Source organism: Zalophus californianus, chromosome 14 (genome assembly GCF_009762305.2).
Source record: "Zalophus californianus isolate mZalCal1 chromosome 14, mZalCal1.pri.v2, whole genome shotgun sequence".
Taxonomy (NCBI): Eukaryota; Metazoa; Chordata; class Mammalia; order Carnivora; family Otariidae; genus Zalophus; species Zalophus californianus.
This window is the reverse complement of record NC_045608.1, coordinates 23,733,796-23,977,370: the sequence shown is the minus strand read 5'-3', so window position 1 is coordinate 23,977,370 and position 243,575 is coordinate 23,733,796. Positions and strand designations below refer to the sequence as shown.

General features: G+C 48.6%; 6 protein-coding genes across 14 annotated transcripts; 2 read left to right on the top strand and 4 right to left on the bottom strand.

Moving 5' to 3' along the window:
• Positions 1 to 15,266: 15,266 nt before the first annotated feature.
• Positions 15,267 to 179,407, bottom strand: OSBP2 (oxysterol binding protein 2). 5 transcript variants are annotated; one of them, XM_027575907.2, is made up of 14 exons: positions 178,693 to 179,407; positions 146,695 to 146,903; positions 46,237 to 46,493; positions 33,556 to 33,748; positions 32,661 to 32,778; positions 30,447 to 30,498; positions 30,049 to 30,195; positions 28,708 to 28,953; positions 26,020 to 26,140; positions 25,630 to 25,733; positions 25,460 to 25,555; positions 25,193 to 25,377; positions 17,111 to 17,337; positions 15,267 to 16,873 (listed from the first exon to the last, which is right to left on the bottom strand). In XM_027575907.2, the coding sequence occupies exons 1-14, from the start codon at positions 179,367 to 179,369 to the stop codon at positions 16,728 to 16,730; spliced, it is 2,778 nt and encodes a 925-aa protein (XP_027431708.1). In that variant the 5' UTR covers positions 179,370 to 179,407; the 3' UTR covers positions 15,267 to 16,727. The 5 variants fall into 5 exon arrangements, with proteins under 5 accessions (XP_027431708.1, XP_027431709.1, XP_027431713.1 ...); XM_027575908.2 differs by having other exon boundaries at positions 15,267 to 16,870; positions 178,693 to 179,406; XM_027575912.2 differs by lacking the exons at positions 146,695 to 146,903; positions 178,693 to 179,407 and adding exons at positions 87,473 to 87,626; positions 126,661 to 126,778.
• Positions 126,900 to 140,587, top strand: LOC113912564 (40S ribosomal protein S10-like). 5 transcript variants are annotated; one of them, XM_027575917.2, is made up of 4 exons: positions 126,900 to 127,053; positions 132,688 to 132,844; positions 134,321 to 134,659; positions 140,029 to 140,587. In XM_027575917.2, exon 4 carries the CDS (start codon positions 140,058 to 140,060, stop codon positions 140,553 to 140,555), a length of 498 nt encoding a protein of 165 aa, XP_027431718.2. In that variant the 5' UTR covers positions 126,900 to 127,053; positions 132,688 to 132,844; positions 134,321 to 134,659; positions 140,029 to 140,057; the 3' UTR covers positions 140,556 to 140,587. The 5 variants fall into 5 exon arrangements, with proteins under 5 accessions (XP_027431718.2, XP_027431716.2, XP_027431715.2 ...); XM_027575915.2 differs by having other exon boundaries at positions 132,688 to 132,934; XM_027575914.2 differs by having other exon boundaries at positions 132,688 to 133,000.
• Positions 179,408 to 190,157: 10,750 nt separating the features above from the next.
• C14H5orf52 (chromosome 14 C5orf52 homolog) lies at positions 190,158 to 198,113 on the bottom strand. The gene is made up of 3 exons (XM_027576802.2): positions 197,823 to 198,113; positions 195,626 to 195,734; positions 190,158 to 192,431 (listed from the first exon to the last, which is right to left on the bottom strand). Exons 1-3 carry the CDS (start codon positions 198,041 to 198,043, stop codon positions 192,234 to 192,236), a joined length of 528 nt encoding a protein of 175 aa, XP_027432603.1. The 5' UTR covers positions 198,044 to 198,113; the 3' UTR covers positions 190,158 to 192,233.
• Positions 198,114 to 198,254: 141 nt separating this feature from the next.
• DUSP18 (dual specificity phosphatase 18) lies at positions 198,255 to 201,951 on the top strand. Its single transcript, XM_027577592.2, has 2 exons — positions 198,255 to 198,611; positions 201,294 to 201,951. Exon 2 carries the CDS (start codon positions 201,366 to 201,368, stop codon positions 201,930 to 201,932), a length of 567 nt encoding a protein of 188 aa, XP_027433393.1. The 5' UTR covers positions 198,255 to 198,611; positions 201,294 to 201,365; the 3' UTR covers positions 201,933 to 201,951.
• Positions 201,952 to 216,649: 14,698 nt separating this feature from the next.
• On the bottom strand, positions 216,650 to 226,387 carry SLC35E4 (solute carrier family 35 member E4). The gene is given in 3 exon segments (XM_027577088.2): positions 216,650 to 217,423; positions 217,426 to 217,623; positions 222,101 to 226,387. Coding segments are annotated over 3 exon segments (1,044 nt in total). The 5' UTR covers positions 222,714 to 226,387; the 3' UTR covers positions 216,650 to 217,190.
• Positions 226,388 to 227,453: 1,066 nt separating this feature from the next.
• Positions 227,454 to 243,111, bottom strand: TCN2 (transcobalamin 2). Its single transcript, XM_035724074.1, is given in 10 exon segments — positions 227,454 to 228,059; positions 231,465 to 231,580; positions 234,004 to 234,169; positions 235,108 to 235,294; positions 235,430 to 235,602; positions 236,691 to 236,852; positions 237,862 to 238,040; positions 238,743 to 238,935; positions 242,666 to 242,682; positions 242,684 to 243,111. Coding segments are annotated over 10 exon segments (1,299 nt in total). The 5' UTR covers positions 242,728 to 243,111; the 3' UTR covers positions 227,454 to 227,997.
• Between the last annotated feature and the right edge of the window lie 464 nt (positions 243,112 to 243,575).

The following is a 243,575-nucleotide window of genomic DNA, read 5'->3' as shown; positions in this document are numbered from 1 at the left end:
TTTTAAGGAATGGGAGCAGTGGGGACTTTCGTTAGTTTTTAAGTGACACGCATAACAGTAAAAATTCAAACAGTACAAAAGGCTGGAAAGCCTGAAAAGACTCCGTTTCACCCTTGATCCCTGTTTTCTCCTTGAAAAGAATATCCATGCTGAGCACACATCTGTTCTGTTACTGCCGGTTTCCCAATCAGTGTATCTTGGAACCTGTTTCAGAATAGCCCATATGGGTCTACTTTTTTCTTCTGCACAACCTCATAGCATTTCATTGTCTTGGATTTGGATGTACTGATGTTTTAAGAGTCTCCTACTTAACAAAATTTGGGTTAACATTTATGAAAAATGCTATGATGTGTGTATTATTAACTCAGATCTATATGTATGTATGGTAAATTCCAAAGAGAAATGGCTGTGTCAAATGGTAGATATTAATATTAAAAATACTAAGATACAGTCCAGAAAAGACCTCCGACTTTAGCTCCTACGAGCAGTGTATTCCGCCCCCCCACCACACTTGTCAGTATGCAGTCTCTTCCATCCTGTGTACTAATCTGAAAGGAGAAAAGTGATATATTTTTGAGTTGAACTACGATTGAGCACCTTCATTGGCCAGTTGTGTCTCTGATGCAGTCTGTAGTTCTGAATCTGGATTAGGGACTTTACAAAAGTGTTTACAAAAATAGAAGATGATAACCAAGGGGTGAAGTCTTCAGGAAAATGTTCACCTTGTACAACCCATTCAGGCCCAAGTGTCCCATGGATTTAGGATTATAACCCCCACTTCAGGATCAGTACTGTATTACTAGGTCAGGACAAAGGTTTAACATGTTTGTTTACTCAAGGAAGGCATGGGTTAATAGGTTGAGAAAAACTTTTCTGGTTCCTCCTTTATCTGAGTGACACTACTTTTTGGCTGCTCTTACTGGGTCCAGTTCCCCAAGTCTACATAAATGCCTTTCAGACCTGTGGTTCAAGCAGTGGTAGCCAAGAATTTTTAGCTCTAAGGATCAGTAAGTGATAAAGCTCAAATTTCTTTGCCATTTACATAGAATACAAGGCTTGACTGGAGTGGGCAGTGGCTCCTGGTTAATTGTCCCTGTCGGAAGATTGTTCTCTAGCTGGGCCAGGCTATAAGGGACCTGTTGGTGGTGGTCACTAAGGTGCTTGAAACATCCTCAGAATTCCGCTAGAGGGTTTTGGCCTTTGTTGGAGATGGCACCTCTGAGGCTTCCTTTTGAATGACCGCATTGCTTTTGGTTCCATGGCCAGCTTGGCCAAGGGAGGCAGAGCTCCAAGGGAACACGCTTTCTTTGCTGCCCTGTTTTAGGCCTCAGACTGTTCTGTTCTCAGCACTAATGGGGTCACCCTCCATAGTGAGCAAGACAAAGACTGGACAGAGGAAGGCCCTGGCAAGGAACATCTCACTCTGCAATGAGCCAAAATACTGACGAGTGTCTCCCCGCCCCCGTGGTCGTCTAACTAGGGCTCCTGGTGGGTCCTGTAGAAATTTCCTTCCAGCTCACAAGGCCTCAGACCAGTCATTGCCCATCCTGGCTTATTTAAGCCATGAGGCTAGTTCACCTTAAATTTACTCAGAGGCCCCTATATGTAGATAGCCACTAATCTAGGGCTGGTCTGAAGTTGGAATGGAGGTCCAAAGCGCTTGTTGCCCTGACCCTGAATTTTTGTGTCCAAGATTCACTGGTCCCTCCGAACTACCCGTAGGCATTTCACTGCTTACTCTGGCCCTCCTGGGGTGTTACCCCATAGCCATCCTCATGGCTGCCTAACCATTTGGCCTGTTTCAAAAGTATCCCTTAAGGGTGAGGAGGGGCGGGGCTTCCATCCAGCCTCCTAAAGGGCTGCCTTGCAGGTTGCCTATGGTACATTGTGGCATTCCCAGCAGTTGTCAGCCAAGGCCTAGAGAGTGGGGGAGCTCATACCACTGGGGCACACTTAGACCACTGAGGGAAGGATCTGATGGACATATCTTTTCCCCCTTTCCCCTCTGGACTTGGCAGAAATGGGGAAGCCGCGGCCAGCTCTTAATTCACCACTTTTGAGTTTACTGGCCCTCCCTTTACACTTTTCCTCTAACGAAGCTCTGGGCTCTCACTACCCTCCCTAATGCCACCCTTTAGGCCAGTCTGTCATCGGGTGTGGGGCGCTGCGGTTGGAGGAGAACTATTAGAAGGGGAAGAGTTCTGAGTTCTTACTCTTAAACCATCTATCACAATACGAGATGGGCTGGAGAACTGGCTGCAAATTCTTACCTGGCCCAGAAGACGCGGCCAGGATCCAGCCGCAGTCCCATCCGGGCGCCGGCCTTCACCCAACCCGCCAACCGTTGCCGGTCGGCCGAGCGCGTCCCTTAGCCCGTTCTCCAGACCCTCGAGGCGGGAACGTAACAGCACCTGCGCGATGCTCCTCCCCGGCACGCACGTGTGCGGCTGCGCCATGCGCCTGGGAACACGACGAGCCCGCCAATGGGGCGGTGGGTGCAGGCGAGCAGGCTAGTGGGGAGGAAGCGCTGTGACGAAACTCAGGTGCGCGAGGCCTGCTGGCTGCAGGGACGCGATGTGGAGCCCTGGCAGCACCGCCACACGCGGCCAGACTCGGGGCAAGTTGGGGGGCGGCGGCCTCAGGGTCTTCGCATCCTAGGGCGAACGAAAGGCCCTGGGGATCCAATGGCCTGCCCACACCCCAAGCAGAAAAGTGGGTGGGGTTTTTGTTTTTTTGTTTTGTTTTTTTCTTCTGGCGTCTGCGTTGTTTTTCAACTTTTTTTTTTGGCCACTACAGAAAGCATTTTGTATAGATGACTTTGCGGTGTGGTGCTTTTATATCTGCAAGATAAAGGACCTGGAAAGGAAGCTGCATATTTCACATCTTAAAATAGCCATCTCCAGGTAATTTTCCTCGAAGGTCTGGCCTGCTTGCCAGCCTGTCGGCCTCTCCCAGGACCTGAGGCATCTTGTGTCTCACAACCTTGGCCCATTTCCTACGGGTTTGTCCTTAGCTTTGTGTATGTTGTACTTGAAAGGTAAACACTTTTAGAATTTGGGGATTCTTACCATGCTTAGGAAAACCTCTCCCTTTTATTGCCTTCCCCCAAATATTCTCTTATGTTTTGTTGCAATATTAAAAATGTCAGTGTCCACTCCCTGTGGAATTTTAGTTTAAGCGGTAAGGCAAGAGTCAAGCTTTGATTCTTTCAGATGGGAATTCACTATGTTCGCCCCATTTATTAAGTGAACAACCTTGGTCATTATTTATAGTCCATTCTATTTGGTGGCTCCTTGGACTTGTCAGTGAAGACGTCCTGTTATCGGTTGGACAGGTGATTCTGATGTGAGGGGTGGGGTCCCAGCTGAAACTAGAATTTTGGGTGTCAGGAGCATCTAGATGGATCAGTCTCCCTCACTGTTTTGTTTTGTTTTTTTTAAATATTTTTCCAGGCTATTCTTAGAATTTATTCTGTTAAGTGAAATTTATTTTTTTAAGATTTTATTTTTATTTATTTGAGAGGGAGAGAGAGTCGGAAGGGGGGGACAGAGCAGGAGGAAGCAGCAGACTCCCCACTGAGCAGGAAGCCCAGCGCGGGGCTCCATCCCAGGACCCTGAGATCATGACCTGAGCTGAAGGCAAACGCTTGACTGACTGAACCGCCCAGGCGCTCCTGTTAAGTGAAATTTAAGATCATGTTACCCAATTTTTTCCCATCCTTGCCAAAGAAAAAAGTTCCCTTGGGATTTAAATTATAATAACATTAAATTTTAGATGTAAGTTATGGGAGGTTGACATTTTTATGACCTTAAATCCCCCCAGAGGATACAAAATGGTTTTTCATTTGTTTGACTCTTTTTAGTCCTACAATAAGATTTTATAATTTCTTCATACATGTTCTATAACTTTCTCTTTTTCTGTTACAGTTTTTGTCAGTATTGTGAATGGGATATTTTTTCCATCTTTGTTCCTGATTATTAATACAGAGAAAAGCAAACAATTTATTTTCTATGTTATGAACTCTGGTAGTTTTAAAAATAAACATTTTTTTTTATAGATGCAAGCCTTAAATTTGCCAGTACACCAGTTTTAATTGCCATTTTATTTTTAAAAAATATTTTAATGCCTTTTTTTTTTTTAAAGAGAGTGCAAGTGGGGTGGGGCAGAGGGAGGAGAGAAAGAATCTTAATCAGGCTCCACGTGGAGCCCATGGCAGGGCTCCATCTCACACCCTGAGATCATGACCTGAGCCAAAATCAAGAGTCTGAAGCTTAACCAACAGAGCCACCCAGGGGCCCTGCTATTTTGCTTTAGGTAGAAACGGTGAAACAATGTTGATATCTGGGTCTTGTTTCTGATGGGTTGGAAATCCACATGTTAGAGGTGAGCAGAATATTGGCTGTGGTTTTGGTGAGTGATCTTTAAAGTGTGGAGTTTCCATCTTGTTTAAACTGCCAGTCTTACCTGAGTGGAGCACCAGGGGGCTCTAGTTACATAGACTGAAATGTGGGTTGGGGGGCACACAATTGTCAGGGACACAACCCTGACTGTCAAATCATATGGGTTTTTTTTTTTCCATTAAGCTGCTGTTTTAACAATTATTTTTATTAGACATTGTGTCGCTACAAAAAAGTACTGTATTTATAAAATATTTATATGGTAAGAATATGCAATGTACACCTATCATCTTGTTTTTTAAAAAAGCATTTTTCTTACTTTATAAATCTGTGTGCCTTTCCTGGGTCCTCTCCCGTTTCCTCCTTGCCCAGCAGTAACCACCATCCTGAATTTGATGTGCATATTTGTTCTTGCTCTTTTAAAAACTTTTACCTTCCTAAATAATTGTTTTGTTTTGCCTGTTTTTGAACTTGAATAGACACAACATTTACTGTTTTGCAACGTGCTATTTTCTTTTCAATATTGTGTTCCAGAAATCCATCCATGTTGTTAGATGTAGCTGTAATTTATTAATCTTCACTACTATATACTCTTCTATCACTGTTGAATATCATACAGTAATGAAAAATGAATCACACCTACAATGGAATATATAATTTTTTATCCATGTCTCTGTGACTGGCATTTGGATTGTTTTTAGTTTTTCTGCTATTATAATACAGCTGTGGACATTCTTGTTTATGTATGCATGCATCATCTTTGGAGTAGACTTGTTGAATCATATAGGTCATACCCCTTTCTTTTTTTTTTTTTAAGATTTTATTTATTTGAGAGAGAGAGCGCATGAGAGGGGGTAGGGTCAGAGGGAGAAGCAGACTCCTTGCCGAGCAGGGAGCCCGATACGGGACTCGATCCCGGGATTCCAGGATCATGACCTGAGCCGAAGGCAGTCGCTTAACCGACTGAGCCACCCAGGTGCCCCGGTCATACCCCTTTCAACCTTACTAGGTAATGTCAGATTATTTTCAGAAGCACTTGTATATGTTTACATGCTCACTGGCACTAAGTTCTTCATTTCTCTACTTCCTCACCTATACTTGATATTTTTAGACTTGAATTTTTTTGCCAGTCTGATGGGTGTATAGTTGTAGGTCACTGCGGTTTGTTTAATTTTTGTCATTGTGGTTTAATTTGCATTTTCCTGATTTGTCATGTGGTTGGGCACCTTTTCTTGTCTATTGACCATTTGGATTTTTTCTTTGATAAGGTGTTTGTTCAAGACTTTTGACCATTTTTTCTGTTCTTTTGTCTTCTTTTTATTGATTTGTATTTTTGTATATTCTGGATACAAGTTCTTTGTAAGTTATCTGTGTTGCAGATTTCTTCTACTTTTTGGCATCTTTTTAAAAAACCTTTTTATAGAGTCTTGATGAGTAGAAGTTCTTAATTTTAGTGTAGACTAATTTACCAATATTTTTTATCGTTTACATTTCTTGTAGTTTGTTTCAAGAAATTCTTCCCTATCATGAAGTCATGAAGATACTATTTTATATTATCTTGTAGAGCTTTTGTAGTTTTGTCTTTCACATATAAATCTTTAATCCACCTGGAATTGACTTTTGTGTATGGTATGAGGTAGAGCTTCAATTCCTTACTTCTTCCTGATTGTCCCCACGCCCTTTAATGAAAAGTCTTACCTTTCTCCATTAATTTGCAATGCTACCTCTCTTTTATATCAAGTGTTCATATATGTGTAAATCTGTTTCTGAATTTTTATTCAGTTACATTTGGCTGTTGTCTCTTTCTGTATGCCAGTACCACACCGATTTAATTATTATCATTTTACAGTAAGTATTTATATCTAGTAGAGCCAATTTAACCACTTTTTATGCTTCAAGAGTGTCTTTACTATTTTTGGTCCTTTGCATTTCCATATAAAGTTTAGAATCATTTAATCAAGCTCCAAGAGAAAACCTGAAGGGGTTTCATTGGAATTGATTCTATGTCATCAGTTTGACATAAACTGATATTTATAAGTCTTCCTAACCGTGAAGATAGTATAACTGTCCATTAATTTAGATCTTTCTTTAGTGTCTCTCAAGAAAGTGTTATAATTTTCCTTTTAGAGGTCTTATATTTTCTTTTTTTTAAATATTTTATTTATTTATTTGACAGAGAGAGAGAGCTCAAGCAGGGAGAGTGGCAGGCAGAGGGAGAGGGAGAAGCAGGCTCCCCAGCTGAGCAGGGAGCCTGATCCAGGGCTTGATCCCAGGACACTGGGATCATGACCTGAGCCAAAAGCAGATGCTTAGCCAACTGAGCCACCCAGGTGTCCCAGAGGTCTTCTATTTTCTTGATTAGATGTATCCTAGGTACCTGATGGTTTTTGATGCTATTGTAAATGATACTTTTAAAACTTCATTTTTCTGACAGTTTGTTGCTAATATATAAAAATGTAATTGATTTTCATGTTATTCTAATTTATCTTTTGATTCTTTTGAGTTTGCTATACATATCTGTGAGGAATGATAATTTTGCCAATTCTCATACTTCATGTACATCAAGGCCTTATTGCCTTGGCTAGGGCTGCCAGTACAATGTTGAGTATAAAGGGAAAAGCAGGGGGTTTTTTTGTTTCTTTTTTTTTAGATTTTATTTATTTATTTATTTATTTATTTATTTGACAGAGAGAGAGACACAGCGAGAGAGGGAACACCAGCAGGGGGAGTGGGAGAGGGAGAAACAGGCTTCCCACGGAGCAAGGAGCCTGATGTGGGGCCCGATCCCAGGACTCTGGGATCATGACCCAAGCCGAAGGCAGACACTTAACGACTGAGCCACCCAGGCACCCCTATTTTTTTGTTTCTTATCTCATTGACAAAGCTTTCTTCTTCTCCTCCCCTTCCTTCCTTCCTTCTTTTCTTTTCTTTTTTCTTCTTCTTCCTTCTTCCTTCTTCCTTTTCACCATTCAACAGATTAAGGAAGTTTCCATTCCTATTTTAAAGCATTTTTTCCTTTTAAATATCATGGGTGCATGTTGAATCCTTTCTAAAGTGTTTTCTGCATCCATCGAGATGACCATGTAGTGTTCTTTATTTTTTTTAATTTATTTTATTATTATTATTAACATATAATGTATTATTTGTTTCAGGGGTAGAGGTCTGTGATTCATCAGTCTTACACAATACACAGCACTCACCACAGCACATACCCTCCCCAATGTCCATCACCCAGCCACCCCATCCCTCCCACCCCCCACCACTCCAGCAACCCTCAGTTTGTTTCCTGAGATTAAGAGTCTCTTATGGTTTGTCTCCCTGTCTGGTTCTTCTTGTTTCATTTTTTCCTCTCTTCCCCTATGATCCTCTGCCTTGTTTCTCAAATTCCACATATCAGTGAGATAATCTGATAATTGTCTTTCTCTGAGTGACTTACTTCGCTTAGCATAATACCCTCTAGTTCCAACCATGTCGTTGCAAATGGCAAGAGTTCAATTTTTGATGGCTGCATAATATTCCATTGTATATATATATACCACATCTTCTTTATCCATTCATCTGTCGATGGACATCTGGGCTCTTTCCATAGTTTGGCTATTGTGCACATTGCTGTATAAACATTGGGGTGCAGGTGCCCCTTCGGATTACTACATTTGTATCTTTGGGGTAAATACCCAGTAGTGCAATTGCTGGTTCATAGGGTAGCACTATTTCCAACTTTTTGAGGAACCTCCATACTGTTTTCCAGAGTGGTCGCACCAGCTTGCATTCCCACCAACAGTTTAGGAGGGTTCCCCTTTCTCTCCATCCTTGCCAACATTTGTCGTTTCCTGACTTGTTAATTTTAGCCATTCTGACTGATGTGAGGTGGTATCTCATTGTGGTTTTGATTTGTATTTCCCTGATGCTGAGTGACCTTGAGCACTTTTTCGTATGTCTGTTGGCCGTTTGGATATCTTCTTTGCAGAAATGTCTGTTCGTGTCTTCTGCCCATTTCTTTTTTTTTTTTTTTTTAAAGATTTTATTTATTTATTTGAGAGAGAGAATGAGAGACAGAGAGCATGAGAGGGAGGAGGGTGAGAAGGAGAAGCAGACTCTCTGCTGAGCAGGGAGCCCGATGTGGGACTCGATCCCGGGACTCCAGGATCATGACCTGAGCCGAAGGCAGTCGCTTAACCAACTGAGCCACCCAGGCGCCCTGCCCATTTCTTGATTGGATTATTTGTTCCTTGGGTGTTGAATTTGGTAAGTTCTTTATAGATTTTGGAGACTAGCCCTTTATCTGGTATTTGCATATATCTTCTCCCATTCTGTCAGTTGTCTTTGGTTTTGTTGACTGTTTCCTTTGCTGTGCAAAAGCTTTTTATCTTGATGAAGTCCCAATAGTTCATTTTTGCCCTTGCTTCCCTTGCCTTTGGTGATGTCTAGGAAGAAGTTGCTGAAGCCGAAGTCGAAGAGGTTGCTGCCTTGTTTTCCTCAAGGGTTTTGATGGATTCCTGTCTCACATTTAGGTCTTTCATCCATTTTGAGTCTATTTTTGTGTATGGTGTAAGGAAATGGTCCAGTTTCATTCTTCTGCGTGTGGGTGTCCAATTTTCCTTGTAGTGTTCTTTATTTTGTTAATGTGGTGAATTACACTCATTAGTTTTTCCTAGGGTAAACTACCTTTGCATTTCTGGAATAATGATTATAAGTTTTCTATATTTCTAGACTTGTTAGTATTTTGTTTTGAATTATACCATCACTATTGTGTAATTTTCCTCTCTTCTACTGTCCTTGTTAGGTTTTGGTGACCAGATTATACTAGCCTCAAGAAATGAGTTGGGGATTATTTCTTCTACTCTTGGGATAGTTTCTGTAAGGCTGATTATTCCTTGGTCAGCTGTGTCTGGAGTTTTGTATGTATATGTGTTAGGGGAGTTTTTATTTAAAAATTTTTTTTTAATTATTTAAGAGAGAGAGAGCGTGAGCACAAGCAGGGGGAGGGGCAGAAGGAGAAGCAGACTCGAGCCTGATGTGGAACTTGATCCCAGGATGCTGTGATCATGACCTGAGCCAAAGGCAGACACTTAATTGACTGAGCCACCCAGGCACCCTTGCGGGGAGTTTTTAAACTGATTTTTAAAGATGGTTATACTACTAATCAGGATTTTCTAATTTTTGAGTCAGTTTTAAGTTATTTTTTTCTAGAACTTTATCTGTTTTTAAAGTTATTGTTACAAAATTGTTCATAATATCCTTATTTGACAATATCTGTAGCATTTGTATTTATGTCATTTCAAATATTGTTTTTTAGGTTCATCCATTTCCTCTTTCCTTCCTTCCCTTTCTCTGACTTCCTTATCTGTGTTGTCAATTTTAGTTTTTCAAAGAATCAACCTTTAGCTTTTATCATCCTATTATGTTTGTTTTCTCTTTAATTTCTGATCTTGATTTCCTTTCTTTGAGTTTGTCTTCATGTTCATTTTCTTACTCTGACTAGATGGTTAGCTCATTTTTTAGCCTTTCTTCTTTTACAACATGAGCTTTTAATGCTATAACTTTTTCTCTAAGTACAGCTTTACCTTTGTCCTGTAAGTTTTGATATTTAGCACTTTAATTTTTAACTGTATAATTCTGTTGTTTTCTTCTCTGATCCATTAGTTATTTAAAAGAGTTTCGTAATGTTCAAGAATGGATTTTTTTTCTAATTGCCTTTTTGTTACTGATTTTGAACTGTCTTCATTTTATTTAATTTTTTTAAAGATTTTATTTATTTATTTGATAGAGACACAGCAAGAGAGGGAACACAAGCAGGGGGAGTGGGAGAGAGAGAAGCAGGCTTCCCACCGAGCAGGGAGCCCGATGCGGGGCTCTATCCCAGGACCCCGGGATCATGACCTAAGCCAAAGGCAGACGCTTAACGACTGAGCCATCCAGGCACCCCAAACTGTCTTCATTTTCGTCTGAGAATGTGGTCTGTGTATTAGTTTTTTGAAATTTGCTGAGGCGTTATGACTGGCCCAAATACGTGGTTAATATTCAAAAATGTTCCATGTACATTTCAAAAACATATATTCTGCAGTTATGTGTACATTACATCAAGTTTGTTGATTGTGTTGGAAACCTTGCTGATATTTTTTGCCTCTCTGAGCTCTCACTGCAGGGAGAGGTATATTAAAATCTTCCATTGTGATTGTGGATTTATCTATTTCTCCTTGTGATTGTGTCTGTTTTACTTTATTTTGAGATGTTATTAGGTGCATAGGAGTTTTAGAACTTTGTGAATTTTATCTTTTATCAATGACTTTTTTATTTATAGGAGTTGACATATAGAAATACGTATTTGCCTTAAAGTCTATCTTGTCTGTATATTTATGTTTTCAGTGTATTCTTGTAAACATATAGCAAGATTTTGTTTTTATTCCAGATACTTTTTATTCTTACCCAAAGATTTAACTTACTTAAATTTTGTGTATTATTGATGCATTACTGACTTATTTCTGTCTTATTTTGTAATTTTTATTCCACCTTATCTACATTCCTTTTTCCTCTTTCTTGACTTCTTTTAGATTGACTGAAAATTCCCCCCCCACACACATACAATGTTTTCCCTTGTTTGGAAATCCGTTATTCTTTCTTTAGTGATTACTCTGTGTGTTTTACCTAATACTTAACCCACCAAAGTCTAACTCCACAAGACTCTTAATACTGTTTTAGTAAGTTTTTATTCATACCTTTATTTTCCTTTGGATCCTGAAAGATATTTTCCCTGGGAATACTAACATTTTCTCCTCTCATCACTTTTCTCTTCTTTCTTAGGAGGTCAACTTTCAGTGTGATCAATGCTCTTTGAAGGTAATTCCCACCACTTACCCCAAATCTGGCTGCTTTTAAGATTTTAAGAGTCTTGCAGTCTCACTCTATTGTAGTTTGCTGTGGATGTCTTTATTTTCCTAACTAGGATTTGCTGAGGTTTACTCTGTATGTTGGTCTTTCTCATGACTTCTTGGAAATTTTAAAATCATTAACTCTTTAAAGAGTTCTGCTCCGCGATGCCTTGGTGGCTCAGTCAGTTAAGCGTCTGCCTTCGGCTCAGGTTATGGTTCTGGGATCGAGTCCCGCCGTTGGGCTCCTTGCTCAGCAAGGAGCTGGCTTTTCCCTGTGCCTGCCACTCCCCCTGCTTGTGCGCGCTCTCTCTCTCTGACAAATAAATCTTAAAAAAAAAAAGAGAGAGTTCTCCATTTCTATTAGACACATATGGGACCTTCTCACTTTATTCTCCATGTCTCTTCTTTCATATTTTTCACATCTTTGTGTTGTATTCTGGATACTTTCTTCAGAGCTTACTTCTATGTCACCATTCTCTTCAGTAGTATGTTTTAACATTATTATTTTTAGTGATTTTTTTTCTAATTTCTGGAAATTCTTTAGTTTTTTTAAAATACTGTTCATTTTCAGGAATGAAAATTTTAGAAACCTATTTCTAGAAATATATTACACATGCTTATTTTATATTCTGTGTTTGATAATTTCACTATATGGAGTTTTATGTCTGATTCTGCTGTTATTTCTGTTGGCCTATGCTCATGGGCCAACTTGTGCATTGTGTTTCCTTGTGTGTTTAGAGATATCACACTGTAAGCTATTCATTTTCCTTGCAATGTCACATCTGGGATTCCATAAGACCTGGAATGAAGGGGAGAGCCTCAGAGATGATTTCTTTGCTTTTCTCATGTGACTGGGGACATTGCCAATTTGGGACCATGTTATATTCTCTGCCAAAGATTTTATTGGATTATCTAATAGTATGTATTTGGCTATTAAACCAAACCAGGAGAGGGTCTGCTCCCAATTACAAATTCTTAGGGGATTCTTTTCTCCTCTGCTTAGGACCAATCTTTAAGACAAACAATTTTCCTGTATTTGATTTTGGATTCATTATATCAAAGGTATAGACCTCTGGGAGTCCAGCTTTATGGTGGACATCTGCTGTTAAATACCCTACCTTGGAAGTGTCATTTCAGGCGGTGAAAACTTAAGCTCACTGGTACAGTAAGTGGCTATAAGGGAAAAGCAGACTTCAGACACTTCTTACCTTCCCATATTTCTACACTCACTTAATATCTGGCCCAAGTATTCCTTATATTCTTTCCAACTCATGGATGCTTTTAAGATGTTTTAAAATTTTATCTAGCATGCCTAGTATTACACAAGAGTGGTTGATATAATGAATGATTTATAATGAAAAGCTTCCCAACACTGACCCATTCTTGCACTTCTGTGGTAAACCTAACTTGGGCATGGGTTTACCAACTTGAGGTATTAGTCTTTGGTATGTGGCTGGATTCTATTTGCTATTTGGATTTTTGAAAATACTTTTTTTTTAAAGATTTTATTTATTTGACAGAGAGAGATACAGCGAGAGAGGGAACACAAGCAGGGCGAGTGGGAGAGGGAGAAGCAGGCTTCCCGTGGAGCAGGGAGCCTGATGTGGGGCTCGATCCCAGGACCCTGGGATCATGATCTGAGCCGAAGTTAGATGCTTAATGACTGAGCCACCCAGGTGCCCCGAAAATTCGTTTTTTAAAGATTTTATTTGACAGAGAGAGAGCATGCACACACAAGCAGGGGGAGAAGCAGAGGCAGAGGGAGAAGCAGACTCTCCACTGAGCAGGGAGCCCTATGCTGGGCTCGATCCCAGGACTCTAGGATCATGACCTGAACCGAAAGCAGGCATTTAACTGACTGAGCCACCCAGGCGCCCTGAAAATTCTATTTTTTAAAAAGACCTTATTTGAGAGAGAGAGAGAGAGAGAGAGAGAGAGAGAGAGAGAGAGAGCATGCGCATGCGCACGCGCATGAGCAGAGGAGGGGCAAAGGGAGAGGGACAAGCAGACTCCCCACTGGGGAGTCCAATGTGGGGCTTGATCCTAGAACACTGAGATCATGACCTGGGCTGAAGTCAAAAGCTTAACCAACTGAGCCACCCAGGCACCTCTGAAAATTCTATTCTTAAAGTGAGATTGCAATACACAGTTCTTATATTTTCCATGCTGTCTTTCCCAGGTTTTGTTGTTGAGGTTATGTTGGCCAGCTTCATAAGAAGAATAAAAAACTGCATTGATGGTGTCTCTGTGCTACACTTTGACATTTTTCTGTCTGGTGTCCTTTACCCACTTTATTTTGAGCTCCAGCCCTGGGGATAAGGGAACTTCAGGCCTCCTCCCCCACAGTCTGTCAGGAGCAAAGACTTGGATTCTAGAGTTTGTGGGAGCAGGAGTTTCCTAGGTCCCTAGGTTCAGCTCTTCCCAGTTGCGCCCTCACAATTTGCTGCTGCAGCCACACTCTCAGTGTCTCTGGGGAGTATACCCCTGAGCCTTTGCTCTATCTGGGCCTTCTGGCCTGGAATTAATTCAACACCTATTTACTGAGCATCTCCTGTGTGCCAAGCACTGGGGATGCTATAGTATGTAAGACAGACATGATTCCTATTCTCATGAAGCTCACAGTCTATTGTGGGGTAGAGGAGATAGTCAACAAATGAATGAAATATATGGTATGACACATCATGCCAGAGTGCAGTGGAGAAAAAGGAAGCAATTTGTTGGTAGCTTTCTAACATGTTTGGGTATATGCAGGTCAAGTCCATGTTCCCCATCTTCTTAAGAATTGCTCTATTCTCTATTTTTTGCTTAAGAATTGCTCAGTTCTCCTATGTAGATTTCACAATCCATTTGTCAAGTGTTTAAAAAATATTCACAGGATGTTGATTTGGATTATGTTGGATTTGCAGATAACTGAGCTGGCCATCTGTGAAGATGGTGTTTTTCCTTTTAACTCAGGTCTTCTCTATCATTCAGTAAAAATTTTAAAGTTGTATCTGCAAAGGTCTTTTGCATCTTTTTGTCAGATGTACTTTGAGGCCCCATATGGCCTATGTTGCAGAATCTTTTTTTCTATGACCTTTTCTACTCAGTGACGGCTGGTGGATAGACTGCTGAGAGTAGGCTGATTTTCTGTGATCTGGTTAGAGTGGGTTCTAGAACGTCAACCTGATGTCACTCCCTGTTCAGAGCTCTGCCTGGCTCCACTCCAGGCTCTTCCCTCACTTTGTCTCAGTGGACTGGCTTTTGTCACCTCTGGGCTTTGCCCATGTAGCCCATCTTCTCCCTTGGCAGGCCCCCTTCCACTGCCCCCACCCCCCGGGTTCAGGTTTATGCTAGGGTTGCCTCACCTGCCTTGCACCTTCTGGCCAGCGAGAGCTGCAGGACTAACCAGTGCCTGCCTCCCCACAGGTGGGAAAGCAAGGCCCTGGTAAGGCAGGAGTTGTGCAGGGCCCGTCTTGGATCCCACAGCGCTGGGGCTTCAGGGCAGGTGATTGGAGCCTGGCTCTGCTACTCCTGTGGTGCCCTGCCCCACCCCATCTTCTCACATGGAAGCACTGGCAGTGAGGGAGGCGCCCCCACAGTGGGCCAGACCAAGCCGCCCGTCTGGGGAGCTAGTGATCTGAGTTGCTTAGCAACCTGGGACAACAGAAGCAGTCCAAGTTATCGTGGTTATCGATTAACCCTGGAACTCACCAAGGTGGGCTTCCCTTGAAGAGAAGAGCCGGGTGGGTGCCTTGGCTTGACCCCAGACAGCCCCAGGCAAAGCTGTGAGCCTTCCCCTAGCTTCTGTCTCTGCCCTCTGCAGCCTTCATGGCCCAGACCCTGTCACGAGTCTTCCACCCCGTTCTCTCCCCTCCCCATTTAGACCAGCTTTTCATTGATTTCCTCAGCGCAGAGCAGAAGAACGTCCCAGGCTCCGCCCCATGCTGCCCTATAGGCTGTCACCTGTCCTGCATCAGCCCTGATCCACCCAGTCACAGACACACTCAGGGACAGGGCCTTGGAAAACTCCAAATCCAAGGTTTTTATTACCGGTCAGAAGGTGCTCCCTCACAAACAGTGTTGAGAAGAGGTACATTGCACAGCTCTGCTGCAGGCCTGGTGGGGCCACCCACCCCACCCAGACCACCCTGCCTCTTGAGTGGGCACCCTAAGGCATTTCATACGTTGGTGTTTTCACTTTTGTTTTTTTATAAAAACAAAATCAGTCCTGGAGTATACAGAAAAAAACCCTGTGATGAATTTTCAGGACCAAACTTAAGCGGGAGGGGTTGGAGTGGAGGTTTTGTGGGGTGGGGACAGTGGCCACGGTGGCCCAGTACCCCCACCATTGGCAGAAGCCTTTGGAAGGGGGTCCGAGGAGAGGGCAGGGCACAACTGACAGGAGGGCTAAACTCAGACAGGAGTGCCCTGTCTTCATCATTTTTTAACTTTCACATACCATAGAAATTTAAGCAAAATAGCTATTTTTATATATTTATATATCATATATATATAAATCAGGCAAATAAAAGAGTTCAGGGGGTGTGGAGATGGGCACCCTGAAGGTGCCTGAGGCCGAGGCGGGACACTGGGTCTTTGGTGCCTGGGGGCACCAGCCCAGGCTGAGCCAAGTGTTTTGTTCTTATTGCTGATTTAGGGCCTGGTTCTGGGGTGGGGAGCACCTGCAGGCCCTGCCCCCCAGCCCTTCCTGGCCTCTCTAGGGCTGGGGAGCAGCCTCAACATGGCCAAGGCAAGGCAAGGGGCTGGTGCCCTCAAATCTACATGGGGGCTGCTCGGCGCCCCCTCCCCCACAGTGGGTGTGGCTGTAGCTCCAGAGACAACTGACTTGTGCTCTCCTGGGCCAGGTGGCTCCTCCAGTTCCCTTCTCTGTGGAGTCCTGGGCTCCCGCTGACTGGGCAGCTCCGATACAGATGTGGCCCTGCTATGTTGAGTGACAAAATGCTCCCTGCTCAAATGGGTCTGGCCTCCTGATGTCTTAAAAAGAAGGGGCTCTTGCCAGGACACGTTTGTGGCAAGAAAGCACACTTAGAAAGTTGTCTGCTAAGTGCTGTGCTAAAAATATTTACTAAACGTCTTGGCTGGAAAGAAATGGAGATAGTTTTTTCTAAAAAAGTCAAATGTGGCTCCTCAGGAGGGGCCAGTGCCTTCCTGGGTGGGGCTGGTGACTGGGGCAGCCCAGGGCCCGGGCCAGCCTGCCTGAGTTGTGGTAACTGGGAGCTGGGGTCCCAGTGGGACCCAAGTCCATAATGAAGGGGCTCGGGTGACCCAGGGTACCTGGAAACTGAAGAGAATGCAGGTCAGCACTTACTCCTTCCAAGTGGGAGCCCCAAAAAAGTGTTAAAAAAAAAAAGGTGGGGGGGAGGTGTGGGGACTAGGGCCACTGAGTACTAAATTGAGTGCATTAAAGAAGAGGTGGACCAGGCTGTGCAGGAGCCTGTATTTGCAGTAGGGGTGGTGCTCAGAAGATGTTGGGGCACATGTGCCAGTCCTGCCTCTCCTTGGCCTCCCAGTAGCCGCCCTTGTACATGCAGGCCGTCTCCCCCGTCAGTGGGTCCAGCCTCTTCTCGAACCACAGCGGCATGTACACATCGGCCTCCTTCTCTGCTGGGCAGGCACAGTGGGCGGAGGGGTGGACAGTGGTCTCTTCCCAGCCCGCCCCCTTCCCCGGTTCCCCCATTCCCTGCCCCCAGGACACAGCTTCCTTCCACCCTGCCTGCCCCCGCACCCTCCCTGTCCCCGGGGGTGCCCCTTCCTCCCCTTCTCCCCACCCCTGGGGCATCCCTTCCTTCCGGGAACCCGCTCCCCACCCCCAGGGTCCCCTCTCTCCCCTCCCAGCCTCACCTTCCTCCGTGCCACAGCCCCGCGAGCAGGCCTCCAGCCGCCGGCGCCGCGACACCCGCTGCTTCTCCTCCAGCCGCTGCTTCTCCGTGTTGGCCTCATCCCAGTGCCCCTTCTCCATCAGCCGCTGGTCCGGCCGCAGGCGGCTGTCCGTGGGCGCCACGCCCTCCTCGTGCTCGTTGAGGGTCAGGGCCAGCTCAGAGAAGTAGTACATGTTCTCGGCGTTCTCCCTGTGGCGGCAGGGCGGCGTGAGCGGTCCCGCAGGGCCCCCGGGGCCACGTGTCCACCCCTGGAACTCGCCCAGCCAGCGCCTGGCTCCTTCCTCTTTTCCTGCCTGCACCTTGCACACTCGCTCCACCGACCTGCATCTGTTTTGCTACATTCTACTTTTCTGGGAATTTGCCGATTTCCACCAGTTTTTCAATCTCATTACTACTGCTTTAACGACTAGGACATGGCGATGTCATCTTTTCACATCTGTGATGTGCGTTAAATGTGCCTTCCCCCCTATTCTGAACAGTCATGGTGGAGGTTCGTGCACTCTCTTCATTGACTGAAGATGAAACTTTGTTGATCCTCTTTCAGGTTTTTCTACCTTACTGAGTTTACTTTTATGTTCTCCCACTTTGTTGTGGTTTATTTTGCTGTTCTTTTTCCAACTTCATCAGATGGTTGCTGAGCTCATGATTTTGCAGCTTTTCTTTTCTAATATGTGCGTTTTAGGTTAGGCATTGCCCTCCAAGTACTGCATTAGCTGAATCTCACAGCTTTTATATGTATTACTTTAATTATCATGCACTTTATTTATTTATTTAAGAGAGAGAGTACCAGCAAGGGGTGGGGGATGGACAGGCAGACTCCCCACTGAGCATGGAGGCGGATGGGGGGCTTGATCTCAACTGAGATCATGAGGCAAGCTGAAATCAAGAGTCAGATGCTTAAGGGACTGAGCCACCCAGGTGCCCCTTTATGCAGTTATATTTTCTGATGTCCACTCTATCTTCTTTGATCTGTGGATTAGTTGGAAGTATATTTCTTGAATTTATAAACATCTGGGGATTCTTTCTAGTTATCTTTATTTCTAGCATAATTGCTTTGGAAACAGTATACTGGTATAATCTCAGTTCTTTGAAACTTGCTGAAAGACCCAGTATATGGTCAGTTTTTGCAGATGTTCCATGTGTACCTGAAGAGAAAGTGTTTACTGCAATTGTTCAGTACAGTGTTCTATAATTGGTAGATTCTATGGTTCAAACTTTTTTTTCCCTGTTTCTAGCCATTACTAAGAGCTTTGTTAAAATTTCCTATTTTGGTTGTAAATTAATCCATTTCTCCTTGTATTTCTACCAGCTTTTGTGGTAAATATTTTGAGGCTGTGTTTTTTAGGTACATGATAGGTTGAAATTTAAAACCCATCTTAGTGAATTGAACCTTTATCATTATGTCCCCCTTACCTCCAGTCTTACCTTTTGTTTTAAAGTCTGTTTTGCAACATTAATATAGCTACAGCAGATTTTGTTTGTTATTTCTGTGGACATACCTTTTTCCATCCTGTTATTCCAATCTTTCTTTCTTACTTAGAGGTAGCTCTTGTAAAACACATATAGTTGGATTTTTAAAACTTACCTGAAATCTTATACCTGTAATGGGAGTAATTAATGTAATTACTGATATGTTGGATTTAAATCTCTCTTATTTTGTTTTTTCTTTGTGTTCTCCTTTTTTGGACCCCAGAGGCACAGCTTTGGATTAGTCATGATCCTTTTGCTACACGACACCCTCTTTTTATTGGTGCTTGCATGGCCTGCTTGACCACCAGAAGAACCTCTAAACAAAAGGTAGAATCCTGACAAAACCTACATCTAACCATATGGAAAACTCACCAATCCACCCCCTTCTCAGGTAGCTGTCACAAGACTCCTGGCTTCATCAGTCCCTTGCTTACATTTTAATCTAATTTTATTGCATCTTTACATAGTCTTAAATGTGCATGTATTTACTTGTTTTCATATACATATATTTACATATTTGTTTTTAACTGTATAAGAAGAATCATGATGTATGTAATCTTCTGGGACTTGCTTTTTTTTCTTAATATTATACTGCTAAAATTTATATTGTTGCATGTTTCTGTGGTTCATTAGTTTCAACTACTGTGTAATATTCTCCCACGTGAATAATAACACAGTTATTCATTCAATAAATCTGGGTTGTTTACAAGTTTTTGCTTTGGAGTAATCTTATGCATGGTGCCCATTGTATATTTGCAGGAATTTCTTGAGTATGTAACTAGAAGTGGAACTGCTGGGCTATAGAGTCTGATATTCTTCTCTAGGAGGTAAGGCCAACCTGCTTTTCAGCATGGTGACCAGGCACCAATTCGCATTCCCATCTTTGATGGGTAAAAAATATTGTGGATCTACATCTTCTTCAACACTTGATACTGTCAGACTTTTTCATTTTTTTTTAATTAAATGAAGGCAAAATGGTCTCATTGCAGTTTTGATTTTCATTTGTCTGATTACCAATGATGTTGATCATATTCATATGATGACTGATCATATGTATTTGTTCTCATGTGAAATTCTTGCTCGTGACTCTTGCACTTTTTCTGCCAGATTGTTTTTGCTTTATTTGTGGAGGAGGTGTTCTTGATTTTTTTTTAGTTATTATTTTTAATTGTGGCCAAATACTTTTTATGTATTCTCAATACTGATCTGTTGTCGGGCATTAAGTATTTTGATTATCTTCTGAAAATTTATATATTGTCTTTTCACTTTCTTTAAATTGTCTTTTAATGAGCAAAACTTCTTTTAATGAAAAAAATATTTTAATATAGTTACATGCATCAGTGCTGTTCTGTGTCTTAAGATCTATTTCCTTAAGGTCTAAAAGATACTCATCAGTATTTTCTCCTTAGAGTTTAACTTATTGTTTAATGGCAAATCAAGCTTAATACTTTTTCTAAGACCTTTACCTGGAGTCAATTTCTATTCTAACATAAGGGAGAGATTAAGTTAATCTTTTTCCATATGGATAACAATTTTCCCAAATCCTTTTAGTGAACAGTGCCATCTTTCCACACGATCTCATGTTACCTTTGTTATATACCAAAGATATATACATCCATGGGTCTGTTTCCAGGCTCACTGTTCTATTGCAGCTTCAAAATAAGTCCTAATATCTAGTAGGGCTAGTCCTTATTTCTCTGTTCTTCAGAAATATTCTGGCCCTTTATTCTTCAATATAAATTTAAAAATCATATCAAGCAATGAAAATCACTACTGGGATTTTGTTTGAGCTCCTCTTTAGATCATAACATCTTTGTAATACTAAATCTTTCTATTTATGAACATTGTGTCTTTCTCCATTGATTTAGTTCTTCTTTAATATCTCAGTAAAGTTTTATAATTTTCTCTATAGAGGTCTTGAATATAAGATTATTACAAGATTGTTATTTATTATATTATATATTACATATTATATATTATGTTATTATATTATTATAAGATTACCTTATTGAATATAAGATTTATTACAAGATCCTCCTGTGGTATGATAATTGTCTTCTCTTAAATTGTATTTCCTAGTTGTTTTCTTTTAGTGTGTAGAAATGCAACTGACTTTTGCATATAACCTTATACTAAGACACCTAAAATGCTTTTTCTGAATCTACTGAGATTTATTAATGTGATGAATTAATTTGTGGATTTTTTTTTAAAGATTTATTTATTTGACAGAGAGACAGATAGCGAGAGAGGGAACACAAGCAAGGTGAGTGGGAGAGGGAGAAGCAGGCTTCCCGCTGAGCAGGGAGCCTGATGTAGGGCTCAATCCCAGGACCCTGGGATCATGACCTGAGCTGAAGGCAGCTGCTTAACAACTGAGCCACCCAGGCACCCCTGGATTTTCTAATAATAAAATCACCTTTGCATGCCCATGATAAATGCAAAGGATTGATGAATGCTTTCTTTTTTATACACTGTTGGATTTTCTGATGTCTTATTTTGGAATTTTGCTTATATATTCATGAATGACTCTTTTAGGTTGGTTTGGTATCAGGGTTATCCTGGCTTCACGTATAGGAAAAGAGAGCATTTCTTCTTTTCCTTTGGTCTGGAAGATTTTATATACTATTGGGATAATATATTTCTTGAAATTTTGGTAGAATTCACCTACAAAATTAACTGGGTTTTGTGTTTTCCCTGTGAGAATTTTTAAACTACCTCTTCTGTTTCTTTGATTATAGGACTAGTCATGCTTTTCATTTCTTTTAGACTCAGTTCTTATATTTTTCTAAGAATTTGTCCTCATCTGAATTTTAATTCTCTCTTAGTACTTTGTATGTCATATTAAACTCTTCATTAATAATATTTATTTCTATATTCTCTCTTGGTAAGTCTTGCCAATAGTTTTCTGTCAGTTTTTTTTTCTTGAAGAATCAACTTTTGGTTTTTTAAACTTCTCTTTTATTTTTTCTATTTTACTAATCTCTGCTTTTAAAGTCAGTTTTTTTCTTTCTTCTGGTTTATATGTTGACCTTCTCTAATTTCTTAGATTAGAAACTCAGAAAAGAAATAGCCTCAAAATGAATGAGCTTGTTTATGTGCCTATTTAAGGCAATCCATTTCCTTTAAAGCACTGCCTTTGTTACATCCATTCTCAATTTTAGGTATTTTATTTTATTTTATTTTATATTAAGATTTTATTTATTTAAGAGAGAGAGAGAGAACAAGATGGGGGCAGAGGGAGAGGGAGAAGCAGGCTCCCTGCTCAGCAGGGAGCCAGATGTGAGGCTTGATCCCAGGACCCTGGAATCATGACCTAAGCCAAAGGCAGATGCTTAACTGACTGAGCCACCCAGTTGCCCCAATTTTAGGTATTTTAAAATTTCCATTCTAATTTATTATTTTCCCCATGAGTTATTTAGCAACTTAACAATTTTTTCCAAACACATGAGGACTTTTTGTCATCTTGTTCATATCTTCTGACTTAGTTGTCTTATCAGAGATGTGGTCTATACACTACCCTCTAAATTTGTTGAGTCTTTCTTTAGGGTTCAGTACATGATGGATCTTTGCATACGTTCCATGTCTATTGGGTAAAAGGTACATTCTATTATTGTTGCAACTGCAAGTATGTGGACATCCTGTGTTGTTTTGATCTCTTCAGATCCTTGTTGATCCCACCCCGGCTCTGACTGATCAACAAGTGAGAGAGGCATATTGAAGTCTCTCAATCTCCCACCATGGTGATGATTTTATCAATTTCTCCCTTTACTATCAATATATGCTTTGTATATTTTTGAGGCTGTTTCATTACATGGATAGTGAAACTCATATCTTCTTGAAGAACTCAGACTTTTATCATGTAGCAGTTCTTCCATCCCTAATAATGCTTTTGTCTTATTAAATTCTATTTTATCTGATATTAATATAGCTATTGTAGCTTTTTCAGTTAGTATTCCCATGATATGTCTTTTCCTTTCAACCTCTGCATGTCTTTGTTTTTGACATCTCTTAGAAGGTGCATATATCTGGATTTTAAAAAAATCCAGTCAGTCAGTATTTTGCTTTTTGACTGATGAGTTTCAGCTACTTTTATTTGTTATGCTTGGGCCTATTCCTATTGTGTTGATTTACTGTTTTTATTTGTCCTTTTTCTTTTTAGTCTTTTCTTACTATTTTAACATCTTATATTTGTCTCTTCCTTCTAATAAGAACTTAGCAATCCTTCACATCCCTTGGTGTTCCTTTCAACTCCCCTCAGATCCTGACATATTAACATTATCTACATCTTAAATTCTGCATTATTATGGGAATATTTCTCTTTTACTTTGGTCCTAGTAATTGTTAAAAACACAACTTTTACTTCATATGTCTTTTGCAGCAACTTCTGGATATTTTTTTTCTCCCCCTTTTAAAGTACTATGTCTAGGGGCGTCTGGGTGGCTCAGTTGGTTAAGCATCCAGCTCTTGATTTCAGCTCTGGTCATGATCTCACATGATCTCAGAGTCTTAAGCTCGAGCCCCATGTCAGCTAAGCACGGGGTGTGTGGATCCTGGTTAAGATCGTCTCTCTCCCTCCCCTGCCCCACCCCTGCTTGCTCTCTCTCTAAAATAAATAAATAAACAAACTACTATTTCTGATACCATTTTCACTGTGGGTTTTTTGTGGCAAACCTTCTGAGGCTGTTTGCCTGACGACATTTATTGTTGTTGTTGTTGTTATGTCCTCATTATTAAATGATAGCTTGGCTGGATAAAAATCTTAATCTTCTAATTTTGCTTTCTTCATTACCTTGAAAATATTACTCCAAACATTGGCTATTGAAAGATGTCAATCTTTCTGATTGCCAATCTGACTCTTTTTTTTTTTTAAGATTTTATTTATTTGACAGAGACATAGCGTGAGAGGGAACACAAGCAGGGGGAGCGGGAGAGGGAGAAGCAGGCTTCCCGCTGAGCAGGGAACCCGATGCGGGGCTCGATCCCAGGACTCTGGGATCATGACCTGAGCAGAAGACAGATGCTTAACGACTGAGCCACCCAGGTGCCCCTGCCAATCTGATTCTTTATCCTTCATTGTAATCTGCTTGTACTCCTCTCTTGAAGCTACTAGAATTTTCTCTTTGGCATTTTTAATTTTCACTATAGTGTGGTCTAGGTGAAAGCTTTTCTTTATCTCTTGTCTCTGGAACTCCACAGGCCCTTCAACCCAAGGTCTCCCATCTCTGTTTTTATTCTGGGAAATCTATCTCCATTATTCAACTATTTCTCTTTCCTTCCCATTTTTCTTTCTTTCTTTTCCTTCCAGGATTCCAGTTAAACATTATTTTAGTGGTTGTTCTAGGAAATATGCAGACTTCACACAGCCAAAAGTTACCGCACATCTTGACCTTCCTGAGTTGCACAAAGGCCTTTGAGAAGTTTCCTTCCATTTATCCCTCTTCTGACTTATATGATCACACAGTTGTATTTTATGTTTAGATTCTAAAACCCGCAAGACATCTCTATTCTTGTTTATTTACTGTTCACTTAGGTTCACATAGTTTTTGTTCTTCCTTCATTCACACATCTCAGATCTTCCATCTGGGATCACTTTCCTTCTGCAGGAGGTATATCCTTTAATGTGGGTCTGCTGGTGGCAAAATGAGTTTTTATTAGTCTGAAAATAAAATATTTCAACACTCTGTAAACGTGTTCTTGCTGGGTGTATAATCATCGGCTGGCAGTGAGTCTGCACATGGAAGATCTCATTTGACCATCTTCAAGCTTCTACCAGGAAGAGACCGCTGTCAGTCTGCTGTTCCTCAGAAAGTCATACAGGTCTTTTTCACAACTCTGATTTAGTTTCAACAGTTCCACTGTATAGATTTGGTGTGGAAGATTCTTTTCTGTTTGCTCTTCAGATATGGTCTCTTTCCTTCTAGACTCTGACTAGAAGTACGCTAGACCCTGCTCTCAAACCTGACGTGTGCATGGCTGCCCTGGGGATCTTCCTGAGATTCTCACTCTAATGGGCTCCCAGGGCTGCTGGTGATGCTGCTCCAGGGACTCCCTCTGAGTCACTAGGTGATAAGCTTTCTCTCTCTTAGCTTTTTGTCTTTGCCAGGTTTTGTCTATCTGAAGTGTTTCTTTCTTACATTGATGGATTATATTAAACCTTCCCAATTGGAGTTCTCAAGTTCAGTTACTTAATTTTTCCTTTGTAGAATTTGTTTTGCTCTCTTTGGAACCTGCTGTGCCACTTTTTATAGTTTTCTGTTTCTTGCATTGATTTTCACATTTGGTTTTCATTCCTTGGACTGTGGGGACTCTGTCCTTATCAGCCTGTTTAAAGTCTGCATAGGACTTGCTACCACCGGATACAGTCACGCTTATTTACGGCCGAGCGTCTGGTTCCCACACTGGGATGTCAGGTGCAGAACACCGCCTCTGCCTGTGTGTGGACAGAACCATCCCGACCCCAGTGCCTGCTGCTCGCTTCTTGCCAGGCCGGGCAGGCTCCCTGGCCTGTCCTCTGCCCCTTGCCTCTGTTTCCCGCTCCCTGCCTGCTCTTTACCCACCCTGCAGCCCCACTCACGGCAGCGGGTACTTCTTCCACAACAGCTTGGCTGGAAGCGTCTGGTACACTGTCTTCTGCTTCCCATCCGAGCCAGGGCTGCTGGGGCTGCTTTGCACGATCTTGGCGCACTCCATCTGTTCATCCCACGAGCCTGACAGCACGTAGTGGGCTTTGCCCTGGCTGTCACTCACCACGCCTGTCACCTGTGGACATGGGCAGGATCGGCATAGGCACACACCCCCCTCCAGGCCCCCCCCCAGGACTCCAAGAGGTGGCCTTGCTTACCTTCCGGGCTACCTCTTTGGAGAAGTAGCTGTAGGGCAAGAACTTCAGCTGGCACCGGTCCTGGGTCTTATGGTTTACAATCTCGATGTCCCCTGTCTGGTGAGGGAGGGTAGTGGTCAGTGGCCCACCTTGAGGCCACACGCCCCCCCTCCCTGAGGGTACCACCTGACCTGATCGATCCAGAGCTTGCCCACAATGATGTTATGTACAGTCGAGGTGCTCTTCCTCCACACGTAGTGATTCCCACTGGCCTGGAATTCTAAGTGGATGGCACCTGGAGGCCAGATATAGGGTCAGAGGTCACGGCTTGCCATGCTAGACCCCAGCCAGCCTGCCTGCTCACAGTCCCAAGGTCCTGACAACTGGAAGCAGTATTCATGTGGACTGGGGACAGGACATAGGCCAGGGAGGCATCCAGGAAGCCTGGGGAGGTGGGAAACAGATTTGCAGAGAGACTAATGTCACTCCTGGAGGCCCCAAGCTGGCTTCTGGGTTGGTAAAACCCTCCCCCTTATCCTGAATGTCTTTCTGTCCTGGGAGAGCATAGGGCTCCAGCTCACCTAGCGGCATGATGGAGAGGTATTTTCCCCGGAACTTGCTGGAGATGGTGATCTCCTGCCACAGGCTCCAGCCACGCTTGGAGAACACGTAGTGTGCAGCTGATGGTGGGTGGTGGCTCACCTGAGACCAGACCCACAGGACATGAGCGTCTGCTGGACGTGAGCCCAGGCCTGCTCCCCATCCAGCTGTCGGGGGGGCAGCCTGCCCTGTGCTCAGCACGACCAGCTCCATGGCCCTGGGAGCAGGCCCCCAGGAAGGATGGTGCTCTGAGTGGAAAAGCAAGGGTGCGGCAGTGGGACCGGCCTAGGTGGCTGTCCTGGGCTTGCTGTGGTTGGGAGAAGGGGGCCGAGGCATCTCTACGGCGGACTTGGGCTCTGAAATGGGGTGACGACAGAGCCTGGCCTCGAGGAGGCCCCTGCGACCAGCTGTGCTGAGGGCTAGGAAGCGAGGTGTGACGCTCTAGCGAGGGCTTCTGTGCCCACTCTCCAGGTAGCCGCCCCACTCATCCGCAAAGGGCTGCCCCTACTGGGCCATGTTGCACAGGGGCCCAGGCCAGGGAAGCCATTTGAACTGAGTGGCAGAGTTGGGCCCTGCCTCCCTCCTGGGTGGCCCGGCTCCAGAGCAGGAGTCCACGTCAGTGTCCCGCCCCGGGTGCGGAGAGTGGTGCAGTAAGCTCTGCACAGCCCCGCAGGGGTCCCCTAGCACCTCCCGCCTCCTCTCACGGCACTGGGCGCCCCTGATGGCTGTCCCACCTGCTAGCATACCCCTACCAACTTCCCCTTGTTTGTTCTTCCTCATTCTATGGCTCCTTTGGTCGCAGGGTCCTGGGGCCCAGCCTCTCCCCAGCTTCCTCACTCCCTAGGGCACCTCTTCGCTGAGTCACGGCTTCAGTCAGGCTCCAGCCCCAGCCTTGCGCTCCAGTCTGCCCCAGCTGCCCACTGGATGCTTCCGTCGGCTCTTTGGACTGACCAGAGTTCCTGCCGTACCTGAATGCATCTCTCATTGCCTCCTGTCACCATGAGTGGTACTTCACTGCCTTTTGGGTCTGAGTCCCAGGTCAAACTGCCAACCGTTCCTTGTCGCCCAAGGCCAGCACCCCACGTGCCCTAGGGCCCAGCACAATGGCAAACTCAGGGATGGGACCCCAAGGGGCTGGCCCTGGTGCTCTGCGTCATGGCTTCCTGCTCAGGCCGATGACCCAGTCTTAACAGCTGCTCACACCAAATGCTTTGGAGTCATCCCTGGCCCTCTTTCTTGCATGCCTGCTCTAATCCTTAGCAAATCCAGGCTGTTCTTTCTTCAAAATGCATCTAGGAGCCACCCCTCCCCCTCACCAGGCCACAGTCGGTGGCGCAGAGCATCTGTAGGCTTTACTCTCTGCTGCAGGGGTTGGGGGGTGGGGGCATAAAACAAGGCCAGTGTCCTGACTCCTCCACCTGCCACACAGAATGAAACCAGAGGCCTCAGGCTGCCTGCCCACTCCCTGTCTGACCTGTGCGCTCCTTTCTCCCTCACTCTGGGCTTCAGTCAGCTTTCTAAAGGAGCCAGAACCATCTGACATACACAGCACCTGGCCCTCACTGCCCCCCTCAGGAGAACAGGCACCCCATCCACTCACTTCCCAGCTGCCTGTATTAGCACCTGGCGCTTTTGGGGGTACTTGGTCAACTCTATTGAATAAAGAAGTGAATTCACTCAGTAGTTCAGGCCAAGAACGCCAGGGTCATCCTTGCCGCCTTCCCTTGCCTCCCTCCCTCCCTCCTTTGCCCTCTCTTCCTCCTTTGCCCTCTCTCCCCACATCCAAAGCATTAGCAAATCCCCAGGCTCTACTTTCTAAGCAGCTTGCGCTCTGCCCGCCCACGTCCCCCTGGTGTGGCTACCCTAACCGGCTTCCCGTAGGGTGACACTGCAACCAGAGCACGCCTTTTAAACTAGCCACCAGACCGTGAAATGTCTGCTTTCTGAGCTCCACCCCAGGCCCAGAACAGCGCCTGGCCCACGGCTCATGTCCAGCAGCCCACCCGGGAAGCTCTATGTTGGGTGCCTTCACGCAGCACTTAACTGGGTCCTCCCAGCACCCAGGGAGGCACCAACAGAATCACCCCTCTTCAGACAGGGGCGCCAAAGCTCAGGCTGAGATGCTACTGTGGAGGCTCCCAGACCCCAGGGCCCGGGTTTGATTCTGCTCTGGGAGGAGAATACGCATCTCTGTGGGGAAGGCATAGAGAAGGGATGGGGGCAAGCTGACCTCGCCGCCCCCCAGGGCAGGACCTCTGGACCCCAGAAGCTCCTCACACTCCAGGCCTGTACCATCACTGACCAGGGTCCCCACATGGTGCGGGGTCCCCTCTGCCTGCCACCCGCCCCCCAGCTCTGGTCCACCCGGACTCCCTGATAGCACCGCATACAACCCTTGAGGGTTGCCGCATGGTTCCTGATGGGGAGGGGGGCCTGGGGAGGGGGGCCTCCCCTTCCCCACACACCCCCTTCCCTTACCCACACACCAGCCCTGACTCTGTACTCACCCGGGAGACCTGCCCCTGCTGCAGGAGGCCCAGCTGCTGACTGGACCTCGTCTTGGCCCTGTGGGCACGGGCACATCAGGGACAGAGGCTGCGTCCCATCCTTCTTGCTAGGACCCCCAGACCTAGCAGGAGTGGCTTGGCCAGAGTGTGTGTGGGCCTCACCTGCTCGCAGAGGGAGCGCAGGCCCATGTCATCGAGGCGGTCCAGCTCAAAGGTCTCCCCCAGCATGGGGTTGAAGGGCTTGGCGATGCGGTGCACAGTGGTGGAGTAGGAGGACACAGAGAAGGCGGCCACCAGGCACATCTGCTCCACCGAGCTGGTGCAGTGCACTGCCTTGTCCAGCAGGTGGTGGTACTCCAGGTCCTCCGTCAGCCGCTGGAGCATGGACAGGGGCTCGTTAAAGTTGACCTGCGGACAGGCGGCGGTCAGGCGCTGCTCCCAGCACAGGCCTGGGGTCGGCACGGCACCCTTGTTCTCCTCAGAGGTTCGTGGACACTGCTGCCCAGATGGCACCTTCACGGTCAGGATCCTCTGATGACCGTGTCTAAAGCCCTGTCTAAACCCGCAGCTCCATGCGCTCGCCTCCGGCGTCAGTTCTCTCCACAGCCTCACCGCTTTTGGACCTGCTGTCTCTCGTACCCTCTCACTACGATTACTGTCACTCTCCCCTCCTAGAATGTAAATGCCACAAAGGCCAGAGTTTCTGACTTGTTCAGCACCGAGTCAGATTCAGTGAGTGAGTGGATGGATGGGTGGCTGGCTGACTTTCCTCCTATTCTGACCTATTATGCTAGTTTTCTGGTGAAAGCTCCTGGAGGTGACCCCCCATCCTGGCCTTGGACAGGGCGGGGTCACTCACCATGCTGGGCTGCGACCCTGGGCCAGCCATCCGGCAGGGACTGCTCTGTGTTCTCCCCTTTCATCCTCCCGACACTGTTCTGTGGGCGCCGTTACTCTCCCCACTTTGCAGGTGTGGGCACAGAGGCCAGAGATGTGAAGGGGTTTGTCCCGGGGGCACACAGTGAAGCCAAGTCTGGCCTGAACCCCAAACTCTTCCTCCCTGGAGATGCCATCAGAGCCTGGCGGCCCGCGAATGCTAACCACCCTCAGCGTGCTGGGTGACCTCGCTGGCGTGGGCGCCAGAGACAGCTCCCGGCCCAGAGGAGGGCAGTCCTGCCACTCCCCATCTAGGAGGTCAGGGCAGCTAGGACACCGTGAAGCCCGGTCAGGTGCAGAGGCGCTCTGGGGGTCCCCACATCTCTGATCAATGCAGAGCCCCTCCTTTGCTCCTTCCCTCAGAGCCTGAGACCTCAGGTCTCAGGGGATTTTGGCAATGTCATTGAACACGATTGGATAATTTGTTACATGCTCCTCAGGTGTCCTTAAGAAAATGACACCCAGGCTGCTTGTACTTCACAGAGGTCATTCCTTCTCATCCATGCACAAAAAAGCACCCCCCCACCCCCCAGGACCCACTGCAGCTGCCCTGCCCCAGCTCCCTACCGGCATGGGGATCTTGGAGAGCTCCCGGCCGATGCAGTTCTTCATGATGCTCCAGAGATTAAGGCTGTAGTTGGGTTTGTCAGGGATGCGGACACGCCTCTTGACTTTGGGGGGGCCCTTGGGCACAAGTGAGGCACCATCTAGCACCTGCCAGAGAGAACGTGCCTGTGAGTGGAGGCCAGGGTGCCCCTTCAGTCTTCTAGCCCTGGCCCTCACCTCTACCCAGTGCAGTCTGAGCACCGAGCTGGCCACTGGCATGGCGCTGGCGCAGGGGGCAGTCTGGCTGATCGGTCAGACCAGGATGAAGGCAGCCAGGGCACTGAGCCCACCCCAGGGGCCTGGAGCCCAAAGTGCCAGCCTGCCTCCTAGCCAGCCTCGGGGTCCTCCCTCTCACTTACATTATCTGATGAGGTCCAGTCCACTGAGCCTGTGGTCCCACCCTCTGCTTTTCTGCAAGAAACACAAAAAGGGAGGTAAGTTATTTACAAGTCCTCAGGCCTCCTGGGGACCTGGCCACCTTCTATCCACACCCCTCAGTGGGGTGCAAGGGGGCAGCCCACCCCAAAGCTGCTTCTCCAATGGGACATCTCCGGTTTGGGACATTCAGCTGGGCTGAGGGGCCCAGGACAGTGATTTGGAGGGGCTCCCACCCACTGATGCCCCATAGGAGCAGCCACTCGAGCAAAGTCACCTGAGGTCCCTGCATACAGCCCCCTCCTGGGACTGGCAGACCCAGGACCCGGATGAAGCTGGGAGTGGCCATTTCCTCTGGCAGAGCCTCCTAGGGCCCCGTGGGCCCCCTCCATCACAGACAGACCCCACTGTGCCCTCACTGTCTGCTGGTCTGACTCTCGCACTAGACTGGGGTTCCAGAAGGGTAGGAAGTGGGTCAGATGCATGCCTGTGCCTGTGAATCCTTGTGGTGAGATGGTTGGCTAGAGCAGCAGGGGGCGGTATGGCTGAGGGGCCCAAGCTCTGAGGGATCCCCAAGGACAGGTGACCTGGGCCAGCGGGGGCGAGGGACAGGCACTTGGCAGTCAGGGCCTCAGGGAATGGGAAGGATTCACTGGGTCACTGCGGACAAGGGACCCGCCTGCAGCCCAGAGGAGCTACACTACCAGGGAAGGTGGTAGTTTAGGCCTTGGGGCTGTGTCAGGAGCCTAGGGAGCTAGTGAAGAGTGTTGAGCACAGGGGTCACCTGCTTGCTGGTTGGGTGGCAGCAGAGAGGCCTGGGGCTGTTGGCTGAGGTGTGGAAGGTGGCTAGGGTGGGGGCACAAAGGAGGAGGCAGAGCGCAGGCCCCTGGGGACTCCAGATATGGGAGGGGTGGGCGGGGAGCTGGAGGGATCTGCGAAGGTGACACTGCTGGGTGATAAAGTGAAAGGAAAGAACAGCCAAGCCAAGCTCATTTTGAGAGCAATATAAGTAAATCTTAAAATATTATTGGGAAATGAACCTCGATTGAATTGGAAATACAGTTGATAGGACTAGAAACTCCCTGAGGGGTTAGAGAGATCCCAACGGCCCTTGCCCTGGGAGAAACCAGGACAGGGGGGTGGTGACCCATGTCGGTCCACAGAGGCAAAGAAGGAGCGGCCAGAGGTTTTGCAGGCCTCCCGCTCCCCGGACTGGGCTTCAGGAAGGCAGCGTGGGGCTTGGCGGGCAGCAGATCAGAAGCAGAGAGTAAGGCCGCTGGGAAGCCTGCAGTCCCTCATCCGTGAGGGGCTGAGTGCCCTGCCTGAGGGCCCGCCCGTGAGGGGGCATGGGAGGCTGTGACTCTGTGAAGGTGGCAGAGGGCAGCACAGGCTGCGGTCACATAGGTCGCTGGCCCCAGGACTTGGAGCAGCAGCTCCTCCCCAGGCCACAGCAGAGGGGTGTCCCCCAACGCTGCCATACTCGGGCCCCTTCTATCGATAGAATATTGAAGCAATGTGATGAGAATAAAAGATCCTAATGAGGCAACTCCTAATTATAGCAAATCTCCCGTCAAACCCCAGGGTGCTGCCCTCTGACCCAGCTTCGCCCCCCCATTCCAGTGCCTCGCCACCCCCCCACCCCCCCCACCCCCCCACCCCAGCTCCTGCTCGTCCCTGTTGCACGTCCTGCACCACCCGGGGGCGACTCCCGAAGACCGGGAGTCTGACAACAATGTCCTGGTTACCGCTGTGTTCTAGTGCGTATTTAGAAACATCCAGAAAGAGGATGCTTTTATGAAAAAATGAAACAAAGCCTTGGAAATAGAAAATAAAAGGGACTTCCTGCATCTCCTGTCTGTTCTGGAATGCTGGGGCGGTGGAGGGAGTGGGTGGGACTGTGCCGAGCTGCAGGCAAGAAAAAGCAGCAGCCTCTTCCAGGCCCCAGCCCTCGGGTGGCAGCCCCAACCCCCATCCCCTCCGGCTGGAACTGGATCCAGCCGAGGCCCCGTTCTCCACCTCCATTTAAAATGAAACCCTGATTCAAACTCTATGTGGGCATTTTGGGTCTAAGGAAGAACAGAAGAAATCTAATCAAAATATAACGTGAAGCAAGACTTGAGAGAAAACCCCAGGCACAAAGAACAGGCGGAGCCGAGGAAGAACAAGGCAGGAAGGGCTAACCCTGGGAGAGGACGCACCTGTCCTCCTTGGCCTCAGTGATCACAGTGATGAAGGATGTAGAGTCTTCCATGGCGTCGAAGTACTCGGTATCTTCATCTTCCTCACTGTCCTCTCCTTTGGGAGTTAGGAGGCTTCCTGCAGATACATGAGAAACCACTGCCTGTGTGCAACACTGAAAACTCCCTCACCTGCCTGAGGAAGTCCAGAGCCCAAAGGGTGCCCCCCACTTTGGACCCTGCCCCCCACCTCCACCGGCCTCTGGTTCCCTCCCCACTCCGGTCACCTGGTCTGCTTTAACCTGGCTGTGGCTCTGCCCTCGCTCCCCTTCCTGGAATGAGCTTCCCGCTCAGTGCTCTGGCTCAGAGGCCTGCCTCCTTCTGGAAGCCTCCCTGATCTCTCAGCATGCTGGTCAGTCTGTCTGGGGCCTAGCTGCCATTTCTGACCGACCTGTCACTCCCAGCCCAAGGCTACGTGGGCCGCCACCTGGCACCAGGGCAGCCCTGCCACAGAGAGGCCCTTCGGCTCACTGGACTTTTCTTGTGAGAACTGGAACCTATTAAGCGTCTCCTCCTTCAGCTCAGGTCATGCTCCCAGCGTCCTGGGATCGAGCCCCAACATCAGGGAGTCTGCTTCTCCCTCTCCTGCCTCTCCCCCTGCTCATGCTCTCTCTCTGTATCTCTCGGTCTCAAATAAATAAATATAATCCTTAAAAAAAAAAAAAAAAGAACTGGAACCTAAATGCAGGGAGCTAATTGCCCTTTGGCAGTGGGTGTGGGAAATACAAAGCCACACAGCAGGCCCAAATGTGGGCGTGTGAAGGGCTATGTGGATGGGGGGAGGCTGTGTAAGCAGAACCAGCGGGCAGAAGGAGGCGTAGACGGAGCACAGGTTGGGCAGCCCTCACCCTCTCACCTTCGCTGAAGCTCTTGGTGGGGTTGGCGGCCCGGCCGGGGGCGCTGCGGAAGGCCCGTTCGAGGCTGTTGTGCTGCTTGGCTAGCTGCTCTATGGTCTCCTCCAGGTGGACGCGCTGTTCTTGCTCATACTGTAGGGCGCGCTGCCATTTCCGGCTGTGTATCTCTGCTAGTTCCAAGAAGTCTCTGCAGGCCTGGGGGCGGGGGCACGGAGTGGCCGGTGGGCACAGGGCCTGCGGGAGGGGCCTGTCTGCCCCCCACCCCACACCCCACCTGCCAGTCAGTGAGGAAGGCCCTGGGGTGCTCAGAAACACCTTTGCTGCCCCCTTTGGCTTCTGTGGGGACATGGGGACATCCCACAGTCAGGATGCCATCTGAGAGCACCAAACCCGGGCTGTGGCCGGCAGATGCTGGGTTTTCAGACGGCTGGGGCCCGAGTTCAGCTGCCGCCTCCCCACTGTGTGCCAGACCCAGGGTTTGTCACGACCTCTGTCCCCATGAGAGCCTGAGGCATACGCGGTGCTCAAGTCAGTCCCTGCCCTTGGCAGGGAAGGAAGGAAGGCCACATTCTGCTATACTTCCTGGCTTAGAGAGGTAAAGGGTCTTGTCTGGCACAGGAACTGAGACTGGACCTTTCCACAAGGTTACCTCAGAGTCTGTATCACATAACTCTGCTTTTAAAGTAAGGTTGCCCCTTCAAACTTGGGGCCTACTCTGACATCAGATTCTTTCCAGCTTCCCAGGGCCGTAGGTGGTTCCGCCACACTCTAATGAAGCCGGGGTTGGTCATTCTGCCCGCCATCCTCGTGGGCAGGAGGGCCCGGGCTCAGCTGTCCCTGGAGGGCAGGGAGGGACAAGCCGGGGACCTCGGGGTTTGCCCCTTCTGGACTCCTTTAACGCGGTGGTCTCCGGCCGCCCCTCCCCGGCACTCGCTTCCCACACACATCACACTGTCTGACCCCGACAGTTACAGTCGAGCTTTCCTGGAGGGAGACAGGCACACAGCCCATCATCTGTGACACAGGGACAACGCAGCACTATCCTGAGGGCTGTCGGGAGGAACCAGGGAGGTGATATGGAGCACTGGGCCAAGCAGCCTTCCACAGACACTCCCTCGGGGGCACCAGGGGCATGGGCAGCCCACCTCCCCACCCCACCCCCTGCCCGCTAACCCCGCTGCTCAGACTTCTCCCACGTCTCCGCCCAGGGAAGGCTCCCGAGCCGGCTCAGCCAGGTCCCCTGAGACACCCCGCCCCCACCCCACAGTCTCGTGTCTACAGATCAGCTTCTCTGCTCACTGTGCCTGTTTCTCTTCATCTCACCAAACCCCCAAACACAACAGCTGCTCCAAGCGTTCGCTGGACGAGGGAGCACCCTGCTGACGGATGGGTGTCGGGGCCTCGCAGGAGCACAGGATGGACAGCACCTTGCCAGAGGCAGTCCCCGGCAGGCATCTCTCTCCTCAAGGCTTCCCCCTCATGCCTTCCCTCCTCTGGTCTCACCTCCCAGCCCCCTGTGCGGAGCGGGCTGGGCAAGGCTTCCTCCCCGGCACCCCCTCACCCACACACACCATCCTAAAGATGTGATGGGGACCCAAGGAAACCAGCAAAGTAGAGTAAAAAAGGCTTGTTATCAGGAGTGGGAAGGCCTGGGTTCCTGCACAAGCCACTCTGCCCCTCTGAGCCCATGTCCTGTGAGACAGAACAGTCATATCTGACCGAGCCCGCGCTCCCAGATTCCCTGTCCACCCCGGCCCAGCAAAATCCTCAACGTAGGAGGAGTCGGATCATCCCCAGTTGACATATGAGGAAACTGAGGCTCAGTCTCCCGCAGCTCCCCTGCAAGGCTCTGGGGAGGAGGTGTATTCACTCCACCCCAGATTCAGGAGCTTCCTCACTCTCCCTGAAAGGTCCCTGCCTGGCCACACCTAAGCCACTGTAACCAGCTTCTCCAGAAGGGGCAGGGATTTATACTGGCAGGTGACCCGGCTCAGGTTGGGGCGGGAGTAGAGAAATCTCCTTATGCATTTACCAGGCTCTGGAGACCAGAGGCTGCACCACAAGAGCAAAGGGGAAAAGATGAATCGGGCTCCCTCTCTCCCACCCTTGAGGTTCTGAGGTGCTCGAGCTCTAGCTGCCTTAGAAACGACCATTTTCTCTTCCAAGGGAAAATGGAATGTTCGTCGCATTTCGAGGAATAGCTGACAGCCTCTCACAGACCTGGCCCCAAATCCTCTCCCGGGGCCCCATCATCCCCACGCCATTCGTGTGTGGCCCCCAGGCACGTGTCACCCTCGCTTCTGGCTCCATCCCAAACACACCTGCTTATTCTGATGCCAGCCCCACCTCCTGCACGCCACACACCTCTGCAGCCAGAGCCGTCTGGGGCATTCTTGCAAGCATGGAGGTCGCTGTTTTAATGGAGGCTCAGGGAGGCCAAGGCACTTGCCCAAGGCCACAAGGCAGTGTGTGTAGGGCTGGAGTCCAAGTCCCTGTGGACCCTACCTGCAGTCTCCCAGGGCCCAGAACCAGCCCTGCCACCACTCTGTACAGCTGGGTTTCAGGGCCTGGGGGCCCCTTGAGGGATTCTGTGGCCTTCCCGGATTGGGAGCTGGGCTCCAGGAGATGCTCGCTGGTAAGGATGTCAGGGAATAACCCTGTTCAAGCAACAGGACTCAGCCATGCCTCTGCGACACCTGCTCCCAGCACCCATCCTTGAGGCTGAGGACATTGCCCCCTGCCCCAGCGGCCAGGCCTGCTGGCTGACTGCCTGTGACCTCCACCTCGCTGCCACTGCAGGCCCAAGGGTGTGGAGCAGCGGGGGACAGGAAGTCAAATCCCCAGGACAGCTGGGGCCTCACGTGGCTGGGCTGGGTACATGAAGGTCACAGAGTGTCACAGTCCCCTAAAGACGAGGGCAGGGCAGAGGGTGCCGCACACCGATAGAGAGGGGCTCCTGTGGCTGGACCAAGGGCCTTGCCACTGCTCCTGGACGAGGGGTCATCTGCAGCAGAGGAAGCACCCCGGTCACCGTATGGGCTGCGGAGAGCTCATCCACCCCTCCCACCCTGCTGCGCCTACCTGGTGTCCTTCCTCAACTCCCAGGGTCTCCTCCGCAGCGGCCGGCCTTCTCTAGGCCCCATCCCAGCCACGCCACGGAGAGAGGCAGGCGCTGGTCTGGCCCTGCTGCCCGGGAACGCTGAGCTAGGCTGTGCAATGTGCGTTCACTAAGCTGGATTAAGCCGGGGGCCCGCCGGGGGGGGCCAGCTGGGGGCAGCCTCCTGGGGCCCAGGGAGGGGCCTGGCTGACCCACACCCTGAACATGGTCACATTTCCCCTGAGGCTCTGCCACAATTCTCAGAGAGCGCGTGCCCAGCCCTGAGCAAGAGCAGTTTCCTAAGCCACCCCGAAGCCCCCTACCCACACTAGCTCTTAAATGATGCAAGGGACCAGGAATGGGCAGAACAAGGGGCCCAGCCTCTGGGCCCCTCATGGGCACTGCCTGCTGCCTACCCTGGGCCAGGCCTATAGCCTCCTGGGCCTTGGTGTCCTCATGGGAAGAACAGAGAGCCAAACCCCAGGACTCCTGCAGGGCCCCTGATTCTGTGACCCACTGAGTGATCGCCCTCTGGGTGGGAACAAGTTTCCAGTTTCCCAGCCCTGTCCCTTCCTCCCACTCCCACGGTTGTTGAGAGGATCCCTGAGATGAAGAGGTTTGGGGTCCTGTGGGTCGTGTGGGGGGCGGGGAACCCACCAAGCTGCCCCAAAGCGGAGTGAGAACCCAAAAGCCCAGTACAGAAAAGACAGCCTCCCCCCTCCCCCTGTACTGGGGCTGGCTCTGCTCAGCAACAGGCTGGGGGGGGCTGGTAGGCCCTGCCTGCCCCCCAGGGGCTCTCCCTTCTCAGAAGCCCCACCTGGTGAAGGGGGCTGTGAAGCCTGCTCACCCAAGCTGTGTGAGCTCCAAAGGGAGATGCTGCTGGTCATCCTAACAGAGGCCCCGTTGGGATGGACAGAGTGTCTCCGAACTGGAAACCTTTGCCCGCTTGTGCCCAGGAGGAAGGAGGACAAACTCTAATCGCTTTTGTTGTTCCTAATCCTAATCCGGACAACAACCTTGCCTTTCCCCAAATATGGGCGGGTGAGTAGGGCGTGGGGTCAGCCGGCCTGGGTCCTATGCCCGTCCTGTGTGTGACCCAGGAAGGCTCTCAAGCTCTTGGGAGGGTCTGCAGACCAAGACCCTGCTTAGGCCTGGCCTTCAGGGACTGTTGGGAAGCACTGTCTCCTGCGTTGTCACTGCCCTCCTAGCCGGGGGCATGAGGAAGGTGCCGGAGGACTGTGGGACGCTGGGGTGGGTGGTCCCTGGACTCATGGAGGAGGCGGGGAGATGGGCCAAATGCTCACAGGTTCCAGGCTGCGCGAGGGCCTTGGGCTGACAGGGCCAGCTTGGCGACTGGCTCTGTCTCTAGCCACCAGCACATAGCAAGTTCTGGTAACCATGGATGCAGGGAGGATGGGAGAAAGGGCTGTGTTTCCACCTGCAGCCAGACAGAACTCGCTAGATGTCTGACTGCCACGTGTCTGGCATGCAGGGGACCCTCAGGCTTTAGGGCTCCCAGATGGATGGGTAACTGGACCCTTCGGCTCTCAGTGTCGCGGGGGCTGCCCATGTGCCATCTACCTCCCCTGCACTGGTCTTCACATGGCCAGCATGACTGGATCTGCCTCTCACTGGCCTTTTATCATAAAAGGAGCAAATAGGACAAAGTCGTGCAGAGTCCTGGTTTCCCTGAGCCGCTGTGCCTGGCCAGAAGCTCACACCCGGGGACACACTGGGGTCAACAGGGTCCTTCCTTCTCCCCCTCACCGAGGAGCAGCAGGCTGCCCTCAGTTCGCGCCTCCCAGAGGCAGGAAGGGGCAGTGCTGAGATTCAGGCCAGGACTGCAAGGCTCAGAGGCCGCCACAGCAGGAGATGCACAGCCATCTCAGACCTCCAAGACCAAGAGTGGAGACCCCCGGAGCCATGACAGTAGCGCTGGGCTAACCTGGGGGTTGTGGGCGGGGGTAGAGTTCCTCTGGGTCAGGCCCTGCCAAACTGCCATGCTGCATCTTCAGCACCTTCCTGGCCCCTAGAGGCCAAGCAGCTCCCAGGCCAGGCCGGGCCAGCCACCCCTCCTCACACGGCACTCAGAACAGACTCGGCCCACGGGGGCCGGCCCTTCCTGAACACCGAGGGGATGGTCATGGCTTCTCCTTGATGTGACTCACTCGTGGCGCGGGAGAGGGAGCTTTTCACTTCACTTCAAACTTTAAAATAGCCCTTTCTACGTTCAAAATAGTTTACCCCTTGCGCACAGGAACCAGTACCATCTGGCCACCAGTTTGCCAAATGATTTTAAACAGTTATGGAATCTATTTTTATTCATCTCCCCAGGCCCCAAATGAGCAAGCTGTCAAGAGCAGGACAGTGGTCAGCTGGCCGGGAATCTGCCCACGGGCCCCAGAAGGACCCGGGAGGGCGGCTCCAGGGCCCCTCACCCCTGCTCTGCTTGGGTGGGCGCAAGAACCCCTTTGTGATCTCCAAATGGGGCCGAGAGAAGCCTCAGAGTATTTCCAGCAGTAAACAGCTCCAGTCTGGGGCTTTATTTCTATGATGCCCCAAACCTGAGGCCTTGGCCTAGCGCTTCGTCGATACCTGCACACATCTCCCAGATGGCCCTACTTGCCCCCACCCTGTCCATGCCCACCTGCACTTCTCTCTTCTAGCTCCCTTCAAGCAGATCCGGAGCCAGCCCCCACCCAGACTGGCTGTGCTGGTGCCTCTCCCCACAGCGTCCCTGCTGTCAGAATCCGCACGCTCATCCTGCCCAAACAGCTCTACTGCAGGTCCCAAGGGGTGTCTCCTGCAAGCTGTTACCTTCCTGGGTAAACTGAGAGCTCCAGAGTGCACTGTCTGTCCCATCAGGCCCTTGGAAGTAGGCCTGGCGGACATCCGCCCCCTGTCGGCCGGCGCCACTTCCTGCCCCCGCTGGGCACCTTGACCATCTTCGTTTCCTGCGGGGCTCACCCACTGCCCAGCTCTGCTCACTCACTGGCTGCACAAAACCCGTTTCTGGGAAAGGCCCTCCTGGTCCTACCCGAATCTGTGGGACTGACCGCTGGGCCCCTGTCCAGCACTGTGAGGGCTGAGGTGGGGATCAGACAGCAAAGGCCCCCCATTCCACTAGTAGCTCATGCCCGCGCCTTGCAGTCCCCCGGATAACCGAGATCTCTCCCTGCACAGCCACTCTGCGAGCCCTGTTCTCAAAACACTGAGCAGCCGGGCTGGCCGTGCCAGCCCCTTCCTGCAGTCCAAGCCACCAGCTGTCCATAGGCGACAAGGGGCTCCCAGTGCCTGCCCAGAGGCTCCAGTGCCTGTCCACAGGCTCCAGAGCCTCATCTGTAGTCCGTGTTCCAAGCAGCAGGGGGCTCTTGCTAAAACGTGGGTCGGACCACTGTCCTTGGCTGCAGGAGCCTCATTCAGAGTGGAAAGCACGGTGTTCTCCATAAGTGTAAGCACCCAAAGTGTCCTGTGAGCACTCTGGCCTCCCAGGCCTCCCCTCCATGACTGCCACCGCTCACCCCGGCCTCCCACTGCTCCAGGCCTGCCTGAAAACCTAGGGCTGGCTCTTCTCCCCACCTCCCTCCAGGTCCCCCCCCTCCCCTCCAGCCCGTGTGTCCCCGGGGCCTCCCGCCCCACCCCACCAGCCTGCTCTGTTCCCTCTGAAGGTCTTTTGGCCACGAGCATGCCTCATCATCTGTGTGGTTACATTTCCCCGAGGGGATCCAGGTTCCAGAGGTTGGGCTTTGCTCGCTGTGTGCCCTGGGCCTAGACCAGGGAGGGATCACAGAGGGCCTCCTGTGCCTGCACGCCACCCTGCTGCAAAGCGCTCAGTGCGTGTAAGCCAGGCTGCCTGAACTCACGGCGCCTAAGGGCCCTGGGGTGGCCCTGTGGCTGGAGGGGCTGAGTCCTGGGCCCCAACACGAGTCACGAACTCTGAGCAGCCTCTCACAGCTCAAGGGCGGGGGCCATGTCAGGAGCAATCTGCCTTGTTTGGGGGCAGTCCCCCCACCGCTGCAGGGGCCTGGAGGAGCAGCTGGTGGGGAGCAAGCCAGAGGCTGCCAGCCTGCTGAGGGACTCAGCGCTGGAGGGACATGATGCCAGCCCTTGCGGGGCAAGCTTGCCCCCAGAATGTCCACGGTGATACTGAGGGTTTCTTCTGCTGGGGGCAGGGGCCGTGAGGCCGGAACACAGGGCTCACGGGCAACCCATGGGAAGCCCGGGTCACCCAGGAAAGTGCAGGTGTGCTGGACCTGATGACGGGTGACGCCCCTCAGCCCTTCTGCACAGATCCCCCAGCCAGCAATGTGGGCGGGCCAGGGCCCGGTGGCTGTGACCCCAGTGCTCATCTAACAGCCAGGCCTGGCACCCCCCACACACACACACCAGGCAAAATGACTGCTCTGGGCCTCAGGATGGCACCTGACTAATACAAACGATGCTGATGACAAGGAAGCCATGACGAAGCCAACCTCAGGTGGCCGTTGTGAGGTATCAGGAAGAAGCTGGGCGGACTGCTGTTGTTAGCCCACTGCCTTCCCTGAGGCCTGTCCTTCACACCAGGGCGCTCTGCTTCACCCCAAAGATAAAACGTACAGGAAAAGAGAATGAAACTGGAATTTATTCTTTTCCTTTATGGAAACGAATACCGAAAGTATGAGCTAGGACTACGTATTAATTCAATCACGCTCCACCTTACACCACGGGGACCAGCCCAAGGCGACCACACACCAGGCACATCCTGGGTTCCAGGAAGGACGCAGGACACCGGGGGCGCTGAGGTTCCAGGCTCTGTCTACGAACCAAAATTGTTTCACAGGGCTGTGAGGTCCCTCCTCAGCGGTGGGCTAGTTCACAGTTACCCTAACAGGAATCGATGCAGGGGACCACGGGGCCGCCTTTGATCAGACTCACAAAATCCGCCGTTGGGGAGCTCTGCCGCTCGCAATGCCACCCCAGCCCTGTGTTTCCCCCACCTGCTCACTCTCACTTGTTGGCCGAGGCTCCTGATGCTGGGCACTGTGCTGCACACGGAAGCTTCAGGGCTGCCTTGCAGGCTGCCCAGGCCAGCAGGGGGATGGGCAAGATGCTGCCGCAGAAAAGCCCCTCAGATGCTGAGGCCCCATGGACAGATGTCACTGTTCACACCTTCTCTCCCTGCCTGAGAGTGACTCTCCTCACCGGTATAGGCTCCGCTCCATGGCCACTACCTCTGCCCTCTGCAGGCCCTGCCCTGGCTCCCAGGTGTCCAGCTAGCCCCCCCCAAGTGTCACTCTCTTGGTGGGCTGTGGTCATCTGGGCTTGAGCCCCCCTCCCGGCCGACTGGGAACCTCCCCAGTCCCTCCCCAGGCCCTCTACACACCTGGCCTGCAAAAGTGGGCCTGTGAGTTGCTGTCCCTGCTGCTGCCATGTGTGACAGAGCGTCACTAGGTGGGTCCTCTGGATCATGAGCTCCAGGAGCAGAGCCGAGTCCCCACCTGGCACAAGCCCTTCCCAGTGAGAAGCTGCTCAGGTCTGGGTTCAACTACCAACTGGCAGGACTTTCCTAACTGCAGCAGCCATATGGACATGGCTTCACCAACCAAAACCACAAGCAGAGGTCAGGAGGCCGGGGCTCAGTACAGTCCTCCTGTGAAAAACCCAATTATGACTTAATTTCATAAATCATGCTTCCTATTTCTCTGTGACCAGGCTGGGTCATTTCTCTGCAAGACAGAGTGACAAGAGTGGTGCGGGGCAGTGACAAGTGGCTCTGGCCGAGGGCTGAGTGCTGGACCCACTTTCTCACTGACCTTGTTCAAGTGAGGAAATGGAACAAGAATGGCTTTGTAAATGGTAACAGCAGGCAAACATGAGTCGTGGGCAACTTAGAATTTTCTTTTCTGAGATGACACCCGTTTTGGTTCCAACATCACATATTAAGCACTCCCACTGGGCTACTACTGTTGGGGACACAGGTGAGTTAAAATCCGAGTCTCACTTTGGGGGCACAAAGCCTGGGGGGCAGATGACAAAGTAACAGGGGAAAGTGCACAGTGGGCTCAGCGAGGCACAGCAGTGCCTGTGGGTTCCAGAGGGTTCTAACCAGAAGGAACGGCTTTCTGACAAGGAGCTTGGACAGCCTCCCGGCCCTGGGTGACATCCATGTGGGGTTCTAGAGGATGAAAAGGGATCCACCAGGTATCTAAAGGGTGGGGAAAGTTCTAGAAGGTACAGCACAGGCAAAGACACAGAGAGGTGGAACACTGTGGCCCTGTTCAGCATTCCTGATCCAGACACTTCCTCTGAGCATCCTGTTCCCTCCAACACTCACAGAAGGGAAGGGGCCATGCTCGACTCGAGGCGAGTTTCACCACATCGGCCCCCTGGGCACAGTGGCACAGGAATGGGCTGCGTCACTAACCATGGTTCCTGGGGTCTTAGGAATCGTCCAGAGAGCCCCCTCCCTGTCCTGCTGGGAGCTAGGGATCTACAGGCTTGTGAAGGAAAATGCCCTTTCCCAAATTTGAAGGAGATCCGATTGTCCCTCTGACTTTTCTCCTGAAGGATGAACAACCCCAGATTCTTGGCCATCTTGGGTAAAAGTGAAGGCAATGCAGCTGATCCCTCTCTGTGTGGGAAGGGTGCTGCTTGCCCAGGGCCCTCTAAAGGATGCATTTCCCTGTAGGCTTTGGCCAGCCATCCTTCATTTTCTGCTCCACTTGTATGACTCAGCCTCAATCAAAGCCCATGAGGTAGAAAACCACAGCCATTCACAATTCACGGGGTGGCGGTGGCTACCCTAAAGTGGGAGTGGGAATAGATTCCCCAAACTCAGGCACGGGGGATGCTGGAAGCTTCCCTACAGAGGGTGTGTATCATTAAGGCCGGGGGTGGGGGGGCGGGTGGAGTTGCAAAGGGATCTCAGCAGTGGGAAGAAACAGGTTCCTCCTCTCCCAGCAAGAACTGGAGTGACCTGGGAGATCATGGTTTGTGCCTTCTGGGGACAGTGGTGGTGGCTTCCACCCATTCTGAGCCCCCAGCTTCCCAGGAAGGGCCCTGGTGTGACTGCAGCCTAAAGGTAAGAGACATACCAGGGACTCAGGTTCCTGAGACTGGGGGCTTTGCCCTGGTGGATGCAAGGGCACCCAGTCCATGTGCTGACTGCAGAGGGGAGGGGGCCTTTGCCGCCCTTGGGGGGGGTCATCCTTGCTGCCTCTGAGAACATAGGGGCCATCACTCCCCCACTGAGCCACAAAGACCTGGCCTTGCATCTTGGCTCAGATACCTACCAGCTGGGTGACCCTTGGCAGCTCAGGTGACTTCTCTGAGCCTCAGTTTCCACTTTGCACTAACAATACCTAATGGTATTAATGAGGTTGTAGCAAGGGGTGAGTGGTCTTGGGTGTGAATGTGCATGGCTTCCTTAGTTACAGATCCCTGGTCCAACCCCTTCCTTATAACAGGGGTGGAGGCCAAGGCCTGGCCAGGCGTGGGGATGCATTGTCCAGGGGACCTCTGCACACAGTGGAAGTTGAGAGATTTGGTGTCTGCCAACCGCGTACGTGATCTACCCATCCAGAACTGACTCGGTTCCTGCCAGGCGAGGAGCAGCATCAGGAAGGGTCCCCAGGAGAAACACGGGGCCTCTGCCCCAGTCCGAGCTATGAGCACAGCCTGCCGGGGCCAGCCCCTCACTTCTGGGTGCGCCCCCCCGACCCCACCCAGTGGAGGTAGGTAGCAGGGGCCCTGTCATCAGGTTCAGGCCAGCAGGGGGGCAGAGCCAAGCCCAGGGTGCAGCTCCCCGGCACTTGGGTCGACTTTCTGGGTGCTGGAACCACACACAGGCTTTTGTAACCCACCCCAGGGGCTTGATTCCCATCAAACAATTCATTATGCACTTAGATGGTACACGGTTTTTATGGCTTCCTAACACAGAGGAGTCTCTGATACCTGATAAAAGATTTCTGCTAAAGACACCAGCTGAGAAGCTCATTATCTGGGAAAAGCCGAAACTGCTTACTCAAGACAAAGCGGCTTCGGTGTCGGCGGGTGGGGGGGGGGGGGGGGAAGTGCCAGGGAAGCAGGGAAGCCGCAGGCAGGCGATGGCTTCCGGGCCGGGTGGGGAAACACAAGTGCGTCATTCTGTCATCAAGCGCCTCCTGTCTGGGCCTGTCACCAGAAGGAGGGCAGTGACCCAGACCCCAAAAGTCTGGGGGCTGTAAGGAGCTGGCCCGAGCGAGTGGGGAACATGGGACGACGCGGGTACAAACCAAGGATGGGACCGACTCGCAGGGCAGCCTCTCAGTGGGCACGCCCCAGATGCACACCCAGATGCACCCCTGAGGGCCATGGACAAAGGTCTGCGCTGGCTGAGCACAGGGAGCTGAGTACCTGCAGATGGTGCATCCCAGCAGCCTGGGAAAGGGTGCACCTCCTCAGCCACAGGCCCCAGGGTACGGATTCCTCAGGCTTCCTCCTGCACCAGGGGCGGCTCCAGTAGTGGGGGGGAGGGTGTGTGTGTGTGTGGGGGGGTGGTCTACTCTCCCCACAGGGACTGCCCACAATCCCAGTGAATCAGGCTTGGGGCAAGTCTCTGGTGGCCACAGTTTCACCCAGGGGTCTTGGCCCACCGTTGGCTCCAGCCTGCACCTTCCCACCCTGTTCTCGGCCTACAGCCTACTCCCGACTCCTGGCCCTGCTCTCGTTGGATCCCCTTGATTTGGAGGCTGGGCACCAGTACTACCCATTGTCTCTGGCCAGCCTGATGGCCTGCCTGAGCCACCTTCTCTGGACGTGGGCCGCCTCCTCTGAGGTGGCCTCCGTTTCCCCACACCTCCCCTCTCTGGTCTCCTTGCTCCCTGTGTGCCCCTCCTGGGGGCTGTCCGTGGCAGGAGGCTGCTGCAGTCAGACCTGTGTCTGCAGGGTGGAGGCCAAGAAGAGCATACACATCAGGGGTGGGGGTGGGGGACTGAGGAAGAAGGGCCCAGAAGCACAGGTGAGCATTATATTCTCTGCCACCATGGAGAGACCCTCCCAGCTCCCAGTCACAGCAATGTGGCTTCCAGAACTCTGTGGAATGTGGTGACCCCCAAGGCTGTGCCTCTCAGTTTACAGACTGTGGCTACTCATTTGGCTACTGTCAGGTTGGCATGACCCGTGGCAGGCTCATCCGCAAGCTCTTCTGGCTAAGGGAACCCACAAAGCCAGTCTTCCAGCTGCATACCTGCCCCTGTGGTTGCTGGGCCCTGAGCCTGCTGCTTCTGAGCGGCATACTAGGGAAAGAGCAGGAACAGCTCTTGTGCACCAGAGTGGCAGCCTTGTCCCTAATATCCGGGCAGAGCCACTTGCTCGGCTTGGGGCCCTGGCCCTCCTTGGCTAGGCCCGAGCCACCTGCAAGCCTCCATCAGGATTGCGCACCCCACTCCGGTTCCCACCAGACAACCGCAAAGAGGGCAGGAGGCTTTGGGAAACGACCTGAAGCCACCAAGAAATGGAGCCCTGGTTTGTCAAGCACCCTGGCCACCACCTACTTGGGGACTGTGGTGCCGGTGACGGGGAGCCCTGTGCCAAGTGGGTGGGCACAGTGGTGTGGGTGGGCACTCACGTTGATCATAGCATTTGAGGTGATGCGAAAGAGGGTGGCCCGCTCATTCGCGGCCTTCAGCTTCTCGCTGCTCTCATAGGGGATTTTGAGGCCGTCCAGCTCGCTCAGGGAGCGCTGGAGCGCGGCGCCGTGCTTCGCGATGAGATCATTGCACGTGCTGAGGTCGTCCAACTTCAAGGAGAGGCTCTTGATGGCGCAGTGTAGCTCGCTCTTGTCAGCTGGAGAGGCAGTCTCGTCGTCGTCGTCCCCAGAGTCATCTGCAGAAGGAAAAAGAGTTGCCACCGTTATTAACTGACCAACACAGCACCGAGAAGCCCACTGGCCTGGGCCCAGGAGGAAGGAGCAGATAGAGCCTCTCAAAACAGAGGGCCCTACATGGTGCCAGCTCCTGCTCTCGGTCAGCCCTCCAGGGTGGGCATGGGCCCTCGTGAGTCAGTGGGAGGGGATGGAAGGGGGGAACCAGCTTGACAGACCATGCCTGGCCTGCACTTTGGAGGGGGCAGGCCTGCGGGCACCCGCCTGCGTGCGGGGCACCAGCCCCCTAAGCTGCGCCACGCAGGCCAGGGTGGACCGAGCTGGGTGGAGAGGTGAAGACTGCCGCGAGGAGCAGCTCCTGTCGCAGACCAGAGACCCCGGATGAAGGCTGGCTCCTTTCCCCACATCACGGGCCCAGCCTAAGCCGACCTGGACTTTCCTGCCGGCCTCACTCTGCCCTCTGCTCTACGCCCACACCCGGCCACTCCAAACTGCCCCTGTTCCCTGCAACACCTGAGTGCTCAGGGCTGGGGCCTTTCCCACGGTGTCCTCACTGCCTGGAACCTCCTCCTACCTACCCCACCTCCTCAGAGGCCTCACCCCTACCCAGCCCCAGCCCGATGCCCCCTATCTTCAAAGCCTGCCTGAAGACCCCCAGGCCAAAGTCATTCTCCCCGCCCCTGGCCATCCTCCTGCAGGTCTCCACCTACCTCCCCATCATGAGCAAGGCCGCTCACATTTGTCCAGACACGGGCTGTGGCCTCTCCATGGCCTCATCAGGGTAGGGATGATACCATGCCCCAGGGACAGACAGGCAGCTGAGGTCACACCCCAGGCCACCCGGCTAGTCTGTCTGCCTCCACAGCCGCCCTCTTCATGCCAGGCCGGCCACTGGGGCCTCTGTGAGCGGGCCAGGCGGGCGCCCCATCTCCTCCTGGCCCATCCCGCTCACCTCTCACACATCCGCCCGGGCGCCCTCAGGGTGGCCCTTCCTGGGAGTCCAGGGTGCCTTGGAGCCCAGCCCGCTGCCAGCCCTGCCTATGTTGAGAGGGTCGGGTCGCAGGGTAGTGGGGACCTCGGCGGAGAGGGGACCACTGTGGGTGGGGTAGGTAGGCATCCGGCCCGGGCTCTGCTGCTGTTAAAGCACTGGGCTCGCGACCGTAAAGACCTGCGGCCGGCCTGCGTGCCCGATCAGAAATCCTTGTAAGAATCAGAAATTCCTGTAAGCGCCAGGGATTTCTGAGAGGTCTTGTTTCAGAAATCATCAGTTTACAAAACTTTTTTCTTTTTTTTTTTTTTTTGTGAAGGAAATCTGTAACAAAAGATACAAAATTTTTTAAAGAGGCACATGCTGTGAGGGAACAGATTTCTTCCCGCGGCAGACAGGGTGCATGGGGGTGGCCATGGCTGAGTTACAACGCTGAGCGTGTCCTGAGCTGGTGGTGGCACCGGGACAGCCAGCGGCATGCGGCCTGGGTGGGCTGGAGGCTGGGGGTGCAGCCCCCACTGGGGCCGTGGGCCAGCATCCGGGCTCAGGGCAGGGGCTCTCCCTCTTCCCACCACAGCCAGCCTGGCGATGGCTCGGAAATGGCCTGGTGCCCGGGGACCGCACGTGTGGCACCAACCTCACCGTGGTCTGCAGACAGTGCAAAGTGAGGAAACGTACGTTCTCAGACAACAAGCCACCCGTTTAGGGTGCTGCGGTTACGGGGTGAGAGCCAGATCCGAATCCGGGTCTGTTGAGCATCAGACCCTGGGCTCAGTTACGGTGTAATCTCCTGTCACCTTTCCGAGTTCAGCACGTATAACCCCCAGAATGGTCAGCCACCGAGCAGTCAGAACAGGGGCTGCTGTACACTGGGAGGGCCGTGTGGGGACACGCTGGCTGCAAGTCAGCCTGAATGGGACCCCCCACACACACACCCGTGCTCTAAGCAAGAAACACAGCTGGCCTAACTCTGAGCATCTGCCTGTGTGGTGGGCAGAGGTGGGTAACTGCATTTCTAGTTAACTTGTTAATAAGCAGCTCTTAGGGTCCAAGTTCAGGTCCGGCGGCCAGAGACAGGAGGATGTACTTGTTCTGCTCCCAAGTCATGGGCTGTGTTGGTGGGAAAGGGATGGGAAGATTCTTGGGTCAGCAGTTACTGACCAGCACAGTGTGTTCTATGGGGATGGGCAGAGAGAGTCTCTCCCAGAGGGTACAGTGAGATCGGGGGAATGAGGGAGAGAGGGAAAGAGCGCAGGTACAGGGGTGGGGCAAGAGAGAGGGAGGGAGTGGGTGAGTGAAGGAATGAATGATCAGGAGGCCTGTCCAGGGGTTCTGAGTGGCATGCACAGAGGTGGCGGGTCACACATGGGAGGGCAGTGTCTGGAGAAGGGTATGATCAGTAGGAGGGAGGAGCTACTTGGAGAGGGGGGTGGGAAAGAGCCTCTGGCTCAGCTGAGAAGCCTGGGCCTTTATCCCTTGGCAAGAAAGAGAGTGTGGGCACCTAGACAGAGATCCATGGGAAAGATGAGACTGGTGGCAAGTGGCAGGATGAGCAGACTGAAGGGACAGAGAGGCTAGAGTAGCCACAGGAGACCAGGGGCTGGAAAGAACAGGACCTCTGAACCTAGCCCAAAAGTGCTGATGGCAGCACCCACCCAGCTCCAAGGCCATGACCATCTAGTGACAGCCATGCTCCCAGGCAATCCCCGTCCTTCGCCAGTCCTCGAGGAGGGGGCCTAGCCGCCATGTGGCCTGACATGTGGCCTAGCTGCTCACTTTCCCACAGTATCATGGGCTGTTCAGACTCATACTGAGCCCAGCGCCATGAACCCCCCAACTCAGGCCTGGCCGAGCTGAACCATGAAGGGGACTCTGCCTCTGACATGATGAACTCCGACCATCCTGGGTCTCCAGGTCTCAGTCTGGGGTCAGGGGTCCTTGCAAGGAGCAGACTCACATTAGAAAGACAGATGAAACTCATTATTAGAGATGTAAATAAAACTATTTGCTGTGATACTACTCGAACTAGAGAAAGAACGAACGGCATTGAATTAGCTTCAGCTTTCTGAAGGATAAACCAGCAGCTACCCCTCAAGAGCCACAGGAATGGCTCTTCCACTTCCATGGCCCGCTTCTTCCTTTGACAGGGGAACTCCACTTGTGGGGAATTTGGTTCAAAGGAAGGCAAACACTTGTATGCACCAAGTTGTTCAGGCCCGTGGCTCTCAAGCTCATGGCCTTGGGGGTTCTCAAGCTTTTATGACCCCGCCTGTCCCCTCTGTTCAGTCCACATCTCCACAACCCAGCAAACACTAACCTATCCACAAACGTAAAATCCTATAGAAATTCTGCAACTCTATTAATACAAGAAGAGCAGCAACTGAAATCCAGGGCCAGGTCAAAGCCACACTCCTGGGCCACAGAGGAGCCCCCTGCCTTCCCCCAAACCCATGTGAAGGCCACGACTTAGTACGATGAGCAGCTCTTGGGGGAGGGGGTTGCCAGGGTGTCCTGGGGTGGCATAAAAATAAGGTGGTCGGAGAACTGGCTTGAATGCCTGAGTTCCTGGTTCACCTTGAACTCTGCTGCTTTGTGGGGCTGTCTTCCTACTCTGGGCCTTGGAATCCTCATGTGTACAGCAAGAACAGCAACACCCACCTCACGGAGCTGGGAAGCACCTGGGTATCAGGTGGGCCACATCAGGTGGGATCATCCCCAGCAGCCGCTGCTGCCACATTGAGGGATTTCTGAGCATCTGGCCTGGGAAACAAGATCTAACACTGGGAGAAGCACACCCTGGTTTTCAGGGGCTGGCTAAACTCAATGCCTCTCCATTACCTCCTAGAAAATGCTGGTCCTTTAAAGAAAGGAAGTCTACCTGAGCACTGGGAGGGTGCAATGTTTCATCAGCCAGGACCCAGTGCAGACCCGGGCTTGGCCCCAGCTAAGTTTCAGGGGAGACTGGGAAGGAGCCAATGGACCCCTAGCAGGTGGCGTCTCTGCATAAGGCCCAGGGGTTAAGGCAGGAGTGAAGGGTGGGGAGGGGTAGGAAAGCGGCATTGTCGACGTGCCCAGAGCCCTAGTGGCCCCTTAGTCTCCGCTGCCTGTACGCCAGGGCAGCTGTGCAGAGCATCAGACGATGTCCTGCTTTTCTGGGCCCCTCCTTCTTAGCTGCTGCTTTGTCTCTGTTCAGAACAACTGGTAGAGCTCTGGGGGAGGCATCGTTGGCCCTCAGATAAAGGACAAGTGTCTAACCATAAGGGTGCTCCCCGTCCTCACTGTCTCCTGCTCTGCTCACCTCTCCCATTTTCTTCAGTTGCGGTCAGCTGATACAAGGGTAGCAGGAGCGTTCTGGCAGCCTCTTGGGCTGTCAGGTGACCCCACTCATGGACTGGCCAGGCTGAACCCAAGAGGGTTCAGAGCACGGGCGACTTTAGGTCATTCCCATTGCATCCAGGCCCATGCCTTTGCTTTCAGATGGGAAAACTGAGGCCCAGGCAGAGGAGAGGGGCTTGGTCAAGGTCAGACACTGACCTTGGCAGCAATGGCAGCTATAAAGCCCCCGCTCTGTCAGATATGGCCCAGACCTTGGGCGAGCTCTTTCCAAATGGCTAAGATGTGTTTGCTGAGGGCTCAGAGCTTGGGACCCAGGGCAGATGACCCAGATACCTTTCCCAGAAGGGGAGGACATGGAGGGGGTGCTTTATGCCCCTGCTATCAGAGCCTCCTCCCCAGGCAGTGGGATGCCAGCCTCTGATCACACGCCACAACCAGCTGCTGCTGTCAGGAGCCCACAGTGCTGGGCAGCACTTAGGTCTGCAGGGCAGAGTGCTGGAGCTCACTTTCTCTCTCAATACAGCCCGGGGGTGGAGGCAGGCAGGAGAGGACAGGAGACTGCCTTTACTGGGCAGCAGGTGTGAGCAAAGGCACCACTGAAAGCATCCCAAAGTGCACATGGCACCTGTCCTTTGCTCGGTGAGGATCTTTCTGCCCCTCCTTCCTGCCAAATGTCAGTCCCTTCACCGGGGTGCATCTTTCTCCTTCGCTCCAGGACAGGCTGTCAACGCTGGCCCTGCAGTGCCCCTCATTGCCTGCCTCCGCTGAGCTCCCTGCAGTCAACTGCTCTGCTTCATTCATCTGGCTTCTGGCTGGCTCTGCACCGGGCTGGTGCCCTCTGGAAATGCTGCACGGACTGTACTCACACCCGACTTGGGTCTCAGCAGCTCAGGAAGCAAGCTCTGGAAGAAGCAGCTTCCCACTGCCCAGTGATGAAGCAGCTGGATGAGAGGGCAGCGTCCTAACCTTGCACCCTTAGCACCCCCATTTTACAGGTGAGGAAACTGAGGCTCAGAGCAGGATGGGTCCTATATGCCTGAGTGGCAGAGGTGGGGTGTCACGCCCTCTCCCCCCCACCCCGTCATCATGGCCATTTCCCATCCCCCAGCGCAGGCCACGCAGAGGGGGATCTCAGTGCAGCTGGCCTGGGAGGTACTCGGTAAAGCCAGGAGAGGACGCTGTACAGACTTCCGGTCCCGGGGTGAGCGCCCACCCTCACCCTGCACAGTGACTTCTCTTTCTCGCAGGACTAATGCGAGCATCTCATCTTGCCCTCTCCTTGCTGACCTGCATCATCTCCCTCCGAGACTGTCAGGCTTGCCAGGAAGAGGACAGAGCCCGAAGGTCTGCCCTGCGGGGCCCTACGGACCCCACCACCCTGTGCTGTCCTCTCCACAAGAGGGCTGAGGCTCAGGGCAGGGGGCATCTGGGCCAAGACCACCAGAGTCAGGGTGGGAGCCCACATCCCCGCATGGCTGGCCTCCAAGGACATGGTTCACAGAGGACAGTGACCCCGGGGAAGCTAACTGGAGGGACCGTGATGGGGGGGGGAAGGACAGGAGAGCTGGAGGGGACCAGATGAGGGCCCCCCGTGGCAGGCAGGCAGCAGGGGACTTCTGCCTCCCCATCCTCCCCCCGATCCTCCAGCATGGGCATCGCTCATGCCTGCTTTGCAAAGGGCCAGCCGCTGTCCTGCTGTGCCTCCCAGCAGGGCTGCCGAGGCCATCTTTCGGAACTCCCGCCATGCTTCCTCAGGCCTTGCTCTGGGCGCCGCTCCTCGTGGTGTGCTCCCAAGGGCAGAGCAAACCTCCCCAGCAAAGCGGCTCGGCAGGAGCCTGCTGAGTGCGGCTTCTGAAACAAGGACGCTGGGCCTGGGAGACACAGAAGCCTACTCTGCCCTTCAACTTCCCCAGGGACAACGCAGGGCCAGAGGGCCTGCACCTTCTAATGAAAATGATTTCTCAGTAACTGTGGGGGAACTTGGCCTGACATTCCTCAGCCAGGGGCACTCCCAAGCTCCAGACTGCGGGACACGAAAGAACAAATCGATCCAGCCTCTGCGGCAGACTTGGAGCTCAAGATGAGGTGCAGGCTGCTCTTGGGACAGTGGGACCACGTGAAACAAATGGGCCAGGCTATTCTCAGATACCACCGTTTCTAGAAAGGTACTGATTCCTAAAATACCCATCAATTTTCACCAGCTACACACAAGAATGAATTCTTTTTGTGAGAAGAGAATATATCCCAGGGTGTGTTGACTCAGTTGAGCGTGTGACTCTTGATTTCGGCTCAGGTCTTGATCTCAGGGTCGTGAGATTGAGCCCCACGTCGGACTCTGTGCTGGGCTTGGTGAAGCCTGCTTAGGATTCTCTCTCTCCTCCCCTCCCCCTCCCCCACCTGCTCTGTCTAAACACACACACAAACAACAACAAAAACCAAAGAAGAGAATAAATCCATAAAACTCAGGTTGCCAATACTATAAGGTAGCAGTCAAAACTTGTCTGTCCATCTTGGTCGGCCAGCAGAATCTGGCAGCGGCCTTTCATCCATGGCAAGCTTTCAGGTGTATGGGTTTCCAACCTTTAGTTGCCACACTGGCTTGGCTAGTCCCCCTCCCACCCCATTCATGTCCTTCCTGGAACTTCAGAATGTCACCTTATTTAGAAGGGTTGTTACAGATATAATTGGTTAAGATGAGGTCATACTGGAATAGGGTGGCTCCTTAATATGACTGATGTCCTTATAAGAAGAGGAGAAAAGACACCGAAATATACGTGATGAGAGAGAGAGAGAGAATAGAGGGACAGTTGTGTTCACAAGCCAAAAAATGCCAAGGATTGTCGGCAACACCAGAAGCTGAGAAAGGCCTGGAACAGATTCTCCTTAGGCCCTCAGAGGGCACGGCCCTGCCAACACCTTGATTTCAGATTTCTGGACTCCAAGACTGTGAGAAGCTAACCTTCTGTGGTTCTATGCCATCAGGTTGCGGTGATTTGTTAGGGCAGCCCGAGGGAACAAAAACGGTGGCTTAAAACAACACTCATTTGTTACCTGGCAGTTGTGGAGGTCACAAGTTGTAAAATCAAGGGGTTTCAGGGCCCTGAAATCAGCCCTAAAGTCAGGACTGCGTTCCTCCTGGAGGCTCCAGGGAAGAGTCTGTTTCTGTGCCTTCTCTGGGCTATGGAGGCGGCCCACATTCCTTGGACTGTGGCCCCAGGCCCCATCCTCAAAGCCAGCACCTGACTCTGACCCTCAGGCCTCCCTCCTAGAAGGACTCTTGTGATGACTTCGGGCCCACCTGGATAGTCCAGGAGAGTCTCCCCATCTCAGCGTCCTTGATCACATCTGCAGGGTCCCTTTGCCATATAAGGTAACCTATGCACAGGTTCTGGGAATTGGGACTTGGACGTCTTTGGGGGCCGTTATTTGGCTCCCACACCAAGGAGCTGTGCTGAGCTCAACACTAGGCCACATTCTCACCTGCGGTGGATCATTGTGTTTGATTTACTGCCCAGGGGTGTAGTCCTTGGATGCTCTCCTGTTAAACATGGAGACCCCTCCCTGGGCACAGAGACCTCACAAGTCCCTGTGTACCCGCCCCCCAAAGCCTGGCACATGGGTCTTCCTACTGCTCAGAGAGGAGCTGGGGTCTGGGCCAGGCAGTCCTGCCTCGACCCCATGTGGCCTGGGGTAAGCGTGCTCATCCACGTGCGTAGGGATGTCCATACCTGCTTTGGAAAACGATTTAAGTGCCTGGTGTGCAGCCAGCGCAGAGCCAGGACTTACTGGTCCCCAGCCCACCTGGATCCTGGTCATCCTTTTCGGTACAGCTCACTTCCGCACAGAACCAGCCTTGAGCTTACTTCAAATCATAGAGGCCTGGAGCCACAGGGAGTCCCAGTGTGTTGGCCCTGCCCCCTGCCCTTGCTCCCCACTCGGGGCTCTCCTCAATGCCTTTCACGGCCAGCTCAGGCTGAGGAGCCCCCTGGGGACCCACACCAGGACTGAGACCCTGTTTTACCCTCTTTTACCAGGGGACTCCTGGGAAGGAGTGGGTTGCCATGGAAACACTACAGTGGAGCCAGGTAGACTATATTTAGAAGTAGATCTTTTCTTTTTTCATCTGTGGAAGAAAATGGATCAGGTTTCTGGGTGGGGAAGCCCTGTCAGGGGGCAGCAAACACAAGCTTGGAACCAAGAAACCAAAAGGCAGCACCGACTGGTTTGGAGGGGGCAGGGACACATGGTGGGGATGTAGGAGTCAGAAGCCCTGGGGCCGCCCCATTTTGTACCGTCTCTTGCTTGTTTCTCTCGGAAGCCTGGCTTTGCCCCCATCTGCCCATGAGTCAAGGCACAACATGGCCAGGGGACCCCTCCCCTCACACACTGTGCTGGAGATGAGAGCAGCTCTGGCTGTGGAGAGGCCACAGGACAGGCAAGGTCAAGGACAGGGGAAGCCCAGCAACTCACCCCGCCCTTTGCACCTGTACCCAGCACAAGGCTGCATGAGTTGTGTGGTGGGGTGGGGTGGGGGTGCTGAGATGGGTCCTGACTGCAGAGGCAGGGGACAGGCCTATGGGGCTGGAGGGACAAGCACAGGAGCCCCAGCAGGGTCCTGAGCAGGAATTCCCCCACCCTATGCCCCACGCTCCATGCCCAGCAAGGCACCCGCCATTGCCGCATCTTCTTTCTCCTTCCTGGCTCTTCAGCTCACCCTGTGCCCCCTGCAGAAACCTCATGACCTCAGTGCTTTTCCACTTCGGCTCTATTCCCTGGATTTCTTTCCCTTTCTACTCCCATCTGGCAGATGGCTACTGCCCCAAGGCCCAGGACACACGTTGTCTCAACGTCTGTGTGTCCTTTCTCACCCCAGGCCCTGTCCTGGCCTTCCACAGGGAGAGTGGGGAAGGACCTGCCCCTGCCACGGTGGGTCCGCCACACCCGCAGCCTGCCACCCAACTGTCCAGTAGCAGCTGACACGCACTTCCCTCACCAGCAGGACTAACCCTGAAGCAGTGATGTCCTCCCTGGGCCAGCAGAATGGTTAATGGGGACAGGCACTCCTTCCTTCCCTCCCTCTGTGGCCACACCTCCCGGGGGCTCCCAGATGCCCCACGGGAGGGCTTCCAGTGCATCCTGAGCCAGAAGGACTCAGCGCAGGGAGTGCATCCTAGTATTTTTGGCCTGGCTGTGCAGAGACAGCCCACGGCAGGGCTGGGGTGATACCACTGATAGTGGGTATCAGTTTCAAGTGAGAACCACAGGGGTGCTGCACTCTTGGCAGAAAACAGCCATTTCCAATCTGCAGTATTAGCGCCTCAAAAATTCAATTACAGCAGGTTTGGTGATTTTTATTTAGATCTCGGGAGCTTTGTTAAGCCGCCGGAATTTGATCGTAGAATCCAATTAGCTGGGCCTGTCTACGGGATGTCAAGTGACTTCGTGGGTCTGAGAAGGAACAGCCCGGTTGCTCAGCGGCTGCCTACTCTGTGCTTCCATATGTTGTGTCATTCCCACGTACAACATGGTATGTGGCAAGATTCACACCCCAAAGAGGGAAGGGTGACGTGAAAGTTAAGGATCATGCCCAAGACACCAAGGCCCCTAAGAGGGGGGCTGGAATTGGCGGCGTGGTCTTTACAGAGAGCCTGGTGGCACCTGCTGCTCCACAGCCCCGGAGGCTGAGGGACAAGGGATGGCAGCAGCTTGCCTGCCCCCAGCCCTGAGTGAAGCCTGTGCCTGCCCGGACCCTCCAACCTGGCCTGGAGAGGACAGTCAGGGAGGTGAGCCCTGCCTATTGGGGTGGCGCTGGTCCTCTGGTCCCTGGCCCTGACCCCTGCCGGTGCTCTGCCCCACTCAGGCAAGGGGGAGAGGGAGGCTGAGAGGTCTCTGGGTGCTTCTAAGAGAACAGGGAGCCTGCCACCTCTGACAGAGAAGGGGCTCGGGAGCCCCTGGGTGACAGTGTTGGAGAGGGGACTTCAAGGCTGGGCTGGGGCCCCCAGGGGCCTCTGGGAGGAGGTGGCTGCCTTACAGATGCATGCAATGCAGGAGGGTGATGCTGCAGGACAAGGAGGGGGCAGTGGCGCCGGGCCGGAGCACTGAGGATGAGCACCCCCAAAGTGCACGCATGAGGCAGGCCAGAGGGCTCTGTCCTGGGGAGTGAAGCACGTGGACCGGGTCACATGGCACAGGCAGCCACCGAGGGCCGCCAAGACACTGTGGTCCTTCCTGCCTGCGGAACCCGGAAGGAAAGCAGGTCAGCCTTCCCCAAAGTAGGGCCTGGGGAACATTAGTACTGTGGAGAGCTCTGCAAAAAGGGAATCAGTGACGATTAAAAAAAAAAAAAAAAGATTTGGAAAATAGGATGAATGCCATCCCTCCCCAAATAGGGCAGGTGACTGAATACTCAGAGAAGCTTGGACTCGAGGGCACTGGAAGGTGTGTCAGGATCTATGTGGATGGAAAAATCAGATAACAATAAATAATTAATTGTGAGACCCTGGCAGGCAGATGGAAAACACAAGCCAGAGCACCATGGTTGTCTTGGCCTTTGGTCTATGGCTCATCTCCCCTCCTCTTTCTCTGGTGACCAGCACAGGGTGTGTTGAGGGCATTGGGGACCTGGTGAGACTGCATCTGGGCTCTCCGGCAACTTCCCCTGGAGAGGGGTCCAGGGGTGACACCATAAGTAGGGACAGCTATCAGCAAGGCCAAGGGATGGGGCCTGAGGGATGGATGCCCTGGGCTGATATAGAAACCGGGCTTTGCTTCCATCTACTGGAGCTGCAAGGGGCAGACCCCTCATCCCACAAACACATCCGTGACAGCCAAATCTCCCATCTTCCCAGGGAAAAATACTCCCTGGGACCCCTTGACTGGTTACAGACTCCAGCAAGCAGAAGGCTGGCAAAAATCCCCAAGGGCATTTTGCCGCCGTGCGCAGCCAGTAACACGTGGTCCCTGCGGCTGGAGGACAGGCAGCCATGCGGCTCTAGGTGGGGCCCCTCCTGCAGACCCCCATGTAGCCTTGTTTGATTGTCAATCACAACGTGAGAAAAAAACACAAACCTGATTCTGGGAAATAGTAACCCTGAAGAATACACCTGCTTGCAGGGGACAGAGATATGTTTCTTTAAAACCTGGTAACCGAAAATTGGCCAACGGAACGAATGTCCTCGGGATACGAATTGACACTTTATTAATGGAAGGCTTCCACCTAGTCAGCGCTAGAACATTATCCTCTGAAGACAAAAGTGAATGCTATAGCTTTGAAAGGATAAAAAGGCCTGAAGCTCTCACCATGAACAAAACATTGAAACCAGAGACTACCATCATGTCAGAGCAATCTCAGAAAAAGAAATGAGGTTCCTGTTCTCTTTTAGAGTAAAGGGAAATTGCCATTTTCTTGTTTGGAAATTCCATATTTATGGCATGTATGTTAGTCATGTATGTTCTCCTCTTTAAGTTCTGGCCTTATCTCCATCACGTCTGTCTCCGTCAGAGACAGCACGCCCTCTCTGGCAACCATACTTCCCCGGTGCTCAAGCCACACTAACTGCTTGCTGCTTTCTAAATAACATTGTGCACTTGGTGCTTTGGCACATGTTCCTTCTACCTTCAATGCCTCTTTCCCTTTCTTTTCTTCATGAACGCGTACACAGCTCTCAAGAATGGGTTCTGGAATCAGACTGCTTGATTTCGAATCCCAACTTAATCATTTACTACCCATATGACTTGGGCAAGTCATTTAAGCTCTCTGTGCCTCAACTTCTTCATCTATCAAATGGGGATAATGTAGCTCCTTATAGGATATGTGAAAATAAAAGGAGATAATGTAAAGTACTCAAAAAAAAGGAAAAAATCCCCACGGGCGTAGAAACCCATCTGCTTTCCCCTCACTGGAGGGGGCTGGGGCACAGGGTCAAAGCCACGAGCCACAGTGAAGGGTGAAAAATAAGTCCACATGAGTGACAGGATTCCCACAGAACCTGGTGCCTCCTCAACACGGCAGAAGGCTGACCAGGAGCCACACAGTATTCTCAGGATGACGAACAGCTCTGGAAGCGGGGCCCACCTCCTCCAGGGAAATAAACACTGGCACAGAGACGGAACATAAAAATAGAGGCGCGGGCTCCAATTACGGCAGCCGCTGTGATGCTGAGGACAACATGCCGCCCATAGCCTCCTCCACCCGGCAGAGGGCCCAGCCTACCGTTAGCTTCCACTCTAACCTGAGTTTCCAGGGGGGTCTCCCTGAAGGAATAGGGTTGCCGTACAGCGTCAAGCCCTGCAGGGAGCTGACCCCCTCCTAGGGCCTCTGCTTCACTCGCCTGCCTTGTCTTGGTCGGAGTCTCCCCCCAGGATCACGAGGTGCAGAAGCAGGTCGTTCCTTAGCCCCGAGGCAGGCGCATAAGGGCCGGCCAGGCTACAGCAGTGCACACCCCTAGAGTGAGCTGAGGGAGGCAATAAGCTGCAGCTTTCACCTGAGCCCTTGGTTAATGGGCGTGGGACCAGTGAGAAGGATCCTTAATGGACAACAAGAAACCCCACCTGCCTGAGTGTTTCATTTCGCTTGGCACAGACATGCATTTCAAGGCCAAAGCCAAGGGGACTAAATTCTAAAGCAAGGCCTGGCAACCCGCATGTGAGAACCCACTGATCTGTCCCAGACGGCGCCAGCGCCGTTGAGCAGGTCACTGGAAACTACTAGTTTACATTTTCCTGGCCTGAAGACAGCCACAGCTGCTTATCCTTGGAAACCATCTGATGTCCACATACTTGCACTAAAGATCTTTCCACGTGCAGCTAACTGCCCCTGGGCGTCCATGACAAGGAGCGAGCCGAGACAGGGGGCCCGGGGTCGGGGGGGAGAAGGGTCCCATTGCCTAGGAGCCACGTCTGCCTGGTTGGTCCTCACATCCCCAAGCCAGGCATGCAGGGAGGGCTAACCAGGAACCTGCTGAATGAATGGATGACACCAGAGACAATGGGTGGAAAAGTGTTTTGTGAACTGCAGCAGCGTGCAGGTGTGAGTGGTGGGGAGGATCATGGTGCTTTGGGATTAGGAGAGTCCAGGTTCAGGGTTTTCCTTTATGCCGCCCCTGGCTCTTGAGCTACCACAGGAATCCAAGTGAAGTGAATCACAACCCAGTCGCCCTGTGACCCGCCCCCCTTGGCCAGACCTTGCTGCACGGTCCCTGCAAAGATCCTCTTTCCCACCCTGCACACCTTCTCCGGGCACCCTGCCTCCTCTCCTGGCTGCAGGGTGGCGAGGGGGTGCCCTGGCCCTGGCTGAGCTCTGCAGGGAGGGCGAGGGAAAGACCCACAGTCCCTGTAGAGGTGAAGTCTCAGACTGGGCTCCATGGGAGGCAGCCAGGCCAATCCGTGTCTTAAACAAACGAGGAGATAAAGCAGCCCCTCTCACTGAATTGCCCAAGTAAGAGACGCTTTCCCTTTTTATGAGTCAACAGACCTGGAATGGATCACCACCACCACCAAGGATCAGCCTTGCACCGTTAAGGAACAGCTTAAGCTTTAGTTCTTCATCTGTAAAATGGGTTCATGCCTCAGCACAGTACCTAGCCCACAGTTAGGCCACAAATATCGGCCATTATTCCCTGGCTATAAAAACGATCCATGCTTGAGGCAGAAAAACGGAAAAGCTCTGTAGAGAAAAGCGTGAAGTAGCAAAGAAACGATCACCAGCGGCTCTCCTCCAGATGACCTCATCTGTCTGTCTGATGCCTGTGGCAACTCCTCCCTGCCTGCTCAAACATGCTGCACAGATGCGGGGGGCGGGGGCTGCCTCCCTTGTCCCAGTGCCCTGCCTGCCGGGTGGCCAAGAACACCCACAGAAAAGGACTTTCTGGGGCCAGGAGAGGAGGTGGGAACTCTCATCATTCGAAAGGCCTGTGCCCCCAGGGCCGGGCACACCCACAGCCACATCACTACCAGCACCCCGCCAGTTGGTGTCCCCAGAGGCCATCCCCGAGCCCTGCCCAGCCAGGCGGCAGACATGCCCCCGAGGGAAGGCCTGCTAACGGCAACCCCAGAAAAGTACACTTGGCAGAGTGTATGTTTAAAGACAAAGGGCACAGAGTGAGGCTGTGAGAAGGGGGGGAGGTTATTTTTGTGGAGGCTATTTTGGCTCCTCCATAGCTCCTTTTATTCCTCTCCCAGTTCTGGGTCACTGTCCATGCAGCTGGGAGCCTGGCACAGGCTCTGTATTTGTTGGCATCCAGACATTTTTCCTGGAGGACACCAAGGGCAGCAGACGGCCCTCCCTTGTGGGGGCTTTTGGGGAAGCCAAAGGTGTCCTCAGGCTGCTAGGGGCTGTGAGCCCGACCCAGAACTGATGGGGAGAGGCCGATGTGAGGGTCAGTGAGGCCGAGGTGATATTCCTGCACCTGGAAGACTTTAAGGCCTCGCCGATTGCCAACGTAGTTCTTTGTTTTCTGTTTTCTACGTTCCCAGGTCATTAGGGAGACCGCTGGGTGGATAGGTCCTCAGTTTAAGCGTTGGTTTGGACACCAACAGGCCGTGTGACTTTGAGCAGGTCCCTTTCCTTCTCCAGGCCTCAGTGCTTGCTCCTGCAAGAGGAAAGGCCCTCTGCAGAGAAGGCCTGCCGGCTACAGTTAGGTTCATGCAGGCATGCGCTCGAGCCTGGGTTCCAGGGCCCGGGGCCCCTCAGGTTGTTGCGCTCTGGGAGTGGGATGAGGAGGACTTGACCGTGTAAACAACCAGCTCCTCTGGATTGGACGATTCAGCAGAACCGCTCATTTATGAGGAAGCCTGGGGAGCCAGGCCAGAGGCCAGGCTCCACAGGCATCCCCACCACTGTGGGATGGAGCAGAAAGCCGACCGAGAATAACCTCATCCGGCCAGATAGGCTGAACCCAGATCTGCTACCTGGGGATTTGGCTCCAGGGCTCAGATCCAGAGTGGAGAGGAGGCAAAGGGGCTGAGGAAGGGTCTGCAGCAGAAAAGACTTGAGTGAATCATTCAGCAGCATCCTCTCCGCTCTGCATATTTCCTTCCTCCAGTCAGTGTGGAAGCAGCTCCCACAGAGGCCGTGTCCCGGCCCGGGTCCACCATCACCTCCCTGCCCTGTCTCCCCCATACCCACACACTCAGGGTGGGCAGTCACAGCCACAGTTTAGGGGGGCCCTACCAGCAGGACCAGCCCAAACACGGCTGTGGGAGGGCGGCTTCCAAGGCTTGGCTTCGGGGAAAGTTACCCAAGTTGTTATTGCTAAAGAGGAAAATCAATCTGAAAATAATGAGGCCTCAGAAAAGTCCATATTTGGGAAGGAAGCTGCTTAACAGGAGCTTGGCCAAAGACAAACAAGGTGGGATTTTGCCCTCCTTTTCCTCAAGAAGCCGAGAGTGAAGGCTAAGGTCCCAGCCTCCCTGCAGCCTCTAGCTCTGACCCCTGCCTGCCCAGCCTCCTTCAAAGAACTGCTTTCTATGGGGCCAGCAAGCTTCACTCTCAGGTTCTTGGCAGTTACATTTCTTACTGTAAAGTAAGAAATTGTTTTTTTATTCTCTAAAAGAAACAGGAATTAGAAATTCCTACATGTGTGATTGTATTGGTCAAGAGACTAAAGGTAACTGTTCCTAAAAACCGAAGGGGGGCTATTTCCAACTGCCAAGTCCTGGTGACTAGGAGCTGGCTCCTGGGCAGGAAATGCCACCTCAGGGAGCCTGGGGGTGGGGGGGCAGGGGTGACATAGTGGAAGTGAGAGCTACTGTGAGGCCAGGGGAGGGAAAAGCCTGCTAAGGTGGAGGAGGTGGGGGTGGGGTGGCAATAGTGGGAAAGGAAGAATCTTACCTCAGAGCAGAGCCTGAAAGGAGAGCCATTGCCCATACCCCAGTTCTGGGGACCCCACTACTCAGCAGTTGCTCCCTCAGCCTGCAGGGGGCCTCCTCACAGCCTGAGGGACACAAGATCCCCAGAGCTCGGCTGGGACCTTCCCCTCAGCTGTGGAGCCACTTTGTGCCCAGGGACTTCTCACATAGGCTGCGGGGCTGAGAGGGAAAGCTGAACAAATCCAAAGATGCACACAACACTCAGGCTGTGAGGGTGTCAGAATATGATCTGGCAAAATTCAAAACTCCACAGCCAGGTAGGCTTGAATTACAACCAGCCTGCAGAGATCCAACATCTTTGGGCCAAGTTTCCACCCAAGACCCATTTCAGATTGGCTCCACGGTGGCCTGGTGGTGTTCCCCTTAACTAGGTCATTCTGTGGCTGAGAACTTTCTGGGGTTCTTGCCCTAGGCTTACCATGCTAGAAGGGGGAGAGAATGACAGAGCATGTAGTGGGGGGCCTTGAGGACTTTGGGGGCTGTGCTGAGGAACAGCCAAGGCCATTTAAGACCCAGAGGGCCTTGGGGCCTTGGAATGGCGAAGCCCTACAAAGAGTCCATTTTCTGGAGCAGGTGAGCCTGAGGCAGAGAGCCAGGCAACAACAGCGGTGGCCACTGCGTGCTGACAACACAAGTTACTTTAAGTTCCGTAAGCACTCTGCCAGACGGGGCTCCCTGGGCTCGCCACACCACACCACTGTGTGGATGCCACTGGCCGTGAATGTCAGGGATGCTGAGGTGCCATGAGGTGAGGTGCCTGCCCACGGTCATCTGAGGGCAGCTTTGACTCTGGGACTTAGCTACTGGGGCCCTGAGAAGGGAGGTGCCAGGGCAGTGGGCACATGGCCTGAAGACAAAGAAGAAACAGCTTTACAGTCTGAAAGTAAAACCCCCCCTGGAATCATATAGCTCATAAAAACGTCTTTCAAAAATAAAGTCAAAAGAAAGATAAATAAGACCTGAGAGAATCTGTGGCTGGCTGACCTGCACCATAAAAAAATGTTAAAGTTCTTCAGCCTGAGAGAAAATGATACCAAAAGGAAACTCAGATCCCAACAAAGGGGTGCTAAGAAAGATAAATATGTGAGTAAATGCAAAAGATGCTGGTTTTCTTCTTTTAAACTTCATTTAGAGATAATTGACTGTATAGAGCAAGGGGGAAAAGTATATTATAGGGTTTATACCGTCTGTAAGAGTAAAACAGGGCACAGCGAGAGGATGAGGGCAATGGGAGAGCATCATCATAAGGTTCTTAGAGATGAAACAGTAGAGGATTTGAAGGAAGACTGTGATACGTTCAAGATGTGTGATGTAACTCCTAGAGCAACCCACCAAGAAGAGAGATGTATAGCTATGGGTTAATAAAAGGGGAAAATGGGAATACGAAAAATTATACCACGGATGGCAGGCAAGGAGAAAAAACAGTGCATGAAAATAGATGAAACCAAAACAAATAGCAAAATGGTAGATTTAAACCCAACCATATCAATAATTACACTAAATTAAAATGGTCTTGACACCCTAATTGAATGTCAGAGACTTTATCGGACTGGGAAAAAAAAAGCAAGATTCACGACACGCTATCTACAAAGAACCCCCTTAAATAAAAAAGCATAGATCAAATAACCAACCATAAGCTTTCTACAAGAAACACAACTTTAAATATGAAGATACCAATGGGTTGAAAGTAAAAGACTGGACAAAGAAACACCAGGCAAACAGCAATTACAAGATCAACAACCAAAATGAGGCTTGAGGACAGAGATAAAGAGGAAAATTTCATAATGCAAAAGATATAAATTCATCAAGATGACACAAACTCCCAAACGTGTGCATAACTTACGGCGAGTTTGAAGCTGCATGAAGCAAAAACAGAAATGAAAGGAGAAAGAGACAAATCTACAATAGTTAGAGATTTCAGTACTACTCTCTTAGGAATTGACAGTAGATAAAGTAAATAAAGATTTAGAGGATGTGAATCTTCTAAGTATCCTTTCTCAGTCACCTTGACCTAATGGATATTTATAGAACACTACACCCTACAATGGCAGGATACACATTCTTTTCCACAACACACGAAACATTTACTATATCAGTGCATATGCTGGACCACAAATCAAGTCTTAAATTTAAATTATAAAATGTATGTTATCTGGCTGCTACAGAATTAGAAAGCAATAACCAAAAAGTATCTGGAAAACACCCAAATACATGGAAATTAAATCACACACTTCTAAATAACCAACAGGTCAAATAAAAAAACACACAGGAAATTAGAAAATAGTCTGAAATGGGTGGTGAAGAAAATGTGACATATCAAATTTGTGGGATGCAGCTAAAGCAATGCTTGGAGGGAGATGCTTAGCTTTAAATGCTTATTATACAAAAGAAGAAAGGTTTAAAAGACCTATTTATGATGATTTATTTATGGATGATCTAAGCTTCCACCTTAAGAAACTAGAAGAAGAAAAGCAACTCATACTAAAAAATGAGTAGGAGGAATAAGACAATAAAGAGCAGAAATCAATGAAATAGGAAACAGAATAACAATGGAAAGATTAAAAGCTTTGGAAAGATTTTCTTTGAAATGATCAAGAAATTGATATGCTCCTAGCTAGAACAATCACAAAAGAAGGAAAATGCAAATTACCAATAACAGGAATGAAAGAAGAAACATCACTACAGCTCCTATTGGCATTAAAGGGATATTAAAAGAATATTATGTAAAATATTATGCCAAAAAGTTTGACACCTTTGATGAAATGGAATATTTCTTCAAAAAACAAATTACCAGAAATGACACAAGAAAAAAAAAGTCCTTTATGAAGTAACTAAATTTAAAATTAAAAACCTTTCCTCAAAGAAAACTCAGGTACAAAGGGCTGCACTGCTGAATTCTACCAAATATTCAGGGAAGAAATAATACAGTTAGTATACAAACTGTGTCAAAAAAAAAAAGAAGAGGAAAAAACAATTCTCGATTATCTTACAAGGCACTATTACCTCATCTTATGAGGTACCAGTGTGACACATACCAAAAGCAAAGACATGACAAGAAAACTACAGGCGAGGATCCCTCATGAATATGGAAGCAAAATTCCCTGACAAAATATTAGCCAATAAAATTCAGCTAAAAAGGATAATACGTCATGAACAAGTGGGGTTTATCTCAGGAATGCAAGGTTTAACATTTTAAATTAATTAGTATTAACAGTATAAAGAAAAAATGTAAAAAACTCAATAAATGCCAACAAAAAGTATTTGACAAAACTAAACACCTATTCAAGACAAAAACACAGAACACTTGGAAGAAAAAAGAACTTTCTCACCATTACAGATGACATCTATAAAAATCCTACAGTTATCTTCATACTTAATGATGAAAAGTTGAACTTTTTTCCCTCAGATCAGGAACGAGGAAGTGTGCTTTCACCTCACCAGTGCAATAAGGAAATAATAAGAAGTCAGAAGCATACAAGTTAGAAGGGAAGAGGTAAAAAGCCTTTAGGTACAGAAAACATGATCACATATACAGGAAATCCTGGGGAATCTAAAGAAAAGCCACTAGAACTAACGGGTGAATTTAGCAAGACAGTAGAATAAAAGGTTATATACAACAATTGTATTTCTATAATACTAGCAACAAGTAGCTGGACAATAAAATTTAAAAAATACTATTTATAATAGCATCAAAACCAGTAAATACTGACAGGCAAATTTAACAAAATTTGTGCAAGGGAACACATAGCTTAGAGAAATTAAAGAAAACATAAACAAATATCATGTTCATGAATTTAAAACTTCAATATCATTTTTTAAAAGATTTTATTTATTTATTTGACAGAGAGAGACACAGCGAGAGCAGGAACACAAGCAGGGTGAGTGGGAGAGGGAGAAGCAGGTCTCCCGCTGAGCAGGGAGCCCGATGTGGGACTCGATCCCAGGACCGTGGGATCATGACCTGAGCCGAAGGCAGACGCTCAACGACTGAGCCACCCAGGCGCCCAAAACTTCAATATCATTAATATATCAATTCTCTCTATATATATATCAAATTCATCTACAGATTGAATGCAATCCCAATCAACAGCCCAGCAGACTTTTCTGTAGGAACTGACATGCCAGTTCTGAAATTCATATAGAAACACAGGAACAAGGAATAGGCCAAAACCATTTGGGAAAAGAACGCACGCTACCTGATACCATGATTTACTACACATTTACTCCATTTATAATGGAACATAATAGAGTTCAGAAACACACCTGTACCTGTGTGATCAATGGATTTTCAACAAAATTGTCAAGGTAAGTCAGCGAGGGGAATGCTTTATTTTTTAAAGAAAATGGTGCTTGAGCATTCACTGAACATTCACATGGATTTGAAAATAACCTTGACAACTACCTCACACCACATACAAAATCAACTGAAAGTGGATCTTACACCTAAATGCAAAAGCTAAAACTACAAAACGTCTAGAAGGAAACGGGACTATCTTGAGGTAGCCAAAACAATTCTTAGAACACAAAAAAGCACTAATGATAAAGAATTAACAAATAGATCTAATGAAAATTAAAACTTTGTGCTCTCAGAAAGATACCATTAAAAATGAAAAGGTAAGCCAGAGATTAGAAATTTTAATACATATTCCTGAAAAGAACTTACATTCATAACACATAAAGAACTCCCAAAACTCAATAATAAGGCAAAGAGCCCCCACCAAAGGCAAAAGATCTGAAAAGGCACCTTATGAAAGAATATGTACAAATGACTAATAAGTATATGAAAAGACGCTCAACAGCATTAGTAATTAGCGAAAACTTAAACTACAATGAGATACCACTACATGCTCACTAGAATAGGTGAATTAAAAAAAAAAAACTAACAATATCAAGTGTTGGTAGGATGTAGGGCAACAGAACTCCCATACATTGCTAGTTGGGATGTAATGTAGTACAACCATTTGGGAAAAAGGCTATTTCTTATAAAGATAAACATACACTTACAGTATGACACACAATTCTTCTTCTAGGCATACCTAAGAGAATTAAAAATTTATGTCCACAAAAATACATGCAATTTACATGTTCAGAGCAGCTTTCTGGCTCACAGAAGCCCCAAACTGGAAACAACATGAATGTCCATCAACAGGTGAATGGATAATTGTAGTATATTCACACTATGGAAAACTAGTCAGCAAAAAAAGGAACAAATTATGCATTCACACAAGAATGAACCTCAAAAACTTTGTGCTGAATGAAAGAAGCCACATACATTACTATTTGATTCCATTATATAAAATTCTAGACAAATAAAACCATAGTGCAGAAAGATCAGTGGTTATCTGGGGCTAGGCGTGAAGGGCACTGACTGCAAAGGGGCATGAGGGAACTTTTGGGTTGATAAAAATGTTCTATATCTTACTTGGAGTGGTGGCTACACAGGTGTATACATTTGTTAAAACTCACAGAATGGTTAAAATCAGTACATTTGATTGTACTTAAATACTACATCAATAAAGTTGATTTAAAAAGAAAAGAGAGGATAACCACCTACTGATCCAGCTGTAGTAACATCCTACAGATATGCAGATACAAATGCAGATATGTGGCCAAAGACTGATGTATAATGAATGTACATTTCAGGGCACCTGGCTGGCTCCGTTGGAGGAGCATGCGACTCTTGATCTCAGGGTTGTGAATTCAAGCCCCAGGTTGGGTGTAGAGATTACTTAAATAAATAAAACTCAAAAAAAAGATAAATGTACATTTCAGTATTGTTTGCAAGAGTAATAAGTCTATAAACATCCTAAATGCCCTTCAGAAGGGACTGGTTATTAAACTATGATACATGCATATAACAGAGTTATTACATAGATGTTAAAGAATCCATGAGCTTCTGTGTGATATGAAAAAAAACTTGAAGACACAGTCAATGAAAAAGATCAAGGTGCAGAACAGCATTATAGTATGATTCAGTTTACTTTTTAAGGGTATCTATAATGTATATGTTTTTATTTTATTTATTTATTTATTTTTAAAGATTTTATTTATTTATTTGACGGAGAGAGACACAGCAAGAGAGGGAACACAAGCAGGGGGAGTGGGAGAGGGAGAAGCAGGCTTCCCGCTGAGCAGGGAGCCCGATGCGGGGCTCGGTCCCAGGCCCCTGGGATCATGACCTGAGCTGAAGGCAGATGCTTAATGACTGAGCCACCCAGGCGCCCCAATAATGTATATGTTTTTAAAGAGCATATGAGAAAAACAGTAGATAAAACCAATAAAACCAAAATCTGATTCTTTGAAAATATCAATAAAATCTATATACTTCTAGCCAGACTGAGGAAGAAAAAAAAAGGTATAACCAAGTACCAATATCAGCAATGAAAGAGGAGACATCACTCCAGACATTAAAGGATAAGAAGGAAATATTGTGAACAACTCTGTGCCCACAGACTCAACAACTTAGAGACGAAATAAATCCTTGAGATACAAAACCACTGCAAGTTATTCAGTTAAAAAAAATAATAAAATAATAACCTGAATAGTCTATTAAGGAAATTGATTTTACAGTTAAACATCTTTAAAGGAAACTCAGGGCTCAGAAGGATCTGCTGACAAATTCTACCAAACACTTAAGGAAGAAACAATATCAATTCTACACAGACACTGTCAGAAAATTAAAGAGGGGGGAATATTTCCCAATTCATTTTATAAGGCCAGAATTACCTGATACCAGAACCAGGCAAGGACATTACAAAACAAACAAACAAGGAAAAATCCTATAGACCGATATTCCTTGTGAACAAAGACACAAAAATCCTCAAAAAAGTGTCAAATAAATATAATCCAACAGTATATAAAAAGGGTAATGCATCTTGATTAACTGAAGTTTATCCCAGAAATGCAAGGTTGGTTTAACATTCAAATATCAATCAATGAAAGACAACCTAATTAACAAATGGGATTTGTTGGGGCGCCTGGGTGGCTCAGTCAGTTAAGCGTCTGCCTTTGGCTCAGGTCATGATCCCAGGGTCCTGGGATCGAGTCCAGCATTGGCTCTCTGCTCGGTGGGGAGCTTGCTTCTCCTTCCCCCTCTGCTGTTCCCCCTGCTTGTGCTCTCTCTGTCAAATGAATAAATAAAATCTTTAACAAAAAATGGCATTTGAGGGGCACCTGGGTAGCTCAGTTGGTTAAGTGTCTGACTCTTGATCTTGGCTCAGGTCTTAATCTCATGGTCACAAGTTCAAGCCCTGCATCGGGCTCCATGCTGGGCATGGAGCCTACTTTAAAAAAACAAAACCAAAAAAAAGAAAAGAAAAGAAAAAGAAAAAAATGGGATTTGAAAATAAATAAGTAAATAAATAAATAAAAGAAAAGAAAATTTTAAAAAATGGGATTTGAACCGACATTTCTCCAAAGATATACAAATGGCCAATAAGCACATGAAAAAATGCTCAGTATCAGTTGTCGTCAAAAGAAAATTAGTGTTGGTAAGGATGCAGGAAAACTGGACCCTTCAGCCTAATGGGAATATAAAATAGTACACCTGCTGTAAAAAACAAAACAAAACAAAACAAAACAAAACAGTTTGGCAGTTATTACAGAACTCAGCAATCCCATCCTAGATTTACACCCAAGAAAAATGAAAACATATGTCTACACGAAAACTTGCACGTGAATGTTTATTGCATAGTAGCATTACTCGTGGTGGCCAAAAAGTGAAAACAACCTAAACGTCCATCAGCGGATGAGGACTACAGAGGAAGGAACCAGGACAATGGCTGCCCCAAGGTTTAGCTGCAGTGACCCTACAGATCAGATCGCTTCGGTCTCTCCCTGGGCTTCACTCCCGTCCTGAACATTTGAAGAACCACATCATGACCTCTGGTTCTGTGCAGTGTGAGTGAGCAGTTGGCACATGCAGTTTGGCCACAAGCTGCACACAGCTGGATGGCATGGCCTACCTCCTTCTCATAGGGGTGTGGGAGGGAGTCCCCTGCAAAAGGGGTTTGAGTGGTTTTCCTTGCTTCTGCATCACTGCAGGAGCACAAAGAACCACATCTCCGCCCCCACTCCCCACCATGGGACAGTTAAGGAAGTCAAGGTCCACTGGGGCTAGGACAAACTATCTACAGTGGGCCCAGGGTGAGAACTCTGTCCCCTGATCCCCAGCACACTGTACCACTCAAAAAGACTGATGACAGCTTGGAGACACAGCAGGTCAACTTAGCATCTTATATTTGCTGAATTGGTTCCTTAATCACATTACTCACTTAACGTGTTGACTGTGTGTGTGTCAGCTACCATGTGGGGTGCTGGGGACACAAGCAGCAGTCTCTAAGGTTCACTGTGTCCCAAAGCCTCATTCCCCAGACAACATCAACCCAGAACTCCAGTCATCACCACTTCTCGGGGTTTCTGGTGTCTCTCCGGTCTCAGCTGCCCACTCCGTCCTAACCACAGGTCACTTGTCCTGCTGTGTCTTACCTGCTTTCCAGGCAGCTCTTCTCTTGACCACACCTGCATCTTTGCCTAGAAAATTGCCCCAAAATATCAAACTGGTGGTAAATATTTTTGGAAAGCTTTCCCTGAAATATCTCAAGTAGGGAAGCAGGAGAGGATTAAAACCTCAAACAAACCAGATCTTGTTACATTTAAAATTTGCTTACTTTCCCTTCGCCAGGCAAAGAGAGAGAAAGGGGATAAAGTCTTAAACATTCACTTGGTGGAGCAAATGTGATTTGTATGCGATGGTTGTTGAGGTATGCAGAGTTCAGAGGCTAAGAGTATGCGCTGTGATCCTAATTGCCTGAGTTCAAATGCCAGTCGCTAGCAGTGTGACCCATGATGTAACCTCTCGAGACTCAGTTTTCTCATATGTAAAATGGGAATAAATATAACAGCATCCTGATAAGCTGCTGGACTTGATCTACAAGATATCAAAATGTATTAAAAGGTACTTTAGGCAGTGTAGTACTGGTAAAAGGGAAAAATTGTCCTATGAAATGAGAGAGCATCCCAAACAGACCCAAGCACATGCAGAACTCTGATAGTTGCCAGTGGTGGTAGAGCAGGTCAGTGGGTAAAAAAAGGGACTGCTCAATAAACAGTACTAGGCCAAATAATTGACCATATGGAGAAAAATAAAATTAAGCACATATTTCACATCCTATCCAGAAATCAATTCTGGATGTATTAAGGACCTCATTGTGAAAATTTAAAAACTTCTAAAAAGAAAATATAGAAAAATATGTTATCTCTAGGCAGAAACCTAAGACTGAATTTATCATAAGACTGGTAAATTCAACCACATTAAAATTAAGAGTGTCTATTGACAGTTTGGTAATGGCATAAGGATACACAAATAGATCAATGGGACAAAATTGAGAGTCTAGAAACAAACCCTTACATTTAGGGCCAGCTGATTTTCAATAAGGATGCTAAGACAATTAAATAGAGAAAAGAATAGTGTTTTCAATAAGTGATGCTGGAAAACATCCAAAAGAATGAAGTTGGACCCCTACCTCACACCATCCACAAAAATTAACTCAGAATGGATCATACCCCTAAATGTTAAGAGCTAAAAGTATAAATTCTTAGAAGAAACCATAGAAATTCATCCTCATGAGTTTGGGTTAGGCAGTGGATTCCTAGATATGACACCAAAAGCACAAGTGACAAAAGAAAAAAATAGATAAATCAGACACCAACAAAATTAAAAACTCTTGTGCTACAAGTGATACTATTCAGAGAGTGAGAAGACAACTCCCAGAATGGGAGGAAACATTTGCAAATGATATACGTGATAAAAGACATCCAGAAAATGCAAAAAGCCTACACGATAAAAAGCAAATAACTCAAATAAAACATGGACAAAGGATTAAAATAGACATTTCTCCAAAAAGATACACAAAAAGTACAGGGGGAAACACCCAACATTCTTAGTCATTAAGAAAATGAAAATCAAAACCATAATGAGATACCACTTCACACCCACTAAGATGGCAATAACAACAATCAGAAAGCAACAAGTGTTGGCAAAGATATGGGGAAATTGCAACCCTAATACACTGCTGCCCGTGGTAATGCAAAATGGTGCAGTTGCTGTGAAGAAGGGTTTGGCAGTGCCTTCAAAAGTTAAACTGTATAACCCAGCAATATGACCATATGACCCAGCAATCCCACACACGTGCAACATGGATAAACCTTAAAAACATTACGCTAAGTGAAAGAAGCCAGACACAAAAATATATGACGTCTACGTGAAATATCCAGGATAGGCAAATCTATAGAGACAAAAAGTAGGTCAGGGGTTGCTTAGGGTTGGTAGAGGGAGGAAGGATAGGGAATGGCTGCTATGATTTCCTTTAGGAGGGACAAAAATATTCTATAATTAGATTGTGATGATGGTTGCACATCCTGTGACTATACTAAAAAAAATTGAATTATACACTTTATATGAGTGACTTGTATGGTAAATGAATATTTTAATAAAGCTATTTTAAAAAGTACTCATCAGGGGCGCCTGGGTGGCTCAGTCGTTAAGCGTCTGACTTCGGCTCAGGTCATGATCCCAGGGTCCTGGGATCGAGGTCTGCATCAGGCTCTCTGCTCAGCGGGGAGCCTGCTTCTCCTTCTCCCTCTGCCTGCCACTCTGCCTACTTGTGCTCTCTCTCTGTCAAATAAACAACTAAAATCTTCAAAAAAAATTTTTTTTAAAAATAAAAGCTTATCACTGACAGTTGGTATCCAGATCATATAAAGGGCTCCTACAAATACGTAAGAAAAGGACAAACCACCAACAGAAAAGTGCATTTCACCTAAGAAGAAACATACACTCACCAATAAAATGCTCACGCTCTTTTGATATCAAGGAAATGCCAATTAAGATTACACAGAAATACCATTTTAGGGTCATCAGATTTGTAAGAATATGCATCACAATACCAAGTGTTGAAGAGGATGATGATCAAAGGGAACACACCCTCATTCACCTAATGGGAAAGTAAGTCAGTACAACCACTTGGAAAAACAGTGTCCGGTGGGTATTTTTTCAAAACTTATCATTCATTTATCCCATGACCTGAAGTGGCCTGCCCAGGTATCCCCTCAGCAAACTTTTGTACATATGTCCCTGGAGATGTGTACAGTAATGTTCATAGTAGCAAAGTTCATGACTGCTAAGTACCAGAAACATATCTCATGTCCATCAACAGAGGAAAGGTACATGAATTGTGATACAGTCACACAAAATAATATGAGAAGCCATGGAAATGAATGAACAACAGCCACACCCAACAATGTAGATAAATCTTAGAAACATTATGTTGAAAGAGAAAAAACAAGTCCTTAAAAGATGCATACAATCTGATTAAAATTATTTGTGGTTATTTCTGTGCAATAGAATCAAAGGTACTTTTTCGTTTGCTTCTAAGTGCTTTTTCTTTCCTAAACTTTCTACACTGGGCATGAATTATCTTTGTAATCTGGAAAAAATGTCAAAAATTATTTTCACAACCAAATGGCAATGATTTGGGACTGTGCCCTCTGATCTCTATCTAGCAGACTATGCCAACTATGGGTCTCCAGGCCTCAGTTTCCTTGTCTGTACCATTGGGGTTGGGTAAATCACCTGCAAGATCCCTCCAACTCTGATAGTCATGGATTCTGCGGCTACATGATTTTCCTTTGTGTGGGTAACGGAACACTTCTCAGCGCAATGTGGAATTCACATCGACACCTTCCTGATTCAAACTTTGAAAAATGTAAAACAAAACAAAACAAAACAAAACAAAACCCCACACGTGTAAGGCCGCATTTCTCATGAGAGTAAGAGCTTAATCAAGCCAAGGACCATTTAAAAAGCTCCAAACTCTGTGTAATACATGGGGAGAATGCAGGGGGTGCATTCCAGGAGTTGCCCCCCACCCCTGCAAGTCCCCTGCAGAATGCCACTACTCAGAACACATACCAGGGTTCACACACCCTCTTTCTGTGGAAATCCATTCGTTCCATTCAGGATGCCACCATGTTTCAGAGCCCCCTGTGAAGTTAACACTCCCTCCCCTCTCCCCCCTTCACTTCTGGAACCCCTGCTGCTCGGTGGGGGGCCATGGGGAAGGGGATCAGGGAGACAGCCTGGCATTTCCAATTACCAGCAAGTGCAACTAGCTACTGATTATCAGCAGCTCTTGGCAGCCCCTTGGATGAGCAGCTTCTCACTACAGAACCAACAGTTCCTCCTGGCCCTGGGCTGGCCAGGAGAGGCTCAGGAGGGGGAAAGCAAGACAGAAGTGGGAGAGGCAAAGGTGAAAGCGCACACGGGAAAAACAGCACAGAATGTTATTAAATATTCAGGCAGTGAGATGCTGCTTATTCTGCTTGGCAAAAGTAGGCAAAGATGAGCAGCAGAAGGGACAGCTCTCCACCAGAAAGAGCCACTAGGGGTCAGCGTGAGGTGTAAGAGGACACAGAAATGGCCACTGAGAAAATGACCTAGTCTAGGGCGGAGCAGACCCGGGAGGGCTCACAGCCACTGGCCATTGTCAATCAAGCGCAGCAGGAGTGGGGTACCATGTCAGAAGCCCGTCCACTTCTGGGTCTGGAACCTCTGCATCTGGAGTGGGCCCTGGGGAAGCTGAAGGGTAGATTCAGCCCAGTCAGGCAAGCTACTTCCAAACTCTCTCCACTTCCAATTCGATGAGTCCACGGGGTGGGGGCGGGGGTGGGGGTGGGGCACATCACAGGTATGGGACCTGTGCAGTCACACAGGGCCCAAAGTCAGAAGGGCCCCAGGCTTGGTTTGATGTTCAGCTGTCTTTCTCCTGAAACTCTTAATAATTTTTAAACAAGGGGCCCCAAGCTTATGCAGCAGATCCTGCTGGGGGATGACAGTTCCAAGGATCATTTCTCAGAACCTTGCCCACCAAACAAAGTAGGGCAGTGCCAGGTCCCAAGAAGTCCTCTCTGGCTTGGGTTCCAGCCATGTTTGATAAACCAACAGCATTCATAATGCTTCCCTTTGGGTTTCCACATGAGGGCAGGAAAAGATGCAGCTGATGAACCACAGAAGGGCAACCACAAATAATAACCAAAATTGGTGGTGGTGATGGGGGAGATTCATCCTTTCTGGTTAGTCAAATGTAAGTTAAAACACTAACAAGGCATAATTTTATGCCTGATTAAAAAAATACTCTCTCAGAATGATGGAAGGCTAGTGCAGGGTAGGTAGGAGAGAAGCAGATGTCCACACGCAGCCCTGCGAGCTTCACGGACCAGAACACTTCGGCCAAGGGCCATGGAGTGCCCAGAGGGAAGCAGTCTCATCCTCTGGCTCAGCAATCATACTCCTGGGAATCTGTCCTAGGCAAAAGACACCAGAGAAAAATTTTACATGCCAATGATGCTCAGGCAGCAGTTTGGCTCTGGTGACAATCTGGGAAGAACCGAAATGCCTAACAGAAGGAAAAGATGTTCCACAGCCATTCAACAGATACATATTAAGCCTGTGGTAACGTGGGAAAGTGCTTATGATGGACAGCCACGTGAAAATGGTAATATTTTTTTTTTGTCTCCCAGTGATGTAAAACGGATGTTCACATAAAGGAAAAATACTGACTAAAAATAGAGACCTAAAAACAGTGGCGTGAGGGTAATGGAGTCATGGAAACACCAGGATCTTGAACATCTGGAATTGTTGCTTTAAATGGTAAACAACCCTTAAAAATAATGCATGTGCAGGGTGCAGAGGATGGGCCGAGATGAAGCTCAGTTTGGTCAAGAACAAAGCGTGCGTGCGTGCGTGCGTGCGTGTGTGTGTTTGGGGGGGCGCAGAATTTCATCAGGCAGAAAAGCAGCTGCCAAATGGTCAATGAGCCAAGAGTCATGCTCCAGGGGTCCCCCCTCTGGACAAACTGCACTGCTTCTGACATAAAAATATCCTGGGCAGAGGATGGGACCCAGGGGGCTTTGCTGGCTGTCAGTTCTAGCCTCTCAGGGAAAACATTTGTCCACTAACCAGCTCCCACCTCTGGCCTCGAGGACACGAGGCACACCAGAGAGCTGCCCACGTGGGGATTCCCCCCTTCCCCGAGCCTGTGGCCTCCTTTGACCTCACCACACATCCAGCCTGCGAAGCTCTGATTTCTGAAGATGTGCGTCAGGTATCATTATTCCACACACACATCAGAGGCAAGCAGGACATAAAAGGAAATTTTATCTTTGGCAGCCTGAGGCCCATAACTCCATCTTTATTCATACTGTTCATCTATTTGATCAGATGCTGCTGCCAGTCTGAGCTGACTGGCACTTTACAGGAAAACCACGCGGCGGAGGAATGACTTGTTTCTGCAGAGGGCAGTGCCGCCTGCTGTAGGACTGCCCCCCTGCAGTCACCTCTCCTGGCATGGCACCCGGGCAGCCCTCTCTCTCTTTGCCTAGAGGCAACAGAGATCACTGTATAATCCTCAGGGCCAGCCAATCGTTGCTCCTAGTACGTGTTGACATTAACAGGGCTGTTGCATCTGGTTGAGCAGGTTGCTCACTGCACAACCACAGGGGGCACCTTTCGTAATGGACACTGCAGATTTGTTTTTATTATAACAGCAAATGAAAGAAAAGAGTGTTGCTTTAACAACCTTAGTATATTACAACAGTTTCAGGGTCAGTGGAAGTAAAAGATCTTGAGGAAAGGGTGCCCTTTTCTAAAGATGGGCACCAAGTGGGCTCACTGCAGCCCTGCACACCAACCTGTGAATAATCAGTGAACCAGCTCCCTAGAGAGCACACTACATTCTCCAGTCTCCTTGGGCCACTAGGGGCACCAGAACCCTGGCTGGGGCAGCCCAGGGCCCATCACAGCCTTGTCACCTCCATGCTGCCAATACCCTCCTCACTGGATGCTGCTATTCAAGGGTGCAGCCACGAGCGCCTGGGCAGCTTCAATTCTCTACTGTCCTCGAAGTAGAGGTCACTTCTGTTCACGACTCCCTGTCCTCTCAGTCTTCAAATCCAGCACAGCAGTCCACTTGCCACCCAGGGGCTCAGAGGGGGCACAGACAGAAAGCCCATTGGTGGACACGGGCTTCTGCACAGCCAATCAGAAGCATGGGGGAAGCTTGTTCCGCCCACCTTTCTCCACTCTCCTCCCCACCTCCTGCCTTTAGCTCTCCACTCTCCCAACCTGATGGCCTGCCCCTCTACACACACAATGACACCCACATGCTCAGCACTCCTCAGTGCCCCCAACATGCTGCTTTCTCTACCTGGGGCACCCCTGCCTGCAGCCCATCTAACCCACCCCTTAGCTACCTGCCCACAGTGGGCCCTCCATGCGGGGCTCCCTGCCTACCTACCTCTCACCTCACTTCTGTCTTCTCTTACCATTTACCGTTCAAAGCATTGAAACATTTGAAATCCCCCTGGCATTTAGCCTCTTTCAATAAGGAATCCCACCCCCCCCCCAAATCACCACACTTTACACTTCTCAGGTCCCGCCCCAGAAATTGAGCCCCCAGCCTCACCACCCACTGTGAGCTCTCCTCAGGCCAGGCTTGTTCAGAGTCCCGCAGTTTCTCGGTCTATACCGTTCCCTTGCTGGCCTTCCCCTGCGCCTTGACCCTCCATCCCACTGACACGTCGTAAGTGCTGGCATTCAGAGTGTGCAGGCTCTGGGTCCCACTTACGCCTGTGATCTGGGGAAAGTCCTTTGGCCTCAGTTTCCTCATCTATAGAATGATACAGTACAATGATACAGTAATCATCTTATTTGCTACCACTGATTAAGCCCCCTTATGTGTACGGAGGGCTTCCCATTCCCCCTCATTTCAAGCCCCCAAACATAATGTAATAACGACGAGCAGCTACCATGTGCCAGGAAGGGGCGGGGAGGGCTCTCATACATATTGCTCGCCATCCCCATCCCGCGGGTGTGCAGACAGAGGCCCCCCCAAGGTAACATGTACGTGAGAGAATTTCCGGCTTCCATGCATCACACTAAGTAATGGTGATCACTCACAAGGCCAGATGTCCTTCCCAGGGAGGACATAAATGGGGTCAGTGCTAACCTAAAGCCTCTTTTCTAGAAGCCATACTCCACCTCTTGAGCCAGCAGAGCTCATGTCCTTTCCTGCCTACTTGTCCTTTTATTTTTTATTTTTTTAAAGATTTTATTTATTTATTTGAGAGAGAGAGAAAGAGAGATAGAGAGCACGAGAGGGAAGAGGGTCAGAGGGAGAAGCAGACTTCCTGCTGAGCAGGGAGCCCGATGTGGGACTTGATCCCGGGACTCCAGGATCATGACCTGAGCCAAAGGCAGTCGCTTAACCAACTGAGCCACCCAGGCGCCCCTACCTGTCCTTTTAGATCCAACCCACCAGTGAGGCCCCCTTCCACCTCTTGCCTGTCTCGCCTCACTCAAACCTAAGTGAGCACCTGCCTGTCCCCATCCTCCACCTGCCCACTCACCCTCATCCTCCAGCACCCATCTGGGCATCATCTCCTCCAGGAAGTTCTTTATGATCTCTCATGTTCCCTTAAGAGCCCCCCCTCCTCACTCTTCTGAACTTCCCCGGTTACAAGGGAGGCACTTGCCATCCATAGTAACACTACAAGGGGCAGAGCAGGACAGAGTCCCCCACTGCTCTAATCTTGAGTCGAGAGAGTTCTGGTGAACCAGGAGAAACCCCCCCCCCGGGGGGAGGGTGCTGGAGGGGAAAACACCAGCCAAGAACGCTCCTGACCACTCAGCCTCAGACGGCCTTCCCTCCATTCACTCCCATGCTGGTGGGTTGGTTATGGAACAGCAATTTGCAAAAGTGCCAAGTGCTGGGGGCAGAGGTGGGGGGGGCACATCACAGACACAGGTGAAACCCAGGCTTCGCCTTTGGGTGCTTACAGCCTCCGAGGAGGGCGAGACTTGCACTCAAACAACCCAGGTCCACTGCAGAAGGGAAGCCCAGGAGAGGTCTGAGGGGAGAGTTTACCTCCAGCCTTGAGGGGTTTGGGGAAGCTTCAGGAGGAACGAGGATGGGCACAGGGCCTCAACAGATGAATTTGATTAAGATGTGAGGGATGAGCAAGGGCATTCGGCTGAGTGGGCAGAGTGTGAGGCTGGACTGGGTGGGCAGTGAGGCCAGGCCCAGTGAGGCAACAGATGCTAATCTTGGGGCACTACACTGGGGGGACCATTCTGCACACACACAGAAAGTGATCAGAACAGAGAGCTAGTCCCTCATTTCATGCCTCAGTCCTTTGTCCCAAGGACCCCGGCAGACACCTGGGAACACAATGCAGGGGAACACAAGATCGGACACGTTGAAAAGCCCCAAAATGAACATAAAAGAACCCCACCTGTGACTTTTTGAAGGATACCACATCCAACAGCTATTCTCAGCTGATGTTCCGTGAGGCTGCTTCTCTGAGAACGGTTCCTGTCCTAGGCCTCACAGATGCAAAAACAACCCTCATCAAAACAAGAGGCCCTGGCTGTCCTCTCACAGCCGCACAGAAGCTAGAGCGTGCATGCCACCGAGACCGCTGGGAGCCTGCGCAGAGACACCTAACCTGCCTGACCGCATGCACCTGCCCTTGATGGTTCCCGCTGCCCTGATCCCCTCCCGCTTCCGTGACTCATCCCGCATCTCCACCGTGCAAGCACAGCCAATCAGAGCTGCGCTCAGGACGTGGAAGCCGGCTCATGGGTCCGCAGGGACTCTTTGAGGCCACAAATGGGAAAGTGGCGACCTCAGCAGTGCTGTGGGCAGGCCAAGGTCACCTGGCTTGGACCCCTGGTGAGTTTATCTTACCAGGGCAAGGTGGTCCCTATTTTGTGCTCTTTCAGAACTTTACAGTCCAAAAAGATGCAGAAGTCCTATATACAACTGCGCACACGTGTGCACACACACAAGCCAATGAGTGAGCTGCCAATGGCTGAATTCAGAGCTTATGAGCGACCCTAAATGGGCATTTCCCCATCTGCTGTTCCTGGCCCTGTTTGAAGCACAGAGACACACAGATTGATTGACTGAATAGTAGGTATGGATATATATTATCTCATTTTGACCTCCCAGCCACCTTGCCAGGTAAGTAGGTTTAACGCCATCTTTAGACAAGAAAATTACAAATCAAAAAGGCGAAGAAGCTAGCTGAAGTTCAGGCAAGCATCAGGGGTGTAGTTTGAACGGCCATTACCCACGGAGGAGCGGAGGAGCGGCCTCCTGTCAACGGACTCCCTGGGGCTCCTCTTCACATGCTCGGGCCTGAGAGCAAGACAGAGACACCAGCCCTTCGCAACCCACTCCTCCCCCATCATTTACAGGGGTGGGAGCCACTGAGGCCCACAGAGGGACAGGGACTTGCCCATGGTTGACAGAGCCCAGCAGCAGAGGCAGGATAGGTACTCAGGCCCCCGACACCCCCGATCCACTGTGGGAACCCCACCCCCTGCAGAGTAACAGCCCGTGTGACAAACCTCCACAAGCTTATATGCTGTCCTGCCACCTAAATGATCACTGCCTGGACCTCAGCCCCTAGTCCCCAGGGCAGGCTGCGAGCCCAGCTGGCTCTTCGACCTGCACAATTTCACTGGGACCCTTTTCTAAGGGGAAATGGGTCTGGAGTGGCCTCTCATTGCAATACCCTTCAATGTGTCTGAAACGAGAAGGCCAGTCTCACCTCATCTGCCCGTGCCTGCCACAGCCACAGTGTGAGGGCCCACAGGGCCCCCACCTCCCAGAACAGCCTGCTCACCAGGCCTCCCGAAGGCCCCATCTCTGCTTTACTCACTTTGCTCTTTTTAGCTGGCCAGGTTGGCAAGCATCATCCTGCGCACAGGAATGTTCTGTTTGGTCTTGCAGGGCATTGACTCACACAGGGCACCAGAGGGGACTCCCTCTGCAGTCTGCCCCCAGGGTATCTGACATTGGGGCTGAATCCTGGCTGCTCTTGACCACTGTGCTGGCTCCTGGGCCTCCTCCCACAGCCCAGGAGGCTCCGCTCCAGGACCTGTGCTAGGCACCATCCCTACCCCCACACAATGTCCTCAGCTCCTCATCCCCAGGCCCACTGTGAGAGTAGGACAGTCACAAGAAGGGTAAGAAGGAAGGTCTAGCAATCAAAGAGATTACTCTGCCATCAGTCCTGAGGTGCAGCTGTTTGAGCTTCCAGACAAAAATGAGCACCCTGGGGGCGCCTGGGTGGCTCAGTTGGTTAGGCGTCCCGACTCTTGATTTCAGCTCAGCATGATTTCATGGTTGTGGAATCGAGCCCCGTGTCAGTCTGCTTCAGATTCTTTCTCCCTCTCCCTCTGCCCCTCCCTGCTGGTGCATGCACACACCCGCTCTCAAATAAATAAAACCTTGCAAAAAAAAAAAAAAAATGAGCATTGTCTCACAACCAAGCAGAAAGCAAGTGGATACCAGGCCCAATGTTCCCTGCCAGCCGCAAATGTTCTAGAGAATGGCAACCAAGAAAATCATCAGGCAGGCCAATAAAAGAAAAACTAACACCTAACTGTACATTTTTTTTCTAATAAACTCCAAAATTCATCCTCAGAATAAATTCATCCAAAGTGATAAAAGGAACATTTAAACTTCTCATTAAGAACATAACTGCATTAGAAAGGATGCTCTATCTAAAATAAAAATTAGAAATTAACACCAATCTAAAACCAGAAAACATACTCTATACAAAATTTACTTGTCAGTTTCTGTAAAGCATTCTCAAGATGGAGCCCAGCATCAGCTCCCAGTAAAATAAATCTCAAATGTTTGTAATTACAAACACCCTGAGACTTCAGATGGTGTTTTCAGGAGAATCTGCACAATCAAACCTGACTCCAGGGTTGAGGCTTGGAGCCCACAACTTCGAAGATGTCTGCCCTACAACCAGGGCCTCATGAAGCCGTTAGTGTGACCAGTCAGCAAAATTTATTACAAGGCTTATTACAGATCAGATGGAGTTAATTTCTAAAAGGAGCTCTTTCTAACGAATTTATGTTAAGTGAATTTAATGGCGTCTGTATCTTCTAGGTCTACAGAGTCAAAGAATCCTAGTTTTTCCCTAGAGTCTCAGACTATAACAGAAACAATAAAGTAAACAGCAAGTTTCACTCATGCAAAATCTCCAATAATGCAAGTTTTTCAAGCATCAGGAATTGCAGGCAGAGGCTTAACCAGTTTGCAAGATTGCAACCTTAGCGACCACTGCTGAGGAAGGGCTCTCAAGCGAGCATGCCTGCATACACGGTGTCATTCGAGACCACAGACGCCTGGGAGTGCATCCTCAAGGGCTGGTCCTTGCTTAAACCCAGGAGGCCACTTACACTGACTCTCCGGATCTGTCACAGCTTGCTCAAAGGGCAAAGAGAAGTTGGTTAGGTCATGCACTGAGCACAGCTGCCCCCACGGGTGGCCCCAGGACGAGGACCCTGTGGACAAAGCAGCAACTCTGCCAGGGCCCCAAGCCGACTCTGGGGAAGGAAGGGTAGGTGGGTGGATTAAACAGGTACCTCCTCTTCCCGCCCCTTACTTCCAGAAAGCTCTGGATTATATTTTGTTTCCTTTTTGCCGGGGTTAATCAGGCAGATGGGTCTCTAGCCACAGCCTTCTCTCTGAAACGCCCGGCGCCAGAAGCGAGTCCGGAGAGTACACGCTGGCGGGGTACTGGGGTTCCCCGCGCTCCCCACGCCGCGAGGGAGTGACATCAGAGGCTTGCGTGGACTGATCATGCAGCAAGCCGGGCGTGCGTGCGCGGGGAGCTCGGCCTCTGGGCGGAAGCCGGGCGGCACTAACCCTTCTCAAATTTATTCAGGCAGCCAGAGCTGCAGAAGGAGCGCACGGAGGCCGACTCCCAGCAGCCGCGTCCCTTCATCCCCGCGGCGGGGCGGCCTCCGAGCGGCTGGGCGCTACATGGCGCCGGGCCCAGGGTCTCCCAAGGACGCGCGCACAGCTCGGCGGGCCTCCCGGCGGAGGCGGCGGGGGCTAGCGGTCCCGGCGCCGCGTTACCACAATGCACCACTGCTGCCCGCCCGCCGCCCGGTGCACGAGCCCGTTAACCCCGTCGGCGCCGCGGGAGCCTAGTCGAGCGCGAGCTGCGGCCGCCCCCTCTCTTCTCGCCGGAGCGCGGCCCTCGCCCGCACGCCACCTGCTTGCCCGTGCGACCTCCAGGGCACCCAGGTCGGACCCAGGCGTTGGGCGGGCAGTTAAACGTCACATGTTAACGAGAAAATGCGAGCGAAGGTGTCAGCCTCTGCGGTAGCGGGATTGGCGTTGCTTTATTTCAAAGGGAAAGATGCCCTTGAAAGCTAAGGGGCACGTGGGAAATGGAGATGGCCCAGGGCCTGACAGTGCTTCCAGGAAATCTGGGTCACCTCTGAGACCTGGTCACCCTCTGATTCCCCTGTTGGCGCCTGGTGTGCCTGGTGCACCTTGTGTCTGACCACCTGCAGACACCATCCACCGTTCTGGAGGAAGGCAACAGGCGGGGCCTACCGCTGCTACCATAGCGGTCCCACAGCTGCAGGCACCTGGGGACAAAGGTCTGTCTCTGCCCAGACCTCTCTGAACACAGTTCACCTGTCCAGCTGTCTGCGGGAGTTCTCCATGGGATGTATGATGGGCATCACACACCCAACTGTCCAAATCTGAGCTCCCAATGGCCCTCTAGACCTGTGTCCTTAGCCCTTCCCCAGGCCTCCCCACCTCAGCTAGGGGCAGCGCCAACCTTCCAGTTGCTCGGGACAGAAACCTGGAAGTCATCCCTTACTCCTAGGTCTCTTAGACCCACCTCCGGTTGGTCAGCACACCGGGACAAGTTCTACTCCTAGAATACAGCCAGGATCCCTTCCCTGCTCACCACCCCCGCGGCTGCCACCCAGGCCAGACACAGCATCATCTTCCCTGTGGACCCTCCTAGAGCCTCCCAGCAGGTCCCCTGCTTCCACTCACGCCCCCCACGGCCTACACAGTACAACAGCCAAGACATCCCGTTGCGATGTATCTCAGACTCTGTCACATGTCCACTCAGTGGTCTCTAAGTCCCTGCCAGCATACCCAACCTGTTCCCCTCCCTCCCTGGGCTCCAGCCACACTGACAGCTTGGCATGCACACACAGCTGCTGGAAGGCAGTCCAAACCCAGGCTGGGCCTCTTCTTGGCCCTGGCCCCCACCTTACTCTGCCCTGTTTAGGTCTCGTTTTCCCCACTGGCTGACAAACTCTGGGCCCTGGGACTAGGCTTCAGCCCCGGCTCCACCCCTGACAAACCCCTCTCCAACACTGCCTCTTCACAGGAGTTCAGTCAAGACAATCTATCAAATGTAATCTATTGAAACTGAATCAAGTTTCACCAATTTAAAGGTTTTCAAATATACAATGAAGCTCCTGTTATAATAAACTCAGGCAAGGTGGTGCTGGGTCAATAATTCCCTCTAGGCCTTTGAAGCAACTGAGTATTTCTTTCACCTAGAGAATTAATCTAGATCAATTGCGTTAGATTTGCTGGGGATCCAGGGGATATAAGGCCTTTAGCCACTCTGGGCCTTGATTTTTTGGCTACAAAATGAAGAGCATAATAATGCAATGGCTACCGGTGGTGGAATGTTGACGGAATGCCAAGCGCTGGGCTTCAAGCTTTACCTACATTTCTTGCACTGCCTCATTTAATCCCCACTGAATAGCCTCTGGTAGGTTCCACCAACATCCTCTTTTACAGATGAGCAAACTAAGGCTCTGAGGTAAAGGGACTTGCCTAGGGTCACCAGGCTTGGACCCAGCCTCTTCTGGCTGACCTCGGACACACTCTCAACCATGTCCTGTGGGGTCCCTTATGCAGAATACTGCTCCCCAGGCTCCCAGAGGCTTCGTAAGGAAAAGTGGGGTGAGACCATAACAGTGTCCTGAGTGCTTTGGGAAATGTTCATAAACACACAGGCAATTTTTAAAGGATCTGCATGTGGAAGAATCATCCAACCCAGGATACTGAACCAGATACTCTGAGTATCACAGACTCTGGAAGCTGGAAGCATCTTTCGAATGCAGAGCTATGCCCTCCATCTCAGAGCTGAGGAATGGAGGACAGAACGGCTGAGTACATCATGCCTCTCCTCACAGTGAGTGGATGCTGGGCTCACCGCCCCTGCTTCCTTTGTCACTTTCCCTCACTTACAGCTGCATCTGACTGCATAGTAGAGGAGATAGGGAACAATACACAGCCAGGGAGGAAACGAAAATATGAAAGAGAAGTAGGAAGGGAAGATCATGCGGTCCTACTAAGGTACACACACACGTTTTCTCCTTTCTCCATAACTGTTTTATGCTATAAGTCACATCAAACAATTATCAGACTCTGCTCACGTGAAATACTTTAAAAATCTGCCACCTAGCTTCACAGGCAGCTGGAAGAGTGCCGATTTGTCCTTAAAGGAGAAGATACATTAGCTGAAATGTCTTAGGTGACCCAGCAGCGAGAACGCCAAGAGATAGAGCATAAGATGACCGACGGGTAATTCCAACAGCTCTGCTGGCTACCTGAGGCCTGTCAAAGCTTCCCTCCTGTCCGTGTGTGTGAGCGTGAGGCTGAACCCCAGCCCGCTCCTGTCCCCCATGTGCATTCATTGAGGGTGGCTCCTGAAGAGCTCCAGGTGGACAGCCGCCAACACCTTACACATGATGTCCTAAAATCAAGTGCACTAACTCCGTGATCTTCCTGAGATCCACTCACCCCAAATGCCCTGCAGTGACAACCCTGGAGGCAATTGCAACCCTCCCTCTAGGCTGTATTTCACCCCTCATCAAGTTGCTTTGGTCACTTCTGAGTTTTTGGCTTCCCCGCAAGTCTATGGTGACATTTCCCTTGTCACATCCCCCCTGGGTTGCTGCTGCTGCAACAGCCTCCCTAGAGGCTGGCCTCCCCACTTTCACTTGCTACCAGAACATTGTTATGCAGGCTCTGTTTCCATTATGTTCCCTCCTTTGCTCAGTAATATGGTACAGACATCCACTCAACTAAAATTCACACAGACATGCGTGCGTGGGGTGGGTGGGTGTATTTGTTGCCCACCCCAGTCCTGGAGGCAACAGAGAAACAGGTCCCTGGAAACTGGTATGAGGCCTCAGGCAGGGTCGGGGAGCATGTGGTAGCTCAGAACCACAAACCCACGTCCCTGCCCTCCGGCCTAGAATGGTGAATCCCCTGGGATTCATCACAAGGGAACAATGGGAAAGGGGCACAAAGCTCTAACACCATTTGTTGTAAAAAACCAGAAGCAACCCAAGATCCTAACAGGAGGCCAATGTTTATTTCATCCACTTCACGGAATATCACGGAGCCATTCAGACTTATGTGTGTGATGACTCTGCAGAAATAAGAAACTGTGCTTAAAAAGAAAATGCTGAGGAAAAAGGCAAATCATGCAGTATATTTATAATTGTGTGAAAACTATCCATACCCGGAAATGTTAAAATACTAGAATCACAGGTGAATTTCTTCCAGTCTGGGCTTCCAGAACGCCCCGGGCTTCTTTCTTTCCCAGGACCTAACTTGCCCTCCAGCGGGGGTTCCTATTTACTTGTCTATCTCCCACAACAGACGGCAAACTCCTTGAAGGCAGAGACTGTGTTCTTTTCTTACTGTTCTCAGCCTCTCAGGTGGCCCAGCACGTGGTAAGCAGACATTGAATAAATGAGCACAGGAATAAACAGATAAATAAATTCATTGACAAATCAATCAATGAAAACCACTTTATCGGGAGCCCTATTTGGCCCAACCTACAAAACCCCCACCACCTTCTTACCTTCGGTGTTGTCTGGAGAATCAAGCTCCCCAAAGGTCTTCATAACATACAAATTCCTTGTGCAGATATCTTAAGAATGAAGCCCTTTAATACGGCAGTGTTCTAAGAATAGCCACGCAGAGATGCTGACTGCTATCATCATTAATAAATGAGTCTGCACCAAAGCCAAAGAATTAATTTGAGAGCAATTTATGATAATACGTTGCTAGGCAATTAAAATAAACTTCCAAGGGGGAAAAAACTTTCAATTTATTGTTGATTATTTCAGATTAGAAAGATGGAATAGGGGAGTTTGAAAAACGGCAAACACGAGACAGATTTCACTGGGGATGGTGCCTGGCCTGGCTCTGCCAGCATGTGCCTCTTGCTACTAGTAGCAGCCCTGGAGGCCACCTCCCTAGCTGTTCTAGAGCGAGCCAGGGGCTGCACTGTATCCCTGCACATGTGTTTGGAAGGAGTGGCCTGCCTGAGCACCGGGTCACCTGGAGGACCCCGAGGAGAGTGGGGTGAGGTCCCAGCAGGCAGCTCTGAGGATGCTGGCCTCTTCTTAGACCTTTCTGTTCCCAGAAGTGGCTGGCCCAGCTGGCCCATTCAATCGCTTATACCAGTTATTGACCAACAGGCCTTTGCTTGTTGAGGGGGTCTAAATATCACTTTGACCAACAAATCCCTCAAGACGATCAAAGAGCTGGGATTCCCAAGGGGTTACTACCCATTTGTCTGGTCTTCAATTATTCCTTTTTTTAAAAAAATTCCTTTTAAAGAAAGCAACAACAGAAATAATTGAAAATACAAATCTACTGCAGAATGTTCCTCCTTCTTTCTTGGCCATTAAAAAAGTACAAATTAAAGCAGCCTTGAGGCAGGTACCCTTTTAACTATATTAAAATGGCCCCAAATGTATTTAATTATTAACACCAAATGCAAGTGAGATGACAGTGAAGCTCGCATGCTCATTCTTTGTTGGTGGCACAGAATATCGGTACACTCGTTCCAGAAAGAGATATTATGGCTCACTGAGGCGCTGTGATGATGTTGCTTCCCTTAACTCAGTAATCTGACTCCTGGGAATTTTCCCTCAGGAAATAATTCAAGAGAAACAAAGAGCGTTCAGTACAAGGACACTCACTGCATCATTATCTGTGCAATAGCATAAGGCGGAACTCAGATGCACAAAAATCAGTGGATAATTCAAAACATGAGAGTGCATCAGCTCGGTGGAATATTACACAGCCATTAAAATGACCATTATAAAGATAGACTGTTAGTTATAACGTGGGGTGAAAAAGGCAGACATGAAGGCCATGTGCAATATGATGCCAAAGATGTGAGACACAGGTGTGTGTGCAGGGTGGGGAAGAGCAGGGAACACGCAAAATCAAAAACAGTTTTGCGAGGCTGTGAGATTACTGGAGAGTTGCCTATATTCCAAATGCTCTTTATCTTACTTTGTTCGCATAGTTTTCCACATATATATTCCACATATTTTTCCACAACAACAAAAAAATTGAGCAAGTTACATTCAATCAAATGAATTATTTCAAACCCTTTCCTAAGGGGCCAAAGGAAGTACAGAAGAGTCGGCTGGGAGGAGGTGCCCTGCTCAGGGAGTGTGGGGTATGAGGCAACAGGACAGCAGGGGGACAGGATGGGACCAGTGAATGAGAAGTCAGGGCAGTGTCAACCTCACTCAGGCTGCCCTGGGGGAGGCCTGCACTCGGGGGTGAGATGTGTGGGTCTGAGCACAGAGCTGCAACCTGTGCCCTGGGTGATATGAGGCAAGTCCAGGAGCCTCTCTGAGTATCACTTCCCTGATTCTCAACCAGACACAGGCCTGGCCCCCTGTTGTGGGCTGAATTGTGTCCTCTCCCCTCCAAATTCACACGTGGAGGTTCAAACCCACAGTACCTCAGAATGTGACTATATTTGGAGACAGAGCCTTTGAAGAGGTGACTAAGGTAAAATGAGGTCCTATAGATGGACCCCTATTCAATATGACTGGTGTCTTTATAAGAGGAGGAGGTCAGGATGCAGACACATGCAGACCGAGGAGGCAACCACCTACGAGCTGAGGAGAGAGACCTCAGAAGAAACCAAACCTGCTGACACCTCGATCTCAGAACTGTGAGAAAGTACTTTTCTGTTGTTTAAGCCACCCAGTCTCTGGTATTTTGGGGCAGCCCCAGCAAACAAATATACCTCCCTTTGAAGAGCCCTGAGGATGACATCACTGGCACAGGGCAGGCACGCAAAAGACATCTGGGAAAAGTGAGCCAGGTCTGACGCGGGGGCTTGGCGCCCTGAAAACCACCACCAACGCGAGGCCCGTGCTGGAAGATTGGGTCTCAGTGTCCATCAGTGATTTAGTTTTACTGTGAAGTTCAGAACAACTATGAAGTCCTGCAAGACCGCTTCTCCCGGGACCCCCATGGCAGCTGGGATGAGGCTGGGCAGGACAGACATCACCGTACATAGCTGGCAAAATGAGAGTTTAGTGAAGTTAAGGGGTTTTGTGCAAAGTCAAATAGCAAGCACAGACCAAAAAGGGTCACTAATGCAACATCTTAAACCTCCAAGCTCCACTTCTCCCCGTTACGAAAAATTAAGGCTCTGATTGATTGATCTTACAACACGAATGTTTAGAAAGTCCATAGCTCCACAGCTACCATAATTCGAGTTAAAAGATAAGCAACACAGAAAATACTTGAAAAATTAATAACTGACAAAGGAGAAATAACCATAACTCAGAGTGACCTCCTACAAATCAGCATAAAGACACAAATATCTAGACAGTAAAATGGCAAAAAATATGAACATACAAGTCACAAAATGTACATGATTGGTCAACAAACAGATAAAAGTATACTCAATCTCTATTGGTCATAAGGGAAAGACAAAACAGAGCAAAGAAATGCCTCATCATTCACCCATCAGAGCAACAAAGCGTAAAAAGAATGATGGGGGAGCTTCTGTTGACAATCCACACTATTGGGAGATATAAATTTATGTCCTCTTTTTGGCTGACAATTTGATAGTGTGTGTTGATATCCATCATGGGTACCCTCTTCTAGTCTAGCAATTCTACTCCCAGGAATCTATACACATGTGCATTAATTTGCACATACAAGCAGGTCCACACAGCACTCTGTGAAAGAGCAGTAAAATGCAAAGAACCTAACTGTCCATCAAGTGGGAAATGATTAAATAAATTATGATACACTTTAGAATTCTATGCAGTTATTTCTAAAATGAGCTAGGTCTATTTGTGTCGACATGTAAATATCTCCAAAATATATTCGTAAGGGAAAAAGCAAGCTGCTTATCAGTATCCACAAAACGATCTCATTTACATATACGTAAGGGCGTGGGGGGTGGGGGGGTGGTGTGAACTTACATGTCTTTGTAAAAGCATGGGAAAGGACCAGGAAAAGTACCACTGCTTACCAATGGGTGTGTATTATTTCTTGGGAGGGAGGTAATGAAAGATGACTAACTTTTGTTATATATTGAGTCATTTAAACATTTTACAAGCTTGTATTTCCTAACGAATGCCATCTCTCAACAAATTACAATTGGTAAGAGTGTGCCAGGATCAACTCCTGCTCATGTTGAAACCTGAGACCCTACAAAAGACTCTCCAATGGTGGAAGGTCAGGCATGAAGGGAGGTGCATAATGAGTGAGTTTGGAGGCAGGAGGGCCCAGAAGTCACATCAGAGAAGCCACCACATCAATGCACACAGACCAACCTGGCAGGCAGCAATCAGAGAGGGGCTGGATCAGTTGACGCACCCGTGGCGCAATCCCCATGAGGCAGAGGAGCAGAGCGGCCCATGGTGACGGGCCCTGCAAAGAACGGACACAGCTGCAACCAGGTGTGGGAGGCAAAAGGCTCAGGCACCCGTCACTCGGCCAGGCTGCAGGCCTCACCCCACACTCAGCCACCAGGCTGTTGGCAGATGCTCACGGCCACGGCCACCAGTGACCTTGAGAGCTGCAGCGGTGGCTCAGGGATGAGGCTCAGGAGAGGCCACCACGTGGATCCACCTGTGCTCACCTCACCAGGGTTGCTCTGGGTTGCAGGGTCCAGAGAGGTGTCAGGAGAAGTGCCAGAAAAGGAGAGAGGATGTTGGAGGCAAGCATCAACCAAAGACACAGGGAAGAAGTGAGAGATATGCTGCAGCTCAAAAGAGTCATCCCTAAATGCAGCAGGCCCGTCGGACGCCCCCTCTGGTGCCCGTACTGTGGCAAGCATGAGTCACACCAGTGGCCTCTTACTGAAACCCCCCTGCTTCCTGCCCTGTAGCCACACCCCCACTGTCCTCCAACCTCCTGTCTCCCTGCTCCCAGGCAGGAGTCAGTCCTCACTCCCATGTTCTTCCCACTCTCTACTGGGTGGAGCCCAAGTGATGGTGCCCATGCCCGTGGCTCATTGTCCTGTCTCCCTGTTCATGTTTCCCCATCTGTACCATTGCTGGGCCCTCCCCTTCAAGCTCCAGATCCCAAAGGCCACCTGCAAGTCCTCTCCCCCCATCAACCTGACCCCAACTGAGCCCAGTATCTCTCCTCTGCTCCCTCTTGACCACCTTTCCCCCTCCAGACAATCCTTTCTGCCCACAGGCACCAGGCGGGAGACCTGAGGGTCAGCTCTTATGGTTTCTCCCTCACATTGGGCCCCGACACGCAGTGCATCCCCAAGTTGTAAGGATGTTAACTTCAAAATGGTTTGCAAATCTATATCCTATTCTACACCTGGGGGGAGTAAACCACGCACCTGCTCACTTCCAAGGTCTCAGCTTCCACGTTTATCCTTTCTGATCCAACCTACAAGCTGCCATGGGGACAATTTACTGAAAATACACCATCTGCTCTCTGTCACTTCCCTTCCATGGCTCCCTGATACCCACAGCAGCAAGTTCAAGTTCACACTCCTTGGCATATCATGGCCCATCAGGAGCTAAGCCTTGTGGGCCTCAGCAATTCCCCACTTCTTACTCCTTAGCTTCACCCCTGTTCCTCCCTCCCCTGCCTTTGCTCACCTGGCTGACATGCCCTGCCTTTCCTTCCCTGGGCTGGCTCCTGTCATCTCTGGATACCAGGTGTGGGCCCCTCCTCAAGGGAGCCTTACTTGACAGCTGCAACCCCGGAGAGGGGATAGAAGACTCTTTGGAGAAGGGCCCTTCCTCAGGGTTCTCATCACACCCGTATGCATCGCTTGCAGCACTCATCACACTGACTCATAAGGATCTTGTCTGCCCCCCCTGCAAATAAATGGTCAGCACCTTGAGGGCTGGGAAGGGGGTGCACTCACTATATTAGTCTCCTAGGGCCACCACAACCTGGATAGCTTCCAACAACAGTAATTTATTCTCTCACAACTCGGGAGGCCAGGAATCTACCATCAAGGTGTTGGTAGAGCCATGCTCCCTCTGAAGGTTGAGGGAAGGATCTTTCCTGGCCTCTGTTAGTTCCTGGTGGTCCCGGGTGTTCTTTGGCTTGTGGCAGCATAAGTGGGGTCTCTGCCTCTGGTCTCTTCACATGGCCCTCCCCTTTGTGCCTGTGTCTGAGTCCAAATTTCCCTCGTTTTAGAGGGACATCAGTCCTATTGGATTAGGGACCACACTCATGACCTCATCTTAACTTGATGACATCTGCAAAGACCCTACTTCCAGTCACATTCACAGGTACTGAGGGGTTAGGTCTTTAATATAGCTTTTGGGGGAACACAATACAACCCATAGCCCTCACTTTGGCATCACTATTGATAGAACTGTTCACAGATGACTGAGCCAGGGTGCTCTGGGTCTAAGCAGGGGAGGAAAAGTCAGAGGAGGAAGGCATCTTGAAGGAGGCAGCTCTGAAGCTGGGCCTGGAGGAGGTGGGGGAGGGAAGGGACATGTCCAGGAGGAAGGAGGAACACTGCATGAGAGATGAGGGAGAGCCGGGCTGCACGAGAAGCCTTGGCTCTGTGCTTGGCACTGCAGGGAGCTGGGTCAGCCTGCAGAAAGGTTTTTCAGCCTGGGCTGAGGCTTCTGCCCTGGTACCGTGGAGGCCATAGGGGGTGAGGGCAGTAGGGAACCAGGGAAGGTTCATCAGGAAAGCAGTGACAAGAGCAGAACCAGTGTTCCTGAAAGATGAATCTGCCTGAGGCATAGAGGGGCAAGTCTAAAAGGAGCCACCCAGGGCAGGGAGTCACTACCAATAATGAGGGCAGTGACAGGGCAAGGAGAGAATCCAGAGAAAATGTGATAGAATGGACAGGGCATGACCTCAGGCAGCAAGGAGAGGAAGGAGTTGAAGCTTGCAGGGGCTGGGGTTCAGGGGCCAGTGACTGAAAATGGCAGCCCAGGGAGAGCAGCGTGCCTGCAGGAACAGCGATCAGTTTAGCCTCATGAAATGCCATTCGATTTAAAAAGCCAGCTCACGGGTGCACTCATTAAGTAACCCCTGAAGCGGGCCATGTGTGCAAAGCAGTTATAGAGTCCATACACTTTGTAAATAATTCAAGTTTATGGGCAACAAACACGTCTTTTTCTATCAATGCCTGGTACCCAGGCTGTTAGCAGCAGGCGTTTTGGAAGAAAGGTCTCAAGCCAAGGGAACTAGAAACTCAACTGAATCACCTTTAAATTACCTCATCACCTCGGGGAAATGGAGATCAATGCAGTCTGCAAAGGGCTACCGTTTGTGCCAGCAGAGGCCAGATGGAGCGGGTTCCCAGGCAAGAGAGCCAGGGGCACGGAGAGCTGTCCACCTCGGGGGCATCTCTGCCATCAGCAAAGGTCCAGGGACTTAGGATGCCCTTGCTGACAGAGCCACCAGCAACTTCCAACCACCCCAGACTTTCCTGGGAGGCACAGAGGCACAGCATTAGGAAAGGCTCTTGCCTTAGGGGATGGAATAAAGACCCTTCTCTCCACTCCCCCTACTTTTATGGGTGATTCATTCCCTCTCTGGGCCTCAGGCTCTTCGTATCAGGAGAGGCTGACCTCATTGATTTCCAAAGGGCCCCTCTACCTTCCAGCTCTGCGTACCGCTGCAGCTGCTGTCCCTGCTGCCCGATCACCAGCAAGCCTCATCCCCGGGCGAGGATGGGAAGATCTGGCAACCCTGAAAGGGAAGGTCTCAGACACTAACTCCTCCAAGTCATGATTCTTTCTGAACAGCTGATCCTAACCCCTGCTTACTCTTCTTCCTCTGGCCACCCAGAAACGGGTGCTATCGCCTCAGTGGGAGAAGGGAGCACTGGATTGTGAGCCTGGAGATCAAGATGACTGTGGGTGCATCACTCCCCCATTCTGTGCCATCAGCTCATCTGTGAGGCCCCCTCCTCAGGCCAGCCAGGCAGGTGCCACAGTCAGACCTTAGGCACCTGTGATCTAACCTCTGAGCCTCAGTTTCCTCAGGCACATCAGAGGGTGTGGTAATGGTTCTATTCCACAGGGTTGTTATGAGGACTGAGTTACTACAGGAAAGTCCAGCCAGCGTCCACAGGGAATGGGGGACATAAGCAGGAAGAGAGGACACACATTGTTGAAGGACAACCCAGTATTAGAGAGAGGGAACCTCAGGAGGGACAGCAGCAACCTCCCCCCACAAGAAAACATCCCCTGCCATATAGCCTTTCCTGGAAGGGGTTTCTTGTGGCCTTTGGCATGTAAGTCCCTTCTTCCTGTAGGGAACACTCCCCTTGTCCTTTTGCCCAAGCTCCACTGCTGGCCAGCCAAGGTCCCTGGATGACAGAGGACCCAAAGACAGCCTCCACCTTGGGAACATTACCTCCAGCAGGACCGGGCTACCCCAAAGCAAACCACCGTCATGGTTTCAGTATAAACACTGATGTGTGGCGATTTTTGTCCTGATATGCTCAGATTCTTCTAATAACCAGTGGCAGTACACTATGGCAAGAGATATCAAGGATAACACTGAATCCCCATAATCCTGTGCTAAGTTTACATATCAGGCAGCTGTTACTTTCTCTATCTTACAAATTGAGGCTCAGGGGGCACCTGGGTGCCTCAGTCAGCTAAGCGTCCAATTCTTGATTTTGGATCAGGTCATGATCTCAGGGTGGTGAGATGCAGCCCTGCAAAGGGCTCCGCACTCAGCAGGGAGTCTGCTTCTCTCCCTCTGCCCCTCCCTCTGCTCTCTCTCTCTCTCTTTCAAATAAATACATCTAAAAAAAAAAAAAAAAACCCTGAGGCTCAGAGAGGCTAAATCATGGCATATAGTTAATAAGAGGTGAAATGGGAATTTTAACTGGGGTCTCTCAATCTACAAAGCGCGGTCTTTTTTCACTCCTTTACACACCACAGCTATTAACATTATCCCTAACAGCACTCTACCAGGAACCCAAGATGAATTACTTTCACCAAAATGAAACTTGTTCTATTGCCATATATTCATCACTATATTTTCTGCCGTGGCCTTGAGAAATCCAGTCAGAAAGGTTCTGTTCATATTTTTCATGTACATTTTATAACTGTACATAGATGAAGGCTTGCATGTGATATAACCAAGTGCAATACTTTTTTTTTTAAGATTTTATTTATTTGACAGAGAGAGACACAGTGAGAGAGGGAACACAAGCAGGAGGAGTGGGAGAGGGAGAAGCAGGCTTCCCGCAGAGCAGGGAGCCCGACGTGGGGCCTGATCCCAGGACCCTGGATCATGACCTGAGCCGAAGGCAGACGCTTAATGACTGAGCCACCAAGGTGCCCCACCAAGTGCAAGACTTCTGAACAGAGACTGTGAGCTGGATCTAGAACTGTGTATCACCTAGACAACCCTCAAATGTTATCTTTCTCAGTTACAGAGGAGAACTTGAGCCCACCTTAATTATTGAGGAGGTTTTAAGTTGCTCATATTGTGAGTAAAAATAGGCAGCCTGATTGCATTATAGGTGTAGAGCAGGCTAAAAATATATATATACCCCAACTTGATCTAGTTACAGAAAACTTGGGGCCTATAAATGTATTTTCAAAACAAACAACATGCAAAGCTCAAATACATCGTTTTTCCAAAGCAAAAGCAATGGCCTGCTGCTTAGCCAGCCTGTATTTTATGCATTTTGGACTTCATATTTTTATGAACCAAGTCAGCAAGAATGCTGTCAAAGTACAGTTATGAGTCAGCCATCCTTCCAGACAACTACTCTCTAAAGAGGTTATTCATCTGGCCAAAATACAAAGCATTTACATGGTAGGTCAAAACTTACCTACTCAAAACAAAAATGTTTTGGGGTGGAAAAAAAGTGGTCAAGAATAATGTAAATCAAGTATATGTTAGATATGCAGTTATTATACTTTCCCCAGTATGACTTTCCTCTCTACAGAACACTGACCAGCGATAAATGGTACCTGGTACCAAATGGTACCCAGGAATGCTACCACACTCTTGGCATACATTTCCATCAGCACTGCAGCACCATTGCAGCTCACCCTGACCCTAAAACCAGCACATCATCTCACACGTCTTTTCCACCTCTCTTTCAATTCTTTGGCACCACCACCACCAGGCATTCGATGATCCAAGGAAACTGCCCACCAGAGTCATTTCTGATGCACATAGCTTAGGCTAGACAGTCAGAACAAAACACAGACCCCAGTCCTCCAGCATGAGCCTGTTGAGATTAAGAATATTCATTTACATCCACCTGGTTACAACAGGCACTTTACAAGGCTTGGAATCTAGACCTCTCCAGGGCCCTGGAGGATGGTCCCTCCAACTCCACCCCACTTCCTTCCACCCCTTCACCTCCCCAACACACCAAAAGTCCTTTGTCGAGGCAGTAGAGCCCCGCAATAGCCCACCCATCAGGTTCTAGGAGTCAAGAGGTCTTTCTGTCTGACCTTGCCAGGTGATGGAGATGGGAACCGAATGCTGGTGGGATCGAAGGCAGAGGTGACCCATCAAGTTTAAACACATCTCCCCCTTCAGTGGATGGCTCAAGGCAGGAGGGGGGCAGCTTTAAGGACTGAGGAAGCCCAAGCCTCCTGGCTGGGTAGTTGCCCAGCGTGACCCCAAACTGCTTACTCAGAGGCACAGGCCATCTGGAGAAGGGCTTTTCCTGTGACAGGCACCACCAGAGTTTAAAATCCCCTTTGCGTGCTGGGAAAACACACACACACACACACACACACACACACACACACACACACAGTAGCAGGGAGTGCCTGCCCAGTATCCACTCCAAAGCTCTTCTGCCTCAGTCCAGCTCACTCCCAACAGCCAGGTGCACTCAAGTGACCCTTGCCCTTGAAGCCCAGCAATGGCAGTTCAGGTGCCCAAGGAGACTGGAGTAAGGCGGGGAGAGGGCTTTACCTCTTGCTTGCAGCCCCTGGGGAAGACTCAAGCCTACCTTCCCTGCTAAAAGATGGTTGGCCTCTGTCTGGGCTGAATTCCAGTGGCTGGTCTACATGGGCCAGTCCCTGGCACAGAGAGGGGAGAGTATCGCCCTTGTGACACCAACCTGGGCAAACAACCCTTCTCAGGGTCATATGGTGGGCAGCACCCAGGCTGGTGAAGAAGACATGCTTAGTGACTGCCCTTAGACTTCTAGCTAAACCCTTTGTCCCCTGGCTCGTGAGGGCAGAGGGGTCTGCCCTCTATCCCAGGACTGAGTCAGAACCAGGGCAGAGATCTGAGTTCTCAGTCCTGTAGGCTGCTCAAGATCAGGGCTGGAAGAAATTTACAATGGGTAAGGAAAATTTAAAAGCCCAAGAGATCCCATGCCTCGGGATCCGCCCGCCCCATGCTTGCTCCGCCTGCCCCAACTCACCCCAGGAAGGGGCTCCCGGATGTGGAAGTGGGTCTGGCCCTGAGGCTGCGGGAGCTCTTGCAGCTGCCGCGGCCGCCGCTGCCTTCCCGCCGCCGCGCTCTCAGTCCATCTCGGTGCAGCGCCGGCTGCCACCGCCGCGCCAAGCCCGGGAGAAGGAGGGCGGTCCCCGGATTGGGTGTGTGCTACCCGGTGGCCCCGGGCCCGCCTCCCCGCCGAGGCCGCCCCTTCAGCACCGCGGACAGCGGCCAGCCCACGAGCTCCGAGCGGAGAGGAGCCAAGCGCCCTGCTCCGCCTGCCCGCCAGCCAGTCAGCCGGAGCGCGGCAGGGGCGCCGCGCACCGCGTCCGCATTCCTCCAGCCTCCTCCCGACCCGCCGGGGGTGGCCACCTCCGTCCCTCAGGGCCCCGCTCCAAGAGCGAAGGGCGCCAAGCGAGGCCACCAGACAGTCTCCGGAGGATGGGACGCACCTCCTCCAGACCGGTCAGAGCAGGGATTAGCGCTCTCCTCCCGCCCAGCGGGCTAGACAAAGGCGAGCTCTCAGTGTCTCGGTGAAGGCCAGCGGGCGGCAGAAAGCTCAGCTCAGCCTCTTAAAATGTGGGGGCATGGCCTGGAACCCGACCCGGCACTAAGGGCGCTATCGCGGCTCAATCGAGGCCAAAGAGGGCTGGCCCTTTGCCTGGGTCCAGCGTGGGAGGGGACCTTGGCTCAAGCCCTCATTTCTCCTCTGTCATATACCCTGGGGTTGTAAGGAATTAACCAGTTACAGTGTCTTGGGACCTAGGGGAGGGAGAGCCTTTGGGGTTCCATCCCCACCTGGAATCCAATTCCCTCTTCCACATCCTTGGTGTCAGATCGTCAACCAACCAACGGACGGGACTACTGGAGCCTGGTGACGTCACTCAGAACGCTTCCACATTTTTCATTTCTGTTAAAATCCCTCCCACCACTCCTCATCCCGTGCCAGGAAAGCCCCGATGGAGATGAGGGTCCCTGGTTGTAAGACCCTCTGCCACAGACCAGAAACATGACCTGGGCCACCCTTCCATCTGCCTTCAGTGGGCCTCAGCTTCTCCTCTGGGATGTGGGGGTGGGGTGGAGCTACCTCTGGTAGAAGAATCCAAGACTGGACAGCCACACCCAGCCCAGGTCACTTCATGGCCATTCCAAGTACAAGATGAGGAGACCCTTCTTTCCACTGCCAAAACTGGCCACTCTTGCTTAATTCTTTCTAAAGCAACCACAACTCTTCTACCTCATTAATTCAAATCCAAAGACATGTTGATTTTTTACCATTTGGTTGAGCCCCTCATTTGAAGGGAGAAGACCAAATGAAATGAGTTCCGAGGTTAATAAATGCTATCTGAGCAGGCAGGAGGCACGCTGCTCAAACATTCTCAGATCAAGGCTGCTACACAAAGAACCCAGAGCTGAAACGTTCAGGAAGGGCACAGCAGGAACAGGACTATTTGCCATCCAAGAAATTCTGCAAGTGGGGGGTGGGGAGCAGGGGCTCCTTCAGTTTCCACATCAAGAAAGAAGAATCACAATCCACATGTGGTGCCTTTAAAAAGAAACAAAACCACTACTTCTACAGTCTTTTAACTTAACATCTTTTTTTTCTCCTTTGAAAATTACTTCCAAGAGCTTTTTTTTTTTAAGTATCATACCATCAAAATCCAAAGACAAGAAACAAGTCAGGTTCCAGGGACATCAGGTTATGTGAGCTTCCTGCTGTACCGGTCACAAGCATCAGATGGGGGATGGGGTGCCCATCCGCCTTCCAAACAGCCAACATTTGCCAAGTGGACATGTTGACACTTATGAGGAAAGTCTCAAGTCTTTCTTTGTGCATTTCCTCATTTGGAATGGAATTTCTTGAGGATTTTATGACAGAGGAGTCCTTCAATTTAACTCTTAGTTGTCTAACTTACAGCACATTCAGCAATCACCAGCATGTCTGCATCCTCACCTTCCAGGAGATCAGTGAGGGACCCAGTGATGCCCATTTCTACACACACACCCCACTAGCACAAAGCACAAATTTTCTACTGACGTGACATACTCACATATACACTAAAGATCCCAAAAGATTCAGGATTTGGAACAACAGAAATGATACCAACCATACAGCAAGATTTTAAATTTCAGTGCATTTATTCAGTGCAGTTATTCTCTAGGTTCTGGAAAAACCTAAAAACTGGAACACATTCCAATGATTCTCAACTACAAAGGCAGGAAGACACTTCTGTCCCAGGTTCCATTCCTCCCTCTGCCCCTCCCTTTGAGCCCCAGGGCTCAAACCCTGCTCTTTGACCTCACTAGACAATCTCTTCCTGGTGGGCAGACTATGACTGCCCACTCCTGCTGACAACTAGTAAACCACCCCCAACCTGCCTGGAATGCCACCTTTCTACCAATATGGCCAGTAAATCCCAACCAAATCCATCCTTCCCACCCCAACCTAGCTATACTTTGCTCCCTCTACTATGCCCTGAAAACATGAGCATGTCCTTGGCCCATCCCCTCCTCCTCCCTTACAACCAGTCTACCCCAGGGTCCACCAGTGCCTTCCTTAGCCCTCTTTCCTGCTCACCCAACTGGGGACCTGGACCTAGCCTTCTTTCTCTCTCCCTGGTCCACCAGCCTCCTCCCTGGCCCCTGCCCCCTCTCTTAACCTCCTCTCTGGCCATATGACTCTTCTTACGACACCTGATACAGACTGTCACTAATTCTGTTACAAGTCTAAAATGCCACCACCCTACTACTAACCAAGCAAGGTTCAACTTCCAAGCCTAACCCTTTGAGTCCTAGGCAGACATGCCCTCTCTATCCCATTTTCCCATTTCCCAAGCCCCCCTAGTGACAGCTCTGATCTCTGGCCATGATGTCTCAAGTCTTTGCCTCATGACCTAGACTGTCCCTTGTCAACACTGAGTATCTGTTCCACTATCCCTCACCTGGCCTCCAAGTTCCCTGTCCATCCAATGGAGCTGCAAACTCTTAATCCAGAAGTGCTCCCAAGTGCAGCTGTGGCCAGTGCTGGGTTTGGTGCCAGGCAGTGCATGCTTACCATTCTGGGGCATGGCTCCTTACCTCGCCCTCCACTTCCACTTCCTTGAGCTCTTAGAGCACTTCCTATCAGTACCATGCACCAGACACTTAATCTTTCCAACCATCTACACCACCACCTACCTGTCCATGCCCAGGCATCCTACCTCTCCAGAAAGTCTACATAAGCTCTCGCCTTCTATTTTTGTGGGGTCCTGTCAGTTTCTAGAAAAGTGTTCACAGTGCTATTGAGAGGTGCTCAATAGTTCTTGAATGAGCAAACTCAGCATGGGTAATAGCAAGAAAGGGATAACTTTAAATCTGCTTTTGAATTTTATCTAATTCATATTTCTCTCTCTCTCTCTCTTCACCCCCAGGCCACATCCTGCCAAGCTGAGCTTGGGAAGGCAGGCAGGGGAGAAAGAGGCTCTAGGCTGCCAGAGAATTCACAGAACAAGTCCCTTGCCAGTGGGTGATAAAGACAAGGCTGATAGTATGTTATTACATAGCTATATTCAAGACCCTTCAAGTAACTCTGCAAACAAAATGACAGGGCAAATTGGAACCCAGGGACAGGCTGAGTTACCTATTCTCACCATAGCAATGCCTCAAAAACACAGCTATTGGCAGTGACCACTCCACAGGAGTGGTGAGGGGCTGGAGAAGCCACAACTGATTTTCTGCAGAGTAGAGACTATTTGTTGCTTCCATCAAAGTAGTAATTAACATTACTCTTGGAATGAAGCAAACTAGCAACCAGCTTTAAAAAAAGTATCCAATATGAAATCAGGCCAGGAAGGACTCCTAGCTCTGTCATATGCTAACAATGAAGCCCAGGGCAAGTCGCTTTCTCACTTTGGGCCTCAGTTTCCTTATCTGTAACAAGTGGGCACTGGATTGATTCTGGCAGTCTCTTTTACCTACAAAAATTCAATGGCTCTTCAGAAATAAACCCTTGTATGTATAATCAAATCGTATGTATAATCAATTTGATAGGCGTGCTGAGATCACGCAATTGGGAAAGGACAGTCTTTTCAACAAATGGTGATGGGAAAACTGGATATCCACATGCAAAAGAATGAAGTTGGACCCTACCTAACACCCAGGTACAAAAATTAACTCAAAATGGATCAAAACCCTAAATGTAAGACCTAAAACAATAAAACTCTTAGAAGAAAACATAGGACAAAAGTTTCACAACACTGTATTTAGCAATGACTTCTTAGCTATGACACCAAAGGCACAGGAAGCGAAATAATAAACAGACAAATTGGAATTCATAAAAATTAAAAACTTTTGTGCATGTAAGGATGCTATCGACAGAGTCAAAATTGAGTCCGCAGAATGGGAGAAAATATTTGCAAATTGTATCTGAGATAGGATTAATAGCCAGATTATATAAAGAACTCCTAAAACTGGGCAACAAAATCCAATCTGATTCAGAGATGGACAAAAGACTTGAATAGACATTTCTCCAAAGAAATGTTCTCCAAACATTTCTCCATTTCATAAGCATGTGAAAAGATGCTCAACATCACTAATCATTAGGGAAATGCAAATCTAAAACCATATGAGATATCACTTCACATCTATTTGAATGGCTAATATTAAAAGAACAAAATAAGTATTGGTGGTGAGGATGTGGAGAAATTGGGAACCATGTGCATGATTGGTGGGAATATAAAAAAACAGCATAGCAGGTTCCTCAAAAATTTCAAAATAGAATTATAATGGTCAAGCAATCCAACTTCTGGGAATGTACCCCAAAGAATTGAGAGCAGGGTCTTAAAGAGATATTTCTACACCCACATTCATTCATAGCAGCATTATTTACAATAGCCAAAAGATGGAAGCAACCCAAGTGTCCATTGATGGATGAAAGGAGAAGTAAAATGTAATATATACATACAGTGTAATATTATTCAAGCTTGAAAAGAAAGGAAATTCTGACATGTGCTACAACCTGAATGAACATTGAAGAAATTATGCTAAGTGAATTAAGCCAGTAACAAAAAGAAAAATACTTTATGATTCCACTTATATAAGGTACCCAGAGTTGTGAAATTCATAGAGACAGAAAGTAGAATGTTGTCTTGGGGACAGAATGGGGACGGAGGGAGGGGAGAGGTGGGTTTATTGTTTCTTGGGTATAGTGTTTCAGTTTTTCGAGATAAAGAGTTAGATGAATGGTGGCGGTTGTTGAACCATATGACTGTATTTAATACCACTGAACCACAACTTAAAAATGGTTAAAATTTCAAATATGTAACATAATAATATTATTATTAAAAAATTAAAAAATAAAAATTCTTATCTGAAGCATATATATTAACAGAGTGCAAGAGAATTTTTTAAAACATTATATAGTTGGTTAAGTTAATATCAGTTATTTCCCTTGTAAATATGTTTTTAGTGTTTAAAAACTTGTGATATACAAGGACTAAAAACAGGAAAAACAAATAAATTCAACCCTGAATACTTTGACTGACCAAGGAGCTCTCAGTTAGGTGGATCCCAACCCAGGAGACCAGATTTCCCTCAGCAGTCACCAAGCAACCACATCTACATAAACTGGGGGCTCTGAGTCCTCATAGCTTCTGGTAAGGTCTCAAAGACTTAATGTTCTCCCTGCATGAAGCCCACGTGCAGTTAGGGAAACCTAAGAAAACACTACAAGAGAGAAATGTAAACCTTCAAAAATACAGATGGCTGAAATGTCAAGAGCCATGAGAAGAGCCACTTGGCATATCTACTGCATCCTAAGCAGCTTGATTGGAAAGAAGCTAATTTCAAAATAACTGTAATTAATAATTTTAAAGAAAAAAAAAGACAAAATGGATACATAGATGTAGCATTTCAGCAGAACTGGAAATCTATAAAAGTCATCACATGGACATTCCAGGATTTAAAAATACAGTATCTGAAATTAAGAATTCATTGAATTGGCTTCATGGCAGAATGGGTAAAGTAAAAGCAGGATTGATGAACTCAAAGTCTGGTTAATCAAAATATCCAGAGAGAAAAGAGATGGAAAACACAGAACAGAGGATAAAGGTCACTTGGGTGATCATCAAGAGGTCTTAACATACACACATGTAATTTGAGTCCCACAGAGAGAGACAGAGAGAGAAAGAGAGTAGACCAGAAGCAGTCATGGCAAAAATAATGACTATGAATTTTCCCAAATCTGGTGAAAGACATTAGCCCACAGATTCAAGATGCTCAATGAGCCTCAAGAAGAACTATAAATCAAATCTTATCTAGGTACATTACAGTCAGTCCTAAAAATCAAATACAAAGGAAAAAACTTAAAGGCAGCTGGAGAAAAAAAAAGATACATTATTTTCAAAGGAGCAATAAAACTGATTCTGATTGTTGTCTTTTCAATATAAAAAAGAGAAAAAGAAGATAATAGGATCCTTAAAGCTTAAAAAAGGAGGGAAGGGAGGGAGGAAGGAAGGAAGGGAGACAGGGTGGACTGCTAATCTAGAATTCTATAGCCAGGGAAAAGATCCTTCAAAACTTAAGGTGAAAAAAAAATATTTTAAGGCAAAATAAAAAACAAAAAGCAAAGAATTCACTGCTAGTAGACATGCATCACAAGAAATACTCAAGTTCTTTATACTGAAGGAAAATGGTCCCAGACAGAAGAGAAGAAATTCAGAAGGAATAAAGAACATCAGAATTGTTTTTTTAAATGTAACTAAATATAAATAAATATTGCCAAAAAATTCAAAACTTAAGGTAAAATAAAAATATTTTAAGGCAAAATAAAAAACAATTATAATGCTCTGTGGAATTTATAACATATGAGTAAATGTATATAAGAGCAATAAGAAGAGCAAGAGGAGATAAATGGAATTTAACTTGTGGAGTTCTTAAATTGGGAAGTGGTAAAAGTACTAGTTTAAAGTAGACTCTAATATATGAAAGATTCACATTATAATCTCTTTTATTAAAAGAATGAGAGGGGCGCTTGCGTGCCACAGTCAGTTAAGCGCCCGACTCTTGGTTTCAACTCAGGTCATGATCTCAGGGTTGTGAGATCGAGCCCTGCGTTGGGCTTCGCGCTCAGCAAGGAGTCTGCCTGAGGATTCTCTCTCCCTCTCCCTCTGCCTCATGCTCTCTTTCTAAAATAAATAAATCTTTAAAAACAATAAGAATGAGAGAGGGTACAAATAAGAATGAATAAAGGAGAGAATAAAATCATTAAAAAATGCTTGATTAGGGGCACTTGGGAGGTTCAGTCATTAAGCGTCTGCCTTCGGCTCAGGTCATGATCCCAGGGTCCTGGGATCAAGCGCCGCATCGGGCTCCTTGCTCAGCGGGAAGCCTGCTTCTCCCTCTCCCACTCCCCCTGCTTGTGTTCCCTCTCTCGCTGTGTCTCTCTCTGTCAAACAAAAAATTAATAATAAAATCTTTAAAAATATATATTTAAAGATTTTATTTATTTATTTGAGAGAGAGAACGAGAGATAGAGAGCACGAGAGGGAAGAGGGTCAGAGGGAGGGGCAGACTCCCTGCTGAGCAGGGAGCCCAATGTGGGACTCGATCCCGGGACTCCAGGATCATGACCTGAGCCGAAGGCAGTCGCTTAACCAACTGAGCCACCCAGGCGCCCTAAAAATATATATTTAAAAAATGCTTGATTAATAATAAAAAAATGAAAGAGAAGGAATATCCATGTTGTAGCATGTATCAGAATTTCCTTTCTTTTTAAGGCTGAATAACATTCCATTGTGTAGATAGATCACATTTTGTTTATCCATTTATCATTGATGGACACTTGGGTTGCTTCCTCCTTTTGGCTATTGTGAATAACGCTTCTGAGAATATGAGTATTTGTACAACCTAAATAATGTTTGAAATTAACCTTTTAGCTGAAAGACAACCTTAATCACTTGTATTTTCAGTGTGTAGACAATGTAGTAGACAATGTGTAGACAAGGAAGCGGAGAACCTGAAATCAGATAGACCTGGATTCAAAGCCAGGCCCTGCCTCCTACTAACTCAGTGACTGTGGGCAAGTTTCTTGGAGGGCTACACATAAGGCACGTAAAAATGCCAGGCACAGAGCAGGCGCGCATGGCAGCAATTACTCTTGTTACTTTCACCAGGTCAGAGCACCTCTCTGATGTCGGGTGGGCTGGGGAATGTTCCAGACTCTGGGCCCTCAAAGATGCCTGAGGCTTATTATGCTTTTTGCAATGTTCATTTCTCCCCCCAACCAGCAAGAAGACAAAACAGAACTTGTAACAGCTGCCAATCAACTTTTATCTCTATAAAACATGTTGTCAACCAATGATAATTGGCCAAAGTGTATTTTACGTTTTGCTTAAAAATATTGTTTCCGTTCATCTGACTTTAAATGCCATGTGCTGGTGGCAAACCCAGATTATGAATGATTCATGCATAGACACAGTGACTAATTAAACCCAATAGAGACTACTCATTAAAAAATAGAAATGCAAACTTTTACCCAAGGGCTTGCAAGTAAATGTCTGCAGGAAGCATTTGAGGAAGGTTTATAACCTCAGCTTTCTCAATAAACAACACTGCAGATGGTGGATGAAAAAAATGCTTATATTCATAAACTATTTCTTATCATGCAAACCATGGTGATCGAAGCTTCTGTACATGGTTCCTAAATCCTTAGTTTTTTGCTGTTTTGATAAATGCCTATGTATTTTTTTGAAAGATTTTACTTATTTATTTGACACAGAAAGAGAGAGAGCACAAACAGGGGGAGAGGCAGAGGGAGAAGCAGACTCCCCACTGAGCAGGGAGCCCGATGCGGGGCTCGATCCCAGGACTCTGGGATCATGACCTGAGCCAAAGGCAGACACTTAACCTACTGAGCCACCCACACGCCCCACCTATGGATTTTTTAATCATGACTCTTTCTATATTTTGGTGATGTCTATCTATGTACCCATTGATTTGGGGCAGGCTAGGAGTCTAGCTGGGGTCTTAATAAAACTATTTACTGCAAAGGCTCCTGAAATTTCCACTGGCCTGGACCCAGCCCTGGGACATGACTGTGACCCTCTCGGTCTCGCTGCTCTGTGCTAGCTAAGGCACTCTGCCAGTCGACAATTTGTTTTTCTCTATCAGCAAAGTGAAATTACAATTGACAACGTATTTCACAAGACTGTGGCACAGTTATGGTAAAGAGACAGGATTGGTCACATCTAAAATTCCCTAATATATGTAAGCTCTTGGAACCTGAAGAAGGGCAGTGTTGGCAACAGGGATCATGTTGCTCTTGAATGTCAAAGACCTTCCAAGCAATGGAACTTAAAAACCAAAGAAACAGATCCTATCCCCCTTGGTTTCAGGGCATCCACGTGATAAGTGGGGCAAGTGTAGAGATAACAGAAGAAACACCCCTTAACTGATTTTTAAATTGTTGATCCAAGAACTTATCAGTCTTGAAATGACCCTTAACCACATTTGCCAGTGGATCCTCAGCGAGTTACCACATCGCAAATAATTTAACTTCTTAAGTATTCCCCTACTTCTTTCCTTCCTTCTCTCTCCCCCCTCCCCCCTCTCTCTTAAATACAGTTTGCTACATCGCTTAGGGGTTGCTTTTGGCATGTCTTAAGAATCTTGCTGAAATAGCACCTGAAAGCCGTAGAAACTGTTTGGAACACACACACACACACACACACACACACACACACTCTCTCTCTCTCTCTCTCTCTCTCTCTCTCAATCCAGCCCCCAAACTGAGATCAGTTTGGTTCAAGACCAATGTGGAGCTTCCAACTTTGTTCTCTTTCCCATCTCCCTCCAAATCCATCATGGATCCTGCGTATGAGTATGTAAATTAGATGTGCAACAGAACTCCTACAAATAGGTGATATGGTTTCAAGTTATCCAATCTTTTCTGTCCCTTCTCTCCCTAAAAAGGGGGTCAAACACCAGTGCTATGTATTTTCATGGGGCTACATATACAGAGTCTTTCCTAATCCAGGGAATATGTGGAGGCAGAGGGTGACACTTGAAAGGACAGACAATAAACCCTGTGGGTCATCTAGCCAATCATGCCTCCAGCCCCAGGAGCCCACACCCATCAGCCACTATAATAAACTACGACGTGTCTGCCAACCTCAGGGGCCCATGTCCTTCTTCTGAAGCCCAGTCACCTTGGAGCATGGAGAGAGCGTCACCCCCCCATCACCCTGCTTCTTTCTGATGACAGCCATTGTCACACAGAGAGAGATGCACAAGACACAACACATGTTCTCACTGAGATTCACATCCCTCCTACCCCTAGATAACACGGCACAAAATAGAATGACACTGTACTCTAAAATGGAAACAGAGTTCCCACCAGAAGAGGAGGCAAAGCTGCTACAGAGAATCTCACGAGCAGACCCTGTTCTTAGAGAAAAGTTCATCCTGCCTTGTGCTCTTGGGGTTAGAACAAGTCTGTCCACCTTCTGGTCATTGGTGCTGCCTTTCGAAAGGCTGCATCCAAACCACTTCCAATCAAACCATTTCTTTCCCCTTAGGGAGATTTGGACTTGGGGGCCTCCAGTGGACTTGGGAGCCTCAGCCAATGCTTTTTCTATGTGGTGAACCCCAAAGAGGGGCACTGGGTTGTCCTGAGGCCCTTTTGGGCTTTTTTTGGGGGGGTTGTCTTTGTTTTTTTCTGATTTTTGAGTCTGATTTTTCTGATTTTTGGAAGTTGATTTTTCTCTCTGTAAGTATCTGACCTGAATGGGTGGGTCAATGGAAGGGAGACCTCATTCACTTTTGTTAGCCACTGGCTCCTGGAACTGGTTGGAAGATGTGCAATCTGGAAAAAAGATGGGCCAGATCATTTCTTAGAGGAAGCAGATTTCACTGCCCTGAAATCCTGGTGTTTGAATGCACAGAGGACGCAGTCCCCACCTGCTGGCCAGACTCAGGTCCTCCCTCTCTGGTCAGGATTGGACTTCCTTCCAGAGCCCCTCCCCGCAACCCGGCGCATGCATCTCAGAGATGGAACAGTACACCTTCCAAGATCCTCCATTTAAGCTAAGAAATAGTACAGTTCTTTCCAAGAGGGTGCACCAATCAAAAGTTGATGTTTCACCAGTCAATGCCAGAGCTAACATTTCTTGTTCATTTTTCCTTTAAGGCAGCATCGCTGAGATGGCCATACACATCAATGGCCTCATGCCAAGCCATTTTTTTCCTTTCACAGTACTGCATGTAGATTTGCCCAAAGCTATTAAAAATTAATTATTCACCCCAAAGAAGGCCTGAATCAAAAGTCAACATTTACAACATATTCATTAACAAAGTCCCTGGCATTAGAGACTCATTACATGGGAGCCACGGTGCTAATCTAATTTTACATGAAAGGAGACGCGTAATTGCAGGAGCCCTGCAAGTCTGAGCCACGGCAACACCATTTTATGCTCCTCTTTGAATCTGTCAGATTAAATCCTACCAAAGGCCTTGGCTGGTTTGTCAGTCACCCCAGAGCATATTCAGCCTTTTGATGGAGGGCCCCAAGTAAAAGGTGGGGGAGAAAAATGTGGCTAAGAAGGCCAGGGCCGGGCTCTGAGCACATCACCCACCACCAGCTCTCCCTGCGGCAGAGGTCTGGGCTCTCTCTACAGAAGGCTTCTCCCTGGAGGAAGATCTCCCCACGGGACCCAGGTGGGATTCTGCCTTTTCAGAGTGATCGACACGGCATCGGCATCCGGGAGACCCTAGATAAAGAGGGATGGTGTCACTCCCTCCCTCTCTCCTTTCCCACTCAGCAGGACATTCTGCAGCTGATCAAACTGTCCCCATCACCACCATCACTATCGTCACTTTTATGGGGGATATACAGGCCGGGCAGGGTGTTGACACTTTACACATCCTCACAACAGCCTGATTCTTCAAACGATGGAACTGGGGCTCGGGAAGATGGAGGGGCTGGGTTAGATCATGTGTCCCAGGTCATGTGGCTTGAAAGTCCCACAGCCGAGATCCTAGGTTGGCTGGCTTCTGGTTCTGCAGACACCATCAGGAACAAACAGCACGCAGAGCTCGGCTCTGCCCCCTGAAGCTCTCAAGTCCCAGGGCTGCTCTCCTGCCCTGCTGCCAACACGTCCTGTCCCCCGTCTTTCCTCCCTCTGACACGCTGTGTACCCTGCAGCCAGAGGGGCAGAGCTGAGAGTACCAGGCTCCAGGGGAGCACCTTTCTGAGAGACTCAGCCCTTCTTGGGATCCAGCTGGGAATGTGGCCGGGAAGGCCTTTCACGATCCATGATGTGGCTCCTCCAGCCTCATCTTGGGCCATGCCCACCGCATCCCAGCCCTCTCTGTTTGGGACACTCTTGAACTCTCTGGAGCTCTCTACACGGTCACGCTCCTCCCCACCTCTGGCGTCATTTTCACTTGCACTCCCCACACTTCATCAGGCAAATTCCTCCTTGACCTTCAGGCCGCGGTTTACACGTCCCCTCCTCCAGGAAGCCTTCCCTGACCCTCCAAACTAGGCGAGGTGCCTCTCTTTGTGTTTCCTTTGCTGGGGTGTAGCCTCATACACCGTCCACTGTGATTTTTCGGCTGTTTGTCTCCTCACAGCAGACGGTGAGGTCCCTGGAGGCAGTGACTGGTTTTGTTTCCCATTAAATCCTCATCTCCCAGTGCTGTCTGGCATAGAAAGCTGTGCAGCAAATATTTATTATATATACTGACTTAAAATGTACTAACCTCTCTAAAATTCAGCAAGCAAGCAAGTTTCCTAACTCAGAAATATTAAACACTGCTTTAGATATATGATTAAAACGATTCAAAGAACAAAATACGGTCCACACATGACACGGTTAGAAAGGAAAAAGTAATCTACTATTAAAATGCAACCCCAAACAAAACCCCAATGGGATAGTTGAAGTAAAACTTGGGCTGATTCTAAAATTTACATAGAAGGGGGAAATCCCAATATATTTCTGAAATTGAAGAACAGTGAGGGAGGATTTATCCGACTAGCTGTCAAACTCTACCATAAAGCTACAGTGACTTAACTGTGGGATACAGGCAGAGGGAATGATAAAGAGGTCAATGGACAGTAGTGTTCAAAAACAGAATAAATTCTGCTGGGAAAAATGAGATATACTTTTGGAAAACATAAAATTAGACGCCTACCCAATATCTTGCATAAAAACAAACTCCCGAAGGATATAAAACACACTTGTTAATGGTCCGTCCATTGGGTGATTTGAATGGCACCTTTATCACTAAGTGAACTCCCATAAATACATAAATCTATTTCTGGAGATTCCATTCTGGTTTTAAGAATGAAAAACAAGGATTTTCACCTAGGGCATTTTAATAAGCAACCACAGACTCAGCTCTGTGAGACTACCCACCAGAGTGTGGACACTTATGCCTACCTCTGAAAACGCTGTCCCTGCTTCTGAAGGCTCTCCATGGGAGGAAATAGTCATTCTGCAGATACATGCCAAAGACACAGTCTGAGTGATTACAGTGGACATTTCTGAGACCCACACTCTCCCACACTCATCACCTGCTTGCCTGGCCCAAGTAGGTGTGGCTCTGGGAAGCTTCTGGGGCTCATGGGCAATGTTGGTGGGGAACAAAAGCTAGAGAGAAATGGTACATTTTGTATCAAGGTGCCAGTTTTTCCATTTCCAAACTAAAGACTCTCAATAAATTGCATTCTTATGTAAACATTCACAAAGGCAAGGACTTTACGTGATCAGTCAGATTTGGGGAACAACAGTATTAGGAGTGTTATGGAGTTATTCATTTACCTTTAGACAGAAACATGCTCTCTGAACAAGCTTCCCTGCCTCTGCGATGTGGTATTTCATGTCCCAGGGGAATGAAAACAGACAGAACCTGTGTCTTCAGTAAGCTGCCTTCACTGATTCTCCTGGGGGTACTAATGACTAGGACCATATGTGCACAGGTCCCCTACTCCTTGAAGCAAAGAAAATGTATAAGACACTGTAATGCCTGAGAAAACATACAGTCATATTTTTTGAAGGCAAAATGATTGTTCATCAAGAAAACCTGTGCTCAGCACTTCCTCAGGTTATCCTGGGAGGGTTGACTCAGTGTTCCCCAGCCTGGCCCCTCTCACACTGCTGGTGGGCATTTAAATAAGTTACACCTGTTTTGGAAGACAGTTTGGCAGTTTCTTAAAAAGTGAAGCATGTATCTAATACCCTATGACCCAGCCACTCCACTCCTAGGTGTTTTACCCAAGAGAAAAGAAAGCATATGTAGACATGGGCGTGAACACAAACGTTTATGGCAGCTCTATCGGTGACAGTCAAAACCTGGAAAAAACCCAGATGTCCATCAACCGGCAACAGCAGACATTCCATCCAACAACAGAATGCCACTTGGCAATAAAAAGGAACAAACTAGTGATATATGCCACAATGTGATTGGATTTCAAAATAGTTATGCTGCGTGAAGGAGCCAAATAGAGTATATACTGTATACAATTCCAGAAAATTCAAATTAATCTATTGTGGCAGGGAGCATATTAGTCGTTACCTGGGGAGGTGGGAAGGGCTGAAGAGGAATTACAAAAGGGCAGGGGGAGACACTGGGAGTGACAAATATGTCCATTATCTTGATTGTGGTGATGGTTTTGTGGGTGTATACATATGTCAACACTTATCAAATTAGGCACTTTAAATATAGGCAATTTATTGTATGTCAATGACACCTCAGTAAAGACTTTGTTAAAGACATGCACTGAAGACAAAAGGAAAGTCGCTGTCCATCAAGAAGCCCTGTGTTCCTCCCTGTCCTCCAGCTTGGACAGCTGCTACAAGCAGAGAGGAGCACAGCATGCATGGACATGTTATATTTATAACCGGCCATAACCGGAAGCTGCTCAAGTGTCCAGCCAAAAACAGGGTACAGAAACTAGGGCTAGGACTCCTAGGTGTCCCCCACTAAATCAGAAACAAAAGCATCCTTACCTGCTCCTGCCTTTCCCTATGTTCTCATCCAGGGGATGCAACAAGGCCTAGCTTGGAAGCTGCAAAAGTCTCTGTTTGGATTTCGGTGCCACCATGCATTCACTGGACGTTTTCCTGAGCATCTCCTGTGTGGCCGGCCCTGTCCTCAGCACTCTTCTTGAAGTAGACGGTCTATCTGAGCAGCTATACGTCGATCAAAGCATCATTACTTCCTAACAGCAATTTCCAAAAAGGCACCGAGGTCCTCCTCTGTAAACAGGAAAAATGTTCCCTCCTTCTCAATGGTACTGCTTGACTCACTGAGACGGTCCCCCAGACATGTCCTGCAAAGGACCCAGCATCACCTATGGTCAGTCTCAGTACCTGGGTGCAGGGAAAGGACATCCCTTCATGTCTCCTTCCCTCCGAACAGCCCGAGGTCAGAATGCTTCAACCCACTTCCGGGGCATTTTACACAGAGAAACACAAAGTGTCAGTGTGTCTCTGGGAAGTGCAGGCTCCAAAGGAGAAGTGGAGAGGTAGATGGTGGATGTCCTGGCCAAGAGAGTCCCAGGCTCCTCACTGGCCTTTCCACACCCACAACTCTGAGCTGAGGCCTGAGCCAAGGGACAGGTGACTCAGTGTGTGGCAGGAACCACGGAGTTAAAATGCAGGAATAGTCGCCTTTTGAGGAGGATGATTTTTAATATTAAAATAAAATTAGTACATGGTATTTACTTTTGGGTTGCTTGAAATGAGTGCACAAAGCCCAAGGAATGGGAAGTTGACTTGACACAAGTTAGATCCACAAATGCCAAAGGGATTCAGTGAAAATGGTGTAATGGGGGGCGCCTGGGTGGCTCAGTTGTTAAGTGTCTGCCTTTGGCTCAGGTCATGATCCCGGGGTCCTGGTCGAGCCCTGCATCGCGGGAAGCCTGCTTCTCCCTCTCCCACTCCCCCTGCTTGTGTTCCCTCTCTCGCTGTGTCTCTCTCTGTCAAATAAATAAATAAAATCTTTAAAAAGAAAAGAAAAGAAAATGGTGTAATGGTATCTTAGTGGCTAGGGAACATGGAAAATGCCAGAGTCACAGCCCCCTGGCATTTCACAACATAACTTGGTTTGTTACACAGAGTAGGGGCTGAGTAAAGCTCCCTGATGAGATTTTCAGCTGCTTTTCCACTGGTGCCTGAATGTGTCCCCAGGACCTGCTACAGGATAATCACTTCATTGTTTTGAGAAAAGATGGATTACTGTGGCATATGTACTGCAAAAACCTTGGCACTGGCATCCAGAAAACAATTCTGGGTGACTCACGCTTTTCAAATAACACTGAAGAACTGTGCCTTTCTGCTCCCCCAGGGCTGTGAGCCCCTGAGGGACTGAATGCTCAGCCTGAATAATCCTTCAATTCAGGCATCTTCCTCTGATTTTAAATAGACTACACATGCTTCACATTGAATGCGAATCTGACATGCCTGAAAGGTACATCTAAAAGGAAAAATGATGAGCAAAGAAATACTGAAGAGTAAGAGGAAAGCCTGAGGAGTGGGGATGAGCTGGATTTCTGTGTAACAGAGGAGCTGGGAGCGAACAGGAGGGAGAGCAGACAAGCAAAGTTCGGGGCCGCCCAGGTGGGCCAGGGTGGGTATCAAGGACCAGGGAAAAGAAGACTCAACCGTCAAAGTGGCCAAGGTCCTTCTGCCTTAGGTCTGGTCCCTGCCACTCAAGTACAAGACTGAACCTTTCCTTTGTTCCCTTAGCTCTAGTTCAACTTCATTCTGGAAAGGAACTGGGGATGCTTAAAAAGGGGGGGGGGGGCACTTCCTTTCTGGAGCTTTCCCAGGGAAGGGGAGGATATGTATTGCTCTGTCCAGCTACCACAGCAACAAGTGTACCTAGGAAGTGCAGGGTGGCCAAGGCAGTTAAGACAGAAAGTTATCCGTTTCCTGATAAGCGGAAGTCCAGCCATTCAGGAGCAGGTCAGGCGGCAGCGCTGCCCAGGACCCCCTTCTGGAAGTTTTGCTAAATGTCTGTGCAATGCCACTCTGTGCTGGGCAGTGGGCAAGGGGGTGAGAGGGTGGTGCTGGTCCTCAAAGAACTCAAGCCAGACGTCCAAGTTATTAGATTATGCACCCCATCCAAAAAAAAAAAAAGTTTGATCATTTGCCCCCCAGTAGATGAATAGTTATTTCTAGATTATATACATGTTGTACTACTTGACTTAACCGTTTATGATCTGGTACTCTCCTACAGGGCACTCATCGCCTTCTTAAAAACAACCAGGCTGAAGGACAGTGGAATCAAGAGCCACCATACCACCTGCATGTATCCCCCTCCCCCCGCCACGACACAACTTTTCCTAGGAAAGCATCACAGAAGAGAGGGCAACAGCATGCATGGACATGTTATATTTATAACAGGCCATAACTGGAAGCTGCTCAAGTGTCCAGCCAAAGAACAGCAGGGTACGGAAACTAGGGCTAGAAGCAAGCATAAAAAGTGACAACCGAGGCTGCAGAGCTGGTGAATACTGATGCTGGGAAGCCGAGGGAAATGAGAATGGGTGGTGTCTGCTACTACTTCAGCTGCCTGTGCAGGTGGGTGGGGGTGGGAGATATGAGTGGGGCCCCAAAGGCATGGCCCATGGCCATGCTTTCAATTCTTCTTTTCAGTGTCCTTTAATGCCACTATAATGTCTTTAATAGCATAGGAAATCAAGCTTAAGTGAATGGCAGAGGATGATGATTCTCACCAGTTCTCTCTTCCTCCCTCTCTTCCAAAAGAGTATCAGTTTCCTACCACCAGCTGCCCCACACCCCAGCTTCCAGACTGATGAACGCAGATGTGTGCGAACCAGCCCCTGGCTCCAAGAATGGGGCCTCCGCCTTCCTGCTCTCCGAGGCTGCTCCCATCATTCTCCCCGACAGCTCTGAGACCTTCCTTGGCTGAAGGTCCTGTGGGCTGTCACTATGGATGCCACACCAGGTCATTTTTCTCCTGCATTTGGTTATCAATTGATGGCCTTGAGCTATGGTAGCATCTGGGAGACCCTTCACCCAGTGCAACAGAGCATGTCTATACAAATGGGAAAATTAGTGGTACTTTTACTTGAGCTATGGCAAAGGATTAACATGCGAATATTTCCAGGGAACACCTTCTCTTAACAAAGCCATCCGTTTTCTGCTAAGGGGAGTATAAACTGGAAGGTTTATGGTGGATAACTTGGCAACAGTATCAAGATGGGAAACATTCACTTGATCCAGTGATCTCTTTTCTAAGAATTTACCCTTAGGAAATCATGCTACTGCCAAGAAAAAAAAGCACAGAAATGCTTGTGCCGGTACTTTTTTTGATAATAGGGAAACACTGCAAACAGCCTAAATGGCTAAAAAGTATTAATTTAATCATGTTATATCCATTCAGTGGAATATTATATACCATTAAAAATTACATTATAATTAGATATTCAAATAGGTAATATTGAAGAATTGTTATTTCAGGTGTGTAAGTAGTCTTGAATTTATGCTTTTATAAGAGTCCTTGTTTTTTAGAGATACACAGTAAAATGTTTGCAGATGCGGCTTCTTAAAAAATAACAGGGGGGTGGATGGGGTATGGGGTAACTGGATGAAGGGCATTAAGGAGGGCACGTCATGTGATGAGCACTGGGTGTTATATGAAACTGATAAATTATTGAACATTACATCTTAAACTAATGATATACTATAAGTTGGCTAACTGAATTTAAATAACAAACAAACAAATAAGTAATGGGGGGAAAGCAGATTAGTGGTTGCCAGGGTTGGAGGGAAGGGGAAATAGGGAGTAACTGCTTAATGGCTATGGGGTTTCCTTCAGGGGTGACGAAAATGTTCTGGAAATAGATGGAGGTGATAGTTGCATGACATTGTAAATGTGCTAGATGCCATTAATGGTGAATTTTGTGTTATGTGTGTTTACCACGATAAAAAAAATAATAGGGGGTACAGAGGCTGGGATGAGATGAAATAAGATTGGCCATACTTGGGAACTGCTCAAGAATGAGTGATTACAACAGGGGTCTGTGTGTGTGTGTGTGTGTGTGTGTGTGTGTGCGTGCGCGTGCACACACGTGCATGACTTGCTACCAAGTTTCCATAATAAGTGGTGCCACAGATGTGTATTTGTCAGCATGCTGACATGTGGGGATGCCCACAACATGCTGAGTCTGATGAGTCAGTTGCAAAACTGAATACTGGGAATTTCCACCGATGATGTAACAGTATATACCTAGATCTAAATGCATATCTATGCATAAATAAAATGTTTGTAATGCTGCTCAGTACAAGATTTCACAGTGATCATTTCTGGGTTAGTAGATTTGAGGAGATTTTTCTCCCTTTTATCCATTTTTCAGGATAGTTTACTCTTCTCTTTTTCCACAGAGTATAGTTTTATAAAACAATAAAGCTTTTCTCTTAAAAGGCAGACATGTTTAGAAACAGCCTCTTCACCTCCAGCATACTGACTGAATGGCCCTGCGTAATGGCACATTCCTCACAAAAGCCACCTGGCACTTGGCACTTACTCCAATGACCATGACTGTCTATGATGACCACCACCCCATGGAGGGGCTGCGGAGGGCCCAATTTTATTGTCAGACACCTCTGCCAATGACAACGCCAACAGTGACCCCTGGCAACTCTCTCTCCTACACACCTTCATCCAGCCTCATAGTCATCCTGTGGAGTCAGCTGACCCAGCACTGAGACTGTCCCTGTTTCAGAGAGGATGGCACTAAAGCCAGTGCCCACGTACCACAGCTGAGCAGCCCAGGCAGGACCCACCCCGACATGGACTCTCCCTTCTCCCAGGAACCACTCCTCCTTGGTGGTTGGGACCCTGCTGCTGGGAGCTGAGGCCAATCTTCCGCTCAGGAGGTAAAGACCACTACACGTTGATCTTGCATAAAAGAGCAAAGCCCTAACCCCTGTATTATCACTCACAGCCAAGTGTTTCAGGTCCTACTGCTTGTCATGTGAACAGCAGAAGCTGGAGGGGTAAATATGGTGACCTCCGCTCAGCTGCCCATTGCTGAGGACACCGATGCTGCCCTGCAGTCTCACTAGACTAGCTGCCGAGAGTCCTTCCTGATCTCCCACACTGCCGGTAATGCCCTTCAGAAGGACATGCTCCTCAAACTCGGCTCTGTGAGGATCCCCAGGCAACTTACCTGAATGACCTGAAGCCTCGGCCCCCAGAAGGTATGAATGAACGGAACCAGGCACCTTCTTCTAGGTTCATTCATTCCCCCTCTTTCTATCCCTTCCTTTATCCACCCAACAAATAGTTGCTGCATATCTCCTTTGAGATGAGCAAGGCCTAGGCACTGGGACTATCAGGGAAGCCAGAGGTCAAACAGGTAAGTTCACAAGTAAATAACAACCACGATGGTGGTGAGCTCTCTGAAGGAGAGGCACCAAGGGCCAGGAGAGCACCCGCTGGGGGGTGGGAAGCAGCCGCGCTGGGCTGGGCTGGACTGGAAGGTGTCCTGTAGAAGAACACTCGTGACATAACAGCCATCCTGTGTGTGTGCCACACTGCACAGTGTGTGGGGCTCACACCAGCTGTCTAACTGCCCAGGGGCTCTCGCCATTTCCCTTCTATAGACAGGAACCTGAAAAGGCAACAGAGGACAGTGCTCAGCTGCAGAGAGGGAAAGCCAGACCTCACCATGGCCTCCAAGCCAGGCTGAAGCTGCCACAGGCCTGCCTGGAGCAGGCAGAGCGGCCGCCAGCACGGCTGGGGCTCCGGGCCTCTGTGGCCAGGCCCTGAAGGTGACTCTTCTGGCTGAGCTCACAAAACAGCTATGAATAGGAGCTCTCTGCAAACACAGAGCTGCCTCACCAATGACAAGATGTCCCTTGGACCAGTCTGGCCTCCCCACTTCTAGCGTTGAACAGAGATGAGGAAAGACGGGCTTGTGGTAGCTGCAACTCTTCCAAGGCAGGCGCGGCACCATGACTCGAGAGCCTAATTAAAATGAAAATCCCATTCCTCAAGAGAGGCCACCCCCTCTCTGAGCAGTCAAGTGTTTCCGGCTGTCTTCTACAGAAAAATGTAAGGTGGTGCTGGCAGGAGAGGAAAATCCACCACTCAGTCATCTAAAAGCAGAACTCGCCCACCAGAATCCCAGCTTGCAGTCTCCATCCCGGCCCCACACAAACCCACGAGGGCGTTTTCTTCTCTCTCTACAGAGGGCTGTGCCCAAGGCTGCAGGAGCTGCCGACCCCTGCCTGGGCACCCAGAGGGAACCCGCACTCAGCCCGGCTCTCTGGCCTTGTGGCTGCCTGTCGGCCCAGCTGCGCTCTTCCTGGCTCCCACCTGGACTAAGGCAGCCTACAAGCATGTGGCACTGTGCACACCAAACATCTGAGTGCTGGACAGAAAGTTCTCTCTGCACCCAGGCATTAAAGGCCTTTGTCCTTTCCATGGGAGGAGAAAGGACCCCTGATGTGGGAGCCTCTGGACAGCAATGCCAGCTACACGGGCAAGGGCAAACCCAGGCCAAGTTCTGTGAAGCCTTCCAGGGAGCTGCCCCCACAGGCCTCCTTTGGAGGATCATGAAAATGGCCAGCCCCACCCCTCGCCTTAGCCCTTGCCACCCTCAGGTTCAGCCTTGATTTCAAAGCTAATGCTGACCTCAGAAGGGACAGCTCTGGACCAGTGGTTCTCAAACCTTTTGTAGTGGAATCCGTTTTTCAAACAGATGTCCTTCAGCAGAGGCCACCAGACACAGAACAAGGGAAGCTACTTAGGCTGACAGAGTGGGAGGAGGCCAGCCCAGAGCCTCACGCACTGGCCCAAGGTGCAGGAATTACTCCTGTGCCCGGGTGTGTGCCAAATGTGTACCGTGCTGCTGAGAGCCAGCCTCCATTGGGCCCAACTCTTCCTGTGCTCGCAAGGCCCTCCCTGACAGCACAGCCCCGTTGTGAGGGGCCTCTAGAAGCTTCCATGACTCCTGCCCCTGCCCCCAGGGGACTTGTCTTCTCCCCCAACGATTCTCTTCCACAATTCGTGGTTATCACACCCACCGGCTGGCCTGGCCTCCCTCCAGAGCTGGGTGTGAGCTCACCATGGTTCCTGGGTCTGGGCTGGATGTGGGCAAGGGGCATCTGCTGTCTACAGCCTTCCTATTCTTTTTCCTGCTCCTGGAAGGGACAGTAAGGGACCACTGGATGGAGGCTGGAGGTGGTCAGGGTAGGGTCTGCAGAAGAGGTCACATCTCAGGAGGACCCGAGAGAGGGCAGGATTTCTCCCTTACTAAACACATTCAGGTCGCCCTCAGGTACGACTCTGCCTCCTCTGGCCATAGAGGATGTGGGATCAGGCCACCCTGATGGGACCAGGGCTGGGTACCTGCTCCAAGCTGCTCTGGGGCCTCTGGCCCAAGAATTTGAAACTGGGGCACTGAGACAGCAGCACAAAGGCGGGCACAGCCAGGGCAGGTCAGCCCCACTGACAGAACAGCTTATAGAAGAACACAGAAGCCCATCTGCAGAGGGAAAGAAAACGGGAGGGGATACCAGGAGAGAACCAGAAATGGGAAAATCAGGAGCAGCCGACAACACACTCTGTCCCTCCAGGACATACCCCGAGCATAACTCTCTACTTTTACTAAAGACAGTTTGAGTGGGTTTTCATTCCCCGCCACTAACTGACCCTGAATAGGAAACCATGACAAAATAATAATTTTAAAAAAAGAATTAGTAAACAGGTCCCTGTCTATAACGGTGTTTCCAGCACAGTGAGGAGACATCCCTGCGTGCACGAGACCATCCCACGCGCCTCTATTGTCAAGTGGGCTTACGGATTGAAGAGTCAGGGACGGTGGGTGGTGGTAATGACGGCACCTGTCAGCTGAGCCACATGGTTCCTTCTCACCTAGAGGTGTTCTGTAGTCTTTTATTGTTGTTGTTTTTGTTACTTATCCTCATAACTGCCTCGTGATATGGCCATTATGCTTCCCTTTGACAGGCAGAGAAACTGAGGCTTTGAAGGGCTCATCCAAAGTCACAAAGTGACTCAGAGCAAAGCCAGGATCCCAAATGTTGCACCCCTTATACTAAGCCGCACTCCTTCACACCACCATACAACTGAGACTCAGCAGAGCCCAGCCTTCCAGGTCTATATCCTAGAATACCTAGCCTTGACCTTTCAAAGTTGATCTCCAAATCAAAGCTCAAACTGGCAGAGTGAGGTGAAGGAGGGACCCAGCAAGGTGTCCCAGCTCAGTGTGCCTTGAGTTTAGGTCACACGTTCTGCCCTGGCCCCCAGGGCCCTCTGCCTTGGAGCTGGTGACATGATGAGCTGACAGCCTCACCTGTGTCAGAGCTTGGCACTCATGCCCACAGATACACAAGCAGGTTAACATCCAAATGGTAACAAAGCATAAGCCTTATGAATCTGATAATTACAAAGGGAAGTGTTATTATGTCCTTTAGTTGCAAAGAATGCAATTAGTAATCAAGGTAATTGCCCTGGCAGGAAAATATGCTTAAACCATTTTAATGGTAAGATTACAACAAATGTAGAGAGGGACCGTTTCGTCTACTTTTTTAGTCAATGACTCTGACCTACTAATCCTCTTATGATGACCTCCCAATGCAAACACATCTTAGAACACCTATTTTCTACTGAAATAAGAGGGCCATCCTTTGGCTGGCTCCGGGGCTTAGCAGGTAGGCAGAGGGTCCTAAGGGAAGAGCTGAAGTCAGAACAACGTAGGCTGTCATCCTCACTGTGAAAATCCAACTCGATTTCTCTGAGAACTGAACATCAGTCTCTTCCAATTCCACACATACATTCAAACTCGCTGGTGACCCATTTACCCTGAGCCTCTTTCAGCTAGCACTGATTTATAGGAGTCCCCCAGGGGTAAGCTGCTGCCATCTGTGTGGGTCACAGGGTCACATCTAAATCCCAATTGTCAACACCCCCTACAGAACAAATACCGTCGCTTTGTTAAGTTCCCTTGTGGTCGCTATTGCCTTTGCTACTTGAGAACTGACGCCAGCTCATGCCCTGCTCTTTGCCCTGCAGGGCCTCCTGGCAAGGCCAAACCAATGGGAGTCTCCATCCTTCCATGACCTCCTGAGCCACGCCATGCCCTGCTTCTTTGTGAAGGGCCAGAATTTTCTCCCAGCTGAGGGATGTTAACTTCCTCTTTGGTTTCTTCAAACTCTGACTAAAGCCCTGCCTTCTCGGCTGGAAGCACGGGCCTGCCCCCCTTTCTCAGCCCCTGCGTTCCTATTTCCAGTTCCTTTATACCCTCTTGGACACCCGAGAGTGTGCCGGTTCCCTGAAATCAACCTCATTCCAAAGCACTGTTCATTTATCAGGTGTGATAACAGTACTTTGTTATGTTAAATTTTTAAGAATGAATCCTTACTCTTTTAAAGGTCCACCCTGAAATATTGACAAATGGGATGACATGAGGTCTGCAACTGGCTTCAAAATGTTGGGGGAAGAGGCTGGAGGTGTAGAGACAAGGTTGAGACAAGGTAACTGAGAGACAGGTATGTGTGTGGGTTCCTGAGACTCTTCTGTCCACTTCTCTTTTGGTCTTAAATTTTCCACAACAAAAAGGCTTTACAAAATCCCATCCCTAGAGTTTTATAACATCCTTGAGTCCAACTGTCCCACCTGAGCTTTTACCTGCATCCTTTTCAACTGACACGTGTTTACTGAGCAACTACTATGCTCGAAGTGTTGTGAAAAGCTGCAGAATAGAAGTGACCGGCCCCACCTGTGAAGCACCCTCAGGATGCTGTCCTGCTGCACACAGTCCTGTCCTTTGTTTTAACGAAGTCCCCAAAGCTTCATTTCTCAAATTGGGCACTGATTTTTCTCTCCCCCCCCACCAGGGTGGCAGTCAGGGCCTCCCCTTCCTTGGGATGGAGTGAGCCCAGCGTCACTGAGGGGATACCAACTACGTCTGTTCTTCCCCCACCCCTACTGGATGAGGTGGCCCAGGTGTGGGTCGGGGCAGACAAGAGTTTCAGAGAAAGAGAGGCCAACCCAACCACATGTTGGAGGGTTTGGGTGAGGCCAACTGCTCTGTCCCTCAACTTGCAGGCAAAGGACCAAGGGCTAGGACATGTCCTGCCTCCCGTCTGGACCAGAAGCATAGACAGAAGCACTGAGACCATTAGGGGCTCCAGACCCGAACACCTGGATGTGGGAAACTGTCTCAACCCAGAGACCTCCAAGCCAGAAACTGACCTCCCTTCCCAACTAGGCACAGAATATGTTGCCTTGCTCAGAAGTCTGTGTGCCATTCTCAAGGAAGCCTGAATTCACAGCCAAAGTGGGGAAGGAATACCCACCTTGGGCTGCTGACCTATCGACGAGCAATGGTTGCCATCCTGGGTCCTGCGAAATGTTCATCCTGGAGCCACCAGAGAAACTGAAGCCAATCCCTTCAGTCAGCAATACGCTTCAACACTGTTAAGGTCAATAACCTTTAATTCACACCCATATTCCCCCTCTCTCAGTTCAGGTGAGGACCATGAGGAGAGTCTGATGAGTAAAGGGTATAATACTCTGACATAGACACAATGCCTCTTGTCAAGTAAAGGCTGCACCTACGCCTAGAAGACAGGGTCCAAGAACTCGGGTACAAACACACCTGGTGATCACCCTTATGGTCTCTTTTGTCTCTCTATAGCCAGTGCATTAAATAAACATGTGGCAGTAAAATGGAATTAAATCCCCATTCAATGGAAACCATGAAATTTAGAAATGGGGGAAGCCAGCCAGTTGTGGCAAGGAATCCAGGGAGTTTAAACAGATGACATTTCTTAAAATGAGACCCACGGGGGACCAGCATGAACCCTGTGTGGAACGCTTATTAAAAGTGGGGTTCCCGGCAGAAGAGACCCCGAATAGCCAGAGGAATATTGAAAAAGAAAAGCAAAGCTGGCGGCATCACAATTCTAGACTTCCAGCTCTATTACAAAGCTGTCATCAAGACAGTATGGTACTGGCACAAAAACAGACACATAGATCAATGGAACAGAATCGAGAGCCCAGAAATGGACCCTCAACTCTATGGTCAACTCATCTTTGACAAAGCAGGAAAGAATGTCCAATGGCAAAAAGACAGTCTCTTCAACAAATGGTGTTGGGAAAATTGGACAGCCACAGGCAGAAGAATGAAACTGGACCATTTCCTTACACCACACACAAAAATAGACTCCAAATGGTTGAAAGACCTAAACGTGAGACAGGAGTCCATCAAAATCCTAAAGGAGAACACAGGTAGCAACCTCTTCGACCTCAGCTGCAGCAACTTCTTCCTAGAAACATCACCAAAGGCAAGGGAAGCAAGGGCAAAAATGAACTATTGGGATTTCATCAAGATAAAAAGCTTTTGCACAGCAAAAGAAATAGTCCACAAAACCAAAAGACAACTGACAGAATGGGAGGAAAATATTTACAAATGACATATCAGATAAAGGGCTAGTATCCAAAATCTATAAAGAACTTCTCAAACTCAACACCCTAAGAACAAATAATCCAATCAAGAAATGGGCAGAAGACATGAACAGACATTTTTCCAAAGAAGACATCCAAATGGCCAACAGACACATGAAAAAGTGCTCAACATCGCTCGGCATCAGGGAAATCCAAATCAAAACCTCAATGAGATACCACCTCACACCAGTCAGAATGGCTAAAATTAACAAGTCAGGAAACGACAGATGTTGGCGGGGATGTGGAGAAAGGGGAACCCTCCTACACTGTTGGTGGGAATGCAAGCTGGTGCAACCACTCTGGAAAACAGTATGGAGGTTCCTCAAACAGTTGAAAATAGAGCTACCATACGATCCAGCAATTGCACTACCGGGCATTTACCACAAAGATACAAATGTAGGGATCCGAAGGGGTACGTGCACCCCAATGTTTATAGCAGCAATGTCCACAACAGCCAAACTGTGGAAAGAGCCAAGATGTCCATCGACAGATGAATGGATAAAGAAGTGGTATATATACACAATGGAATATTATGCAGCCATCAAAAGGAATGAGATCTTGCCATTTGCAACGACGTGGATGGAACTGGAGGGTGTTATGCTGAGTGAAATAAGTCAATCAGAGAAAGACATGTATCATATGACCTCACTGATATGAGGAATTCTTAATCTCAGGAAACAAACCGAGTGTTGCTGGAGTGGTTGGGGGTGGGAGGGATGAGGTGGCTGGGTGATAGACATTGGGGAGGGTATGTGCTATGGTGAGCGCTGTGAATTGTGCAAGACTGTTGAATCACAGATCCGTACTTCTGAAACAAATAATGCAACATATGTTAAGAAAAAAGAAAAAGAAGAAGATAGCAGGAGGGGAAGAATGAAGGGGAGTAAGTCAGGCAGAGAGACGATGGACTCTGAAAAACAAACTGAGGGTTCTAGAGGGGAGGGGGTGGGGGATGGGTTAGCCTGGTGATGGGTATTAAAGAGGGCACATTCTGCGTGGAGCACTGGGTGTTATGCACAAACAATGAATCATGGAACACTGCATCAAAAACTAATGATGTAATATATGGTGATTAACATAACAATAAAAAATTTTTAAAAAGTGGGGTTCCCGGGGCACCTGGGTGGCTCAGTTGGCTAAGCAACTGCCTTCAGGCTCCCTGCTCAGTGGGGAGTCTGCTTCTCCCTCTTACCCTCCCCCCCTCTTGTGCTCTCTCACTCTCTCTCAAATAAATAAATAAAATCTTTTTAAAAAATGGCGTTCCCGGGCACCACAGGACCATGACATCAGAATCTTGGTGGTCCTCCACTAAGACTTTTAACGTGCTCATCCCAGGGGACTTCATGCCCACCTACCAAAGTTAATGAGAAGTTATTCAGGGGTGTGTGTGTTGTTTAATCAATGCCAGTCAGTATTTTACTAACTTAATAAGCTCACAAGAGACCTCATTACACCTTCTGGCCAGCTAGGCAGATGGATATTTTCCTCTTTGGGACTGAGGGATCTGAGAGCTAATAGCTTGAACATGGCTGCATTTTCCCTTTGTGCTGAGAAGGGCACAACCCTGTCCCCACCCAGCCTCTAGGGATTGAAGACAGAGGAGGTGGCCACAGAAGAACCCACCACAGACGCAGTACATGCAGGCATTCTCCAAACGCTAAGGGACAACTCCCCCACAACACATAAGAAACTCTGCATTTCAGGAAGTCATTCCTTCAAATGGGAAGAGTGTTGAGTGGACCAAGGAGAGACCAGCATTTCTCCAGGCCCCTTGCATCCCAAGGCACAAAGGCAGCAGGTTTTCTAGGAGCTGTTTACAGAGCTAGAACAAATCCACATTCCCCAGGAATTTATTTCCACCTCTGGGGACCATAGCCAACAGGGACAGAAGGAAAGCCTTTGGAGTCCTACCTTTTAGAGGATTTTCATTTTGGAGCAATTGGATGGCAGGCTGCCCATATGTTCTTTAGGGTCAACCCCTAGGGCCACCAACCACCCAAAACCCCCTGACCCCCTGCTCAAATGCCAGCCTTGGTTGTTCTAAGGGCAGAATCTGGGCTGTGTGGGATAATTCGGAGCACAGGGCTGTGATGTCAGAATAGGGCTATGACATCAATGTGAGAGTAGGCCAGCCTGGGGAAGCAGAGCAGAAGAGGGAGCCACTGATGGGCTGGATTAGCCCCCCTGCAAGTAAGGCCAAGAGAAAGAGGTGGCTGGCTCTGTGTTCACTTCTTATAGCCTTTCAGAGCCCCGCTTGGACGCAGACCTGCAGATCTTCTGAAAATGATTCACAAGTCCTGAGAGGTAAGTTGCAAGCCCGCTAACCTGCCCATGCTTCCTTAGACATCAATTTGGGAGCAAAGAAAGTGAACAGCCATCCTCTAGCTCCCTCCTGTGTCAAGTGAAAAAAAATACTCTCTATTTTCTGACTGGGAGGTTCAACCTTGGACCCTAAGCAGGGAGTCAGGAGGATAGCTCCCAAGCGGGCTGTGTCAAGGTCTCCCAGGATAGATACAGTTAAATGCAGATAGATAAAACGCAGGACAATCTTTACATTTGAACTCCAGATACACAATTAATAAATTTTGGTATATGTCTTGACTATTACATGGGACATACTTATATTAAGACATTATTTGCTGTATACTTGAAGTTCACATTAAACTGGGTGACCTGTATGTTTATTTGCAAAATCTGGTACTCCTATCTAAGGAGATTTTTTTTTTCTTAATGTAGGTACCCTCCTCCGCCCCACCCCACCCAGTACTACTCTCATTCATTCAGATTTATCAGGGCAGGAGGACTTGGGAACCTGTATTATTTTAAAGCTGCCAAGATGGCTATTATCAATAATTACAGCTAATTGTTCTTGAACATTTACCAAGTCAAGTGCTGAGTTCTTTTTCATGCATTCTCTAAGTTAATCCTCACAGCACCTCTAAGAGGTGGGTCTATTATTAAGCCCATTTTACAGAGGAGAGAATGAGGCAAAAGACAGCAAGCAACTTGCCCAAGGTCACACAGCCGGTAAGTAAAGGAGCCATGGTTTGAACTCAGGGAGGCTCCCACTGGCTTAGAAATCTTTGAACTGCAAGGACCCTCACAAATGGGGAATCTGAGGCTCTGGGAAGTCCACATTCACATTAACCACTAGCTACTGTGCACAAGGAGCTAAACCAAGTTGCAGAGAGCAAGCATCTGGCCCAGGCAAGGGGTTGGCTCAGGGAAGTTTCCTGAATGGCCCTCTCCTTGAAGGAGAAGCAGACCTAAGGGGAAACAGGGTATGGGAAAGGGATTTGCAGGTGCTAGGGAAGAGGGTTTGCAGGTAAGAGGTTCAGCATGCCTCGCAGAAAGATAGTGTGCTGATGAGGAGAGGGGAAGCCTGGTAGATCTGGAGGGCAGGGGAGAGCCCAAGAAGGAATATAAGTCAAAATTGCATTTTGTTTTCAAATTAACCTACAGGAAATTTTACTTTCTTGTCGTACAGTTCTATGCATTTTAACACATGTATAGCTTCATAACACACCTCCACTAGGACATAGATCAGTTTCATTACCCTCAAAATACTCCCTCACGCTATAATTTTGTATCACACCCTCCCTCCACCCCTCACCCCTGGCAATCACTGATTTGTCCTTCATCTCTACAGTTTTTGCCTTTTCCAGAATGTTAGATAAAATGGAGTCATACGACTTTTTGAGAATAGCTTCTTTCACTTGGCCTAATATCTCTGAGATTCATCCAAGTTGTTGTACGTATGGGTAACTCATTCGTTGGCATTACTCAGTGGTACTCCACTGTGTTGTGGACCAGAGTTTGTTCAATTGGTTACCCACTGAAGGACCCTTGGGTAGTTTCCAGTACTTTGCCATAAAACCAATGCGGCTCTGAACATTTGTGTGCAGGCTGTTATGTGAACTTAAGTTTCCATTTCTCTGGGATAAATGTGCAGGGTTGTGACTGCTAGGTCATACAGTCATTGCATGTTTAGTATTGTAAGAAACTGCCAAACTATTTTCCACGGTAGCTGTGCCATTTTATATTCCCACCAGCAATGTATAGGACAGATCCTTGCCAGCATTTGCTATCATCACTATTTTTTATTTCAGCTGTTCTTATAAGTGTGTAGTAATATCTCATAATGATCTTAATTTACATTTCTCTAATAGCTAATGATAATGATCACCTTTTCATGTGCTTATTTGCCGTCTGTATCTTCCCTTCAGTGAAATATGTTTGTGTTTTTTTCCCATTTATATTTAGATTCTCTTTTATTGTTGAGTTTTTACATTTAATTATACATTCTAGATACTGGTCCTCTGTTAGACAAGTAATTTGCAAATATTTTCTCCCAGTCTGTACTTTGTCTTTTCATCCTTTTGATAGGGTCTTTTGCAATGCCAAAATTTTCAAATTTAAAGTCTAATTTATTAATGTTTTCTCTTATGGAGTGTACTTCTCATATCTTAGACATGTCTAACAACTCTTTGCCTAGCCCTAGGTCCCAAAGGTATCCTATGTTTTCTTCTAAAAGTTTTATGGTTTTACATTTAAATCCATGCTCCATTTTGAATTAATTTTTGTATACCATTTGATGCTTAGGTTGAAGTTCATTTCTTTTTTGCCTTCGGATGTCCAAAGAGTCCAGCAACAAAGTACCTTTGTCAAAGAGTCAATTTGGTGTATTTGTGTTTATTTCTGGGTTTTTTATTCTGTTAAATTGATTTATAGGTCTCTGTTCCTCCCCTAACATCATGTTGTCTTGATTACTCTAGATATACAGTAAGTCTTGGCATCAGGTAAAGTGATTTCTTCCACTTTATTCTTTTTCAAAACTCTTTTAGCTCTTCTAGTTCCTTGTGTTTCCACATAAAATTTAGAGTTAGCTACAAAATGTCTTCCTAGGATTTTGATAGAAATTGTTTTAAACATATAAATCAATGCTGGGAAAACTGACATCTTTATTATGTTGAGTTTCTCAGTCCATGGACATGGTATGTCTCTCCATTTCTTCAGATCTTGAATTTCTTTTAGCATACAGATCCTGTACAAATTTTGTTAGATTTATATTTAAATATTTCATTTTGAGGAAGCAGAGTAAAAGTTTCACATTTTTGATGAAGTTCAATTTATCAATTTTTTTCTTTAATGGATTATGCTTTTGATGTCATACTTAAGAGCTCTTTGCTTAATCTTAGGTCACAAAAGTATTCTCCTATGTTTTCTTCTAAAAGTGTTATAGTTTTGTGTTTTATATTTTGACTTAACTTTTATATGTGTTTTATATTTTGAGTTAACTTTTGCCAACACAAAACTATCTTCATTACAGATTCTTTATAGTAAGTCTTAACATTGGGTAATTACTCCAACTTTATCCTTTTCAAAATTGTTTTAGCTATTCTAGTTCATTTGTCTTTCCATATAAATTTATAATAAGCTTGTCTACATTGAAAAAAATGTCAGGGAGGGGGTGGGGGGATGGGGTAGCCCAGTGATGGGTATTAAGGAGGGCACATGTTGTGATGAGCATTGGGTGTTATGCGCAAATAATGAATCATTGAACACTACATCAAAAACTAATGATGTACTGTATGGTGACTAACATAACATAATTAAAAAAAAAGAAAAAATGTCTTGCTAAAGTATTTTTATTGGAATTGCATTAAATCCTTTGATCATTTTGGAGACAACTGACATCCTTACTCTGTTGAATCTTCTGATCCATGAGCATTTTATGTCTCTCCATTTATTTTGGTCTTTTATCTGCATTTTCTAGTTTTCAGTATAAAGATACTATATAAGTTTTGTGATATTTATACCTAAGTATTTCATAGGGGTGCTTTAAATTTTTTTTTTTTAATTTTGGTTTCTAAAGGCTCACTGCTAGCACATAAAAATATGATTGGTCTTTGGGGCACCTGGGTTGCTCAGTCAGTTGAGTGTCTGCCTTCAGCTCAGGTCATGATCCTGGGGTCCTGGGATCAAGTCCCATGTTGGGTTCCCTGCTCAGTGGGGAGTCTGCCTCTCCCTCTCTCTCTGCCCCTACCCCCACTCATGCTCTCTCTCTCTCTTTTTTTTAAAGATTTTATTTATTTATTTGCTAGAGAGAGAGAGTGAGAGTACAAGCAGGGGGAGCGGCAGGCAGAGGGAGAAGCAGGCTCCCCACTGAGCAGGGAGCCTGATGTGGGGCTCCATGCGGGGCTTGATCCCTTGAGCAGAAGGCAGACACTTAACCAACTGAGCTACCCACATGCCCCTGCTGGAAGTTTTCACCATGAATGATACTGAATATTTTCAAGTGCTTTTTCTGCATGAATTGACATGATCATGTAGTTTTTATTTAGACCATTAATATGGTGATTCCACTGATTGCTTTTCAAATACTGGACCTATATTGTACAGCTAGTATGAATCCCACTCAGTCATGGTGTATTATTCTACTTATATATTGAAATATATATATTCAAACTACTAATAGTGTAATGAGGACTTTCTCACCTATGTTCATGAGAAATATTGGTCTGAGGTTTTCTTTTCTTGTACTATCTTTGTCCCGTTTGATATCAAGGTAATGCATTGGGAAGTGTTTCCCCCTTTTCTATTTTCTGGAAGAAGTTGTGTGCAAATGGTGTTATCACTTCTTCAAATGTTTGGTAGAATTCACCAATGAAATCACCTGAGCCTGAATATTTCTTCTTCTTTTTTTTTTTTTTGAAAGGTTTTAAACGGTGAATGCAATTTTTTTAAATAATTTTTTTAAAGATTTTATTTATTTGTTTGACAGAGAGAGACACAGCGAGAGAGGGAACACAAGCTGGGGGAGTGGGAGAGGGAGAAGCAGGCTTCCCGCTGAGCAGGGAGCCCGATGTGGAACTCGATCCCAGGACCCTGGCATCATGACCTGAGCTGAAGGCAGATGCTTAACAACTGAGCCACCCAGGCACCCAATGAATGCAATTTCTTTAATGTTATAGGATTATTTAGGTTATATACTTGATCTTGGGTGCATTTTGGAGTTTATGATTTTTGAAGAATCTGTTTATTTAATCTAAGTTGTCAGAATTGTGGGTAGAGTTATTTGTAGTATTCCCTTGTTATTATTTTATGTCTGTGGTATCTATACTGCTGATGGCTTCTTTCATTCCTGATGTGGGTACTTTGATATTTTCATTTTAGCTGGCAATTGACCTAGTTGGGTTTAAGCCACAAGTTCTGACCAACTTTCTCCTGGTGATGATTTCATTATCAGTTCCCTTTACAATGCCTTTGCAGTGCTATTTGAATCTTTCCCTCATATGTGCCAGTGGCCACTGGGACCTTGGTGTTCATGTGGCTTTTAGTTCAGTTCTCCAAGTATGCAGTTTAGGATCTGACTCATGCACGTGCAGCTTGGACATGAACCTAGAAGTTCATAAACAACTTTACAGGGTCAGTTTCCCAAGCTCCTCTCTGTGATATCTTGGTATTTTCCAGTTCCCAAGGGTTCCTTCTTTCTGTCCTTTGGCCCAAGACTGGGACTTTATTTACTTATCTCTCCACTGTCCATTTCCCATCACTGCACCCACATCTGGGGCCAAGTGGGTGGGAAGAGAAAAAGAAGAATGCAACAGGGGTTCTCACTCACTCTCTTGGGACCACAACTCTTTCTCCTGGAGGGGAGGGTTTCCCTCAAAGCTCTAAACACCTGCAGCCCCCCGCTGCTACTATCACTGTAGGGGAACTTTCCCGTTCCTTGGGCCTGAACGAGAGGGCTTGTCCTGGAGCTCTGTCTGCTCACTCATGGGTCTCCCCCAAGTCCAGACTGGAAAATACTGGAAGGAAAAAAGTTGTAAACTTACCACCTGTTCATTGTTACTTCAAATTATGATCTTCTCCAATCTGCTTGTGGCTACTTAATTTCCAGGGTGCTTAAATAGCTGTCCCATGCATTCTCTCCAGGTTTTCTAGCTGCACAAAATGAAGTGCTCTCACTTCATCCTCCTGAGGACTGGAAACAAGCTGAACTGCATTTTAGAAGATTCACTCTGGCTGTTGAGGAGTCTCTAATGGAAGACTCTAGAGTCCCGGATCTGGGAGGCCAGGTGGCCGAGCCAAGGTGGAGACCATGCAGATGAAGGGCAGCAGGCAGATGCAAAACTGTTCAGGGCTGGCACTCACAGGACCTCGTGACAGCTGAACATGAGAGGTGAAGGAGGGGAGGAGTAAACAGGACACTCGGGTTTACTACTGGTCCAACTTCCAGGTCTGGAAGGTAACCTAAGACTATGATGACGGCAGTTTCAAGGCCGTGGGCAATGGGTCAGGTGGAACAGTGGGAAGAAGCCAGGAGAGAAGTTGAGGCTGCAGGAGAGAAAGGAGAACAGCTGTGGAACGAGGTCCCATTGGAGTCAACACAGTGGTGGATGCAGGGAGGTCGCTAAGTGTGATGGTAGAGAGCTGAGATGGTCCAGAAGGTGGACTTTTTTGTTCTATGGAATGAGAAGGAGGCAAGGTGTTTTGCTGGGGTAGTGAGAGTATGTAGAGTGGCAAAGACTTCAAGAGCCACTGGGAAGATGGGAAAGGAAGCTGTAAGGGGACCCACACTAGGGGGGCAGGCACTGATAAAGGCCCAGCAGAAGCCCTTGGGTTTAAGGATGTGCTGATCTATGTGGTTGGGAGGGATTACCCCCAAAGCATGGCTGCGTGGCTTATGTACCTTGGCCCAGTGAAGGGGCCCTACTACTCCTGCCTGAAGGCAGAAGGTGCAGAGCTAAATGGTCATCACCAAAACAGCGACAGCCTCACTTCTGTCAACTGAGCACTCCAGTTGCTAAGCTGAGCAGTTTGTAATATGATTTAATTTATTCCTCTTGACAACCTTAAGGGGTCTTTATCAATAGACACGCTTTTAGGGTAAGGAAACAGAGGCACAGAGTGGTCAAGCCACTTTGCCGAAGTGACCCAGCTAGTAAATGGCACAGCTGGGATTCAAGCCCAGGGCTGTCTGGTTCCCAAGCTGGTCTCATGGGTTGGTGGAGGACATGTGGGTGTGATGGAAGCTGGACAATCAGGCGAGGGAGGAAGACCCCTCTCAGGAGCGACTGGGGGACAGATACTGGGCCAAGCCAAGCAAGGGAGAAGAAGAAAGAAGGCAGCTACTAGAGGAGGAGCCAGAGGTCTAGAAGGGTACTGAGAGGATAGCTGCTATGGCAGCCGAAAAGGGGTCAGACTCTGACTTCAAATGACTGAGCCAGAGCCCCAGGATCCAGAGGTAGCTATGTGGGGGAGGCAGATGGGATCTGTGATACCAAGGCATAGCTAAAGATGCAGGGGTATGCCAACCAGAGGACCAGGCCTGGAAACTTGAGGACAAGCTCCACAGCAGAGGGCCCTGGTGGACCTGAGGGCTGAGATGGTGGGGAGCAATCCCCAGCAGGGGCACCAAATGCCAAGATTTAGATGAATGAGCAGCATGGGGAGGAGGCAAATGCTGGAGGTGGGCATGACCATGGCCTTGGTCACTTGCCCCTCTCAGAGCAGGGGGCTACCTAGATGTAAATTCACTCTCCTGGCTGTGTTCTTCTCCCCAAAGGTACCACATTCTGATGACCCCACAGGGACCTTTTTAAAAAGACAAGTGAGTAAGCAAAGGCACACATGCAAGCCAGCCCCAGCAGCCCAGCACAACCTCAGAAGGGCCTTCATCCAGCCACCAGATGGCAGCTGCAGACACCAGATAAAGCCTTCCATTGTCAACCGAGGCCCACATTTCAGAAGCTGCTAAAAAAGTAAATCATCCAGTCCGGGGTTGCTCATCTCCTCATCAGAATATCAGAAGACTCCATTGCCCTTCCTCACACAGATTCTTCTAATAACACACGAGAAAAATTTTGTAAATCTGAGACGAAGGAAAGACTGTCCTGAAAGCCTGGTGAGCTTTGCTCTCTCTGGTGACATGAGTCCCAGCCTATCTCCACCCCCACTGGAAGGTCCCCTGATTAGCTGCCTAGGACTTCACCTGAGGCCCCAGCCACCAGCCTCCTAGAGCTCTGCGCCCTCGCTGCTCTCGGGCTCCTCGGGCCTGGCACACTGCCTGGAGCATTCAGTAGCTGCGGCCTAGGCAGGAGTAGATGTTGTCTCTAGTGTTCCACGGCAGCTGGGCAGAGACCCACGAGAGGACACAAGGAGGATGATCGCAGCTTGGCTTTGGCAGGTGGATGTGCTAAAAGGTCAAGAGGCCAAGAAGGGCCTGGGGCAAGGTAGGGTCCACACAAGGGACCCACGGGGAAGGCTGCACAGTGGGAAGGCTGGGTGGGCAGAAGAAAGCAGAGGACAAGGGTCTTCCAGAGCTTGAAGACAGATGTGGGGACGGTCAGTGATGGGGGGAGCAAGATGTAGTCAGCAATGGCAACATGTCAATGGGAAGGCTTCCTAGAGGTGGGAAGGGGGAGAGGGGACAGCCCTAGGAGAAGGCCAAAGACGATGCCAGAACTGCTCTGGGCTGGACAGGTCATCTAGAACCTCCCCCACCTGCTCCCCTCCACTGAAGTTGCAGGAGGTCAGAGGTGAGCAAGCAGGGGCCCTGCAGAACAGCTCCAGGTAAAGGAGCTGGAATACCTGGTGCTGCTCAGCACCCGAGACAGGCTTCCTGGAGGCTGAAAGAGGAGCCTCCAAGAAGGAACAAAGGACAGGGGGAGGGGAGCAGGGCTGGCCACAAAGCCGGGCTGGGTGTGTGAGTGAGGAGCACAGATTGAAGGCTAGGGAGGGAGGAACCCTCCGGCAGAGAGGGGGAACAGAGGACCCTGACTGAGGATAGCAGGAACAGGTGGGTTCATTTCTTCCTAAGAAGCAGTAAGGACGATAAATAAGGAAAAGAGAACCTCATTTAAAACAAACCAACACTAACAACACACTATATGTTCATTAATTGAATTTAAATAAAATAAAATTCAAAAAAATAAATAAGTAAAAAATAAAACCAACAAAAACAAGGTAGTTGCCAAAATGAGCACTGCCTCCTCACCATAAAGAGGAAATGGAGGACAAGAGCACCCCTGGGTCCTGTGGATCAGAGGCACGGGGTGGCTGCATGCAGACTCCAGGCCTTCCCAAATCACCGGGGCAGAACTGGTCCCACGCTGGTCCCGCACAGCCTTGGCCTGCTGACCTCATCCCTTGAGGCATCTTTAGACGTCATGGTCAGCTTTGGGGCCCAGCTGCCTACAGCACAGCAGGCCAAGGGGACAAGGGACAGCTGCCAGGAGGCCAGGACCCGATGAGAGCACGGAGGCTGGAGAGAAGTGAGCCACACGGCCTGGAGTCGGCGAGGGGCAGGGGTCAGAGTACGCCATCACAGTGGACCCCACATCCATGCCCGCCGTTGCTCTCAGTTCCTTTGGGTCCTCTTGAATGGCCCTGTCCCATAATCCTTCCTTCCACTGTTCCATTGCACAAGGCCCCTCAACCTGCCCCATCTGATAGGGGGGCTCAGCCTGGCCCCCTCATCCCATGTCCTCTGCCCCCTCCTTGTGGGAGTACTGGCCTGGGCTGGGTGGCTGCTGGGTCCAATGCCAGCTCCCTTTTCCGGCGATGGGTTCTGGGGCCGATGTCCCTGTGTCCTTGGCCCTCTTACTCCACCTCAGGCTTGGCTCATCTCTCCCCCTGAAGGGTCAGGGGCACCCAGGCAGCCTACTCTCAACCCCCACCAGAGAGCTCCTCCAAGTCTGGGTCCAGGCCTGGGCCCGCTGATCTCTGAGTTCCCTACACACAGCCCAGTCCCTGGGACACAAAAGGACACCAGTCAAGAGCCCTTTGTGACATACACATGCACTGTGCTTTTATAAGGAACATTTCGGTTTCAAGCAACCTCACATTGCTGGACTGCTTTCTTCTTTCACAGACAGAAAAGAAGCCTAGTGCCAACAATAAAAAGCAACCATAAACAGAGGGAGCATTAAATGAAAAAACATCATCTAGGGAGTTTGAGCATCCCCTCGTGCACTTGGAGAAATCTGCCCAATTTTTGGCTAAAGTCCATTTTCTTCAGTGATTATTTACAAAAAGGTTAAAAGAAAAATCTTTTCTCCCCCATGTAGCAGAAAGAAAGATTAGACAATTATGTCAATGTCATTTTTGTAAGTGCTATGTACTTCTGATCTCTCAGAGTCTGATCAACATGACATAATAATTAGGTGTAACAAATAAGGATAAGTAAACTCAAACAAGAAAGCCCAAATCTGCACCCCAAATACATAAGTAGGAGAGAATCTGGGGGTCTTCACTAAGCAAAACAGAGGGAATACAAATGGACTGGAGAAAAGGCCCTTGGGTTATAGGGCATTTGACAGGACATGATGCTTCACGGCTTTCAAATCCTTATACTTTGAAATACATGTAAGCAATTTGCTTCTCTCTGAATGGGTGCAGGCAAATCAGCCCTTCCCAGGGAAGAGCCCAATGGCAACAGTTAAGCAAACCCCTTCTCAAATGGGTCCAAATAACTGAAGTGTTCCAACCATCAGATGCAAGGTCCTTGGGCAAAAAGTAGGTCCTTCTGCTGTGTGGGGGCTTCTCCTGCTGACCAAAGGTGCTTGGGCCTCCTGGGACGGGCAGGTGGCTTCTATGCTCTAGCTGCTGAACCAGTCAGCCCTTCTGGCTACCATCCTCCCTCCAGGAGCCCTGTGCCCCCAGCCAGGCGGAGACCCTAGCCCCAGATCTTGCCAAGGCCACCCCTACCAGACTGATCTCCAGCCTCCCCTTGGTGACTGCCAGGCTGAGGGATGATGCAGCCCAAACACACGCAGTGTCCCCAGCCACATAGAACCCCCATGGCCTCTGAACACATCCATTCCTTTGCTCCAGCCATTCCTATCCCCACCGCCTGGATAGTCTTCCTTCTTCCCTGCCCCCCTCACCTCCATCTCCATATTTCAAACCCTTCTTGTCCCTCAAAAACCCACCTCGGGTCTCAGCTCCTATAAGTAGCCTTCTCTGACGTCATTTCCCTCTCCCACCCACCCCAGTGGTGACAGCCTCCTACCTTACACTGTGCTAATTCACCTGTAAATCATTCTAACCTCCATAGGAACTGTCACGCCTCGTTCGTGAAGTTTGAGTTCACGTAGGACTGTGCCATTTGAATGACATTCGTTCCCTCTGAAAGGTTAATATACAAGAGCACATACTGTGCAGAGGTCTACTAGGGGTTATTTTTTATACAATAAAAACTACTGTGGCCTAGAAATAGGTGGTTCCTTCTTTTGGCCCATTTTAGACGACTAGCAAGTTAAGGCCACAAATATAAAACTGGAAAGCTCAAATGGCCAAGTTTCAGGTGCCCAAGGGATCGGTTCACTTCTGCAAGAGAGCAGGGGCGGACACATGCTGTTGAGGACCGGGCTCTAGGAGTGTGTCCAGGTCCTGGGCTCTGCAGATGGCTGTCCCAGCACCCAGACTCCTGACTGACACAGACACTCATTCAAGAGGAGCAAGCACACCCCCAAGATGATGATGACTCATCCCTCTGCCTCCACCAGCGGCATGTCCCCAGCCAGAGCGGAGAGCAGCTGCCTTCCCCAGGATGCAGCCCTCCAGAACCATTGTGCCACATTTCAAGGAAATACATGTTGGTGGAGGTAGGTCATTTAAAGAGCGAAAGCATATTTTTCAAACACCCTGAGTACTTGACCTTCTGCGGATGATTCTGCCCTATCACCTGCTACCAGCTGTGGGCAGGATGATTTATGAGTGCTGAGCCACACTCCCCGACCACAGTGCTGGGATGAATGGAATTGGTTGCACCCGCAGCACTACACACTTCCCATATATTATCATGTAATTCTCCTGGTAACTGAGCAGGGGTGCTGAAGATGAGGAATCTGGAGCTGGGAAATATTCACTGGTTTGACTGAGGCCCCAAAGATGGCGGGAGCTCAGTGAGAAGCCTTGCCAACCACCCATTTTATAGACAAAGAGACTGAGGTCCCAAGAGACATAGTGACTTGCCCAAGGTCAGATCTGACCCTCCTCAGCTTAGCACCCAGCCCATAGTACCACAGAACATTCTACTAAATTTGGAAAATGAATGGCAAAAGAAACACAATTAGCTCAGAAGGACAACAATGGAGTCCCGAAGGACCCTTGGGACCCCCACCCCCAGCCCAGCTCTCTGCTGGAACCTCCCATCGTGTCCCTACCATCCCCCTCCCTTTTGTAGTACACTGGTTTGTTTCTCAGCCTAAGCAGAAATCGGTCTCACCCCTTCTACCGCTGGTTCTGCTTGTGTCTCCCAGTGCCACAAAAAAAGAAAAAAAAAAACAGGTCTGCATTCTCATTCACAAGCTCTGACCCTTCAAACTTGCAATATGAGCAGGCTCTGCCTGGCCTTCCTTTTTCCCATGAAATGTCATGAGTTCCTTCATCTGCTCCAGTGGTGACAGGTATAGAGAAACCACAACAGCCCAAGCCTCCTCTCCAAGGACAATTCGAGCATGGACAAGGGTGTCCTGGCTGCTGTGCACACTGGCCCCACAACAAACCCGCACTGGGCACCAAGCCCAATGCCAAGCCCAGGGCTGGGCCCTGAGGTTACCATGGAAATAAGACAACACAGGATCTCTCTGCCCTGGAGAAATGCAGGTTTTATGGAAGAGATGGGCAATAAGTGAACAAGCCAGTCCACTAATGAGGGCAGACAGCAGGGAAGAAAATAAGGATGCTATCATGGAGCTGTCTTAGAAGGGAACAACTTAAACCACTCTGAAGTGTTGCTGAGCTGAGACCTGAAGGATGAGAGCCAGGCAGGCCAAGAGTAGGAGCAGGAGTGTTCTAGGCAGAGAGGAGAGGCCAGCAAGTACAAAGGTCCTGAGGCAGGAGTTGAGTATGGTGAGCAGGGAGAGAGTGAGGGAAGAAGGCCATAGACTGTCATGCAAGGTAAGGAGCAGATTTTACCCTGAAAGCACTGACGAGCTCCCTGAGATGTGTGTGTGTATGTTAAAATAAATACACATAAAATTTAACATGTTAACTGTTTTAAGTGTATAATTCAGTGCTATTCAGTACATTCACAATGTTGTGCAACCATCACCTCTAGCACCACCACACTTTCATCACCTAAAAAGGAAACCCTGTACCCATTAAGCAGACACTTCCCACCCTTCTCTCCCCAGCTCCTGGCAACCATTCCTCTGCTTTCTGTCTCTCTGGATCTGCCTATTCTGGACATTTCATACATATAGAATCATACAACATGTGACCTCCTGTATCTGGCCTCTTTTAAGAAACGTGTTTTCGCCTTTCCAGCTCCGGCCCCGGACGTAGAAGCTGCTGAGATGTTGATGCCCAAGAAGAACCGAATTGCCATTTATGAACTCCTTTTCAAGGAGGGAGTGATGGTGGCCAAGAAGGATGTCCACATGCCCAAACATCCTGAGCTGGCAGACAAGAATGTGCCCAACCTTCATGTCATGAAGGCCATGCAGTCTCTCAAATCACGAGGCTACGTAAAGGAACAGTTTGCCTGGAGACATTTCTACTGGTACCTTACCAACGAGGGCATCCAGTATCTCCATTATTACCTCCACCTGCCCCCCGAGATTGTGCCTGCTACTCTGTGCCACAGCTGCCCTGAGACTGGCCAACCACGGCCCAAAGGTCTGGAGGGAGAGCGACCTGCAAGACTCACACGAGGGGAAGCTGACAGAGACACCTACAGACGAAGCGCTGTGCCCCCTGGTGCCGACAAGAAAGCTGAGGCCGGGGCTGCGTCAGCAACTGAGTTCCAGTTTAGAGGCAGATTTGGTCGTGGACGTGGTCAGCCACCTCAGTAAAGTTGGAGATGTTTTGTGTTGAATAAATTTGTAGCCAGAAAAAAAAAAAAAAAGATTGTGTTTTCAAGGTTCATCCATGTTGTAGCATGTATTAGTACTTCATTCCTTTTCATTGCTCAGTAATATTCCATTGTATGGATATACCACATCTGTTCACCCATTCATCTGATGATGGACATTAGGGCTATGCTCACCTTTTGGCTCTTGTGGAGAGTGGGTGCTATGAACATTCCCATACAAAGTTTTTGTTTGAACACCTGCTTTCGATTCTTTGGGATATATACCCAGAAGTGGATTTGCTAGGGTCATATGGGTGATTATATGTTTAACTTAGTGAGAAACCACTAAACCATTTTCCACAGTGGCTGCACCATTTTACATTCCTACTGGCAGTGTTTGAGGGTTCTAATCTTCCACATCCCTGTCAACACTTACTTTCCATTGTTTTTGTATTTTGATTTTTGTTTTGATAATAGCCATCCTAATGGGTGTAAAGTGTGGTTCTGATTTTCATTTTCTTAATGACTAACAATGTTGATTATCTTTTCATGTGTTTATTAGCCATTCGGATATCTTCTTTGAAGAAATGTCTATTTAAGTCCTCCGTCCATTAATATCCTGGATTCTAGACACATCAAAAACATGTCTTGCAAATATTCTCTCCCATTCTGTGAATTGTCTTTTCCCTTTCTTGGTAAGTGTCCTTAGATGCACAAAAGTTTTATTAAATTTTGATAAAGTCTGATTCATGTATTTTTTGTTTTTGGCTGCTTGTGTTTTTGGTGTCATATCTAAAAGGCCATTGCCAAACCCAAGGTCATGAAGATTTACTCCTTTTTTTTTTTAGAGCATTATGGTTTTAACCTTTATATTTAGGTCTTGGATGCATTTGAGTACGTTTTTATATGTAGTGTGAGGTAGAGGTCCAACTTCATTCTTTTACATGTGGACATCCAGTCATCTCAGCACCATTTGTGGAAGAGACTATCCTTTCCCTGTTGAATGACCTTTGTACCATTGTTGAAAATTCATTGCCCATATTTCTAGACTCTCAGTTTTATTTCATTGATCTGCATGTCCATCCTTAGGTCAGTACCACACTGTTTTGATTGTTGTAGCTTTTCCTTAAATATTTATTTATTTATTTTAGAGAGAGAGCACGCTGAGGGTAGGGGCAGAGGGAGAGGGAGAGAGAAACTCAAGCAGACTCTGTGCTGAGTGCAGAGCCTGATGTGGGGCTCAATCTCATGATTCTGAGATCTCATGACCCTGAGATCACCACCAGAGCCAAAACCAAGAGTTGGACGCTTAACTGACTGTGCCTCCCAGGCACCCCTTGATTGTTATAGCTTTATAGTAAGTTTTGAAACTGGACAGAGTTCTCTAACTTTGTCTTCTTTTTCAAGATTGTTTTAGCTATTTTCGGTTCTCTGGGATGGTTTTTTCTACTTCTAAGAAAAAAGGCCATTGGAATTTTGATATGGATTGTACTGAATCTATACATTGCTTTGAGCAGTATTGCCATCTTAATAATATTAAGTCTTCCAATCCATGAACACGTCTTTCCATTTATTTAGGTCTTTAATTTCTTCTGCAATTTTTTTGTTTTTTGTTTTTTTAGTTTTCAGTGAACAGCTCATCTCCTTGGTTAAATTTATTCCTCAGTATTTTATTATTTGTGATGATATTTAAGTGGAATTATTTTCTTCATTTCCTTTTTGGAGAGTTCATTGTATGTATAGAGACATACAAGTGACATTTGTTGATCTTGTGCCCTGCAGCTTTGCTGAATTTGTGTATTAGCTTTAATAGTTTTGTGTGTGTCTGTGTGTGTTTTCTCAGGGATTTTCTATATATAGGATTGTGTCATCTGCTAATAGAAAGTTTTACTGCTTTCTTTCCAATTTTTCCTTTGGTTTCCTTTTCTTGTCTAGAACTTCCAGTACAATGTAGAATAGCCATGGTGAAAATAGGCATTCTTGTCTTGTTCCTGATCTTAGGGGAAAACTTTCAGTTTTTTAACCATTGAATATGTTAGCTGTGGGTTTTTCATAAATGCCCTTTATCATGTTGAGGAAGTTACCCCCTAGTCTGACTTCGCTGATTTTATTTTTAAGATTTTATTTATTTATTTGACACAGAAAGAGATAGCAAGAGCAGGAACACAAGCAGGGGGAGTGGGAGAGGGAGAAGCTGGCTTCCTATTGAGCAGGGAGCCCGATGTGGGGTTCAATCCCAGGACCCTGGGATCATGACCTGAGCCAAAGGCAGACGCTTAATGACTGAGCCCCCCAGGCACCCCCTTTGCTGATGTTTTTATCATGAAAGGATGTTGGATTTTGTTAAATTCTCTTTCTGCATCAGTTGAGATGATCATGTGAGGGTTTTTTTCCTTTAATCAATGTAGTGTATTATACTGATTGGTTTCTTATGTTGAACTGCCCTTGCATTCCTGGGATAAATCCCACTTGGCGGGAGCGTGTGTATAACCCTTTTGATATGCTGTTGGATTTTGTTTGCTGATATTGTGTTGAGGGGTCTAACATTTATATTCATAAGGGATAATGGTCTATAGTTTTCTTTTCTTGTGACGTCTTTGTTTGGCTTTGGTATAGTGCCAGGCACACAGAGTAAGTTAGAAAGTGTTTCCCTCCTCTTCATTTTGTGGAAGTTTAAGAAGGATTGGTATTAATTCTTTTTAAATGTTTAGTAGAATTCACCAGTGAAATTATCTGGTCCTGGACTTTTCTTTGTTGGGAGATTTTTGAGGACTGATTCAATTTCTTTACTTATTATTTTCTATTTCTTCTTCAGTTGGTTTGGTAACTTGTGTGTTTCTAGGAATTTGTCCATTTCATCTATTTTGTCTAATTTATTGGCACACAATTGCTCATAGTATTGTTTTATAATCCTTTTTGTTTCTGTAAGGTCAGTAGTAATGTCCTCATTTTCATTTCTGATTTTAGTAATTTGAGTCTTCTCTTTTCTTCCTAATCAGTCTAGCAAAAGGTTTGTCAATTTTGCTGATTGTTTCAAAGAATCAACTTTTAGTTTCACTGATTTTTCTCTATCGTTTTTCTATTCTCTATTTCACTTATCTCAACTCTGATATTTATTGTTTCCTTGTTTCTGATAGCTTTGGTTTAGTTTGGTCTTTTTAATCTAGTTCCTTAAGATGGAAGGTTTGGTTATTGATTTGAGATTTTCTGTCTTTTTAAATGCATATTTTATAGCTATAAATTTCCCTCTGAGCACTTCTTTTGCTGTATCCCATAAATTTTGGTATGTTGTGTTTTCATTTTCATCCATCTCAAAGTATTTTCTAATTTCCCTTGTGATTTCATCTTTGAATCATGAGTTGTTCAAGAATGCTTTGTTTAATTTCTACATATTTGTGAATTTTCTAGTGTTTCTTCTGTAATTGAGTTCTAGCTTCATTTCACTATAGTTAGAAAAGGTACTTTGTATGATTACAATCTTCTTAAATCTATTGAGACTTGTTTTGTGGCCTAACATTTAGTGTATCATGGAGAATTTTTCACATGCACTTGAGAAGAATGTATGTGTTCTGCTTTGTTGAGTGAGTGTTCTGTATATGTCTGTTAAGTCTAGTTGGTTTATAGTATCCAAGAGTTGTAAGCAGTGCAGTTATATGATTAAATTCCCATTTTTTAATATGTCATTCTGCCTGTGGTTTGGAGAACTGACTGGAAACAGGAAGACGGTGAGGAGGTTGTTGCAGACATCCAGGTAAGGGGATGGTGCCTGGACTGGGGGGGGGGGGGTGCTAGAAAAGCTGGAGAGTAGCTTTCAAGTAGTTTTCAAGAAGTAAGTAGAGGTAGGAAGTAAGCTTCCTGCTAGATGAGAGATGGTCCACAGTCTAAAAGGGACAGATAGGCCCCGGGATGACCTGCAGGGGGTCTATCTGGAGTGCCCTTGACCTAGCTTGGTCACTATCAGCCAGAGTCAAGAAGAACCACACCAGACTGCCTTCCCTCATTCAGGGTTACCTGAAACTGACTCCATGTGAAAAGTTGCAAACCACAACTTTCCAACATCAGCCTGAGAATGGTGGGAGAGGGTATTGCTTTGCAGAGAATGCTACTACAAGACCTATTTTTCAGGAAATAATCAACTTTTCTATAAAAGCACAGTACCTTCCTGAAGGCTTCTCTTTCACACACATTAGTTCATTTATGTTTCAAAATATCCAAAGGAGAGGAATCCATTCCTCATCAACTTATAGCAAGTGCTACCTTGAATTTTACCTGAATGTCCTGTGTCTTCACCTGGGAGGCTAACCCCTGGGGACACAAGACATGTGCTGTGTCTCCAGTCCCTGATTATACCAAGCGTATGAAATGAAGGAAGGTGAGCCTGAGGCAACTCCCTCTGGGGTCCCAACCTCTCCTAGAAGAAGTCCAGGCTTCACAATTCCTAGCACTGCCCAGCTGAGTTAACAAGCATTCACCATAGTGGCTTTCCATAGGCCTCCAAACAGAGCGCACGGGTCCTACTAGGGGTCTTGGCATAGCCCTTGCCTGAGATGGCCCCAACATCCTCCTTCACAGGAAAGGGAGTGGTACCCTGGGGACCCCTTTCCAAGCTCAGCGTCACTGTTGACACACCAGAGTCACATGAGTGCTGACCCCAAGGAAGAGTCCCTGGGGTCAGGGGAGGATCCATGCTCCAAACGTGTGAGACCAAAAGAAAAGGTCAGACCGATATTCAATGACCTTCAATGCGCACTGAGAAGCTAGTACTGGGGGAGACCCCAACACACGGAGACTAGGTATGGGGCATGGTGACTGATATCATAGACCCTCTCATCCTGCTTTGTGCTAGAGCTCCTTCCACAGGACTCCCTGTCTCCCCAGCCAGCTTGTGTGATAATCTTAGAGAGCAGAGCCTGTGACTCATTCTCACCTGGAGCCCTGCTTTCCTAAAAGAACTCCACATAGGTCTAAGGAAACACACACCATTTTGTGTTAGCTTCAGAAGAATCACAGCTTCCCAATCTTTCCTGCTCATGTGTGTTTAGATTTAGTTTTCACCCAACAGAAACATGTGCTCTCACTCTGGGTGGACAAGACAGTGGGAGGCAGGCATTCTCACACACTGCTACAGGCATCTGATCGTATAACCCCTATGGAGGGCCGCTTGACAATCTCTCAAATTACAAATGCACACTCCTGTTAGGGAGTAGGTAGGGCCCAGCCACCCTACCCCCTGGAACATATACTTCATTTATACTTCTGCAAATGTGAAACGAAATGCAAGGTTACTCATTGCAGCACAGTGTGTCATAACAAAATAAACAACCTAAATGTTCATCAACAGACTTGGGGTTAAATAAACTATGATACATCCGTACAACAAAGTGCTAGAATGTTGTAAAAACAAGGAGGAAGTTTCTTACGTACTGATAGAGAAAATTTCCAAGATATATTGCTAAATGGAAAGAAGGCAAGGTGGAAGACTGCATTTAGTTTAAAGTAAGTACCAATTTTAATATATACGTAAAAGACACAAGGTAGCTCTGGTTGCCTCTGGGAGGGATCACAGGGTGGGTGTGGCTGGGAACGAGAGTCAAGGGCAGGAGTCACTGCATGTGCTTTTGAAACTGTTGGCTTACGAATCATATAAAGACATTACATATTAAGAAAGTGACTGTATTAAAGTAAACACTTAAATGTCTTGCCCAGGATATCTGAGCTGGCCTTCCACCTCAGCAAAGGAAGCATCTCTGGCTAAATGGTTTTTCAGTCTCCATAATGGGCCTGGGAAAAAGTCTGGCCCCAGGCACAGGTGCACAATCCTGGACTCCCACCCCTGCTGCTGCATCTGAAGGGTCTGCTGAAGTCCAGGAACCAGACTTGTCCAAAGAAAGACACACACAACCCTGCTCACTACAAATATTTCTATTCCAAGAACTGCCAGCCAACCTTGACCACCTAAGCCTCTCATTGCTGAGGACACATGGAGCTGAATAAGAAGGGTAAACACATACCTCTACCTTCCAGGGTTGGTCTGGATTAGCCTGGCTCTCCTGGTCACCACCACCCCCAAACGCTATCAATTCCCACTCTCTCCAGACCCATGACACTGTGTGTATACCCGCTCACCAAGCACTCACTACCTGAGTGGCTGCTCATCATGTGGACAGCCTTGGCCTTGGCCAGCTCCAGGGCGGTGATCCACTGCTGCCGCTCCACCTCCGAGCTGGCCTTGAGGTGGTAGGTCCTTGCCCCACTGGTTAGCACGATACCGCAAGAGTCCTCCGTGTCAAAGTGCGCGGTGGACAGGTTGATGGTGCCACGGCAGGTGTGGGCCATTTCACCCTGATTTCTGTAGGATGCAAGAGAAGGTATGGGGTGAGGCTCCCAAACTCATTATCTCTAGACTGAAGAAAGCCTCAAGGCAAATCCTCAGAATCTCAGACCCTTTGAGCTGGAGAGACCCTGGAGTCGGAGCTAGGAGATAATGCCTGGTGGGATTGACTGGAAGGGGCTTGGCTGAGGGGTGCTCAGTGGGGAGATGGCAGAGGGAGGAGGGCCTGCATTAGTGCCAAATGCAGGGTATGCCTGCGGTGGGCTGAGCCCTAGCAGACACCAGGAAATGGAGAAGGCTGACCATCTAGGGTCCTGCGAGGCAGCATAGACATCTAACTCCATCCCAGCCTCCTCCCACTAAGCCTCAGAACCATAGAGTTGGAGCAGGATGGGAATCTGCCACTGAAAATGAGATTAGAGACTTGGAACCTCAGGGGGTGAACTTGGAGGTACCCCCTAGCAGGAGTGATCTGGCAACAGAGATCTGCAGGGCAAGGATGCCACCACACCAAATGAGAAGAAGGTAATGGCTGGCCTAATGCAGGGTGACCTCATTACAGGGACTGACCCTTTGTTGGTTATAAGGGTCAGAGAATTCCCCCCAAAGTAAGGGGAAGCAGAGGTGATTGAAGTGTGGGCCATTTCCAGCTGTGACCGAAGTCTGAAAATGGAGATGCAACTATCATGACTGGATCTACTTAACTCACTACTTCACACACTCAAAGGAAATTTAGAACCCTCACAACATACCAAATTTCCTTCCACAGAGAGGGTTGGAAAAGGAAGAGCCATTGGTCAGCACGTAACACTGCCAGTGGCAGGAGCTCGTTCAGCAATTCTGCTGGCCTTTGATGCTTCTTCATTTCCCCTGGTTGTTCCTCATCTGCTATTTTCTTGATTCTTCTACCAGTTCTATTTTCTTTTTTTTTTTTAAGATTTATTTATTTATTTGACAGAGAGAGAGAGAGACAGCGAGAGAGGGAACACAAGCAGGGAAGTGGGAGGGGGAGAAGCAAGCTTCCCACTGAGCAGGGAGCCCGATGCAGGGCTCGATCCCAGGACCCTGGGATCATGACCTGAGCTGAAGGCAGATGCTTAACGACTGAGCCACCCAGGCACCCCTACCAATTCTATTTTCTTAAAGGTTTATGTATTTATTTTTAGAGAGAGAGAGAGCGTGCACACAGACGAACAGGGGGTGGGGCAGAGGGAGAGGGAGAAGAGAATCTCAAGCAGACTCCCCGCTGAGCGTGGAGCCCGAGGGGGCTGGCCGTGGGGCTCAACTTTGGGCTCCATCTCACAACCTTGAGATCATGACCTGGGCCAACATCAAGAGTCAGATGCTTAACCCACTGAGGAGCCCCTCTTCTACCAGTTCAAAAGTCAAATGACTTGACACTCGGTAAGACATTCAGCTTTCATGTGAACAGTGGCCGCCTTTTCTGATTCCCTCCTGCTTTGGTTACATTTCTTGGAGAAGATGATGTAGTTTCTATCGGAGGAAAGGTCCAGCTCATAGGTGCTGACGTCTTCTACTTGAAGGAGACTCCTAATTTACAAAATTACTGGCAAGGTTGGGCATGCCTGTTGGAAGCTTGCCCTTTTAGATTCAAGGGCTTTCAGGCTAGAGACTGTTCCAGTATTAAACAGTCTAGTAATTAACCAAAAATGCCACTGTGGCTCAGCTCAAAAAAGAGAGGAGGGTGACTGAAAGGGCAAAGACCATGAGGCCAAGTGGAGTTTACAGCTTTCAGAGAATAGGAAAAACTTACGTGTGGCTGGAGCATTGAGAACAACAGAGTGAATGAGAAAAAAGATGAAGCTAGAAAATTGTGTAGGGACCAAATGTACTGCCTTGCAGGTGATGCTAAGGATTTAGACTTTTGTCTCAAAACAAAAACAATGGGCTTGCTGGACCTCATGTCAAGAAAGGAGCAGGGGTGGCCAAGAGTTACAGAAATTCCTTTGGAAAATGGGGAATAGAAGTATCTGGAGTGAGATGGTATATGGAAGCCTGGCCACTGTGTGATACAAGGGCTGGGCTGGAAGTTATCTAGTAGCTATTGTTTTGGATTACAACCTCTTGACTAAAATAAATACCCGAGTCCATGCTGATGTAAGTAAATAGTCGAAGGGCTAAAGGAATGCGGGAGAAGGGACAGATCTTCCTTAATAAAAGTAGATGTGATCATAGAAATAGAAAATCACTGAATGCAATGTGGGATTCTGGACTGGATTATAAAATTTAAAAAAAGACATTAGAGAAAAACTTGTAAAATATGAATAAAGTCAGAGGTTTAGTTAATAGTATCATACAACGTTAATTTTCCACTTTTGACAATTTTACTTTGCTGAGATAAGATGTTAACATTAGGGGAAGCTAGATGAAGGGTATGTGAGAACTCTCTGAACTTGCAACTTTTCTGTAAGTCTCGGTATATTTTCTTTTTGTTCTTTTTCTTGTTGTTAGTAGTAGATCACCACTTTATTATAAAAGTACACAACTCAGGAACAGCCAGATGGAAGAGATACATAGAATAAGGTATGGGGAAATGGTATGGGGCTTCCACATTCTCTGAGTGTGCCACTGTCCCCAAATCTCCACATGTTCACCAACCTAGAAATTGTCCAAACTGTAGTCTAAGTTACTTCAAAATTAAAAATAATTCATATTAATGCTGCCATCACACTCTACCCAGGACCATTGCTGATATGAAATCTTGTATCCAGAACCAAGAATTCACTTGCCCTCAGGCTCAGTGACAGGGTTGGAGATATTCCCAATGTCACTGAAGGAGAGAAGCCCTAAGTCCCCATCATAACATCTGGTTCTGGACTAGGCTTTACAAAGAGTGAGGCGAAGGCACTTTAAAAATCACTAGAAAAAGAAGAGTAGAGTGGCGGGTAAGGCTCAGGGAGGGAGGGAGAATCTCCTAGTCAAGACAAACTGAAAACCAAAATTCAAAACCCATGAAGGAAATCAATGCTAACAAAGAAAACAACAAAGTCAAACGCTCAGCAGATGAATCACTTCAGACAAAAATGGACCTATCAGAACAATATTTTTAAATGAACATAAATAGGCTTAGTATTCTTAAAGATGAAGGAATAGCATCAATAAAGAGCAATAATTTGTGAAACAGAAGCTGGTAAAAACAAAACAAGAACACGTAGACATGAAAAAGTAACAAGAGAATTTCAGCAAATGAAAATGTAGCAGATAAACTTTACCAGTCACTCAGCAAATTTAACCATCTAAATTTAACCTTAACTCTTTGTAACTAGAGTTACTTTTCATTAAAATACTTGAGGAGATTCATTTTTCAGTTTTACTTTTCTGCATTATTGGAAGAAATTATATAGAGACACATGTGAATTTAGGAATTAAAGGCCCACTAAAATCATCAAGGTCCAAGACATTTGCTTGTCTTGGAATTTAACTCTGTTCTTTTCTCTTTCACTTAGATGTTTTGTGGCCAATCCATTCTCCACCAGTAGCCAAAGTGATATTTTTTGTCCTGTTACTCAGTGTTTTAAAAATTTCAATGCCGGGCGCCTGGGTGGCTCAGTTGGTTAAGCGACTGCCTTCGGCTCAGGTCATGGTCCTGGAGTCCCGGGATCGAGTCCCGCATCGGGCTCCCTGCTCGGCGGGGAGTCTGCTTCTCCCTCTGACCCTCTTCCCTCTTGTGCTATCTCTCATTCTCTCTCTCTCTCAAATAAATAAATAAAATCTTTTAAAAAAAATTTCAATGCCTTCAAAGTAAGTCCCAAAAGGGTCTAAAATTCAGGGCGGGACATTTCCTAAAATTCAGGTTTGTTTTCTGGAGTGGTACACCTACCCATGTTGTATATAAAAGTTTTTGTTTCTCCCATTGTGAGTTCTGGCCTGAGGCAACCCTCTCTATGAGAGCTGACCTTCCAGGGCCATCCACCAGCCCAGATGGTGGAAAAGTTAAAGCCCCACTCCCACTCATAGCACACTGTGGACTTGGGTCTGCAAGCTGCAGTGGCAACTCCTGTCCTACCTGCCCTGGGGGGGAAGCTTTGGAGGTGTGCAACAACCTCAAACCATCTCTTCTCATCGAGCCCTGGATGTCCTCAGTGCCTCAAGACAAACCAGGCCATGTCCTAGGGCCTGCCAGTTATGTCAGAGCTCATATCCAGCACACGTGATCATTTATCTTCTGCCAGTTTTTAAAAGAAACACGTTCTGTGGCATTACTTTACATTTGGTGGATATCTTAAGTATTTAGAACAAGTAGAGACAAAATATGGAACACCTGCCATAAACGTAACGGTAAGAGAGGTTAACCATAACTAACATTGTTCTAAGTGAGTCACACTGACTCTCAACCAAATAATATTCATCCAGTTTTGATGGCCAATGTCCTTGTCAGAGATGAGAATATGACGCCAGCTATCAGAACTTGGAAGCCTGTAATAGTTAATGTAGCACTTTGGCTAGTGACTAACCCAACCCACCTGGATGGAATAACAAACCTTATGCACCAGCTCAGAGTTCCCTCACCACCTCTTCTCTTACCTCTCTTGGTACACCATTTGGCTTGAATCACCCCTCCATTTCTGGGCTTGGAAGGGATGCGAGTCTCAGAGTATGGGATCTGGCTTCCTGATTGGCCATCAAGAGACTGGATTTTTGCAACCCGCTAATGTGAAAAGGTTAGTACCTCACAGGCTGAACAATGGCCAATGGGAAGTAGGAAAGAGATGGGGAGGTAAATTCTCCTCATTTTCCCCCTCAGGGGACCTTTCCAAAGTATGTTTTATCCTTGCAAACCTTCTGGAGAAGTCCATAAGCCCAGAGAACATGAGTAGTCTCTGTAACACTTGCAGTTTGCTGTGAAGTGGTGGCCAGCCCATTAAAATCTCACATCACTTTGCATCTTTCCCTGGCCTTTCTTTACCTTTTTGCCTCCACATCACCAAGGATCATCTTGCTGAGTGTCCAACCTGCCATGGTAACAGGAGGGACCAACAGTAAACCTCCATGGCATGACCCACTCCTTGGAAAGAACAAGACAGCCATCAACTAGTTTAGACCACTTTTACCTTGGGAGAGTGGGAATTGAGTGATTTTTCCTTACTGGAAACAATGTGTTTTCTGGTAATGGGGTTGCCTTCAGCAGCACGATGGTCCACAGTTATTGAATCCTCATTTGCTGGCCTGGATTCTCATATGACACAGCCTCAGACTAAGTCACCCATTTCAACCAAGGAAGTGAACCAATGACTCCTGGCTGGAGTTTGCTGATCTCACTGTGAAACCCTGTTGTCACTCAGAAGGAACCAACCTGACAGAAGAAAGGAAGGCTCAGCTGGGACATCTACTGAAGAGATGTATTATGTGCTTGAGGGACTATCCTCCAGGATGAAGTATATGCCTTGAACTGACAACTGATATCTGGTGCTGTGTCCTGTATATTACGAAGATGGGTCCAGGAGCGGCCCTGCTCACCATTACACACAGTGACCCCTTGCAGAGTTTGTGCTTCCCTTCAGCTGGGCTCAGCTGGGTTAGAGGTTCTGCTTCCAGGGAAAGGGGAAACACAACACAATAAGGCTTCCATTCAAACAGAAGCTGATGTTACCCCCTGGCCACTCTCTGTTCCTCACGACAGCGACCAACAGACCAATAAGCGAGTGACAATACTGCTGGGGTTACAGACGCAAACTGCCATGGAGAGTTAGGTTAGGGCACATATGGGGATGGGAGGGGAATGTCTGGAATCAAGTTGAAAGGATTCCCTGCGGACTCTCTTAATATTTCCATGTCCAGTACTGGTTACTAATGGGCAAAGCAACCAGGAACTCAGACCCCTCAGGACAAATGTCACAGACCAGCCAAAGTGCTATCAGAGAGTGAAGAGGATCTAAAACAGGTGGTAGAGGAGGAAGATAACGAATATCAATTATAGTGTTGGGACAGACAGCAGCAGCAAATGAGCTTGTTTCATGGCCTTCTTCTTCTGTCTTCCAGGCAACCCCAGCTGGCCACCAGGAAGGGGACTCTGTCACTGATTGGACTTGCACCTCCCCTCCCAGGGAAGGGGTAAAGATGTCTTCGTTCTCCCAGGAGAATGGAGGTCCCCACATCGTAGTAGGAGAGCTGACACCATGGGAGGGCACGAGTGGACCTGAGTAGCGCAAGGTGTGGAGCGTATTGGACACAAACCTTGTGCACCTTCTCAGATTCCCTCGACCACCTCCTTCTCTGTCTCTCTCGGTCGGTACCTCATCTTTGCCCAATTGTCCCTTTACTTCTGGACTTCCATGAAATGCCACAGTGGGAAATGGGAGGTGGAAACAAAGGGGACAGATAAATCCCCTCCGCTCTTCCTTCTGCAGACTGCTCAGAGGTATGTTTTCTCCTTGCATATCTTCTGGAGAAGTCCATGTGCCAGACCTGCCGTGTCTCTCTGCTGCTCACTGTGAAGTGACATCCATCCTCCTGCTTCCCGTTTCTGCCTCTCCGCCCCGGGATTGCATCTCTCACACAAAGTGTCCCCTCTTGGGGGCACTTGGGTGGCTCAGTCGGTTAAGTGTCTGCCTTCGGCTCCAGTAGTGATCCCAGGGTCCTGGGATTGAGCCCCTCATTGGGCTCCCTGCTCAACAGGGAGCCTGCTTCTCCCTCTGCCCCTCCCCCCAACTCATTTGAGAGAGCGTGTGCGCAGGCTGTTTTCTAGAGGACCTTAATAAAAAATGTCCACAGGCAAAAAAAAAAAAAAAAAAATTGACAAGCAACAAATTTGAATCCAAACCCATAGAAAGACAAAAGATACTGATCTGGAGCAAAGCACTTAGCCCTGTGTGTGACTTTCACTCAATGCTAACTCAATGAGTCTGATTCATTGGCAAATTCCACTCCAATCTTCCAAATCCAAATTCAGCAAGTACTTCCTATGGGTCACTATATATAGGAATTCTTTATAAAGATAAATAAAACACATTTCCTGGCCTCAAAGAACATTCCGTCTTGTGAAAGAGACAGACCTATAAATGGCAAGCTACTATTTAATAGGCAGAGGAAAATAAATTCAAGATGGAATATTCACTTTATGAAAATTCATTGAGATGCAGCCTTATAATTTACCTACTTTTCTGCATGTATGTTACATACAGTATATTGTGTGTTACATACATAGCTATTGTCAATAAAAATTTTGCTTTAAAAACAAACTCAAAATGGAAGAATAGGTTGCCAGTGGTGGGAACTCAGGAGACGGAATGTCCCTTTCTGTCCTAGAGGGATCAAGGAGGTACACTGGAGCAGAATTTCAAACAATGAAGGGACTCCGCCCAGGCAAAGGCTAAGAGGAGAGCCAGACCAACCCAGAGCAGTGGTGTGTGTGTGGGGGGGTGGCTCTGGGAAAGCCCAGGTATCCAGAGCAGCCAAAGGAGAAGGTCCAGACATGGCCTGGCTTGATGATGGGTGTTATGAGTTAAACTGTGTCCCCCTAGAAGATATGTCGAAGTCCTAACCCCCGGTACCTGCAAATGTGACCTTATTTCGAAATATGGTCTTTGAAGATATAATCAGGTTAAGATGAGGTCATTATGGTGGGCCCTAATCCAGTATGACCTCCTTCTAAGAGGAGGAAGAAAGACACAGAGATACAGGGCAGCAGAGATGGGAGTGATGCATCTACAAGCCAAGGAACACCAAAGATCACCGGCAAATATCAGAAGCTAGCCAGGCCTGGAACAGAACCTCCCCTAGAGGCTTCAGAGAGAGCATAGCTCTACTAATCCCTTGATTTTGACTTCTAGCCTCCAGAACTATGAGAAAATTAATTTCTACTGTTTTAAGCCACCCAGTTGATGGTGCTTTATTACAGTATCCCTAGGACATTACACATGATGTTTGAACAGATGAACGCTGGAATAGCCTTTTAGAAGCTCCCATGCACCTGAGCTGGTTTCTTTCTACATTATCAACCATGGGGCTGCATTTCAACCTTTCATACAGGCCCCACCTGGACCCCTCAGTCACCACAGCACCCATATGGCTCCTCTTGTTCCTAGAGCAGCCCTGCCTCAGAACTACCCATCACAGCTCAGAGCTTTCCCTTTGCCCTAGTCTACTGAGGCTAGAGCACACAGCATGGCCTTCAGCAAAGATTCCAAGGATCCAGGTTCCACCAAGGACATGCATTAACACAAGACTTAAATGTAGAAGCAAATTAGGAGGGAAGTGAGCAGAAGAAAAGTGATCCATTGGGGTGGCAGGAACTGTGACAGACGGAGTGGGTTTTCGTAGCCATCAGCTTCCTGATTCCGTGGCTCCCTACAGCAGCATCAGCCGCCTCCCAGCTGAGCTAATGAGAGTCTGGGGACTGGCGATGCACCTGACTTGCAGCTTGCAGCTGCTCCCAGGGACTAGGAAGCTACCTCACTCACTGACAGCACCGCCTTTCAGCTAACACTAGCCAGAGTCATTTCTGATATGCGCTGCTGGGGCCTGGCCAAAGCACCTTCCCAGAGGCTACATCATCTCAGAATGAATACCCGTGACTGCAAATAAGGTTTGATGGGCGCTGTTTCAGATCTCTGGCTACCAAGGCACGCACAGGCCAGTCCCATGCGTTTGCAGAGGGCTTTTTTTGTTTTGTTTTGTTTTGTTTTGTTTTGTTTTGCAAAGGTTTTAAAATCTGGATCTAGAGATGCAAAATGTATAGCCAGTACCCCAATTTAAAAATAGGCAAGAGATATGAGCAGATACTTCAAAAAAGAGGATCTCCAAATGGCTAATGACCATATGAAAAAGTGCTCAACCTCATCAGTGATCAGTAAACATATATGTGCACCATGATCCAGCAGTTTCACTCCTCTGGACTTCCCCGTTAGGGATGTATGTTATACATGTGGTTATCAAAAGACATGTACTGGAATGTCACCAGCACTCTTCCTAAAAGCCCCAAACTGCACCACCCCGTACGTCCATCCATGCTAGAATGGATAACAAATGGTGGCTTATCCATGCGGTGGCTAACCCAAATGGTGGAGTAGTACACAGCGCTGAGAATAAATGCATGAGAACTCCACAAACAGCCTGGAAGCACCTCACAAATATAATGCTGAGCAGAAAAAGCCAGACACAAAGAAAACGTATCACGTGAGTCTACTTAGAGAAAGTACAGTAACAGGCAAAACTAAGCGCTGGGGCAAGGAGTCAAGGCAGCAGGTCCCCTTGAGGAGAGATGGGGGGACACAGTGTGGAGGCTCCTGGGGGGGCTGGTCCTGTTTTATTTCTTCAGCAGGGGCAACGGCTTGTCATTGTGTTCATTTGGGGGCATCTTCTGAGCTGTACACTTATTTACCACTTGTCTCTATGCATAGCAAACTTCATTAAAACTTGACATTTAAAAGAATGGGGGTGTGGGGTGGGGGATTCTTCCGTGGCAGTGGAGGCAGCACGACTAGTTCTCAAGGGCAGGAGAGGTAGCCGAGCCAGGGAGCATCAACATCCAGTGCCCAGACGGCAATGGCCTCTCCAGGACACAACTTTGGGTCATGGGTCTGGCTGCCCAGCCTGCTCTGTTCTCACCCACCTCTGTGAGCTCTGTCCTCCTGCCTTTCCAGGAATCCTATGAGCTCCTGAAGATCCTTCCAGTAAATACCTCCTTTTTTGCTTAAGATACCCAGAGCTGGGTTTCTGTTGTTCTTAACTAATAACCTGCTACTACAGGTGGACAGCGGCCACACAAGGGATGTCAGAGGGCAGAGAGGACAGTGAAGAAGGTCGCGCAAGAGACACAGGCAGGAGAAACAGTACATCTCAGATCTTCTACCTCTCAGGCCACAGGGATGCTGTTAGGACCCTTCTAGGTCTAAAGAACAAAGCTCAGCTTATTCGTTCTAAGTACCACATCCTAAGGGCATACCTTAGAACTGTCTCACCTGGATTAGCCACTTGAGATGCCATAGGAAAGGCAGGAATGTTACCTCCCTGTTCCAGATGCAGAGGCTGAGAGGCTGGGCTTTGTAGGCAGCTCACTGCAGGTCCCAAAGGGGACCAAGCCACTAGAGCCAGGCCCACCCATCCACCTGCAGCCCTGCCTCTTACCCCCAGGGGTGCATGGACTTGTCCCCCAGATAGTCATCAAAGATGGTTAAATAGCACCATCCAGAAAATGCTCAATATGGCAACTGTCAAAAATGGCCAAACAGAAGCATCTCCTGCGCAGATGAGACTGTCACCATGAGACCTGACACCGTTTCACTTTGCTCCTGGCCTCATTCTTTTCCATTTAAAGCTTCCCTTGAGAAATGTTAAATAAGTGCTGCTACAAATTCTATAGGAAGGACATTTCTAATGTAATTTTTTAAATAAGACGGAGACTTGGAAGCCATTCTCCAGTTACTGAAACTCACATCACTACGAGTTTACACAAATGGAGGATGACAGACAGCAATTTATAAAGGCCAGCACACGTATCCATACAACTTACATCTAGACAGTACTTCACTCTCCATGGGAGACTGTCACAAACATGATTCCTTCAATCCTCCCAAGAACCCATAAAGTGGGCAAAGCAGACACTGATTTGTTTAGCAAATATTTATCCAGTATATTCCAAATGGCAGGCACCTGCAGGAGAGAATTAGCCTCATTTTACAGCCAAGAAAGGGGAGGAGGCCAGGAAAAGGTAAATCATGCACCCTGTTATTAAAACTGGTAAAAAAAAAAAAAAACAAACAAACTGGTAAATAATAAAGCCAGGCTGGAGCCGGGTTTCTCTGCCACCAGCACAGGGCTCTTTCCATGGAGAATCCTGGGGTATCCATCAGAAAATGCTTTATGTGGTCATTGCTTCTATTTGCTGCTTGCCAGTGAGAATGAAAGTTCCATGAGACACAGAACTGGCCTCTCTCTCTCTCTCTCTCTCTCATCCCTCCCCACCTCAGAGCTGACACGTGGTGAGGGCTCAGAGATGGTGGGCTGGCTGCGTGAATTAATGCATGGGTGTTACACAAGCAGGGGAACGAACCCAGGGAGACGACCCAGCCCCGGCTCCCCGCGAAGTCCTGCCAACCCCCCACAGTTAAGGTGGAACAGCAGGATAACAGCACCCCACCCTTCCACAGCACCCCCTGAAAATCCACTAGACCCTTTTTGTGGTTCCACCAAAATGTCAGAATATCATGTACCACCCAGCAACGGCTAAGGTGGTTCCTAAGATTCTTTTTTTTTATAAAGATTTTATTTATTTATTTATTTATTTGACAGAGATTGAGAGCCAGAGAGATCACAGAGGGAGCAGGAGAGGGAGAAGCAGACTCCCCGCTGAGCAGGGAGCCCGATGTGGAACTCGATCCCAGGACTCCGGGATCATGACCGGAGCCAAAGGCAGACGCTTCACCAACTGAGCCACCCGGGCGTCCTGGTTCCCAAGATTCTTACATGGAAAGCCTGTCACAGAATATTAGACAAATGCTTTAGAGCTCAAATTTAGACTAAAATGTCCCATCAGGTAGAAAATGGATGAATATGCCGCTTTTACTACCAATGGAATAAGGACAAAGCACAATATTTTTCCAAAAGTCATTACACTTTTAAATTGTGAGGTGGGTCTCGGGGCGCCTGGCTGGCTCAGTCCTTAGGCATCTGCACTCGGCTCAGGTCATGATCCCAGGGTCCTGAGATCGAACCCCGCGTCAGGCTCCTTGCTCCGCGGGAAGCCTGCTTCTCCCTCTCCCACTCCCCCTGCTTGTGTTCCCTCTCTCGCTGTGTCTCTCTCTCTCTCTGTCAAATAAATAAATAAAATCTTTTAAAAAAAAATTTGTGAGGTAGGTCAGGCGAAAGCCTCATCCCTGGACATCAATGAGCAGAATTCCAAGTCCTCTCCAGCATGCCTCCTCAACCTTCCTCAAACCCACGCCCTTCACTGCAGCTGCCCCCAGCCCCACACTGGGCCACGGTCATCTCTTGGCCAGACACCCCCGCAGCCCCATCATCAGCCTCCACTGTGCACCTGCCAATCTACTCTTGTGCCACATTTTTCCAAAGCTCCATTCTGAATCTGTCAATATGCTGCATTAAACCTTTCCACCACTCTCCTCTTCCTTCAGGGCAAAGTCCTTGCTCCTGAATAAGACTTACCAGCTCTTCCTGAGTAAAAATGTACTGTTTCTCCTGCCCGTGTCTCCTGCACCACCTTCTTCACTGTCCTCTCTGCCCTCTGACATCCCTTCTGTGGCTGCTGCCCACCTGTGCTAGCAGGTTCTTAGTCAAGAACAACAGGAAACCAGCTCTGGGTATTTTAAGCAAAAAAGGAGGTATTTACTGGAAGGATCTTCTGGAGCTCATAGGATGGAAGGGCAGGAGGATGGAACTCGCAGAGGTGGGGAGAGAGCAAGGCAGGCTGGGCAGCCAGATCCATGACCCAAAGTCGTGTCCTGGAGAGGACATTGCCGCCTGGGCACTGGATGTTGATGCTCCCTGGCTCAGCTACCTCTCCTGCCCTTGAGAACTAGTGTTGCTGCCTCCACTGCCACAGAAGAATCCCCCAGACCCCTGTTCTTTTAAATGTCAAGTTTTAATGAAGTTTGATATAAAAAGTGGCACAACATTTTTTCAAGGGTTGAAAGGAAAGAACTGTCAACCCAGAATCCAGTGAAAATATCCCCTAGGAATGATGGCAAAGTTGAGGACATTCTGAAATAAAGGGAAACAAAGAGATTTTTCACCAGAAGACCTACCCTAAAAGAATGGCAAAAGATTCTCTAAAAAGAAAGGAAATGATAAAAAGAAAGAATCTTAGAATATCAGGAAGGAAGAAAGAACATGATAAACAAAAATATGGGTTAAGACAATAGATGTTACTCCTCTTAAGTCTTCTGAATTATGTTTGATGGTTGAAGCAAAAACTTAAACACTGTATGATGTGGTTCTACATGAATACAGAGCAAAATTTAAGACCAGACCATACGATAAATGGGGGCAGGTAAAGGAGCTTCCAGGGAAGCAAAGTTTCTATACTTCATTGAAACTGGTTAAATGACGCCAGCAGATGCGATAAGCATGTATATATAATGTAATATATGGAGAAACCACTAAAAAAGTTATCCAAAGAGATATACTCAAAAACACTATAAATTAAATACAGTTATCATATGACCCAGCAATTCCACTCCCAGATATATAACCAAGAAAAATAAAAACACATGTCCACACAAAAAGTTGTACACAAACTTTTACAACAGCATTACACATAAAAGGTAGAAGTAACCCAGATATCCATCAGTAGATGAATGAACACCAAAAAATTTAGCATATTATACAATGGAATCACATTCATACAACGGAATATTATTTAGCCATAAAAAGGAACGAAGTCCTGGTCTATGCTACAACTTGGATGAACCTTGAATGCTACGCTAAGTGAAAGAAGCCAGTCACAAAAGTCCACACATTGTATATTCCATCCATATGAAAGTCCATGATAGGGAACTATATAGAGGCAGGAAGTATATGAGTGGTCACTTAGGGCTGGGGGAAGATTCGGGGACAGAGTAGTGATAGCTAAAGGGTATGGGATTTCTTTTGGAGATAATAAAAATGTTCTAAAATTGACTGTGATGGTTGCACATATCTGTGAATACATTAAAAATCATTAAGTTGTATACTTTAAATGGATGATATACACAGTATGTGAATCATATCTCAAAGATTAGAATAACAACTGCAATACATTGAAAAGCATCATGTCAAGAATGATACTAAAAATAAGAATGATACTAAAAAAATAAGTCATTAGTAACCCTGGAGAGATTCTAGAAGTCCAAATCATTTGTCTGATAACTGGTGAATAAAGGAAAGCGTGGAACATTTTTCCTGCCATTTCCATATTAGCAAAACTATTGGGTAACCAAATGATTAGATGAGGGGAAGTTTCTCCTTATAGAATTATTTCTACTAATAACTACAAAAGGAATGATAGAATATCATCATTTTGCAACCTGTACTGAACTAATGGGTCTAGGAAATTGTCAACAATGACTGCTGGTGTGTGTGTATGTGTGAGAGAGAGAGAGAGAAACAGAGAGAGAGCCAGACTGTTGGCGCCCCTGACCTAGTTTCTTCAGCCAATAAATTGTAAAGGGAAAAAAAGAGAGAAGAAGAACCTATAAATCAAAAGAGACTGGGGAGCTCCTTCCCCTTTCCCAGGCTGTGCTCAGCCATGGCCTGAGGCAGAGAGGTTTGACTGGCATCACTGGTAAGATCAGCAACACTAAGGTCAAGAAAATTCAGCGAGTTGGGATGCTTGGGTGGCTCAGCTGGTTAAGCGTCTACCTTCGGCTCAGGTCATGATCCCAGGGTCCTGGGATTGGGTCCCTCATTGGGCTCCTTGCTCAGCGGGTAGCCTGCCTCTCCCTCTGCCTGCCACTTCCCCAGCTTGTGCCCTCTCTCTCTCTCTCTGACAAATAGATAAATAAAATCTTTAAAGAAAATTCAGCAAGTATGACTGGGTGTGGAGGAACAGACAGGATTTGGTCAGCATGGCTGAGAGAGTAGTTTCATACAGAAAACTGAGCAAATATGTAAATATATTGAGGATAGTGGGAGTCAGAGCTTTTATTGTCAAAGTTTGAAGCTGGAAATATGGAAAGGGAAGGTGAGAAAAAAAAACTATCTCTATCCAGAGAGAGCCTAGAAGCAATGATGTCCCAATGACAATGAGCACACCTAGCATCCAGAATTTGGCTTCTAAATTTTCCAACAAAAGCAATTTCATCAGAGAAATGCACATTCCAGTACAAGATAAACCAGGAACATTTTGTTGTGCCAAAACTAAAGAAATGTTCACAGTGATGGGTAATGTCAAAAGGACACAGGAGCCAGTTTAAAAAGACTCCTCCTTCCCAAAGCTGGGAAAATTTGAGTATCAATATAAATGAGAGTTACTGATAATAACCCACTCACTGGATGAGACAAAAATCCATGAGGTCATATTGATATGAATAGATGAACAGATAAATAAATAAAAAGCTCCTCCTTATAGTACAATGCATTCTAATAAATGTGCAAAGAATGGTGTTATAAGAAAAACCGCCAACTGGGTGCCTGGGTGGCTCAGATGGTTAAGCGTCTCCCTTCGGCTCAGGTCATGATCCCAGGGTCCTGGGATCAAGTCCTGCATCGGGTTCCATGCTCCTTGGGAGCCTACTTCTCCCTCTGCCTCTCTCTCTCTCTCTGCCTCTAATGAATAAATAAATAAAATCTTAAAAAAAAAAAGAAAAACCGTCAACTGACAGCCATCAAAATAATAACATATCTGATTCAGCCAAGAATAACCAAAGGGTACTAAAAACCAATGCGATTTGTTAAAGAACAGTGTTTTGCCTAGCTTCAAAGTGTCTCCGCATAAAAATACACTCTAACTTAATTCTAATTAATTACACATTAATTAATGATTATGTAAATTATATTCTAGCTCTATTCTAATTAATTATTCCAAGTAACTAAATTATGACTTAATTCTAATCAGTCGCTTATTGATTATAATCAATTGCTTCCATTTCCAACTGTTTATTAATTCTGATTAATTGCTTATTAATTAGTTGGTTCTGATCAATTACTTATTAATTAATAATTATAAGTTAACTTTACAGTGGAGAAATCTGGCAAACACCATCGTAACCAAATGATAAAAGTTACATCACTAGTAGCAGGACAAAACATCATGTGCCTCCTGATATGATGCACTGTGAAGGACACAGTAGTGCATCCTGTGGTATTCCTGCCACAAATGCAGGAACTGAATCTAAACATAAGGGAACACTAGGCAATCCCAAATTGAGGCACATTCTACAAAGTAATCAGCATGTATTTATCAAAAATGTCTAGGGCCTGAAAGACAAGAAAAAAAAAAAAAAAAAAAAAAAAAAAAAAAAAAACAAAAAAAATGGAAGAACTGTTCCAGACTGAAACTAAAGTGACAAGACAACCAAATGCAATCAATGATCCTGGATTGGCTCTTGTACCTCTAAAGGACATTATTGAGACAACTGGCAAAATCTGGATGGGATCCATAGATTAAATGATAGCATTATATCAATGTTTACAGTGCATACATAGGAGAATGTCCTTGTTTTAAGGAATACACACTGAAGTAGTAAGTGGTAATAGGCATCATGTCTGAAACTTACTCTTAAAATCAAGAAATATTATGTATAAATACAACATAGAGAAAGATAAGGTAAATGGAGCATAGTAACAACTGGGGGATCTGAGGGAGGGGTGCATAGGAGCTATTTGTGTTATTCTTGAAATTTTCCTCTAAGTTTGAAATTATTTCAAAACAAAAAGTTTATTTAAAAAATCTGGGGAGGAGACTCCTGGGTGGCTCAGTCAGTGAAGCATCTGCCTTCGGCTCAGGTCATGATCCCAGGGTCCCCGGGATCGAGTCCTGCATCGGGCTCTCTGCTCAGCGGGGAGTCTGCTTCTCCCTCTCCCTCTGCCTGCTGCTCTGCCTGCCACTCTCCCTGCTTGTGATCCTTCTCTTTCTCTCACCGTGGCAAATAAATAAATAAAACCTTTAAAAAAAAAAAATCTGGGGAGAAATATCAACAATTGCAATAAATGGACCTTATTTGGATCCTGATTTCTAGAAACTGTAAAAATGATTTTAAATCAATGGGGAAATTTTAATATTGACTGGATATTTAATAATATTAAAGAATCACTGTTAAATTTTTAGGCATGTTAGTGCCATTTTGATTATGTTTTTTTAAAAACCTTCATCTCTACAGAGATACATACTGAAATATTTATAAATATTAGTTATTATTAAAATTATTTCTTAAACTTAATTATTAAAATTAGGGTAAAGATGTTCGGGACTTGCTTCAGGTTAAGTGAGGGTGGGGAGACCATAGACTGACCCGAAGGTAAGACTTGCTCACACTGAGTGATGGGGACATAGGGTTCCTTATACCAACTCTCTACTTTTTTTTCTTTTAGATTTTATTTACTTACTTGACAGAGAGACAGTGAGAGAGGGAACATAAGCAGGGGGAGTGGGAGAGAGAGAAGCAGGCCTCCTGCTGAGCAGGGAGCCCGATGCAGGACTCAATCCCTGGACCCTGCGATCATGACCTGAGCCGAAGGCAGACGCTTAACGACTGAGCCACCCAGGCGCCCTCCAACATCTCTACTTTTATGTTTGAAATTTCCCATAATAAAAAATAAAATCCATTTGAAATCCATTGCATTTTAAGTTCTTCCCTGTGTGTAGTGACGACCAACAACAGTGCTAAACTACTTTTTTTTTTAAGATTTTATTTATTATCCATATGAGACAGAGAGAGAGAGCACATAAGCCAGGGGGAGAGGCAGAGGGAGAGGGAGAAGCAGGCTCCCCACTGAGCAGAGAGCTGACAGGGAGCTTGATCTCAGGACCCTGGGATCATGACCTGAGGTGAAGGGAGACGCTTAACTGACTGAGCCACCCAGGTATGCCATGAACTACTTTTTTTCCTAAAGATTTTATTTATTTATTTTAAAGTAAACACTATAACCAACGTGGAGCTTGACCTCATGACCCTGAGATCAGGAGTCGCATGCTCCAGCGACTGAGCCAGCCAGGCGTCCCTGTGCTGAACGACTTTGATGGTGAAGGGGATCTCTTGAGTCCCAGTGAGCCAGGCACAGGAATGAGGCTGTGCACTGAGCGTCTCAGGAGGAGATAAAAGATGACAGGTCCTCAGGGCACAGGGCTGGATCTATTTTAAGACCTAGTCATGGGCACCGAACAATTCAGTATAGTTGAACAGATTTGTGTTGTTTTTTTTTTAATCATCACACAATCTCTGTAGCTGCAGCCACAATCTACAGAATGTTCCAACAACCCAGATTCTTCCTTTTACAAGTGATCCGTTAGCTTAAAATTTCAGCAGCACTAAAACATACCACCCAAAAATACTACACTAAGCAAAGGAGGTTCTAAAAAAGAAAACCAGTTAGCAAGCCAAGCAAAAGACTGAAACACCACAAATTAGAAGTCAATTAAGGAAACACTTGGATAGAATTTTAACACACCAAGGCCAATTACAAAATTAAATGCACAGATTACAATACAAGCTTACAGATCTGATGGAGAGACATGTAATTTATTCAGGAATTCTACTTCTTCCTTTCATGGCCTCCAGTCTTATGCACATTGATATTAATATTAGATGGAATGATCTTATGTAAAAGTGACTCCCACCAAGTTTCAAGTGAAGCAGAAATGGCAGCTGAACTCCTATCAAAACATGACAGCAGCCTGCAAAGCTGAAGGACTCACACCACAGGCAGTCACAGATTTCCCCAGCAGAGACTGTGTTTAAAACAACTGTCACCCCTGCTTGCACGTTCACTGTTTTGTTCAGTCAACGTGACAGGCCAGGCACTAGGTTCAGACCAGTGAAGAAAACAGACGAGGTCCAGGCTTCTGCCATGGGGTGGTAGCTCTCCTGGGCCCCCACAGAATCCAACAAGAGTGTAAGATCTTCTGTCTGTCCTCCATCATTTGATCTGAACAAGGGAAGGGCCCTGTCAGCACAGAGGGGTCCCCCTGTGAAAAGGTTCCTGAAATCCAGAAGGATAGACCACAGCCTGGCTATACCCAAAAGAACCCTCAAATATGTCTTCCTCATCCTCTGGCAAATCCAGACCTGCTTTCCTTGACTGTATGTGTTACACAGGATTGTGAGGTTGAACAGGAGGTTTTCACTAGTTAAGTGTTACTACTAGCAAAATCCTTACATTCAAAACATCCCTCTCAGTTATGAAGGGTTTACCAAGTCCTTCCTCATGGGTTGTTTCAAACAGCCAAGTAGGGCTGTTTACAGATGATAAAAGTGTGGGCCACAGAGGCTTGGAGACTTTCTCCCACATTGGCAGGGCTGATTGTGTAACTAACAGGATATTGTGGAAATGACAGAGTCAAAAAAGTTGAAAAGGTAAAAAAACAAAAACAGAAACAAAAAAGACAAAACAAAACAAACAAATAAAAAACAACCAAGTAACCACTGTGGTTTCTGCTTGCTCTCTCTTGGGTCACCCTCTCTGGAAAAAGCCAGCTGCCATGTTGTGAGGACACCCAAGTAGCCCTTTGGAGAGGCCCATGGAGAGAGGCACTGAGGCCCCCTACCAACAGCCAGCACCACTTTGCCAGGCACATAAGTGAGCCACCTTCAAGGTGGAACCTCTAGACCCAGTCCAGCCTTCAGGTAAGTGCAGCCCTCATGAGACATCCCAAGGCAAAATCACCTCCAACTAACCACCCACACTCATGCATTCTGGCCCTACAGAAACCATGAGATAATGTTTATTATTGTTTTAAGCCACTAAATTTTAGGATGATTTGTTATGCAGGAAGAGAAAACACAAAGGGACACTGAGCCAGCCTCTCTGAGGATGAAGAGTATGGCTGTGAGGAAGGGATAAGTCCAGGAGTGTGGGACAGAGAAACATCCCAATGAAGACAGAGTTTCCCTGGAAACCCATCTCAGCTCAACAGAGGAAGAACTTTCTAACAGTCAGAGTTATCTAAGGAATACCAGCTTGTCTTGGGAGATAAAGGTCTGCTCTCTGTCACCGGAGAGGTCTGCTCAGAGGCTGATGCTAATGGGGCAAAGATGTCATAGGAAGAAGTCAATGAACTTCAAGTCAATGGTTGGATCGAATGACCTGTAAGTTCCTTTCCTACCAGAGATTCTTCCACACCATGCAACTTACCCAGGGACCTGGAAAATCTTGCTCCCCAGCTTCCCAGGCTCCAATGACCTGCTTGAGCAGTGTGTGTCTGGCTAATAGTTACTGAAAACTGATTTGTTCTGGGAGGAAATAGACAACACATGAGCTACTGGTCCTACCCTCAAAGAGCTGCACTTGCACACGAAGCACATATTGTCACCAAGTGCAAACCAGGGCTGACAGGGGAAGGGAGGCAAGAGGCCTGCAGCCCGAAGCCATTACTATCTAGAAGGCTGCAAAGGGGGGAAAGGGTGGCTCAGTTGGTTAAACGTCTGCCTTCGGCTCAGGTCATGATCCTGGAGTCCTAGGATTGAGTCCCGTGTCAGGCTCCCTGCTCGGCAGGGAGTCTGCTTCTCCCTCTGACCCTCCCCTCCTCATGTGCTCTCTCATTCTCTCTCTTTCAAATAAATAAATAAAATCTTTTTTAAAAAATTTAGAAGGCTACAAATGCTGCACAGGCTGTGAGGTACTCAGGTAAATGCAAGTGAGAGAGAAAGCACTCTGGGCATCTGCTCGGGGGTTAAGAATGCCCTAATGTCATCTCCAGAAGGAATGACTCAGTAAACTGACTGGGAAAATAAATGCAAACTTAGGAGAACTGCAGGACTCAGAAGAAGAAAATCACTTCTGTGCCCACAACTGGCAAAATAATTTCGTTTTCTAAAAATGGAAAATTCAAGGAAGGTGTCTTTCTTGTCACAGCATGTGAACAACGCAGCAAAAGGTGATGCCCCCCAACTTAGTCGGCTTGCGTGTCTCCCCAAATGGAACAGAAACACACCACTCACCCATCTGTGGCTCAGCAAGAGCATCACCCATTCTTTCTCTTACCAGGTCAGCCACCAGCCTCCCTGCCGCCTGGGCTGTGATCTCCAAGCCGCCAAGCCAATAGACATTTCTGTGCCAAGCCCAGTGCCAGGCAGAAATCATCTTAGATAGCTCATCTCTCCCCCAACTTCTTCCAATTGCTTCCTCATCAAATTCTCAAGGAAGTTGGGGCTAAAAGGAACCCCACAGATCATCCAGTCCAGCCCCCTTATTTTACAGATGAAGAGTATGATCATTGGAAGGAAGGGTAGAGGCTGGGATACACTGAAATATTTTTCCCAATTCCTAATGTCCTCCCTGAATTACAATTACATGTCCACACCCTTCGTCATGGGATTTTGGAGGATCACCCACTAGAGTGGGGAGTGAGTACCCTCCCACCTCACTGATATTAGATGGGGCCATGTACCTTGATTCAGCCAATGGAATATGGACCAGAGTGAAGGTATGCAGGCTCGAGCTGGGGTGCTTCCTTTCCTCCTTGCCCTCCTATACTTCTACCATCATGGGGAGAAACTGCTAGCCTACTTGTTCAAGGCAGAGGAGTGTCCCAGGTGCTGCTGCTGGAGGCAGAGCTGATCCAGCCATCTGCAGACATGCAAGCAAGAATAAAACACACTTGCTTTAAACCTCTGAATTTTGGGGTGATTTATTTGGGGGCTGCCTGATCCAGGAGCACAAGTGAGCTGAGGACCCAGTTCTAACTCTCATCTACCCCCTCCCCTATTAGGATGTGCACAGAGCTCACTGTCACTGGGGTGTGACAGTAGAGGAAGAAACCAGAAGATGATCCTAGAAAGGCAGAGATGAGGCTGGTCCTGAGGATAAGCAGTGGTTGTGTTTGGGATGAATGGAAGATGAAGGAGTCTCTTGTGCTAAAATGCAAGGTACATGTCAGCAATCTTTGTCAGCAACCTAACTGTGTGCTTTTATTTCCACCCACCTTCTCTTAGGCTTTCACAATCATCTTTTGCAAGTGGAGGGCTTACTAGCCAGTTACAGAAGCCTGGAGATGTGGGAAGGGAATTTAGAAGTCTGTCCTCTTGGATTAACTTCCCACAGTCCCAGATGACAGAGTTGCAGGTGGACCCTGAAAGTGGCACAGTGTCCTATCCAATCAGTATAGATGTTGTTCAAATGGGTTTGATTTTCATGCCTGCATATACGGTGCCAGGGTGCCAAGACCACTCAATGGGGAAAGGACAGTCTCTTCAACAAATGGTGCTGGGAAAATTGAATGTCTACAAGCAAAAGAATGAAATTGGAACCTTAACTGACTCCAGGGTTGGGTTAAGACAAGTATAAGGAGAGCCTGGAGCATGCTTTCAAGCTAGACACAGGAAACTATTAACACCATCAGGGCCCTATCCAAAAGACTCTAGAGCCAAGTGAACAGGCCCCTGTAAGGGCAAAGATAAGGCAGGACAATATGAGCACGATTAAGGGCAATACAACAGTGGGCTGAAACACAGCAAACATGTTTGTATCCATGAGATGATAGTGTTTTTGAGAAAACAAAAAGGATCGGTCACCATTGGAAGATAAGAACCAACTCATGATTTTGAGAGCCTGTGATTAAAAGGAAAGAATCAAGAATTTATTCTGCCTTTCCTGTGTGAACCATACCCCTGAGTAACCAGAGTAGTAGATAAGGGGAGGTTTCTCTTTCTGGAGGTATTCCTGCTAATAAATAAGAAGTGATAGAATTACACTAATCGAAGACTGATTATCACCAGCAGCTAACATCACAAACCAAGAAGCCACCAGACATTTTGAGCTCTTGATGGAAGAATACATAATCACTTGATCAAGTTTCTAGATCTATCTGTCAAATTAAAGAACCGTGAGGACACGTTAACCTACATGAAGAGAATGCAATCAGCTAAACCCAGACGGTGCGAAATTCTGTGGGTAGGCCTTACTTGGGTCCCGATACAAACACATGAATCAAAAAAACATTTTGTGACATTTGAGACAATTGAAACTGTGAACACCAGATGTTTGATAATAAGGAATTATTCATTTGTTTTAGTGTCACAATGGTATTGTGGATATGTCCTTAAAAATCCTTATCCTCTAGAGATACATACTGAAACATTTGCAGGTGAAATGTGATATTTGGGATTCACTTTGAAATGGTATTGGCAGGCGGGGGACTGAGACGAAATAAGATTGGCCAGAAAGTTAGTAATTGTTGAAACTGGGTAATGGGTGCACAGGGGTTTGTTACACTATTGTCTACTCTTATATATGTTTAAAATTCTTCATACCAAAGAGTTTTAAATACAAATGAGTACAATGAGTTGTCAATACTGTCACATATCCTTGGCTCATGCTAAGCCTCAGAAAAGGAGCTAAAAATCCGAGCAATGTGTAGCTTCTTGGGTCACTCAATTCTCCTGGCAATTCAGTGACTGCCCATGGGCTACTGCAATAGTTCAGGCTGTATGTTGGGTCTTTATAACACGTAAAAAGATTAAAATGACAAAGTATCTTCTATTTTAAAAAAGGACTTCACTGAAACTTGAGAATCTACTAAGTAGAAGGCACTATGCTCAGCATCCCAGGGGACACTACAGTGGGAAGACACAGCCCCAGGCTCTGGCGGGGAGGAGCCGGATGTTAACCTAAAGGAGGGACACAAACCAACATCCTGCTAATAGGGGTACACGGCCAAATGACATAATACACAAAAGGGCATCAGAGGAAGGACAGCTCTGCCAGCTCAGCTCATTGCAGGGGAATGCAGGCAGGTTCATCCTGAGATGACTTGGAATTAAGACTGTCAGCTAGGATGTCAGTAGCAATGAAGAGGGATCTCCCGGCTGAAAGGCTGGCTGGTGCAGAGATCTGAAGGGGAGTCTGAAGGGCATGTGGTGTGCAGAGGGGGAATAAGGCAAATTAGGCAGAAGATGGGTCAAGGCCCAGGCATCAAGAGAGAGGGAGAGAGGGACGGGGCACCCAGCTGGGCAGGGCAGTGAGGGGTGAGCCCAGGAAGGCCACACACTGTATTTCAGGAAGACAGTACCTACTGCAGCTTCATAGGACAACACAATCTGGCAGTGTCCTACGCAAGCTCAGCAATGCCAATAGCCCTCTTCTTGGTTTAGGCAATGGCCCAGCAACGCAGATCAAATGGTGTGAGTCAAGATTGTTAAATCGGCCTTCAGTGCGCGGAGCTGTGGCTGAGCATGTGATGAGGTGTCAAGACGAGTGGAGCTCAGCGATCAGGACTCTTAAAAATGGAAACAGACGCGGGAAAGAGTCCCATGTAAAAGAAAAAAACAGAGTACCCAGCATGACCCTGAAACTCATCGACAGTTTGCTTCATGCGTCTGATTATGAAAGGAGCCTCTTAAAGCCACATCTCTGTGTGGTGACACCTGGTATGTGTGTGATTCACCACACATCAAAGCTGCCAATTTCAATTCCGTTCAGGGTGTTTCTTACCATCTCCTACTCCCTGTATGTCAGTTTACAGTGGAGTGTATTTCTCTCCTCCTAGGATAAGCAGACATTGATCTGGGTTAAGGAACCCCACACCCTTTTCACAGACCTTTCTTTGCTGGCACTTTGCCAACTATACCCCAGAAGACTATAGGCAGCATGGGGGCTGCGTGCTCGAATACCCAGCTCCCTGGGAGCTCCCCCATGGCACTGTGTCTGAACCTGCTGGCCTTTTACTGAATGGCCAGGATGGGTACGAATATCCCTCCTCCCCTTCCTCCTCCACGCAGTGGTTTTATGATGGATGGTATGCATGTCCATCTCCCACACTGCATTATAGATTGTTGGCCCTTGATAAATGATACAACCAAAGGTGGTATAATGCTTACTGTCACAAATGTTCCGGACTGTTCATCAGGCCCCAATCTTGGATTAACAGACCCTCCCCAAAGAAGGCACAAGCTGAAGAACTCACATCAGACATTCCATCAAAGGCACAAAAGTACTTGCAGAGGAAGGAAGAACATGTGGCAAGTGCACTCTAGTCATGCGCAAAATCAAGTCACCAAAGGGTCTCAGGGAAGGTCTAGATGACAAAAGTGTCTATGAAACAATAAAGGAACAACCACTGTGGCCAGAGGCTCCAAACAGAAGGTCCTCAAGCACACAGAGCAGCAGGCCATGCCCATACCCTGCAAGACTGGCGTGTGTTTTCTCTGATAGGCAGTAAGAAGCCACTCTGCCACTAAAGCCAAATGTAAGCACTCACTCTCCCTGAACCAGAGCGAGTGTTGGCCCTTCCCTGTGCCTGACATCACTGAAGTCTGCAAGGAGGAAGGAGGTCAGAGCTATGCAGAAAAGAATTAACACAGCTGGCCTGAGGCCACTTATCCTTTGAAAGATTTGCCCTGGGCTGGCATCTGGGAGTCTGGATTTGGAGAGGGCTCCCCCCACTCACTAACTGCTAAAGGTGGCTCACTGTGCCTAAACTACTCACACAAAATCGCGGTCTATGCTGAATACCTGCTTTCATTCTGGCAGTCTGGACGGTGGGTATATGCCAGGCAGACAGTGCCCACATGGTCAGCCCCCCAGTAAAAACCATGGCCACTGAGTCTCTGATGAGCTTCTCTGGCTGGTAACATTTCACACGTGTTGTCACAACTCATTGAGGAGGAACTGAGCATGTCCTGTGTGACTCCACTGGGAAAGGACCCTCAGAAGCTTGCACGTGGTTTCCCCAGACTTCACCCCATGCCCTTCTTCCTTTTGCTGATGGTGCTTTGCCCCCTTTCACTGTAATAAAGCACAGCTGTGAACACAGATAGATGCTGAGTCCTAGGAGTCCTCCTGGCTCCTTTTGGAACCTAGAGGATTAGCCTTGGAGATCACAACACAGGGCCCCAGCAAGAGGTCTCCCCCACAATGAGGTGGGTGGAGTCCATGAGCTGTCCCCTGGTGCCATCCGTGAACTCCCACTTCCTCCTCCATGTATCGGAACAATGCTCCTGGCCTGCACTCCTCACTGAAACCATGAACTAGAAATCGCTCTGACATCTGCAGAGAACCCCACAGATGTGAGGGCCTGTTATTTGATTGGATCTAACGTTTTAGGGTGGAGGCATCACCTCTGATCCATAGCCTGCTTCCCACAGGGTCTTGCACGTGGAGGGCCTGCAAAGCAAACCTGGTGCACGTGAAACCAGTTGAAGGAGCTATAAGATCGAGAAAAGCCCTTGTAATAGCTTTACCTTCGCTCCCTATTCCTCCAACCACCACCACACTTTACCAAGTGACAAGTCATCCTAGGTATATACAGACCATGTGCACAAACACTTGCAACCCTATGGAAATATCAAAGTAGGACCACAGAAAGAGGCTACTGTTTCACTGAAGAACCTATTTCAACACAGTTGACTCTGTCAACATAATAGATCCAGATAATCTGCATTTCATAACTATAGCTTTTCTGGCACTAAAGGCTTCAGCCGGCAATCTCCCACTTATCATCCCAATCTCATTCCAGCAAACAAGTTTTTGAAACTGAAAACAAATTAAGAAAAACCCAAGTTTGGCACTAACATATTTGGCTCCCTGAAATCTCATAAAATTGCAGGCAATTCTCATTCATTCACTCACTCTTCCATTCAGATTAGCCAAGCTACTGAGAACATATCAACAGCAAAGCACCTGCCAGGCTCCATGCGGAACGCAAAGAAGACGCCAAACTTGGCCATGGTGTTCCTTTTGTACAAAAGCTGTCTGCAGAGATGCCCACATGGGCACCCTGTGTGTGTGTGGCTCCCAGAGAAGGAAGACAATGGCCCTTGGATCAGTCAGGGGCCACCGTGGGTATTTCAAACAGGAGAAAACCAATGCAGGGAGGGATGTATGAACAACATAAGGGATGCAACTGTTGAAAAAGAAGCCTGGAGAAGACAACGCAAGTCCGGGGCCATTGGGTGGGGAGCTAGCACCACAGTGGGGATGCGCTGTCCAGCACAGAGGCTGGAAGCTGGGACACCAGTGAAGCGGACGGCAGACCTGAACCACAATGTGGCCCTAGGAACGGAGAGGAGGGACTAGAGGAGAAAGACAGGCAGGGCTCGCAATTCTATCTGATGTCAGAATAGAGAAGGAGGAAGCAGCAAGCATGACTCAGAGGTTTTCAGCTATTCATAGAAAGAGAAAAGTTAGCCGAAGGAACAGGATTGGTGGGGAAAATTACAATCTGTGTCACTAGACCTTGCTAAGAACATTGGTGTGTACTGGGTTCCTCCAAAGTATGCTCCCAATCCACTCACAACCTCTTTACCACACCCTTCTGCTAAACGTTAAGAAAATACACTTCAAGCAAATGTGGACACGTTATCAGCCTGTGCATTCCTTTTCAGCCTCCTAATGGTCTTATAGTATGAAACACTGGATGATATTTTAAAGTAAAGCTGAATCCAACATGATAAGGCCACCATCTTCTAGGGTGGAGACCCCAGTGGCTTAACCTGCAGACTTGCATCCTCAGGGACACTTTGCAACTGGAGAGTCTTTCCCATCCTCGTCCTTCGAGTATTACCTAAAGTGACGCTGAGAACACTACTATTTCCTGGCAGCCCGTCTACATGAGAGTTTGCCTTTGAGAGATGGTCTCACCGGAAGAATGAGTACATGATCCACCCCAGAGTCAAAGATGTCTTGATGTGCCATCTTCTCTTACCTGACTTGGTACCACCCCACAATGGGCCCAGCTCACCACATGTTCAGTGGTCTTCCTCAGCCAGAAGACTTTCAAAATTTACTCTTACTTGACTGAAGTCTTCTTTCTTACAGACCCAGGCTAATTTCTTTGAGGACTTCCTTGCTAACTGGCCTAACTATGCCTACCCGCGTAGATCAGTCTGAACAACAAATAAATTAAAACAAATGCTTCTGTTTGAAATCGTATCCTGGGAAACAAATATCATTTATAGTGTCACCAAATAGGCAACTGGTATACACAAAACAGAATTTTGCTTAACCAAATCAATGTTGTCATTAATGTGGAGAAAGCTCATGCGTGGAACACTCTTGCCCTAAGAACTTGCCGAAGCGATACCTTTGAAACTTCCACATCACTTATGAATTTTTCCTTAATGTAACATGTAATCACATGTTCTCTATGAGATAAGAACTGGAGATAAAATTTTTTAAATGGGAACTAATAACCGAAAGACCACATTCTCTTTGTTTGTGTCCAAAGAGACATGTGACTAAGCATGTCAGCAATAGAATAAGAATCTCATCTCCTGTATTTATTTAGATCCCTAGCACATTGTTGGAAAGAAGTAAAAACCTGCCAACAGTTACCAATACTTGCCCAAAATTGTTTCTATATGTGGCAATATTTACAAAGAGCATTTTTTAAAATCCTGTTAATAGGACTGTTACCAAGCCCAGCTGTTGGCACTAGGTACTTTCTCCTTTAGAATAAACTTAAGTGATCAAATGAGTTTCTCAAGCAAAATCCAGGGTGGAAGTACCCGAGAAAGCCACACATAACAGAGAAATTCTAATCTAAACCTCCACTGATTTTCCGTTAAGGTACAAATAATGGGGATGGAAATTCAGGTCAAGACTAAGAGATACCATAGTATACCCATTTGATTGGTAAAATCAATGCAGACAATACCAAGTGTTGCAAAGGATATAGATCCATAAAATCTATTAACTGCCAGTGGGAGTATACATTGGTACAACTGCTTTGGAAAACAGTTTGGCATTATGTAAGGTGAACCTTCACATTCCTACAACCCAGCAATTTCACCCAAGAGAATCTCCTGCACGTGTACAAGAACTGTCATGGTCAGCCATCAAGAGGAGAATGCATAAATAAAAAGTAACACACCCACGTCCTGGACTGTTATAAAGCCATCAGAATCAGTCCCCCCAAATCATATATTGTACAACACCCTTTTTATAAAGTTAAAAATGGTTGAAACGAAAACTATGGGGCTTTTAAAATTGCATATAGATGAGATAAAACTGAATAAAAAGTAAAGAAAGAAGACAGTGACACAAATTTGGAATGGTGGTTATCCCGGAGTGGGGCAGGCTAGAGGATGGGAGAGGGGAGACAGCACAAGAAATATGTGCCCACATTTTCTCTGAAGATACTTCTCTGAACGCCAGGCTTCACTTAGTTAAAAAAAAAAAAAGAAGAAGAAGAAGAAGAAGAAAATAAAATTAGAGTGGTCTTTCCAAAAGGGAAGCTTGCAAGGGAAATGGCTCTGATTCCTTCTCCACCAGGCACATCACCCTACCAGGTTAAACCTGGCTCTACCTGGCCCCTAAGGGAGAGAGATCATGAATAAAAATTCTCTGTCTTCAGCTCACAAGCACTTGAATCTTGCCACTCTTCTAGCCACACACACTTGGAGAACCACTGAGAGGGGCGCCTGGGTGGCTCAGTTGATTAAGCATCTGCCTTCGGCTCAGGTCATAATCCCAGGATTCTAGGATCGAGCCCCATGTCGGGCTCCCTACTCAGTGGGGAGCCTACTTCTCCCTCTCCCTCTGCCTGCCACTCTCCCTGCTTGTGCTCACTCTCTCTGTGTCAGATAAATAAATAAAATCTTAAAAAAAAAAAAAAAAAGAACCACTAAGAGCTGGGGTTCCAGACAGGGTAAGAAGAGAACACATATATACAGCACCGGGCACAGACAGAGCCACATAACCCACCCTGCTGCCATCAGAACTATGAGCCACAGACCTGGAGGGCACTCTGTCCTTGACCCCAGCAGGCAGGATGGCCCTGTCTGGTCTAGAAGGCAGAATTCAGACCAGAAGCAGGGACAGGAGAGCGATGTCAAACATCTGAAGTACTGAGAAGCACAAGGAGGGGCAGTCCAAAGGGTCTTCCAAAAGGCACAACAGGGGTACAAGGAAAAAGTGGCAGTTTGGGCTCCACCTCAGAGGGGCCTTTTCTGCACCTGGAGACTCACCCATCTCCCCTGGCATGTGGGAGCCACCCACAAGTGAGGTGCCTCTGAGCAAGCCACGGAAGGTTTGTTCATTTGGCCTCAGTTTCCTTTCCTCTAAAATGGGAATGAGGACATATTCATGGAAAGACTCACATAGTACTAAATGATGGCACAGGGCTGTCCTAATGTTGGGAATCATTCATTCCACCCAGACAAGTCAAGCAACAGTTCTGCCCACCTTGGAGTCTAGAAATGTCCAAAAACAAAGCAACCGAGGGGGATTGTGCAAGCACACACACAAGAGACTTGCTCTCATCCCTTCATCCCCCCAAACCAGTATCTGTCCCCACAACCTTATCAGCAAGCAATAAGAATTTTTCTTACTGCCCAGAGAATCTGCACATTTGAGATAACCTTGAAATGCCAACTGTCTACAAACAGTTATTTTAGAGAAAAGAAATTGGTAAATCTTTGCTCTTTTGATTAGAATAAAACAAAAGAAAAGTGCATGAGATCAGGTTTTACTTCCACTAGAACTGTGGGACCCTATACTCATAAACATTACCTTGACCCCTCTAGGTTAGTGGTACCTGGTAAATACAGATAACAATGTGAACTCGAGAAAGTGGGCATTAGGACACAGATCTGGGACAGGCACAGACTGTGGAGTACAACAGGCCCAGGTCAGAATCTCTCCCCATTGCCGATGGGGCCAGTGACTTCCGACAAGCTACATCCTCCTGTCAAACCTCAGAACCCCTCAACAATCCTGGAGCCCACCTCACAGTGTGGTTGTGAGGATGAAGTGAATGTAACATAAAACAGAGTGTGTGGTCCACAGCTGACAGTGACACATTTATAGCAAATCACGGATGATCCCTACCACTGCATGTCTTGGTGAAATGTTTACACACCTGACAGAGAATGGTAAGTGGGATAAAAACACCCTTTGGAAAAGAATCATTTCTTGTTTGGTTACCTAACTATAAGAACGCTATGTTCTGTGTGATCTGGTGGGTGCAGCTGAGTGGGCTGAGGGGCACCAAGATACCACACGAGAAAGGCACATGAGAAATACTTGTCAGTTTTCTCCCCTGCCAGGAATTAATGACAGTGGTCCCCATTTTGGAGTGGGAACCATCATTTAAGTTCAGTGGAGCTCCCTAATTGTCAGGGGCATCATAGACTCAACCATCCCCCAGAAGCTGTGTTCCAAAAAGGCGAGGAAGAATCCCACAAACCCTATAGTGAGCAACCTGAAGGGATACTGCCTGGCCAAGTGAAGTGACCGAGGTGACCTGAGTTTCACCAAACAGCAAGGCAGGGCCCTCCTGTCTGCAAAGACAACGGAGCAGTGCTTCTCAGACTGTGGTCCGGAGCAGCAGCATCTGGGAACTTGTGAGAAATGACAAAGCTCAGGTCCTCCCAGACCCACTGCATCAGAAACTCGGCAGAGAGGCAAGCACTTTATGTTTCAACAAGCCCTTCAGGGAATTCTGATACTGGCTCATGTTTGAGAACAAATGGCATAGGGTGACCTGAGATCTCAAAGTTGAAACCAACCATCCCCAGGAAACATACTAAGGCACTAGCCAGTTAGAAAAGAGAGAAGCCTCCGGTATCTTTCTCTCTTTCGTCGGGCAGACAGTACTAGCTATCTCACTACTGGACTTCAATTTTGAATCCCATGCTGCTTCTGCAATAAGGAAGGTGACAGTGGAATGCTTCTGGTTCTCCACAGAATGCTAAGATGGGCCCCTAAAACGCAGACACTGTATCTGATACATCTGGACTGCTGTGCCCATCCCAAGGCCTGACCACCAGTGGTGTCAGGAAGAGTGGGAAATAAACTAAGTGACCAGCTGGCGGGTGGGGAGCAAGTAGTCCTTCCCACAGTGGGTTCCAAGGACTGAACAAGGTGATTGTTTCCCTCAATCCCTAACACAATGATCTTAGCTCCTGAACCAGAATCAAAGACTTTGGGGAACCAACACTGGTTGGCTGCCCCAAGGCTCCACTGCCCCCAAGACCAGAGGGGCCCTGAGGCCCCAGATCACTCTCTCACTCCACCTCCCCACAATCCTGAAACCCAAACTGGTCAGAAGTCTTGTCCACAGGGGGCTCCCCTGTCAGAGGTCAGGGCCCCCAGCCCTTGGAGGTTAGTCAGAGATATTATTTCTCCTGCTAGAGTCCATGTTCCCAAACAACCCTAGGCTAGTGGCAGTGTCCTCCAACCCCACACACCCTCTGTCGCCATCACTGCAACATCACCACCCTCCAACCTCAGATGCCCCAGTGTGGCATGTCCATACCTGTAGTAAGACAGCAGACCATTGCTGAGCACGAACCAACGGCGCTGGTAGCCTTTCAGGTAGTTAGTCCATTTGAGCAGCCAGCCCTTGAAGCTGTCCAGAGGCAGTAAGGCCTTAGGCGCCGTGGAGGTCGCCCCAGTCCCTGACATTGGAACCCCAAGAGATGCCCTCACCTGCCCGGGTCGCAGCAGGGGCGGGGGCTTTGACGCCGGCAGCGACCCTGGCTCGGGTTTGGTCCAGAGCGCACTCTCCACGACCGGCCCCAGGGCCGGCAGCTGCTCTGATGAGGCCTTGGGGCAGGGCCCAGCCCCTACACTTGAGCCCAACTCTGGCCAGGGCCCTGACCCCAGCCCCAAACCCAGCAGCAATTCCGTTCCCTGTTTGGACTCTGGCCTTGGCTCGGACGTCTTCTCAGACACAGGCTCCAGTCTTGGCACCGGCTCAGAAACTGGCTCCGACACCTGTTCCGACACCGGCTGCCGCTCGGGCTTCGGCACTGGCTGGGGCTGAGGCTTGGGCTGGGGCTTGGGCTCCGGCCCGGGGCCAGGCGTGGAAGCGCTCATGCTCGGCGCCGCCGTGTGGCAGGACAGGCAGGGGACAACCGTGAACAGCGACGAGAGTCCGCGGGCGCGGCCGCCACAGCCGCCGCCTCGGCACAGAGCGGCCGCTTTCCCCATAGAGCCCGCCGACCCGAGCGCGGCCGAGTCGCGGGGAGGGGGAAGCGGGAGGCGGAGGCCGGGGGCGGGGCCGGGGGCGTCGTCACGAGCGCGCGGCGCGGGGCGGGGGCGCGCGCAGGTCCCCTCGCGGCCCCGTGCGCCCCGAGCCGCCAGCGCCAGCCGACTGTTGTCCTTCCCGCGCGCAGCGGGCCGGAGCTGGACCTCTGTCCCTCCCGTGCGTCGCCAGCGCCCGGCTCAGGTCTGGCCCTTGGAAGGCGCCCTGGAAACACCTGTGGCGCTAGAGCTTCGTGGGCGGGCGACGCGGAAGGGACGGCGCGCTTTAGGCCACCCTCGCTGCCTGCGCCCCAACCCGTGCCAGGCGCTGGGGGAACAATGATGAATGCGGAGCCCGCCGGCTCGCAGCGCAGCTCTGCCTGCCGAGCCCAGCGCCGGCACTCCCCAGTCCGGGGTGGGTTTGCTCCCCGAAACCCAAGAGATTGCGGTGTGGAGGAGCAGGTGCAGCGCTGGGAAACCACGAAATGCTCCCGAAGCACCGGGGCCCAGCCGGATGACGCTAAAAGCTGAGGAGGACGCCCACCGACCCCCATGAGAGCCATTACCTGTCTGTGCGTCCTTACCCGACGATCAAGCTCAATGGCCGAAGTCACCAACGCCTCCACCTCCTGAGCGGGCTGGCCTCTAGTCCTTGCCCCGGCACTTCGCTGCAAGTGGCGACATAGTTCAGGCTCTCTAAACGAATACAGAAAGAGTTTTTGTAAACCGGGCGTTTTAAGTATGACAAGGGACATCTGAAAGCGGAGTTCTTAACTTGGACCTCCTGGATATCCCTGAGTAATCCTGGCTGGCAGTCTATGAAGCTTCTGCAATCGTCTGCAGAGTTTTACGTGTCTGTGCAATTTTCTAGGGAGAAAGCCCACGGTTTTTATGAGATTCCCAAAGGAGTCTGTGATCCCAGAAAGGTTAAATATTTTAAAGACTATCCTAAAGGAAAAGGTCGATGGTTACCACAAATAATGGAAAATACAAGTGGAAATGTTGGCTTTGGGCCTCCCACCCAGACCCTTCCATCTCTAGACTTCTGTGCAGGCTCCTCTCTATTCATCCTAACGAGTCTTACGCTCCCTTTGCCCACTGTTCTTTCCTGATCTTTGCTTGTGACAAGACTGCCTGTGCAGGGACCAGCCTCCTACACAAAGTGATAGCCCGAGCCGAGCACGCTGGAATGTCCTAGAAACAGGTGGTGCAGGCACTCCCCAAACAGAACTCCTTGCCATCTTTGCTGGTGACTCTGGGACACTTTCCTAGGGCACTTGCCCCTGAATGGTGGTCTTACCTGCAGATTTTTGTGAGCGCGGGAGTGCAGAGACCTGCCTATCTTGGTATATCATGTAAATACAAAGATGGTCTCAGTTTGAGTCAAGGAAAAGTGGTTGCCTTTTGCCTGAGAACTGGGCAACTGGGGGATGGAGTTGGGGTGCCTGCTCTTATATCCTTTGAACATTTGGAAAGTTTTAAGTGTGTGTGTTTCACCTATTCAAAAAGTAATAATAATTGTTTCAGTCCATCCCAAGGAAGCTTATTGGAAATTCAGTTTTCCATCTGCATCTTCCTAGGATTCTGAGTCAGTAGGTCTGGGGTGGAATCCAGGAGCATGCATTTTAATGAGCTCCCCAGGGGTTTCTGATGTGGGTGGATCATTGACCATACTTTGATGGACAATGATGTGAAGGGAAAATCTTGGGCTTTGGGCATCAGACCCACTACGGAAATCCCAGCCCAGCCACTCCCTAGCTATGGGACCTTCAGCCACCTCACTGAGCTTCCTCTTGCTCATCTGTAAAATGAGGATAATAATCCCTACCTCACCAGTTGAGAGTGATAAAATCATGTATGTAAAGCACATTTGGCATAGTAGATGCTCAGTAAGTATTCTCCAGTTATTTAACTAGAGGGGTGCTCTGTGAAATGTTTCGTGAAATGAATTAAATAGAGGCCAGAGCAGAAAGAGATGAGACCAAGGTTAATAGGCTTGGAAAACAGCCACAACAATGGGAAAAGCTCAGTGCTGGCTATGTATGTGCCAGATGTGTTTGCAACCCAAGGAAGGAAGCCAACTATTAAAAGTTTAATGATATGTTTTGACTGCTGCAATAAATGGATAATAGGATCTAAGTCAGCTGCCAGAGTGAGTGAAGAAGGTATCACAGAAAGGGCAAGGGTTTGCACTGAGTCAGAGGGGCAGGGAGTGGAGGGGCATTCAAGGCAAAGGAATCAGCATGCACAAAGCCCCAAATCAGGAGAGAACACCTTGTTTGAGAAGTAACAAAGAGCTCAGCATATTTGAAAGAGCAGGGCAGGAGATGAAACAGGGAGCTAGCTGGACACCACACAATCAGGAATACCCTATATCCTACAGAAAGTGAGCCTCTTGGGCACTGGGATCTCCTGGGAGATTTTTTAAATTTAAAATGCCAGATTCCACCTGCTGGAGAAATGGATGTCTCCAAGTCTGGGGCAAAAAATATGCAAGATGAGCCTGCCTGAGACATTGTGTCACCTCCAGAAAGTAAAGAGGCCATTAAGGACTTAGAAGCCAACTTTAAAGGGACTCTCACAGGCCAAGGACGGGACAACTTGAACATCCAAAAGAATAATGATTACAATGGGTCAAAACATCAAATATATGAAGATCTATAAGTTTGATCCACAAATTCCTAAAGTTGCATAAATCAAAACAAAACAAAACAGAACTTCATTGGTTGCCTTTGATGACCAGGACCAATTCATTATTCTGAAAACTGATATTAAGTCTGTATCCTTCCTTTCTTATACAAATTCTATCTATAGTAACCAAAGAGTTTATGGGGGGAAAATCTTTATAAAAGAATTGACTAATGAATGCAGAAGGAATAATAAAATTAGAAGAAAATGTCATCTTTTGGCAACCCTAAACGAAATAATGGGTCCAGGCAACGATTATAAAAACTTCTAAGTGATGGGGTAAATGGGGAACTTCATAAAGAACTGATCAGACTGATGTCAGCTGAATCTGCTTATGCTCTCTCTCTGTCAAATAAATAAATAAAATCTTAAAAAAAAAGACTTAAGAAACATATCAACCAGATGCAGTATGTAAACCTTGTTTGGATCCTGATTCCAACTAACCAACTGCAAAAAATATATTTCAGAGACAATTGGGTAATATTGAACAAAGAGTGGGTTTTAGGGAATATTAAGAAATTGCTAATTTTGTTATATGTGTTATAATGGTATTGTGATTTTTTTAAAGGATTTATCTGTAGAGATATATTCTGATGTCCTTCTGGGTGAAATTATATATTTGGATTTGCTTTCAAATAATACGGCTTTTTAAAAAATGAAGTGGGTGGGGAACAGAAGAACAACGAACGGCCAGGGGTTGACAGTGTTAAAGCAAGGTGACAGGTACACATGAGTACATTATATGGTTTTCTCAGCTTTCACTTTTGTATAGCTTTGAAAATTACCACGAAACGCTTTTGTTTTACAAATGTTGGGCCTTTTACAAACCTCGCTTCCTACCTTTCCAACAGCCCTGTAAATTCCCCCATGTTTCCGTAAGAGGGAATTGAAGTTCACAGAGCTAAAGGCCTGCCTGGAGTCACACCATGGACAAATGGGGAGCCAGGTTCAAACAGAAGGTTCTCTAGCCCCAAAGCCTGTCCACCTGTGTCATAAGAGAACAGAGACACCAGACACTTGCCCCCAGACAGCTGCCTCCCTCCCCCAAAAGAAGCCTTGCCAGGCTGCCCCTGCAGACCTTAGGAGTGGGAAAAGCTTAAGAGATAATCAGTGAAGGGCCTTGTGGGTGGGAAGACTCTGGGATAGCTGATCCAACCTCATGCCACAGAGCTGGTCACAGCCACCATTTCCACCTGAGGTTAGCCCAAGGTCACATTGCTAACTGGATAACAACCCAGGCCTTTCAGGGCACCTGGCTGGCTCAGTTGGTAGAGCATGCAACTCTTGATCTCAGGGTTGTGAGTTCAAGTCCCACATTGGGTGTGGAGCCTGTTTAAAAAAAAACAAACAAAATAAAACAAAACAAACCCAGGCCTCTCTGTTCCCAGAGAGGTCTTCGTTTGGTCTTCGTTCAAAATCCAGACAGATTCTCTTATAAGCTTGTGGGCACAGATAGAAATGTTGACAGTAGTTTGTGCCTTATTTTACCCAGGAAAGGATATGTATGAGCTAAGAGCTAAGGGCACAAGTTTGGAAGGAAGGCCTCTGTTCAGATCCCAGGTTGGCCGCTTTCTGGCTGTATGCCCATTAGTGAGTACCTTGTAAAATGAGTGGATGTAGGTTTCTTCTGCTATTACACAATTAGGTCTGGCTTACCTCTGGGCCTTTCGCTAAATGAGAATACCTGGCTAGAAGCCCAGTGTGGAGCAGAATCATAAATAGCAGAGTCAGGAGGCCTCTATTCTGTGGTACCAACATCCACACTGCAAGCTCTTGCTGACCTGAGATATTGAATTCAATTTCTTAAGAGAAAAGCCATACTGTTTTCTGCTTGGGAGAAATGTTACCTGCACTTAGGAAACTTGAGTGTAAAGAAGGGTAGGACAGTGGGTTGGAGCAGGTATCCACCACCCCACAGGCCCATCTGCCCCAGGTTGTGTGTGAGTTTATCATATACTACGTAGATACAAAAGAATATTGTAAAAATATGTGTAGGCCTACAAATAACAATACAAGTGACACCCATGAGCTTACTAACTACTTCAGGAATAAAATCCCCTATTTTCATTCTCTTTCCTCCCTCCTCCCTTCTATAACCTGTTGACTTTGAACCCAAATCCCTCCCTGGGTTCTTTCAAGCCAGCTGACTCCACCTCCTCCTTAGTTGGCTAAGAGAATGTTCTTGGCTGCTCCTTCCACCTGTTTCATTCATCAAGAGCTTTCATCTTCTGCCATACTCCAAGTACTTGTTGAAATCTCTCATTCAGCGGTGATCCATCTTTCTTTAAACCCCCCCAACATGGCCTTCCCAAACACCCACAGCTGTTTTCTTTTTCTCCCACAGAATTTGTCACCTTCTAAGTGATTTATTTGGTTTATTTCTGTCTCCTCTTATTAGAATGTAAGCTCCAGGATGGCAGGAATTTTTGTCAGATTCCTTTCACTGCTCTACCATCAGGGCCTAGAAGACGACTTGGCATATAGTAGGAATTCAAGGTATATTTGTGGAATAAGGTCTTCTTTTTAGTTCTCTTTGCTGTTGAGTGTTTAGTACTTTTGAATTTTCTATACTTCTATTTCAGTGGGGTCTCAAGAAAGATGAGAGGCCAACATGGGTGTTAGTCGAACATCCTGAACTTGAAGTCTCAAAGTCACTGGTTCTTAACATGTGTGGGGAGTGGGGGGGGTGTCGTGGACCCCCCATAAGATGATGATGGAACCTACAGAATATACAAATCAGCATTTACATCTAAAATTTTACATATAATTTATGAAGACCATGAACTTCATCTTAAGGACCTGTGATCTTAGAACATTTCTAGAAAGATGCATAGAAACTGTTAACTTGGTGGTCCCAGAGAGGAGCAAGAGGGGAGTTCCCATTTTGTTATGTACACTGTACATTTCACTTTTGTATAAAGTGCAAGTTTAAAGTTGTAGAAACTAGTTAAATATTTTAAAGGAACCCGTGTTTTCACACTTTTGGGTGGTCACAAAATTACATGTCTTCAGGGGCCAGGAAGGTAAGTGCACTTGGCTTTAGGTCAATAGTCCTGGTAGAAGCTGTTGCTAATCAGAGCTTGCATTACCCTCCACCAAAGTGCTTAACCTCAAGACCATGGAAAAAATGGTGTTGACCAAACTCAACATCCCCACTGTCAACCCCAGGAGGACTATTGGTTAGCAGCCTCTGTTTTGCCCTCTGCTTAGAGTGATAGCAATCCTAGGTGTGTTTGAAAATTTTTCTGGATAGTCAATGATTCCTCAGTGACAGAGCACACAATCTCTGAAGCAGTAGAAGGAAAAAGAACATAGAAAACATCTTGGAAATGACCCAGGAGTTCCAGAAAATATAGTTGGTGGTATATGATGCAAATTTCCCAAAGAAAGGGGGAGCCAAACCTCCCTTCGTCCAGCAACTGCCTGGTGGGAGCTCCCAGTCCCATCAGAGAATGAAGGGAATATGGTGAACGATGATAACACCAGGTATGAAAGATGGATAGGGTGCATCTAGTCCAGGAAGAGAGAGCTCACATCAGGGCGGGCTTCATGAAGGTGGACCAGAAACCAGGCCCTTAAAGGGTCTGAGCTGAATTTCAAATGGAGAGGAGGGAGGGCTGTATTCCTCACAGGGTAAACAGTAGGAACAAGTAGAAAATCAAGAGGCCTCTTTGGAGAAGAGAGAGAATTCATGAGGTTTGGTTTGTGGGAAGAAGTACAGGAAATAAGTTTGGAAAGCTAGGTTCCACAGGATCAGGTGCTCCCAGTCCTCTAATTTGCCTTTTGAACAAAGCCAAGGAACCAATTTTCCCTGTGACCATTTCATCCTACAGAGCCCGTGTACTCAGCCCTGTAGAACTACCAGAGGAAGGTTTGGTTGGGGCCCCAGTGACTGACCACTGCTCCATGACCCCGTTCCCACCAGGCACTCACTGACTAATGGGTTATGAGTGTATCTCAGTCTAACTTCTTACTCCTCAGGGATTAACTGAAATCCGAAGGAAGAGAGAAGTCCAGCAAAGCCCAGAGATGGGATGTATGCTGCCCAGGGTCGCAGAGCAAATTGAGGGGCTCACTCTCCTGCACCAGGCTGCCTCTCAAGGTTTACATGTCAGCTCCAAGTACATCACAATTACACCACAACCCCCTTCACATTTACGCTATGAGGGGCCAGGCCTCATACGAGGTTCCTGAGGTGAGCATTAGCTCACTGAGTTCTCAGAACAAGCCTATAAGGTAGGTACCACAATTATTCCCATTTTCAGACGAGGAACTGAAGCTCCAAGGGTGGGTGGGGGGTGTAAAATAACTTTCTCCTGAGAGATAGAGCTGGGATTCTGATTTAGAGTCATCTAACTATAGGGCCCACATACATCAGATGAATGAGACCTTTCTGCAGCAGCGAGGAATGAGGACACATGCAGCCTTCCAGGCTTGTGGGCAGCATTTCCAGTGGCCAATGGGTTGAACAGGGCAAATGTAGCCCAAATAGTTCTCCCTGTAGAACCCAAAGGAGGCACCAGCCACCAACAGCCAGGGTTTTCATCTGATTCATTTTTCCCCCTAGGGACTGTTCAAATGTAAGCTCCACAAGGGCAGGGAATTTGAGTCAGTTTTATTCCAGCACTTACAAGAGTGCCATACAAGGAGCTCAATAAACACACCATGAATGAAGCGGAAAGTGAACATTGGTGAGCCACAGGAAGAACTGAGAAAGACCGGCACACAAAGCTTCTCAGTGGGGGTCATTCCAGAAGCTGAGAGTGACTTGGTGACAGAACCTTGAAAGAGCTCCCAGAGGAGCCGACTGGCTAAAATGATCTCATCAGGAAAGTGATAAATACATTAGTAAAGCAAAACTCATCCTGAATTATCATTTTGTATAAGCCTGGCTTTGCTCAGAGCAGGAGTCTCTCCCATCCATTCAAATGCAGGTATTTATGGAGCATGATGTGTGCAAAGCCCTTTGCCACATCTCAGGATCTGAGAACTGGAAGAAAGTGCAGAGATCAGCCACCAGGTTGCAGGTGGGAAAGCTAAAGGCCAAAGAAAGTTTACTTGGGAAGGTAGGGAGTCCCAGGCCTGCTCCTAGCTCTGCCCCATCAGCTCTCAGAGCCCGGCAGAGTTCCAAAGTCAGCAGCTGGACCAGGCTCTGTACTGTCACACCCAGAGTAACACTTCTCGATTCCACAAGGGGCTGGACTGAGCTATGTCCCCACCTCTTTGTGTTATGGGTCTCCAGGAATGAAATGACTTGGCCTCCCTTCCAGACCCCAGCACACAAGCCTGTGCCTTCCAGCAGATCCTAGTTGAGCGCACAAGTGTCTGCTGACCCCTTGTGGTCACTGTGGGATCTGTCCTGGCCCAGCCGCCAGGGCCCGGGGTGCTCCTCTGGGACTTTCTGGCCTCAAAGCGCTTTCCCACCTTTTACCCCGTGGGCTCCTCCCTACAATCCCAGGAGGCAAGGAGAGACAGGATTCCCACTCCCACTTTACAAATGAGTGGCAGCATCCTGCGATCCAGCCCCAAATCCACCATGAATTCCTTACAGGCCCAAGTGACCTGCACAAGGCAACTCTAAGGTTTTTTCAGTCCCACAAACTCTCAGTGTGGAGAGGTGACTTGCCCAAGCCCAGGGTGATTTGGATTCAGAGTGAATCCAAGCAGAGGCACTCCCAGTGAGCAGGTCACCCCATGTCCTCACACTGATCAGGAAAACTGAGAGGATCACAGCAGACAAGAAAACTAGTTCCTCCACCTTTGTGTTCTGATTGTGTGCTGAAGGGCCACATGGAGAGTTGAGTGGATGGACAGATGGATGGATGGATGGATGGACAGACGGACTAATGGGATGGATATGTAAGAACTTTGCGTTTCCTCTTCACTGCAGCTGGAGCAGCTAGATGCCTCCCCTGCTCCCTGACAAGCTGTGGCTAGAATTCTAGCTGCCTAGCCCCTTGGCAGCCTATTCCACACTCTCCTGCTGGGGTTTCAAAGCCACTGCCCTGACAGTCTGGAGCTGGGACCCCCAATGAGGGGAATGAGTAATCATCCAAGACTTCCTCCCTGCCATGTCACTGACCTCTGTGGAGGAGAGTCAGGGGCCAGGGCCATGAACAGGCCCACAGCATGGGTATCCCTCACAGAAGCTGTTTCTGCCGCCAACAATGGCTGAAATCGAGTTTGGTGCTCACAATGGGGCTGAGGATCACCAGAGTGACTGGACGATATGGAAAGAGTGTGCCCTATGCATCTCACAGTCTGCCTTAAACCTACTGACTCTGAGCAAGTTCCTTAGCCTCTCTGTGCCTTGGTTTTCTCACCTGTAAGATGGGCATAATACCTGACAAGTGTTGTAAGGACTGAATGAGGTAAGATAGGAAATGCCTTGCATATAATAGGTGCTCGGTAAATAGAACTTCCCTCCTTTTGTTCCAGGTCGTGGAAAAATTCTGGAGAGGGCAGGAAAACAACATCCACTGTGCCCCCAGCAAGTTTTCTAACCTGGGAGGTTTTTCCAAGTACTCTAAAGCATGTGGTGATAGAGGAGGAGGGAAAATGTATTTTCAGCAAGAATTAAAGGTACACTCAAGCAGACTTGATCCCTTTAAAAGAGAGTATCATTCATCTAATGGATAAAGAAGATGTGGTATATATACACAATGGAAACTACTCAGCCATCAAAAAAATATATATGAAATCTTGCCATTTGCAACTATGTAGATGGAACTAGAGGATATTGTGCTAAGTAAAATAAGTCAATCAGAGAATGAAAATTATCACATGATCTCACTCATATGTGGCATTTAAGAAGCAAAACAGAGGATCATAGGGGAAGAGAGGAAAAAATAAAACCAGATGATATCAGAGAGGGAGAAAAACCACCAGAGACTCTTAATCATAGGAAACAACTGAGGGTTGCTGGAGAGGCGGTGGGTGGGAGGATGGGGCAATTGGGTGATAGACATTAAGGAGGGCACGTGATGTAATGAGCACTGGGTGTTATATAAGACTGATGAATCACTGACCTCTATCTCTGAAACGAATAATACATTATATGTTAATTAATTGAATTTAAAATTCTTTTAAAAAGAGTATCATTCATCTGTCCCCTGCCCTCAGCATAGTTCTTCAGACACAAAGGATATTCCACGGAGATTCCCTGAGGGTGACACTGGGAACATCTTTTCACAGCCATTGGGCAGTAGGAGGGACTCCTGTGCCCTACTTCATCCATCTCATCTAGATCTCCCTAACCCAGCCTAACTCTCCCTCAATAGCTTATATCCAACCCAGGATCACTGCAAGGTCTTCTTAGCCACCTGGTTGAAGAGAGACTTGGGTTTTAGCCCAGCTGACATTACAGCTGTGGCCCTTGCAACACCATCTGTGAAATCACACTCCAGAAGGCTCTAGGTCCCAGAGATGGGGAACTTAACACATGGTGGTTAGGAGATGGTCTCCAGAGTGAGACAAGCATAGTCTTTGTCACTTACTAGCTGCCCAAACTTAGGTGGAATTCTTACTCTCTGAGCCTCGATTTCTCACCTATAAAAGGGGGCTAATAAAATTACTTACTTTATTGTTGGGAGGATTCAATGAATCATGTTTGAAAAGAGCTGAGCCTTGTGCCCGGCACAGGAGTGCTAAATAAATGTTAATATGGCGATAGTCTTGACTACTGGAATAGGCTTCCAGGTGAGATTTCATCTGAACTGAGAGTTGTGCACATGAGCACATGTGTATGTGTGGCCACTGAACTAAAGACTCTATAAACCTCTCCTTAGCTTCAAGATTCTATTTCTTGAACAATATCTTCCCAAACAACACCCCTCCATTCTTCCCTTGCTAATTTTTCTTCCCTTTAATCTTCTTTTTCCTTCCCAACAATTAAGCGGCTTCTCCAGAATTCCATCACTGCTTGTCCCCTGCTTAAATGCAACATCCCCTGGTTTTTAAAGCAAAAATGGGAAGACTGAGTCCACAGAATTAGAGGTGAGTTGGTGACTTATAAAATTGACTCCTTAGGTCAACATCTCACTCCCAGGGAATCCTGCAGTCCTTTGGGCTACAGCATGAGGATGCAAAGACCCTCAGCCAAGGCCAGCCATCCAGGAGGGTGCATGTGGCTGGAGGCTAGACTGGAGTCAGGCTCAGGGAGGCTGCATTAAGCGAGATCCTGGAGGTAGGGAGACCCTGGGGACAGTTTAGAGAAAGAGGGGCTGGGGCTGCTCTGTGGGCCCTCTGAAGACTCCAAGATCCCCAAAGCCTTTCCCCTTTCCAGGCACACTGGCTGATGGCCAAGGAAAAATATTTGTTGAAAGGAAACAAAGGAAAGACACCAAAGTGCTAGCAGAGGTTGATCTAAGAGGCTTTTGGCAGACGTGGTCATATTGCTTGTGTGATAAACTCTAAATATGTAAAATCAATTATTCTAAACAGTTGTGATCAGCCAAGAAAACAGACAAGAGCTTGGAAAAAAGTCTGTTTTCATCCCCACTGAAAAGTAGCATGCTCCAGTTCTCAAGGGAAGACCATAAAGGAAGAAAAGAAAAACATCATGAACCAGATCAGGCTCCGGGATATTCCATTCAGAAGAAGGCCTGCGGCCAGGCACCAAGCCTGGAGAGGGGCGTGATGAACGTGAGGATGAGCACGAGTAAGGAGGACTTCCTGGGGAAGTCTTCCCAAAGCCACTGAGAAGACTGATGTCCTTATCCATTATCCAGCAGGTGCTGTGATGCAGAATGACCACCCCATGGCAGATAGGAAACCTGCTTCTAGTTCTCTGCCATTAACTTGCTGCAGGATCCTATGCAAATCAAGTCACCTCTCTGGGCCTCGGTTTCCTCATCTATAAAATGAGGGGCCTTGGTTAACTTAAAAAACATATATACTAGGCCCTTGCTCTGTGCACTGTGCTAAAGCTACAATACAAGGAGGAATAGTCACTTAGAAAACACTGAGTGACAACTAGGCATTTACTAGGCATTGTGGCTACAGATGAGTAAGTTAGCATCTCCACCATTAAGACGTTTACAGTCTGGTCAGGGAGACAGTGAGCAAACAAGAAATGGCCAACCACACGCTCAGTGCAGACAGAGGTGTGGGCACAGGAAGGAGTGGCCTTTTCTACTGGGGCCAGGTGGGGGGAAGTGTCATGGGAGAGGCCTGGACTGGATGTTGGAGGATCCTTGGTCCCTGCTCTCAAAGACTGTATCATCTAATCAGGGGTTAGGACAAATGCCCAAATAGCTACCACACAAGGCAGAATTAAGCCACCCTGGGTAATCCAAGCTCAGAGGGTAGAGGAAACCCATGTGACAAAGGGGGTGGAGGGGAAGGGCAGGCAGGAAGCAGAAAGAGGTCAGAAAAGTTTTGTAGAAAATGGCATTGAGATAAGCTTTGAAGGATGAAGAGAGAACCCTGCGGGGGGCTGAAGGTGTATTCTGGATGAGGGGCCTGTGCATGTAAAGGTACGATGTGGGGACTGTCAGGGTGTAGTCAGGATAGCAGGTGAGGCCAGGGACTGGAGACTGGCAAGGCCAGAAGCCGTCAGGGAGCCATCATGATAAGAGCCATCGGCAATGATGGGCCCTGGGCCAAGCATTCCACATCCTCACACCAGTTGTTGGAGGCAGGTTCCCTCACTACCACCCCATTCTTTCGGATAAGGAACCAGAGGTTCAGAGAGGTTACAAACTCACACAGCTGATGGGTGGCAGATGTAGCGCTTCACCTAGGTCTGTCCCATGCCTCACCTTGACCCCCTCACCACTAGACAGTGGCACTACTAAATCCTTCCCATCTAAGGTACCACTCACTGTCCCAGGACACTGGGCCTGGCATTTCACTTCAGACAGGTGGGTACCAAAGGTGGATCTTGGCCTTAACCATAAGCCAGCTTGATTCAGCCTCCTCCCAATCAGGCAGCTATGGGTCCGTCAGGATCACCTTCACCAGAACAGATGGGATGGTGGGGCAGGGCAAGGAATACTATAATTGCTGAGGGCTTTTGTGCTCCACTGTCCGCTGGTCTCAGTTTATTGTTGTTCTACGATGGTGTAGGCTGGCTAGCTTCTGCCTCTCTTCCGCCTGTAACCTAGTGTCGTCATGGCCCAGGGGCAGATTATTCCGCCTTGACTAGGGTGGCTGGCTTTTCCTGTTACGCTGGAGTTTGAAGTGGACCTTGTACACGCGGATGCTATCCAGGTACTGCTGGATGTTCATGGATTCCCGTCTCCAGCACCCCAGCTTCCTGAGCTGGTCTGTCATGAACTTTTTCTTCAGATGGTCGTATAAGTGGCTTATCTTTCTCTTGGTCCTGTCTGAGGCTCTTACCTTAAAAAAACAAAAAAACAAAAAAAACAGAGCTGATGTTAGGATGAAGGAGCTACTTCACAGAAAGTGAGACATCAGTGCTGCTGATGGCGCGGTGCAGGGGGTGGGGGGTAGGGTGGAAAATGAGCCAGCTGGACTCAATAGTCCCTAAATAGATTGACTCATAGTAAGCCTCAGTCTCCCTATTTGTAAAATGTGGGCATTGAGCCACATAACCCCTATGGTACCTCTGACAGTCTGCAGCCCAGAAGCCTGATTTGGACCTCAACATCTCTATTGGAAAACTGGTCAGAAGGAGGTGTGTGGTGGGGAGGGTGGAGAAAACGCGCATCCAGTTCCTCCCCTTCCATAAATCCTATCACCCTGTCCCTGGTACTCACTTAGTACTTCCCACATATTGTCTCTGACATCCTCTACATCACAATGACCTCTACTTATTTTGTCTAGCGTATCATTTCTGTCCTGTCCCCAACAAGACTGATGTGTCTAGAAAGGCACATCCTTTATCTTACTCACTCATTTGCTTATTCCAATGAGCTAGCTGTGAAGTGGACACTAAAAAAATCAGCCGCAGGTCTTCAGAGCGACTACAGCATTGTCAGGAAGCTGGGGCACATGCCCAAATGTTTCTAAGTGAGGCAGAGTGACACATCCCTACAAAGAAGTACAGAGCTCAAAGAAGGGAGATACCAAGAAAAGCCTCATGGAGAGTTGACTTATAAATTGGGATTGGGTTTTGGAGGATGGGGAAGTGTTGGGCATGTGAAAACAGAACCAAGTGGGGGGGTGATCCTGGGAGCTGACCATTTTTGCAAACCCTCCTGGGGATTCTAAGCCCTGACAGTGTCTCAAAACCCAGCACAACATAGGCAAAGGAGAGCTCCATTTAAGGCCAGTGTTGCCATGATCATTGTGCAAAGGGAACAGGGATGAACCAAGAACCTAAGTGGATCTTGGGAACAAGGGATGAAGAGGGAGAGTGGGTGTGTTCTCAGAGTGTGCTCAGATGATTCCCAAGACACAAGGTCTTAGCTGTTCTTGTCAAGGTCCTGAGAAACCAGTGGCTAGCCAAAGCTGCCTCTTCTCCTCACGTGAGCACTTTGGGGGAAGGGGCTGGGGGGTGGGGGCGGAGATAGAAACACTGCCATGCTGCCACTCAGGCCTCACATCCACTGAGCTCCTACAAGCTGGGCCCTTAGCAAGTCACCAGGTCTACAAATAAGGAGAAGACAGTCTTCATCCTGAAGGGAAGATGCCAGTCAGACCCAGGTCTGCAATTCTACAATGATGCACTGGACGACCTTAGTGAAGTTACTCCATCTCTCTGAGCCTCAATTTCCTGAACTATTAATAATACATAATACATAATGGATGTTCAATACCTAAAGCACATAAGGGCTCAATACAGCTTTAAAAGGAGAACTTCTGGATGCCTGGAGGGTGGCACAGCCCTCTGATACATATAAAGCACCTCAGGAGAGTCTCCAGTTACAGCATCTCACGGATCCTCACCCCACTTGCCAGAGATAGAACATCCCCTCCCTCCGCTGGTGATAGAAATCGACTCCCAACCCATCCTGGGCCAGTCAAAACAGCCCACACCACCTGGTCACACTGACTGCGGCAAGGATGGGCCAGTGACACACCCTGGGCCAACTGGAGTTTCCCCAGGATTTGTCTAATGTGAGCAACAGTGGAAGCACTCCATTTCCTTTCTAGGCTACGGGCCAGGCTTTCCCTGGCCATGCTCACCAGGGACAGCCAGCCTAATGATTATGCCAACATGCACAAAGACACAGAAAAGAGATGAAAAAGTAAAGTGGAAGACACATCCAATGGTACTGGAGTCCCGGACTCCTCTCATCCCAAACATTGGTGACCCTGCCCTACCCATCCTTGATTATGTAAACATTTCGTTCTATTTTACTTGTACTAGTTCAAGTTTAGTTTGAGTCACCAGCTACTGAGAGGATCCTAATAGATCCTATTTTACAAATGAAAAAAGGGAGTCCTGGAGGAAATGTCATCCCCTGAGGTCACAAAAAGCTGGCTTGTCCATTGCCAAGTCCACCCTCTTTCCACTACACTGTGCCGCTGAAGTTTAGCAGAGAGAGAAAGACCCAGACCCCTGCTCTTCTTTTGGTCTCTTTGGCCTTTAAGAGGATTTAGCTCCATCTCTTGAGCCTCTCCTACTCTTTTTAATGTCAGAATCTCATAGGCCCATCTAGATTTGGCCCTGGAACATGGAGGGAAGTCAACAGAGTCAAGAAGGAGACAGCAGTTCGGGCGCCTGGGGTGGCTCAGTCGTTAAGCGTCAGCCTTCGGCTCAGGTCATGATCCCAGGGTTCTGGGATCAAGTCCCGCATCGGGCTCCCCACTCGGCAGGAAGCCTACTTCTCCCTCTTCCACTCCCCCTGCTTGTGTTCCTGCTCTCGCTGTCTCTCTCTCTGTCAAATAAATAAATAAAATCTTAAAAGAAAAAAAAAAGAAGGGGACAGCAATTCAACTCTGGGATTTCTGCTCCACTTGAAGAAATGAGTACATTATCACAGTCCATTGTGTTCACCAGGGTCTTCCTAGTGCCCAACACAGTGCCTATCCCAAGCAGCCCCTAATGATGCACATAATGAATTAAATTGAGTCTGTGTGGTGACAACACTGTTTTCCTTCCCCTTCTTCTATGGATTTTGGGGAAGCAGGTCCAACTCTACTTGTCCATAAGCAGAAAGGGGAGGGGCCTCAGTGCTCCTCCAGGTAAAGGAAAAAACAGACCAAAGAGTACTGATGCCATTTCAAACTCCAAGACCCAAGATTTCTTTCTACAGGAAATAGTAGATTCCTAGATAGATAGATTCCTACTATCTCCTATTCCTACAGGAGATAGTAGGAATCCATTCATGGATCCTCTAGAGAAATAACATGATTGGAGGGGGGAAAATGCCACAAGAGCCAAAAAATATGGAAACCTTCTCCCTGGCTCCCTCGGCCCAGCAATAGCTATGACATCTGGGGCAAACCAGTAACCTCGAATCTCAGTTGCCTCCTCTGTAAAATGAGACTTGCTTTAGAGCACCTTGATCACCTCTAAAGTCAGTGATTCCCCCCCCACCCCCACCCAGGCTATTGGTGAGGGTGAAGTGAACACGGGTCAAGCCACTAACACCCTCTAATGCAAAAGCTTTTAATGACTTTACCTCCATCTCGTAGATCCGTTGTGCACTGAGGTTGTCACGAATAATCACCCGGGATAAGTTGCTCTTAGGTAAAAATTTTTTTGCCACTGCTTCACTGGAATTCATTAAGCTGGAAGTGGGAGGGAAAAGTGGCACAGGGTGAGATGGCTGGGGCCAAGGCTAGGACAGGGACTGATTTGATGGGGTCCTAGGGGAGTGACTGAGGCTTCCCAGGATTCTTAGGAGGAGGCACAGCTGCCACAATTTTCGGAGGAGCAAGGGAGTAGGCCTAGGCTTCCTCCTGCAGAAAATGTGCACTAAACAGGTATTTTTTGGATGCTGAGAGGAAAAGTCATCCTGAGAAAGATGTGGAAAGGCCCGAAGTGTGAACAGGACTCAAAACTGTCCTCATAAGCAACCATCTTAAGGTGAAAAAATAGGATAAGTTGGGAGGTGGGGGTCTTAGAGAAGAGCAAAAGTTGTAGGGTAGGGTTCAGAGGAATGAATTTGAGGCGGGTGAAGTGGGGGGCACTTGCTCCAGAGCCTAGGTCTAAGAAAGATTGGCAGGGGGAGGGATCAGAAGAAGCAGGGAAAAAGAGGAATGGAGGTTAGGCTGGTTAACAGGGGACTTCTAAGGGAAGAGGGTTTGGAAAAAGTCTAGAAAAGTGAGGGAAGTTTGTGGTGGAAAAAGATTTGAGGAGACTTCCTAAGATGAGAGGACGAAGATGGGATGAGAGGGGTTGGGGGGGTATGGACTGGAGCCAGGTGTTCCAGGTGAAACTAGAGATAAAAATTTGGCCAAAATGAAGAATTGGTCAAGAATGCATAACGCCAGGCTTTTGCTTTTTGATAATTTACTTACACCATGAAGTGGTTTTGCAAATATGTACCTCTAAATGTTTTTGCCCATTTCAAAATAATTGTTCATATTTCTTCCTAAAATTTGTAAATTAAGTGTACAATAGAGAAGCAATGGAATAAATTCTAATTAGGCCATACAATAAAATACTATGCAGTCATGAATAAAACAGATATCCGTAGTGTATTAGGTGGGAGGGGGGGGGGAGTAGGTAACACAATAGTGAAATTTCTTGTGATAAATTTTTCCCCCCAAAGTTGAATCACCATGGTGTAGTACTTATATGTGAATGGATCTGGAAGAATATATACCAAAATGTTAAGAGTGATTGTCTGTGGCCATTCATTTTGCTTGCTTGTCTTGTCTGATCTTCCTATAAGGGTACACTACTTTGATAGGACAAAAAAGACAATATTTAAAGGTTAAAGCATTTTGAAGGACTAAAAAAAAATTTCTAATTCATTTTCAGCCAATCTGGAACTATGGTTTTATGAATGTTTTTACATTTATAGACTAGTATAAACAAATGTTCCCAGTCTCTCATTTACATTTTTCTGACAACAAAGGCATGAAAATAAAAAGGCTGACATACAAAAAAGGAGATGCTCACATAAAAACGTCTCCCATACGCTGTTAAAAAACAAAACAAAACAAAAACCCGTAAAATATTTAAAGACACATAAAACGCTCTTCGCCTACTCAGTGGTGCACCATATTTACCAATACTTCCTGGAAAAGTTTAAAAAGGTGGGGGGAACAGAGCCTGTAAATATCCCCTTTCAAGTCATAAACGGTCATTTTAAACCAAATTGTTTTCCAACGCAAGGCCTTTGTGGGAGCCTAGAGGATGCTGCCAGGGCTGTGGAATGGAAGGGAGGGAGGGGAAGTTGGGATCTGTGCGACTCGGGCTGAGCTGAGGGGCTTTCCCAGGACTACCGGGGAACGTAGAGGCTGAGGAGAGAGGTGTCAGGCCAGAAGGCACCTGGGCCTCGCTAGGCTCTAAGGAAGTTGAAGGCTGGCCCAAAGGGCGCTGGGGACCCCGGAGCTATACGATGTCAAGCCTGGGAGACTAAAGAGCCGGGGAGATTCCGAAGACATGCAGGTGGAAGATGGGAATTCCAGCTTCTCCTGGGAGTCCAGGCTGAGGGCGTTTGGACTCCCGAGCTCCTGGGGGTGCGAGGTGCTGGCCTGGGAAGGGGCCGGGTGGGGCTCGCATCTGTGAGAAATCCAGGCTCTCTTGGGGTTTAAGAGAGTGCCAGGCTCTGACAGGCTCGGGGCTCTGGGAGAGCCATGGCCGAGGTGCCAAGGGACGCTGGAGGAGCGGGGGTCTGAGAATAGCCCTAGGCATCCGGGCTGCACCTGAAAAGCACCAGGGGCTGCGCGGTCCGCGGCCGCAGGAAGCTGATCTGCGGGTGGGTCCCTACGTGGATTTCGGGTTGGCGGCTGAATCTAACGTGCGGGGAGGCCCAGGTCCAGTTGGTGTCGGAACTGGTAGTCGCCTGGGAGGCCGAAAAAACCGATGGCGAGCCCAGGTCCCATTTGACCGAGGGCCTGGACTGCTGGGCAGCCGAGTCTACCATGCTCCACAACGACTCGGCAGGATGAGACAGAGGAGGGCGAGGGCGCGGAGGCCGAGTGAATCCCTGCGCCGACGCGGCGCGCAGAGCAAGGCGCGTTGCCCGGGAGACGCGTGACGGAAGGTGGGACCTTGGGGCGGGACGTAAGCGCGGAGTCTGGGAGGCTGAGGACGCGCGGCAGGATTGTCCCTCGGCGGCCGCCGTGGTGCAGCCCGCCGCGTTGCCGTGGAGACGAGCCGGGCGAGATGGAGCGGGCTGCCGCGCGCTGAGCTGACACTACCTCTCCGCTAGGACTCATGTGGCCCCCGCGTGATCGCGGGGCGGGTAACCGAGTAAGGCCGGGCGGGGCAGCTCCAGGGAACCGAGACGAGGCTGGGGTTTCTCCGAAGACCCGGCGCTGCGGATTCCTCACCGCGAGGAGGGACCATCACTATGGAAACCAGAGCGCGGGGCAGCAGGGGATTGTGGCTCCCGGATGGTGACCGATCTTCTCTCTCCCCGAGACCCTCACCCGAGGCTTCGGGCGCGGTTGCTTCCTGAACGAACCTGCCCTCCCGCCCACGGGAGAGAGGTAAGACTGTGGGGATTCTTAACATCCAGGAGGCGAGGGAGCCCATTCCAACGTCAACTCCCCAGAAAACCTAGGAGGCTCACTCCTGAAAGTGGCTCTTTGCTCTTGTCAAGCCATGGACTTCGTCCCACGCTTATAAACCAGTATTAATGAATGCCCCCGGTGTTTGCCGACTTTTCCCACACGTGATGAGACCAGAAAGACCAGCTTTCGGACCTTGCTTCGTGACCCTAGACAGGTCCTTTTCTCCTCTCTACTTCACTTTTACGTGTGTAAAATGGAGATATTAACTACAGACACCTATTATGTTGGCTTGAAGATCGAACCAGATGAAGGAAGCCTAAGGCTTTGTAGGCCGTAAAATGGTGAAACCGATCACCACCACGCTCCCCCTCACGCAAAATGTTCTTCAAATCTTTATGTCATTTCTTGAGGCGATCTTTGCAACTCCCTCGCCCCAAGCCTGAAATAAACCCCTTTATTCTTCACTCCCATAAAGCCCTACATTTCACCGTCCCTAACAGCAGCAAGAATAGTTACCATTTATAGAGGGCTTACTCTGTGTCAGGCCCCGTGTTAAACACTTTACCTGGGGTTACCTCATTTCATCCTCAGAAGATCCTTATAAGACAGGCACTGTTATCCCTATTTTCCAGCTCTGTTGTGCCTATAATTGCCTATTTAATGTCTGTCTCTCCCACCAGACTTTGAGCTCTGTGAGAGAAGGGGCCATGACTGTCTTGCACATTTCAATACCCCCAGCACCTAATACAGAGCCTGATAAATATCTCTTGACTAGCATTAAAAAGTCTCTCCTCCCATCCCTACCCTCACCATCAAGAGAAGTCTTCTCTGCACACTCATTGTCCACTGTGATGAATAGCAGTTTCCTGTTGCCCACTGGGCACTAATTTTGGAGACCCTCAGTCCACTTTTCTCTGGGTTTTCGGGTGATAAGGATCCATCACTTTGGGTGATGGAACATCCCTTAGCATTTAGGCTTTCAACTGAGTTTTGGAGAGCTTTTTCTCTGCCCCCACATGACCTTTAGAACAGACAGCCCCATCTGGCCTTCCTGGGGTGAGCCTGATGCATTTGACTCTGGGGCATTGGCTGGGGGTAGGATTTCCTATGTAGCCTTTGTCCTTCCTCTCCAGCAACTTAGGAACCACCCTCACCTCCACCAAGCTCTTCCCCCAAATTCTATACAAACAAGGCCAGAAAACTCATCCTTTCCAGAAGATCTCTGAGATGACAGAGTTGTGGCTGTTGGAGCCATTCCTCATTCAACAAATATTTATCAAGCATTTACTTATATGGACAGAGAACTTAGCATTGGTGATACAGTAGGAGTAAAGATAGTTACAGTGAATCCCAGTAGAACCACAGACAAATCAAGACAAAACCACATCTTTAGGAAGTGGTAGGAAGAAGAGCACATGGAGCTTAGAAAGCCTGGAGCAGGGACTTGATTAAACCTGGGGGAAGGGTATGGTTCCAAGGGGTTTCCCTCAGGAAGTGACCCTTAGCTAAGATCCCAAGTCCTCTGTTGAATGGAACAGATCAGGATCTGATGGGCTTGTAGGGAAAGAGGGTTCTGGGCCAAGAGAACAGCAAAGGCAAAGGCCCTGGGCCAGGGAGGACCAGGGATCCATGGAGGGGAGTGCAGGGAGGACCAGGTATCCAGGGAGGACCAGTGCAGTCATGGCACTGCAATGGCTCAGCCTAGCCAAGGCCTTTCAGGATGGAGCAAAAGAGGCTAGAGATGGGCAGGAGCCAGACTACAAATGGCCTTGACAGTCAAGCTAAGGGGCTCCATCTCATCCTGACAGTGGGCAGCCAGTGAAATGTATTAAGCAGGGGAACAGAACTCTGCTCCTCATTTGTCTCTGCCTGATGACAGCTGCCAATTTGGCCTTGAGAAGTGTGCTCTAAATCCGAATACTCCTGTTTCAGTGGAACATGTGAAAATGTGCTATTTTTGCAGCTTTGTGCAAGACTGGGAGAGTGAAGGGCCTGGGATTTCTTAGGACAAAGCAGGGGCGTGCCCCTCACTGGGGTGCATGCCACAACCCTGCTGCGCACAGCATCATGCTGGTATAGCTTGTCTACCTGAGGCCCCTCTGCTTCTCTGGGAGCTGCTGTAGTGCCCCTCATGCTGGCCTCCAGGAAGCTTCCAGCCGCCTTCTTCCCTAGGTGCCCTTCTTAGAGGCCAGTTGCAGGAGCTTGGCTCATGATGTAGGACTCTGTAATTGATGTCACTTTCACAGGGGCACATCCTGTCTCTTCAGAGGGATTCTTGGAGGGGGGAAGCTGAGACCCTTCTCTCTCTTATACCACCAGTGACTCCTCATGTCACTGCTTCAGAGTCTCATGATTTGAGCAGAAAGTCAGAACAGAAGCAAGACTGGGCAAGTGGCTGTGTGAACCTAGACAGAGAGGCCAGGGTGCAGCTGATGGACACAAGTCAGCCTGCCCAGCTAGAGATGTGGAGCCTCCCAAGGGAGGCCTTGACTTCCAGAGTTGGAGATAAGTTCTCTGGGTAGTTCTGCTGTGATGGTCAGAGGACCGCCTTGGGGATCCTGTTATAGACCCACCCATCCACTTCCCAGAAATCCCCTGGGGTTGGCTCTCTGGCCCAGCTGGGCTCCTGCTCTCTAAGCATTCTCTCCCTCCTTGCAGTTTTCCATGGCACAGCCCAACAGAAAGATGTAGTCCTTGTGCCTCACTGACCGCTGACCCACTGGCTAATGAATGACAGCACCCCTGTGTACGTTTCCGGTTCAGTTCCGGCAGCCCTCGGTCAGTGGCCTCTCACAGATCACCAACAGCCTGTATGTCAGCAATGGGGTGGCCGCCAACAACAAGCTCATGCTCTCCAGCAACCAGATCACCACGGTCATCAACGTGTCAGTGGAAGTGGTAAATACCTTATACGAGGACATCCAGTACGTACAGGTGCCTGTGGCCGACACACCCATCTCGCGTCTCTGTGACTTCTTTGACCCCATTGCTGACCACATCCACAGTGTAGAGATGAAGCAGGGCCGCACGCTGCTGCACTGCGCTGCTGGCGTGAGCCGCTCAGCTGCCCTCTGCCTGGCCTACCTCATGAAGTACCATGCCATGTCCCTGCTGGACGCCCACACGTGGACCAAGTCATGCCGGCCCATCATCCGACCCAACAATGGCTTTTGGGAGCAGCTCATCCACTATGAATTCCAGCTGTTTGGCAAGAACACCGTGCACATGGTCAGCTCCCCTATGGGAGTGATCCCTGACATCTACGAGAAGGAGGTCCATTTGATGATTCCACTGTGAGAGCCTCCAGCCCCCCCACAACTCTGAGAACTTTGTTGAACCCCCCACCAAGATCTGAACTTAAAACGTTCCACTTTTGCTGATACAGAAAAAACAGATGATGCCTTTTATAAGGGCCAGAAAAAAAGGAAAGGTGCTGTAGCTTTTAACCTTATTATCCGTATCTTCAAAGATTAAATTCACTAACTGTACAATGGTGCAGAGAAATTTCCTACCCTTCTAAGTGACAGGTCATGGCTGCTGGCCAGTGGGGAGAGAGAGGCCAGTGCCCAGGTCAAGTGGACTGGCACCTAAAGCATTTGGCAAGCCTGCAATCCTGCTGCCCTCCCCCAGACCGACTAACCTAGGAATGAGTCAGCCACAATTCCACTCAATTCTTTCAAACCTGAAGCCAGAGCCTTAAGCATCATGGCACTTCCTGTGCTGTTCACAGTAAGTGCGCTGACCCACTAGGTAAGTGGCCTTCAGGTGGTACCCCAGGAGTCCTGGGGTCCCAGGCCAACCCTGCTTCCACCTTCGACCCACGGGGGCCCATCTCTGGTTTTCTGGATTTGATTTACACATGACATCATTTTCAAAGAAAGCATTCCACAGCATAAAATTTTTTAAAGATATTTTCGATTTTGAGTGCCTTTGTAAATGGCAAGGTCTCAAAGAACCCTTGGCAGCCCCCCGCCAGCCTTTGACGAAAGGTGGCATGAGTTTCCTTCTTAGGGGCACATGTGGAGAACAGGCCTGATATCAGGCTTCAGAGGTTCCTCTCACAGGTCTCAATTTGAAAGGCCGGAGCTATAGGCCGGAACCTAGCCTTGTCACCTCCTCCCCCATGTGATTGGGACCTCTTGGCACCTCAGCTTTCTCATCTGTCCAAGCAATGACAGCCCTTTCCTCACAGCATTGTCATGGCGAGTCAACGATCCCTTAACACGGCGCCTGGCACGTGATAGGTGCTTATGGTAGCAACTTTCGTCCTGAATGATGCTTTGGCCCTGCTGGTCTGGGTCAGCGTGGTCATCCTCATGATGACATTTCCCCCATCTGTGCATAGCCCTTCACTGTTTACAAAGTGCTCTTCCAAAATGTCATCCTGTGGGGAAAAAAGTGGTTTGAGGCCTTTCAGACCCTACCTTAGAAGAGGCCTAGACTTTGTAGCCTTTTCAGAGTTTCCATTGTGTTGAATCCACGTGTGACTGGGGGTCCTAAAGCAAGGAGCACACTTCCAGCTTCCCCCAAAAAGGCCTTGTTTAGATTGCTGACCATTAACGCCAATGCTAACCACCGGGGTCCGCAGGGACAAATGAGTGGGCCCCACTGATAGGCCCTGAAATCCAGGATTGTTCAAACCCCCCAGGGGCCTGAGGATCTGACTCAAGACCAGCTGTTCTAATCCAGAGGTTTTCAGAAGAACAATATAAGAGACAGACAAAAGCACAACTGCTCTGTGAGTCCAGAGCCCAGTGGAAGCCAAATGCCTTCTCCCTCCAAACTACCCAACCCCCATTTCCATAAAGGGCATGCCCAGGGGTGTAATTTTAGGGTGCAGGGGAGAAGGAAAAGCCCTGCTTTAGACTGACTTCTCGTTTTACAGACGAATAAACAGACCCACAAACACCAGGGCTGGTGTAGCAGAGCCCCCACAAAGCAGCCTTTCTGGAAGAAACCCAGATGGAAAATTTCTTTCATAATCTTCTTAAAGAGAAATTGATTGGGACATATTTTATCTTCATTTTTAAAAATTCTGAATTAACATACCACAAAATTAACTTTTTTTGTATGTACAGTTATGTTTTAACACATTTGTGTAACTACCTCTGCAATCAGGACACAGAGCAGTTCCATCACCCACAAAATTCTCTTATGCCACCCCTTTGTATTCAGACCTTGGCCCCACCCCAGCCTCTGGCACATACCAATCTGTTCACTGTTCCTTAGATTTGCCTTTTCCAGAATGTCACATACATAGCATCATAGAGGATGTAACCTCTGGAGACTGGCTTCTTTCAGTATGTCTTTGAGATTCATTATGTGTTACTTTTTTATAGCTAAGTAGTGTTCCATTGTATGGATGACCACAGTTTGTTTTAATATTCACCCATTGAAGGATATTTGGGTTGTTTCCAGTTTGGGGCAATTTTGAATAAAACTGCTACAAACATTTGTATATAGGTTTTTATGTGAACATAAGTTTTCATTTATCTAGGGTGTATACCTAGAAAGTGGGATTGGTCAGTTATATGGTAAAGGTTATGTTTAACTTTATAAAAAAACTACCAGACTTCCAGAGTGGCTATACTGTTTTGCATTCCACTATGAGAGATCCCCTTTCTCACTAGTATTTGTTACTGCCAATATTTTTTATTTTAGCCATTCTGATAGGTGTGGGGTATTAGCTCATTGTGGTTTTAATTTGCATTTTCCTAATGGTTAATGATGTTGAGCATCTTCTTGTGTGTTTCATTGCCTTCTGCATACCCTCTTTGGTGAAATGTCTATTCAACTCTTTTGCCCATTTTAAAATTGGGCTGTTTTCTCACTCTTGAGTGTCGAGAATACTTTATATATTCTGGATACAAGTCCTTTGTCAGATAAGGATTTGTAAATATTTTTCCCAGTCTAGCTTGTCTTTTTATTTCTCTTAGAAGTATCTTTTACAAAGCAAAGTTTTTAATTTTGATGAAGTGCTACTTGCCAGTTTTTCCTCTTATGGACTGTTGTTTTGGTGTCATGTCTAAGAACTCTTTGCCTAACCCCAGATCACAAAGATTTTCTTCAATGTTAGAGTTTGAGGGTCTAAATTTTTGACTTATTTTTATGATCCTTTGGTATAAGGTATGAGGATTAGTTTGAGGTTCATATTTTTTCATATAGATGTCTAATGGTTTCAACTACATTTGTTGAAGACTGTCCTTTATTGAGCTGTCTTTGCTCCTTTGTGTAGGTCTGTTTTGGACTCTTTATTCTGTGTGATATATGAGTCTTTCTCTTCACCAATACTACACTATCTTGATTACCATAGCTTTGAGGTACGTTTTAAAGTCAGATAGTGAGTCCTCCAATTTTCTTTTAAAAAAAAATAGTTTGGGTTATTCTACTTTCTTTGCCTTTCATATAAATTTTAGAACCAACTTGTCTGTATCAACAAACTCCTACTGGGATTTCAATTCAGAGTGTATTAAATCTTTTGGCCAATTTGGGGAAGAATTGCCATCTTTATTCTGTTGAATCTTTTTTTTTTTTTAAAGATTTTATTTATTTATTTGAGAGAGAGAGAATGAGAGACAGAGAGCACGAGAGGGAAGAGGGTCAGAGGGAGAAGCAGACTCCCTGCTGAGCAGGGAGCCTGATGTGGGACTCGATCCCGGGACTCCAGGATCATGACCTTAGCTGAAGGCAGTCGCTTAACCAACTGAGCCACCCAGGCGCCCTATTCTGTTGAATCTTCCAATCCATGAATATAGTATGTCTCCCCATTGAGTTAGGTCTTTGATGTCTTTCATCAGTGTTTTGTGGTTTTCAGCATACAAATCTTACATATTTTACTGTATTTATACCTAAGTATTTCATTTGAGGGAGAGCATTGTGAAAAAAAAATTTTTTAATGTTGGTTTCCAATTGTGCATTGTTGGTACTATATAGAAATACAATTGATTTTTGTGTGTTGACTTTGTATCCTGTGACCTTGCTAAGAGCATTTTTGTAGATTCCTTGGCAATCTACATATAGACAATCTTGTCATGTGCAAATAAAAATAGTTGTATTTCTTCCTTTCCAATCTGAATGTCTTTGATTTATTATTTTATTTCACTGGCTGTGACTTCCTGTATGATGATGAATATGAGGGATGAAAATAGACATTCTTGCTTTATTCCTGATCTTAGAAAGTGTTCACTCTTTTACCATTAATTATGATGTTAGCTATAGGCTTTTTGTAGTTAAGGAAGCCCTTTATTAAGTTAAGGAAGAGTAGTATTTCTCCCCTTCTATTTACTGAAAGAGATGTGTGAATTGGTGTTATTTCTTCTTTAAATGTTCAGTAGAATTCACCAGTGAAACCATCAGGACCTGGAGATTTCTTTTTCAGAAGGATTTAACAATGAATTCAATTCTTTTAATAGTTAAAGGACTATTCAAGTTATCTATTTCATCTTGGGTGAGTTTTGGTAGTTTGTGATTTTTCAAGAATAGCTCCATTTCATCCAAGTTGTCAAGTTTATGCACATAGAGTTATTTGTAGTATTCCTTATTATCTTTATTATCTGCAGGGTCCACAGAGATATCACCTTTTCATTCCTCATGCTGATAATTTGTCTTCTCTCCTTATTTCTTTGTTAGTCTAGCTAGAGGTTTATCAATTTTTAAAATCTTTTTAAACAACTACCTCCCTTGTTTTTTATTTTCTCTATTGTTCTTCCCTTTCATACTTCATTGATTCCTATTCTGCTTGTTTGAAGTTTACCTTGTTCTCTTTTCTAATTTCACAAGGTAGAAACTTAGATTATTGATTTCAGACCTGCATCCCACCAATTTTGATATGCTGCATTTTCATTTTTGTTCACTTCAAAATATTTTCTAATTTCTCTTGAAATGTTCTCCTTTACCCATATATTATTTAGAAGTGTGTAGCTTAATTTCTAAGTATTGTAAATTAAACCACCAACCAAATAAAACCACCATTTATCTGTTATTGGTTTCTATTTAATTCCATCATGATCAGAGGACATAAGTTGTATGATTTTATTTCTTTTAAATTTGTTAATGTTTACTTTACCATGTAATATGTGGTTTATCTTGGTGAACGTTTCATGTGCACTTAAGGAAAAAAACATTATTTTGGATAGAGTGGTCAATAAATGTCAGCTTATTGATGATGATTGATGGTGACTCCAGTTCTTTTATACTTGCCCTGCTTTTCTGTTTACTTTTTCTGTTGATTACTAAGAGAAGAGTGTTGGATTTTTTTTTTTTTCCAGAGAGAGAGAGAGAGCACAAGCAGGGGGAGCGGCAGGCAGAGGGAGATGCAGGCTCCCTCCTGAGCAAGAAACCTAACATGGGACTCGATCCCAGGACCCTGGGATCACAACCTGAGCCGAAGGCAGACGCTTAACCTACTGAGCCACCCAGGCGTCCCAAAGAGAAGAGTGTTGGAAGTATTTAACTAAAATTGTGGATTTGCCTACACCTCCTTTCAATTCTATTAATTTTTGTTACATGTATGTTGAAGCTTTGTTGTTAGGTACATACATATTTAGGATTGTTATGTCTTTATGATAAATTGGTCTTTTTTTCAGTATGCAATGTCTCTTTACCCTTCTTAATTTTTTGAAATCTACTTTGTCTGATATGACTATAGCCACTCCAGCTTTGTTTTAAGTAGTATTTGCATGATATATCTTTTTATATCCTTTTACTTTGAACCTACTATATTGTTAGATTGAAATGGGTTTCTTGGGGCCCCTGGGTGGCTCAGTCGGTTAAGTGTCTGTCTTTGGCCCAGGTCATGATCCCAGGGTCCTGGGATCGAGCCCCACATCAGGCTCCCTGCTGAGCCTGCTTCTCCTTCTCCCTCTGCCACTCCACCCTGCTTGTGTGCTCTCTCACTGTCTCTTTCTCTCTCTCAAATAAATAAATAAATAAATAAATAAATAAATAAATAAATAAATAAAATCTTAAAAAAAAAGAAAATGGGTTTCTTGTAGACACCATATAGTTGGGGCTTTTTTTTTACATATCTAATCTGTTTTTTGAATAGTGTGTTTAGAGCAAAATTATCAATATTTGGATTTAGGTCTACCATTTTGTTTTCTGTTTGTCCTCTGTTTTCCATTTGTTTCCCTTTTCCTGCCTTCTTTTGGATTATTGAATTTTTTAAAGTATTCCATTTTAATTTTATATAGTTTTTTTAGAGGTTACACTAGAGAATATATTTTACATACTTAACTTTTCAGAATCTATTTAGAATTAATATCTTAACCACTTCCCTCTGATATTCAATGGATAATGTATTAGTTTTCTTTTGCTGCTATAACAAATTACTATAAACTCAGTGGCTAAAAACAATACCTATTAATATTTCACAATTTCTGTAAGGCAGAAGTCTGGTTGGGCTTGACTGAATCTTTTGCTTAGGTTCTCACTGGCCAAAATCAAATGTTTCATAAGGCTGAAATCACGTGCTTTTTTTTTTTTACTGGAGGCTCTGGGGAGGATTCTGCTTCCAAGCTTTTTGAGGTTGTTGATTGAATTCAGTTCCTTGTAGTTATAGGACAAAGGACCCCATTTCCTTACTATCAGCTGAAGGCTGGTCTTTTCTCTTAGAAGCTGCCCACATTCCTTCAAATGCTATCCAGGGGGTTGAGTCCCTCTCACGCTTTGAATACCTCTGACTTTTCCTTCTATTGCATCTCTCTGAATCCAGCCAGAGAAAATTCTCTGCTTTTAAGGATTCGTGTGATTAGATTAGGGCTGCCCAATAATCCGAATAATCCTGATTTTAAAATCCATAACCTCAGGGGCACCTGGGTGGCTCAATCGTTGGGCGTCTGCCTTTGGCTCAGGTCATAATCCCAGGGTCCGGGGATCGAGCCCTGGAGCCCCGCGTCAGGCTCCCTGCTCCACGGGAAGCCTACTTCTCCCTCTGCCACTCCCCCTGCTTGTGTTCCCTCTCTCGCTGTGTCTCTGTCAAATAAATAAAATCTTTAAAAAAAAAATAAAGTCCATAACCTCAATTAGATCTGCAAAGTCCCTTTTGTCATATAGAGTAACATTCACTGTTTCCAGGAAATATGGCAGGGACATCTTTGGAAGGGATGGGCATTCTGCCTATCACAGTTAATTTCTATTGATCTATCTCAAGTTCACAGAGTTCCCTCTGTCCATCTCCATTCTGCTATTAAGGTCATCCAGGATATTTTCAAATTTTGATGACTATAATTTCTTAGTTTTAAATGTTCTATTTGGTTATTTTCTGTATCTTCTATTTTTCTTCTAATTCTTTTTGTCTTTTCATTTGTAAAGTCTTTTTCCAATTAATTCCATCCAGGTCATCTCAGTGTTCAGACTTTCTTGGTTCTTTGTATGTAGAGTAATTTTGGATTGTATCCTGAACATATTGAATATTATGTTATAAGACTCTAGGTCTTGGTTAAATCCTATGGAAAATGATGAATTTTTGTTTTAGGAGGCAGTTGACCCACTGAGGTTCAGTTCTGATCTGCCTCCTGTGGACTGGTAAAAACAAGACTACGAGCACAAAATGGAGTCATTTATGCTAAGCCTCATGCCACCAAACTGAGACTTAAATTAATTACAGTTTTGGCCCTACCAGAAATGGAATCTTAAACCAGTTGGTCAGGAGTTGCCTGATCAGGGCGCCTGGGTGGCTCAGTCAGTTAAGTGTCTGCCTTCAGTTCAGGTCATGATCCCAGGGTCCTGGGATTGAGCCCCACACTGGGCGCCGTGCTTAGCAGGGAGTCTGCTTCTCCCTCTGCCCTCCCCTTCCTACCGCCCCCTTGTGCTCACTCTCTCTTTTTCTCTTTCTCTCAAAAATAAATAAATAAAATCTTAAAAAAAAAAAAAAAAAAAAAAAAAGAGTTGCCTGACAGGACTAGTTAGATAATCTGCCTGATAGATCCTTGCCATCCCCTAAAGAAAAATAACCTTGCAATATCCTACCCACTTTTTTGCCTAAAATAACTTCCTTATACCTAATCCCATCTGCCTATAAAAGTCTTTCATTTTGTACAGCTCCTTAGAGCGCCTTTGTTTCTGCTGGATTGGATGCTGCTAGATTCATGAAGCTTTGAATAAAGCCAGTAAGATCTTTAAAATCTACACAGTTGGGGCACCTGGGTGGCTCAGTCAGTTAAGTGTCTGCCTTCGGTTCAGGTCATGATCCCAGGTCCTGGGATCAAGCCCCACATCAGGCACCCTGCTCAGCCAGGGAGCTGCTTCTCCTTCTCCCTCTGCCACTCCCCTTGCTTGTGCTCTCTCACGCTTGCTCTCAAATAAATAAAATCTTTAAAAATTAAAAAAATTTAATAATTAAATAGAAGCTACACAGCTGAATTTTGTGTTTTGAAAGGGCCATGGTTCCTGGCACCTGGGTGGCTCAGTCGGTTAAGTTTCTGCCTTCGGCTCTGGTCGTAATCCTGGGGTCCTGGGATCGGACCGAGTCCCAAACCGGGCTCCCTGCTCTGTGGGGAGCCTGCTTCTCCCTCTGCCTCTGCCTCTCACTCTCAATCTGTCTCTCATGAATAAATAAATAAAATCTTCAAAAAAAAAAAAGTCTTTAAAAGGGCCATAGTTCCAACGTCAGTTCAATTTTCAAAACGTTGGCAATACACTTTAGATCTGTCCTAAGTCTGTGCCACCCAGGGGTCAGTCAGAAATCTGGGTGGTCTACCTAGTTTAGTTCTGAAAGTCATTGGAGTACTATTTAGAGTCAGATCCATGCATGGAACCTAGCAGTTCATATGCAACTTTATGGGATCCATGTCTCCAGCTCCTTCCTCTCTGTGATCTCCCCCACATTTTCGAGTGTTCAAGGCCACCCATTCCCAGGTCCTCCAGCTGGAGATCAGGGCCTTTGGTCTCCCTGCTCTGCTGCACACATTCTGCGACTGGGTCTGCTCTGGAGCCAAGTGACAGGATGAAGAGAGAAAAGGCATTGGGAATTCCTTCCCCTGCCCCACACTCCCTCCTCCATACATTGTTTTTCAGGCCACAGTTCTTTTAGTCTGAGAGGATTCCCCTCAGAATTTTAGGTGATTTCCCAGCTGCCATTGCCATCAACTTTGCTGCTGCCCTGAGTTTTAACTTGAGCATGAGGTTTGCCTGGGGGCAGGGCAAAAGAAGAGAAAAGGGAAAAAGAAAAAAAAAAAGGTTTCCCTTACTTTGTCCTTAAGGGACCCTCCTTTCTACTCCTCAGACCAGGAAGACAGAGCTTCTTGGGGTTTTTTTTTTCCATGCCCAGTGCACAGTTCCAGGAGCCACACTGCCTTTGAGACCAGGCCAAGAGATACAGGAACAAAAAAACAAAACAGGAAGCTTACCGCCAGATTGTTTATACTTCAAGTTCTGATTCCCTTCCCCAAACCACCTGCTACCATTTCGTTTTCTGAGCCCTCAGAGAGCTGCTCCATTCGGTCCAGCGTTTTTAGTTGCATTTGGGGGAAGGACAGATGATGCTTACTCTATCTTACTCAGAACTGGAACCCCAAGAAATTTATTTTTAAAGATATATGTCCACTTGTGGAAAAAGGAAAACAAATATGGTCCATCTACAAGACTATTTTGATAACCAAGTCAATATTTTGGTATAGTGGTATATTTCCTTTCATGCATTTTTTTCATAGTGGAAATCTAATTTTGGATCCTCCTCTTTAAAATTATTCTTTTTAATTTTCTGAATTGGTTGTGGTAGGATCAAGATTTCATATCCTAAGTGGAAGAGGTTGAGATTGAGGGCTCTTGAGAGGGTCCCCTTTTCCCAAATAGTTCACTCTGTTCCTTCAGACTCGGTAGCCCTTTACTCAAACAACCTAGGCAAAGTAGGTCATATTGGAGCTTTACCATATCCTGTAATAGGAAAGAATGAAATGATTCTCACAGCCCAACATCCTGGCTTGGAGCAGGGATTCCAGGTCTCTGTGATTTTATGAACCTTTAACTTACCCACTTTAAAAGTCTAGAATTTCTTTCTTTATGATGAATGAAAAAATTAAATTTGGTTTAAGAAGTTTCTGTGAAGTTCATAATGCCCTGTCAGAGAAATAGTGACACGCTAGTGGCCCTGGGGATTTCCCTGAACAACCTCTGTTAAAAGGGTGATCTCATTACAGACCCCAAGGACAGGTAGCTCTTGACCCTGAAGCACACAACCCTGTTTACCTATACCCTGGGATGTTACATCCAAATGCCCTAAGAATCCATCCACCTTCACCTCTGGATTTAGGATCGGTATCACTTAAGAAGCCTGAAAGAGAGTCAAAAGGTAGATTTTCATCCTGCCTTGTTACTTCAGGCAGACCCTGGAATTTTTCTGAATTCTGCCGACTCCATAAAATGGAGTCACAATGGCATCTGTGGTGACCCTAAGGGTGTGTCCCAGAGACCTCCAATTACAGAAAGTAAAACTGACCAAAGGCAGTGTGAAATCTATCACCATGTTTATACTGAGGCTAGACTTCCCTCGGACTCCTTCTAGCCAGTTCCTGAGCACAGCAGGGATACTAAGGCAGACCCATTCCTGGGAGACGTGGGGCTCTTCTGGTTGCCTTCTTTGCCTCAAGAGCTCTGATGGCCATGCTGAACCTTCCTTAGACCACAGCATGGTCAGGAACATGTCCACCCAACCTTGCTCCCCTCTCTCCTCCACTCAGAGTCTTACCTCATGGTCTGACAGGTCTCCCAGCCTTCCCAGCTCCCTTCCCATTTTCTCTCACAGATGTTTGCCCTCATAAAACCCTTGCACTTTTCTTTCCATCTTGGTGTCTGCTTCTCAGAGGACCCAGAGTAAATCACCATCCTGCCCACCTCTCAGAGGTGCCAGGAGACACCCCAAAGCAGAAAGCTTTCAACATCTGTAAAAGCCTCTTGCCACAAATGTTTCTAGACTCCCCCGTGACAAAACATTTGTAATGCTTTTCCCCTGAAGACAAAAAAAATGTTTTGCTGCCTGAGCTGGGAGACACCCGGCTGGCAACTTCTGTGGCAGACACTCCCTGTGAACCTGGGCCAGACCCTACATACCTCCATAACTTCACACCCTGGCTCTGTTCTCTAGAGCAGAGTTCGGAGCAGGAAATGGCAGAATCCCCAAAATTCGCAGATAAAGCCCTAACCCTGCTGTTCCCCGCTTTGCATCAGATTTTTGCTATGGTCTGAATATTTGAAATTCATATGTTGGAAACCTAATGCCCAAGATGATGGTATTAGGAGGTAGGGGCTTTGAGAGGTCATGAGGTCATGAGAGTGTACCCATCATGAATGGGATTCATGTCCTTATAAAAGAGGCCCCAGAGAGCTAGTTGCCCCATCTGCCGTGTAAAGCTACAAAAAAGTGACGCAGAAGAGGCCCCGCACCCAACCATGCTGGCACCCAGACCTCAGACATCCAGCCTCCGGAACTGTGAGAAATAAATTTCTGTTGTTTATAAGCCACCCAGCCTGTGGCATCTTGTTATGGCAGCCTGAACAGATGAAGCTAATCATCTTGGTTCTTCCTTCTCTTTGGGCTTCAGTTACCTCATATGTATGACAAGGATTGAACTAGATTTGTGGCTTTCAAACAGGGTTCATGGGAAATTTGGCAGAGGTGTCTCAGGGGTGAGGGGTTTCCTCATTCAGCTAAGGTGCCTCAGCTTTGGCTTGTTTGATATTGGGCTCCAGCATAAGATGCACAGACAGGGTTCTTACACCAGAGAAAATTTACGTACAAAGAGCAATGCCCTGCTGCACCAGAATCTACCCAGCTGGGATGCTGGCAGTGCTTAGAGAAGGAGGGAGGGGCACATGATGAGTGGGCAGAAGGGTGCCTAGATACTGGGAGGTTCCATCAGGCACAGGGAGTGGGGGTGGCCTCATCTAGCTGGAAGAATCACTGGGAGTGGGCTTGGAGATAGCAAAGCATCCAGGGCTTCAAATACCAGACCAAGGAGCCCAGACCTTCTCCTGTCTGTGAGTAGGGAGCAAAGAAAGCAGCCTCCAGCCCTCACTGAGCAAACATTTTCCAAGTGCCCACTATGGGCAGGATCCTATAGTACTGTATCCGGGAGGACACACAGGTGCAGCCAACAAAATCCCACCTGGAGCAGGAGACTCCCGGACTCATTCCCCGTGGCCCCAAGCTGTGTCCCCCTCAATCTCTCACTCAACAAACACTCACTGGTGTGGTAGCCAGCCTGAGCTGACCTCAAAGATCCCCTCTTCTTGGTATTCATGTCCTTAGGGTAGTCAAGGTGGGAGGGCCCATACTGGATAGGGTTGACCTAAGATATCAGAGAAATGACAGTATTAGAGTTAAATAATAAATGAAGATATTAGAGAAATGAGTGTGACTTTTGAAATTGGGTCACAAAGGATATTGTGGCTTTTTGCTCTCTTTATCACTCATTTTGAGAGAAGCCAACTACCATGTCATAAGGACACTCAGGATGCCCTGTGGAGAGGCCCACGTGGCAAGGAAGCGAGGCCTCTGCCAACAGCCATGTGGATGACTGGTCTTGGAAGTGGACCCTCCCGCCCCAGTCAAGCCTTCATATGACCCACAGCCCTGGGCGACATCCAGAACTATTCCACTAAGCCACTCCCAAATACCTGATCCACAGAAACTGTCAGATAATTCATGTGTGTTGCTTAAGCCATAATGTTTGGGGATAATTTGTTTACCCCAAATCTATACATCTGATGGTACTCTGTGCTGTGCCCACGACACTGTCCCCACTGTCCTCTGGGCCACAATACCTCTTCCCTGATCTCTCTACCTCCTGTCGATTTCCTCTTCCATTTCCCCTCCACATAGGATCCAGACCAAACTAAAGGGACACTCTCAAGAAAGTGTGTTTGAACAGGCTCTTGCCTGCTCAAAGCCTCTCCCATGGCTCTATATTGTATAGTGTGTTCTTTCCAGGAAGTACTGGCAAGTGAGCTGGGGGCAGTGTGATGGTAAGAGTTTCTGGCTCCCTGAGCTGATTTGGGAACAGAGCAGAAAGCAAGAAGAGCCCTTGTTTGCTCTTGCCCCTGGAATGACAATCCAAGGGCCCCCTGGGGAGGTTGGGAGGGGCCCCCTCGCAGCTGGGGCTGAGACAAGGCAGGGGCTTTGTTCTGAATCCACAATGGCAGGATGCCCAGCACAGACCCAGATCCCCGGCTTCCTCCAAAGCAGGCAAGGGGTGGGAGCTGGGGCATCCCTCCCACTGTGTTCTAAGAGCAAGCCCCCAGAGTGAAAGGCTGTGGGGGAGGGAAGTGGCTAGTATGAAAAGCCTTGGGAAGGAACTAGGAATTCTGTTAGTTTCTCTTGTGAGTCAGTCTGCTAACATTTCTTGAGGACCTATTAGGTTTCAGGTACTATTGCTAAGTACTTGCCACACATTAGCCCACTGCAGCCCCCTCCCCAAGCTAGCCAGGGTTCCGTTCTACTGCTGCCGCCACTTAACACACAGAGGCACAGGAGGAGACGGCCCTTGCCTGGAGTCACACAGCTTAGACAAAGCCAGAGCTGGGGTTTGGACCCAGGTCGGACCCCTGTTCCTGACTAGTATTCTCTTCCACCTACTCTGTCCATAGCAGGCCCCGTGCTGGTGCTGGGGAAGACAGTGGTGAGCAGGACAGCTGTCTTGGCCCTTGCCAGAGCCCAGGCTGGTGGGGAAGAGAAGTGATACACTAGTTCTGACAGTGGGATGTGCTCAGTGCCCAGCCTGAGTGCAGGGAGCTGGGGTGACCTTTAGCTGCGGCTCTCAGCTCAGCTTTGCATGGAGCAGGACAGAGGTAGGGGTAGGAAAGAGCTTCCCAAGGAAGGTGACATCTGTTCTCCTGGGGACAAGGCTTCCCTGCAGGGACTTGGATACAAAGATTGAGGCTTGGAGAGGTGGAGTGACTTGCCTGAGGCAATCCACTAGTAAGAGGCAGAGCCTAGAGGGACAGTGGCCTGGGATGGAAATCACCCACCAAGCCCTTCTTACCGGTTATTCCAGCAATCCTCACTGCCCACTCCCAATGACCCTGTGACACCAAGAGAGACCAAATGGGTCACACTGTGAGACAGGGGGCCAGGATACAAACCCGGGTTTTCTGATAGGGCTTTAAACATGACCTTGAGGGAATCTCCTCAGTGCTGGAGAGTCCCCAGTCTGGTGACAAGCCAGCCCCAAGGTCAAGCACGGCTCCGATTCACCCCTGCCCTCTGCCCCCACAACCACCAAGGGCTGGCTCTGATCTGATGGGGTTTGGGGGCTGGGGTAGGCTCACCCTTCAGCCAAGCATTCCATGGGGGTCCAGGAGCCAGGGTGAGGGTGCTGCAGGGAGGCTCCTACTCTGGCAGAGGGGCTCCCTGGAAAGAGAAAGGGTCCTGAGTACTAGTGAGGCTCTGCCCACCCAAAGACATCTAATCTGTCCTGTCTGGCCAAGCCTCAGAGTGGAGGCTGGAAATGCCCAGGCTGCACAGGGACAGGGCTGGGCCAGCGGCATCTCTGAGTCACAGGCAGGGTGGGTAGCGAGTGACTCAGCCTGGGCCCACTTCCCCTCCAAAAGGCCAGCCTGGATGGAGGCCAGGGCCAGGAAACCCTGCGCCTGTCCTTCCTGGGCCAGGTGCCTGAAGGAAGTCAGTGAGGATGGAAGGTGGAGCCCAAGGAGAGGAGAAGCGAGACAGGAACCTGGTGAGGCCGCTGGGGGCCAGATCCTGATGGTCTTGTGGTCTGGGGCAGGAAGTTCTGACTTTGTTCCAGGAGTAGTGTAGAGCCCCATGAGGTGTGTGTTTTAGAAAGAACCTTCTGGGGCTATGTGGAAGGTGGAGTAGAGAAGCCAGAGCAGAGCAGGGAGGAAGCCACTGCCACCATGCAGAATGTGAGCAATGGTGGCCTGGCCAGTTAGAGAAGGGGACCCAGACAGGCCATGATGGGTAAGGGAGGATGTCCTCATTTCTGGGTGGGCAGCTAGCAGCCAGTGGGCCCAGAGCTCTCCCTGGATTTCCTTGGCTGTCACTCTGAGGAATGACACAGGTATACAAGCAAAAATAGTTTATTTGAGAATGGAAGACCCAAAACTGGGGGGCCCAGGGGTGAGGCTACAGCAGCTGCCTGGAGTTGGCAGATGACCCCAATCCCCAGGGGATCCCAGCAACAAAGAGACCCTTCCCTGGGCCCCCTAGCTGCCTCCCCCACTTCCTGGAGGAAGGATTGTGCAATTGCCAAGAATCATCATCGTCGTCATCAGAACATGGTGAAGTTTTCAAAGTTTGGCCAGCAATTTTTGGAGTAGTAGTTGATGCTCATCCTAATAATCAGTCCGAGAAGCACAGTGACTGTGCTAGGTCTGGACCCACCATCCAGTGGTGAGTGAGGTCTGTGGTCAGAGGCAGGCAAGGGACAGGAGGTGGTTCTCTCCGGGAATCCCCATTCCAGCCTCCAAGGTGGCCCTTCCAGAAGGCCCCTCTCTCTCTCCCCTGGCCCCAGTGGCTGCCTGCTTTCTGCTTTTCCCATGGCCACTGGCCAAGGTTGGATTCAGGCTGGGCTGTCCCAGGGAGCCCAGGTGTTCCCCTAGGTCTCAAAGACCTTTGCCAGTCCGGCCCCTCCTCCAGAAGCCCCGGCGGGCAGCCCAGGAGGCCACAAACTCGCAGTTGTGGTAAAGGAACATTCCTGAAAGGGTGAGTGCAATGCCCACGTAGCTGAGGGCACTGAGGCGGCTGCCAAACAGGAGTCGGGACAGGATGAGGTTGCCCACGACAGTGAGGTTGCCCAGGACGTGGACGGTGAGGGCGGAGGTGAGAGCCAGCAGGAGAAGCTGGCCAAGTTGTAGAGCACGGACAGCAGGCAGCTGAGCAGGACGCAGGCCCAGAGCTGGGAGCTGGTGGGAGCGGGCGGCAGGGCTACGCCCGCCTCCAGCACCAGGGCCGCACCCGCCAGCAGGCAGAAGCTGGGCAGCGAGGTGGCATACAGCAGGGTCACCGCGTCCAGACTCTCCTCCTGCAACAGGGCACCTGCAAGCAGGACAGCAGCCATCAGCACCCCGAGGGAGGCGATCCCACCCCACCTGACTGACCCGGCAGGGGCTCGGGGGGCCCATCACCCCCGGAAACCTGCCCCAGTCCCTCAGGCAGAATTAGTGGCTCCTGCTCTGTAACACGACAGTCAAGAATCCAGTCACATCACCTAGCCTGTGACCTGCGTCCGCTCCTGACCAGCTATGACCTGGCACTTACCCATCGTATCACCTGCAGAGTTGGGTGATAACACCTCATATGCAGCGTTGTTGTAAAGATTAAAATAGATGACACTTATAAAGTCTTTGTAAGGTAAGTACTTACTGAATGTAAAAAGGTAAATAAATAAGCCTGTTATCATCCACTTCAAACTGCCTTCCGCAGTTTGAAGCAGCAGCAATAAGCTGCTTGTGATAGCCAAACGATCAATAAACATGAAATGTGGCTCAAAAAAAAAAAAAAATCTTGGGGGGCTCCCCAGGCCCTGGAGAAAAATATCCTAGGTTCTTTTTTTTTTTTAATGTTTTATTTATTTATTCACAAGAGTCAGAGAGAGAGAGAGAGAGAGAGAGGCAGAGGCAGAGAGAGAAGCAGGCTCCCCACCTAGCAGGGAGCCCGATGCGGGACTCGATCCCAGGACCCTGGGATCATGACCTGAGCTGAAGGCAGATGCTTAACCATCTGAGCCACCCAGGCGCCCCCAAATATCCTAGGTTCTTAACCAGGTTGGAAGGCCCTATGCCAAGTGACCCTGACCCCACCTTTCTTGGGTTCAGTCCCCACCCACCCACCCACTACCCCACACTGCAGCGCCCACCACCATAGCAACAGACAGGCCAACAGAAGGTCCCAGCTCTGCCACTTCCTAGCAAAAAAAGAGAGTTTTACAATAATAAATTGACGTCAAATGGCGAGTTCATTCATTGCTTCATTCACTTATGACCCTGGGATGACGGGAAAACAACAAGAAAGTCATTGTTTGCCCCTTGGCTGTCACTCACTGTTTATAACTGATAATCAGCATCTTTTGCTACCAACACTAAGGCTTGTCGAGATGAATCCAGGACTAAGAGGAAACCTTATGGTTTTGCAAGGAAAGAGAGGATCCTACCAGCTTGCATATGTGTGAATGTGTGCATGTGTTTCTATGCTTACACATGTTACTACCCAGCTGTTCACAAAGGAAGCAGTGCCCATCATCAAAGTCAGACACTGCTCGGGTGAAATGACAGTATTTGCACACTGGTGATGATGTTTTGGGGCCTTCTCCTAGCTTTGGTGGAGAGAGATGAGTAACTGATGGAGGCCCCCTCCCAGGGCTCTTGGAGCCTCTGTGCATTTTCTGACACACGCTTTCCAAAGAGCCACAGGGGTGCTTACTCATAGGCCAGAATAGGAAAACTGTATTTCTCTCTCAATTTCATTTTGATGTTTTGGCTTTGTTCTCTAGGCAACAGTCCCTCCAGCTCAAGCATTTCTAGAAATGAACAGATAATTGGAATGCTTCCTGCTCCCTTCACTCCAAATTTAGCACTATTACAAGCGGCATGTGGCTTGTACGTTAAAGGTCCCATCACTGGAAGGTGTCTAGGTGAACCTCACCGCCTCCAAGGTGGCCCTTCCAGAAGGCCCCTCTCTCTCTCCCATGGCCCCAGTGGCTACTGTGAGGTAGCCAGGCAGAAGGTCCTAACCTCCCCACCACCCCCAGCCCCTTGTGCCCATTCTACATCCCACCCAGCCCTCTGCCTGCCCTCTGCCTGCCCTCCCTGCAGCCCAGGGAAAGAGCAGTGATCCTCTGCCACAGGCCACTCGCCCCACCCAGGGCCCCCAAATGCCAGCCTATGGTCCTGCCTCCTTAATGATCCCTCCCCGGCTAGCCCCACCAAACCCTCCATTTCAACTTCTCCTTCTCTAAAGGCAATTTTGTTTCAGCATCTGAACACACCTAGGCTTCTGCCACAGACAGACAAAGGTTCCCTAGACCCTCTGTTCCTATGGCTGCTGGGTTAGCCCATCTTTGCTCTGTCACCAGCTGTGTGATATCACACAAGTCACTCTAGGTCTCATCTCCTCGTGTGTAACAACACCGCCCTCACAGGAGCGTGCGAGGTGCTGAGCTCAGGGCCTGGTGCCCGGCGGCGACTGCTCGCCACGGCAGCTGTCATGATCCCCCACGCTGCTCCTGCCGGCTGCCACCCGGGCCCTGGCAAGGCCTGCCTCCCACTCCCAGAATGCTCTCTCCTCTGGTCTCCCCAGGAAGAAGAAAACTGCCCCCGACCACACCTGTGCCCACCTTGGCTCTAGAACTTTTCTCCTGCCCTTGTAGTCTCTGCCTCTGAGTGCATCTCCCCACCAGCCTGAGAGCTCAGGCAGGGATCAGGTCAGGCTGCTCTCTGATGCAGGTGGGTACAGCTGAAAGCAAGTTCAGCAAGCTGGCACCCCTCTTCCCAGCCTCTCTGGGAGCACAGCCCCACCCTGGGCCTGCAAGCGGCCCAGATTGGAAGAAAGAGACTGGCCCTGCCCACGGCTGCCTGGGTGCTCCTCTTCCTGGACTCTTACCCCTACTCCATGCAGTCTGCTCTCAGCCTACCATTTACACTCTAGTCTGAATCTGGAACCCCTGGAAGTAGAAACCTTCTCTTGTCCAAAACTCACCTCACATCCTGGCTCCGGTCTGTTCCTCCCCATCTCTGCCAGGCTCCCATCTCAGTTGGTGGGGCCTCCAGCCTCCTAAGCTCCCTGCTTAGCACCCTGAGCCATGTCCCCTAACCAGCCTGCCAATTCTGCTATCAGAGCCATTAATAACCCACCCACTGAAGGAGTACTTGCCTGTGCCAGGCCTCAGGCCAGGTGTTGGGGGACATGGAGAGGCCCAAAGCCAGTCCATGCCCTCTCAGCCCTCCTGTCTGGTGGGATGCAGACAGGTAACCAAGTGGCTACAACACAGGACATCAGAGCTGTGACAGGGGAAACAGAGGGTATACTGTGGGAGCCTGGAGAAAGCACCCAACCCACCTCGAGGGCCAGGCGGTTGACACCTGGGAGAGAAGGAGGAAGCTGGCAGAAGCCAAGAAACATCAATGCCAGGCACCCACTGTTTCTGAGGCCTGGGTGAGAAGCAGGCATGCTGTGGGCCTGAAGACTGGGCTCTTCCCAGCCCTGTGACCCTGCTGGGGTGGGGTGGGGGGGGGCAAGAGGTCAGATTTTCCACTTACCAACTCATGCTCAGAGCTCAGGCCCAAGCTCAGTCACCAGCTCTCATGTAACCCGAGGGCAAAAAGAGCACGGAGCTTTGGCCCTGCCTTAGGGCCCAGGAGGATGGGGAAGATGCGAGGGCAGGGCTGAGCTCTGCCGTCTACCTTCCCTTGCCTGCAGGCTGCCCCCAACCCCCCTATAGCACCCTTGAAGCCCCCTCCTCGTTCTCCCAGGCCTAGGTCACAGATCTCAGAGCTGGAAGGGGAGAGAGCACGGGGCCCCTGGGACTCCATCAACTCCAACCCTCCTCCTCTGAACAGATAGGGAGACTGAGGCCCAGATAAGACCCAGATCGGCCCAAGGTTGACCAGCAAGTATGAGCAGAGGTATGGCTGGATCCCAGGCCTCCCCACCCCAAGTGGGCACCCTGCCTTCCCCCACATCTCCCTTAGGTTGAGGCAGAGAGAGGGTGGGGACTGTGACTCAGATGCCCCTTGAGACAGAGGGGAAGGCATCCTCTACCCTCAGACCCAGTGATTTAGCAGGGTCTAGGCCTGGAGCCTCCACCTCCCCTTCTGCCCAGGGCCCCCCTGTCTCCTTTCTTCAGAAGTGAGGTCACCTGGGACAAATCATGAACCTCTAGGTCTCAGTTCCATGGGCTATCAAATGAGAATGAAGGTGGTGGTTGCCATGGCAATTCAAGGTCAACAAGGAGCATGGGGACTGTTACACTGCAGCTCTCAGTAAACATCAGCCCTTCCCAGACTTAGCCAAACCCCTCAGCTTCCAAATCCCAGCTCAGGGTCTCGCCCTCTTTCTCTCTCCTGGGTCCCCACTATCAGGTCTCCTTCAGGGTCCACAGCCTTACGCCACATCACTTGGACAGCACGGAGTCTGACTGCCTGGGTACAGACCTTGCCTCTGCTGCTCACTAGCCACATGACCCAGGGCAAGTCTCTACGGGTCAACAGGGACAACAGAGTGACTTCCTTCATCAGGGCAGTATGGAGATCCAATGAGATAAAGGGCTTGACAAAACATGAGACACGGATCAATGGCAAATTATTAAATATCGGCTGGGGTGTAGAGCCTAAGTTTGGGGCTTGGAATTCTCTGAGCTGTCGGTCCTTTCCCAGCCTCAGTTTCTGCCTCCTCCAAAGTCACGAACCTCAGTTTCTTCATCTGGAAGATGGGAAAACAGCCATACCCCTCACAGGGCCATCCAGGCCACACCCCCACCCCAAACCCCACCTTCTCAGCCAGTGACCCAGGCACTCACTCTGCTGGATGGACTTGAGGCCGCGGAGGCAGGTGGCAGCCAGCAGGAAGCCGCAGCCAGCAGGCGGTGTCCGGAGCTCCCCGGCCAGGCTGCAGGCTGCCCCCAGGCAGAGGGGGCCCATGGCGGCAAATTGCAGTGGGTGGTGGCGCCGGCCGAGCAGCAGCGCGGACAGGGCCAGCGTGATCAGTGGCGTGGTAGTGGTGGCCAGCTGTGCCAGGTCCAGGGGCACAGCGCTCAGGCCCACGTTGCCACAAGCCATCGAGGTGCCGAAGGTGAGACTGAGCAGCAGCACTTGGAGGCGAGTGCGGCGGGGCATGGGGCGCTGTGCCCCCCAGCGGCACGCCAAGGCTGCTGCCAGCATGTGTAGGGCGGAGAGCAGCAGGGGCCGTCCAAAGCCATGCACAGTGAAGATCCACTTGTTGAGGCTCGACATGCTGGCCCCTGCCAGCAGCCACACCAGAGCTGCCACGGCCACCCGAACCCGGCCAGGCCGCCCAAGGGCCTGCCGGGTGTCGGGCGGCCACTCGGGGGACCCAGCCGCCCGAGCACCACTAACCACTGCCTCCGCTGAGGTCATCCTGCCGTCATGGTGCTCCAGGGGGCAGCGACACATCCGTACCAGTGGGTCCGGGGCAGGAGGACGGCTCCCCAGTGACCAGCTCTGGGCCACCGAAGAGTCCCACTCTGGGCCAGGCCCGAGCGCAATTCCTCAGACAGATGGGCACTGCTTCTTGTACCAGGCCTGTGCCAGCCAAGGTCCAGGAGCTATGCGGTACTCCTGGCTCAGGCAGGGCAGAACCCAGGCCGAGCGGCTGGCATGCCAGCCTCTCCGGTGCTCAAGCCTGGCCTAGTAAGCTGCAGGCACCTCTGCCCGGTCCCAGGTGAAGTCTCCACTCTTCTTCCCGCTTTGAAGCCGATTCCACGATTAGGTGGAATCCTCGTTCCTTTTTCTCTTCGGTCCAGACCCCGCGACCCACTGCTCGTTCAGGCCGGGCCCAGGCCTGGCAGGGGCGATCCGGGAACCGGCTCCCGGTGGTGCCTGGTGGTCGCGGCTCGCTCCCTCCGACAAGTGCGCCCAGGCCCAGCGGCTAGCTGACACACCGGCCCGCGCTCAGGCCGGTGCCCGGCGATGAGCTCGGCTCGGCTAGGCTCTGGCAGAGGCCTGCGCTCCAGCTCCGGCTCCTGGCGGCTCCGGCTCTCGGCAGCTCGGGCTCCGGCTCCGGCTCCTGCAGCAGCTCCAGCCAGGCTTCAGCCCCGGTGGGCCCCGCGGGCGAGGCCCCGCGCTCTTAGGCCCCCTCCACCGCCGCCGCCCGCGCCCCACCCGGAAAGTTGAGCTGAGCCCCCAGCACCGCCCCTGGCTAGGCCCCGCCCCCGGAGCCGGGAGGGATGTCTCGCTCCTCCCCCAAGCCGCCCGCTCACAGCCCCCCCCGCATCCGCCTAGCAGTCCCCCATCAGCAGAGCCCCCCAGATGGAGTGGCCAGGCTGCCTGTCCCCTCTCCCCTAGCAGTGGGGAATCAGGCCTCTCCATATCCAGCGCCAAGGCAAGCCCCCCGTAGAGACCTATGCAGTGCGGGGACAATGAGGTGCCTTTCTGAGGGAGCCCAATAAAACCCCCAGCTTCACCGGGGACTGCAACTTCAAGGACCCCCGCCCAGGGACCCTCATCCCAGGACCAGTCTCGGGGCCACCCGATCTCTGGCCGCAGTTATTCCGTGAGACCTCAGCATCCAGACGAGTTGGACCACCGGGCCCCTTAAGGCCCCTCCATAGCCCCTCCCTACTCCCACGCTTCCTTCCTGTCCCAGCCCAGGGCCGGCCCCCTCTAGGCAGACACCGGGAACTGAATCACCAAGGCCACCCACATTTGTGGAAGCGGGGTACCAGCCAGCATCTATCCCTGGCCAGCAGCTCCTGGGCACTCAGAACTGACTCACAGCTGGACTTCCTGGGGTCCACCCTCTGCCCCCAGCCCTAGCAGGACAAAGAGCCCTGGGTGGGCTGGCAGCCAGAGCAGCTGCCACTAAGCCCTTGCCGCTGCCTGGGTCTCTGCTTTCCCATCTAAACGACGGATGCTCTCTTTGCTCAGGGTTGGGGAAACCGCGCACCCCAGAGCAGAACAAGCTGAATCGGATTCCAGGCTGGACACTGGACTCTCTGAGCTCCGGAACCCAAGTGCGCAAGAACCAAGGTGGAATGCCTGGCGCAGGTAGGTGCCCACAGCCAGCTGCGAGCGTCTTTCCTGACGTCGGGCTTCCTTCCCTGCGGAAGCTGCCCACCGGAACACGGCTCACCCTTAGCCTGTTGTCTGATCAGCAAGTCCTGAGGACAGCAGCCTGTCGGGAGGAAACAAGACCGCAAAGGGCTGAAGACAGCAGCCTGTCGGGAGGAACAAGACCGCAGAGGGTAACCACTTAGCTCGGTCCGCGGCGCCCTCTCGTGGTAAGACTGTGGAATGACAAGTGCCCCTCAAGCCCCATCATAATCACTGGACAAGGATTAGCACCATCTGTGTCCTCCGCACTCCCGCCCCCGCACCCCCCGACACCCGCCCCCAGCTTCACCGGAGACCTGCTGAATCAGACGCTCTCTGGTGGGCCCAGGAATCTGCATTTTTACATTTGCCTCTGGTGATTCCGATGCCTGCTGGAGCCTGCAAATAGCTGCTTAATAGTCCAAATTGTAGGGCAAAGGATTTTCAGGTCAAGGACTAAAATAAGGGGGTATTTAGACAGGGTTTCTCCAGGAGGGGTTGTGGGAGAGAAGCTGAGCTAGCCAAGAGAGCAACCTCCCTCCCCCCATACTTCCTGAAGAAGAGGAATCAGTGCCGTCTAAGGGTTATATTCTTTTTGAGATGTCAGTTTTCCAGGAAATTTCCTTTAATTAAAAATAATAATAATAATACTTTAAAAACTAGGTAAACACCCTTTCTCAGAGCTGAGCTAGCAGGGAGTGGTAGGCAGTGTTTACAACTCCTCCAAGACTGCCACAAAGCAGCTCCTACCTGCCCTGCCTGATAAGGGGTGGGTTAGAGGATTATTCAAGACGAGGCCTGAGTGGGCCATGATGGGATGGAGAGAGCTGCCCACACTGCGGTGGAGGGGGAAGGGAGAGGCCGAGGGCACAGCTCAAAGCAGGGGTTGTGCAGCCTGAGTGCTGGTGGGAGATTCAGACTAGGTCTGTCTGGGTCCAGAGCCCTAGTTTTTAACCTGCCTTGACTTGTAGACAGCAAGACTCTCCATAGGATTTTCCCTTGTGCAAAAATGGGGGCAGGGGGCTCCCTTCCTGTCCCTGGGGTCCATCCAAAAGCCCAGAGCAGCCCAGAGCAGGCTGCCCTTGCCCACAGACTCCCAAATCCCTCAGATCCGATCTGATTGCTGCCCTTTGGGGCCCCAACCTGGAAGTAGGTGATTCAGGGAGGGACTCTGGGAGGCACCAGGAGCAGGAGAAGAACCCGTTCCTAGCAACTGGGCTGCAGAGGCTGTGGGACAGACCTCTCCTCTCGTCACTGCATGTTCCTAGATAAATCATTTCACTGCTAGGGCCTGTTTCCCCACCTGTGACATGATGAGCTCACAGGCATGAACATGCTAAGCAAATCCAGGCGCCATCCCATGGCTGTGAGAGAGGGGAATTGGTCTGTCTGGAGGTCTACAGATCTAAGTGCAGGCTAGACACAAAGCTGGTCCCCAGTCCCCAGGGGGAGCCTGTTTATCAGACTCTCACTATGGGGCTCTGCACCAGACATGCTTATGCTCTCACCCACACCCCTTCTCACGGTCCAGTAGATTGTACCAGGCTAGACACCTGGCCCAGAATCCACAGGCGGGGCTGGGCTGGGCAGACCCCCTCTCTAGGCTTTGGGACATAGGCTGAGGAAGTGAGAGGGGGCTGGGGAATTGAACTGGAAGGTGACAGAGTCACTGCTGGGGCCACACTCTGAAGAAGCTGATGGGGGAAAAGACAGACTAGTGAGCATTGTGGAGGTGATGGAACTTTGAGCCCCAACGTCTGTTTCCCTACCACCCGTGGCTGCCCCTGAGTTGGTGGGCTTGATTTGAGTAGGATTCAGTAGTTTTCTGCTCCTCAGAGCCAAACACACCCTGACTAAATCGTCCCTTTGGAGGGCAGATCACACCCAGTTCGTGCGCCCTCGAAAGCCCAGTGCAGGGGCATCCCTGTCCTTCCCATCCACCCTCTCTCTCCGGCCCGGCCTGAGACCTGCCACTGCCAGTCTCCTCTCTGTGGGAGGGGCCTGTGGCTTCCTCACTTCGTGTCTCCGTGACAGGCAAGGAGACAGCGGGGGGGGGGGGGGGGGGGGGGGGGGGGGGGGTTTCCTGTGGTGGCAAGTACCTTCGGGGCCGAGGTCAGTGGGGGAGGGTCTGGGCTCTGCCACCTCCAGGCTATGTGACCTGAGGCAAGCCTCAGACCTCTGAGTCTCCACCCTTCTTCAACAGTACTATAGAAGAACCACAGAGCATGGAACAGGTTCTGAATCCTCTGAGAAGGGCCCCTGATGGTGATCAAGGAGGGACAGGTGAACAAGCCCTTTGGGGTTCTGGGCACAGACCTTCAAAACAGGCTGTGTCTTCGTGTGGCTTTCTGATACTCTGACGTTTGTTTCAATATAAGAATTTTTTAAATCATCTACTTCCCCTCCCTGTCCAGACCCCAAATACGTGAAACTGGAGCTCTAGGAAGAGGGATCTATGTAACACACTGTCTAGCACAGAGCCCCTCTGAGGGCAGGCCCCCCCTCACCTTCGTGAGGTGGGGCATGTGAGGTGCCTCCCTGGACTGAACCCCACTTCCCAGAGGTCAGCCCAGAGTTCAGGGCCCTCCCACTAACAGGCAAGGTCCCTGGCCCCTGGCCGCTGAGGCCTGGGGTGGTACCCTGACTGTGTGTTGAGGAAAAAAAAAAGCTCTAGGCTCCTGGGCCTCCAGTTACATTTAGGTTCTGTCATGTAATCCAACAACCATGGAAGCCCCCAGTTTTCAGTGTTTGCGTGGAAGAGCCAGGAGGCCACCCCAGGCCAGGCCTGTGTCTCCTCAGGCCATGTCCCCTGCCTGACATTGTGGGTGAGTCACACGCCCTTGCTGAGTACCAATTTCCTTATCTGCAAAGTAGAGATGAAAACAAAAATATCCACAACCTCAAGAGTTGTGCGAGAAAGCATCTAGCAAGGATATGTTCCCTAAACAGTAATCAGCGTTGACATCACCAGCACTGCTCCTTACCAGCCCCCGGGAGAATGCAGCCACCCCCCCCGCCCCCCACCTTCCTCTGCGCCCCCAGGGGAGCTCCTTTCTCCAGCCCCCTGTACTCAGTCATGAGCTTGAGGCATCAGGACGCCAGGGCAGGTGCACAATCAACACTTTAATCATTAATTTCAGAGGCAGGCTTTGAGCAGCTTGGCAGAGCCCCCACCAGCCACTCTGCCAAGGCCAGCACCTGGGCCACCGCCCTGAAGGCCAGAGTAGAGAGCTGGGGTCAGGGCTGCAGCCCCTGGGCCACACAGGTCTCCTTGCAGGACCCCAATCCCAGAGGGGGCAGTACTCACAACACAACTGGTCATGACTTCTCCTCCTTGTGTTGAGGAGTCTGAAATGCTTCAGACTCTTCAGACTATGAGTGGCCTTCAAGGGATGCCTGTGTGGCCAGGTGGGGCCAGACTCGAACAGACAGCCCTCCCAGGGAAGATGCGTGGTTCCCTGATCCAGAGTGGATGGTGGCTGAGGACCTTTGCAAGGGTAGTAGCTGGGTAATCCAGGGGACACTGCTCCAAGGACACATGAGGTAGCAGCAGGATTGGGTACGTGTGTGCCTGTTACAGCGATGTCTGGAGGGAAGGCGGACGCCCAGCAGGGGGCCAGGCTGCTGGGGTGGGTGAGCCCAGGGGCTACCAGCTAACCAGCCTCAGCTCGATGGTTTCTCCATCCTTGGGGATATAGTCAGCAATACCTGCAGAAACAGGTAAGCAGAGAGGTTAGCAGGGGAGAAAATCCCACCCCCTGCCCCCCACCACCTCTTCTTATGGACAAGCACCCTGAGGCCAGGGTCTATCAGATCCACTCAGGGTTTGGCAGTGGGAAAGTGGGAGCTGTCCAGAGCCAGTCTGGAAACTGAAATCATCTGTGACCTCAGGGTTCCTGAGGCCCACAGGCTCATTTTACAGTGGGGGAGGCCCCCAGGGAGGGGGGCTGGGACAGCATTCTGGATAACCAACATGGGGTGAAAGGAACCAGAGACCCCTGACAACACCTGACGGGCAGGGCCACTATCTTCAGGGTCCCTTGAGGGGCCATCAGGAAGGGGGATTTGCTCAGTATGGTCTGGAGGGAGAACCCAGACCACAAGTGAAGTCTGCTGGAGGGGCGCCTGGGTGGCTCAGTTGGTTAAGCGACTGCCTTCCGCTCAGGTCATGATCCTGGAGTCCCGGGATCGAGTCCCACATCGGGCTCCCTGCTCAGCGGGGAGTCTGCTTCTCCCTCTGACCCTCCCCCCTCTCACGTGCTCTCTCTCTCATTCTCTCTCTCAAATAAATAAATAAAATCTTTAAAAAAAAAAAAAAGAAGTCTGCTGGAGCCAGCCTCCACTCACTAGAGACAGTCAAGTCCCAGCTCTGCACTCAACAGCGGCGTGACTCTGGGCAAGTTATTTCACAATTGTGAGTGCTGGCATTCCCACTTCTGAAATGAGGACAATAATGGTATGAACAACCAGGTGCTCCTTTTTTCCCCATGAGAGTGGGCTTCCTGCTGGACCGGGGCCGGGGGGGGGGGGGGGGGGGGGGAGACACAACGATCCACATCTGCCTCATGATTGAGTCCATCGGGCTTTTGCCCCAGGCTACACCCTCCAGCCCGGGCTTTATCAGTAATAGAGGCCAGATCTGGGGTCTCCATCTGCCCTCTCTTTGTTTTACTTCTCAGTCTGTTCAGAAGCAGGCAGGAAAAGAGAATGCTTTTTCTTGGACTCCCTCAGAAAGGCCCACTTTCTGGAAAGCACTTGGCCCAATGCCTGGCACTTGGTAGGTGCCCAACAGAAGCTCCAGATAGCAAAAGCAGGGACAGAGGACCCTTCAGAGTCTGTCTGGTGACTGGGCTGATGCACAAGGATGCTCATGACAGCTTGAGGTGTAGGAGTTAAAACCCTAAGTATCTAGCAGGAATCAAGAAGCCGCAGCCTCGCCATCTCGCTCCACGCCCCACTGCAGCACGCAGCGCTGAGGCAGGCCCTGACTGGCCCACACCAGTCGTGTGGCAATCCTTGTTCTCTAGCCGATGGTAATGCAGAACCTGGGGCCATCTCCTAACGATGGGGAGGGGTCCAGGAATGTGCCTGTGTCCCAATTCCACCTTTGTCTGCTTGGGGCAAAGTTTTAAAAGGGAGCTGCCCTGGGAAGACACAAGAAGGGTGAGGAAGTCAACAAAAAGAGGCATATGGAGTCACAGGGGAGCAGGGCTGGAGCCCAGGTTACACAGCCCCGAAGTCCTCATTCCCTCTCGACCCTGGTCACTCGATCCAATGGATGTCATATAGTGGAAGTTGGTTGGCACTGTGTTTCCTGTTACTTGCAGCCCCAAACACCCTCATGAGTGATATATTCTACGTGGTTATTTCAAAGGAAGGGGAAGATCTACATATAACAACATAGAAAGATGTCCACAATACATTAAGAATGAAAAAAATAAATTGCAGGGTGCCTGGCTGGCTTAGTCAGTAGAGTAGGCGACTCTTGATCTCATGGTTGTGAGTTCGAGTCTCACTGGGCACAGAGCTTACTTTAAAAAATAAATAGGGGCGCCTGGGTGGCTCAGTTGGTTAAGCGACTGCCTTCAGCTCAGGTCATGATCTCAGGGTCCTGGGATCGAGCCCCGCATCGGGCTCCCTGCTCCGCGGGAAGCCTGCTTCTCCCTCTGACCCTCCCCCTGCTTGTGTTCCCTCTCTCGCTGTCTCTCTCTCTCTGTGTCAATTAAATAAATAAATAAAATCTTTTTTAAAAATAAATAAATAAATAAATAAATAAATAAATAATAAAAAATAAATAAATGCAGGGCGCCTGGGTGGCTCAGTTGGTTAAGCATCTGCCTTCGGCTCAGGTCATGATCCCAGCGTCCTGGGATTGAGCCCCACATCGGGCTCCGTGCTCAGCAGGGACCCTGCTTTTCCCTCTTCCACTGCCTGCCTGTCTGTCTGCCTACTTGTGATCTCTCTCTCTTTTTCTGTCAAATAAATAAATAAAATGTTTTTCAAAAAAAACAGAATTTTTAAATTTTATTTACTTATTTTTTAAGATTTTATTTTTTATTTGACAGAGAAAGACTCAGCAAGAGAGGGAACACAAGCAGGGGGGTAGAGGGAGAACCAGGCCTCCTGCTGAGCAGAGACCCCCCCCCCCATGTGGGGCTCGATCCCAGGACCCTGGGACCATGACCTGAGCCAAAGGCAGACGCTTAACGACTGAGCCACCCAGGAGCCCCAAGAATTTTTTTTTTAAGTTGCCAAACAGGGGCGCCTGGGTGGCTCAGTCGTTAAGCGTCTGCCTTTAGCTCAGGTCATGATCCCAGGGTCCTGGGATCGAGCCCCACATCAGGCTCCTTGCTCGGCAGGAAGCCTGCTTCTCCCTCTCCCACTCTCCCTGCTTGTGTTCCTTCTCTCACTGTGTCTCTCTCTGTCAAATAAATAAATAAAATCTTTAAGAAAAAAAAAAAGTTGCCTAACAGTATACAGAGCTGTGCCACCCTGTATGCTCACATTAGCCACACACAGCTATTGTGCATTTGAAATCTTAGAACAAAAAAAGCATGCAAAAATGTCATTCATAATTTTACACGATTACATCTCGGAATAATAATATCTTGTGTATTTGGTTAAATAAGATATATCGTTAATATTAGTGTCGCCATCTAGAAAATTTAGAATTACACTAGCATTTTGTTTTGGTCAGACAGCATTGCTACCGAGCATGGCTCCATCTTTATGAAAAAAACTTACATATTTAAAAAAAATTAGCTGGAAGAAAATACACCAACAGTTAAAAGAAGTAATGTCTGGGGAGCAAATGATAGGTGATTTTATTTATTTATTTATTTATTTATTTATTTATTTATTTATTTATTGCAAGTGATAGGTGATTTTAATTTTCCTTTTTTGCCTATCTGATTTCCTAGAGTTGCCACAATAACTTACATAAAAGTTCTTAAGCGTTCAGTTCAGTAACTCAGAAGCCACCTCGAGCATCAGTGATGATCTGAGGCTGAGGCCCAGAAAGGCTCAGGGGAAAGCCAAGGTGAGCTGGGGAAGCCTCGCTGCAACAAGGCCGGTTGGGGCAGGTGTCCAGAGGTGGCTGGGCACCACACTCACCTTCTAGCAGTGGGGTGTCAGGGGCTTGGAGGAGCTGCCAGAACTCACGTTCCCCAACTTCTTTCCCCATCACAGAGGTCAGGTACGGTCCTGACAAGGAGTTCTGGGTTCCATACCTACCAAAGGGAGAGGCAGAAGGAGAAGTGACTTTTGCTTCCACTGACCCAAGGGCAGAAATGGAACTACCCCCACCAGGGAAGTCCTGGCCTCTCCCTTAGGGCTGGCACTGGCCAAATCCTTTCCAGGCCACAGGGTTCACCTCCGTCCCTCTTCTGCCACCCCCTGACACTGCCCGCTCAGAGGACTTCACCCCTCCGCACTGACCAGGACCATGGCCTACAGGAAGGGACACCTGTTACATGGCTGGCTCAGCAGCTGCCCCCTCTCTGGGAGCTGATGTTGCAGGGGTGAGGAGCAGAAGCCGCCAGCACCACATATAAGATGCCAACGCCCAAAGAGAGAGGGCGAAGCCAGAATGCAGAGAGAAGCCCGGATGTGCGAGACAGAGACACCTGGTGGTGGCAGTGGGTCTCTGCTTCTGGAAGTTTCTGTGGCTCAGTGACATTTCCCTCTTCTTGTGGCATTGGTGGCTCAGTCTTCTCTCCGATTCTACACACCCCATACCCCCCATTACCAGAGAGGGTTGGAGTTAGGTTTCTGGCCTTTGTGACCTAGAGACTCCTTATTCACTCCACCCCCTCCCTGAGTTCCTTGCCTCCAACTGTGCATTTCTCCAAACCATGTGGACGTGGCTGCCAGAGGGGTCCTCTTAAAAGCCCATGGGTCATGTTCTTCTTCTCTCCAAAAGGGTTATCAATGGTTCTGTCTTAGAGAGGGAGGCTTTTATATTTTTAAGAGACAGAAAACCACTCAGGGTGATCTCGTCCAAGGGGAAGTGTTGTTTGAGGGGGTGTCGTGGGACAGACCCCGTTGCTCTGTCATCCCTAACTCTGTGGGTCCATGTGGCTGCTTAGAGCACGTCTCTCTTTTTCTCTCTCTCTCCTCTCTTTCTCTCTGGATCTCTCTTTCTGCAGTCCAGCTTTCTCTGCCGGGCATTCACATGCCTCCAGACATATAACCTTACTGCCTGGCCTCCGCACCCAGTTCAGGCACCCACCTCCACTGACAGAATTGTTTCCCTGATTAGTATCCCTGATGTCTCCTCAGAGGTCATGGAGTTCTGAATCAGAACGTTAAGTACTATTTTTTTTTTTTTTCATTCTGATGATGTTATTCAGACATGAATGCCAGCAGGGTCTGCATACTCTCAATGTCTGCTGGATGGAGGCCTGCCAAGGTGCTCAGTGTGTGTGGCCGTCTAGGGCTGTGTGGGCCCCCGTAAGCTGCAGGCTACTGGGAAGAGAGCTGAGGCGGGCTTAGTAGTGAATGGAGTGTTCGGGGCCAGGGAAGGGCCTATGAAGTCAAAGCTGCCTGGACAAACTCAGGGTTGACAGTAGCTCAGGCCCAAGTAGCTGAAAGCATAGGGCTCATCCCATGCCTGGCCACGTATACCTGTTCCTCAGCAAATAGTCCTTATTTGAATGTTATTCTTTTTACATTTTATATCTATTTGCAGAGTTGTTTAAGGTTTATAGATGTCTGGAGCCAGAAAAAGAAGGAACTTTTAATAGTAAACATAATAGCACACATCTAAGTCATAGTATAACAGAAATATCCTGGGGTCTGGGAGAATTTTTGTTCTTTAAAGGGGGTCTTTGTGTATCTCTGGCCTGAAATTCCCTGACCTGGACAAATGCGAGGCACCAGCTGTGGGCCCTCCCTGACTGCAGGGCACTGTCCTTTGGGAACTCCAGGTGAGCGCAGAGATTGGGGCCCTCTCAAACTGAGGCATATCTTTCTAGAAAAGTCTGGGGTCTGGGTGACCCGGTGGAAGGCGCTCAACTCCTCTGGTTTGTATTCCCCATTGGTAACACAAGAATCCCATCCATGTTATTTAGGCATGGACATGGCTGGGCAGAAATGCTTGGCCCCAGACTTTTCGAATCTTGTCAGGGTGAGAGGCAAGTTTAAGGACGTTGCCCAACCTCCACATTCTACAGAGGCCTTGCCCAGGGTAATTCATCACAGGGATGAGGCCAAGATCACCTGATGATAAAAATTCTGATTCTTACAAAAGCTAACCTGTACTGAGCTTACTAAGTATGGGGGACCACAACCTCTTTGTGCACTAATTCCCGGACTCCTTGCGTGGGCCCTGCAAGCAGCAGGGCACAGCTGGTGTTCTCACTGGATTACAGGTAAATAACTCATTCCGGGTCCCTAGCAGGGGAGTGGGGGAGCTGGGATTCCAGGGTGGATGCTCTGCCCCCAGAGCGTGTTCTCAGAGCCACTGACAATGCTGGCCCACAACTCCCAGTTTCCACTCTACCCCGGGCCATTCAGGGGTGGAGAAGGGGGAAGCAGAGCCTGGCCAGACACCGCTCCCAGGGGAACTTCCTCTTCCATCCCCATCCCATCCATGCCCTGTTTCAGGGGTGTGGGGTCAGGTGGGGTGAGGGCTGGGAGGTGGAGGTCTCACGTGAATCCTGCGAGCTCCTGGGCCTTCTTAAGGACATCTTCCAAGGAGGACCCAGCAGGGACAGAGATGGGGTGTCTGTATGGTGGCAAGACACTGGGGACCTTCAGCATGACACTGATGAGCTCTCGGGTCTGTGAAGGAGTCTCCACAGCTGGTTGCAACAGGACTAAGCCAGGGAGAGAGGGAGGGGTAGCTGGTGTGAGGGCAGGGGGCCGGTGTCAGCCCTCCTTTCTTCCCTCGAAGAGACTGTGGCCTATCTCAGCCAGGGTCACCACAGGATCCCAGCCTCCCCTGTCCTTTATCCCCCGTGTCCCCTGGCTGCCCAAAGTTGGGTCCCTCACTGGTTTTTTTGCCTCCAGTACCCCCTTCCCACCCATGCCACATAGCACCCCAGAGGGCTCTTTCTACAACTAGAATCCCTGCCCCCATTACCTCTGAGGGTCTCCCCTCCTTTCCATTCTCCTGCCTGCAACTCTAGCTCATTCCCCCAGACCCCAGTCTCTGGTAGGAAACTTCCCCCAAATTTCAGCTTGCCCACCACGCTGTCATGGAGCCGCTCCTGGTGAACATACAGGGCCAGGATGCCCAGGCCGTACTGGTAGTAGCTGGTGCGGGGGTGGCCCTTGTGACTGGACCGAGAGGACCCTTTTACACCTCGGCACCTTCGTTCCTGCTGCCCACTCTCTGCCCTGCCCTTGCTACTGCTCTTCGCCACTGGAAAATCCCACCCACCAACTCAAGTCCTTCTCCCAGACGAAGCCCTGATGCCAGCTGCTAATTGGGACTCATTAGGATATATCAGCGCTACCCAAAATGTGTCTCTCCCCATTCATCCATTCAAACATTTCTGGACAGGGTATCACACAAGGGGCTGCAGACTCATGGCCCACCCAGGGCTCTCTCTTTGGTATCTCTCTCCCCACACTGTGGCTTTCTGGAAGCTCTGACTGCATCTTCGCTGCCAGTGTGTCCCACATGGACCCGCAAACCCCCATCGACTCAGCAAATCAGGACGAGGCAACCTCCCTTCCCTGGGACATGCAGACTTCAGGGAGCACTGAGCAGACTGAAAAGAAGAGGGCTCCCATTGAAAGGCCTAGCTACCTCTTGGTGCCTCGCAGTCTGGGGAGATGAGATCCACATAGCTCTTGCCATTCAGGACAGGCAGCAGCTGGGAAATGATGAGAACATTCTTGAAGGCCCCATCCTGCATACTGGCCAACAGAGCAGCCCTTGCCTTGAGGCATGCTGGGCCCAGCTTCTTTCCAGGCATGAAGGAGTTCATCAGCAACTGGTGACAGAATGGGGAAGTTCAGAAGGTGGAGGTGGGTCGGCTGGCATGGAGGAGTCAGGTCTTCCAGTCCCTGACCAGGCCACTGCCCACTGAACACCGGGGTGAACTCTGGCCCCATGCTCTCTTTCCTACCTGCAGCGCCAGAGGTGTGCTGTAAACATTTCCAAAGTGGCCTTCAGGGGTCTGGGCCTTCAGGATTTTCTCTTGTACAGTTCTAATGGCCAGGGTGATCCGGTGTCCCTGATTGGGGTTGAGGTTGGAGTACTCCAGACAGGTGAAGGCCAAGCCCGCCATGGCCACTGTGTCTGCAAGAGACAGAGCCAATTGGGGTCAGTCTAGACAGGGCCCTGGGGCAATGGGCTGCCACCAGAGGCTTGAAGAAGGGGCATGGTCAGATCAGCATTTCAGAAAGTTTTCACCAGCGAGGGGGACGAACTCAGCCCAGTTTGTCCAGAACTTTCCCAGTTTGGCCACTGTAAGTCCACTGTCCTGGGAAGCCCCTTAGTTCCAGGCAAACAATGGTTGGTCACCCTTCCCCTGTCTACTGTTTAGGGGGAAAGATTAGGGAGATTAGGGAGAGAGCCTGGAGGAGGGAGGCCCCAGAGGCTTTATCCTACACCCCTCATTCCCAAACCTGCCTGCACGTTGTAATAACCAGGGAAGTTTGGAACAGACGGATAGCTGGGTCCACCCCCAGGTGATCTGATATCATAGGTCCAGGGAGCTGCCTGGGCCCTTCAAGCTTTAAACCCCACCAGCCCCCGCCCCTGCCCAGAGGTAATTTACTGGGCCCACAGTGGTTTTTCTACAAGCCTGAGGCAAGAGCAAGCTCTCCGCAGTATCTCCTCACCCTCCCAACCTACTCCATCCCACCCTCACCCTATGCGAGGCACACTCTCACAGAATGCCAGACCTACAAGAGACCCTGAATCACTATGACAAGAAAGGGCACTGGAGGCCCAAGGCAACACGGTGAGGTAGCAGCTCCAGAATCCAGGTCTCAGGCTTCCCAGCTCATATGAGGACAAGACCATAGCTATGTATCCAGAACTTTCTCCATGCCAGGCACCATGACAAGCCCTTGACTTATAAGGTATCTTCTATCAAGATACTGCTGGGAGGTTATTTTACAGCAGAAGCTGAACCAAAAAGACCAGCTGACTTGCCCAGGGTGGCCTACAATAAGTGTGTGACAGAGCTGGGGTCAGGGTCCCAGGCCTGCTCCAACACTGGCTCACGACCACCATACCCCACACACGAACCCTCGCCATTTCACTCCTAAGGGACTCATAAGGAAGGGGTCCCAAGGAAGGTGAGCATGGGGCAGGGGGTGGAGGTCTTCAGCTGGAGCTGGGAGTGCCAGCCTGGCTTTAGCAGGGCCTCGCCCACTCACCCACAGAGAGGCGGCCCCGGTGCAGATGTTGGTCGTGTTCCACGGCGTACAGGAGCTTGCCCACCACGCTGTCATGGAGCCGCTTCTGGTGAACACACAGGGCCAGGATGCCCAGGCCGTACTGGTAGTAGCTGGTGCGGGGGTGGCCCTTGTGACTGGACCCTGGGAGGAAGAAGACCATGGGGCAGGGGCTTCATGCCGGGCCTGAGGGGCTGCCTCTCTGCCCCCTCCCAGCAACCAGCCCAGTCAGCACATGGGACCCCACTGCCCACACTTCCCAACACCCTCCTCTGGGTCATGGGATCTTTCATTCCTTGACTCCCTCAACCCATTCTTGCGGAGGATCCACTCTGTGTCAGGTGCTGTGCTCAGAGTGGTGACCGGCCAGCCCTCCAACAGTAACACAACCTGCACCCACGTCAGCATGATTAGAACTGAAATGTGGACCAAGGTCTCTGGGGCCAAACAGTAGAGGTCTTTGAGTAGCTGGGTATCAGGTACTCAGGGCAGGACTCTCTAAAAGGCAGTGACACTGGGGAGGTGGGGGTGAGGAGGAGCTAAGGGGGAGCAGGAAGCTGGAATGGGAAGGAAACTTTCCAGATAGAGAGAACATATACGAAGACCCTGATCTGCAAGCTGAAAAATCAGCGTGGCCAGAGCCAGAAAGGCAGGTGCGTGGGTGGGCCAGGGAGTGGGCCAGCAGGTCCTGAAGAGGAGAAAGGGGCAGACAGATGGGCCTGAGGGGTTGTGGACGCAGCAGTGAGTAGCCTGTGCAGGGTTTGAGCAGGGCTAACCAGATCAAATTTATATTTCAAATGCTTGCCCTGGCTGTCATGCGCTGGGTTGAATCAGGCGGCAGGACAGTTAGCAGAGAGAGGCTGAGGAGTAAGCAGTACGGAGGCCATGTGGTCGTCCCAGAGGTAGACAGTCAATTCAGTCGTGGTGGCTGAGCAGAACTTGTCAAAGGAGTGCATGTGGGGTACAGGAAAGGCTTGGTCAAGGATGGTGACTGCAGCAGGCCCAAGCCTCTAGGTGGAGAGTGAGACAGGCAGAGTGGAGGGTGGGAAAGAAGCCTGGGGGGGAAAAAACCCAAAGTTCTGACTTAGATGCTTCCCCAGAGACTGTTATCTGATGAGGGCCCCCCCACGCTTGGCAGACCACGTCCTCTCACCAATGGCCCTCTTCTCGTCCTCCAGGAACCGCTTCAGCTGAGAGACCAGCTTATCCCCCTTGAGGCCTCCAACAAACTCACAGTTAGCCCTGAGAGCCAGCAGGTAGAGGGCCAGCTGGCCCATGGCGGGCTTGGCCTTGTTGTTACTGTTGTCATCGTTGTCATTGTTGACGGCAAGCCTAGGACAAAGCCAGTAAACAACACTTCTGTAAGAAAATGCACCTTTGGGGCGCCTGGGTTGGGACACCACCCCCCAACATCATAAAGTGAAAAGAATCCTAATAATTAGAAACTTTGCTAGAACTACCAAAAGTAGATGAGTCAGCTCTGCATGTTGTAAGGTGCATGCCATACATATTTCATAAAGATAAAAAATCAGACTCAAGGACAAGCCCCGAGGGCTCTGACGTCCGTGACCTATGCTTGCCCCCACCATTTTGATCACCCTTTGTCCACACAGTCCTCCCTTTCTTCCCTTTCCCTGCTCTGTGTCAGCTTCTTGAGAGGGAGTCCAAGCAGGAGATGCTTCAGGGTGGTCCCGATCCTTCACCTCTCATTCAAACTCCCACACTGAGCCTCAGAACAGGCCTCCCCTTAGTGCCCCCTGGGAAGGGAGCACAGAGTTAGATGCTGCTAGATGCTGCTTCTGGGCTCAGTAGTGGGGGTGGGGGGGCGCAGACTGTGGTCATGGATCAGTGATATCTGCCTCCAGTCCAGTCAGGCCAATCCCATTCTACAGATGGAGAAAGTGCCAAAGGAGACAAAACTTGCCCAAAGTCTCCCCAACAAAGCAGCGGCAGCCCAAAGCAGAACACAGGTCTCCTTTCCCTTAGGAGGTAGAGCAAGACATAGGGAAAGGAGAAGAAAGTGAACAGTGATACCCCAGGACGCTCTGCTGGTAGTTGAGCTTGAGGATGTGCAGATAGAAGGCCTCCCTGGCCCCGGCCTGCAGGCTGGAGAGGCGTAGGCCCACGTAGATACTGGGGTTCAGGTACTCCAGGGAGAGCCAGTCCATCCAGGGCAAGAGGCGCTGGCCCAGCCTCTCTACCAGCTTGCTATCCACCTCTGGTATTTCTTAGGAAAGAGAACAACAGGTCAAGTGAGGTTGCAGAGCCAGGCCACCAGCAAGGAACTGCTTTCACCTTACCGGAGCCTTCTCCAGGGAATAAACATCCCTACTCCGTCTCCACCTAGCACATATCCTACTTGTATGGGAGAATAAGGCTGTAATGAAAGGCGGCAGGTAAATAGGGGAAAGCAGGTATCCCAAAAGAGCAGTTGGAGTGGGCCAGGGAGAGGTGGTGGGCCGAGGGCAGAGGAAGCCGGTACCAGGCAACCACTCTGCCGCCAGGAGTAACAGAGAGTGGAGCTCAAGCCTCGTGATGTGCCCCAGGCACTGCACCTGACCTCACTTGGTCCTCATGCCAGCCCTGTGGCATCGATACTGTCATCACTGCTTTGTGCAAAAGAGGAAACAGACATTCAAAGTCATGTTGCGTCTTCCACAGGCTGCAGAGTCAAGGATGAACCTGCCTGCAAACCCCCTGTTCTTTGGTGCGCTGCCGAATCCATTTACCAAGACTGCAACCCACACGCAGAACATGCTACACACCCAATTTTAAAACACTGCAGGCTGGGACACCTGGGTGGCTCAGTCTGTTAAGTTTCTGCCTTCGGCTCAGGTCATGATCTCAGGATCCTGGGATCGAGCCCCGCGTGGTGGGAGGGGTTGTCCCCACTCAGCAGGGAGTCTGCTTGAGGATTCTTTCTCTCCCTCTGCCTCTCCCCACCTCTCTCTAAAATAAATAAATAAATCTTTAAAAAACAAAACAAACAAACAAACCCCACTATAGGCTGCCCATGGCTAACTGGGGCTGTCTGGTGAGCTTCGTCTGTGCAGATCTCAAAATAATGCTTTCCTTGCCGCATCTGTGTAGGTGAAGAGACTGAGGGGTGAATTGGTAGAAAGCCATCATCGCTGGCAACCGTTTCTCTGTGTGCTTTGGGGTTTGCCTGAAACTGAATCATGAAAATCCTGAAAAACTGGGGAGGCTGAAGTCTCAGGGGCATTTCCCAGCCCCAGCTGACCCTGCCTGCCTCCCTTAGGGAAGGAACCTGAGCTCAGTGGGTGGTTTGGGAGGCACTTTGGACTCTTCCCCATTTACTGCCTCCCAGTTATCTGCAGGGCTCCAGCTGCCTCCACTGTGGCTGTGCCTGTCCCAGGATGCTGGGCAGGCTGCCCCTCCCAGGGGACTAAGCCCAGGAACTGCCGCTGGAGCTCTTCACCTGCTCAAGGACCAGGGTTCCTCTCATAACTGGCCCATCCCTCTTGGTTTGGGTCCCACCATCATTTTTTTTTTTTGTAAGTAATCTCTATGCCCAATGTGGGGTTCAAACTCATGACCCTGAGATCTAGAGTCGGCATGCTCTGCGGACTGAGCCAGCCAGGCGCCCCTACAGGTCTCACCACCTTATGCCTGTTTTCCCAAAAGTCACAGGTATCTGTTGCTACCTGTGAAGGAGCGAGAGAGGGTGCGGGTTGGAGACAGGGGTTGCTTTTCTTTCCTTTCGCATCCTCAGTGCCTTTCTGGGGCTGCCTCCCATTTCTATAGGCATTTCCCCCTCTCTGTCTGGATCTGTCTCAGTCTCTACCTCTTTCAGCCTGTCCTTCTGGTCATCTGTCCCCCTGTACCTCTCTTTCCCTCCCCCTTTCCTTCAAACTGGTAGGGGAGCCTCACCCCAACCCCAGGCTCTGCCCTCTAGCAGGTGAGTCAGCCCTGGGATTAGAAGTGATAAGAAGAAGAGCCAGAGCTATAAAGAGAGGCTCATAACCACAATTCAGCCTCCTTAAAAGGAAGGAGCCGGGAAAATTCACCTTGGTCATAAAAGTGGCCCAGGGCGAGCTCCCTCCCATGGGGCCTCTTGCTCACAGGGCCACGCAGCTCTGCCAGCTGACCCGCCTTGACATTCCCAAGCACAGGAGCCCACCCTGGGCAAGCATTAGTGCAGCATCCTTGTCAATTTCACAACTGCACAGAGCTTTGAGCTGGTAAAATTTGAGGTGTGGGATCCTCCGCACCACACCAAGGAGAAAGGCAAGGAAGAATTCTTAGCCCATTTTGCAGCAGAGGGAATGAGGCCTGAGCAGCTAAGTGGCTCAGCTGTAGGGGGCTGCACCCCCAAACCTGGTCCAGGGCTTCTGTCGGGTCTATGGGCCAACTACTGAATGGTTCATGCCCAGTGAGGTCTGGGTCCCAGGTCCCCCCTGGGGACTGTCTGGATGGGAACCAAGAGCCAAGGGCTGAGGGGTCTGGTTGCACTTATGGAACACAAGTTGGAAGCTCGTGGTGCCCAGGGAAGGCCATGGCCTGGAGTTCTGAGAACTGAGTCCAGCAAAGCCCTGGAAAGCTGGAGTGCCTTGGCAGGTCACCTGGCTTCTCCAACCTTTGACTGACTCATCTGTCATCTGAACCTGCCTCTCAGTTTGTCCAAAGATAACAAGAGACCATACAAGGAGGGAAGAGAGATGGGTAACCCCAGAGCACAGAGGCTTCCCTGCCTGCCTCCTGCTTTCTGCCTATCTCCAGTGCACAAATAGCCCCAGGCTGCGTTCCGACTCCCAGACCGGTCCCAAGAGGCCCCTGGGGACACTGGGACACAGAGCCCAGCCAGGCTCCTGTGCATGCAGTATACCACAAATGCCTTGCCATGACCTGCCACCTATGCTTCTCTCAGACTCGTCTCGTCTCCGTTAAGCGTGCCTGCATACTCACTTCCCTCTGCCTGGGATGCCCCCCACTCCTTTTCATGTCAGCTCCTTTTCCTCCTCCGGGTCTCAATCCCCTGTCACGCCTGGTCCTTGGAAATCCTTCCCTGAACTCTCTCCCTGTGGAGAGTGGCCCCCAGCTCTCTACCTCTGTGCCTGGTTCTCTTCCTTTGGCACTCCCTGCAGCCTCCAAACACAGCACCGATTTGTGTCTTGGCTTTTTTGTCTGTTCCCTTTACTAGAACAGATGCATTAGGAGGACAGGGATGGGACCGGTCTTCTCTGTTCTTTCCCCAAAGCCTAGCGCTGCACTGGCTCAGAGAAGCCTCAGTCAATCCATGTTGAATGAGTAAATAAATCAATGACTGGATTAATGAGAGCATTTTTGTCTGGTGGGCTGTCAGACATATACAGTTGACCCTTGAACAACGTGTGTTTGAACTACATGGGTCCACTTATATGTGAATTTTTCTGGATATAGTACAATACTTTAAATCAATTTTTTTTAAGATTTTATTTACTTATATGACCCTGGGATCATGACCTGAGCCTAAGGCAGACACTGAACAGACTGAGCCACCCAGATGTCCCAAATCTATTTTCTTTTCTTTGTGATTTCCTCAATAACATTTTTTTAGTTGACTTTATCGTAAGAATACAGTATATAATACATATAACATACAAAATATGTGTTAATTGTTTATCTTATTAGTAAGGCTTCCAGTCAACAGTAGGCTATTAGTAGTTAAGTTTCTGGGGAGTCAAAAGTTATAGGTGGATTTTGGGCTCTATGGAGGGCCGGCAGCCCTAACCACCTTGTTCGAGGGTCAACTGTAATTAATCTCAACACAGTGTGTCAAACACTGAGGTCCAGCTAAGTCCCAGCTGCTGTGGAAGTCCAAAGGGGCAGATAAATCGTACCCTCCCAAACATTCGAGCCTCGGTTTCTCCAGCTACATAATGAGGGGTTTGGACAAGACAGTCCTCCCCGCAAAGGTCCCAGGAGGAAAGAGGTACAGGGTAGATCTGGTTACTCACCGCAGATATCAGCGAGCACCCAGGCTCCCAAGCAGGAAGAGGAGGGCTCCAAGGTGCCCCATGGCAGGAGGATGAGTGAGCAGCGGGCGGGAAGCGCCACAGACTTCTAGGGCTGGTCTTGCACAGCTGGTCACTGCTCTGAAAGAGGCAGCTTCCTGTCACTGATTAATCCCTCCACGCCCCCAGCAGGATGCTGCTAAATCAGCAGAGAGAAAGGGGAAAAAGATCTGTAGCTAAGGTGAAAGCAAGGCCAAAGAACAGAGGAAGGAAGGGCAGAGTCGTTTTCCTGGAGGAAGGGAGTCAGGGGTGGGGGCAGACAAATAGGAATGGTGTGAGACATCTTGAGGCCGGCCACATTCAGTCCCCGCGGCCTACAGAGCGCTGGGCAGGCAGAGTGCCTGACATCTGATCTGCCCACATCTGTCCACCTGCGCCTGCGTGGTCGCCCCCTCACTGTTCCAGCATTGGACAGGCAGGGCTGGGGTGCCTACCTGGTGTCCCCCCCACAGGAGGAGTCCCTGGAAGTGCCCACCCGGACACTCCCTGGGACAGGGAGCAGAACTGAGAGCTGTGGTGGTCACGTGAGCGACTGCTGGCGTCAGCGGTCCTTGGCCAGCCCGCCCCAGTGTTAGGGTTGGGAGGGGCTGGACCGGGACCAGACCGGCCAGTTTTCCCAACCAACCAGAAAGCGGGAGGCCTCCTGGAGACAAAACAAAGCAAGGAACAGGATTTAATCATTTGAGACACAAAGTCCTGGGTAGTGGGGCTACTTGTTAGGACTAGGAAAGTAATCTTTAAAAAAAAAAAAAAAATCTCTGTAAGAAGAGAGAACAAAGGATTCCTCCTCTGCCTAACCTCACAGGAAACTCAATGTCCAAGAGTTAAGCATGGCGGTGCTGTGTGACCTTGT

What these genes read in the sequence shown, in the direction of transcription:
- C14H5orf52 (XM_027576802.2), bottom strand. Translation starts at nt 198,043, where the DNA reads ATGGTAGACTCGGCTGCCCAGCAGTCCAGGCCCTCGGTCAAATGGGAC. An exon ending in CAGCCCCTGGTGCTTTTCAG is followed by an intron (nt 195,735 to 197,822) that starts GTGCAGCCCGGA and finishes TCCCACTTCCAG; the next exon opens with CTTAATGAATTCCAGTGAAG. An exon ending in AACGGATCTACGAGATGGAG is followed by an intron (nt 192,432 to 195,625) that starts GTAAAGTCATTA and finishes TGTTTTTTTAAG; the next exon opens with GTAAGAGCCTCAGACAGGAC.
- DUSP18 (XM_027577592.2), top strand. Translation starts at nt 201,366, where the DNA reads ATGACAGCACCCCTGTGTACGTTTCCGGTTCAGTTCCGGCAGCCCTCG.
- OSBP2 (XM_027575907.2), bottom strand. Translation starts at nt 179,369, where the DNA reads ATGGGGAAAGCGGCCGCTCTGTGCCGAGGCGGCGGCTGTGGCGGCCGC. An exon ending in ACTGAGGCCAAGGAGGACAG is followed by an intron (nt 30,499 to 32,660) that starts GTGCGTCCTCTC and finishes TGTTTCTTGCAG; the next exon opens with AAAAGCAGAGGGTGGGACCA. An exon ending in TCTCCAAGATCCCCATGCCG is followed by an intron (nt 28,954 to 30,048) that starts GTAGGGAGCTGG and finishes GCCTGTCCGCAG; the next exon opens with GTCAACTTTAACGAGCCCCT.